This window comes from Nyctereutes procyonoides, unplaced genomic scaffold (assembly GCF_905146905.1).
Source record: "Nyctereutes procyonoides isolate TBG_1078 unplaced genomic scaffold, NYPRO_anot_genome, whole genome shotgun sequence".
Lineage (NCBI taxonomy): Eukaryota > Metazoa > Chordata > Mammalia > Carnivora > Canidae > Nyctereutes > Nyctereutes procyonoides.
The window spans coordinates 1,508,686-1,797,043 of NW_026575157.1; the positions used below are offsets into that span (position 1 = coordinate 1,508,686).

Genomic DNA, 288,358 nt, shown 5'->3' on the forward strand with positions numbered 1-288,358 from the left:
AACTTCAAGTTTCTGTGAGGCAAAGATAAAGGAAAGTTTAAGTTTTTAGTAGGCTGGGACCTGAAGATCCTGCTGTCAGTTCTACTTCATTTTTTTTCTACAATGCCTATATCAAATGTCACCTCCGTGAAACCTTTATTTTTTCAAACTGAGTCTATTTCTCCTTCCTCTGACTTCCAGGAATTTGTACTTATTAATATCTAGTGTTCCGTTATCTGTATTCCTGATTTTCTCATCAGATTGTGAACTGTGTCAGAGTAAAGACCATCTTATTTAGTATATTTAGCAAGAGTTAGTTTAATCCTATTGCTAGTTTCCTCATTACCTTGTACACTATGACACTGTGTTTGTAGCTGACTCCCCATCAGGCTATAAGCTTTTGGGGGGTAGAGTTTTTTTTCCTGTTTTGTCCATGGTACTGAAATCCTAAAGAGCTGATAGGGTGGGATCATTGGTTTGTCCTAAGTGGATTTGTCATAAACAAGATGTATATTAAACTCCCATTTATTTGGCAAATGATCATACTTTCAAAATTCCAGTGAAACTCATGTGTGTTTCTGTTTTTTGGAAGTTAATCCTAACATGCCATGTGAAAAACATATTACATCACTTACTCTTTGAAGATGGGAAAAAGAGTAAATTTGAGGATTAAGTATGAGATCTTAATAAAAGAATGCATGTCATCTTTATCTGTTATTGCTTTCCTGACAAAGATCTGCATAAGTAAGTGCTAAATGAATACCCACAATGTACCTTTTTGAACTCATTTTGAATAGCATTGGCAAATTAGGCAGGGTTACATAAAATACACTACCCTGAGCTAAGACACTGGACTAGGAGTTAAAAGGCCTGATGTCTTTTTTTTTTTTTAATTCAATAAATATTTGCTGACATATTATGCTAGTTACAAGTTTTAACACAACCGTATACTTGCTGTGTACTACTGGTAAGTCACCCAACCACTCTGAGATTAGGTTTCTACATTTGTAAAATGAGTATAGACTATGTCCTGCATTGTCTCATAGCATAGTTAGTGAGAGACACGTTGTATATTCAAGTGACTTATACATAGTAGAACACTTAAATGTGCAGCTTTTATATTTATTTTGATATAACACATATATAATATAGTAATAAAATATCTTAGTGCAATAAAATTATATTTATTAAATAGTACTATGGTTATCTCCTGAAGCCAATTCTTACTATCATCATTTCATTACTACCAATGTATTATATTAACTTATAAAAATATGAATCTGAATTGTCTTTTACCATTTACATTCTACTTTCCAATAATTCATCTTTGATCCTTTCAACAACAAACAGATCCTTCATTTTTTTCATCCATACATTTCTAGGGCTCTACTTTTCTACATGGTAATTTCTAAACCTAGAGATAAACTAGTTTTTGAATGGTACTTGGATAAAGAAAAAAAAATTTTTAAGGAAGAAATTTTGATTCAGTTTAGTTCCACTTCAATTTCTTGAAGGATCACAATAGTAATACATGATAACTGAGAGACATAAAGAACTGTCAGATCAGTTTTATTGCTAGTTCTTGCAAAATGACTGATGACAATGGAAATCTAAAGCAGTGAGTCTCAACATTTTTGATCCTAGGACTGCTTTACACTCTTAAAAATTACTGAGGACTTCAATGAGATTTTATGTCTGTAAGTTACATCTATTACTCTTTATAGTTTCAGAAGTTAAAACTGAGAATTTTCCAACATATTATTTATTATTTTATGCAAAATCAAGAGGGCCATTACATTTTAATGTAAATGCCAGCCCCCTGAAAGGGTTTTGAATATCTCCAGAAATCGATCAAATCTATCAACCGGACTTGGAAAATGGCTGATCCACAGTGTAGAGGGTTTAAATGCAGAACCCTTGAAGTTAGACAGACCTCCTACCTGGGTTCACACTGGTTTAATATGTTTTGGTTGTGTGTCCTTGAGCAATTTACTTAATAAGCCACAGCTTCTCCTCTGTGAAAAGAGTACACTAGCTCCAATTGCATGTGGTTATTATAAAGATTAGATTATTTGAAGTATGAAGTGCTTAGCATGGGTCTTGGCACATAGTAAGTATACAAAAAGTAGTACTTGACTCTAAAATATCGTAGACTGTTTCCTGTATTCTCTCAAAAGGGAAAACCTAGAACAACCATTTCAACTGACCTGACAATATGGCCAGTCTTGGAGCAAAGGTTCTGAAGTTGAAAGCAATAAAATCTATTTTTAAAATATGCTGCCCTATTTATAGTTACATAGCATTTATTCCAAGTCAGTATTTCCATACTATTATGGATGTTTATAATATGATAACCTGAACTGAAAGCTATGATACATTTGAACAGTACCATTTAACTAACCTTCACATAAAAAAAAATACCACATGTTGTTCTTGATGAAAAACCGACCAAACTAATGTTGAGACAATAGATTATTGTTTACATATCACATTTTATAAAATGATATCAGATTTACTAAATATACTAAAAACATTTTCTGAAAGCCTGAAAAGTGTGAAAGGAGATTTTAAAATTTTGTTTTCATTTTTGTTTATAAATTCATTTCAATTACACTTATTGAGCACCCATTCAGTAAATGTCATTGTGTAGAATCCAAAAATGAATAGCATCTCTGCCTAATATTTAAGTTTTTTCCTTTTTATGTTTGTTTCTACTTGCTAATAACTTTTCTCATCCAAAAACAAATTTTTGATTTGTCATAACTCTGGTATGTATTTTTAAAAATTAAGGCATTCACATCTGATCTTTGTGTCTCTTCTACTCTCCAAGAAAAAACACAAATAAAGGTCTGAAACTAGTGGTAAAGTAACTGCCTAGGAATAACTATACAAGTTCTTCTGTATATGATTTGATGTGAAATTATTACAGAAACAGCAGTGAAACAGTCTTTTCTTAGACTGCAAGATTTTGTAAACTGACCTTACTTAACTCTGCTTCAGGTCTTGTTTTTCTAAACTAAGAATATATTCAACTCCAGCTGACTAATTCTCTTTGGTGCTCACCTAATTTTTTTTTTTTTTCACCTAATGGTTTTAACTTCTCAATGTACAGGTCACAAGGAAAACCTAATAATAATAATAATAATAATAAAAGCAAGAATTTGCTTATATTTATTATGTACTCACTTTGTGCCTTATATGGTGCTTTGAATACTTTATATGTACTTAATCATTTAATCATCAAAATAGCCCTATATTATTACTCTCATTTTAGAGATGACAGAATTGACCCAGAGAACATAAGTCAGTACAGGTCATGTCAGAAAAACAGAATACTCCCTAAATATTTAAATCAAGGGATACTTAATCCAAAGAATTAGCTATTTAGGTAATGAAAGAACTAAGAAGCCAAAGAGAGACAATGAATTAAACTAGTTTGGCAACAGCAAGAAATCTTTATGACTCTTAATTTGGAGGAGTGATGGAAGGAGAGGAGGTAAGATTTACGGAGCCCAGGGACCTGCCTCAACCAGGAGGAAGTTGAACCGGAATAGGCCAGAATTGGTGAGAGCTGGACCCACCAAAGAGCTATAGCCTAAGAAGTCATCCAGGGGGAGAGGGAGGAGAAAGAGAAACACCCTGGCTTCTCTTTTTCTCTGACCTTCCATTACCTTACCTATGCCAAATCTATTTGGAAGCCAGCTTACCTGAGAGCATGGGACATGCAAGGATAGTCCTTTCTGTGATTCAGAGCAAGCAATGACGTACAAGGAATATACTAAAAGCAAATAGGCTAGGATTATGCAGAAGGTTTAAGCAATTTGCCCAAGATTACAGAGCTATCTGTCTCTGGGTTGTTCTTTGGGATTTGTGTATATGTAGCAATCATGTGCTCTGAATCATGTACTCTATCCCCTGTGGGACAGAGGTCTTAAGAAGTGACGTTAATCACTTTTGACTACATACTTTTCTCTGTCCATGCACATTATAGGATACCGTCAGGGAAATGTGTGCCTACCACTATGGAAGCAGAAGGTAAGAAGTGAGGAAGAGTCTGGGAACTTTAAGTCATTTTCAGTGTCACAGTACACTTCTGGGCTTGCTTAAAGTAAGGGGAACAAGTGATTCATGCAAGAAATCTGTGCTTTTGTGCTGGCTCGCAGTTGATAAAGTATAGCTTTTTCTCCATATATCTGGAGACTTTCAAGGTAGATCTTGCAAAGAAATAGTTCACATTAGATTGGATTCCTTTTTCAATTCACAGAACTTTTTCCCCAAAACTATTCCAACTAGAAGTATGAATATTGACAGAAAATGTGGAGGCACTATTCTTTAATGTTTTAATGCATCTCTTACTAATCTAAGAGGTTATGGGATGGGGCAGGAAAAGGAGTATTTGATAGTACATTGGTATGAAGTATAGGATTAATCAAAGTAGATTGAATATGACCGCCATGGGCCAAACTGTGTTCCCCCAAAATTCACATGTTGAAGTCCCAATCTCTAGTACCTTAGAATATAACTGCATTTGGAGATGAATTCCTTTTTAAATTATTTTTTTTAAAGATTTTATTTATTTATTTATTCATGAGAGACACAAAAAGAGAGACAGGCTGAGGCAGAAGCAGGCTCCACGCAGGGAGCTCAATGTGGGGCTCGATCCCGGGACTCCAGGATCACAACCTGAGTCAAAGGCAGATACTTTAACCACTGAGCCACCCAGGCATCCCTGGAGATAAATTCTTTACGAGGTGATTAAGATGAGGCTGTTAGAATGGGGCCCTACTCCAGTATGACCTTATAAAAAAAAGGACATCAGGGAACTGTGTGCACAAAGGATCAGCAATATAAGAAGAGGCAGCGAGAGGATGGCGTCTGCAAGCCCAGGAGAGAGGCTGCAGGAGAAACCAAACCTGCTGGCCCCTCAATCTTTGACTTCCAGCCTTCTCAACTGTGAGAGAATATATTTCTCTTGTTTAAGCCACCTGGTCTGTGCTATTTTGTTATGACTGCCCTGGAAAATGAATACTCTGAGCAAAGAAGCAACATCTGGAGATTCTCAGTGTCTGAGGTATTATAGCTGATAGCTGGAGATACCAATATTGATGTGCTTTGTCAGATAAACAGTATGGCTGCCAGGACTACAGAGCTGTCCAGTTAGAGTGAGAAGTTAGAGTTAGCCATGCCCTACAAAAGCATAAACTTGTCTTCTCTCCTTCATGACTGCCCCTTTAATTCAATAAGCTTTGTGTTGTACATGTATTAGGCAGATAGTACTCGTACAGGTTCTAATTTATGAGCGCCTTATCAGCGAATGGTTCCATCGTGACATCATCGAAAAGCCTCCTCTTTCAATGATTGTTTATGGTCACCTTATTGGTGGAAATAAAATCATCCTAGAATGTCAATATACCCAAGGAAGGAAAATAATTCTGATCCTCTTCAAGAGGAGAGTTAAGAACCATTCTTTTGCAGAGGAAATTGTTCAAATCTACACTGTGAATTGATGCTTATTTCTTACTCTGGCTTACAAATGTGCTTTGGCAGTATATTAGACTTTTGGTGTTCAGAAATGGATTTTCAAACTCATTCTAAACAAAGAGAAATAAATAGTCAAGATAGAATGAATACCAATTTCCTTGGTTCACACAAGGCACAATACTGAATATCGTTGGAAACATTATTTTGATCCCACATAGAAAAACAGACTTGGTGTTAAGAACTAAATTTTTAATTTAGTTTTTTTAAGAAAGATTTTACTTATTTGAAAGAGAGAGCTTGCACAAGTAGGGGGAGGGGCAGAGGAAGAAGCAGACTCCTCGCTGAGCCAGGAGCCCTACTAGGGCTCTATCCCATTACCATGACCTGAGTCCAAGGCAGAGGCTTAATGAACTGAGCCACCAGAGGCCCCTACATTTTTAATTTTAATGAAATCTGTCAGTTTAACTGTTTACCTGAGTGTCAACAATCCAGAGTAGTACAATTTGGGAATTATTAAATAATATCCTGAGGTTATATGCTTCCAACAATCATATTAAGGCTTATTCATGAACAGAAAAAACTGAACATTGGGACAAATTGCTAAAATGAATTAGGATATCTGGCAGTGTGTCATGTGTGCAAATTTATCTCAGATTTTCACATTTCCATCCTCTGTTCATTCTAGTATGCTTTCTAGAAAAGAATACCTATAAGGACACTTGAAACTTTCTCCTCATACAAAACAGTTAAGGTCTTAAAAATTTCAGTAGGAAACCACTAGAGGTAAGCTGGAAGTAAATGATCAAAGTGGGCAAATATGACTATCCTATAAAAACGTTTATTTAATAATCACCTAGTAACCACTGGTAAAATAACATTTTCTGTGGAACTAACAATTTAACTCAGAAAAACAAAACTAAAGTTTAGTATATGGCAGTATCTTTTTAAAATCATAGTACTACATTTTTATGTTAAAATTAACTTTCTTATATTCAAATGTCATGAACTGGATAGAGTTCTTTTTTTTTTTTTTTAATCCATGATAGAGAGAAACATGAAGATGACGTTGGACAGAACTTCGGTCTGTAAATGAGGTAAAATGGGCTCTAGTTTGCTTTCTTTGGCAAGTAGCCTTCTTTGAGTCTCAGTGTTCTCACAACAAAACTGTGCATTCTAGGAGAGCTATTGCATCATTCCTAAAATTCTGTGTTTCCAACCACTTCACAACTTTTCAAATTCCTCCGGTGAAAACATAGGATATCAATAGAATTAAGTCCGTGATATGTCAAAATCAAATACATATGAAGACTCCAGGGAAGGATCTCAAATGCTGATTGAAAATATCTGAGGTGTGAAGCAAAGACGGCTGTGAAGTGCACAGATTTGTTACAAAGCCTTGAGAATCACTATGATCCACGATTATCATATAAAACCGGATAATATCTCAGTGATCATTCACTAAGCTTGCTTTTCTTGCCATCAGACTGAAAATTATACCCGGATTTGCATATGTGTGTAATGCATTTATGACAAGATGGACTGATTATTCTGCCCCTCTCGTTGCCACACCCTCACCTCCTATCCCCAGATGAGCTCGCGAAGCTCAAGGTCTTTTTGAGAGCAGAGATCGCCTTCTCGATGTTAAGTTTTTCTTTCAACTCCATATACGGTCAAGTTTTCCAGGCAGGAAGGAAGGTTCACTGCTAATTGTTTGACAGCTGGTATGTCGGAATTACGCGCCACCCGGGCAGGGATACTTTTGTCTGTTGTATAGACCGTATTTCATTTTTATCAGATCTTCAGGAAATAACCCTTATTTCTCCAGAGCCTCGCAACGACTGGTAGGCACCTGTTTGCGTGGGTGAAGCAGACGGAGAATATCAATATTCATTTATGTAGTGATCGGTTAAGGAGAAAAGTACATTCCAGCCTAAGGACTTCTGACAGCCCTTTGCTGAAGTCACACTTGACTTCTTCCCTCCGGGCAAGTTTACTGCTTGTGAAATTCCTAGAAAGGCGAGCGGGGGGGGGGGGGGGACCGGGGACCCAGAAAGGAGCCGGGCTTCGGGACGTTACCAGGCTCAAGGGGAAAGGTTCTGTCTCGGAGGAGTCCGGAAAGCTGGCGATCCGAGCAGTCCGGGCGCCGAGAGAGCGCGGCCCTCGGGCCCGGGCTCCGAGCCTCGCGGAGCCGAGGGGCAGGCCCCGCGCAACCTGCCGCAGGGGCGGCTCCGAGGCAGAGCCCGCGGGGCGCGCCCTCGCCCCGCCCCCCGGGAACGCGCAGGGCGGGGCGGGGCCGGGCTGGGGGCGGGGCCGGGCCGGGCCGGGCCGGGGGCGGGGCCGGGCCGGGCTGGGGGCGGGGCCGCCCCGCGGGTCACAATCTAGGGTTAGGGCGGCCGGCGGGCGGGGCTCGGCGGGGGCGGAGCCGCCGGGCGGGGGAGGCGACGGCGGTTGGGGGAGGGGAGGGGAGGTGGAGCCGGGGAGGGAGGAGGAGAGCGCCCTTCCGGCCCGCCGCTCCCTCCGTCCCCTCTCCCTTCCCCGCAGTGGCCCGCGAGCCGCCGGCGAGGGAGCGCGCGCGTGACGCGGCCCGGCCCGCTCGGCCCCCGCCCCCGCCCATGGCCCCCGCCGCCGCGGAGCAGCCGCGCTGAGGCGGGCCGCGCGAAGTCGTGGGGCTGCCGCCGCGGCCCTCGCCGTCCGCGCCTCGCCGCCAGCCCGCGGGGCCCGCGCACGCACGCCGGCCGCCATCGCCTTCGCGCCTGGCTGGCGGGGGCGCTGTCCTCCCCGGCGGTCCGCGCCGCTCCCCGGAGCTCGGCGGAGCGCGGCTGCCAGGGCCGGCGGAGGCGCGGGGACCCGCCCGCCGCCGCCCGAGTCGCCGCCGGCGCCGCGGGGGCCATGACCGTGGAGCAGAACGTGCTGCAGCAGAGCGCGGCGCAGAAGGTGAGGCGAGCCCGGAGCCGGCGCGGCCGGGCCCCGCTCCTCCCTGCTCCCGGCCTCCCCCTCCGCCGCCCCGGGCTTGCTCCCCCGCCGCCCGCCGCCCGCCGCCCGCCGCCCGCCGCCCGCCGCCCGCGCCTTCGGGGCGTCGCGCCCAGCGTGGGGAGTGGGGGCACGTCGTGGGTCTCGACCCGCTTCCTTCTTGCCGATCGCTTTCCTGCAGCCGACGGTGCCCGCTGCGTACTGCGAGCGACCCTCCCGTTCCTCACTCCTTACGGGGCTTCTGAATTAAACTTTATTCACCTCCTTCCTTTTCTGAAAAAAAAAAAAAAAAAAAAAAAAAAAAGCAGCCGGTTGTCATCCTTCCTGAACACAAACACTCTGTGTGTCGAAGGTGGGAGCGTTCCAGGCCTGCTCTTTTGCAGAAGGGATCTCTACTAGAGTGGAGTTGCCTGCTTGGCGGGGCAGGTACGGCTACCAGGTGGACTCTTGTGTTGGAAAGTAGAGGATTTGGTTTGTTCTTCTTTTCCCTTTTCCTCTTTCTTTCTCTCTTTCTCTCTTTCTCTCTTTCTCTCTTTCTCTCTTTCTCTCTTTCTCTCTTTCTCTCTTTCTCTCTTTCTCTCTTTCTCTCTTTCTCTCTTTCTCTCTTTCTCTCTTTCTCTCTTTCTCTCTTTCTTTCTTTCTTTCTTTCTTTCTTTCTTTCTTTCTTTCTTTCTTTTTCTTTCTCTCTGAATATACACCCTGCCCCTACGAAAGGAGACCTTTCTGGCCATGTTTATTCCAGGGATCTTTTGTCTGCTAAGTTTGACCTTATTCCATCCTTCACCCTTTACTCTTGCCTCAGTCACACATTCAAATGGCCACGTAAGTAAAAAAAAAAAAAAAAAAAAAAAGAATCTGAAGTGTGCAGCTTCAGATCTTTCCCAGTGAGCGGTGAGAGACATTCATTTTATTGGAGATTTGGGTTCCAGAATCTCAAGTGCGTTATCATGGCTTGCACCATATCTTGAAGTGTTGGCTATGACTTGTTTTTTTTTTTTTGTTTGTTTGTTTTTTTTGGCATTCTGTGAAAAGCATTTTGGGCAAAAGGAAAACATTGCTTTAGTCGTGTTGAGATTCGGGGAGTCACTAGGGGTTTACTGGGAGCAGCGACCAAAGCTGTGTTTGGCTTATCTGAGCCAGTAATGAATGCCCCACCCTGTGCTAGTTTTGGCGTCGTTTGTATCCTACCTGTGCTTGATTTCAGAACGAGGCCTGCTGTGTCCTAGAGTGGACGGTCTGAATACCCACTGCTAAGTTTTTGCTTTGAGATTATTTTTAGAGTTCTAGATAGTACTTGAGGTAATTGAAGATGCTCAAGAATTTTGGAAAGCAAGGATAGCGCATTGTTATTTTAGGCACTTTGGGAAAGTTGTCTTTGGAACTCTTGTGTGAGTTAACTGCTCCTGGCACATTCAGAAGGTTGTTGCAGACTGCGATTTATTTACCGTGAAAAAGGATTCTAGATTTACTAATGGGAGTTCAGGATAGTTTATCTTCTACTCCTTGTATTCTGTTTTGAATATCTTAAACTTTAGTTTTTGATGTTTAAGTATGTGATAAAGTGTTAATACTTAGAGCAGGACCTTGTGTTCATATGTATGCCAAGCAGGATTTAATAGGTTTGGTATCGTTTTTTGTTTATAGCTCTCTTCAGTGTTGAATATTAAAGCCTGGTTATTGTTTGAGAGTGGGAAATGTGGCTCCTACTTTTCACATCTTTTAAGTTTGAACAATGGTAAGAAGTTTGTGAGTTGCTTTTTTTTTTTTTTTAAAGTTGACTTTTTCTAGCGTAGAATCAGATAATGCAGATCTGCCTGGTTCAGAGGTTTATGCATAAAATCGTAGGTTCTAGAATCAAATTACTGAAGATGATCTTGGCCATCAAATCCAGTTTCCCAGCTTCATGAGTCCCCTCCTTACACAAAGGGAATAGTTGTTGATCCAAAATATTACTATTATGATGCTATTGTTAGTGTATGTGTCAGATCTTTTGGGATACTGGGGAATTTTTATTGGAGCGATTTTTATTATGCATTTATTTTTATATTTCCATAATGGCATTTATGGGGTTTTTGAAAAGAAACAATGTGTTTATTTACTTTTTTTGCAGTAATATACTATTTGTTACTCAGAACTGTTTAAAAATGTTTATTTAGGTATAAGTACTTTAAACCATCCATTACAGATAAATTCATAGGCTTAAATTCACCAGATTAGTAACTAGGAAGCGGACTACAAGCTAGTAACTAGGAAGTGAACTTCATACTTTAGAAGAAACAAAAGTGAAACTCTTTGTTTTCACTTAGAAACTATGAATTATTATGAAAACAAGAAGTGTCTAGTGCATTTGCATAATCAAAATTTAGCCTGTTTTCTGCTCTCCTTAAAATTATGCGTGTGAATGCACATATGTATTAGTTTTATGTATGTAGTTTTATTCTGGAGGTTGGAATAGTTTATTATATTTTCAAGATTTTTTATTTCCAGAAGGATGATTAGTAATAATGATTTTTAATTAATTAATTATTTATTTGTTTATTTATTTATTTATTTATTTATGCAGCACAACACAAAGCTTTCTTTCATAGGTCTTTTGTTCACCTGCAAAGTAGCTTGCCATGGTATAAGCCAAGGGGCTGGCTTAGCTATCTTTTCCTCTGATGTGTTCTTTGCTTGGTTGTTGAAGTTTGGCCATGGCGGGGAGTTATGAGATGTAATAAAACTGCAGAAAGCTGCTTTTCTGAGGTTTAGGTGATACAGGTTAGGTGGAGTTGGTGGCAGATTAGCTCCCATTAAATCCTGTCCATAATCTTAGTCTTGAACATACATGTATCTTCTTTTTCTTTAAGATTTTATTTATTTATGCATGAGAGACACACAGAGAGGGGCAGAGAGAGAAGCAGGCTCTCTGAGGGGAGCCGGATGTGGGACTTCATCCCAGGCCCCTGGGATTACAACCTGAGCCAAAGGTAGATACTCCACCGCTGAGCCACCCAGGTGGTTTCATGAACATGTAGGTTCAACATTTGTACTTTATATTTGCCTAAGTGTAGCATCCTTAGATCTCAAAAATTTGGTACCTATATATAGCTTCAGGTTCCAAATGAGGATTCCTTAGGGCAGCAATAGCAGGCTTCCTCCTAGGGACCAAACTGATGTACAGAGTGAAGTGAGCTGGGTACTATTTACATTAAACGTATTTTTCTGAGTTGGATAAAATATAAGGTTTATAAGGGTAGGTATTTTGCCTATTTTGTTTCATTATAGAGCTTAGAATAATGGTGTCTTGCACATAATAGGTTTCAGTAAATATTTGATGAGTGAAATAATGAGTGAATGTTTTCTAAAAGGAATGCAAATGCAGTAATTTAGTTTCCTAACTGAATATCAGGATTTAATTATTGAGAAACCATGGACTACTGTTGGAATATAGGCTACTGTAGTGAAGTGTGGGTTGGACCTAAATCACCTTTCTGGGTGACCTTGCACAAATCATTAATTGCCTCTGAATCTTCCTTTAAAGCCTTAAAGTTAGTATGATTTGACAGGAACAGCTCTTTTGGATCTGAGTGTTTTAGTGGAGCTAAGCATGCATTTATTTCTGGACAGGGAGGACAAAAAAAGAAATACTAGAGGGTGGAGGCAGAATGAATTTTATGGATCAACAGTCAACTTTCACTTAATTACATTTGGGGATCAGGTGGGAAGGATGTCACAGATCAGCTAATTTAAGAGTTAAAGCAAAACTTGGAAAACATTAGAAGCTGGATCCAGGGTAAAGTTTTTAGTTAAATTATGTAATATTTTCTAATTTAGGTATCATTTATAGTTGTGAAAAATACAGTACAGCATTTCAAAGGACAGTGAATGTTATGTAAATCACTGTAAACATCACATAAAAGGGATATTCTTTAGTACTAAATAGTTGATAATGTTGTTATTAGCTTAAGACTTGGTTTGGGCAAAGAGGCAGGGATTCAGCTACGTATTTCCTTATTCCTTTTCTTTCTCACCTATTTTGATTTGTATACTGACATTGTATCCAGTTGCCTTAATGAAGTCTCGTTAGTTTTAATAAATATTCTGTTGATTTTTAAAATATTCTATGTATTATAGTTTGTGTCATTTGCAAGTAATTATCATTCTGACCTATTCCTTGTTAATACTTTTTTCTCATTTTTTTATTGCTTTAGTTAAGATTACAGAATACTGCTAGGATTAGTGTTAGTCTCTGTTGCGCATTGTTTCATTATGATATGGAGATTTCCTTATAGTTCTAAGTTTTAAAATTTGTTTTGAAATCAGATTTAGATGTTGATTCTTTATCAAATGTCTTTTTCTTTTTTCCTTTTGCAATGATTGATGTGATAATTTGTCAAAAATAAAAACAATTGTAATAGATAACATTTGGAATATGTTATATATACCTATGTTAACTAATTGTGCATAGAGTTTTCAAAACTTTTTATTCACTTAGTCTTTCCAAGCACATTATTATTAGGTGAGCACTATTTTTTTTTTTATTTCCCTCGGCATCTTGTGGTTGAAGAAACAGTATTAGAGAAGAACTAAAGGAACATTTCATTGCTGTTATGTTTTGGGCGTGGAATTTAAACTCAGGGTCATGAGACTCATGAGCACCTTCTCTTAACCGTTATGTTCTGTTGCTTTCTGTAGTCATGATGCATCCAAATTCAATATAGTAAACTTTAATCTGGAATTTAGTGTCTTTATTCTTAAATGAGATTGGTTACATAGTTTGTTACGTGCATATGGGCTATCAAGGTGAGGTCAGCTCATAAGATTCATTAGGAAGCTTTTTTAGGTTTTCCTTTGCTTTTGGAATAGTTTAGTATAGGACTAAGTTAAATCATTCAAAATTGGTGGTATTTAGCCATTTTCTATCGTTCAACCCAAGTACTTACTACTTTGAACATTTGGTGAATATGACAACGGCAGGCTGACCATTTATCTAGAGCACATTTTAGATAAGTTTTCCAAATTTTGACTATTAAGCTTTTAGGTTTTCTACCTCTTCTGGAGTCAATTTTAAAAATGCTTATAGATTTCAAGTTGATTTCGTTTAGGTGTGTGTGTGTATGTATAGGTGTGATGTTTTCTCTTAAATCTGTCTGTGTAGATCAATTTCTTTCTTATTCCTGATTTGTTTTGTTCTCATTAATGTTTGCCAGAAGTTGATCTATTTTACTGGTTTTTCCAGAATTCAGTTCTTTGTTGCCTTTATAAGTTCCGTTTATCTTCTAATTTATTAATTTTTGCTTTTGTATTTATTATTTCCACCTTTCTAGTTTTTTTGGGTGTTTATTGTTGCTCTTTTTATACTTGAATTCATCACTTAGTGAGTTTCCAGTCATTTTGGGCTGTGGATTTTCATCTTTGTTTGGGATTTGACTTCATTTTTCTTTTACTGTTTAAAAGATTTTTTTTTTTTTTTCTGGTATACTTCCTAAGATGTTGCATTTTTTAAATTGTTGATTTTTAGTTTCAGTGTACTGTTTAAAAAACATGATTTGTAATAGTTTTAGAAATTAAGATTTTCCTTATGACTACATGAGGTTTTAGCATATGAAAAGGATGTGTCTTTGAAATTTAGAGTTTTATATTTATATATTAAATGAACATTCATAGTGTGATTTGAGTATTTCATGCTTTTTTTTCTTGTCTCTTAAATTCTGAGAGATGATGTAATTTTATGGTAGTTTCATCAAACTCTTTTTATTTCTAATAGATCTAAACTTGTGTGCTTTTGCTAGTCTTTTAGTAGGATTTCGTCACTTATGTATATGGTGGTAACTGATAAAAATAATTTTTTGTCATCTGAGTTTCTATTTATTAGTTTTATTTTCCCCACTCAGTTTTTTTTTTCCCACTCAGTTTTGATGGATTGATGAAGTTTTTATAGTCTTGCATCCCCCACCAGTAGTGTCAAAATGAAAAGTTTTCTTTCTGTCCTCAATAAGAAAGACTTTTTAGCATATTTTTATTGACAATATTCCTGATTTTGTTGGATTAATATGGAATTGTATTCTAAATGATGGTATTTTAAATTTCTTATGATACAACTTCCATCAAAAATATTACTTGTGTTATAGACACATTTAATAGCCAATTAGTTTTTAAAAATGAGGTATTTAATTATGTTTTTTTTTCTGTAAAATTTAATACTGTTTAATGTTACTTTTTTTTTGTAAGTAAGTTAACTCCTTGTGTAAGTTTGTAAGCTTTCTTTGGTTTTAGAATCTAGAAATTGTGTGTATATGTGTGTGTATATTGTGTGTGTGTGTGTGTGTGTGCATCTTCTTAACAGTTCTGCCTAGGATTTTTATTCTGAAAACTTTCATGTTCTTCTCATGAAAAAGATATAAATTTTAAAATTATTGTTTCTACTCTATTCTCCCCTACCCCCTTTCTGTAACTATATTATTTGAATATTAAATACCGTTCATCTCTCTTGCTACAAATTTTATTTTATAATATTTTTCTTTCTTCTTATATCCTATATGTTGAGATAAGGTTTGTTTGATTGTACAAATTATTATTTTTTGTAATGCCAGTTCTGGGTGTACTACTTACTTAGGTGGTCATATGCTCTTTTGATGGTTTGTTTTAGTAATCTGCATTTTTAGTTGTGAAGTAAGCAGAATTGAATTAATTATAAATATTGATTTCTGATCAGTTGTCCATGCAAATATGTTTTCATTTACTTATGAAATTTCTTATTAATTTTAATACTTTATAATAACAAATACACATGAATTCTACTTAAAACTAAAGATATATTAAAAAAAACTAAAGATATAACTTTGAAAGTAACCTCTGTCTAACCAGTCTCCTCATTTTCATTTCCACTCCTCTATTTTCATTTGAGATTGTTAATCATGTTGATTCCTAAGTTTATCCTCCTTTTATTGCAGCTTAATGAATTCTTGAAGAGTATATTTTCATTGTTTTAACTTTAGAAGCTTTTTCTAAATAGCCAAAGATACTCATCTATCTTTTCTACTGAGAGTTTTAAAGTTGTTTGCAACATTTCGACCATATTCCATCTTTAGTTTTTTTTTTTTTTTGTACCAGGTGTAAGGTGGTGATCCAATTTAATTTTTATTACATATGTTTTTTTGTTGTTGTTAATTTTACCTCATAGAAAAGTTAATACTCTCCGCCGCTGAACTGACCTGCCATTTTTATCATATACAAAAGCTTTACATAGTGCTCTTTGTTTCCTTGTGTTGTCTTTTGTTTCGTCATTCATTTTGTGAATACCATCCTGTCTTCATTGCTGTAGTTTCATAATAATCTCTACTCCTGGAAAAGTAAGTTTGCTTTTCTTCTTCCAGTGTCATGACACATTATTTTTCTTAGAAGTGTTAGAATAATCTTACCAAGACCTCTGAAAAACCCTTGAATTTTTCAGTAATTCAGTTGATTGTATAGACCAATTTGGAATCATTAACATATTTATGGCATTGGGTCTTTATCCATGAACAGAGTATACTTCTTTTCTTTGGGTCTTTTTTAAATATCTCTTCAGTTTATAATTTTAACTGTGGAATTCTTGTATGTCATTTTTTTCCTATATAGTTGGTAATTTCTGATAATAATTATATGTGGTGCTTTAAAATATTTGTTATTTATTACTGGTGTGTACACATGCAACTGGCTTTTGTATATTCATCTTATGTCTAGCCATCTTGCTTAACTTTTCTATTTTAATACTTTCCTAGAGATGATTTTGGATTTTCTAGGTAAAAAATTATATCATGAATACATTATGACAGTTTTATTTCTAACTTTTATGCGTATAATTCCTTTTTTCTTATTACACTAGGTAAGACCTTTAATAAATATTGATTAGAAGTGATGATAATGGATATTGTCTTATTACTAATTTTTTTAAAGATTTTATTTATTTATTCATGAGAATACACAGGAGAGAGAGAGAGAGAGGCAGAGACACAGGCAGAGACACAGGCAGAAGGAGAAGCAGGCTCCATGCAGGGAGCCTGATGCAGGACTCCATCCCGGGGCTCCAGGATCATGCCCTGGGCTGAAGGTGGCGCTAAACCGCCGAGCCACCCGCGCTGCCCTCTTATTACTGATTTTAAAGGACAGCTCCCTACTTTGGTACCTAGTGAGCTTCTAAAGTATTTTTACATGTGTTAGTTGTATGAACTTACATGTTATAAAAAAGTGTTCTGTTTATAAAAAAGTGTTCTGTTTCTGAATAACTAAAGAATATTGTAATGTTTTAAATTTTGGTGCTTGCATGTAGTTTTTCCTTTGAGTCCTGGTGACTCCTGTGAAAGTTTCACACCAGGCCCCTTGGGGATGAGTGGGGAGATAGTTGGTTTGTCAGGAGTTTAGTTAGTCAATACTACTCTGTCATGCTACCTCCTATAAAGTCAGGGCAGTGCATTTTTTTTTTTTTTTTTTTTTTTAAATCATGGGCCCTCTCTTTTCTTTTCACCCTTTTCCCCCCAGGGACCATTCTATGATTATTCATTCCTGCTCTGATGTGCTTAGAGTAGAGGTAGTTACTAGAGTCTTTGCTTCTCTGAGTCTACAACACACTGTTACTCTCTAATATCATAGAACTCTTTAAGTATTGGCCTGCCGCAGTGGCCTGCCTTTTTCCTGCAGCTAGACATGGTGAGTATGCTATCATAGCTTATAATAATCATTAATATATACAATACATGAAATACCAAATTTGGCTTGTGAAGGCCATTTTGGAATGTCACTGTGCAATAATGTGGCTAAGTAGATGAAGTTAAAGTTGAACTTCTAAAATGACCACCTGTGTTTATTTTGGCAAACTTGTATTAATTTTCAGGAATATTCTCCTTGTCATGATATTTTGTTTTGAACATATGATGGGTAATTTTTGAAAGTTTTCTCCTTTTCTAACCTCAATTAACCATTTTAGTACAGTCTGCTTTTGAAAACTTACTTGGTCTTCATATTTAAAAATGTCCAACAATATTTTCATTGTCTCTTTAACCTTGTTGATACAAGTTTAGATCAGAGTTTCTTAAACGTGCTTTGTAGAGAATTCATTTCCTGTAGTGCTTGCTAAAAATGTAGAATCTATACCTTACAGACTTAATGTTTCAAGCCCAAGGGTTGGACTAAGGGATTCTTAACAGGAATCCCAGATGATTCTTCTGTACTTAAAGTTTGAGGACCACTAGTTGAAATTAATTAGTATTCTTAAAGAATGCTTCGGCACCTGTGTATATTGGCTGCAGGGCTCCTCCAGGTTTGGATTATTACAATACACCCAATTTAAAAGGGATCAGAGTCTTTGAACATGTAGTCTTTCTTCTGTTTCCAGTGTTTCTCCCCATCAGTTCCCTGATAGACTTGCCTGTCGTAAGGGCAATGCCTCTTTCCTTAGGCTTTCATGGCCAACATCTGTATGGAAACCCAAAGCTTCAGGTGCATAGGCTGGACACGTGCTCTCCACCCCCAATCTCTCTAGGGCAGATTTAATCTTCTTTTTATTAATTGACTCATACATCAAGGAGTTGAGAAACAATTATATATGCTAAGATTGCAGTCTTCCTGTTTCTTTTCTTTTTGGAGTGTGTATGTGTATGAATCATTCCTGAAAGCTTGTGTGTGTGTGTGTGTGTGTGTGTGTGTGTATGAACCAAAGCATATGAAAGCTTATGTATACCTTAAAGAAATATAATAACATTACTACTCTTTGTACCACCCTAGATGTGAAATAGAACATCCTTTTATTCTAGAAATTTCCTTTTTTCCTCACTCAAACTGCCCCTCCTTTCCACATCCTACTAGTTGCTATCTTGATTTTTCCAAGTTAATGTTACTGTGTTATAATTTACAAAAAATATAATAAAAGCACCCATTTAAAGCATATCATTAGATGAATTTGGCAACTCCAAAAGAAACCCTTGTGTCACCCTTTCTGTTTAGTATCTCCACACTCCCTATCCAGGTAACCATTGATCTAATTTCTCTCATTTTGTTTTGGTTGTCTTAGTTCTTCACATAAATGAAATCTTAATTTTTTTTTTTTTGCATTTGACATTTTTTTTTTCTCAGCAAAATGCTTTTGAGATTGAGCCACCTCTTGCATTTGTTAGTAGTTCCTTTTTTAGTGCTGAGTAATATTTATATGAATATTACAGACTGTGTAAGTATGTTTCTGTTGGTGAGCTTTTGGGTTGTTTCTGGTTCTTGGCCCTCATGAGTGATATTGATTTACATACATCAATATGTAAAGGGTATTTGAAGGGACATATTTACATTTCTCTTGGGCAAATATAGAGAAGTAAAATTGTTATAAAATATTGCTAAATGGTTATTTGAAGTGGTTGTACTATTGCACATTACCATCAGCAGTGCATGAGAGTTAACATTGGTCTACTTTTTTGTTAACACTTGGTATTGTCAACTTTTATGTTTTAGTCATTTTAGTGAGTATGTAGTGATACCTCATTGTGGTATTAACTTGTATTTCTCTAATGACTAGTGGTTTTAAACATTTTTGTCATGTGCTTATTGGCCATTTTTGGAGGATTTTTAGATACTGCTTCTCATACACAGTTGATTCTTGAACAGTGTGGGGGCTGGGGTGCTGACTCCCCCATGCAGTCAGAAATCTGTCGTTACCTTTTGACTCTCCCAGAATTTAACTACTAATAGTCTACCATGACTGGAAGCATTACTGCTTGGAAGCAAACAAGCATTTAAATACTTGTTAAAAAGACTCACTGCTGAAGAATGGAAACCCTTTTCAGGGGCGACTGGGTGGCTCAGTTGGTTGTCTCTCTCTTGGTTTTGGCTCAGGTCATGGTATCAGGATCCCTGAGATCAAGCCTCCTGTCAGGCTACTCACTCAGTGTGTGGTCTGCTTCCCCTTTTTCTCTCCTGCCCTCCTTTGTGTACTGTCTCTCTCTCACAAATAAGTCTTTAGAAAAAAATAGAAGACCCTTTTCTTCATGCCTCAAACTAGCATTAAAATATTCTCTTTGATAATTGCACACACACGAAAAATCTCTATGATGTATATTTTGATGTAGAGGGTACAAAATATTTTAACATTGTAGTTGGTTTGGAAATTTGGAAAGAACTTGGAGGACCAATGGTGGGTGGGTTAAATTGTGGAAAGGTAAGCCTTTGGATCAGAAAGACTTTTCTTACTGTTTTTGGTCTGTGGGAGAACAAGAAAGAACCTATTTTGAACTGGAAAAGGAAACAGCTCATGCTTGCTGAGTCTGCTGTTCTGCCTGGAAGTGGGTGAGGTGGAGGTGAGCTGTACTAGGCCTGAGGGCAGGACTGGCTGCAGAGCTGAGAGCTAGGTCCTCAGTGAAGCTGGATGTGGGGGAGCAGTGTGGAGAGAGGGAGCAGGGATGAAGAACCAATAGTAGTGAGGGTTCATCCCAATGGTAACACTAATATGAGAAGCAGTGGTAACACTCACACTTACATGAGCTTATGTGTCATAATTCATGTCAGAATACATGTAATATCAGTATCTTGTTTCTTTGGGGTGGAGCTACAGAAACAACTTTGAATTGGGGCTGTGAGGCTTGCTATGTCTCCCGCTGAGGCCTCTCAGCTGATCTGGGTTTCTCATCAAGAACACCCTTCTGACCAACAGAACCTTTTTCTTCCTCTCACTCCAGTGTTAGAAATTCAGGGAGCTTTCTGTGGAGAAGAAGGAGTGGGGCTGTGGGAGAGTTGAATCAGGGAGGGGGTGTGGTGGGAGGTACTGGGAACCAGCTGCTTCCATATTTTCCTTATTGATCATTTTTATATCATATACAAATAATCTGTATGTTGCTATTGAGTTGTAGGAATTTCTATATAATGAATGTATTTCATTATATGTATATTTTTTTCTCTTAATGTGTATGTAGCTTGTCTTTTATCAGTTTCTCTGAAGTCTAAGTATTTTAACATTGATGTTCATTGTCCCATTTTTTTTCTTTCACAGTGCTTTGGCCTAATTTTCTTGAACCTTAGTTTATAAAACTTTTTTCTGTGTTTTCTTCTTTATTCTTTATCATCTTAGCATTTACATTTAGGTCTGTGATCTATGTAGAGTTTACTTTTGTGTATGTTCTGAGGTGTAAGAGTCAAGGTTCATATGAAATAAATGAACCTTTGTGTTGTAGTTCATTTATACTTCTTGATACATCGGAAATGTTTTATTGCTGATAAGTTACTCATTTACCTTTTTATGTTTATGGACCACTGAGATCTTTTTTTTCTGTGAAATTTACATTGGTTTCTTCATTTGGATTGGTTTTATCTTTTTTTTTTATTTTGCTGGAGTTTATAATAGTCTAAATACCCCCCCCCCCCATTTTCAGGAGGTCTTTTTACTTTCTTTATCGTGCCCTTTAATGAATAGAAGTTTACTTTAATTTAGTCTCATATGTAATTGGTTTCCTAGAACTTCCATACCCTGTTTTATAAAGATACTCTTTTATTACCCTCTACTGTTTCTCTTGTTTTGCCTCCAGTATTTAAGTCTTATTTCACTTGCATTTGAATTTTATAGATTGTTTGAGTAGGTGGCCAAATTCACTTTCCCCATCTGGAAAACCAGCAACTTTATTGAAAAGTTTGTCTTCTCATTAACACTTCATTTGATGACAAGATTTTTATTCTCTCTCTTTTTTAAAGACTATTTATTTATTTGAGAGAGAGAGAGAATGAGAGAGCACAAGAGCACAAGCAGGGGGAGCGTCAGAGGGTCAGGGAGTCAAGGGACAGGGAGACCTAGGCTCTCTGCTGAGTAGGGAGCCCAACACGGGGTTGAGGGGAGAATGTGAGGGGGGCCTTGATCCCAGGACCCTGGGATCATGACCTGAGCCCAAGGAAGTTGCTTAACCAGCTGAGCCACCCAGGCACCCAAGATTTTAATTCTTGATTTGGGACCTTTTTAAAGGAAAGCAGGTCTCTGGGACACTCAAAGTATTTTTGTTATAGCTTTACTGAAGCTTGCATAAATATAACTAGGCATAAATTTAGTATGTTCTATTATATGGCTCTTATGCACTAAAAAACCAACTAAGAACTTAGATGTAAGCAAAGTTAGAAAATTAGTAAAATTTAGATTAATAAGGTCAACTTGACAGATAGTAGTGTTATATAGAAGCTAACTTAAGCATTTGCAACTTCAAGGAAATTAATATACGTGTATCAGGGTATTATTGTAATATATTGTTACTAAACTCTGGAAGCAGGCTTTATTGCTGTTGTCATCTACGTTACTTTTGTGACCCTGTTAGTTGAAAGCCATTGTTTTTAGAGTGATGTTCTCCGCCTTTTTGTTGTAAAATCTTCACAGATATGCCTCCGTGTTTGATCATACTATAAAGTATTTTTGTCATTTTTTTTTTGCTAAAGCTCTATAAATGTAATTGCAGTATCTTTGAAGCAGAATGTTGAACTAAACAGGTTGTGTGATTTCTTATAAAGTGGAACATATTTCCTGTGAATAAGAGGTAACAATTAGAGCTTACTTTTAAAATTAGTGCCCAATAAATATTATTTATTAGAACTTGTGAGTACTTTGCCTTATGAACATATCTTAGAGCCTGGACAATTGAGAGAGAGAGAGAGAGATACTGCTGTGTAGTGTGATAACTGCTTTTGCAGACACTTTGAGATAGTATTATATACTGCAGTAACAATGTGTTGTAATTATTGCTACCTGCCTTAGGGGTGGTTGTACTTTGTTGTGGTGAAGGTTTTAAAGCTTTCCAGGTGGGCTGCCAAAAATATTTAGTATTTGAATGCATGTTACAAACATAAAAATGTTGAGAATTACCAGATAAGAAGACAAACAGATAGGCTTAGTTATTGGACAAGATTTCTGTGAGTATGTCAGTTTTTGGTATGTGAACTTTTAGTACATGTATTTAAATGTTCACCTTTGGGCTATGTTGTAAAATTTGGCTGCTAATCAATATAGTGTGTTTGCATTTGTTCACTGGGGGTATTTTCTAAGGTTTGGTCTTTGATTTTCTGCTTTCTACTTTTGCAAGGTGTCTTTGAGAGACATATATTTTCTTACTCACGTGTTATGTTCATTACTACCAAGTTTGTATATTCAAAATCAAATATTACACCCTTACATAAACTCTAGTTTCAGGTTTTCAGTTGCCTGTTTTATATTTCTGCTTATTCAGTTATCTCATTATCAAGTCTATGCATTTAATTATTATTTCTTTGTTTTAAGAAGATTGAGAAGTAGGTAATAACCCAGAAAGCTTATAGTTTAGTGGTGGTGGGAGCCAGAAATGCCAATATGATATTTGAAGTTAAATTAAGCATTTGTAAGATGTATTGGTAGGACAAAGAAGAAGATCTAAGAATAGGAAAAGCTTTGTGAAGGAGGGAGTGGTTGAAATGAAAGGAAGACTACTAGGGAGATTGACAGTATCATTCTAGGCAGAGAAGTTCATGAGCAAGGGAAAACAAACACAGAAATTTGGTGCCTTCTGTTGTCTACCAGTAGCTTCATATGGCTAGATATGGTATAATAAAAAATGTTTAGTCTTTTTCCCTGGTTTCTGCCACAGAGCTTCTAGAATCCTTGGAATTTACTGTCTTTTGTATCCTAATGAGTTAACTCCTTGTTGGAAGACAAGGCAGCTTCAGGTGTTGTTGTAAAACCAACCTCAGAAAACCAACCACTGTGATTAGTCTGGTGGCCAGGAGAAGGGCTGGAGATTGAGTTCAGTCACCAACGGCCAATGATTCAGTCATGCCTATATAATGTAATCTTTAGTGCCTTCCATACTTTTAATAAGTGCTCAGTTAAAAAAAAAAAAGCGCTCAGTTAATGGTAGTTCTAGGGTAGAACTTGGCATATATGGTTAATTTTCCCCTCCTAGTTTTTGAGACTTATTCTCTTAAAAATACAGAATTACATCACTAATATATCATTTGAATATAAATAAAATACTGAGATAAATAAATAAAAAATTCTTTTAAGAAAGTAATATAAGTAAGGGTCCAATTAAGACACAGAGACCACAGAGTAATTTGAATAGGAAGAGTTTAATACAAGAAAGTATTGACCAGTAACATATGATTGACTATAAGAATGTAAAGAGAACTCTTAAGAATAGTGGAAGAAGTAAATTTGCGAGAGGTCTGCTCTCAGACTGAATTTCAGTTGTTGCTGTAGATGGTGTAATTGAAGCCCAGTGGATGGGGACTTGTTTGATGAGGTACTAGGACGACTGGGACATTTCTGCAAATAGCTCTTACGGGTATGAGAAAGAAAGTCATTTAGAGCATATTTTATTAAACAGCACTATGTCTAGATGATTGGAGTTCCTAATAGTAGGGTGTATTATGTCTTTAATTAATGTGACCAAAAACTATATTTGCTTTAACAAAGGAATTGTGACACACATAGCTCTGAAGCATCATATAGTATTCTAGTTTGAGAGTTCTATGTAGAGCATATTTATTTTGTTTTATTAGTATGAGGGATTTTATTTTTGGACTGCAAGTTCATTGTGAAAACTTAAGTGTAGAAACTAGAGATACATGAATATGTATTTTATTTAAACTTCAGATCTTGAAGTTCAAAGATATGATTTGATTAACAAAAGTTTTATTTACTTAAATGTTTTCCAGAATATAGACACCCTAATTTAAAAATATTGTCTATCCCAAAAGATTGGGATAGTTGGGGTTTTAGAATGCATGTTCCCATAAAAACCATGTTTTATGGTGTTGAGTTCTTATTTGGCTTGGAAATGTATTTAACTCTGTAAGAACTTATACTATAATGCTGTGTAACAATATTTTTTGGGGAAGTTAACATTTGGAATTTCTATTTATGATGCATTTCAGTTATCTGCAGTTAATAAGGATGGGGCTTCTGTTAGGGGCATGGATATCCTGCAGCTGTTAAATTGATTGAAGATTTGGGTGGCAGGTAGGGACATGAACTGAGGTGAGGAAGGATAGAAACAAACCAACTATATTGATTACTCTTAGCTACCTATCTCATTTCTTTACATTTCTTCTTCCTTTTTTTTTTTTTAATTATATGAGTGTTTAAGATTGTAGCTCTCAGATTCTATAAAATGATCAGGAAAATCTTTCTAAATTCAGAATTTCTGGGATATTTAAGCCTAAATGTAAATAGTGAAGAATGAAAATGCATGCCTTCAGATTTATATACCATAGAGGTATAGGATTAATTTTTTTTGTAATACAGAAGTGCTATTAACCCAAAAAGATTGAGATAAGCCTTTCATCTGTGATGCTAGAAAATACAGAATTACCCCAACCCTTTATGGGGTTACTATGGAGTATTTGCAGTTGAAAATTTCAATGGTATTGTGCTATACACTCATATTCAAGTAGGGTTGACAGGACCAGAACTAGGAAATGAAACTTTCTATGGAATTCTAGATAGAATGTAAGAGAGTGTGGAAAGTTTGTTTAGTGAGTAGTCTTGATTTATTTATGTTTTTTGTTCTGTTTCCAATAATCAGTATGTTCTTTCCTGTGGATGAGTTCAAGGTTTACAATCTGACTTACTACAATTTACCTCTGCAGACTCCACTGTATTCTTTTATTCAGTCAGTAGTGCCTACCACATGCCAGACACTGTACTAATTACCAGGAATACATTGATGAGCAAAATAGTCTGTGCTGTCTTGAGACTTGAGTCTGGTGATTAACAATAGTATATTATAATCTGTGGTAAGTGCCAGGAGACCCTCCAACCTTAACAGAAGGCAAGTAGTATATAAATTTTGGTTGGTAGATAAGGATAAAGAGAATGTTGAATAGGTGATATATTTTGAAATCAGGTTGAAATGTGGTTCTAGCACAAAAATGCTCCCATAAAATTTTGGAAGAGCCTAGTGCACGCTGAAGGCCAGTGTCTATTGCATTATGTTTTATTTTATTTTGTTTTGGGTTCTATAGCTGGTTAGAGGCAGGTTTGGGGCTCACAAAGAAGCTTCATGAAGAACATATTTATGTATTTGGAATTATCTGTCTAGGAAGTTTGAGATTTCTTGTTATGGTGAGAGATAACATGAACTAGGGCAGTTTAGTGTTATCAGGTAGATCCAGAAGGTATTTGCAAAAATAGATGTATGTATGGTTGTGTGCCTTAAAAGCAAAAGTATGATTAATCCTTTCATTGATAGGTTGACTGAAATACCACACAGTGCCTAGCAGTGCTTTAGTGAATGTGATCTTGAAGTTTAAGGATGCCTTGGAATTTTCTTTCAAATTAGGATTTTTTTCTTAAAAAATTTAACATTGTTTTTAGAAGTCATTCTAAGAGTTGCCTTTTTTTCTCCTGAAGATGGAACTCTTTTGCACTAAACCAAGTTTTATTTGTATTTGGAAATTCAGAAGCCATTGACTGACTTATGAATCATTCACCCCTTAATGTAGAAAACTTTCCTGCCTTGTAGTCAGTGGTTCTCCACTTTTTTTGTACCATTTAGTATTTTACATGAAGATAGTATTGGATTTTTGCACTGAGGTTTCATTTTTCACTGAATCTTTAATCTCAAAATCAACTGTAGAGAAAATATGGAAAGGGCACGGGCTGTGGAATTTGAAAAACCTGTTTTCATTCCTGTGTCTGTACTTATTAATCTCTTGAAGACTTTGTTAGCTATGAAATGAGAGTAGCTTTCTGGAGAATGTATGTGTGCCTAGGTGAGTGCACACACGTATGTGTGCACATATTAAGTGAAACTATAAAGTGGAAGCACTTAAAACATTTGACCTATTGCAAGAGCATAATAATTGCTTACCTTTTCTTTGGTCTAAGCCTGTGATTCCCTTTTTTTTTTTTTTTTTGCATCCTCAAGAAGTTATACCGGTGTTAAATATACTGTGTATTTACTGAAACAGACTTAAAACAGACCGGGAGTTAAGTAGGGTCAATTGGGGAGGGAAATAATTTTTGTAGAACTCTCTGGTTCTTAATTTATATTGTAAGTACTGATGCTGCTTTTTCCCAGAAGTGTGTATAGTACTGTATTTTGCACTTAGTGGGCACTTTAAGTCATTCAATAAAAATTGCATTGAGGAAAGAATCTGAAGGCTTGCATGCAGTCTTGGTTTGTTAGCTTATTGAAGGCTTGCATGCAGTCTTGGTTTGTGAGCTTATTGATTTCTGTGGTGTTTGCAGCTGCTGAATTTCTTTGAACATTGTGTCTTGCCTTTCTTGGTCCAGCAGTATGAACAGATTGCATCCTCCTCCTTATATTGTAGCATATAAATCCATACCAAAAAGACCTCTAGCTCAGAAAAAGAGCTCTAGAGAAGGAAGTGGGTGGGATCCATCTTAGATCCAAAGTTGCTAGTCCAGGAGGAGAGAACCATATGCAGGACATTTTTAGTTGAGGATCAGGGTGTATGCAGACCAGAAGTGTGGTAAATAGAAAGGTGCAAACCTTGAAAGAAAGACCAGGGTCTTAATTACAACAGAAATAGCAACAACAAAAACATATAATTGTAGGAAGTGAAGGTGCAGGTTTTCAAAGACAGGAAAAGCACAGCTGGAAGATGCTAATTACAAAGGAGAAAACTACAAATAAGGTGGCTTATGTGCCATAAACAGAATTTTTCTCATAGTTCACCTCTTTTGATCTCTCTCCCATCTTACTAACATAGCTAAGAAAATTTTTTCAGTTTTTCTCCTTCCCACTCAGCCTCCTTCTCCACCCCAGTCATTTTCTCCTCCTTGCTTTATTTTCTGTTAAAATTCATGAGATCATTGAACTATGCTAGAGATATGCCTGGATTTTTTTTAATGGTATTTAACTGACTTTATTACAAAAGATAAACAAAACACCGAACCATAGCTACAAGTTACAAAATTTCAAAGACGTTGCTTCTCTTCAATAAAGTACTCAGCAGGGGATCCCTGGGTGGCGCAGCGGTTTGGCGCCTGCCTTTGGCCCAGGGCGCGATCCTGGAGACCCGGGATCGAATCCCACGTCGGGCTCCCAGTGCATGGAGCCTGCTTCTCCCTCTGCCTGTGTCTCTGCCTCTCTCTCTCTCTCTCTGTGACTATCATAAATTAAAAAAAAAAAATTAAAAAAAAATAAAGTACTCAGCATTCTTACTGCACTCTGTATCAGTCAACTCTCACCATAACAGGCTACTCCAAAAGTTAGTGGTGTACGGAAATGTTATCATCATGTTCACATATTTTTCAGGTTGGTTGGGGGTGGCTCTTCTCCACATGTGCCTCAGTCTTCTGGGGCACGTGGGCTACTCAGGGTCGTATTCTTCTTAAGAAAGTTGCAGGAGTTCAGGAGGGAAGTTCAGCTGTGCAATTATATTTCATATCTGCATGACTGTCTTTAATATGTCGTTGGTCAAAGTGTGTCACATGGCCAAAGTGTGTCACACGGCTAAACTCATCATCAGTGCAGCAAGGAAATAAATTGTCTTTCTAGTGAGAGGAAGTGAAAAGTGGTAAAGGGTGTGGATATAGAGATAAGAGAATTGGGAGTCTAACACAGGCTCCTGCAATCCTTTCTGGGCTTTACATTTGTGTTTAATTACATTAACACATTTACATTTGTTACATTTTACTTTGTCATTAATGTGTATACTATTTTGTGTTCCATCACTTTAGCATAATATTGATTTTGGGAAGATAGTTTCAATATAGGTTATATATTTGCTATTTAAAAATATTCAGTTTGGTTGACTCAAACTGTGCCTCTAGGTCCACCTGTATAAAAATAATCTGAGATGCTTATTAAAAATGCAGATCCCTTAGCCTTCACCCTGATCCCTCTGGAATCACATTCTGTGGGGCTAGGACCTGAGAATCTTGATTGTTATCAAACTCATCAGGTCATTCTTCTGTACGTTAAAATTTAGAACCTCTTCCGTAGTGGAAGGACATTTGTATTGTTTACATTTTTCCAGTATTATATGTAATAGCTGACAACATTTGTATAATGACTGATTTGGGGGAGGTGTACAGTAGTCTTTCTCTATGCCATGACCAGGTAATTTGCAGTTGAGGGAAATAATGCTCAGTGTAAAGAATGGAGTTTGGAGTGCTATTGTTGGGGAGATTACATAGAGACATATAAAATCTTCTGGGTTTTTTTTTTTTTTTTTTTTTTTTTTTTGTTGTTGTTCACTGAAATGAAACCTTGAATTAGATGAGAAGAATTTCTGTAAAATTTTTCTACATCTTTAATTTGTGATGTTTAGTATTGAGTAACTTAGTCATGTTTCCATTACTAGTCATTAGTAATATTTTAAATAAACATAGAAAAATTGACATGTTTAAAGAGAATTCCCTTTTTACTTTGTTAAGTTTGGCAACTTGATTTTTTTACTTAACTATTTTATTCGTCCTGGGATTTTATATGACCTTGTTTGTATACATTATTATTTTTATTTTATTGTTAGATAGTCTTGGTTATTTCATCTCTTTAATAAGGTTATTGGAAATGATAGTTTATGGATGGCATGGTAGATACTGCCTTGCTTATCTAGTATATGTTCTTTACTTTTCCTCACAGAGCCTTGATTTCATTTTCAAAGTGGCTTTTTGCCTAGCTGAAAAATACATTTCCCAACTTTCTTTGAACTATGAGTGGCCATGCAGTTTTCTTCTGCTCAATGAAGTTTTAAGTAGAAGTCACTAGATGGGGCTTCTTAAATATGTCAGAATGTTTTGGCTTATGCCCTTTGTCTTATGCCCTTCCTTTTATCGTACCTAGAGCTTGGACAGGATGCGTGAGGACGAGACATGGAATGACAGACATTTGACGAATGTCACATATAATAGTGTTTAGTGGGAAGACAGAAGGAGCTTAGATCCTTTTGACATGTGGGAGGCCTTATCAGATCTGGATTGCCCACCCCCAGTCTAATTATATTAGAAAAAACAGACGCTGCAGTATGTTGAAGTTACTATTTGGATGGGATTTTGGTACATGTAGTTGAATATAATTTCTAACTTCTACGTGTGGTTTCTATAAAGATATTTAGGTGTAAGTTACCTCAAACCTGATTTTCAAATTGTTTCTTAATTATTCTTCATTTTATTTTGTAATTTGTTCGGGACCCGTCAACTCTGAAGGTATATACGTAACATATATTTAAATTGTCAAGAATATTTTGAAATGCACATCTAACAATTCTAACAAACTTGTACATAGTATATTTTAAAACCTTATTTTGAAGTGATCTTATTTTTTTTTAAAAGATTTTATTTGTGTATTCATGAGAGACACAGTGAGAGAGGTGGAGATATAGGCAGAGGGAGAAGCAGGCTCCCTGCAGGAAGCCCCAACTGGGACTGGATCCCAGGACTCTGGGATCTTGCCCTGAGCCAAAGGCAGACTCTCAACTGCTGAGCCAGCCAGGCATCCCTTGATGTAATTTTAAATTTAAAGTTGCAAGATTAGTACAAAGTACTTCTACTTTTTTTTTTTAAATGATTTGAGAGTAAATTCCAGACATCAATGCCCCTTTAAAACTTAAATACTTCAGGGTGTGTTTCCTAAGAAAAAGCTATTTTCTTACCTAACTATAGTGCAGGTATCAAATTCAGGAATTTAATATTAATAAAATACTAAGCAGTTCATATTCTTATTTCTCCAGTGTTCCAGTAATGTATAGCACTTAGAGTTAGATGCAGTTTGGTTTCCCACATTATGTTTGACTCTCATGCCCCCTTTAACCTGGAAACTCATTCTTTGTCTTTTATGATACAGAAATTTTAAAGATAGTATAGTAATTATTTTGTAAAATGTCCCTTAGTTTGGATTTGTCTGATGCTTCAACAAGTTTACATTCAGGTTATGCATTATGGTCAGGAATACTGGAGGTGATACTGTCTTCTTGGTGTATCATACAACATTGGGAGGCATATACTGTCATTTTATCCCATTATGGGTAATATTAAATTTGATTATTTGATTAAGGTGGTATGTGTCATGTGTCTTCATTATAAAGTTACACTTTTTCTCCCTTTATAATTTGTAGGAAGAGAGTTTGAAACTATGTAACTATCCTGCTTTTCATCACACTTTCATCCTGTGGGTTTTATCATCCATTGATGATTCTTGACTGGATTATAACTAAGATGAATGTAAAACATTTTCGAGAAAGATTTCATCAGATTCTTTTATTCTATTTTTTTTTTCTTTTAGATTCGTTTATTCTAGTGATGACTTCTTTTTCATTGAGATTTCTCTATTTCATAGTGCTAACAGTTTGGGGGAACTTGTTTTAAGAAATATGGAGATGGGACGCCTGGGTGACTCAGTGGTTTAGTGCCTGCGTTCCGCCCAGAACCTGATCCTGGGGACCCAGGATCAAGTCCCACATTGGGCTCCCTGCATGGAGCCTGCTTCTCCCTCTGCCTGTGTCTCTGCCTCTCTCTCTCTCTCTCTCTCTCTCTCTCTCTCTCTGTCTCTCTCTCTCATGAGTAAATAAGCAAAATCTTAAAAAAAATATGGAGATGTAGGAAGGAACATGGTTCTTAATTAGGGATCTTCAGGGAAGTGTTTGGTAGTGGAATCCCATCCCTCTTTTTCTTTTTCTAATAGGGTATAATAGATCACAAAGACCAACAGATCTGTAGCAAACGCAGGCAAGTGATTAATTTTGCTTAGGAGCTTTTATGACACTAGAGAGTGAGATGATCATCTTCTTAGAATCCCCGTGATATAATATACATACCTGGAGCAAGGCCTGTCCTTTGGCATGTCTTTTCAAACATCCTAGGTGAATGGATGCTGGCTGACCCTAGGGGTAGGGAGAGATGCTAGAGCTGCCAGGATTTCATTCAGTGACCTCAGGCCCTAATGAAGAGAGCCCAATAGATAAAACTGTTTTCCTTAATTCTTTTTAGGCTTAACCATTGTACATAATCACTCCTTTTTCTTGTTGGGAAGAATAAATTAGGCAGTGAAGAATGGGCCAGAAACTGTTAATTAGGTAAGAATTCTTGGGAAATAATGCAGAAGTTCCCTTTGGAAACAGGAGAATGGAGTATGGCCTCCTTACAGCATGGTTTATAATAATTTTATAAATAAATAATAAAAAATAATGAAATTTGTTGGGTCTTTGTCAAGTTCTGTATTTTTTCTTCTCTGTACTAGTTTGTGTTTTCTGTTTTTTTTTTTTTTTTTTAAACCCAGAGGCCACTTATTTTCTTATCCTTGTATATTCTCAGATTTTAAAGGGTAATGATTTCGGTTTTTCTCCTCTAGCACCAGCAGACGTTTTTGAATCAGCTGAGAGAAATCACTGGGATTAATGATGCCCAGATACTACAGCAAGCCTTGAAGGTATGACCTCTGTTTCATGGCATACAATTTATGTTACACCCTCATCTATACTGCCTTCCATATTTGAAAGGTTTTTATTTACGTATTGTGGTATAGTAGTAGAAATAGGAAAGAACTTTTATAATGTAAAATCCTTACTTAGGATGTAATGTTGAGCATATTAGTTTTTAGCAGCCTAATGTTCCAAGTACCTTGGAGTGACAGATAATCTTCCTCCATATGGAACACTATTTATGGAAAATGGAAGGATATGAATCCAAATGTGATGGTTGATGGTACTCAAGAGCTATGATATTAGAGTTTAAATGAGGGTATAGGGTGGGTTGGGATGGAGTAATATGGGTAGGGAGAGGAGAGAGAAAATTAATAGAGGGTAAGAAACTATATTTTTTTTCTTCCAAGAAGAATTAAAACCTAGCTAAAATTTAACTCATTGTACCTTAGGAACATTCAAAAGTGATCCAGCCCTGCATCAGGCTCATTGCTCAGTGAGGGAGTCTTGAGATTCTTTCTGTACCTCTCCCCCCAACCCCCACCCCAAATAAATAAATCCTAGGGGAAAAAAAAAAGAACTAGAACTGCACTTTAAAGTTATTTCTATTTTGCTACTAAAGGCTACCAGCAATATAGTATTTTTGCTGTTGTAAGGCATACATAGAATTTCAGTCATTTGAAACTTGCTCCGTGAGATAAGTTTAATTGTAATTTTTGATTCCAGTCCAAAAGTTCTTCATTTGTTTCTAGAAATAATCTTTGAGGTGATTGTAATCATGATAATAATAACTAGCAGTTATTTAGGACCTATAGGTGATATACAAAGTATTTTATGTGGCTGACATTCTCCTAGTAACTCTATTGAGGTAGGTGTTACCTTTCATAGATAACACCTTTTAAAAGATAAGGAAACACTTTAAAGTGACTTGAGTGAGATCACACAGCTGGTATGTGGAGGAGCTGAATAGAAACCAAGCAACCTAATCCTGCTACAAGCTCTGCTTCAGCCTTTTTTTTCCTGTTAGGAAAATGATGAAATAGTAATGTTGAGAGTATTAATGCAGGGTTTATGAAGCAACTGTGAGTATTTGGAGAGGAAACAAAAATGTCATACCTCTGCAGCCCGGGTGGCTCAGCAGTTTAGCCCTGCCTTCAGTCCAGGGCATGATCCTGGAGACCCGGGAATGAATCTCATGTAGGGCTCCCTGCATGGAGCCTGCTTCTCCCTCTGCCTGTCTCTCTCTCTCTCTCTCTCTCTCTCTCTGTGTGTGTGTGTCTCTCTCATGAGTAAATAAATAAAATCTTAAAAAAAAAGCCATATCTCAGTTTTTATGATTATGACATTTAGATGATTGCCAGTCCTTTCTTTATTCTGGTAAATATGACTCAGTCACTCCAAGGTGTTTTCAGAAAGTGCCTTTACCATTCTATATATCTGAGTGTGGGGCTATCCCCATTACCTTGTCAAGTTTGGGGAATTTACTTTTCCTGTTTTAACCTGGGAAACATGTAAAATATGTTTAGTTAAATGAACATAAAGGATTAATCAAATTACCTATTATCTACATTTTCTTTGAGGTAAGTTGTGTGCTACTTTTGTTTTTGATTTTTTAAACTTTGGTTTCAGTTACTAGTAGTTGTTGGTGGTGATGGTGGGGGCAATGTACTTAAACTTTAACCATTTCCTATTATACATTTGTAAGATGCTTAGTAATGAGTTGACTTTCTCAGTAATGCACTGCCAAGGAATCTACTTTTGGGAATGTCACTGATTTCAGTACTTTTATTTGAAGAATCTATTTTTAGCCTTCCAAAGTAAGCGATCTTTATGTTGTGTAAATCCCTGTTGCATTCAATTTATTGTTATTATATACGGTAATATATAAAAAGCACTTCAGCACATTTCTTGGCACATACTAAGTGGTCGATAAATGTATCCATTGTTATTGCAAATTATTTCACAACTATTTTACTTTTCAAGCTGTAGATTATATTATATGCATATTTTTGGTGAGTCATTTAAGAGTATTATAATGACTGTGATATAAAGTTTTAAAGCAGTGGTACTTTTCCAACTGCACTCTTACTTTTTTTTTCTCTCTTCCCTGGCTAACTAGAACTGGAGTTGGGGTGGGTTGGGAACCTCATTATTCCATTCCAGTTGCTCAGGTCTCACATCTTGTAATCATCCTGATCTTTCTTTTTCTGTCACCTCCCACATTTAATGTGATAGCAAATAATGTTGGACTCTCTGCTTTACCCCTTTCTATCCTATAATCTATTCTCAACACACAGCCAGAGTGATCCTTTTAAAATCTAAGTCATACCATGTCATTTCTGTCCAAAACCCTCCACTGACTTCCTATTACCATCTCTGTGTATGCTAAAGTTCATGAGGCCTGCATAGTCTTAGGTGTTCTGGCCTTCTGTTACAGAGATCGCTTCATTATTAATATCTGGGTTTCCTAATGTTGTTTCAATTAGTTGTCCCAGAGCTAGTGTTATATTTATTATTAACTCTACAGAGAATATAGATAGAACTGGTCATGTCTCTTGTCATTATTGTGCTGTTAAAAATATTTTTGGTTTTCTAGCATCTGTTTTCTTCTAAATTAACTTCAGAATAATTTTGCCCAGAAATGCTTTTGATGAGAACTCCATAAAATGTATATACTTAATTTGGGTATGATAGTCACCCAATCATCTTAGGTATGATTGTCATCCTATGATAGGATTGAGTATTTCTGTCCAATTCTATGTGTCTCTCTGTACTATCAAGCTTCAGAATGTTTTGCTGTTTTCCACCTACAAGTCTGACATTTGCTTAAGTTTGCCACTAGGTATGCATTTAGCATCCATATTAAAGGGAATATCCTTTATAGCTCTTCTTTGCAGAGGTACTGTTTCAAATACTCATTTTCATCCTTTTGTATAGCAAGTTCCAGAAAACATTTTTTAGTTTGTTTGGAAGCATAAATTCTGTGATTGACTTTTGTTAAGGAGAAATGAAAATAATTGGAAATGAAGAAATTATAGAATTCTTAGATCAGTAGTCTAAATAGAAAAAGGAATTTCTGTTGATAGAATGTACTTTGTTTATGATCAGTTTATAAAATTAGGATCACATAGAATGATTTCAAATCTGAAAGTGAATTTTGCTATTAAGTATTAGTTGTTATGGAGAAAATTAAATCATGTGAGAATATATGGAGTTATTCTAAAATGTTTGATGTTCTGTTCTTGATATTTGAAGGATAGTAATGGAAACTTGGAATTGGCAGTGGCTTTCCTTACTGCAAAGAATGCCAAGACCCCTCAGCAGGAGGAGACAACTTACTACCAAACAGCACTCCCTGGCAACGATAGATACATCAGTGTGGGAAGCCAAGCAGACACAAGTAAGTTTACTTCTCTTTCTCAATGCTTTAATAAGAATGTAATGAAAAACTTCCTTGGGAATATATTAATTTTGTTTAAGCAGAAGCAAAGGACAAAGACTACTTGACTTTAACCTTGATTCTTTTTAGTGTAGTTGCAAAGAATATACATTTTTATTAGCTGCATCAGTGTTTTCTCCAGTTCAGGTATAAAAGATTGTATTTAAGTTATATATCCTTTCATAGAGCGTTTTATTTAATACTCAATTGTACTCAAATACAGAACAAGTGTTATTCATGAAAGAAACAAACATTTCCAGGATTTTACATGGGCACAAACATTTCTTTTGGCTTTTAAGTGTTGTTAGAGGCCTTAGTATTATTTTTGAAGGGGAGCTATTATTTCTAGTTATTGATAGGTTTTCCACTTAACAGAACTTTCCTTCCCTCAATCCTTGCCCCTCCCCAAAATGAAGATTTTAGAAAAACGTATATTACTATGTAACAAAGTAAGCATACATATGCACACAGACATATACACATATATACATACATATGGAAAGTTTTATGTGGGATACGACTTTTTCTTTATAGTGTGAATAGTTCATGCTTATATATAGTACTGAATTTTTCAAAATATGTTTAGTTTCCTCTATATCTCATTATGGTGTAATAACTACACCATGTAAAATGTATTAATTTTATAAAATAAAAGATATTTATACATTCTGTATTTGAGAAGTTTCATTACTAACTTGTATTTGAAGAGAATTTCTGATTTTTTCTTTAAAAGATTTTATTTTTAAGTGGTCTCTACACCCAGCATGGGATTCAAATTCACAACCCTCAGATCAGGAGTTACCTGCTCTACTGACTGAACCAGCCCCTCTGATATTGTTTACAGACTTTCTCAAATTTAAGAAACAACTAGGAAGAACAGATTCATATGGTTGTTTTAAGTATTGTCAGTAAAGATTATTTTAATGTTTTTAAAAATATTTTAATTTTGTATTTTCAGGGTAATCTTAATATTTTTGTTCACAAATGATCTTATGTCAGCCAAAGCTGAAATACTCTTAACCTCACATAGGTAATAAGTGATGGAAGAAGTTTTATTTATGTGAGACAGACCCAGTTGTTTATGTCTAAGTTCAAGACAAACTGTGGTTTGGACCCTATCTATATCTTTAACTTCATTTTCTGTTGTTTTTCTCTTCTCACTTTATACTGTGATAATTCAGGATGGTTTGGAGTTCTTATCCACTCAGTGCTATTTAATTTCTTTGGTCTTTACACTTGTTGTTCCTTCTGTCTACAATCCCCTGTAGCCTCTACACCCTAGCCTAATTACCTTACCTTACCTAAGTAAGACTTAGTTCAGGAGCTTCTGACTTTAGAATATTTCTCCTGGCTTCTAGATTGAAGCAAGTGCTTCTCTAGCACTCAGAGTATACTTGGGTTTTAATGAGTACTGTGCAATTTTGAAATTATTTGCTTGTGCCTTTCTTTCTTACCAAACAGGAAGCATAACAGGGCAAAAGACCATTGATCTTCCTACACTCATGCTAGAATAGTTTGCATCGTTTCTCAGAAAGTTTCATTGAATTATTTTTGATAATATGTATTAAAAAAGCTGTTTCAGAACCAATGAAAAGGAATGGGCTTGAAAAGCTTGTTGCAAGAAGTTAGAAAAAAGAGAAGTAGCATAAATAGAGGAGGAATTTGTATGTGAGAATAATACCTATCTTTCAAGGTCCTGAGACTTGGGGGAAAATAAAATTAGGTAGAGAAAGGAGAAAACGTTTTTGACTGAAGGCAATTGGTTAAGGTGAAGGAAACAGGAAATTGACTAAACATGGTTCACTGTTCTAGTGGAAAGGATGACAAGATTTTAGACTGAAAGCTGTGAATTCTTAATATAGATGGTGGATTTTGTGACATGAGGTAGTATATATAAGTAGGTAAGGGAATTAGGACTGTAAGACTTTCCTAAATACTTTCTTATTTGCTCTGTGAGAGTCAGCAAGTATTGTTTAAGCCAGATGTTAATACCTGTTCAAGTCTTTTGACAAGGAATAGTGAAAATGGTCTGGACAAGAGAGATTTGAATAGATACTCTTAGGGAGAAGGCAACCGCATTTCAGAAGATGTGTGTCACATATGAATAAGATTAAAATTGTGTGTGTGTGTGTGTGTGTGTGTGTGTGTGTAGCTCTTCAAAAATATTCATTAAGTAGTTTTTAAATAAGATTTATTTATTTAAGAGAGAGAGAAATATCTTGTGCCCATGCAGATGCAGGGGAGAGGGAGAGACAGTCCCGAGAGGTCTCCACATTGAGTGTAGAACCCAGTATGCGGCTTGATCTCATGAGATAGCAAAATTATAACCTGAGCTAAAATAAAAGCAAGAGTCAGTCTGGTCAACCAACTGGTGCCACTCATTAAAATATAATTTTCTATTTCACTTGAAAGTAATGGTAGAGAAATGGAGTTTCTGGTTCATTACAACTCATTATCATTTTGAGCAAATTGTGTGCTGTTGTGGTTTCTTTATCAGTAAAATGTGTTATCCTTCTCACCAAGGTGCTGATTTATACTTAATAATTCAGTAAGTTGGGGCAGCCTGGGTGGCTCAGCGGTTTAGCGCCACCTTCAGCCCAGGGCCTGATCCTGGAGGCCCGGGATCGAGTCCCACGTCGGGCTCCCTGGATGGAGCCTGCTTCTCCCTCTGCCTGTCTCTCATGAATAAATAAATAAAAAAATCTTAAAAAAAAAAATTCAGTAAGTTGGATGATGGGTCCATAAAGTTGTTTTCAGGTTATTGAGAAAAACCCTAAAAATATAGTGTGGTGATTATATTATAATAGTATCAACCTGGGAAAAAGTATCTGATGAGATAACAATTAAATCTTTTCCATTTAATAAATTTGTATCATATTTCATAAAGTTCTAAGCAGTCCAGTTGCCTTTAGGAAATAGATTCAGCATTTAAATTTGGCAGTGTCACAGTAGTGTTAAATGGCTTAAAAGTGAAAAAGTAAGGAGATGTCATGCATTCAACAGATTCTTTAAATTACTGTGCTATTAGTCCTAAGAAGAAATGAAATCTTTTGTGTTTTAATTCTTGGAAGGAGTGGTAAAACGTGAGGAGGAACGCCAGGAAATAATCACAAATATATATTCAAACACAGGCCTCTATTGAGAAAACTTACTGTAAGAGCTGCAGGAGTGTGGTGTATTGGAGTGATCAGGGTGTCAAGAAGTTCTCAAGGGATTGTTCTAGATAGAAAGATCCTTTCTGAGCATTTTCTTAATTTTATATGAAATATGTTGTTATTTGAAAGTTGACCATAGTTTAACTTAATTTTTTCAAATATGGCATGTTTTTTAACTTTTAAGAAATTTTTTATTCCTTCTTTTCTTTTTTAAGTATTAAATCTCTGACAGCCAGGGGTAGATAAAACATAAAGCATTGCTAACTTTACATGTGTCATTATCTATTGGTTGTGGTGCTGATAGAACATCTGTATTTTGAAATAAAGTCTGTAATGCTAAGTACATAAGATCACTTGTTGACATAAGCTCTTTTATAAGGAATAAAATCCATCTTTTTTTTTTAAGGACTATAAGGGGATAGCTTTTAATAGCCTGTAGAAGTCACATTTGTGGATTGTGGAGAAATTTTCTGTTATGCATAACTGGGTATGTCAGAAGATAAGATTTTATCACTTTATTTGAAGATTAACATATATTTATGAACCTTCATTTAATGTTGAAGAAGTAATTACATTTTCAATAGTTAGTAGGACTATATCCTTTTTACCTGTCATTTTGAGAGAAAAAGGAAACATTCCAAGGAAAGCTTATACTCTGCATAATAAGGAATTAAGTAGTAATGTACTTGGTATCTTTTCATTGCATTTTAATTTTCCATACTCTACTGAACTCTGAGAAAAAGCCCAAATCATTTGAAGTAGTATTAGTGAAACTTTTAGGCATCTTTTTTCACTACGTGGATCTCTTATCCAGATTGGATATTGTGGATTCTTAAATGAATGCTTCCCACCTCCATCTTAAATTGGAAATAAAATTGTGTTGGAGTTTTGCAATAAAAAATATTAATGCAAAAAAAATTAATGCAGAGGGGACTAGGAAACAGTGCAAGATATTGAGATATCATAGGTATATACTTAATAGATTCTGCTAAGCTTTTGTGTCATGACAGACTCTGTCATAGACATGTCCATGTAAGGCTTTTTGCCCAATTTGAAATCAAATAGTAATACTCTTTTCTTCATGACCATTAAATTCTTTTGAACTTTTTTAAAACAGGAAAAAAAACTGTATATGCCCACCAGAACAAGATGTGCTACAATTGAGCAATCAAAGTATGGATCAAAAGATGAGAGGGATTTGGGTAGGTAATTTCAACACAGACAGTAATGCCACATATTGCCTTAAGTTTCAGAGAAATTGGTATAAGGCATTGGAATTACTGTTAAGTGGTCAACCCCTTATAAACTTAGAATTGGTATACTTTTCCTCCAAAAGAAACTGAGTTATTAGGTAAGGATTACATAGAAAGTGAGGTTCTATCTTAGAACCCTGGTCTTGGTTACATTGCTTAGCCAGCCTAAAAGTGATTTAAAGCCCAAGTAATATATAGACCCAAGTCTAGGGTGTTTACCTCTGCTGAGGGTAAATTGCTTATGTTAAGCAGTTTAGGATTTTATTAATTGAATGCTAATATTTTTTCCATTCTTCAAATATGTTAAACAAGTAACTATGGATAGAAAAAAAAATAATACAAAGACAGTTAAATCTCTTTTTCCATAGAGATTTCTTTTTCTCTTTTTCTTTACCTTTTCCTTTTTTAAAGATTTATTTATTTGACAGAGAGAGCACGCAACCTGAGAGAGAGTCAGAGGGAGAGGGAGAAGCAAGCTTCCTGCTGAGCAGGGAGCCCAGTATGGGGCTGGACCCCAAGATCATGACCTGAGCTGAAGGCAGATGCTTAACTGACCAAGGCACCTAGATGGCACTCCATCAAGATTTCTAATTGCATAAAGCTATTTTGATGATGATGAAATGCTATAATGGTGTGAAAGTTGATCACAACCAGTTGAATGCAACTAGGCTAGGCTTCTACTCTATTCTAAGCATGTACTTAGAATTCTGTTAGACATGTACTGCAAAATGACTTGTGTAACTTTATGAATTTTCTTAAATTTTATGGCAGAATAATAGCCATAGGCTATAACTTTTGTTGACTAATATTGAATGTTAACTTCAATTTTTTTTTTTCGTAATCCAAGTTGGAAAACCTTAAAGTCTCTGACAGACTCAGCAATAGTTCCTTTACTATTCACTTTTTTTTTTTACCAGTGCTGCTGCCATTATAATTTCAGCAGCTATTATTAAAAATAGAACAAGACCATTTAAAGCTGAGCTTTTCGATATAGTTGCCAATAGTCACATGTGGCAACTTAAATTTAAATATAAATTAATACTAAAATTTAGTTTCCTCTCTTGCACTAGCCATATTTTCAATGTTCAGTAGAAGTCACATGTGCCTGATGGCTACTGTATTGGACAGTGCAGATTAATAGAGTTTTTCCATCATCACAGAAGGCTCTTTTGAACCTTGATGTTTGAGAGAATCTGAGTTCAGCAGTGAGAAGATTGGAAAAGTAGGAACATCTTATGAGCTGACAGGAAGCAGAGAGAGGAGAATGGAAGCGTGGGGTGGGAAACACAATTTACATTGCGTATGTCTTCTTGCTTTTAAATACTGTTCTTCTAATGTGATACTTTATGCTATTTGTCCTTTCACTTACTAGAAAAAATTCTGGGTGGATAAAGCATATGTTTTCTAGTCTTCTAATTAGTGCCACTGGGAAGATGGCTCACTTATTTTTGTCTCTGTTCTGTAGTCTATATTTAGTCTTATTTGTTTAGCAAATATTTATTGATTGCCTCATCTGTATCAGGTAGTTTTTTAGGCTACAGAGTCTCAGTTTACATAGGGGAAAGACAGACAGTAAACAATAAATAAATAATGTCAGGTAGTAGTGAGTTCATGAGAAACAGTAGAGAAGGGTAAAGGGACAGAGGGTGACAGGGATGTGGTTGGATGTCAGGCAGGGAATGTGCTGAGACAAAGAATTGTTCAGGGAATCTCTCTAGGATGAATTCACATTTATCCAGATATCTGAATGAAGTTAGGGAGTAGACTTTATGATGTCCGAGGCAGGTGTATCCCAGACTAGACAGGAGCATATTTGGCTTAGGAAATGAAATGCGTGGATATTGTCATGGTGAAACAGAGTGCGTGAGGGTGAGAATGGTAGTTTTCTTATTTCTGATCTGCTGACCATCCCTTTGTTCATTTTTGCCTCTCTCTCTCTCTCTCTTTTTTTTTATTCTCAGCTCCATCACTTAAACCAACCACATCAACCTATCCAGTTGCCTGTCTCTCTTAAGGGCATCCCCATCCTTCTGGTAGCCCAGTGATTTTTTTTTTTTTTTTAAACAAGCTCTTCCTAATCTCCCAAAATAATCATTTAGTTTGCAGTTGTGTCAGTTTTTGTGTATTCCCTTCAGTTGCTCTTGTCTGGTATATATTATTACAATTCCTCAAACTCTTATTCAACAATTTAACTCTTAACTCTCCTAACAGTTCTTTCTCCTCATACCATTCCCCCGCCTAGAAATCTTTGCTGGTGATATATATAAACTTGATTAATTGGTAGGGGGAGGGGAAGGTTTTCCCTTAGGCTTAACCTTATTTGGGTAAGGAAAACAATGGAAGAATTTTTTCAAAATCTTTACATATATTGCAGTTTCAACTATATTATGGGCTAAATTGGCTTTGTAAACTAATTTGGAAGCCTCATGTCACTTAATATGCTGTTTTCATGGGAAAATGAATTATGAGTTATAAATAATGCATTGATTTGAAGTCTGATTCATTGTTAAGCTGATGACTGCCTGTATTTTGGAGTAAGCAGAGAAATGTTTCAGAGTTGGTATTTAAGTTTTAATACTGAAATAGTATTTCTTTGGAGAGTGAAAGTTTTATTAGGCGAGTGTTATGTTTTGGTATTTATATTTCCAACTTTATAGAAAAAAGTGTTTTAATTTGGGCAGACTTGAAAATGATGGAGGTTTTTGTAACATGCGATTTTTTCTAGTGTTACTCAGCCAGCAGTGACAATTGCGCCCTTGAATTATGTTCATACTTGTACTAGAGGGAGGGTTGGCTGAAACAAAGTTTGGTGTCTCATTGAGATCCTCCCTTGACACAGATATAAAAATATTCATAAGAACTTGGTATTTGGATGGAATTTTTTTTAAGATATTTTATTTATTTGAGAGGGAGAGAGTGTGAGTGAGAGAGCACTAGCAGGGGGAGAGGCAGAGGAAGAGGGAGAAGCAACTCCCCCCTGAGCAGGGAGCCTGATACAGGGCTCAATCTCAGGACCCTGGGATCATGACCTGAACTGAAGGCAAATGCTCAACCTACTGAGCCACCGAGGTGCCCCCTGGATGAAAGTTTTACAAAGGCTAAATTTTTACAGTTGAAATTAGAAATTGTTTCAGTTAGAAATTATTTATAGCCAAGCATATTCTCTGTTCCTTTTTTGAGTATAAGCATATAAGAAACTCATAGAGGGCTAGTTTTCATTGTGAAACAAATAGTTCATTACATGTTTCATGTTTTAGGAGAAATTGTGCTAACTCCAAACAAAGGAAAAACTCATGTTTAACCTTCTGTTGAAATGTGTGTGAGTAGGTTATAGTGGTCTTTGAGGATTGCCTTATTGTTTAAAATATCCTATGGAAAGAGGAGGCTTTATGAAGTAATGGGAACATCATGGAGAAAGTTATTGTAATTATAATGAAACTACAAGTAATAAATAAACTTTCTCCATTGCTTAAAGGAAAAAGCTACAACTTTTCAGTTAAGGACCAATAGTCTCTGATTCACCTTTCTAGCATTAAAGACTACTATTGCTTATTTCTTTCTGTGCTTACACTCAGTATTTCTGACACCAGAAATGTGAATTTTTTTCCACACCTCACTGATACTCTAGTACTAGTGGGGTGTAATTCAGTTCAATTCTGAAACTCTCTACCTGATGTTAACTTTAGATTCTACAAGTTAAGGGCTTGCAGTCCCACAAGACACCCACACTTTAGATGCCAGTCATATGTAGTGAGTCTGCAGGTTCCTTCCATAAGTCTGTCTGACTTGGCTACAAATTGGGGGTTCCCAAAACCCCCTCTTTGAGTTTGAGAATTTGCAATAATGGCTCGCAGAAATCAGAACACTTAACATGTCCTGGTTTATTTTTTAAAAAAGAATATGATAAAGGATACAGGTGAACGGTCAAATGAAGAGGTACATAGAGAAAGGTCTGGAAGGGTCCCAAGCACTGGAACTTCTGTCTCATGGAGTTGGGGTTTGCCACCATACCAGCATGTGAATATGTTCACCAACTTGGAAGCTAGAGAATGCTGTACTTTAGAGATTTTTATGGAGGGTTGGGCAGGTAGGCATGATTAGATTATTAACCTAATCTCTAGCCCTTCTCTCCTCCCAAAGAAAAAAATCCTCTCAAAGTTCCAAGTTTCTCACCTTGGCTTGGTTTTTCTGGTTTTTCTGTTGCAGCATTCATCCTGCATCTATACCAGGAGTCCACCAGGACTCATCATATTAAAGCAAAAGATGCTCCTGTCACCCAGGAAATTCCAAATAATTTAGGAACTCTGTATCAGGAAATGGATCAGAGACCAAATATTAGAAACTAAAGTTATTCCTGGCATCTCTATCACTTGTGTTGCTCTTGGAATGGATTTACCTATGCATGATTTTATTACACCATGGAAAAGATTTCATTTTAAATATTAGAAGAATGTCTACATTATAAAACAAATCAAAATTGTTGGTATCACTTGATTTACCCAAAAAAGCTTTTAATGTTGGGAAAATGTGTGTGTAGTGGTAGGAACAAGCTTTCCAAAGTTATCATTTTTGCTTGAAAAGTCTGCATTCCTCATTGGCAACACATACTTTCATTTGTTCTCCTATATAGGTGGCAGGCTCACTTTGTTTATTCTCGAGAAGATATCTGCCAAATCCTGAAGTTTGAGTAATCATAGTTTGTAGTTAGTTTTTTTTTTTTTTCAAGTAAAAATAGTGTTCCATGAAAAAAAGATAAGCCAGTTCAATTGGCTTGCAGCTCAAGCATTGAATTAGTGTTTTCTCTTGAGCAAAAGCTTACTTTGGATGCAGCAGAAGTACTATGCATACTTCCTGTTTTGTCACATAGAATGAAAAGAATATGTAAGTCAGTGATTGAGATTTAATAAAATAAAATTTTCCCTTTTTATCAAGGATCTAAGAGAAACTGGCTTTTTTTTTTTTTTGGAATAGTGAGTATCAATAGTTGTAATACAGTACATTACTCAAAGAACTTGGTGGTACTGCCTTGATTTTTGCAAAAATGCAGTACTTTTATGCACTATTGTCTTGTATCATCAGTGCAAATATGACCACAGGAGAAAGGCAAATAACATCTTGATATTTTTATGAGAACATTTTTACTTATGGAACCCCCTTCTCTTTTAAGGATCATGGTGGAATCCCCAAGGCTCCATTGACTACTCTTGGAGATCTGCTAGTAGAAAGGAAAGATTCATAGTTTTAAGATTTAAGTTTAAAGCTGTCAACCATTCTTTATTCTTATGATGATATACTTCATTTCTCACAGCTTCAGTTATTTATGAAATAGGGTTAAAAACCTTGCTTTGTTTTTTGCATTCATGTTGCTTGAGTTACAATTAAATCATGAAAGGTCTAATTATAAGTTGTTGCTATTTCTAAGTGAGTTTATGCTTTAGCCAGTTTCCTTTACTTGTCAGACATGAAACAGTAAACACTCCAGATAGTTTCAAAGAAGAAATTTAATCCAGGGAATTAGGTTCTTAAAAAAAAAATCTGGATGGAGTGGAGGAGGGATCTGCAGCTTGTCCTTATGAAATGATCCCCAAATTCTTGCAGAACTGGCTAGCCAGGGAAGCTGTTCCCTCTGCCACCGTCAGGAAGGTAGTGTGACTCAGGAGGCTGTTTCTGGGACTACTGAGTTCAAAAACATACTTCTGGAGCTGCAGCCTAGAGAACAAGCAGGCAGGATTAGGTAACTGCTACTGAGCTATGCCTGAACATTGGAATGCAGAGTCTAGTTGCCCTTCTACTCTTGACATCCTGAATCTGGAAATTGGACACTGGAATGCTGTGTGGAACAACCTGTATCTGTCCAGTCATGCTGGAGAAAAGAGCCTAAAGCGGCAGGATGGCTTTCCCTCACTCTGCCTTCTGTATCCCCTGCATCCCCCTAATGTATCTAGCTGGTGGAACCTAAATTCTTTTCAGAACCATAACTGTCAGTGAATTGGGAAAATAGCTTTTTTTGTTTTAATCTTTCTAGCTTCTGTAGTTGAAGAAAGCACACTAGGAGGGTGAGGGAATGGAATCTGAAGGCTAATTAGTCATATCCCCCAAACTGATTTTTCTGCTTCTTTGTGATTTTCAAATTATTTATTTTTTTACTTCCATTATTCTCTCTTTACTAACTTGAGTTCTAGTCATTATTTAATGACCAAAATATCCTCATTTTTTGAGGCACATTTATGCCTTTCTAATCCTAGCTGCTTCATCAGTTTTTAAGTTGGACTGGATGGCAACACCCCTATGGTATCTATCCATGACTGTGATCTAGGTGGACTTGGGTCTTGTAAGTAAGACTTAGGAAATCTTTGGCCTGTCAGTATATTTAGGCATGCTCCATCATTTCACTAACCTTGCTATATACTCTGTTCTGCATTTTACTTGACTAAATTTTTTTGGACCCTACTTATTACATTTTCATAGGTTTTACTATACTTCTAAAGATATTTAAAAAACACCTTCCATAGCCAGCTATTATTTCTAATATTTTTTTATATTCTTTTATAAACTACTGTTCAGAGAAAAAAGTGTGGATAACATTAGAAGTAGACTTTTGAAACTATCAATATACGTTATTTCTTTCTCAATAAGTGTGGCTTATTCTTTTTGAGTAACTACATATAACTCTAGAGTTAAATGGTAAAATGCAGGCATTTTATTTCCTATCCCTACCCTTTTTATGTTTCCCCTCTTGCAAATTCCTTTTACAAGATTACAAAGAAAAAATTATTTTTTAATGTCTCAAATACAAATAAAATAAATATACAACGTATACAAGATACTTGTAAGCATAAGCCTAACCACACAAAGTTATAGCTTTTTATCTTTCTTATCATACTGTTTTGTATTCCTCTACTTAACAATATATTATGGCTCTTATGATAACGGGTGTATTATTGCCATCTTCTGAGTGAAAGAAATAGACCAATATATATTGGGAAATTGGATTAAAAAGGTTTTCTTGAAGGTAGTAATAATATCTGTGGCCTCTGTTCTTTGGAAAAAGAATACTTACAGCATCAAGACTATTTTCTTTCTAACAAAAGAAGTTGGTATCATGTATTTGTATATTTCTTTTTATGAAATGAAAAGTTTTATTTATTTATTTTTTTATTTTATTTTTTTTAAAGTTTTTTTTTAAGTTTTTTTTTTTTTTTAAATAAGAGGACTGCATGTTCATTGAATATTCAGATGGTAGAGAAGTGTTTAAAATAGAAAGTGAAAGGCCTTGTTACTTCCTTCCTCTTCCCATAACCCTCTTCTTCAAAATTAACCACTGTTAACAGTTTAATACATTCTTCTAGTCTTTACAAAATGTATAAATAAGCATTTATGTATTCATGGTCAATTAGGTTCTGAAGCATAATTTTTGAGATCTCAGTTATTATTATACTTTGTTAGTTAATGTCTGGGTGGTAGTATGCATGAACTGTAATGTGTGTATATTTGTATAAACTTCAGAAAGCATAAATGTAAATGTTTAATTATGGTGATTTCAATTTTTGTTGGTAAAAACCTGTTTTTAGTGATCTTTCTACTTGTTAGCTTTTCATCAGAGGCTTCATAGCAAACATGGAGATTCCTGTGCAGTGAAAAATATTTATGCTCTTTATGTTTTAGGCATATTTTGTAGGGAAGAGCATTAAGTTTTCAAATATAACCAATTTAAAATTTACTTTGCATTCTCTTCAGAGAGGCTCTTATGGAGAATTAAGTTGGTGCTGACTTTGGTTTGAAAGGATATATTGCGTATAGAATCCCCATGATAAGAATTACCTTCATTTTGTTTGACTTTTAATTTTGAGAAAGATAGTTTTGCTTTTCAGATGTGATTGATCTCACTGGAGATGATAAAGATGATCTTCAGAGAGCAATTGCCTTGAGTTTGGCGGAATCAAACAGGGCATTCAGGGAGACTGGAATAACTGATGAGGAGCAAGCCATTAGCAGGTAAAAACATAATTTGTATAAAATAGATATAAGTATTCCTTATAATAGAAATAATAATTGGCTTTAATTTCAAGAGGCACAGAGATATATTTTGTTATTCTGAAGAAACCCATTAAGAAACTTTAGTATTGTTTTTATATTTTCTGTAACCAAAGTTTTCACATTCTAGTTCTGATTGATTTGGAGCTTAGATTTTTAGGATTTTGGAGTGGCATTATGAGGCATTAAATTTAGGTGAATATTTTAATACTTTTTTATTTTTATTTTTCTTCCTCTAATTTCTTTTGGATACATTGTCCCATTTAGTTTGTAGTCATTTATAGCAGAGGTTAGCAAACGTTTTATGTAAAGGGCGAGTAGTAAATATTTTAGGCTTTGTTGGCCATATGGTTTCTGTCACAGCTACTCAACTCTAATATAGACTCTAGTATAGTAGTGCCAAAGCAGCCATAGATAATACATAATTTAATGAGTGTGGCTATGGTCCAATAAATCTTGTTTTAAAAAACAGGCTGCCAGCTGGATTTAGCCCATGGGCCTTCATTCTCCATCTTCTGATCTATAATATAATAGTTTACTTACATTTTTTTTTTTTAAAGAAATTGGCAAGATTCCAAAATGTGTGATAGAATGCATCCTTTGATTTAATAATGAAAACTTTTTAGTTTGAAACATTTTGATTTGTTGATGGGTCAAATAAAAATAAATTTATCAGGAAACAATGTTGATTTTGAAAAGTCTTTAAAATATAACTATAATCTTCTGAACAACTCTATGGAGGTGTAGTGGTAGCTATTTTATTGAAGAAGAAATTGATCTTTTAAGAGGTTGAATGATTTTCCAAAAGTACACAGCGAGGGTAAATCTTATGACTCTAGAGTTTTTTTTCCCAATAATACAAGTTGCTTGGAATATAACAGCTTTCTCAGATAATTTCCCTTACCATGATATCAGTAGTATATTTCTTTCTAAGTAATCTGAGATTATTGTATGGCAGGAGAGGTCTCAAAATGCTATGTTTAGCAAAGGCACATAATTATTTTTAGTAATACTTTTTAATGTCTTTAAATGTTACTTTGGAAACTTCATAAAACATTGTATTAAGAGGAGAAGACTTAAAATTCATTGTCCTCTCCAGTTGGGTGTAATATCAGTTAATGCCAGTAATTCTAAATGAAAAAACAAAAATTTATGGATTATCTTTAGACATTGTAATTAGGCTTATTTTATGAGGGATTTAGAGAAATTGTAAAATTTGATTTGTCTCAAAAAATGAATTGGAATGAAATAATTGTCTTGAATAATTATAAAACTTGACTACTTATGCTTTGATCAGAAATATTTTAAACATGAAATACGTGAGTTGGATTTCATATTTAAAGGAAATGATCTATTATATGTAAAAGATTATAGAATAGAATATATGCTGTGATTCAAATCTTGTTTTTAAAAATATATGTATATTTTTGTTTAAATGAATTTATATTAGTATACAAAGAGAAAAAACTGTGGAAGCTTATATACCAAATAGTGTCAGTAGTTTTATATCACATGTTTTTAAATTAAAACAGCATGTTGTAATTAGTTAATAAGTAAAAATAACTTGAAAGTTAAAGTATTAAAATTATTCCTAATCTGTTAAGTTTAATGTATTCATTACATATTGTTCTAGATACTCATTTGTGTCCAAATGGAAACAAATATCTCTTAAGATAGTGTTTTTTTATTATTGGTCTTCTAAATTTTAATATACTCTTAAAATAGTGAATACTTTATAAATATTTTTATTGTACATAACATGCAGATTTGGTGTAGTGTAATAGAAGTAAAAACTTCTATTAATTTACTAGTACAAAATAAGTTTTTGTGGTATGTAGATTTTATAACTTACAGTTAACAAAATAATGTTAAATATAAAATGTGCGGTTAATAAGACACGTAAATCATACTGTGTCAGAAGAAAGGAATGTGAGAATTCTAGCTAACCCTTTGGTAAAGAGATATTTGTTCCAGTGGGTTTTATTAATAGGCTTAGGATTCTAAATTCAAAAGGGGAAATGATGTATTTTTAAGAAAAAGTTTATATATCATGCTCAAAAGTAAATATAACTAATTATACATTACTTAAGTTCACATAACAAAATTTTGCCAAATTCCTAGAATCATTTGATGATAGTTATATTTTAGCAGACATACTTTGATATGTATTCATACATTTGGAATACATTATAATTATTTGAATTACAGCCTATCTTTTTATATCTTACAATCTTCTGTTCAGCCACTCACAAAATTATGGTGAAATTTCTTAAGAAATTGAATATTTTATAGTGTCCTTCTTAATATAATTACTCCTCAATGTCAGGATTGGATGTATTTATTATAATTATTTCATGGTTACTAAGGCTTAGATGGGGAACAAGTACAATATGGATAACTGAATTTGCTAATAAACTACATTGTAATTGATTTGTGTCTGTGATGTGTTTGTTGTGAAAATGACTTGCTTCACAAAATGACTTTGAATTAGTTGCGTAGAGGATCGGGCTAGATTTTAGTTAAAGTTGTTACATACAAATCTAGGTATTTCGAGAAAAAATATGGTGGTCTAAGAAATTTTCTGATGAAAACAGCCAGAGTGTACTATTTGTTGTACATAAATTATTTTAAGATCTTAGCAGTATTCCAGAATTAAGATAGTAAAGACTAAAATCAAACTACTTCAGAGTGAAAGCAGGAAACCAAAGAAGTAAGTTCAGAACACTGAAAGTCATTTCTTGACGTGATATTTACTTGTGTATATAAACTTGAACTTCAGTTATGATATCCTTGTTGAGTATGGGGAAAAAGAAGTCAGAGGCCATGGTCTATGAAGGTCTGGAGCTTTAATAAGAGATCATTTCCCTTATTAAGTGGTTATGTCAAAGGGTGACATATTTACAATAAGAGTAGATTATATGTATCCCCCCACCCCCAGAACCTTAGAGCATTGCAAAGACAGTTGCTCTTGCTCTGAGGGGAGCAATTAGAGGTGATAGGACTTGCCCCTGCAAAGTTGTACCATGGGTTCACAGCTGAAATTTCTATCACTTTAGTAGTCTAGTAATTCTCAACTTGGGAATTTAGTTATTGTTTTTTTTTTAAGGTGCTAATTCTTTATTGAGGAATATAATATTACCAGGGAAGCAAAGATAAAGTAAAAAGGGAAAGAGAGAAAGCAAATTCAAGGGACTATGCTACTCAGCTTGCCACACTTATAAAAACAGATAACCAAACAAACAAAAATGTAAATACTGTTGATTGCTTGGTCACACTAAATGTCCCTAGGGGAATTTAGTTTTATATGGTGTTGGATTTATATTGTTTCTAGGTCCTAATGGAATCAAAAGTATGTTGTCTCTCTAGGAAGGTTTCTTTATCCTTGGCCTCAAAGAATCCCCTTCAGTAACTTTTGAAGCTCTACTGGAACCACCTATGACAATTACCACACACACTTGGAAAAAAGTCACTATGAGGAGCAGCTAGAACAATAGGCAACAAAAATCAACAAAAATGCACCAAATATTTAGATATTGTGATGGGTAGAACTATGCTTTAGCTTTTAAAGGCAATAAGAAATAAGAAATTCTTGAAAATATGACCTAACACATTTGAAAAACAGCTGAAAATGCCTTTTGGAAATGAAAATTAGAATTACTAAAGTAAGAAAAGAAAACAGTATAGGCTTAATAGATTAGAAATAGCTAAAGAACATATTAGATTAGAGGGGGTATATAGGAGAAGAAATTCTACAACTTGTAACAGATAACTGAGAGAGAGTTTGAGAGACATGGAAAATAGTGAGTAGATCTAACATAGTTTAATTGGTATTACAGAAGGAGAGGAGAGAGTGAGCCAAAGGCCAATTTAAGGAGTGAATCATTGAGGATTTTTCAGAAATGGGGGGAAAAAAACCCTATAATTTTACAAAACCCAACAAATCCTAGTCAGGAAAATGAAAAGAAACTCACCCCTGGGTTCATAATACTGATAACTCTGGAATGTCTAAGACTGAGAAAATCTTAAAGATATTCAGAGAAAAAAAGTGGAATTATCCTTAAAATAGTGACAGGAAGGGTGATGAATGACACAAATTGACACAAGACTGTCAATTAAAATAGTTGCCAGAATTCTATACTCGGTGGAACAGTTCTGGGGAGTCTTACCAGGGCATTTTTCTTTGTGATTAAGCTTCCAGTTCTGAAAGACTGAAAGACTACTTGTATAGCCCCCACTGCTACAAAAGCAGTATGTCCTATTCTGGTAGTTGTAATTTTACCTTTTTTTTTTTTTTTTAAGATTTTATTCATTTATTTAGAGAAAGCACAGGAACAAGGGGAAGAAGGGGAAGAGGGCAAGCGCACAGGGATTGGGAGAGTGTTTTCCCAGTCGAATGTGGAGGCTGACATGGGGCTCCATCTCATGACCCTGAGATCGTGACATGAGCTGAAATCAAGAGTTGGGTGCTTAACCAACTGAGCTACACAGCAGTTTTTTGGTAGTAATTTTCTACTTGAACCTGACCTTTCTAGAATGGTAGGTCCAAGAGGAAAAAAAGGTATTTTTATAGAATTACAAGGGACTCATTGTACCTCCCACTTTGGCCTGCATGGCCACTTAGAGGAACTGGGTGAGTAGTATGCTCAACCAACTAATCATTATCTTTACACTTTAAGACTATTCAGTCCAACAAAGAAATCCAGGTGTCTGAACTAGAGTTGAGTTTGGGAGCCACCTGGAAGGTTTCCCAGTCAGAATGGCTTGGAGTTGTCATTAGGGGAAAGAAAAAAGCATCATGTCCAGGAATGGTTAGGGTGGGATTCTAAATTTTTAACGTAGGTTTCTGTAACTCCCACCCATTTCACCCTAGTCATTACTTGAAAGCTATTATGAGAGGAAATTGCCTTGAGAAGACGTGTTGAATAGGAGTAGGTGACGGAGGCAGTTACAAATCGTTTTAAGTTGATTTGTGAAAATAATTCAAGGGCTTAACAATATCAGATGCCTGCAGATCTTAGGAGATCCATACATAGAATGCTTATTATTCCATTTTTTGAGTAGCTCTTATGATAAAAAGGTACACCATTGTCAGATTATAAGTGGTTTGGAAAAATTGAAAATATGAAACAGATTAGTTTCAAGGGCTGCAAGACTGTGGCCAGAATTGACTGATAAGACTGGAACAGCAAAATTGTAACTTGAAAAAGTGTCAATAATGAGGCACCACTGATAGTCCCAAGAAGGGTTGGAGTGAATAAGGGGAGAGGTAGGTGGTCAAAGTTTCTATGTGTCAAATCTTACAGATTTGTGCAGGAGTACATGTCTGACAGGCAGTGGTAGCCTCTCTTAATGTTACTCAACATATGATTGTAGGTATGTTGCCTTGTTGGGTATGATGGTAGACACAGCAGTGGTGGTCACTGGGGTAGTGCATACTGGCTGAGTCATCCCATTAGAGAACAGGGACCACTGTATATATCCATCACAATGGCTAAAATGAGAAATATAGACAATACCAAGTATTAACAAGCATGTGGAATAATTGGAACCGTCACATACTGTTTGAGATAATGTATAATGGAATTACCACTTTGGAACACTGGGAATTTCTAATGAATTTCAACAAATACTATTCTAGTGCTGTTTCCATCTCTAGGTATAGACCCTTGAGAAAGGAGTACATTGTAGCTTTATTGATAATAACGAAAAGCTATAAACAAAACTGACACAAAAGAGTAACTGCTGCCTGAGTCCATGTATGTGTTGTTTAAGGACATGCAAAACAAATTTATGGTGCTAGAAATCAGAATGATGATTTTCTGGAAGGTGGAGAGGAAGGACATTGTTGGCTAAAAAAAGGGTATTAGAGAATTTTCTAGGCTAATGGAACTTTTCTATATCTTGATCAGGGTGGTGATCATATGGGTGTATACATATGTAAAAAGTTTCACTGAGCTGTACATTTAAGATTTGTGTATCTTATCATGTACAAATTACCCTCTACAAAATACTCTTTCCAAAAACGTGTTTTGAACTATGTTTGATAATCAGCATGCAAAATTATATTTCTATGTATAAAAAAGAATGATGGAAATTTTAAAAAGCTACCATTTATAACATAAAACTGTGAAAGTCCAATAATAAATTTAATGAATATGCAAGAACTTACCAAGGAGAAAATTGGAGGATATCACTGATACATATTAAAGAATATGTAATTAATTGGAAGCATACTGTATTTCACAAATTGAAGGACTGAACATAGTAATTTTTTTTAGAGAGGGGATGCACAGAGCAGGGAAGGGCAGAGGGAGAAGGGGAGGGAGAGAATCTTAAGTAGGTTCCACGCCCATTGCAGAGCCCCACATGGAGCTCAGTCTCACAATCCCTGAGATCATGACCTGAGCCCAGAGCAAGAGTCAGACTTTTAACCTACTGAGCCATCCAGGAGGACTGAACATCATAAAAATGGTCAGTTCTTCTTAAACTGACAATGGGTTTACTGTTATCCTAATCATACTATAACTTTTTTTAAAAAGGATATCAACAAAACGATCCCTCTCTCCCTTTTTTGTCTCCCTTCCTTCCTTCTTTCTTATTTTCTTTTTCGTTGGTCTACAGCTTAAATAATACGTATATTTTTCAGTGAGTATGATGTTTCCCTAAATGTACTTAGATGATCTAAAGTGGGATGTTTTCAACTTTACAGCTATAATGCAATTTAGGTAATTTAAATAACAATACAAACATAAAACTAGCATAAAAGCCCAAAGAACAAAACCAGTACAATAAAAATTTAATGGGAAGGTGAACATTTATCATAAGTAAGTGCTTTAAATATTCCATATTGAGTGTGGAAAGAAAAGAGCAAAACATTTTGTCATCCTTTTATGTTGCTGTGTGGTCATGACCAGTGTTGGGAAGATAAAGCAGGTGATGGGTAGTGGGAATTGCTTTTTGTTTTGTGGCTTTTGGGGTTGCCTCTCTAGGCATGCTATATTTTGTTATAAGCTTTTTCTGAGCTCTCTGAGATTGGTGTTGTTAGTTTTTTTTGTTGTTTTTTTTTTCTCTATTGACAGATTTAATACCTGGATTTGTAGCGGTTGCATACTTTATACTTTATGCTTCAAAGCCTGGTTAGTATCAGAGGCTTTGCTTTGGTGAGACCAGGGAAGGAACCCTTAGGTAGCACTTGTCTTTATAGAAAGTTTATATTCATTTTGCTAATCCTGGACTACAGAAGGTAATGGGGGCTTGGAAATAGAATAATATGTGAGCTAGAGGTTGGGCTTTTGCTAAAAAAAAAAAAGTAGCAAAAAGGTAGCAACCTCTAATATCTTAATCATCCATTTACTTCAAACATTTGTTGTGGCCCTAGTATTTATCATATATGCTTTAGGAATAAAACAGTGGGTTTCTACCCTTCACATGCTGACTAATAAATAATTTTGGTACAATATGATAAATGTATTTATGGTTTTTTAGGAGCCAGGAAGAGATGGTAGTAAACTTACTGAAGCCTGTTTTAAGTCCCTGGTGATACAAAACTGAACACTCTAAATCAAGAAGATCACAAAAGTCATGGTGTTCTTTTATCCACCATCTTAAAATATGATAGTTCTGCCATATGATGTGGCTAAGGAATATTACAATAAACCTATTTCTTTAAAACTCATATTTTTGTTATAATGAATGATGAGATCCACCATATGACTGAATTGAATATATCTTTTATATATGACCACTGGTGCTAATTCTTCTTTCCTGTTTGTGGTATTGTTGCTATTTTCCCCAGAATTCGTGGCTTTTTAATTTCACTAATCTCTAATTACCAAGGTGGAAATAGGTTTCCTTTATTTATACTTTTAAATATACATAATCCCTACAAGAAGAACAAAATTGTCAAATGAAAACATACATTATAAAAGTCAATGAAAAATATATACCTTCATATATACAGCAATCTTTTGTGTTTTGACTTTTGTATACTTTGTATTAACTTTTCTCTCTTGAGCATAAACGAGTTGCCTTATACAAAATCAGTTTGTTCCAGTTTATTATTATTATGCTGAACTCTACAACTTGAACAGTAGGAAGTCTTTCAGGTTGCCTTTTTGACTTTTTATTTTCCCCTTACGTTCTTGAAAACTCAGTAACAGTGGATGTTCTAGATAAATTCTGATTTTCTTCTGCCCCAATTCACCTAACTAAATATCTTCCAAGGAGTTATTATACCTTTTAGCGGTAAACAGTTTACAAGAAAAAGCCTCCTAGGGGCTGTGGTTGACGTGAGAGCTGAATTTTGGACAGAGACTGCAGCTAATGTTGGATCACCTTTAATAGTTACAGAGGTGTAAACTGTTCATTTTTAAATGTGTGAGTTTACTTTGATCTTTGCATTATAAGATATACCATGTGGTTGTTACCTGCTATTTTTTGGGATGTGGTTTCATTGATTCCCAAAGAATTTATCCTGTATTCACAGTTATTTTAAGTAATGATAAGTTTGAATCCTATTCCATTATATCTAACATCATGTTGAAAATAATGCTGTTAGAGATAAAAGTATAATTTACTTTTTCCCCATAATTAAGGAATATAGCTATATTAATTTGACATTAATCTGATAGGGCAGTTTCTGTAAAATAAGGATGGTATAGCATGAATGAGGTTTTCTTAAGCCAAAATGTTAGAAAAACTCATTCTTGCTGAGGTTTTTAAAATTAACACAAAATCAATTAAGACACCCGGATATTACTTATTTAGAGTAGTGAATAATACATGTTTTGAGCAGGCAAAATGTTTTGTTAGTTCAAATATGGGAAATGACAATTTTCCAGCATGTTGCAGTGTGCTTAAGAAGAACAACATGCAAATGCTACTTTGAGCAAAGTAGCATTATTCTTGCCATGTTTAGATGCATTTAAGATGTTGTATAGGTCAGCTTATTTTGAAGAGATAAATCTTTAAAATTTCTGGTATGTATGTAGGTCAACTTTTGGGTAAAGAAGTAAAGACATAAATATTCTCTTTAGTTAGCTGTCATAGAGTTATAGATCTCTAGAACTGAAAGGAACCCTAGAGTTTACCTTAGCTTTTTAATTTTTACTTATATATTCATGAGACACACACAGAGAGAGAGAGAGAGAGAGAGAGAGAGAGAGAGAGGGGGGTAGAGATACAGGCAGAGGGAGAAGCAGGCCCCATTGAGGGAGCCTGATGTGGGACTCTATCCTGGGACTCCAGGATCACGCCCCAGGGTGAAGGCAGCGCTAAACCACCAAGCCACCCCAGGGTCCCCTAGTTTTTTTTTTTTTTTTTTTTTTTTAATAGAAAAGGAAATTAATGCTCAGAGGAGTGAAAGTGCAGTTTGTTCAGTTTTTAATGTTTTCCTGATGATTCAAAGCAATTGTTATAAAAAACCAGTCACTATGTTATTTTGTAAATATTTGCTATAGTGATTTCTTAGAAAACTTACCTAGGTGCTGTATTCCTGGTACTAAACCTCAAATTTATTCAAATATATTTTCTGTTTTATAAACTGTTTCTTTGCATTTGAGATTTCCTTTTTTCTTAGGAAAAAAGGCTGCATGTCTCTTATTCTGTTTGGCACTACTGTATTCTTAAAACTAACTTCTACTTGAGTAAAGTTAGTGTTTAATAGTATTTCCCCAAATACATTATCCAGAGCTTAAGAACTAAAATCCTAGGGTATGGCACTAAATTAATACTTTTTTTTTCTTCTTTTTTTTTTTTTTATCATTTTTTTCCCCATTGCTTAAGAGTTCTTGAAGCCAGCATAGCAGAAAATAAAGCGTGTTTAAAGAGAACACCTACAGAAGTTTGGAGGGATTCTCGAAATCCTTATGATAGGAAAAGGCAGGACAAAGCTCCTGTTGGACTAAAGAATGTTGGCAATACTTGCTGGTTTAGTGCTGTTATTCAGGTAAGGATCTTGACATCTTACTTGGTGGGCATGATAACAATGGGAAGTGGGTTGCAGTTGTGTTTCTTTCAAGTTGTGTACTTTAAACATAAATGCAGGCAAGGTTTTCATATGCCCTTCTAACAAACTAGTTTGTAGATTGTAGTACTCCTAACTTCTCTCTTATCCTTACCCCCCAGGATGGGGTTTTAACAGTGGAGTACTGCCTATGCCTTTCACTTACTTGGGATTAATCTCTCCTCCCTCCCTGCTGTTAGGAACTGTTGTCAGAGTGTAAAGAGTGAAAAATGTTTTTGTATGTAATTCTCTGCACATTTTGAGAAGGAGATAACCAAGATATGAAATCAGAACTATTTTTTTTATTAATCAAATCAGATTTATTGTATAGTGGAATGTTATTCATAAAATTATAGTCATTTAAATACTCTCCTTAATAAAAGGAGGTATTTTGTTTGAGGAATATGTGAGAATGATGTAAAGAATGAACACTGATAATCAAAAGTAACGCTTTTTTTTTTTTTTAACTTGGAAGGTCCTTATGAAATGTTTCTTGAGACCCTTATTCTAAAATGAAAAATGTTTATATGCATAGTTATGCATCTTAATGTGGATTAGTTTTTTTTTCACTTCTTTTATGAGATAGGACTATTGTAATAATTCTTTGTCATTCTCAGTTAGACATTGATAATGTTATTCATCAGATTACAAAGCATTAAATTAAATGATTTCTTTAAAACAATCTGTGATTAACTCTTAATTTTTATTGCCCTTTAGGAAAAGATTTTGTTTAATTTTCCTAATAGTTGATTTGTAACTTACTATTTAGTATTCCTAATGAGTGCTATTTAAATAATTTTGTATGCCATTTCTTTTTATATTCAAAATTTCATTCTGTAGCCTTCCATGCCTGGATGTATGATGGCATATGCATCTTTGTGATATTAAAGCAACTAACTGATTATTTAGTTCATTTGCTATAAGATTGTTAATTGTGTTCTTTAGGTAATTAATCTGTAGTTTTAATTTTTTTCTACTTCATTGTTACAATTTCCAACTTTCCCTCTACTTTTTTACTTGGCACATAATACCATACAATTTGATTTCCTTTGATTTTCTAGATTTATGTCTCACTCTTTAATATTCTGTGGTGTACACTAGTTAGTAATATACTATTTTGTTTTTCAGGCTATTAAAATGTTAGGGAATACTTGAATTAATATAAATCTGTAATACTACCTTTGTTCCTATCCTTGATTAATTATTCATGAATATTTAGATATTCAGAATATCTAAAATTTTATTAGTCCTTTGTCTTTATTTGCACTGTTAGAGTTTTTACATTTATTGTCCAATTTAAATTTCGTGATTTAGACATTATTTAAAAGTATGAAACAAGGTTTAAGGCTGTGATACCAGTCTTTATGAATACACTTTGCTTCCTGTGTTTGGATAAGTAGATGCTATCTCTGCACTGTAACGACCAATTAATGAAGCTCATTGATTGGAAACCTCTTAGAAGAAACTACTTGCAAACAATCAGTATTTGTTAATTAAAATAGGTGCTTTTTATTTTTCTACACTGTATTTTAAGAAAGGTTTGTTTGAAAGAATTAAATTCATTCTAACAGAAATGAGGATAATCACTTTTTGTTTTCATAGCATAAACTTCTTTTAGTAGTTTAAATTAGAAACAGTTGTACATCTATTTCTACTCTAAGTGGCGTTTGCTGATCTTAGCTCTTTACTTTTCAAATTTTTGGTGTTTTTTGGTGGGAGGAGAATGGAATGGAAAAAATTGCTTGTCCTGTATAAAATTTGAAATAATTTTACTGACTTCTAAATTTTACCTTAAATTAGTGGCTGTTTAACTGGTAGCATAGCTTTACCACACTCCTAACATAGGTTAAGTATTGGGTTCTTGGGATTGTTACTATTATATTTTTTTATTTTTTGGAAAAATCTACATACCTAAGAGAAGTGACTTCTAGGCTTGAAAAGCTTGAGTTATAGTGAAGTGTTAGATCACTGGCTTTGGGTGTGCGAAAATACATTAAACTTCAGGTTTGGGAAAATTGTGGGTGGGAAGAAAAATTGTCAAAAGATCACTTCAGGTTTTTTTTTTTTACTGTAATTTTACTGTATTCTAGTTTTTAAGTAGCTTTTTATTTTCATCTCAAATAATTAAAATCTTTTATTTTTTTCATTTTGTGACATTATTGTTTAAATCCACAGATGCTATCTGAGATGTAAAAGTTTATCATCATAAATGGAATTTTTCACCTATGAAAGAAAAGTTGGGCAGGAAATCTCTGTTAGTTTTGGAAGTTTCTTATTGTATTTTCCAAAGTGAATTGGAACTTGTTCAAACTATGACGTAAATGTACTGTAAAGTTTCAATTACAAAATTTTCTCAGGGATGGAGTTTACTTAGTTGGCAGGACTAGTGTGAAACAACTGAGACTTCTTTTCCTTGTAAGTATATCTGCCAATTATAGAAAATTACTTGGATTATAAACCTTTAACTACAGAATGAGTAGCGGGGTTAGGCTACAGAGGATACAGCTTTATACTTATATTTTTTAGGTACTGGGACCAATATTTTGAGAGAAAAGGTAAACAATATCAGAAAGGGACTATAATTTAGGAGAAGATAGTACAGAAGATTATTTCCTGGTATGACTAATTATGACTGATTTGAACGCTAAACATTTATTTTTATGTGAAAAGTGAATACAATTAAATAATCTTTTGGATGGTAGCAATATTAGCAATAATACCCTGTTGGGCATTAATACCTCATCTAGTCAGGAGCATTTTTATCCTGGAACTTATACCTATAAAGGACTAATGGGGTCAGCTTTTTCTCCGCTAGGATATCAGTGAATGAGGTACCTACTTAAAATAGACTCTTCTCTTGCTATTTTGGGGTATAATTCATAGATTCTCATGATGATCCTTGGCACCTTTCCCATTTGGATGTTGTTGAGATGCCCAGAAGTAAGGTGTTCATACTTCTGAGTTGCCTTGTACGGCTCCAATTTACTTCTGTTGTAGATCTCCTGGTGCTTGTTAATAAATTTTAAAGCTCTATTTCAGACTCAAAAAGGTTGTGAATTGGAAGATAGAGGATATTGGTCACCTTACTCATAAATCATGTAACTCCAGATTGACTAAAATACAAGCATCCTCAAGGCAGAGAATATATCTTCTAGGTTATTGTTTTATACCAGTATATATAGTACAGTGTTTGACACATTGGTGGAGGCCTTTAAGTAATTACTACATAGGTAAATGAATGAACCAAAAAGGGGCATATGTTATTTATGGTTGAATTAAAGACTTCAGGATGCTTCTATCACCCTAATGATGAATGGGATTGAGAAGATACTGCAAGTTTTCAAAAAATGCTAAGATATCATTTAACATGTTTATTCATATCAGTTGCTCTTAAATCTCTAATTTTCATCAAAGAATTTAAGGTACCTAGTTCAAAGAGAAAATAAAAAATTCATAGCAATAGAAGGCTTATAATGAAAAAAGGCAGTAATCTGCCCCAAACCTCCCTGTCCATAGTCTTGTTCCTTAAAGCAACTACAACCTGCTCTAGCTGTTTTTCCTTTTATCTTCATTTTTCTAAATGACATGCCTTTCTGCTGAGATAAATGGAAATTTAGCCGTCTCATTTCATATACTAGAATTGCCTTTCCTTTCATTGCCAGCATAGTTATATCATAAATTTAAAATAATCTGTAGTTAGTGTTTACATTTTCTATGACTTTGTGAACATTACAGTGATTTACTGGGAATAGCCTTTTGTAATCCTTTTTTTCCTGGAGTTTTCAGGTCCCACTTTTTTTCTTTCTATTTTCTATATACTTAAAGTTTTCTAAATACTGTAGTATCTTTGATATGGTCTTACTAATAATATGTTCTGTGTGCATGAATATATTACCTCTGTTCCTTCCTTCCTTCCTACCTTCTTTCCCCTTTCCCACAGAAGGTTTCTCTGTCTCAAGTCCAAACTGGATTTCTATTCTTTGTGTTTAAAGCATGAGTGCTGGCTTTCCAAAGCAGACCTATGAGAAAAGAGATTGTGGGAGGGCTGATTGGGGATCACTCTGCATGGTTTTTACTTAATCCTCCTATTCGTAGCCCTGAATTTCATTCCTTTCAAAATTATGACTGATTCTTCTGAACTTGAATTTGTTTATTTCAATTATATCCAAAGACTAAATTTCCTATATCCCACAGGAGGAGGTGCTAAGTTGTCTGACTCTTATGTATCTGGGAAGGACATAGGGATTTAATTGCTCTGTATATAGATTTTTATCTTTTAATCATGCTGTTTCCAGTCCCTACTTTACCTTTAACTTTTGTGATACTTTCCTTTTTTTTTTTTAATCCACCAAGGAGAATTGATCTTGCTTCTCAGTATCTTCATTATAGACAGTTTATATCCCTTTGTTCTCTTGTCATCATTCTTTCTTTTCCACAAGTTATTTGAAATCTCATCTCTCCTAGCTTTCTGTTATTAGCAAGAGTTTAGCCAAATTCCATTCTGTTAAGTGCTCTTCAAAATATACCTTTTAGCTTTGGATTGAATGAAAAGGTGCTTGTTTTCAGGGTACATCAATCACAAACACAATATAGGTGGTAGTGACAATTACTCTTTACCACCTTTTTTGAAGAAATATGTTGATCAATACTGTTACGACTGTGATTGAGGATACAATGTTTATGACTTAAAAGCATTATTTTCCATGATTTATTGTAGTGGTCACAAGTTCTACTTTGGGTTATAGCTTATTAGGTTGTTTTAGACCATCTGCCTAGTCGTATTTTGCTGGAACCCAACTCAACCAAAACAACAACAACAACAGCAAATCAACTTTTGAAGACTATGTCACATAACACGAAAGCAGTGTGAGATTTTGAGGCTAAGCTCCGTGAGAACGTGATTTTCAGAATAAGCTTCATATTTTGGGCTGACTTTATCCTTGAGGCAGTTCATATATTGGGCTATTGAGTGTTTAGGAAGGTAATCAATGCTTTGTACAGACTTGGAGCAGACCTTGGACTTTCATTAAATTCTAGAGGACTAGAACCTTGGGTTAATGAGAACTTAAAATAGACCAGTCTTCATAGTTTTTGAATCCCAGCTGCATCTCAGAATTGTTTGGGGTAAGTTGATCTGGGATTACAAACGGCCCCAGTTTTGCCACCTCACAGAAGGAAATGTAAATTCCATTAAAAGGTAATATCTGGAACATAGAATTTTCTCCACTTTCACATAAAAATAAATATTTAGTGCTCAAATCAGTCATAATTAGTCATACCAGGAAAGAATATGTGTCCAAAAATTAAGATAAAATAACTAGCAATATGAAACCTGAGAATTGGATTGGATAACTTAATATGGTCAAGGAATTAAAAGATTGAGAATTTCAGTAGAAAAGTAAACTATAAAAAAAAGCAAAATAGCAATTTTAATACTGAAAAATATAATAAAGTTAAATCAAAGAATGACTTTAGTAGTATATTTGACATAGCTGAAGAGAGAATTAGTCAACTGGATAATTGGTCTGATGAACATTTTCAGACTAAAGCTGTGAAATACAGATTAGAGCATATTAGAAATATTTTGGGCATGGTGAATAGTGCTAACATAGTGTTATGTATAAAGGGAGAGTATAAAGGGAGTAGGGCAGAAAAAAAAATTGAAGAGATGACTGAGAATATTCCGAATTTGATAAACGAGATCAAGCCACAGACTCTAGAAGCAGTAGGAATCAAGTAGCATAAATATTAATAATACTGTGTCAAGGAAGGCACATCATAATAAAATGAAAAAAAAAAAACTATAGACAGAGAAAATCCTAAAAGTAATAACCAGGTGGGAAAGATGTACAGACATATCTTGGAGATATATGGAGTTTGTTCCATATAATCACAATAAAGTGAATATCTTAACAAAATGAGGCAAATGAATTTTTTGGCTTCTCAGTGCATATAAGTTATGTTTGCATTATTTTGTAGCCTATTTAGTATACAGTAGCCTTACTACTTAAAAAAAAAGTATGTACTTTAAATAATTTGTTGCTGAAAATGCTAATTTTTATCTGAGTTTTCAGTGAGTCATAATCTTTTTGGTGTTGGAAGATCCTGTTTCAATATTGACAGCTACTGACTGACTAGGGTGGTGGTTGCTAAAGGTTAGGGTGGCTGTGGCAATTTCTTAAAGACACCAGTGAAGTTTGCCAGGTCAACTGAATCTTCCTTTCACTTGAATACTAAGAGGGCATTGAAGGGTTATTAATTGACCTAATTTCAGTATTGTTGTGCACCAAGAAATAGAGAGGCCTGAGGAGAGGAAGAGAGATAGAGGAATGGCTAGTTGGTGCAGTAATCAGAACACATACACCATTATCAATTAAGTTTGAAATGTTTTTGGGAATGATTTGTGGAGCTCCAAAACAATTACATTAGTAATATCAAAGATCACTGTTCATCGATCACCATAACAAATACGATAATAGTGACAAAATTTAAAATATTGCAAGAATTACCAAAATGTGACACAGAGACCCAAAATGAATAAATGCAATTGGAAAAATGGTGCTGGTTGACTTGCTTGACACAGGGTTGCCATAAAACCTTCAATTATGAAAACACTGTATCTACAAAACACATTAAAGTGAAGCACAATAAAACAAGGTATGCCTGTATCACCTCTATAGAGAAGCAAAATTAAGACCAACAGCTGACTTCTCAATAGAAATTCTGTCATTAAAATGGTAGAAAAAAATAACTGGCTATCTAGCATTCTATAACCAGCAAACATCTTCCAAAAATGAAGAAAAACAACTTTTACTATAACAGAAGCTGAAATAATCTGTCACCAGCAGACCCACACAAGAAGAAATTCTAACTGTTCAGGAGAGTATTCAGGAAGAAGGAAAATTATCCCCAGTGGGAAGTGAGAACAAAGAAGGGGGATTGGGATTATCCCATTTTGTCCTTATTCTCTTTCTATTTAAATTTCTCATAAAAACAGTCCATACTTTGTTGCCTTTATATCCCATTTCTTCAGTACTCATTGCTTGCTGTTCTTCTTCTACCATTCTGCTGGAAAGATGACTTCCCAACTGCCAAATCCAAAGGTTATTTTTCTGCCCTTTATTGGATTTGGCAACATTTAAGGGTATAGATGGCCTCCAATATATTGTGATTCAATTTATGATTTTTTGACTCATGATGGTGAGTAAGTAATATGTATTCAGTAGAAACTGTACTTTGAATTTTGATCATTTCCTGGGCTACCAATACACAGTACAATATTCTCTTGTAATGCTGGCTCCTACTCAGGCATGTGATAGTGAGGTTAACTGATAGATTTATGATTATTTTGTACCCATACAACCATTCTGTTTTTCACTTTCAGTATAGTAGTTAATAAATTACATGAGATATTCAACACTTTTGTTATAAAATAGGCTTTGTGTTAGATCATTTTGCCCACCTGCAAAGTGTTCAAAGCACTTTTGAGGTAGGCTAGGCTAAGCTATGATGTTTGGTAGGTTAGGTGTATAATAAAATGAATTTTCAACTTAATGGTATTTTAAACTTATGATGGATTTGTCCCATTGCATACCAAGGAGATCTGTATTGCTAATCTTGTCCTTTTTGAAATTTGCCATTGATTCTTTGATGTACTTCAGAGTTTTCTGTGGTACTTTATATCTTTGTTGAAAAGCTTTTGGCATAGGTATTTTTTGAAGTTCCACAATTACTCTGATACACAGCTATATTTGAAAGCTCATGTTTCGGGGGCAGCCCAGGTGGCTCAGTGGCTTAGCGCTGCCTTCAGCTCCAGGGCTGATCCTGGAGACCTTGCGTGGAGCCTGCTTCTCCCTCTGCCTGTGTCTCTGCCTCTCTCTCTCTCTCTCATAAATAAATTAAAAAATACATATTTTTAAAAAGCTCATCTTTCTCTACTCCTTTTTCTTTTTGATTACATACTCTTCACTTTCCATACTATTCTTACTTTGTCAGAAACTTGAGATATTTATTCTCTGCTGCCTTTCTTGTGTCTGCATGTAGTGGGTGCTCCACAAATATTTGTTAAATGACTGAGTAAATGAATTATCTCATGTGTTCATATTGTTTAATTAAATATTTTCAGATTATAAGATAACCAAAATATTTTCCTACAGTTTCTGTTACCAGCTTTTATGATTTTTCCTTTCATATTTAGGTTTTTAAACCACATCATATCTGTATACGTAAATCTGACTGCCATTTCTTTGTCTATAGTGGGCCATTTTTCCCAACACTCAGCTCCTAAATAAAACCTTGTTTTTTCATTGATTTGTGGTGCTACTTTTATCTTCTATCAGGTTGGCTTACACAGCTTTACTAGGACCTCTACATTATTGCCTCCTGTACAGTGATTTTCAAGGTTTATAAAGTATGACTCCCAGAAGGGAATACTTTTTCTGTTGTAGAACACTTGATACATCTATGTATATGTATAATATGTACAATGAAAATATTGAAAACAGTACCCGTGATGCATTCACTATGTATAATGTGCTTTAATATTTTCAATTGTATTTTATTTTGTTTTTTAAATAAATATTCACCATGATGTCAATGTGTTACAAGTTCCAAACTTCCTAGAACTTAAAAAACAGTTCTAGGAAGCCTTTGCATGGGCATCTTTCATATGTTCTCATACTCTATGAGATCAATATTACTATGTTGGAATGTTTCTATTGTTATAATATGTGTCCTTTCTAGACTGTGTGTCTCCTTGAGCATAGAGATAATATGTAATTTCTTTCTATCTCTGTCATTTAGTAATGGGCCCATAAATTTATTTGTGCTATATTTTTGTAGAATTGACACCTCAAGATTAACTTAGTGAATATATCTAAAAACTTCTAGACTTTGCATTTGTGTACCTTTTATTTTGAGGACACTGCTTATTAAACCCCAAAGAAAGACCACCTTTAATAATATATAGTAGGTTTTTTAAATTGTCCACATGTAATTTTATGCCTTCCAGTACAATAAGTATTGTTAATGATCAAGAATAATGTGTCAGTATATAAGAAATTTTACATTTTCTCCAGGAGAAAATAGGTCTTGTGCTAGTGGCAACAATCCTATGTATAAGTAGTATAGTCCAAAATAAATCTCTGAGACCAGTCATATTTTTATAGTTCTGTTAATAGAATCTTCCCTTAGGTTATCTGAAATTGTTGTTCTTTTTCAGTCATTATTCAATCTTTTGGAATTTAGAAGATTAGTTCTGAATTACAAGCCTCCATCAAATGCTCAAGATTTACCTCGAAATCAAAAGGTAAAATGAAAGATTTTTAAGCAAAGTAAATGTATTTGTGTGTGTGTGTGTGTGTGTGTGTGTGTGTGTGTGTGTCATCCTATTCTTTTATCTGTGTTTAGTTTGGGGGCCGTTTGTCTTATCAAATCTGAAACCATTAAATTTGAATATCAACCCATTAATCTTAGTTACTACAGTAACTTTCTATTCTTCATCAATAGATTATAAACACGAATGTTTCTTCACATGGTTGTCAGGAATATGCCAATTTTTTGTGTGACTTTAGTAATTGTTTTTTTTTCTTTTTGGACTGTCAAATTTCAGTTAACTTTATAGGTTTCAATTAGTAATTCAAGATCTTTCTTCAGTCGCCTCCTGAAAAATTGTGTGGAAATAGAAATTTTTTTCAACTGTTTGTGTAGATGAGCCTTTTAAAAGGCTGGCTGTCTTTGCAGTGCAAATCTATAACTTCTCTATTTTGTAAGTTAATACTGTTAGGCAATATAATGTGACAGAGTGCACAGATAATCAGGGCTAGATTGCCTGCGTGTTTTGGCTTGAACCTCGTTTCCTTATTTGAAAGGTATAAATAATAATAGTCATTATTTTATAGAGTTGTGAGATTTAAATGAGATAAAACGTACAAAGGGCTTTGAAGTGCCTAGTACATAGTAAGTACCTCAGATGTTAGTTACTCTACTTATACTAGCTTTTCAAAAATAGGACTGACCGATGCAGAAATTTATACTTAGTGGAAAAATTAGTTATGTTGATGATGTGCATGAATGTTAGGGCTTTAGGGATCTTGTCATAAAGAAATTGTAGCCCTAAAGGGGACTGGTTGCGCAAAGAAATTAAAGTTTTCGGTTTCAGTAAAGTGTTGAATTTTGTGTGACTTATTGATAATATAAATGATTCATAATTGAATCTTTTTTTTTTTAGTGTGTAATTTGAAAAGGACTTGTTTGCAACATGAAACATTTATAATACAAACGAGTGGGAATGTAACAATTTAGAGCTGGCTTTTCAGGCTGTAATCTTTGAGCTATAAAGTATCAGGCTGGTAACAAGCCATTTTCAAAAAGAACCAAGATCACCTGCAGACCTCCAGAAAAATTCAGCAAAACCCCTTCACTCATTACAGTTTTTCCACGAATTTTTTTGGACTGTTGCTTCCCTTGATAGCAACTTTTTAATAATCACAGTTCTGTCTTCTGATATCTTAGTTGAAGTAGATTTATAATTTACATGACATTATTTGGAAATATTGCTTCCAATTAGATATTTATATGTATCTTGACCTTTTTTGTTTCTGGATTTTAGGGCTTGACAGAATTTTAATTTATTTTGTTCTTCAAAATGTTAATTAAGACCAAGTCAATTTTATAATCCTTTTTAAGAAATCAATAGTGATATCCATGCCTATATAACAGAGCTAGTTTTAAGATATTCAGTTGAGTACTAGGGAAATATATAAATCCAATCTTTAGCACCTTTCTGGGGAAATTTGTTTTCTTGCAATGGAAGGAGCAGCATGTCCAGAGAGACCTTTAGGTTAAGGAATTAAAAGGATCTCTACTTCCATTCTGAAAAGGACACTTATTTAGAAGAATTCTGTACATTTTTATTAAAAAAAAAAAAAAGGTTACACAGGGCACCTAGGTGGCTCAGTGGTTAAGTGTCTTGTCTTTGGTTCAGGTCATGATCCTGGGGTCCTAGAATAAGAATAAATAAATTAAATAAATAAAATGTTAAAAAAAGAGAAGGTTCCACAAATGAGGTTATTCTTTAATCTAGTGTGGTGACATCCATACATACTATAACTTGACACTTCTGAAGCAAACATGTGGGACTTAGAGATAGTTATCAGCCACTGATTGATGCTACATTCAACTGAGGTGATAAAAGGCATATATATATTTTTAAGATTTTATTTATTCATGAGAGACACACAGAAAGAGAGGCAGAGACATAGGCAGAGGGAGAAGCAGGTTCCATGCAGGGAGCCCGACGCGGGACTTGATCCTGGGACCTCAGGATCACGCCCTGAGCTGAAGGCAGGTGCTAAACTGCTGAGCCGCCCAGGGATCCCCAAGGCATATCTTTTTAAAAGTGTATCAGTGTGACTTCTTGCTGTTATTTTTAAATAATGAACAGGATTTTTTTTAGGATATTTTTTATCATCAGGTAAACCAGTCATAAATATATACATATGGAGTTTTTTAAATCAGTTTCTATTTTAGGTAGACTTGGCTATTGCTTCTAGAGGTTGAAACTGGTTTTATAGAAATATTTGTGGGTTTTTTGTTTTGTTTTGTTTTAAGATTTTATTTATTTATTCATGAGAGAGAGAGAGAGAAAAAGAGGCAGAGACATAGGCAGAGGGAGAAGCAGGCTCCATGCAGGGAGCCCGACATGGGACTCAATCCTGTGACTCCAGGATCACGCCCTGGGCCAAAGGTGGTGCTAAACCACTGAACCGCCCGGGCTGCCCTATACAAATATTTGTAATGTTTATAGTTTTAACGACTGGGAGAATTGTGAGGTTACTAAAAATTTAAAGATGGATTCTCACTGTAAACTATTCCTCCTCACTCCTACACATAGAGTCTTTTGGCTTACAAAGTCACAAACTGATAAGAAAACATGTTAAATGTTGAGAAAACAAAGATGCATAAGTTCATAATAAAGGTAAGTTCCACATAAATAACTAAAGCTTTACTACTCATAAAGTTATATTAATTAAAGTCTTGATTTAAAGGCAAATATTTCCAAATAAACAATATTTCCACGCCTTCCACTACTCAGAGCTGAGAAACATAGGAACAGGAGAATAGTTGAATACTACTGGACAAATACCTGAAGGAATTTTGAATTTTACAAATAACAGAGGCATTCTGGAATTTCTGTCTTTAGGTATGAATAAAGTAATAAGATTGAATTTACAAGTTTCAGTAAATCTTAAAGGATTCCAAGCATACAAAGTGTTTTCTGGCTACAGTGGAAGTAAGATGGAATTTGACAACAGATTTAGAAAATCCCCCTGATAGTGGACATTCCAAAATTAGAGGATGCAACCAAGGCAGTGGTTAGTGAAAAAATATTTAATAGAACCAAAAGCCGCTTCCAAAGATCAGTAAATTTATTGAATTTCTAGGTAGATTGAGCAAGAAGAAAGAGGGAAGAAACAAATCAGTATAAAGAATGAAAAAGATGGATATCACTACATATTATCTAGACAATAAAAGAGAATAGTGGAATATTATAAATAGACAATATCCTTATATTACATTTAAAAATTGAATTTTTAGTTAATTTACTCACCAAAAAATTCAGTGAAGTAGTTTACTGGTGAATTATATCAAACATCTAAGGAAGAAATAATACCACTTCTCTATATATTTTTCCAGAAAACTGAAGAAGATGTAGAACTTACCCAATTCATTCTATGAGCCCAGCATTACCCTGAAACCAAAATAGAAAGAGATGTTTTAAGAAGAGAAAACTAAAGACCAATATTCCTCATGAATATAGAAGCAAAAAAATTGTAACAGATTTTTGGCAAATTGACTCCTGAAATATCAATTAGGGGATGCTACTTCATTGGCAACTGGGTTTATTTAGAACTTCAAGATTGGTTTAGTGTTCAAAAATCAATGTCATTCACCACATTAATAGGCTACAGAAGAAAATATGATCATCTAAGTAGATAAAGAACAGCAATTTGACTAAAGCTAATGTGTCTAAAATCTCACAGAAACTAGAAATTGAAGGAAGCTTTCTTATCCTGATAAAGATTGTTATGAAAAGTCTACAACTAATAAAATACTTAATAGTGAAAGATTGAATTTTTTACCCCAAAGATCAGGAATAAGCAAGGACATCATCCCTCACCACTTCTGCTGAACAGTAGACTGGAGTTCTTAACCAGTGCTATAAAGGAGGAAAAAGAAGTAAACATGAACATTGGAAAGGGAAGAAAAAAAAGCTTTTTTTTTTTTTTTTTTTTTTGTATATATGACTTAATTGTCTATGTGGAAGATCCTAAGTATTAAGAAGGAAAGTAAATAAATAAATAAATGATGCTAGAACCAAGAAATGAATTCAACAAGATTACATGATAAGAGAAGAACATGCAAAAATCAGTTGCATTTCTGAATATTAACAACACACATTGGGAAATTTAAATTAAAAATATATACAGTAGCATAAAATGTGGACTATTAGGGGTAAAGTTTTATGGAAAACCACAATATATTGCTGAATTTAAAGAAGTAGATATATTATGTTCAAGGATCAGAGGATACAATATTGTTATGGTATCAGTTATCTCCAATTTTAATCTAAAGATTCAGTGCTATCTCAATCATAATCCTAGAAGGCTTTTTCATAGGAATTAACAAATTGATATAAAATTTATGTAGAATATCAAAGAATATAGGGTAGCTATAGTAATTTTGAAAAGAAAGGCAATGTTGGAGGTATCAACTCTCAGGCACTTTTATTGGTGAAAAGTTAGTCCTATAGATAAATGGAACAGATAGAGTCCATTGAAAGGCAATGTTGGAGGTATCAACTCTCAGGCACTTTTATTGGTGAAAAATTAGTCCTATAGATAAATGGAACAGATAGAGTCCAGAAATAGACCTATATATATATAGGGTGAGTTGATTTTAATCAGAGTTGACAAAACAATTCAATAGGCAAAGGAAAAATCTTTTAAAATAATGGTATCATAGGTAGATAATCCTTAGCCCTTACAGAGCATATTCATTTATTTTTCAAATATATGAAAAAAATAATGATGGATTATAGATCTAAAAAAATTAAAAATGTAAAAATTCTTGAAGAAAACATAGGAAGTTAAAAGATTTCTTAAATGGTACAAAACAAGGGCACAAATCATAGAAGAAAAATTGATTGGATTTCATCAAAATTAAAAACTTGTAATTTTTGAAACATTTATACAAAATTAAAAGTTAGGTTACCACTAGGAGAAAATACTAGCAAAACATGTATCAGATAAAGGAATTGTATCTATAATATATACAGAACTTGCATAACTCAATAATAAAATAATCTATTACTGTATTGGAAAAAATATTTGAACAGATACTTCACCAAAGAAGGTATAAAACTGTAAATTAACTACATGGAAAAGTGCTGAACAGTATTAGACATAGGAATATGCAGATGAAAACTAGAGGTTTCTAGTTTTCACTAGAAACCACTGGAAGGACAGGTTAAAAATATATTCCATAGCAAATACTGTAGAATGTGGACCTAGAACTGCCATTATGCTATTAGTGAGAATATAAAATAGTATAACACTTCTGCAAAAATAGTTTGGTTGTGTCTTAAAAACATCTACATACAACCTAGGTCCTCTCCAGGTTTTTACTTAAGATAAATGAAAGCATAGATCTGCACAAAGACACTTTAATATCCACAGCATCTGGAATAGATCACTTGATAAATAAGTTTGGAATATCCATACAGTGGAACACCACTGAGCAACAAAACAATGAATCGTTAATGCATTAACGATTAATGCACAATCATATAGAGGAAGCTTAGAATAATTACTATTACTTTATTATTATTATTCTATTCTATTTTAAGAAACCAGACTAAAATGAGTACATAGGGTATGGTTTGATTTATATAACATTCTAGAAAATACAAAGTGACCATGGTTGCTTTGGGAAGATCCTGGAAGGGGTAAGGGTTGAAGAAACTTGGGGAAATAATGGATAGTTATATTATCTTTACTGTAGTGATGCTTCCATGGATGTGTATGTGTCTGAAGCTCATAAAATTGCATACTTTATAATCTACAGTATATTGTACATCAATTATACCTTAAGTCATTTTTAAAGAAGACAGCATGTGATTGTATTTTTGTAATTTAGACAGATGCTAAATTTGGCTACATTTAACATCGATTACAATTTTGCCTTTTGAAATTCAAAAAGATTTTCTAGCCATGGAAATTGGCTGAGAGCAAAACTGTTTCATTGTATTATATACATATTAAATTACTTTTCCAATATGCTTCTCAGCAAAAATTCACTTATTTTTTAAAAGTGATTTATTTCATCCTTGGTACATAGAAAGGGATGTCTCAACTGCACTGATGTAGGTGTGGTGATGAAAGAAATTGATCTCAGGAAATTAGGGGTATTTTTGGAAATTATATTATGAATTGAAATTCTTTGTATTTATATTTTTAACACCCAGTATTTATATAAGGCAATTGGGGGAGTGTAGGAAATACAACAGAAAAATCATAGATTAGTTTTCTTTCAATTAAAACTTTTACATTTAAACTTTATCGTTGATGATGGAATTTTTTTTTTTTAAGATTTATTTACTTATTTTAGAGCGTGAGTGTTGGGGGGAGGGCAGCATGAGGGGCAGAGAGAGGGAGAGAGAGGATCTTGAGCAAACTGCCTACTGAGCTTGGAGCCCTTTGCATGGCTTGATCCCAGGATCCTGAGATCATGCATGACCTGAGCCAAAACCAAGAGTTGGACACTTAACTGACTGAGCCACACAGGCATTCTGGTGATGGAATTTATTATACTTACATAAAACTCATGTTTCCATAAATTAATATTTTCATTCAGATCACTTTGTGATTGGTGTAGTGGTGTATCATTTTTGGATCAAATGACAAGTATGTGGAGTCAAATATTTTATTCCTTTACACCTATTTTTTGGGACTCCTTTTTTTAATACATTCTAGGAACAATTATTCTGTATTGATTATATTATTCTGGACAGCATCTATACACACATACAATACCCCTAAAGTTTTATGACTTTGAGAACACCAACCACATAGTCTTTCTTGGAAATTATTTTCTAATATTTAAATAGATATATAAGCTCTGTTAAAATTATTACTGCAAGAGCTAATATAGTAGGAACTGCTTGTTACCATGAATTATTTCACTGAGGTATGTGAATCACATTCTTTAAACAAATTTTTTCTTCTTGTATTAAAATAAATTGGGCAAAAAAAATAAAATAAAATAAAATAAAATAAAATAAAATAAAATAAAATAAAATAAAATAAAATAAAATAAATAAATAAATTGGGCAGCCCCAGTGGCGCAGTGGTTTAGCGCCGCCTGCAGCCCAGGGTGTGATACTGGAGACCTGGGATCCAGTCCCACATCGGGCTCCCTGCATGGAGCCTGCTTCTCCCTCTGCCTGTGTCTCTGCCTATCTCTCTCTCTCTCTCTCTCTCTCTCTCTCTCTCTCTCTCTCTCTCTCATAAATAAATAAATAAATAAATAAATAAATAAATAAATAAATAAATAAAATCTTGAAGAAATGCAGTCTTAACGATGTCAAACATCTCATAATGTTGCCCATTCAGACAACTTATCCCTCTGTGCTACTATGTCTCTGCCTCTCTCTCTCTCTCTCTCTCTCTCTCTGTCTGTCTCTCATGAATAAATAAAGAACATCTTTTAAAAAAATAAAATAAATTGTTTATGATTGATAACATTGGGTTGTTGGTGTTTCTAGAGGATTTGGTTCAATCATATGTTCATAAGAATTGAATGCCTGCTTTGTGTGCCAGGAAGTTATGGAAGAAATATAGAAGTTCTTGTTTTTGAGAAGTTTACAGTCTTTTTTTTTAATATTTTATTTATTCATGAGAGACACAGAGAGAGGCAGACATAGGCAGAGGGAGAAGCAAGCTCCATGCAGGAAGCCCGATGTGGGACTTGATCCCAGGACTCCAGGATCACGCCCTGGGCCGAAGGCAGGTGCTCAACCACTGAGCCACCCAGGCGTCCCAATAAGTTTACAGTCTTATTAAGAAACAAAAGCTGAGATTTCAAAGGAAAACTAGAAGGATGATACATTAGTTTAATATTAGGACTTACTCTAATTACTTATTAGACTAGTATTGTCTGATAATTAGGGTCATCCCACGACAGTGCCAGTTAGTGATTCATTGCTGAGTGAAAGACATCTGTTTTAATAGATGTGGAATTTGAAGGAATCATTGACTTGGAGGGGTCTGGGAAAGCTTCATGGAGGAGGAGGGATCTTTGTTTAAATGGGCTTATTGAGGAAAAGTACTTAAACAGTGCCTGGCACCAAGTTAGCACTCATTGAATGTTGGCTGTTGTTATTGCTGTCCACAGCAGCTGGGCCTAGCTGAATGGAAAGGATTATAATAAATAGACTTGAATGAGGAGAGGATATTCTTGGCTGGGTAATAACATGATTAGCTATGATAATGTGGCGTTTGTGCTGAAATTGTGCGCTAAGCTAAGCTAGGTCCTCTATTTTTGTGCTGGACTCCTTTGAGTGTCCTAGGTCACAACACTCTTCTTTAATTATGATATGGGAGTGCTGGGCTCCTCCCTAATTGATATTAGTTAAATTTTTGATTTGTTAAAATGAATATCTGTTTCACTTACGGGTTTTTTCTTCTCCCTAATAGGAGCATCGGAATTTGCCGTTTATGCGTGAGCTGCGGTATCTATTTGCACTTCTTGTTGGTACTAAAAGGAAATACGTTGACCCATCAAGAGCAGTTGAAATTCTTAAGGATGCTTTCAAATCAAATGACTCCCAGCAGGTAGCTTTTTTTTGTACTTACTTGTTTATTAATATTTGTATTTTATTTGATCTGATCATTCCTTAAGCAGTTTTTTCAAAGACACATGACAAAGATATTGTTATTCCTCTTTATTAAAAATAAGTTGTAGCCATTTAAAACATTGCTTATTTGGAAGATTTACTTTTTGTAAGTTGAGAGAAAAGTAACAGTGATCTTGGAAAGTGTTAAGATAAATGAAACTGTAATTTTTTATTGTGATGGAAATTAATAAGTGAAAACAGTGGGTAAAATTAGGAATGTTCAAAAATGTTGTAAATCTTCACAAATGTGATAACCCAAGGCCAGTATAGTATACATGCTTTTGGTATGCCTATTTTTGTTGGTATGAAGTAGTTTTCTTAGTTACTCAGAAAAGGTTTCTGAACTACATTAACTTTGTTATTGTTGCTTTTATTTTTCAGTCTTTGTATAGTGCTATTTGGTAGGGTTTTTTTAATCCATTCCTTAAAAAAAGATAATTGGGAATTTTCTTATAAAATAGAAAATGTATAAACAAGCAACATTTTCACACATAATTTGAGAAGTTAGAGAAATTTTATTTTATTATTTTACTTTATTTTTTTGAGAAGTTAGAGAAATTTTAAAAGAGGGAAAACAGAAAAGCAAAGAAAATAGACTAGTAGCAACAGTGTTGGAAGAGATGGCAGTGAGGAAGCAAGGGGTGCAAGACCAAATGTCTCAATAGATTCATACAGCTACTGCACTTGTAGCGCACTTTTTATGGTACTTGGATGTATCTGGTATGTGGATGTGTAGGAACGGTATTTGGAGAGGGGTTCTGAAAAGATGTGTAATTCTGCAACGCCTGCCTTCCCCATGTTGTTTTTGTTTTGTTTTGTTTTAATTCACCTTTTATGGCAAAGACAAATGAACAAAAAAGGTGCTCACGTCAGGATTTGCTTTGATTTGTTGTTTTTATTTTTTTGTAAGGTTGGGGAGAAGAGGGAGAGGGAGAGAGAGAATCTTAATCTTAATCCATGCCTAGCATGGAGCCTGAAGTGGGGTTCTATCTCACCACGCTGAGATCATGACCTGAGCTGAAATCAAGAGTTGGATGCCTAACTAACTGAGCCACCCAGATGCCCCTGGTTGGTTGGTTTTATAAAAAAATTTCTAACTAAGTTTCAGTGCTGGTTAGGTTTAGTATCTTACTCTTATTTGTTAAAGCAATACTTAACAAGTAAAAAGAAATACTATTCTTAAAAATGATCTCAAACCCCCATTTTAGGGTACTCCTGGTTTTAAGTGTCTTTTATTTTTTGTAGCACTATTTATTTAATATGTGCATTATAATCTCTAATAGCTTTGAGTATAAAATTAAATTTTAAAAAGTCGCTTCTCTTCCCTGACTTATTGTTTCTTATGGAATTGCTTTTTGTATGTTTTTTTCTTGGTTACTCTCTGGTGTTGAATCTTTTCACTATGAAGAGTGGTCTTTGTGTATCTCTTCATATGTAAAAATGAGTTAGCAAAAGTTTATTGGGAACCTTATATGTACACAGTAGACTTTTCAGATTTATTAGGGTAGACAGGGAGACAACTAGCTGTTACAGACTCGAATGCCACAATGTGAATGCTATTACTTTGGGTTGGCAGTGTAGATAGACTAGGTTTCTTACTGTTCATTCTTTTTCTCTGGAGGCCTTTTTAGAGTAGGTGTATGTGAATTCAGTTGATACAGGTTTGATTCTCTTCTACTCCCAGACACATTTGAATAGAACACACATTAGTGACAGAATGGAATAAATCCATGAGTAAAGTAAACATCATTTCTTTTTAAAAAAATGAACTTGTACTTATATTTCATAGTCTTCCTAAATATATCATATTTTGGAATATGCAAGAATCTTGTGGGATACTTTGGTATATAGTACTGTCAATTTTAATCATACCTATAATTGAGTTTAAAATTAAAATGTAGTAAAGGCCTTAATTTTTTTTTCTCTTGAGGAAAGCAGGTAGAATTATTTTGTAAATGTTAATTTTAGATTGCTTAAAATAAAGACAAGGAATAATTCATTCTGAATAGTATTTTGATAACTAGGAAACAGTTTTTTGTTTCTAGTCAGATATAACCTTGCAGGATGAGTAAAGTTACAGAATTTTAAAGTTATGGAAAGTTGTTTTAATGTGTTTTGTGAGTTTGCTATGACAGCAGTAACAAATTACCATAAACCAAATGATTTCAAAGCAATAGAAAATTACTCTCTTAACAGTCTAGAAGCCAGAGTCTAAAGTAAAGGTGGTAAAAGGGCTGTGCTCCCCACCATGGCCCTAAGGCCGAATCCTTTCTTGCCTTCCTTCACCATCTTCTGATGGCCTGTGGTGTCCTTCGGCTTGTGGGGGCATAGCTTCAGTCTCTGTGTCCTTTACATGGCCTTTTCCCCTGTGTGTCTTTGTGTCTGCTTCTTTTCTGTTTCTTATAAGAATACACATCCTTTAGATTTAGGGCCCACCCTAATCCGGGATGATCTCATGTTGAGATCCTTACCTTAATTATATCTTCAAAGACCTGTATTCTAAATAAGATTACATCCTGAAGTCTCAGATGGGCATATATTTTGGCATGCTGCTATTTAACACACTACAGTTGGTATGGATGTTTATGACTGGATTTTTGTGCTGAGTTTAGTTTTTTTCTTTTTCTTTTTTTTTAAGATTTTATTTATTTATTTATTTATTTATTTATTTATGAGAGACACAGAGAGAGGCAGAGATATAGGTAGAAGGAGAAGCAGGCTCCCTGAGGGGAGCCTGATGTGGGACTTGATCCTAGGACCTCATGATCTCAACCACTGAGCCAGCCAGGGACCCCTAACTTACATGGCTTTGGAACAATTTCCTTAAGCTTCTTAGATCCTAGTTTCAATATTTTATTTTATTTATTTTTTTAAAGATTTTATTTATTTATGAGAGATACAGAGAGAGAGGCAGAGAGAGACATAAGCAGAGGGAGAAGTAGGTTCCATATAGGGAGCCTGATGTAAGACTCGATCCTGAAACTTTGGGATCGTACCCTGAGTCAAAGGCAGACACTCCAGCACTGAGCCACCCAGGAGTTCCTAGTTTCAGCATTTTAAAGGTGATTGACCCAGATGCTCTTTAGAAAACTTGTAGCTGGAAAAATATATGATGGTTAATTTGTTTAATATTTGGGGCAATTTTGATTAATAAAGGCACATTGTTTACACTGATTCATGTGTCTTTGATGAAACAGTCTTAGTAGGATTGGTTTATTTTTTCTCCTAGGTTCTCTATAGATGAACCTATTTTTTGTGTTCTACCTCAGATTATTCAAAGAATTATGGTAGTTGACGAGTACAACTGCCACCCTCTTCCTGTTTTTCCATGTTAGGGGAACTACGACTGGAAGAAGGGGTGGCAAAAGGTGATGTACGTGCGCTAGTTCTGAAGGGGTAATTTGAAGTTCATGAGATAGTGGACTCGATAGGGAGTCAGTGATTGGACTAAACCTGACAGGATTAACATATCTTCATAAAAGTGGATGTGGCTTAAAAAGTTGGGTGTAAGAGTTGAATTAAGAAAATGAATTGCTGAAAAGCATGTCTTCCTTCTAAGAGAGAAGCCAGTAACAATTCCTTATATGATGAAGAACTCTTTGGTAATGTGGGTCTTTAATTTTAAAAAGATTCGTTAGAGAACTCGTTTGGGAGTGATGCTTATTTTTAAAACCTTATTTGTAAGTTAGAATTTATATATATGTGTGTATATATAATATTGTATGTATTATATACATATGTATGTATGTGTATATATATAAAATATATATGTATATATAAATATGTACATAAAAATGTATATATAAATTTCCTGTAATGAAACCCAGTCATTGTGATTATCCATATAATGTTTGTTTTTCTCAGATACTGATTTTATTCTCTTGTTAGGTTAGGTTATAAGTATTTCTTGTATTTGGTGTGAAACATTTCATATAATATTTCTGTGAGGAGTCAGTAATTTTATGTTTTATGTGACTGGCTGTAAGTTTTGTATTGCAATACTTAGGATTTTTATTAGCAGACTCAAATATTAACAAGACTTTTTTTCTTTCCACAGCAAGATGTGAGTGAGTTTACACACAAATTATTAGATTGGTTAGAAGATGCCTTTCAAATGAGAGCTGAAGAAGAGACGTAAGTTACCATGAAGTTTAGTGATGGGGTTTTCGGAGATTGATAAATAACACTCATTTTTCTCCTTTTATTTATCAGTATCTATGGAGAAATTGGAAAGAAACCGAGAGATGTGTAGGAACCCAAACATTACCTGTATTGACAAGTTGTTTGAAATCTGTGGCTCAAATGCTGAGTAGCTTTAGATTTCCATTATAAGAGTAGAATCCAGCCAGAAAGATTTAAAAAGCAACCCTGAAAGGGCTAATTCCACATGCCCACTTCTTTTCTTTGGATTCAGCAGTCTCTTTTCATGAAGAGGAATGGGTTAGTGAGTGGTGGGGAAAGATACCAGGAGTATTACTTCTGATGATCTCCTTTCACATGGAATCATAACAACAGGGATATGACAGTCCTCCTCAGCATTCTCTAGCTTTTTATTTTCTGCCCATCAGATTGAATCATTAAGACTTTGGTTATTTAAGAAATCTGCAGACTTTCAAGATAGTCCTTGTCCACTCCCATGAGGCCACTATCCTAATAGTAACCACTAGTTCCTTTATGTATCTTCAAGAAACACTGGTGGACCACTTAGAATTTACCACTGTGGGCTCTGATATGGTCTAACAAGATGCAGTATGTAAATTAACACCTAGAAATTTTGGAATATGTTGTAAACAGTAAATGGTTATAATTCTACCTGGATGCCTGTCATTGAGGGCCAGTTACTTGCAGGCTGTTATGTGTGAACTTAAACTAAGTTGGGAGCAGTCTCTGAAGAAAGTAATTATGGTTCGAAGTCTACAGTATTTGAGGAAAAAAAATTATATTTTTGGTAAATTTTATCTCAGAGTGAGACATTTGAAAGCTGCTTCCTTCTTGAAAGCGTATTTAGAAGTTTATGATGTTGACAGCTGTAGTCCTCAGTGTCTTTCCTGTCCACCAAAAGTTTTAGTTGCATTATATGACCTTCTTCAGTTTGTGGCTCTGAGTGCCTCATTGAATGACTTATTTTTGTGCCATGGTGGTTGTGCCCACTGCCTTTTGCTATGGAATTGCTTAGGCCTGGGAAACCTGCCTTTAGGTTAGTTTCTTTCTTCTCTTCATGTTAGCTTCTCTCTTCATGTTACGTTCATCTGGAAAGTCTTCCCCATCAAACCTCTGGAATGAATCTGCTGTTGCTGCTTGTGAAAGCTGAGTCTTAGCATCCAGTGAAGATACATTCTTTCCTCAGCTTTTGAATGTTATAGGCCTAGAGTGTAGTTTGTTCTGCTGCATCTTTTTCTAGGTGACATATGCCTCTAACGTTCACATACGTGTATATATTTTTTATTCTTTTAGGAAGGTTTGGCCGAATTTTTAAGTTTACCCTGCTGCTTTAGCCTCTGTCTCATGCACAGCCAGCCCTATTTGATGAATTCTTCCTGTTCTTATATTTTTTTTATTTGCCTTTGCATTTGTTTTTCTCTAACTTCTTCCTCTGATACTGTCTTGATAGGTTCCTCATAATGAGTGATTAACTAATGAGAATTGTCCATTCTGGTTCCTCTCTAGTGTAGCTCATGTCCCTTGTATCTTTCCTTAGAGTTCTAATACCAGAAATTCATTTTGCGTGTTTCCTCAGAATGTGAACAATACCTGTATCCTCATCTGTGATAACAGAGTCTCTGAGGTTCTTTAAGTAATTCTTTGAATCTTTTACCCTGAAATCCCTAGTTCCTCCTTCTCAAATCTCTCCAGATTTTCTATAAGCACTTCATTTAGTTTATCTTGTCTTCAATACATGACCTTCCCATTGCTTTTTATCTGTAGCCTCAGAAGTGTGCCTAAATGTGTGTTCTTTCTGAGGGGGTCATTTTATTCTGATTTTGGAAATATTGTTTGTTATTTATTTACTTGTTAATGTTTTTGGATTATAGTCACCTCTTCTGATCTAGTACCTAACCAGTTATCTCCCTTTTTCTGAAACAGTTTTTAAAAAAAGCTAGAACTTTTCCATTTCAGTTCATTCGAAATCTTGTTTTGTTTCATTTTTGTTTTTGTTTTTTAAGATTTTATTTATTTATTCATGAGAGATGCAGAGACATAGGCAGAGGGAGAAGCAGGCTCCATGCAGGACGCCTGACATGGGACTCGATCCCGGGACCTTGGGATCACGCCCTGAGCTAAAGGTAGATGCTCAACCACCAAGCCACCTAGGCGTCCCTAAAATCTTAAGTTTTATTTGAAGTATGTTCTCTTTGTTCATTTCCCCATATTTTTTATCTGTTTTTTGCTGTTTTTGGTGCTAAAACTAGTTTTGAATCTTTATGCTCCCCCTATTTAGAACAGAGCTTTCCAGTTGGTGTGCCATGACTAGCCAGATTATGGGTATGTGGGAGATATTGATCCTGTTTCTGTGATCATGAGAAAATATGTCTTTTAACCTTAAAATTCCCTGTGTATGTTAATATGTGTACTAATTGTATTAAAAAGGTTGGGAAGCTCTGACCCGAAGCATTCTAGTTTGCTTTGTCAGCTATCCAGACCTTTGAACTCCTTCTGTGCTAACCTAATCCCCAAGGGTAAGATGTCCCAGATGCAAGTTTTCTATAGTGATTTCTTTGGCCTTTGATATTTGTGTCATTCTTTCTTTACTACTGCTTTCATGCAAGTGATGGGTCTCTCATTTCTTTTTTCTCTCTCTCTCTCTTTTTTTTTTTAATATTTATAGAGGGAGAGAGCATTTGTGTGTGTGTGTGCATGCTTTCCACACACAGGTGGAGGGGTAGAGGGAGAGACTCTCAAGCACACTCCCTGCTGAGCACAGAGCCTGGGCAGACCCTGAAATCATGACCTGGGCAGACCCTGAAATCATGACCTGAGCCAAAATCAAGAGTTGGACGTTCAACTGACTGAGGCTCCATGGTCTCTCACTTCTATTATAGGAGTCTCGTGTCTTTTTAATTGCTCTTTACTTGTATTCCTTTTATTTCTGTTGGCATAACCAATCTGGGCCCCTGAGTTTCACAGTTTAAATGCAAGGCAAAGAACAGGATGTCTAAGAGGTTGGAAAGACGGACAAGGTAAATAATTTCTAGAGATTCCTACCCAACTCTTTAGTGATCTGTGTTTATCACAGATTAGTGGAGAGCAGGCTAAAATTCAGGTAGGAAGATTTGAAAAGAAATTTGGAAAGAAAGTTCAGAATTCCTGGAGCCAGCCAACATCCAGTTCCTTCAGACAAAGTCAGCAACCTGTTAAGTCATTGCTCTTTCCATGGGGTATGTGTATGACAATAAGGAGAAAAACCAGGAGTATTGATTTCCTACATAAAAATAAGAGGACATGGAAAGGAGATTCCCACTAATATTTACATCTAAAGATTCATAGATATTTACATCAAGCAAGATAATCTTTGGATTGTTCCTCTCCCCCATGTCAGTCTCAAGTCCTTTTTATTCTCATATTATAAAATATGTAAGGTGTGAAGTAAATTTTTCCCATAGAGTTAAAATGCCCAAAGACGAAATATATATAATGGGAGGGGATACATTGATTTTGGAGTCAAATTTGAGTTCACTTTGCAGCTTGAGCACTAACCAATTTTGCGAATTTAGGCAAGTGAATTAACCTGCTCTACAGCTTCATTATCAGTAAAATAGAAGTAATTGTACTGTTATCAGTCATAGTGGGCTAGATAGTCCAGTGGCAACAGCTCCAAAACTTTGTAGCTTATATCATATTATTATATGTGTCCAGTGGGTGTGAGTAAGGGGCTCTGATCATTCTTTAACTCAGAGCCCCAGGCTGACAGATGCTTCTCATCATCATCCCTTCTGGGATTACAATGGCAATGAAAGTACACTGGCTTTCAGGGTTTCCATCACACATCACTTCTGCTTACATTTTTTTGGGAAAAACAGGTTATGTGGTCTGCCTAACTTCAAGTGAGGGGGAACACCTTAAACCCATTAGGATGGCTACTATTAAAAAAAACAAACAGAAAATTACAGGCATTGGTAAGGATGTGAAGAAATTGGAACCCTCGTACACTGTTGATGGGAATGTGAAATGATACAGCTGATATGGGAAACATCATGGTGACTCCTCAAAAGATTAAAAATAGAATTACTATTCCATGGAGGAAATCCTTTCGCAATGTATACATATATCAGATCATTACATTGTATACTTTAAACTTTAAAGGTTGTTAACTGTATGATCCAACAGTTCCACTGCTAGGTATATATTAAGAATTGATAGCAGGGTCTTGAAGAGATATTTGTACATCAATGTTCATAGCATCTCATTATTCACAATAGCCAAAAGGTGGAAAACAACTCAGATGAATGGATCGACGAATGGATAAACAAAATGTGGCATACATAAAGTGGAATATCTTTTAAAAAGAAGGAAATTCTGACACATGCTGCAACACAGACGCTAAGTGAAATAAGCCAGTCACAAAAAGACAAACACTGTATGCCACTTACATGATGTGTCAAGACTTGTAAAACTCAAACAGAGAGTAAGAATGGTGTATGCCAGGGCCTGTGGGGAGGGAGAAATGTGGAGTTGTTCAGTGAGTGTAGAGTTTCAGTTTTGTAAGATGAGAAGACTTCTGGAGATCGGTTGCACAACAATATGAATATACTTAACACTATCTACCAAACACTTGAGAATGGTTAGATGGTAAATTTTGTGTTATGTATCTTACCACAAATAAAATTTTTAAAATTTGAATAAAACGTGAGTGGGAAAGTATGTCTTAACCACATACCTGAGAGTAGAAACCAGAAATCTTTTTGAGTATCACTAATAACTACCATATGACCTCATAGCATTGTTGTAAGGATTAAGTGAAATACTTCCTACCAGTTTTTTTCCCCCTACCATTTGTTTTAAGGAGTAAATGAAAGTGCATATACTACATTTATAAAGAGACCATGTCCTTCCCTGCCTCTTTTTTTTTTTCTTAAGCAAATCAATTTTACTGGTTTAAACACAAAATTCATGAAGATAAATTATGTACACAGTTGTGGATACCACACACTTTTGTGTCGTAATGCAAAGATAAACTGTGTTTTCAGACCAGAGAGAACAAAACATAAAAATGAAAGTTTAAAAAAGTATTAACTTCTGTTTGCTTCAAGCGAAAAAGGAAAAAAAAATCCACAGTGTATATGTTAAAGAATTTGGAAAATTCACAAATGACTAATCATGCCTGCAGCATGAAGAGTAGAGTAGCTTCTGAGCTGCTTTGTGTCAAAGCTGGTGTTTTGCTCCTTCGTTGGTGACAGCTGCTATTTTTGAATGGTGTGCGCTCTTCTCTTTAAATACAGGAAATGATATTTAAGGTTTTATAGAAATTTACTCTAATAGTGGCTTTTTTTTTTCTTTTCAACAAGTCCAGGTACGCATGTATTGTACAGACTAAAAGTGTGAGGTCAAAATGAACTATGATAATAAAAGGATCAAACATTCCTTGAACACAGACTGTGTCAGGACCTCTTGTAATGTTGTCCCCTGCAGCAACTCATTTTAACCCTTCAGCAGGCCTTTGAGTTCAGTTACTGTTATCCTCAATTGTCAGGTGAAAAAATGGAAGAATACACTTAAGTGCCTTGTCCAAGGTAATGTCAATAGCAGCACTAAGTGAATGGACAGCCACATAAATGTTACCATCTTGGCATATACTATTGTTCTTTGGATGTTTTCTCTATTACTTACAGGTCCAAAAATCACAACCGCATTTATGTTTTTACCATGCTTTAGGGATGAAGAGAAGCCAAAGAACCCCATGGTAGAGTTGTTCTATGGGAGGTTCCTTGCTGTGGGAGTACTTGAAGGTATGGTTATAATACATGTTTACTCTTTATTACATTTGAAGAGATATTACCTATTAGCTCTTGTCTTGATAGTGACTCCTTACTTGTTGAATGGTTTTTAATTTTAATTTGATTTACTCTGTCTAGTAGTTCCTGTTGCATTGCTACTACTTATTTGCAAGAAAACAGTGAATAATGGAGTGAATGAAAAGGAAGGTTTAAGCGTGCATTATCACATGCTAATATATAGTGTCATCCTGATGTTTTTTTCCCTGAGAAAGCTGTGATTCTGTGAATTGTTGGGGTACAGGGATTAAGGGGGCAATGGTTTTGAAAATAATATTGGAGTTGAATACTGGTTTGGGGATGATGGTTATTGTTTCTGAGGGTTTCAACTCTTTGTTGAAATCTGCATTTAATAATTTAGCAATTTAGTATAGTCAAGGTATTACCTTTTTCAGGTGATTATAGAATTATTTAGGCTCTGGTTTTCAAGAAAGAATCGTACTTTTATCTTTTGAAAAATCATTTAAGAGTGATACTACTTACTCCATCTATCCTAAATTCCTGTTACTTAAAATCTGGGTCTGACCGACAGTCTTTTCGTTTTCCTAATAAGGAAAGGGCACTGACTCATTAAATACACTTCAGATAATAGTAATTACTAATGCCAAAGCATCAAGTTTTGAAAAAATTTGAAACATTTGAAAAACTTTTCAAATTTTCCAAATGGCCCAATGTATCAACTTTTGGAAAATTGGTTTTCCTTCAGGATCTTAACTAATGGATTCCTATGAAGCGTTGTTTGAATATAATTTTATAGTGTAGGATTCAGAAAAAGTTAATGACTCAGGATTTAGTTGGGCATATAAAATGTTACACTGAAGTGTTTGTGTGTGTGTGTGTGTATATATATATATATATATAGTATATATATATGTATATATGTATTTTTTGCCTCAAATGGTAACTGTTCATTATATAAATAGTGGAATATTTTACATAGTACGTTACTTTCCAATTTGGGATATGCATAGTGTCATACTGTATTTGAAGTAGTAGAATAGCTCTAATCAGGTGGTGACTGTACTATTTATACCCTTCCTACTTGTGTTACCTTGAATCTTAAAAGTGATTTATTGAAACAATTTGTTAGTGTTGAAATTCTTGTACTAGATATTAGTTGTTTCAAACCATTGTGCCACGTAAATGTGGTTTAGTACATTTCCACGTGAGCTATGTATTTGCTTCAGTAAAAATAATTTGCTCTCAAGCTCTATCTCTAATCATTTTTATGTGTATCTTCCTTATGCTTTCTTTTAGACCAGCGACTCTCAATTGGAGGTGATTTTCATATGTTTACTAAAGTGTTCTCTTTGCAGAAGTTCCTCAACTTTTCCAGAACGTCTAGTTCATTGACCCCTTCATTTTGTTCCTTTTGGCATTTTTCTTTACTTGTGCATTATGATCATTTTTATAAACATCTAATTCCCCCATTCCCTCTCTGCTACCCTCTGTGGCTGTTCTCTGACCATCACTTAGCTGCTCATCCTCTCTCTTATGTGCACTGAGTACCTGAGTATTACCGGGGAAAAGTTACTCAAATGGGCTAACTATAAATGGATCATGAATTGGTAGTAGATAACTAAGCTTCACTGTCCCAATCCTGTAACACTACTGTGCTTAATTGTTCTGTTAAATGACTTGTTGTACTTGTTGTACTTGTTCTGTTAAATCACTGTCTTCTATCCCATTTTCTGTAATAATGATTTTTACCTTTTTTACTTCTAACTTCTCTGGCTCTTCATTCTCTGAAAAAGATCTTCCCTTAGGTTTTATGGATTTACCGTGAAGCTAATGAAATCTAGCCGTAGGTCCTGAATCTAATTTTGTGTTTGTAATTTTGTATCATAGTACTTAAACACAACTTTCCCAAATATGTGAGCTTTACGCTTCACAACCTCCATCTATTCCTACCTCTACCACATTCTTTTTATTTGTCCCTCCAGATTATAAGGAATTATTCAGTCTTCTATGAAAAGGCTGTCGTTTATATGTGCTCAGAAGCTCATCTCTGCATGCTTTCACTCACCCCTGACTCTCCATCATCCTGCCTTCTCTTGTATTTTCAGCGTTCCCCTCTGCTGTCTTTCTCATAAGTATTTAGGTGTGGTCTGGTAAGTCACATCTTTAACAAAAAAGAGCTCCCTTCACCGTCTTTTTCAGTTAATCCTATTACGTTAAGTCCTCCTTAAGAGAGGAGTTTGTTTTTACCTGCTAGATGCCCATATATTCAACCCATCCCACTTTTGCTTCTGGCCCCTTCTAAGATCAATTTCCAATATGTGTTTAAGACTGCAGGATCCCACTCAGTTCTCATATTGAACTCTATGCTATTTAGTCTCTCTTTTTCCTCTTTCCTATATTCTGTCTTTAAAATCATTTCTCCAGCTTCTGTGGCACCATATTCTCTTTTTTTTTTCCTGCTACTGTGGGTACTTTTATTTTATTTTATTTTTAAAGATTTATTTATTTATTTATGATAGACCTAGAGAGAGAGAGGCAGAGGCACAGGCAGAGGGAGAAGCAGGCTCCATGCTGGGAGCCCGACGCAGGACTCGATCCCGGGACCCCAGGATCGCGCTCTGGGCCAAAGGCAGGCACTAAACTGCTGAGCCACCCAGGGATCCCCCTTGGGTACTTTTAGAAGTTATAGTTAGCCTCTTTTAGCTAAGGTAGGAGATCCTTGGGGCTCAGCTGACGCCCCCTGCCTTTTCCATCTTCTAGTTCCCTTGGCAATTTCATTCTCTCCCTTGATTAACTGCCATCAGTAGCCAGCAATTCTCTCATTGTAGCTTCAGACCTGAAGATTAATTTTAGTTACAGATTCATATTCAACTCTCTTCTCAACTTAAAATCCAATGGTCCATTCTAAAACAATGGTTGCCACTACTACCTTAAAACTAAAAGAAAAAAAAATTCTATGCTTTTTCTTTAGTGGAGCCCCTTTCAGTACATAAACAGTCAATTCAGTTGTTTATGATAGAAACTGAGTATCATTCTTGATACCTTCCTTACAATTCTGCCCCCCCATCCTGCCAGTGAGCCAGCCACCAGTCAATTGTATTTACTCCTTCCCGAATATGTGTATAAATGTCTGTGTAATTTCATCTGCTTTTGTACACTTTTACTTTTTTTCTCACTTTTTTTTTCTTTTTTTTCACTTTTACTCTTAACGCTGTATTCCATGTTTGCCTTTATTTCTACATGGAGTCTTCAATAGTCACCTACTACCCACTTAACAGAGAAGCCATGTGGATGTTTGAGAGACATAAATGTGACCTGTTATTCCTAGGTTTAACTATACAGTGACTTTTTGTTTTATTCAGAAGAAAAAATTCTTAACAAGGGCTTATAAAACTTTGTAGATTTTAAGACCTTACCTAACTCTTCTCTTCATTGTTATCTTCCCATTTGCTCCCCTAAGTTATAATGTCCTTTCCTTAATTCTTCAGACAGGCCAAGTTCTTTGCATCCTTGAAGTCTTTGTGTATATTATTCCTTGGCTAAGAATTCTGCACAGCACTCTGACACTCTGGCCTGGCTAATTGCTACTCACTGTTTAAATCTCTGTAAATGTCATTTTGCTATGGAAGTCTTCCTGTTCCACCCTCTAGCCCTTAAACACTAGGTTAGCTCTCCTTCTTATTTCCTTTCACAGCACTATCTCACCACACATTTTATAACACTTATAATGATAAGTAATATATTATTAATAATTACATGTATAATTAATGTACATAGAATGTAATGTCTTTCTTCCAAAAGAGGTTGAGAGTTTTCCTCAGTTCAGAGACCTATAGAACTTTTTTGTTCACTGCTTTATATATTTGCAGTGTTTAGTGTAGTATCTCGTCCTTACAAAGTGTTTTTTGGAAGAATATATATACACACACACATGTGATTACCTACATACGTACAGGTGTGTAATTAATATCTATGGCTGGATATGAATCTGCATATGTGCATGTACAAACCAACAAGAAAATGATAATGACTACCCTATGGAACAGAGAGTGATTGTTTTCAGGTTCAGGAGGTAATTCATATATACATTTACTTATTGAGTAATGATTAGCTTTCCCTTCTCCTATAGGTAAAAAATTTGAAAATACTGAAATGTTTGGTCAGTACCCACTTCAGGTCAATGGATTCAAAGATCTACATGAGTGCCTAGAAGCTGCTATGATTGAAGGAGAAATTGAGTCTTTACATTCAGAGAATTCAGGAAAGTCAGGCCAAGAGGTGAGTTTAGCATCTTCTTTGTTTCTCTTTCCCCAGTCTTTCTTATAGTGTGGTAAAGCACATTTTAGGTCTCTAATTATAAAACTGCCTCATATCTGAGAGAATACTCAGATTATGTGTTTGGATTTAATTATGGTAGCTTAGGCATTTGGGAAACCAGTACAAACAAGTCTATAATCTATGTTAAATTCTCCCTTGACAATTTAGCTTAAAATTTTCTGTTAAAATCCTCTTTTAGGAAAAAAAAAAATCCTCTTTTAGGGCATTACTGAGTCTATGTAGACTTTTTAGGGAAGGTACCAGTCATGGTAGCATGCTAGTCCTGGAGGTAAACAGGGAAAGTGCTGATATTAGGATGGAATTTTATATAGACATCTGTTACTTATATCCAGTAGTGTTGGAATTTATCTAGATTCCCTTTTTTTTTTTTTTTTTTTTTTTGTAAAAATTATTGTGTAATGGCAGAAGGGCAGATGGAAGAACTTGCTCTCTCAGGAAAGATATAACTTAACAAATATAAACCTGCTTATTTGTTTCAATTGGTCTCTGTCTGGCCTCCCACTCTCTCTTTATTCACGTCTCTAGCTCCATCTGTACATCCATCCATTCAGCCATGTATTCATCCTTATGTGTTACTATCATGGAAGGCAAAGGACAGATCATTGCTCCAAATTCAGTTATGAAGCAGTCGCTAATAGTTGTCTGCTCTAAACTCCATGCACAGAGGGCCAGCATCTTCATCTGTGTCATTCTTTATTATATCCCTGGTGGATAGTACAATGACTGCAAAAATAATTACGTAATACATATTTATTGACTGAATGAATGAAATGTCTCTGTGTTATCAAAAAAGTTTCTGAGGACTTTATCCCTGAATAAGGTGCTTAATAGATGTTAAGTGATGATATCTCTGTGTTTTTCTAAACAGGGACTGAGTTCTTGTGTCTTTAAGAGTAAATTGCTTTTATCTGAATATGTGCTTTTTTAAAAAGATGGAATTCTCTCTGTCCTGTTTTATCTTCATCCTCATTTCCTTCTCTTCCCTTATACACCCAAATAAACAAAATAAATTAACATTTACAGTTTTTTTTTTTTTTCGGGGAGAGAGAGAGGGAGAGAAAATATTTGAATTAGTTTTTCTCTCTGTATCATAAATCATCTACTTCAGTGATTCTCAGCAGATGCCGAGGCCCTACTTCTAAGCTGTCAAATCAGAATGCAGGGTAGAAATGTAATGCAGTACATGGGCCCAAGAGCTCCACCAGTGATTTCCATAGAGACCTCCAAATAAGAATATTTAAATTAAACTTACTTATTTTTATTGATCTCTAAAGATTGAGACTCTCAGGATCCCATAATGGAATAGGAAAGCAGACCCCCTGCCTAAAGTGTGACTTGTGTTATATTAAATAAAAGGAAAATGAGTTTAAGCAGAAAAAGGAGGGATTGCATTTTCCTTACCCTATCAGAGGAGCTTATAAGTGAAATATGCATTAGTTTATTGATAAATAATTTAGTAATTAATTGGTAAATAATCTTTCTCACATATTCCACTTTTAAAAATGTTTTTCTTACATTGAATCTGAATTTCATTATTTATTTTAAATTTAATCTGAATCTCATTATTTATTTAAAAAGATTTAGTTTGTCCTCCATCTTTGGCTTCATACTCTGAACTGCGTATATATTTTCTGCCTTGGTTTTTATATCCAACCTATCAAATACAGTGATATGTTTCCTCTGAATTCAGCAGTTTGTAAGGAGTCTTAGTAAGAACAAATTCAATTACCTGTATTCCTATTACCAATTGCCTAGATTTGTAGAACACAATAGTTTCAATGAGGCTTTTAATAATGTACTTAGATTATAGTCTTATTTCATTATGTCCTTCAGAGTGACTCTTCTGTTTCTTCTTAACTTTGTATAAATACCAATGAGTAACATCTTAGGCTTGTTTATAAATTGACATAGTCCCTGATAACACCTTTTATCTCTTAGACTATTATTTATTTAACAGATATTGATTTTACTTTGATACAGAAAACCTCTCTTTTGCTAAAGTAGCTGTGATCAAGTAATACTTAGGAAGACCTTTAGTGTCCTGAATACTCATGTTAAAATATCCAGTGGTCTATAAGAGTTTAAATTTCTGGAATGCCATACCAAGAGACAACTGAATGAATTAAAAATTATATATCTATGATAACTACTTATAAAATATTTTTCAAATCCTAAGTTTTAAAGTTTAATTACGTTTATAGATGAATCAAACTTTCTAGGAAACCTGGAGATTTGTTTTGATTGCCTATTGAAGCAAAAACCTTTCGAGCAGTGAATACCTCATTTCTTGCGTGGGTATTCACTTCTTACACATTTTCTTTTAGATTGTCACTATACACATGTAAGTATTTGTATTTGTTCATACTGTCCTGTGACTTGCATTTTTCCCTCACCAGTACATCACGAGCATCCTTCCAACATCAAAATATATGGCTCAACACCATTCTTTTTAAAACCTGCAAAGTATCACATAACCTGTATTTCTAAAATTAATTTAATTCTTCTGTGAGACATTAGTTGGACAAAGAATCATTTCAAGGAATATCTTTTTAAAGATTTATTTATTTATTTATTCATGATAGAGAGAGAGAGAGGCAGAGACACAGGCAGAGGGAGAAGCAGGCTCCATGCCAGGAGCCCAACGCAGGACTCGATCCTGGGACTCCAGGATTCCTCCCTGGGCCAAAGGCAGGCGCCAAACTGCTGAGCCACCCAGGGATCCCCAAGGAATATCTTTCTATAAATATAAATACCTTGAGAACTTAGCAATGAAGAATAGTCAGAAGTAGAATCTTTGGGTCACCAGGCATACTCATTTAAAAATATAAGTACTATCAAATTTCCCAAAATTCTACTAAGTTGTACTAAGTTATAGTCACAAAGTTGTACTAGGTTATAGTGAAAGTTCTACAACAAATTTTATGGAACTTTAAAAACTAAATTAGATAAACAATACCTACATGTACAATATTAGATATCTGTAGATGTTATATGGGAAATTTATCTTTTAGAGTGAAAGGGAAAATGTGTGAAGCCAGTTAAATGACTAAAACTAATTTTCAAGTTGGAATAGAGCTGTTTGCTTCTCATGCTTGATTTTTATCCTGGTTTTGTTTGGTGTTCTGTGGGAATTTGAAATGGTAGGTCTTATTTTTCTGTCCCCTGCTTCCCACATTCGTGTAATCTCACAAAAGCAAGGTATTTAAAACATATTAAAAATCAGCTATTATAACTCAAAAAGATGACTACATTCTCTCTAGAAAATACTTTTATTAAGTTAGATTTATAGACATAAAGTTCAGGAGCCCTTTTGTTGCCAACGTTTTTATTCATTAGCTGCCCCAATCTATTACTTCCTTAGGCTTATTATATAATATGATAATAAATAATAATAAAATGTGTTTAGAGATCTGGAAACTATAAGCATTATTTTTTACCTTTAATGATCTGTGTCTCACAAGCATGGCATACCAGTTAGAGAAGTAAATACAGTTTTTTATTGAATGAAAAGAATAACTTTTTTTTTTAAGATTTTATTTATTCATGGGAGAACACACAGAGAGAGAGGCAGAGACACAGAGGGAGAAGCAGGCTCCATGCAGGGAGCCTGACGTGGGACTTGATCCTGGGTCTCCAGGATCAGGCCCTGGGCTGAAGGCGGCGCTAAACTGCTGAGCCACCGGGCTGCCATAGAATAACATTTCGAAAGAAAAATACTTCGTATATTTAAAATTCTAGGTATATACTGCTATACTTAAAATCCTAAAATCACAGAGCTAGACAAATCCTTAATATTTTCTAAGATGAAGAATAAAGTGAAATCCTTCCAGTCTTGTAGAAAAAAACTGTTACTGCTGTTATAGGAAATACATTCACAACAGAGACATATTACATAATTATTATGAACATTCTTTCTTAAGTTATAGAAGTTATTTCCTGGACTTTTCATGGTTTGCCGAGAAGCATACCCCCAATTTGGGTGATTTTATTTCTATTGGCCATGGTAGGTTTCCATGAATTAAAGTATGTAACTATTTAATTTTCATGGTGACATTTAAAATACTGCAATAAAATATGAAAGCAATAGTTCTTGAAACCTACGTATTTATTTTAGTATCACAAAATGGAGTAGAGAGTAGTTATCCGAAGGCATCAAAAGTTTTCTTTGTGATATGTATGGAGTATGTTTTAATTCTTAACAGTAATTTAAGGTGTGTATTAGAATTCACTAAAATTCTTGCCAGTGTCATGTGAGAACAAAGTAAATAAGCAGTCTTTGCTCAAGAAATCTTCAAACTTAAGAGATGCTTCTGATACTAGATCTTTTGTAACTTTCTCTAGTCTACTTCAGTTTTAATAGCCATATAAAAATACATTTCTTAAACTTCAACTTTTGGTAAAAGATAAGCCACATCTAACTCAGGAAATTTCAATTCATGTAAGCTGTAGCATTTTGGGACAGAAAAAATAGTTTTAAATAATTATTTTTATTAGCTTTACTTAGAGAAAAGTAGTAGCTTACAAGATCTTAGTCAAATCCAGTTTGCCAAATGTTCACCGTTACTACTTTTTTTGGATGTCTGAATTTAAATTAGTGTACTCTTAGCTAATTGATATTTGTGTGGTTGCATTTTGTGGCACTTGAAAATAACACACGTGTAATGTGTGGCAATTACTTTTTAGAGTAGTACATGATGTGATTTACAGTAAGCATTAAAAATATTTGTTGCATTATTTTATACTTCCATATTTGTTGACTCAGGAGTTTTTGTTCATTTCTTTTTAAAAATGTGTTTATGTAAAACTTGAATATTTTTTTTGAAAGTAATTTTCTTTGAAATTTTGTTACATTTATTGCTTAAGTAAACAATTGCCAAATTTTGTGGAGCAATTGGCTCATAGCAATGAGGTATTTAATTCTTCAAACAGTAGTCATTTAAAGATTTTAAATATAGTTATCATTAGTTTAAACTCCGTTTTAGTAATAGGTTTTTTTTTTCTTAAATTAGTCAGTATTCCATTAGGAAAATTAAAAATAAAACAAGGGAATATCAGTTTCTAGTTTTTAGTAAGAATTGTGACCATTTATGCTATAAAAATTGTGTGTGTGTGTACAAGTTTCTTTTTCAAGATTTTTGAAGTGTGGTTGACTAATAAGTATATGTACCATTCCTGGTAGTCAGGTAGTCATAGTGACATAATATTGAAGAAGCCAGAGGATTTGTTAAAATTTGTTAAAAGCCATGCTTTTAAATAATGTCTGTAGCTTTAGGTTAAAAAACCTAATGTAAAAAATTATTATGGAAGAAGGAGAGTTGTTAGAAGATCTTTTTTCTTTGCTGGTTGAGTATTATTCCCATCCTTGAAATTTTTAAGTGGTGTGGAACACTTTTGGGAAGAAGTTGGATTTTAATTAAATTGCCTAGCTAGTCATATATTTGTAGTGCGAGCATTGTAGATGATACATCTAAAAATGCCATGCTGACACTCTGTGCCTCACACTGCAGTAGAGAAAACAAAAGGTAATAATAAGGTTTTTGTTGTTGTTTTCTTTCAGCATTGGTTCACCAAACTGCCACCTGTGTTAACATTTGAATTGTCAAGATTTGAATTCAATCAGGCATTGGGAAGACCAGAAAAAATTCACAACAAATTAGAATTTCCTCAAGTGTTATATCTGGACAGGTATGGTTTGGTATACAGCATGACTTGGTTTTGAAACTGTTCAGTAACCAAGTAAAGAATTATTGTTTAGAGAAGAAATTTGCTTAATTTCTTTAGAATTAGTCTTTTTTTTTTTTTTTTTGCATAATATGTCCAGTACTACTTGTCAAGGAAAATTGAGTTCTCTTTCTATTTAGAAAAGTATAGTTACTGGGAATTATAAGGAAGCTAAAACATTTATTTTTGTGTTTGTTACAATTTTATGAAATATTCTTTTGTCTGATATTTCATTGTAAAATTTTAAATTTTACCTTTTGACCTTTTGTGGTATTGGCTAGACTTAGTATTGTATCTATTTCCATGATTTTTTAGAAATGGTAATATTTTTTTTTTGTTTTTTTCCTGATAGATACATGCACAGAAACAGAGAAATAACAAGAATTAAGAGGGAAGAAATCAAGAGACTAAAAGATTACCTCACAGTATTACAACAAAGACTAGAGAGGTATTGTAACTTTTATGAAACATATGGGAAGTCATATTTTTAGTGATTATCTGGAATCTTTCATTTTAAATTTGCTTTGGGTGACTTTTAATTCTAGTAATAATCACTCTGAATTCATATTTTGCTTGAATAGTTTTGAGTTTTGTTAGAAACTAAAATAATTCTTAGTTGGCATTCATGATTATTTTAGTGTTTTAAATTAAATATTTTCATTGTTGACTAGTAATAATGCTCTTGGTGTTGAAAACAGTTACAAAATTAAATTAATGTTAAAAAAAATATCCAGAAAAGGGACACTTGGCAGGCTCAGTCAGTAGACCATGCAACTCTTGATACTTGGGCTGTGAGTTTGAGCCCTACATTGGGTGAAAAATTACTTAAAATAAAAAACAAAAAACCAAAGTTGAACTAATTTAAATTTTAATGTTTCTTTTTGTATGAGACTACATATCATTCTTGAGATTTCCATTAAAATGAATGGTGATTGAGTTTTTTCTGCTTAATACAGAAGATACAAACTCTCAGGCCTCTCATTGAGACTTTTTAAAGAAGGGAAGCAAGTCAGGTGTAAGCTGATAGGCAAAGGGAGCTTAGAGAGCATATCCCTGAGAGAGGAAGTGCCCATCATCTGTACTACCGGGTGGGACCATGTGTGACACCACATGTGAGTATGTCCTACTATTTTTGATAACTTCCCCAAAGTGCTGGAATCTAGACAGTCAGATGCTCTGTAGTTCAGACAAAAGTCTATAGGCTAAAATGTGGCCTGAGAGATCTCAGTTTGCAACCTCTGATTAATCTGTATCCCTTATTTTAGTATTAATTTGAAAATTAGCCCCAAATTTGTTAAACAAAAATAATGTATTATTATTTCAATAATTTTTATTTTTAAAAGGTGTCTGTGATCATATTAAAAACTAATCAGAGGTTAAAAAAACTAATCAGAGGTAAAAGGTAGAAGGATAATATTAGTCATCATCCTAATCATGAGACCAGATGACAGATCTAAAAATAAAAACAGTGTCAGGAAATGGAAATGTCAGTATTCATTTTCCTATTGGGTTACGACTTAGAGCAGCATTTAAAATATACAACAGTGTACAGACACATTCAGTTGTAATCAACTTTGTTTCCCTTAATTCGGAGGACATTTAAGTTCTTTCTTGAATGTGTCTTTAGTTTTAACATCCTCATTTGAAAAAGAAAATTAATTGCATTGTTGAGGAAGATTTATTAAAGTGTTTTTATCATGTTTTATAACAATTACTAAAAACAACCAAATGTGTTTTATATACAGCTAAAAGCATTTATACATCTTATGGTTAACAGATATTTAAGCTACGGTTCCGGTCCCAAACGATTCCCCTTGGTAGATGTTCTACAGTACGCATTGGAATTTGCTTCAAGTAAACCTGTGTGTACATCTCCTGTTGAGGATATTGATGCTAGTTCCCCACCTAGTGGTTCCACACCACAGACATTACCAAGGTAAAATGTTTTCCTGATTCAGGAGCCAGCTGTTAACTATATTATATAGTGATATAATTGATGCTTTAAAGAGGGTTTTATAAAATGTCCATTGTGATTTATTTTAGTGGACTCTAAAAATACTAGATTCACTTAGAAGGTTGTGCATCTTCTGGATGCTTTCTTATTTCACTGTTTCAATAGATTTTATGGTAGTGGATTGGAATTTTCATCATATTTTTTTTTCTGTTCAGAATTATACTTTAGGTTGTTTTGGTATAGATGTCCATCTTTTATCCATGAAAATACTGTTAAGTTGGTTTTTCCTGTAATGTAAGCTGATATTATATAATTTTGGTATGCATAAGATTTATTGACATGATTAAGCCATTTCTTCTATAAAGGCACGATTTCATTCTGATAATAATATATTCCTCATATATTAAGTATATCATTGGATATTAAATTAATATACATATTTTTTTCTATACATATACATATTTATTTTTCTAATTAATATACATATTTAATTATAATTTCAAAAATTAATGCAGTGTGTTTGGCACAATTTTTGTCCAGAGCTTCAGCTTGGAAAATTTAATAATGAATATTTTATGATTTAAAAATATAGCACAACAGAACAACAGGGAGTCCCTTCTTCAGAACTGCCAAGCACATCACCTGCATCAATAGCTGCCATTTCATCAAGATCAGTAATACATAAACCATTCACTCAGTCTCGGATACCTCCAGATTTGCCCATGCATCCAGCACCAAGGCACATAACAGAAGAAGAACTTTCTGTGCTAGAAAGCTGTTTACATCGCTGGAGGACAGAAATAGAAAATGACACCAGAGGTAAGAAGCTTCTCATAGCATAGCTACTGTCGCCTCAGATGGATATGTATAATGTTAAAATTGAGAAGGGGAATCACCTCTGGATTTCATATATAAATATTATAAAGTATTTTTTTTTCCTAGAAAGTGTTTTCTATAAAAGAAACTAGTCTGGCCACCTGTTTTTATGATCTTAATATCAGACTCAGAGAGACCAACAGATTTTCCCTGGACTATTTAGTTGATTAATGACATAGCAGATGGTCTGATTTTCCTGTTTAGTGCTCTAAATTTATATCAAACTGGTATTCACAGCTACTTCATTGGTGAAACATCATACAAGATTAAATTATATATTTATCAATAACATCCTTCCCCTTATGTTTGTGGAATGAGTTAAAGTGTTAAAAAATTATTTTAAGTTTAAGAATTAGAAATGTGAATTTTATTTATTTTTTAAAAAAGATTTACTTTATTTGAGAGGAAAAAATCAAGGGGCAGTAAGAGAGGGAGAAGCAGACTTCCTCCTGAGCAGGGAACCCATGTGTGCCCTGTCCCAGAACCCTGGGATCATGACCTGAGCCAAAGGCAGACACTTTTTTGTTTGTTTTTTTCAAAGGCAGGTACTTAACCAGTTGAGCCACCCAGGTGCCCCAGAAATGTGAATTTTAATTTTCAGTCTGCTCTAACAGAGATTTCCAGATATGATCTAGGAGCTCAGTGCCAGTTTGTAAAGTGTTTTAACTGGCATGTAGCAAAATAAGAAAAATAAGAACAGTGCTCTGTTAGGAGTATGAGGGTGCATGTGTGCATGTGTATATATGTTGGTGTTAAGTTGCAATCTGGCCTTGGAAGGAACTCTCCTTTATTCCCCAATTATGTCTTTGCTACTTTAGTGTTCTTAAGGTAGCCTTTTTCTTTTTTTAAATGAAGTGATGTTAATATTTTATGGTAGATTTTATTATAATTTTTCCTTACATGGCAAAATATTATATCCTATTATCATCACCCAATTTTATCCTAATTTTATTCTATGTAAAAAGAAAAATCTAAGAGCTACTGTTTTATAACAAAAGATTGGAATTATTTTAAAGAGTATGGCTTATTGGAGCCCAACTTGACTATAGACGATATGTAAATAAAGAGCAGTCCTAATGTAATGTAATATAACATAAATAGGATATTATGGCAACCAACAATTAGCATTGGTAGCTATAAATATTTCCCTTAGTATTTTTCATCTATGAGGGAATTTTTTACATTTGAATTCATTAGCAAACATTTATTGAGCACACTGTGTTTCCTGAACACTGTAATAGATATTGGATAATTTTCTACGGGACTTGGTAGATTATATTTGTTTTTATATGACTACATTTGGAAGGGTGGAAGCTAGGAAGCTTTTGACATCAAGGTAGGGCATTGAGGGAGGAGAGAAATGAACAGATATGATCTATTCTTTGGAGAAAACTGACAGAGATAGATCACTGACAAGAGGTGAGAGAAAGGGAGGAATTAGGGATGATTTCCTTAGTTTTCCATGCTGGTATGAATAGATAGATGGAATATACTTTGGAAAAGGGAAAACTGGTGGATGAGCAGGTTCCGCACCTCACAGGAGGAAGTAGAGGAGTACGAGGAGTCCACTTTTGGCCATTTTAAGTTTGAGAAACTTGAGAGACATTCATCTGATAAGGCTTTGGACCTTAATACCTAATAGTTTGGATCATAATAATACTATGGATCAGGTGGGATTTTCCTTGGAATATTTGTTTCCTCTCTTTTATCCCTGTTATTAGCTGTTAGCATTATTTTTTAAACTATCGTATAATATTCCAGTATCTGAGTAGGATGTAATTTATTTAATTTCTACATTGATACTACAAATAGTGCTGGCCCTCCACATGCATACTGACACACTTTTGTGAGCAGGATATATTCTTAAAAGTGCCATTTCTGGTCCTATAGTGTATATATTTGAAATTTTAGCTGTTTTGGAATTTTACCTCCAAAACATTGAACCAGTTTTTACTCCCACTAACTGTGTGGGAGAGCCTGTCTCCCAAAATCCTCCTTAGTCCTGGGTACTTTTTAGATTGTGGTAGCCTGAATGTTGAAAAATGGTATGTTGGTGTCTTAATTTGCATTTCCTTAATTATGAGTGAAATTCTATTTTCCTATAAGTTTCTTGTTTATGACATTCACCCATTTTTTATATTGAACCATTTATTTTTCTCTTACTGCTCAGTAGAAACTTTGATGTTATGGGTATTAACCTGTTGCCTGTAGTGCTTGCTGTAGATACTGTTTTCTTAATTTGTTTTTGTCATTTGACTTTTTTTAGAGAGTCTTATCTTTTCCTTTATGGTTACTGAATTTTCTGTCAGGCTTACTAAAAGGTCTTTCCTCCACTCTGAAGTTACTAATATTTTTTGTAGTCTTTCATGATTTCTTCCTTATTCTTTTCAACAGCTTCATAGTATTGGTTATACTATAATTTAACCATTTCCACGTTAGTAGATATTTAGGTTGTCTCTAGTTCTTTAATTGTTAGGGCAATATAGCTGTGAATAATTTTGTAGAATGGATTTCTATTGGAAGTAGAAGTACTAAGTAATGGGAGTGTCAACATTATTTCCACTGGTGATTGTAGTGGAGTTTTATTCAATGACATATATGTATATAGACGATTTGTGGCAAAGTTATTTTATTTCATTCCACAATTTTCCTGTTTAAGTAAATGTATAAGGGGCTTTAGATTCAGCTTTTATTGAAACTTTCCTTTATAGATTTGAATAAAGTTCACTTTTATAGACTCAGCACATTTTCTAAGTGAACCATATTTGTTTGTTTTTAATTATGCACTTGTGCTATACCTTTTATTAAGGAAAACTTTTGTTTTATGTAGACTCCAAATGATAATGTTTTTAAGAGCGCTTTAGGAATTTTTCCTTATTGGTCTAACATATTGGTAGGAAAACCATTAGTTACTATCTTATATCTATGTAAAGACATATGTTAATCATTTTAAATGGCATCTTCTATCCTTAGATTTGCAGGAAAGCATATCCAGAATCCATCGAACAATTGAACTGATGTATTCTGACAAATCTATGATCCAAGTAAGTTAAATTTGAGGTTGGTAAGTGCTGTCAAAATTATTTACATATTTTTTATTTATATGATTAACCTAATTTTTAAGCTAATTCTGGTTCTTTTTATGTTATAAGATTGCTAAAATTAAAGATTCCATATTAATATTTCCCATACAATATTGTATGCTCATATTTATTGTTTACTTTTTAAAATTGTTTTACAGTAAACTTAGCAAAAATCTTTAGAAGGTCTTAGTTTTTACAAAAAGTCCTACAGAGGAAATTATATGGTTGTTTAGGGATATTAAGATTGAGGGGGAAGTATAGTGCTCAGTAACATTTTAACTTTTTGGCATACAGTATATAGGCCATATTGCTAATTCAGTCATCAATTTATAATTCTGAAGATTTAGATAAAATCATGTGCTTCATTTAAAATACTCATCATAAGTTCTTCGTTTAAAGGAAATACATTTTCAGAGTTTGAAAAAATATCCTATTTATACACCTGCTTTACATGTCATTAGATTATTTATCTCCCCCTTTTTTATTTCATACTGTAATTTTAAAAAAATTTTAATCACAGCCAGTTTTTGCTTGTTAAAAACATATTCTTTTATCGTATTCTCCAATCAGATAGTTTATGGGTTTCATGGAATATGGTATTAATAGACTAAATTGTGGCTTAACTATTTTGTTTTCATATTTAGGTTCCTTATCGCTTACATGCTGTTTTAGTTCATGAAGGTCAAGCTAATGCCGGGCACTACTGGGCATACATTTTTGATCATCGTGAAAACAGGTGGATGAAGTACAATGATATTGCTGTGACAAAATCATCATGGGAAGAGCTAGTGAGGGACTCTTTTGGTGGTTATAGAAATGCCAGTGCATACTGTTTAATGTACATTAATGATAAGGCACAATTCTTAATAAAAGGTAAGAACATGAAATATATAGGGTAGTATGTATTTTTAAGTATGTAGCTCTTTTATGTGACTCTGGTCTCTGGTGTGATTAGTTAAGTTTAATTGACTCAGGGTGATGGATGTGGTTAGGAAGTACAGTTGGCTTATTCTGAGTGAGAAACTGGAATTACAAGAGTAATCAGGACTGACAATTGGAATATATTTTGTATCCAAAGTTAACTACTTAGTAACCACTATAAAATGTAACTCTGACCTATTTCTCCTCGCTAAAATTCTTTTAAGGATCATATTACACATTGACTCATATTTAAGTTCCTTAATATACAAGGCCTCCATTTTCTGGCCTCTGATTGTCTCTCAAGCCTCATTTATTACCAGTGTCCATTTTAAACTGTGTATACTTTACTGATATCTGAACTGCTTGTTGTATTCTCTTCACACCAAATGATTTCACTCATTTATATCTATATGTTCTTATGTTTTTTTTTTTTTTATTTTTTGGAGGTAATGTTCTTATTTCTTCTTTTGTCTTAATTTCTGCTCATCTGCAATATTCAATTCAGGTGTCATCTGCTCTGCCAAGTTTTTTTTGACTTCTACCAGAATATATATCTCTCCTTGTGTTCTCATTGCATATGTCTATCGGGCACTTACGTGTGTTGGAATTGTATGTTGACTTATCTTTTTCACTTCACTCCGATCTGCTCCAAGACAGGGACAATGTCATACTATGTCTTATTGTTTTGTTTCTTAATATTCTCACATAGGTTTGCATATAGAAAATACTTAATAAAGGTTTGTTGAAACTGATAAAAATCAACCTTCTTTCTGTGTTTAACCATTCAGCAACAGTAGCTAGGTGGTTCAATTGTGGCTAAAGCTATAGTGTGCTTTGTATGTGTGCAGCAGAGGTTCAGTAACTCTCCTAAATACTACTTATGTAATGGTTTTAAAAATCTTGCTATATTGATTAGTTTTCAAATTGCATGTGGGCACATTGCTATGCTTAACTGTTTTAGACAAAAAAGAATTTTAGTTCTGTTTAGATTTTAATAAGGTTATGAATTATTCTCATTCTGTGATAATTTTTATTTCACAAATAATCAAACGTCTAGTGTTTTCTTAGAATATGTAGTACTGTGTCAATGTTTGAGTAGCAAATGATGTTGGCTTTATATCCCATTCCTTTTTTTTACTCCTTAGATTAAAAAAAAAAAAAAAAGCTGAGAACATTTCCTATAATGGATTATAAAATATTTGCATCATTGCTTGTCCAGTTTTAATTTTTAATATTGATTTGTTAAATTGTAATAATTCATACTTTAAATCCCATTGGAAATGCATCCTATTTTGAGCTTTGCATTTTTCCTTTAATTCTTAATTTTATATTAGTTTTTGAAATATGATTTGCAGAGGAGTTAAATAAAGAAACTGGGCAGGCTCTTGTTGGAATAGAAACGCTACCACCGGATTTAAGAGATTTTGTTGAGGAAGACAACCAGAGATTTGAAAAAGAACTAGAAGAATGGGATGCACAGCTTGCCCAGAAAGCTTTGCAAGAAAAACTTTTAGCATCTCAGAAATTGAGAGAGTCAGAGTCTTCTATAACAACAGGTTAGTACATTTTGATTAAATTGTATTTTATTATCTCTATTTATTATTGATATTTTATTTAAAAAATAGGATATGCTCATTTAACAATTTTTTTTTAAGATTTTATTTATTTATTCATGAGAGACAGAGAGAGAGAGAGAGGCCGAGACACAGGCAGAGGGAGAAGCAGGCTCCATGAAGGGAGCCTGACATGGGACTCGATCCTGGGTCTCCAGGATCACGCCCTGGGCTGAAGGCGGCGCTAAACTGCTGAGCCACCCGGGCTGCCCGATATGCTCATTTAAAAAAGAACCTTAATTATTTTAAAATGTGAAGAAGACAGTAAAAATCATCTGAAATTCCATCACTTCTCTGAGTGATGTTGCCTGTTAGCATAGGTAACAATTTAGTTTACCCTTTTGCCAGGTACTGTATACATATATCCCTTTTTCAAGTTAAATGAGATGATTTTGCTAATAACTCTTTCTGTTCTTACCCTGCCCACTTTGGTTGGGCCTAAAGAAGTTTAGAAAAGCCATGAAAACTAGCACGTAATCCAAACTTTTTCACTAAAGCTATCAAGAGAGTGAATACTAGTAATTTCCCATTTCAACAAAATAGCACTATTGGTATGTCCATACATATTTTGTATAATATTTTATGTAATATTTTGTGCATTTATGCTATTATTATAGAGCAGTTATTTGATTTTTTCAGAATTTTTAAAATTAAACAAGTGAGCTGAAACTATTTAATATATTTCAAGTTAAAATATGTATAGACTCATAAAACAGAGGTCAATGTACAAAAATAAAATATTTAAAAATATTCTTAAGTTCTTAGCTGATGAAATCAATAAAATGTTCAGAGTAAACGGTATAAAAATAAACATGTTCTAGCAAAATTGAAAATAAAGTATCTTCTGATTTTTTTTTAAGATTACTTTCATCAATCATCACAGAGTTGTTAATATATTTTAGGACAATATATTTTCTCCTGTGAAAATGTGTTATTTCTCTGTAGTAGTTGAAAAAATGAGAAGAGATAAATTGAACACAGATATTTTTGTCAAACTCATTTCTCTTTTTTTTTATAACAGTGAACTTTTTTGAATGGCCTTTTTATGCAATTCTGCCAATTTTGGTTTTATTTTTTAAGAAAGCATTTTATGTGTTTGTTTAATTTCATTTTTTATAGACTGATTCCCATACAGCATTACTTAGGTGAATTTTAGCCTTATCTCTTGAACTTTAGAAGTAATGATTCTCTCACTGGAAGATGTACAGTACCACAATATGGTATTGTGAATGAAGCAGGCACACAAAGATCTGTCCAGACTTGTTACCTTGTTTTCATGTAAATTGATTAGTTGAGTCCTTGATCTCGATGTTAATGGGCATTGATTCAGAATTTTTAAAAGACCATGATAATTGTATTATACCAAAAAATACCAATATTTTTCTACTTAAATGCAATATAGTATATTTGAATACCATCATTGTAGTGTGGTAAGTTCTACAATGATGCCCGACTGTATTTCTTTCCATACATTAAGAGCCACTGTGTAAACCACATGAAGGTCTGTGATTTCACAGGAATGCAGTTTCATTATAGTGACTTTGTCTACTTCCATAGGATTTGACTCAGTAGCTATCAAGAGATTTCTGTGCTCAAATAACAGTATATACATTATAGTTCTTTTCATTTTTGAACCAATTCCATCCCTGTGTGATTTCATCCCTTGTCTATGCCTTGTGCATATCCTTCATAAACTGATCCCTAGAACTTACCCCAAGGAGCAACTTTGTTATACTTCCACTAACTTTTGTGCACGCCATCTGCATGTAGCTATTATCTTATTAGTGGGAGGTTGTGGCTTCCTAATTGGTGTAAGTGATGGTGGTACCTAAGTACTCAAATGAAGGTGAATCCTACATTTATTGGTTAAGCTATAACTCTATTCTTGGCTCACATATTTTGTGGTACCAAAATATTAAGTACTAGATAGTCTTCTTTTCATCTTGTCTCTGACTAAATTTACCAACTTAACACATTTTATTTCGATTCAGACTAATACATATTCCCCATTAATATTCCTATCTGACAGGACTAGCTAACCTTGCCATACCATTTACATTTGTTATCTTATGTTCTCTCTGTATAAAAGGCCACATCTTTATGCCCCATACCCTTTATCCTGATTAATACTTACTACCATATACTTTAAATGCTGTTTTATAATTTAAAAACACAGGAATAGGTATTGGGCATATATTTTCATATCTCTTTTTAGTATTCAAAAGAAATACTTGAGAATGGAATATATTTCTGAGAGGAATCAGAATAACTAAAAAATAAAGAGACAGAAATGGTCAGTTTGCATATAACTATTATGATGATTATCTTCCAGACTGAAGTTTTTAGAAAGCATTGAATTTTCAGCATATTAAAGAGAATCTGTGTTTAAATCTTTCAGGTGTACACTAGAATTATACGTGACTAATGGAAGGTAATACAAGGAAGTCTTCATAGAATCCAGCAGAGTGATTTTTCTTTCCTTGCAAATCTTCTCAATAAAACTGTAATGTGACAGCTATTAAAATCAATTTCTTCTGAGTGATATTCCAAATATTAATTTACATAGTATTAATTAAATGAGTATTTGTTCCACTTCTGCTGACACGTGACCAAGAAATCTAAGACCTCATTTCTCTAGTACCATTCCTTGTCTTACTGAAACTAAGTAATAAGTGATGGAACCAAAAATTATTTGGTCCTTTTCATGCTGCCTCCTTAAACCTGCTTACTGCAAAGAAAAACTTACCTTAACACTTATGTTTAGAGATTTATTCAACATTCTTTACTACAGTGTACACCTAGGGAATTTTTTTGTGAGTATAAGCAGCACATGCCACCTGAGTAAGATCACCTAAGACTTAACTAGGATCAGAACCTCTGAAGGAAGGGTCCAGAATATATATATATATATATATATATATATATATATATATATTAAAATTTATTTATGATAGTCACACACAGAGAGAGAGAGAGAGAGGCAGAGACATAGGCAGAGGGAGAAGCAGGCTCCATGCACCGGGAGCCCGATGTGGGATTTGATCCCGGGTCTCCAAGATCACGCCCCGCTGCGCCACCCAGGGATCCCCAGAATATATATTTTTAAAGAGATCCTTAGATAAGTTTGAGGTATACTTCTAGTTAAACAGAATGGCTATGTTTATAAAACAGAGAAACAGAGAAGAGAAGAACTTTGCACTTTACTTGTGTTTCTCCTATCTTCTTCAAAAACTTTTTAAAAGGATTTATTTATTTTAGAGCATGAGTCAAGGGAAGAGGGTATGAGAGAGAGAATCTCAAGCCGACTTGTTTAACTGACTGCACCACCGAGGAACCCCTAAAAACTGTTTTTTTTTTTTTAATTTAAATTTTAGTTAACATACAGTGCAGTATTGGCTCTGGAAACACCATTACAGTCCTCATAACCTATATAGCATACCCAATTTAAAAAAAATTAAAAGGTAGAAAAAATAAGGTAAAAATGGTTAATATTGATATGAAATGCATTCCATAAGATTTCATAAATTTGCCTAGAAGGGGCTTACAGAATTAGCTCTGGGACTTTTCCACAGATACTGTCTACAAGTTAAAAACAAACTGATATTCCAGGAAATTTCAGCTGGTTCTTGAGAGTAAGATCTGGTAACATGAACAGTACCCTCAATATTCTCAAGTTCCTTTAAATCAGGGACTGTGTGATGTTCTTATGTATATTTCCAGAATCTAGCATAATAAATGACATATGGTAACTGACCCTTGAATGTTTTCTGAATTGAATTCATTTCCTATGGAGATTCCAATAATGAGTGTCCTGGAAGTGATCCACATTGTATGGGAATACTAACACTTGAAAAGTCTAGCCAAAATAATTATACATTAGATAGAAGGATAAAAATGTGTGGTACACATTTTATGTAGCTCTGTCCTAGGAAAATTCTAGGTTTAACTCTGGTTCCTAAGCCTCTACCCCTCAATTCCCATAATTCTGTTTGTAGTAGCACCCAGGAATTTGAAGTCTTAAAAATTTCTCTTGGGATTCTATGCAGCTAGCCTATCGTGGCTTTATAGGCTGCTTTTGGGGAATCATTAATTTTAAATACATTTCTAGAAATGAATGGTCTGCATATCTTTGATTTAATACTCTAAATATTCTCAGTGTGATTGTAATAAGTAAGACTCATCAGTAAGTCAAGGTATTAAGTACTTCTGAAAGATAGGAGGTGTTACTCTCCCCCCCCCTCTTTTTTTTTTTTTAAATAATTGATTTAAGAGCAGATCCTTGGGCAGCCCAGGTGGCTCAGTGGTTTAGCACCACCTTCTGCCCAGGGCACGATCCTGGAGACCCAGGATTGAGTCCCATGTCAGGCTCCTTGCATGGAGCCTGCTTCTCCCTCTGCCTGTGTCTCTGCCTCTCTCTCTGTCTCTGTGTCTCTCATGAATAAATAAATAAAATCTTAAAAAAAAAAAAAAGGGATCCCTGGGTGGCGCAGCGGTTTGGCGCCTGCCTTTGGCCCAGGGCGCGATCCTGGAGACCCGGGATCGAATCCCATGTCAGGCTCCTGGTGCATGGAGCCTGCTTCTCCCTCTGCCTGTGTCTCTGCCTCTCTCTCTCTCTCTCTGTGTGTGACTATCATAAATAAATAAAAAAAAAAAAAGAAAAAAGAAAAAGAACAGATCCCTATGCCATAACAGAAAGGCAGTTGGTTATTTAGTTAACTGTCTTAAAATGTTGAAGAGCAGAACCAGGAAATATACATAAGTGGAACACTCCCAAGGCATCCCAGTCTCTTACTCAATGTGAAGGTAGATCAAAGGAGCAGGCTCAGAGTACTCATAGAATGTTGGGTCTTCTTTAACAGCCAAGTAAGTAAATGAAACCCCTACATTTTGAACATAGAGCATAGCTGGGAAATCTCTTATGTGGAGGATAACCATTTACAAATCTCAGAGAAGTACCCATAGGACATATAAATGATGTAAGGGATATTTTAGATAGAGGGATATTATATACCTCCATAGAGACTTGGTAATCACCAGCTGTATTCCAAATTGAATTCATATATATCAGCTGAATAATATATATTAAGCTGAGGGATCAATTAGTATATAAAGTGTCAGAACACAGATAAAGAAAATATCATGGTCTCTATTAATTGCGTTCCTATTTATATAGGCCAGCAGTGATGAAGCTTCTATAGGGTTACTGGATGAACTAAAAGAATTGTATGTATTTACATACATACAAAGCCAACTTTTTGTGCTGTTGTTTTTAATAAAGAAATGGAAATTGCTTACGTGTGCAGTAGGTAGAGTGTGAGTTGTATGAGCCCTCCATCCAGAACACCATATAACTGGAAAAAATTATATCGACACGCAAAAAAAGTTTGTTATATTAAAAACAGTACATTCAGAATAATTCTTTTTGTTTACAAAATGTAGGTAAGTATAGTCTGGAAATATATAATACTAAAAATATTAGTAGTGCTTATTTCTGGGTAGTGAAAGAACTTCTTCTTTTCCTCAGTTATTTGTTCCAGTAAATAAATATGTTTTTTACCCTTCTAGTATGATAAAATGAAGCCAAAACCCTTTTGCATGAGGACCATGTATTATCATCTGACTGCCTTGTAATTCCTCCGAGAATACTTTGTTTCATATAAACCATATTATTCCCCATTACTCTTGCTTTTGGGGAACTTTTATATGATTATGGCATTTCTCATAAAGTTATGATTCATTTAAAAAATGTCCTTTGACAATCAGTATTCTTGAAATTTTGCCGATTCTTTAAGAACTTCCTAATATTCCAAATATCCCAAATATACGCTCCATTACGTATATATAAATCCTACAAGGATTTAACATTCAGGAGTTTGGAAACAAAAACCCAGACTTCATCCGGCACGTTTATTGAGCCTATGCCACTTACAGAATTGTGCTAGATATTAGCAGTGAGGAAAATTGACATAAAATTCACTCACTTAAGAACATCCTTGGGGATCCCTGGGTGGTGCAGCGGTTTAGCGCCTGCCTTTGGCCCAGGGCGCGATCCTGGGGACCTGGGATCGAATCCCACGTCGGGCTCCCGGTGCATGGAGCCTGCTTCTCCCTCTGCCTATGTCTCTGCCTCTCTCTCTCTCTCCTCTGTGTGACTATCATAAATAAAAAAAAAAAAAAAGAAAACCAAGAACATCCTTGTAGGGATGCCTGGGTAGCTCAGCAGTTGGGCATCTGCCTTTGGCTCAGGGTGTGATCCCAGGGTGTGGGATCTAGTCCCACATTGGGCTCCCCGCGGGGAGCCTACTTCTCCCTCTTCCTGTGTCTCTGTGTCTCTCATGAACAAATAAATCTTTTTTTTTTTCTTTTTAAAGAACATCCTTGTAGGTTCACTTGCTGTGACTACAGTACCACTCAAATAAGTTCCCTGGATCATTACATACACAAGAAACACTCTAGAGGAAATAGTTCTGTATGACACCTAGGCAGGATCATTCAGCATTACTAATAAGGTTTTTTGGACTCAAATCCCTGTGTGGAAAGGAACCTTGACCCTGGGGACCTAAGATATATTTGATTGTGTTGATCAGATAAATTTATTTTTGTTCCTAAGGACTTATTTTACATAGACTGTCCATGTTTCAGTTAGACCAGTGTCAGACTGGATGGATTTCTTGGCCCTCATTGTATTAACTTCATGTCCTAATACCAGCTAGAGGTGTAGTCTGAAATTTTCTATAACAATCCATCATGCAGGGCACTGAAAGAACATTGCAGTGCAAAGTCAAGAAATACAGAAATGAGAGCATTTGACTTCTTTAAACTTCCTTCCTGTCATACACATTTGTCAGTATCCTTCCTCTAGTCTTCCTTGTCTTAGTATATTTTACCTCCATCATCCTAGTTACTCGTGCCAAAAACTTAGAATCCTCTTCACATCAGCTCCAAACCTTTGTGTCCAAAATACATCTTCAGTTTTACCAATTCCCTTTACCTCAGTTGCTGCCTCTGTTGTCCAAAAGCACCACCACCTCTGCTCATATTGCTCTGGTACCTTCTAGTACTTTCACTGACTTCTAGTTATACTTTTCTCTAATCCATTCTTCACATTGTATGTAGTCAGAATAATTTTTTTTTAAACTTGCCACATTGCCATTGTATTTAAAACATTTATTCACTTCCTTTTATCCTCAAAACTTTTAATAGACTCAAAAGCCCTTATGACTTTGCCCCTGTCATCTCTTGCTCTATCTCTCTCCTTACACTGTAGTTCAGCCACACTGGCTTTCTTTCAGATCATCCTTCCATCAAGGAATGAAATAATCAACCCATCATCCTTCAGCTAAAAAATCATATTCCATAATCTAAGTTATCCCTCCCGTATTTCATTTCTAGCATGTATTATTAGAATGTTGTCATAACTCATGAATGTGATTCTTTGATTAATGACATTCTCCTAGTTGACTCTAAACTTACTGGGGCAAGGCTGCTTTGTTCACACTGAGAGTCCCAGTATCTAGCCTAGTGCCTGGCACATAGTTACTAAATACTTAATTAAAACTTATTGGATAGATGGATCACCATGCGTATATGTTGAAGTTAGAGCATTTCTTTTTGAATATTTCATTTTGAGAGTTTTTTTTTTTAAATCAAATATTAGAAAGGATGGCAGTAGTCCTGTTCTGTCCCATCAGTTGGTTGAAGAAGGGCTCACTAAACCAGTCCCAGTAATATTGTAGAACATTTTAGTGTACTTTCTTGTTCCTTATATCCATTACTTACTAATTCATTTGTTCCATTAAGTTTTTGTGTGCTTATTGTATGCTAGGCATTGAAGAAATAGCAATACAAAAAGGAGATAGCATCCCTACTCTTGAGATTCTTAGAGTCTAGCAGGGGATATGGGCTTAAATACAATAGTAATTAAGTCATAATTGTGGAAAAGTGCTAAAAGAAAGAATAAGTTACCGTAGAGCAGTGGTTCTCATTTGAGAGTAATTTTGCCCCTCCCCGGGGATATTGGATAAATTGAAGACATTTCTGGTTATTACACCTGGAGGGATAGTACCACTCGCATCTAGGGGGTAGATGCTGGGTGCTCAGGACCTATCCATACCAAAGAATCAAAATGAACCAAAATTTCAGTAGTACTAGAAGCTGATAAACCCTATTCTAAAATTTATGTAATGAGGAATACTTTCATAAGGAAGTGGTATTTAAACAAAAATACATAGAAGTTTGTAGATGGGAGAGTGAAAGTGGATTGGATGTATAGGCAGAGGGAAGAAAATATGGAAAGATTTAAAGGTTCAAAGGAAAAACCTCTTTTTTGATATATTAGATAACCTGACAAAGGAGGGTATAGAGCAAAGGATACAAAATTATGTTGGAGAGAGGCAGAGGCCCTCTTTTATAAAGCCATTTGAGGTTGTCTATAAAGAACCTAGTGCGACATTCAGAGTATATTGTTGCATCAATAGGTCTGGAGCTCAGAGCCTAGATGATAGATAAAACTTTGAGAGTTCTTTACAATGATGGTATTTGCAGTCTGAATTTATATTATTATTGGTTTGCCAGGTTGTAATTGTTTTTCCTCTAACACTCAGTTACTGGGCAGGTTCAGAAAAGATAGAAGGTTGGGTTCATTCAAGGTTTAGGTTTTGTCAGAGAGGTGTGAAAAAGGATTTTGTGGCTGGAGAAATAGCTACTGTATTCTCTGTAGAAACTCAGACCAGGAACGTTTTACAAACTAAATACTCTTTTTTTTCTTTCTTGGTAGAATGCTGATGATTTTCCAAAATGAAATTTTGGTATTTATCATGACAGAAAAATTTGCTATGAATTTCTAACCATACACTATGAGACAATGAATATTTTCTTCAGAAATAGACTACTCTTGAACCTGAGTTCAACCTGGGGGAGGCGGGTGGGGTTAAATTTTGGAGTAGGTGCTATATGTTGAGTGGTATATTAAATAAAAGTAAAATTGATTACTATATAACTTTGAATTAGAAATAAATAACAGATTCATCTTAGTATAACTCTCTGTGATTTATATTACATATGCAACTGATTCTTTTCTTATGAAGCACAAGCAGGAGAACCAGAATATCTAGAGCAGCCATCAAGAAGTGATTTCTCAAAGCACTTGAAAGAAGAAACTATTCGAATAATTACCAAGGCATCACATGAACATGAAGATAAAAGTCCTGAAACAGTTTTGCAGTCGGTAAGAACTTCTCTTTTAACTCTCTGAACATAGACATCTTCATGACATTTCCAGCAGTGTAATGGAGAGCACCCTGCATAGGAGTCAGGAGAGACTGGGCCAAGAGACAACTCTACCATTAACTTGAACAGGGACTGTAACCCTAACCCCCAGGCGGTAGCTTCCCCAGCTGTATTTTTTTTAATGCCTTTTTTTTTTTTAAGATTTATTTATTTATTTTGAGAGAGAGCATGCACACCCAAGCAGTGAGCGGGGGCAGAGGGAAAAAGAAAATCCTCAAGAAGACTCCCCTCTGAGTGGGGAGCCTGATTTACGACTCAATCCCAGGGTCCTAGCATCATGACCTGAGCCGAAATCAAGAGCTGGCCACTTAACTGACTGAGCCACGAAAGTCCCCCTAAATGCTTCTTTTTAAAAATAAATTTCTGTCTTCCTGCTAGAGAATTTTGAAAAATCATACTCCTAGACTAAATTGATCATTTGATTTGGAATTTAAAAAAAAGAAGTATAAAATTTAGCATTATTTCTCTTTTTCCTTCACCCCTCACTCCATCTTTAGTCTTATTACATTGAATATAAGGTAATAGTTTTCATTGTTCATAGAATATGTTTAGTAACAAAATACTAGAAATTCTAGGTTTGAGAGTAAATGTGATCTTGCAAAGTGGTTTATACATATTTCGGTACAGTGTCTAAACAGAATTGTCATTAATAACCCTCCTGTGTTGTAGCTCTCGATTGTGTCATTTTATAGCAGTAAATTGTGTACATTGGTACTATGTTTTTAGTGAATATGGCCTTCTGAGAGATGTTATTTTAAGAATTTCCTACTACAAAAAACATTCAGTTGCTGTAGTCCCTTCTTTTTATTAGCACAAGCATCTATAATACAGTTTCTCGATAACTAATTTTGGTATTTGAAGATTACCCTCCTAGAAAACTAAAGGGAACAGGACATACAATTTTTCAACAAAGTTTTCTACTTAGTGAACTTGGTCTCAACAATAACCTGCTAATTTTCAATGAAGTTTGTCTTTAATATGATAGGGCCTTGATTAACCAAAATGCTCAATTAATGAGGTATTCTGTTTTGATGAATAATCAGAAATTGCTTTTTTATTTCACTTACTGTGTGAAAAAAATTGATTATATCATTTTACTACAAAAAATGTTTTAAAATAAGTGTATTTTTTTATTCCAATGTTTTGCAAATGCCCTGGAGACTCTAAATGAGCTTGAGATGAACCTCTGCTAACTCTAAAGCAATCTTAGAAAATGTTTCTTGTAATGGATCTCTGATATCTAACTTCTTGGGTTATGATACAAGAGGAAAACTTAGGGTGGTAGAAAGAGTGGAGAAGTAGATACAAAGGAGAAATATTTTTGCATGATCTAAAAATGTAGTTTGCTTGGCCCTTTGCTAATTAGGAATTTTATTTGTTAAAGCCTACCTTATGGTTAAGAAATATGTCCTTTTAACTAATCAGAGAGCCAAAGATACTATTTAGCTTAATACTAGAAACATGATTTTCTTTTTTTAGTTTGGTTAATCATGTATAACATAAATTTGCAGAAACCTGCATTTAAATGCATAATCTGTGTATATATAAAATTATATCTTATAAGCCTACAATCTACTGCTTCACTTTTACTTGAGAAAGGAGGATGGCATTGAGAGATTATGATAGACAGCTAGCATAAATATTTTTCCATTTGGCGTATCTTGTGGAGTATCACCAATAGCCAGAGTTGTTTGTATAAATCCTACAACATATCTAAGAATATGTTAATCATGGCTGTCTGAAGCAGCCTCTTAGTCTCATTATTAGTTGCTTAGGATCATAATAACCACATAATTGGTTTTTCTCCCTTAAAAGGTATACCTTAGAAACTAAAATTGCGTACATGAAAAGAGTGTTGAAATTTTGGGATTAGATAGTCTTGGTTTTTCAAATTTTGGTTTTACTTCTCACTAGTTACACAAACATGAATAAGGTGCTTAATTTTTCTAAACCTAGTTTCTTTTTACATACAATGGAGTTGATTGTGAGATTATTTTTTGAAGGCACCTAGCATGTAGCATAAGGTACTAATTTGCTGCTTCTTTTTGTTACTTTAATACAAACCATTTCACGAACATACATACAATATACTAAATTCCAACCTGAGTTTAAGAAATCCCTCGAGGGAAGCCTGGGTAGATCAGCGGTTAAGCATCTGCCTTTAACTCAGGGCGTGATCCGGGGGTCCTGAGATCGAGTCCCACATCGGACTCCCTACATGGAGCCTGCTTCTCCCTCTACTTGTGTCTATGCCTCTCTGTCTGTGTCTCTCATGAATAAATAAATAAAATCTAAAAAAATAAATAAAAAAATCCCTATAGAGAGATACTCTCTAAATGTTTATACAACTTATGGTTTAGAAGAATGTCTTTAATTTTAAATGAAATATTTTCAAATTTGAAAAATATGAAAAGTATACTTCAAGAAAGAAGCATGTGTAACCCCACGTCTTAAAGCTCCAATCACTTAATATGTTGTTTTGTTTTGTTTTTTTTTCCCATTCTTATTTTTATGTACAGGTTTGGGATCTGTTTTTCTAGCTGAGGTACTACTGCATATACAGTTTTGCTTATATATTGCCTTTTCTGGTTGTAACCGTTTAACATTATAACATAACCATTTCCCCATGTTAAAAATTCTCTGTGAAACACATTTAATGGTTGAGTATTATCCCATTGAGTGATTAAAGACTTACTTATGTAACCATTCCCCCACTGTATATTTGCTTTTACCTTATTATAACTAGGCTGTTATGAATTGAAATATGGAGAAATTTTCATTTCTATCTTTAGAATAGATTCTCTATAGTTAAATTTTACTGGGTTAAAAGATAAGGAGCATATTAAGGGGGTCAAGGTGGTTGTAGTTACATAGCTTTCCAATAGCCGTTACATGAGAAATCACTTTTTAAAACAATCCACTTAAGAGAGTTTAGAGAATTAATAAAAATCTTTGTATTTCAATTATTTGGGAACTTTTATTAACTGAAGCACTTATTAACTCCATTTAAGTTTAGCTATTGCTAAGGTATTTATATAGGGCCTGTCAATACTAGAAAAAAGATAAATACACTTGTACTTTAATGAGCCCTAAAATTCTTTATGTGGGAAATTTTTATAGTACCTTTGGATATGTAAACTTGAGTGATACTTCAGAGTTATTATACTCACCCAAAGTTTCTTCGATTTTTCAACTTGCATCATATAACTTGTCAGTATTACGCTGTTGAAACTCTTCTGTGGTATCTGAAAATGTTTATAAAACATTTTTTCCTAAGTGCAACCTTTTTCAAAGGCAATATATTGTTTTGTAAGGATCAGTATTTTATGTTTCCCAGTTGCTACTTGCTTTAAATTTATATTCTCTCTTAAGATAATATTGTTTTAGATTGATTTGATTGTGAGAAGTGTTTCACTACAGAGTCTAGATAGATCTCCTAATTTACCTGCTCAAATTTCACTCCTTTGGATTGAGACCTAGCACAATTATTCTTCTTTCATATGCTAGAAGGATTAAAAATTATTAATTAAATGTGATGGGCTAATAAGCATATCTCTCTAGGTATGTATTATAGTAATATTATACTATTATAATAGTTATGTTCAAAATGCAATATATATACTGTATATAGTATAGTTATTCAAATACAAGCAGATTAAAATAGCATAATAGTATTATAATATTATTGTCATTATAGAACGTATAATATAGTTGTCATTATAGAATAACTATCAGATATGAGGTATTGAATTAACAGAATATTATCTCTCATGATCACAACAACCTTGCAGGTTGGTTTTTTCCTGAAAAGTTGAGAACTCAAAATAAGGAAACCTTTTCTAAATATGTTTAAAAGTAGCATTTCTTTTAAAAAGGACAGTGTCAGTCTTGGCAATTAGTTTTGTTTTATTGTTGAAACTCTTTTTTGCATATGTACTTCTGGAAAGTCATGAAATGTGCTCATCTCTAGAATTATATTTCAAATTGAAATAAAACCACTTTAATTGCTTTCATCTTGTTTATATCAAAACTAAAGTTTGTCTTTTGCTTTAGAAACCTAAGGCTGCAAATGGAAATTACTTAAGCAAGTTCCTTTTAAGCACCTTAAGTACTTGTGAAATTTGTTCATAGGTAAATAGTGAATATGCTAATTATAAATTTATTCAGTAAAATAAGACCTTTGTGAAATCTGAACACTATTTTGAATGAACTTCATTAGTATAGTTGAGTGACTTCTCTGGATTTCACACTGACTTCTACTCTGTTAGTATGAATTTAGGGAAATTTATAGAATTTGTCACTAAAGAAAAGAGTAAAAAGAAAGAAATCTGATTGAGTTGTTAAAAATGGATGTCACAAAAAAAAATGGATGTCACTTTCCAGCATGTTTTTCAGAAGCAAGAATTCATCAGACACTTCTCTATAAATACATCATACAAGACTCTCAGAGGCTGTAGAGTGAGTTAAATATAATAGAGTCTGAATATAAATTGGATATACAATTGATTATTAGAAAGGATGGAAAAGTAAAACTATAAGAAAGAAAAAACTTACAGACTCTCATGTCTTATTTTGATGGGAGTTATCAAGGTAGGATTTATGGAATTATTAGAATTAAAAAAACAAAAACTTCATCTATAACATATAGACAGCAGTAGAAAATGCAACTCCAGTATTTATTATTTTTAAAGATTTAGGTCCAAAATGCTTTATGGAGGAAAAAAAAAACCTTGATTAAGTAGTTGAAACATAAAAGGAAAGTTAGACTTTGTGTATTACTTAACCATGCATTCACTTCTAATGTTGGTTTTAGGTGGTTTAATTTAATACTAAGCAAATGCAGATATTTTTTAGACTCAGGAATCTCTGCCCTTTATACTTAGTATTTGCATTGTTCTCTTTTCTGATGTTCATACCAATAATCTTTTTCTGCAGAATCCTGAAAATACCACAAGCCAACCACCTTCTAACCAGCAAGTTGTAGAGGTGGCGATTCCTCATGTAGGGAAATTCATGATTGAGTCAAAGGAGGGGGGTTATGATGACGAGGTACCTTTGTTGTAGACCTCTGCACTATTCCTACTTAACTTTGGCTATTTAATACACGTACTTTGGGCATGCTTGCACCTTCACATTTATGTGTATTGCTGCATAACATACAGCTTGGCCACCCATGGTCTGAAATTACCTTACCAACTGCTAACAGAATTTTGAATTTCAAATGAAAATTTAAGTAGAAAGCTTATGGAATTTGTCAAAAGAATAATTTTATGTTCCTGGAGTGAATTCTTTTATGTAGACATATGATCAGTTTATTTTCAGGTTGATAGACTCTTAAATTTTATCTTTTTTATATGTGAAGGAAGGACCAGTAAAGCTGTTTCTGAATAGTAACCCAGAGACTTCCTCCAAAATTACAATCAAGAGATTATATAAGAGTTAATCACCAAAACCAAAAGTGTCACAAAAACATTAATATTATTGTGCCACTGTAAGAAAATATGGGCTATAAGGAGAATAAGAAGCTGTTTTGTATGAGATAGGAACTGGTCAGGTAGATTTTCTGAAGCAGATGTTAGATGTATTGTGACTCTCAGCGTATAATCAAAAAAATGGGTTATAGGTTCAGAACCTCAGAGATGATGGATGCAATCTCTTGATTGCTCTAATACAGTAGCTTCATTGTGCTTTGAGCTGTTCCATTTTACAAATATTTTAAAACATGAACAGCTAAGAATGATAAGCTATTACAAAAACAGACATATTTAACTATTTAATACTTAATAGCAGTGTGTTGTTCCAGTTAACTATTTTATTATCATATTGCTGCCTGGAAATTATGGAAACTGGCATGTTTTTTAATGAAAATGTTAACTTATTGACCAAGTACCTGAGTTACCTGTTTTAGGGTAAACCTTCTGGCATTTTAAAATACAGAATTGTGATTAATCATTTAACACTATCTTTAGTGCAAATGCTTATGCTTTTGGCAGATGCATTTTGTTTTGTTTTTGTAATTGATTGGAGTGACAGTTTAACAGTGCATGTACCCAGGAACTTTTAAGTCATATGGATACAGGGCTGCAGCTCATCACTGGTGATGGTGCCCAGCCAACAGGCCAAAGTGGAGCTGAAATTGAGCTCATGCTGAGCTTCTCAAACCTTAAAGAAGAGGCACTTTTTTTTTTTTTAAACAAAAAGAGTGTTGCTAGTTCTCAGTGGTTTTCAGCACCACTCTCTAATTTGTCAAGAAGGAAGTGCCTTTTTAGAATTCTTTGGTTCAGATAGGATGCCTTTTTGCAATTTGCACAAAGGCACCATAATGGAGCTAGCTGTGGCCCTGTATGGATGATGGCATATTGGATCGTATTAGCTGTAAAATATACAATGGATGATTTATAAAAGTAGTGGAAAACAAAAGACTTTTAACTTGCATGTCAAGAAACTATTTTGGTTTTCGATATATCTTTTTATGTTAACCTTTCAAAAACTCTTACCTATAATTCCTTGTGGCAGATCATGATGACACCGAACATGCAAGGTATTATCATGGCGATAGGTAAATCCAGGAATGTATATGACAGGTGTGGCCCTGAAGCAGGGTTCTTTAAGGTACAATTAATATTCTCATTTAATGTTTTAATGTTTTTAAAATGATCTTCTTAAAATATTTTATTTCCTTGAATTAAATTTGGTTTCCTGTATAATTTCTCTTTTTCTATTTTGTTTTTTTTTTTTTTTAAAATGTTTCTTTTATTTTTTTTTAATTTTTTATTTATTTATTTTTTTTATTGATTAGTCACACACACACAGAGAGAGAGAGAGAGGCAGAGACACAGGCAGAGGGAGAAGCAGGCTCCATGCACCGGGAGCCCGACGTGGGATTCGATCCCGGGTCTCCAGGATCGCGCCCTGGGCCAAAGGCAGGCGCCAAACCGCTGCGCCACCCAGGGATCCCTTAATTTCTCTTTTTCTATCTTAGACACGGCCACCTGATGTTCTGAGGGTTTCTTTTATGCAAGAATCTAAGAGTGATTGTTTTTTTGTTTTTGTTTTTGTTTTTGTTTTTGTTTTTGTTTTTGTTTGGTAACCCAGATAATTCAACCAAAAACAAACATTTTACTGGAGTTACCCTAATAGTGTACCTCTGGGTTGATAGCAGAAATTTGAATTGTGTTTTTATTTGAAGAGAATAAAAGGTATTGATGAGCAAAAGTAGGAACTGAGTAATTGCTTCTGGTATAGTTTATTTTCTTCTCATTGGTAACACTATTAGTCAACATTACAATATATATATTTTCTAAATTTCACTGTCATTTGATTCTAAACTGCTTTCTTCACTTGGTTGTTTCAAATATGATTTGTTCATTTATTTTTATGTTTCTTATTGTCTTACATTTTCTCCAAATTAATTTTTAGTATCCTGGTCATTTCGAGAAATGTGAGACCATCAAGCAGTTGCCTTATTCCATAACCAAATCTTTTTTCCCTCTAATGATGTGGAAATGTTGGGGTTCTGGAACAAATGGTTAAGAAAGAATTCATGAGACACCTTTGGTACAGAAAAGAGGTTTTAGAAAGGGGGTTATATTAAAGCATGGGGACTAGACCTGTGGGCAGAAAGAGCTGCACTGGAGCTTTGAGGGGTGGCTGATTATACACTTTCAAGTTGGGAGGGCATTAGGGACAGTGTAGATTTTAAGGAATTTAGAAGCAAGGTTTCCAGGACCTTGAGGGTAGCTGTTAGGAAAAGGTCATTTATTAGTCTAGTAAAACCTTAGTCATGAGACCTTTCAGACATATATCAGTGGGTTATATGGTTGGTGGGGGGATTGCTAACATATAGCTTGGTGGGGGCAAGTAGAGATAAAAGAAGTTTCCAAAGGAATCTTTGTATATTAAAGGAGACTTACAGGATCCTGGACGTCAGTCAGGCTAATGTTAAGATAAGGTTGCCTTTGCCCTTAGCAAAGTATTAACATCAAGGCAGTTGAGTTCCTAGAGGAAGGTCACTCTACCTATTTCAAGGGCTTGTCAGTGGGCTATAAGTTGTAAGGAAATTTAGTGTTTTTTTTTTTTTTCTTTTGCCTTTGTTCTCCACATCATTTAGTACCAGATCTTTACAGTGTTTTACTTAAAATATTATTGGTTTTATATTTTTTTTTGGTTTTATATTTTTGAAGGGCAAAAAAAACACTGTATGTTTTGTCTTATTTTGATTTACCAAAAACTTCAAGTTGTTTTCACTTCTTGCACTATTAAAAGAGTTATTTTCTAAAAAAACAAAAAGACTTTATTGAGGTATGGTTTACTACAATAAGCTATATGTTCTCTTTTGACCTTAAAAATCTAAAATTTTCCCTTAATTCTCTATGCTCTGCCCCCATCCAACTCAGTCTTCAAAAAGCTATTTATATTCACCATTTCTTTCATTCTATAGTACAAGAAAGGGCTTTGTGCATAGTAGCCTTATATTAATCAGCACTTTTGAGCTTGTTAGAATCAGAGTGACCAGCCATCTTGGTGTGTCCAGGACGGAGGAGTTTTCTGGAATACAGGATTTTAAATGCTGAACTGCCGAAGTTTTGGCAAACTGATCCCAGGATGAGTTGATTGCCCTATTTAGTAAGAACGGTTGAAAAAAACTGCTGTTACTGGAAAAACAAAACAAAACTTTAAAATTCACCTTATTTCCAGGTGGTCTACATTTTCTTTTCTTAAAATACACTGAGTGTGTATATCTTATACAATTTTCATCTATTTCTCTTGGAAAAGTTGTCTGTCATTTAGAGTAACCTTGTCATTTTTTGGTCAAATTGGATATCTTTATGTTGAATTGCAAATATCACTTTTTAGATTAATGCCTGTATATATTTTAAAGAGCCAGCTAATTATATATGCTGCAAACAACAACACACCCCACTCCCATCCCTGCTGCAGTAACAGCTTCCAGTTATTTTATCTAATCGTTTTGGCATGAATTCCATATCTTTCAGTGAACACAGTGCTTGAGTTTTTGTGATTTTTAGTTTACACATTTCCTGTTGAATTCCCTACTGGGGGATATGAACAATAAGCTCTCGTTCTCCTGTCTCCGCTCCCCACTGACAGTTCCCACTGTTCCATCTACACACACACACACACACACACACACACACACAAGTGTGTCTAAAATTTTGTCATTTGGATTAAATCAGAATTCTCAGTTTGTATTATTATTTCTATGTATTCTACTCAGAATTGAGCTGAGTCATAAACATTATTATTTTGGCTCCTCCCCCCCTTCAGCTTTCATTTCCCTTGGAGTTGTTTTATTTTTTGGTTTGCTTAGTTTTCTATATGATTACTGATGCACTTCTAAACTCTCTGCCAGCTGTTTAAATCTCCTCATATTCTGCTGTCAATTTAATGTGCTTGGAGAAATTTATTTTGGAATAGACTTCATGGAATAGACTTCTTCTGGAATAGACATCATCTATAAGTCTATTCCAGAAGAAGTCTATTTGAGAGCTTTGTAACCTGCTTCAATCTACATTGATTTTCTTTTTTTTTTAAATTTTTTTTTAATTTTTATTTATTTATGATAGTCACAGAGAGAGAAAGAGAGAGAGGCAGAGACATAGGCAGAGGGAGAAGCAGGCTCCATGCACCGGGAGCCTGACGTGGGATTTGATCCCGGGTCTCCAGGATCGCGCCCTGGGCCAAAGGCAGGCGCCAAACCGCTGCGCCACCCAGGGATCCCTACATTGATTTTCTTTTACCTCCAGTGTATAACTAATATCTTGGGATCTTTATTCACCATTACCTGGGGATGCCCTTTGTGTCTTGTCCTTTATGTATTTTCTATATTTCCCTTTTTCAGTTTACCGTCTGATTTTGAGGCAGCAGCAAATCTGTATATTTATTTTCACCTACCTGTAATTGATATATATGCACACAAACATATATAATCTTATGTAAATATTATCAGTTATTTATGATTAATGTGTAGTTTTTAGTATAGGTAAATGATTAGCATTTGGAAAATTCTAGCTGATAATATATAATTTTAGAAAATTTGTCATGTAAATAAAGTAACATGTACGCAATGCAGTCATTTGCTAATATATAGATGTCTAAAATAAAACTAGTAATGGCAGTCTCTGCCACTGCCCTATGTAACCACTGTTAACACTGTGTATAACCTTTCTGATTTTTTCCTTTTGTTTATACAAACATGCATATATAGGGAAAAATTTTTTTCATTTTTAAATTTTACTCATATTATTTTGTAACTTAACATCACTCAGAAATATATTGTGGGCATTCTTAAAGTGAAGGCACTATATCTACCATATTATCTTTTCTACCTGCATTTAGAATTCTAAGGTTTAGATACATATTTTCATTTATTATATATTATCCTCTTTATGGACATATATCCTTTGTTTACCCAGGCTGTCATTTCTATTTGAGTTAGTTTATGGTATCTTTTTTCATAAAGAAGTTTTAAAACACTGTGCTTTCAAATCTTTCTACTCCTTTCTGGATTCTGGAGTTTCATTGCCATACAAAAGTCTTCTTTCACCCAAAGTATTACAAGTTTTTTTCAGTAGTTTCTTAAAGCACTTTTCTTAGTAAATTTTTATTTTTATGGATTCAATGTACACACTATAGTAACTCAGTAGCATTTTGTTTGGGTTTTTTACATTCTCTATTAATAAATTTTATTGTATTTTTCTTTTTTGTGCTGTCTTCATCAAGATTGATTTTATGCTTATATTAGCTTTAGTAAATGAATTTGAAAGCTTTTTTTTTTTTTTTTTTTTTTTTTTTTTATGATAGTCACAGAGAGAGAGAGAGAGGCAGAGACACAGGCAGAGGGAGAAGCAGGCTCCATGCACCGGGAGCCCGATGTGGGATTCGATCCCGGGTCTCCAGGATCGCGCCCTGGGCCAAAGGCAGGCGCCAAACCGCTGCGCCACCCAGGGATCCCCTTTTTGTTTTTCTTATACTCTGGTGTGGTTTACATAGGAATTATCTATTCCATAAGAGTAAAGTTAGAACTTATAAAACCAGATGAGCCTAGCCCCTTTTTTGGTTGTAGATTTTTTGATAATTTTTTGGTTTCTTCTATAGTGATTGGCCTATTTAAACATGTTCTGTTTTCTTGGCAATTGATTCAAATCAATATCAGGATTCAGTATTAATTCACAAAATATATATGTAGCACAGTACCTAACATATGATGGCTGCTTCTGTCTTACTGTTTCCGTAAATGAGATATACTATATTCTTAATTTTATTTTGTAATGCTTAGTTTATTATACATAATTACATATAATTATAGTATAGTATGGTAATATAGCTATATTTGCTTTCTGTTGCATTACCAAAAACATCTTTATTGAGTATTTTATATTAGCTTTTTGGTTATGTGAGATGTTTTTCAACTCTGCCTTTTTCTAAAAATGGACTTCCTTATGTATTTTGGTCAGATCAGTTTTAAAGTGTTAATATATGTTTGTCAGTGGTAAACCATGTGATGAAATGTTGTTTTCTACTAATAAAAAGATAAGTTGGAGAATGAAACTTCTATCTGGGTAAGTGGGCTGACTGAGGTTTCGCCTCTTAATTAGGAAGAGTCACAAGGCAGTTACAGACACTGTAGTAAGCCGGCTCTCCCACATGGGATCTGTTCCCTGTAAACACATATAGTATGGGAGTTAGTAGGCAGGCGGAGCTAGACGAAGTGAAGATGCTTACCTGGGTTCTTTGCCCAATTGATTATGTTATGTTTAGTTTCCACTGTTAACAGAAAATCCCCAAATTATAGTGGTTTAAAGAAAGAAGTGTTTGTCATATACAGATGAAAATCTGAACGGCAGTACAAGACTGCTATGATGAGCAAATCTAAAAGCCACAAGGAAGGTGCTCACAAAGTACTTGTTGCTTGTATGTGTATGTACGGCGGTGGCGGTGGGAGGGTCATTTCATAATTGTGATCATGGGATTTGTATACTTTTTTTTCACTTATTTTGAAGACATTAAAATATTTTTGTGGGTTTTCTTGTTTTTTTTTTTGTTGTTGTGGAGGGGGTATACCTATTAAAGTATCCTTAGGATTTTTTTTTTTTTAAGATTTTATTTATTTATTCATGAGAGATACAGAGAGAGAAAGGCAGAGACACAGGCAGAGGGAGAAGCAGGCTCCATGCAGGGAGCTCGATGTGGGACTTGATCCCAGGTCTCCAGGATCACGCCCTGGGCTGCAGGCACCAAACCGCTGAGCCACCCAGGGATCCCTGTCCTTAGGATTTTAATGAAGTACTAACACTTCTGTATTCATGAAACTTTTTTTCTTGGTAGTCATAACAGTTGTTCCTAGTTGACATAATTTTATCACTTTTTTTACTTTTGAAATGCTTATTATTATTACCCCTTTATTTACTCAGAGGACATAAAAGTACATTTATTACAACATGTAACATGCCAAAACGTACAGCTCACGAGTGTGCAGTGTAGTGAGTGACCACAGTGTGAACATGTCCCAGTAAATCCCAGTCAGGTCTGGAACACTGCAGTACTTCAGAAGCTCCTTTTTGTTTCTCCTTCCTGTCGCTCAGTACATTCTTCCACTGCCCAAAAGTTGCCATTATCTGGACCTCTAACAACCTAAGTGAGTTTTCTTATGCTTTATACACTTGGAATCTTCTACTACAGGTCTTTTTTCTATCTGGCTGCTTTTACTTCTTGTGTTTGGGAGTTTTAGCTGTATTTTGAATATAGTTGTAGTTCATTCTCATGTTATTCCATTGTATGAATATCCTGTAATTTTTTCTCATTCTCTTGAAAAGCATATCATGATGTATTTATTACCTGCTTATATCAGGACACTGTCCTCAATCCAGTGTGTGTCTTATAATTTTACTTTATTACTGGTCTTGTACCTTTCTTAATTTATTCCTAGATTAAAAAAAGTTTGTTTTTATGAATTGAGACACTTACCTCTCCTTTTTCTACCAAGTTATTGGTAGGGTAGGTAGTGGGAAAGCTAATTAATTTTATTTATTTATATTGTACCCAATTACCTTCATTTTCTAATAATTTTTAGTTGATTCTTGTCATTATTTCAGCACCCTGATTCCCAATAATTATCTCATTATTAGGATAATTTCCAATATACTTTTTATTTCCTTTCTTTGTATTAGGTTGACCAGACTTTTCAGAATATAAATATTAAAATAATGTTAGTAATATGCTTCTTTGCCTCCTTTCTGATTTTAATGAAGGTGTCTCAAGTATTTTATTTTCAAGTATGATGTGTAGTAATTTATAGATTTCTCTTTACAAATTTAAAAACACTTTTTCTCAAATTCATAGTTGAGAGTTTCTTCTAAACTGATTATTGTTGGAATTTAGAAATATTCTAATGTATCTGTTTGAGATATGAACAGATTTCTTTGTAATCCTTAATCTTTAGAACGTAAAGATTTTATCACTGACCCTCTCCCCTTTTTAAACATTATAAACACTATTTCTGTATATTCTTTTGGTATACAATACAGTTTATCAAGAATAGACCAGGGTTGACATCTGTGTTCATAGGTAAATTGGTCTATAATTTCCTATTTTATATTTGTCAGTATTTTGTGTTCATATTATGCTGGCCTTATGTAGTTATTCAGAAGATTTTTCCCTTTTCTCAGGCTTTGAGGTAGTTTAGATCAAGAAATAATTTGGTCCTTGAAGATTTGGTGTAACAGCACAGCTCTAAAATAATGGGCCTGATTCCTTTATTGGGTACAGATCTTGGACAACCTTTTCAGTTCTTCTGTAGCTTTACTGGGTCTCTTAACTTGGTAGTTTCTCTACCCTTTAAAGCAGTTCTGTTAGTTTATATTTTCCTAGATGATCATCTGTTTAATCAAAGATTTGTATTTATTGGCATAAAGTTATATATACTTAAAACAAATTTTAAAGCTTTTTAAAAATATATTTTTAGTATTGTCACCTTTCTTATATGTGGTGGAGTTTTCTCCCATACTTTGGTTTTCCATCCAGCTTTTTGGAAAGAAAAGCTTTTGACTGTTAACTGCGACATATTTTATTTCTTCTACCTTACTTTAGTTTATTTTCTCTCGTTTCCCCCACTCCCTCCAGTGTCTTAAAATGTACTTTTCCTGTACCGATTAAATTGGAATTTTCCTTTGATTACCAGTCTGGCTATGTCCCATAGGTTTGGGTATCTTATGATCCCAATATTAATATAATTTTGATTCCTTTGGCCCAAGAATAAGACAGTATTATTTTAATTCCTAAGAGGTTAGTTTGCAAGTTGTCTTTATTTTTAATTCCTATTTGAATTGTATTGTGGTCAAATCATATAGCCTATATATTTGGAATTTGAAGTAGATTTTCTTCCATCTTTTGGCACACTGTCAGTTTTTTTAAAAAATAGTCTATAAATACTTAATTTATACATATCTATAGTTACATGCACACTCATACATACGTACTCTCTGAAGTCAACTAAACTTATTTCAGAGATAAGAGCATTAAGACTTCAAAAGAGAGAGAAACTAGTCTTGTTGAAAGGGTCATCTATAAATAGATGGGGAACAAACAAGAAAGGACATCGTGTATTTAGAGAACTTAAGAAACAAGGACCTGTGTGCATCTGTGGGAAGACAAGCCTGACTTAAGTGGGAGGAATCTTTCTTGAAGAGTCATAGGAAATAAGACTGAATAGGAACTTTGGCCTGATAGTAGGACCAGGTTAAAGGTTTAGTGAAAGACCTAATGACCAATATTACATTTCATTTTATAAATGTTTGGTGGTTTCATTGTAGTATCTGTGGTAGTTAACTTAAATAATTATCTTCACAGGCAGCCAGAGTATGGAAAGGACAAACATAATTCTAGGGTAGGATTCTGAGGAAGTAGTATGTATCAAATTTGACAGCTCAGCAGTGTTAGCTTTATTCATAATGACAAATGGTGAAGAACTCTGCTAAATATACTGACATGGAACATCTGTTGAAATTTCGAAGGAATAGATATGATTGCAGATTTTAAACATCAGAAAACTTTTTTAGAAGGAGGTTCATAAAAATAATTGATAATTATAAAAAATAATTTATGCTGGCAAAAAGTGATTTTTGCATGTTTGAAAAATTTTTTGTTGAAATTTAAATGTGTCTTTTTACCTCTACTGGTTTAACTATCTATAGATTGTAACTTTGGCATTTACTTGTACAAATTGGGAGAATCTTAAATAGAATAAATATAAGAGATGAACATAATTTTAGAATAAAAGAGGGATAATATTGCAGCTTGCTAATAGAAATCTCTTTGCTCTTAAAAATACATAGACTCTATTTTGAATATAGGTAAAAAATATATGTATAACCATTTAGTGTTTTAATTCCTTATCTCTAAACGTACACTTTCACTTTAAGAGACTCAATACAAATATATTTTGGTCATACTAATTTTGACCAAAAGCATGATATCTGATATATTTGAATATCAAAAGAACGTGTGATAGTCTATGACAGTCACTGTCTGAAGAGCATAATAAAGAAAAACAGTTGATTGTTTTTGTTTTATATTTATTCTCAAATTCAGTATAGTTTGGCTATTAAATGGACATGTGCCCTTTATTTTCAAATTGGAAAAATGGGAAGATTTTAGAGTTCTAAGCAAAGCTTATGTGTGCTAGTTTCATATGCATTAAAGTGACCTTAATAATCCTACATGTGAAAATATAGTTTTCATGACTATTTTTAACCACACCAGTTAGGTTTTTAAATGGCATGTATAACCAAAAAAAAAGAAAAGCATAATTTATGTTAGCTATAAAGTAATAATTCTGTTTATAATGCTAAGCTATATAGAAAGGACTTATTAGCCTTGCCTTTAATTAAGTATAAGAATGTATAACTAGAATATTTCACTTAATGTTTGTCAGTTACATTTTTTTTTCCCTTCTGTAAAATATAGCATAGTGTCTGGATGGCCAAGAATTGCTTAAGAGAGGCATGGATTTTTTGTAAAATATTTTGCATGTGGCCCCAAAACGTTTTATGGTTAACAGAGCTAGGATTTAGATATAAGTCCAATATAAATGAATATTATAAAAATATCATTTTTAATAATACATGTTTCTTGTATACAACAGTATTTGATATGTAAGCTTACATTTATTTCTGTATGAGCCAATATTTCCAGATGATTTGCTTATGTGTAAAACATGTATCAGTGTTATTTCCTGTTATAAATTTTTGAGATCATCTGTTTATAAAGAAAAGGGAAGCTCAAGCATAAGGTGGTAATAATGATAATATTCATTAATTATTACACTAATAAAACTCAAATATTTTTGAAATAAGGAATTCATTCTATGGTAACTAAAGTCTGAGGGCTTACTTTTTCATTCTTTATTTTTGGATCCTTCAGCTAAAAGGTAATTACAGTGGTAGTATTATGCCTATAAGAGTCAGTTATTTTCTTTCAGATATAGGCTTTCCAGAAACATGTATTCCAACCCTAAAATTAGGGATATTCAAGATATACATGAACATTAAGGAGGGCATGTGATGTAATGAGCACTGGGTATTATACAAGATTAATGAATCACTGACCTCTATCTCTGAAACTGAGAATACATTATATGTTAATTAATTGGATTTAAATAAAATTTTTAAATGAAACTGATACTAGAAAACATAGGGTAAGAGTTATTTAGTATCTCAGTCTTATGTTGCTTCTGATTAGACGACCAGACTCTAGTAAGTTTTACAGCATTATTCATATAGGAAGGTTTGGTGTATTGTTTAGTAATACTTCTCTACATGAAAACAAAAAAACATTTTTATAGTGAAGGGATAAGGAAATACACATATGGTCAGTTTTACAAAGTTCTTTTCAACTACGTAATATGGGACAGTATTTTTGTAATACTTTAAAAGAAAAAAAGTATTTGAACACAAGAATAATTAAACTGTAGTATTGAAGGATTTAATTATTATAATTACCCCAAATTGGCATTTTGTTATATTTTCTAGGCAATTAAGTTGGAGTATTCAAGATTGGTTAAATTGGCCCAAGAAGATACCCCACCAGAAACAGATTATCGTTTACATCATGTAGTGGTTTATTTTATCCAGAACCAAGCACCAAAGAAAATCATTGAGAAAACATTGCTAGAACAATTTGGAGATAGAAATTTGAGTTTTGATGAAAGGTAATTTAAAAATATGAAATATATAACTCATATACTCAAATTGTCGTTTTAAAATAGCTTTCAATGCAGTTTTTTAATGCTTATTTTATACCTATACAGAGACCTATTTCAGTAAATATAGCACAAAACTTGACTTCACTTAATTTGAACAGTTGCTTTATAATTTCTCTGGAGTTTATAGTTGTGACCTTTAAAAAGTTTGAGCTGAAAATAATTTAGATTGTTTTAGTATATTTGAATTATTGACCAAGGTACTGAGCTAAGCAACATAAAAATATACAGAAGAGTATACTATAATCACTGCCCTTTTGGGATTCAATATTTTAGAAAAATAAAGAATTCCTCAGTCTCTGTGCTATGTATATTTGAGTCAGTTCGTACTTTATTGTAGGGGGCTGTCCTATAACTTGTAGGAGACTTAGCAGTGTTCCTGACCTCGCCTTGTTAAATACTGGTAGTACCTCCTTCCAGTGGTGACACCCCAAAGTGTCTCCAGATACTGCCAAATAATCTCCTGAGGAGCAAAATTACTCTGTTTGAGAATCACTGGAGAAAAGTATTTAATTGTATATACAAATAAAATAGGTTAATGCCCTCTGACATCAAGAGAAGCCTTAAAATGGTTAAATTATATATTGTATTTTTATAGTAAAGTAAGCTAAAGAAGAGAAAGTGTTACTAAAATCATAAAGAGAAAACACACAATACTGTAAAAAATCTGTGTGTGAATGGACCTGTAAAACCCATGTTATGTCAGTATCTACTGTATTTTGGTTTACCCAAAAATGTTTTCTCCTAGAAATCTGTATAAAATTCCTAGAATTTTTTCCTATGATTAGAAAATTAAAATATAATCTAGTTAGAATGAATACCATTTAAAAAATTTAAACCTTGGATAAAGATCCAAGTATTGGACATGGTTTTAGAATACAGAAACACTTATGTTATCTTTTAATTCTGAAATAATTGATTATCTTTTCATGAATATCTCAAAAATACTGAAAATATGTATAGCAGAGGAGCATATGAGAAAAACAAAGCATTCAGGATGTAATTCCTGTTTTACCATGTGTCTGCTGTGATATTTAGGATTAAGTAAAAGAATACAAGTAAATGATTTGAACAATATATGATAGACAATAAAGTGCTCAGTGAATGTTGGTTATTCCAATTTTATTAATATTAGCATGAGCATCACTTATTTTACATATAACCACTGCAAAGAGCTCAGAACTATGACTGATTATGACCCTTATTATTTGGTTTGTTGGGACACCATGTTGCAGTGAATATATATACTATTGCACTTGGGGAAAATATTAATGGGATAATCACACTGACTTCTCATTCCTTTGCAATTTTTGTTCTGAGGACTACAAATTGGTCAGTTTGTTTTGATAGCCTAGTTTCTCTTACACTAGAAAGACAGAATAAGATCCCTGTGCTAACTAAATATATTCTGTGGAGATTTCTTTGTAACAATGATTGTATACATTAGAATGTCTCTGTTACCTGAGACTGAGACGATAGGCACATTTTGGATTCCTTTTTTTGCTATTTATGAACAATGCCATTTGAAAGGGGAAAATGAGATTTAATGTCTCTTAAGCTTACTTAATAGATACACATTATAAAAAAACCACATTTCATTTGTTTACTTCCGCAGTATGTATTGATAGAGTAATTTAAAAGCCATATGTAAATATAGCATGGTAAACTTGAGTTAAAATTATTGATGCTGTCTTTTTTATGTACTTTACCATCCAACATTGATCCAAAAAACATTTTCAATTAAAATTATTTGGGAGTTGCTCCTTCAAAAAACCATTGCTCAGTGACAGTGGATTTATTTTCATGTGTTAGGTAGTTCAGTTTTGTGTCACATATTTTTCAGTTTTTATGAATTCTACTTTTGATTTAGAAATGCATTTCTTTTATTTGAAGGTGTCACAATATAATGAAAGTTGCTCAAGCCAAACTTGAAATGATAAAACCTGAAGAAGTAAACTTGGAGGAATATGAGGTAAAGTGCCTTTTGAGAGGTTGAGCTGTAAATTGAGGAATTCTATTGTTCACTGATCTACCTATTATTTCAACATAGTTGAGCACATGAGCGAATAAGCATAGAAGAGGGTAAAGTAACCTGTCCAGAGTTTTCACAGCTAGCAGATTATAGCTTGGTTAACACAACCTCGATCAATTGATCGATCAATCTTTCAATCTTCCTTCCTTCCTCCCTCCCTCCCTCTCTATCTATCTATCTATCTATCTATCTATCTATCTATCTATCTATTTAATAGAACCTGCATTCTTAAATGTTATTATGGTCACTGAACCCATGCTGTATTTTCTTTGTTTGCCTAATCAGATATTTTAGGGAAGAAGTTAAAAACTTGACTTTAATTACTGTATGCCATATACATTTGTCATTATTGGACAGTGTTGTACATATGAGAGAGAGCATGCATGCACACTCATATCATGCTTATGGTAATTTTTGTACACAAAATTCTTTCGTGTTAACTTTGGCCTTAAAATTAATGCTTTTTAAAAAATTTATCAGTTTAAACACCTAGTATTTCTTCAGCTTTTTAATTTAGCTATACATTGTCTTTTTAAGTTTATAAATCTAGTAAATTTTAAGCTGATTTCATAGTGTCTTTTATTAATGTTTGGTCCCAAACTTAATTACTTTAGATTCCTTTAAACAATTATTGTAATTCATCACATTATCATATAAGAAAATGCACATTTTTAAAGACTTTATTTATTTATTTATTTATTTATTCATGAGAGAGGCAGAGACATAGGCAGAGGGAAAGGCAGGCTCCTCCAGGGAGACTGATGCAGGACTCCATCCCAAGACCCTGGGATCATGACCTGAGCCAAAGGCAGACACTCAACCACTGAGTCACCCAGATGCCCTAAGAATACTCATTTTAGATGGAAACCCTTAACCTGGAATACAAAGTACAGTTACTTTAAGCTGCTAAAGAGTTAAAGAACAACAAAACTATCAAATATATAGAACTGTGGACATTGAAAGCTTTCCTTTTGTCATCAACAAAAAGACAGGGATGTCTGCAACCACCACTTCTATTCAAAATTGTACTGGAAGTTCAAGTGGGCAGCAGCAAAGCAACAAAAATAAAATGTAAAAGATTGGAAAAGAAGAAACAAGGTTATCATTATTTGGGAATTTTACACCTAGAAATTACAAACAAAATTTACAGATAAATAATTGGAACTAGTAAGAGAGCTTGGCAACATGTAGAACTTATGTCAAGCACCAGTTTTTTTAGTCCTTTATCCCAGCAGCAGATAATGAAAAAGTGAAATTAAAAAAAAAAGACACCATTTATAATCGCATCAAAGAGTGGGCAGTAACTAGAAAACAATTTAGCAAAAAAATGTATATGACTTAAAGAGACATTAAAGAAAAACCTAAATAAATGGATATACATAGATATTTGGAAAACTTGGTATTTTAATGATGCTATTTTTTTCCCCAGATTAGTTTATTGATTTTGTGCATTCCCTGTTAAACTTCTAGCAAGTTGTTTGATGAAGGTTGATTAGCTGATTTCAAAAATTTTATGAGGAATGCCTGGTTGGCTCAGTCAGCAGAGAGTATAAAACTCTTGAACTCAAGGTCATGAGTTTGAGCCACATGTAGGGTGTAGATATTACTTAAGTAAAACCTAGAAAAATTATGAAATGCAAACATCTCACTCTAGCTAGATGTTCTTGAAGAACAAGGTAGGAAGGCTTATTCTATTAGAAATCAAGAGATACCATTCTTAACCACTATGTTTTATAATAATAAAAGCATAAGGGTAGGTAATTACAACAATAAAGCAGAATAAAAAATCTTTTTTTTAAATTTTTATTTATTTATGATAGTCACACACACACACAGAGAGAGAGAGAGAGAGGCAGAGACATAGGCAGAGGGAGAAGCAGGGTCCATGCACCGGGAGCCCGACGTGGGATTCGATCCCGGGTCTCCAGGATCACGCCCTGGGCCAAAGGCAGGTGCCAAACCACTGCACCACCCAGGGATCCCCAGAATAAAAAATCTAAGAACATATGTGTAAATAAATGTACATATGATATATGCCAGAGATGACAAGTGAGTTGCTCACTCTGCTTTGTCTCCAAGATTCAAGTTACGTGGGACTTGATGTTTTAATTATGACTTGATTCTGCAGTCTCTCCCCATGGTTGCTTCATCAGATTGAACACAGCATATTTTTGTTTTGAACACTTCTCATATTCTAACTGCAGAGCCATTAAATCTTACAAATATTTACATGATATGTTTCTGGATTCTGTGTATCCTGCATATCTTTATCTTGCTCTGAGTCACGAGTCAGCAAACGTTGGCCCACAGACCAAGTCCAGCCCACAGCCAGTTTTTATAAATACAGTTTTATTGGAACTATTTGTTTACATATTGTTTAGGACTGCTTTCACACTACAGTTGCAGAGTTGAATAGTGACAACAGAGACTGCATGGCATGCAAAGCCTAACACTTACTGTCTAGGTCTTTACAGAAAAAGTTCACTTACAACCTCTCAGGCAATTCTAATGACAAGAGTGGCAATTTGAATACTTTTCCACAAGAGCTAACTTTAATTATTTATTAAATCCTATATTGAATTTAGTTACAGTTTTTCTTGAAGCAGTTTCTTTTTTTTTATAAGTTAACAAAAAATCCAGATAATGTTTTCTAGGTAGAGGCTGTCAGTTCTGAATTCTTGAGTCCTATTACATGCCCAATAATTGGATTTTTTGGAGGGAGGTGTGGTTGGAATATGACATGCTTTTTATTCTTTTCACCATACCTCATATGAAGAAACTATTCAGCTACCATATATAAAATAAAATTTAACATAAATTTGGCAAAGTTAAAAGGTTAAATAAATTTATTATAATTTTTCTTTTAGTTTCTTAAAATTCTTCATCAAATAATAATCTTCAGTATTGATTCTGTTATAGTAGTAACTTCATTTACCTCTTACATCCAATCTGATGTACATCTATAATAATGTTTTAATAATATACCTTTATACAGAACGGTTTTTGAGAAACAGAAAACATGGTAGATTATTTTGCCTTTATATTTTGTTATCTTAAAGTGAATCATTTAATTTCTTAATAATGTCTAATTTGTACATTTATTCTTAGACTAATAAAGTCTTGTGTATTGAAATTGAAAGTCTTGATTTAAGTCTAGTGGATCTTAATTTTGAATTCTTTGCTTCTATTAATCTGAATAGTTGTCAGAACAATGCATTACTTTATAAACAATTTTCATTATGGTTTTAATATCCTCCTCTGCATTCTTTTAATATTTTCTTTTACCTACAGGAGTGGCATCAGGATTATAGGAAATTCAGGGAAACAACAATGTATCTCATAATTGGGCTCGAAAATTTTCAAAGAGAAAGGTAAGGCAGAGTGGCCAAATAGGAAAGGAAGAGCTTAATTTCTGTACATAATTCTATTTGGTTATGACCTCATCTATAGAAAATATTTTCTTCACAATATGTATTTTTAATAAACTTTTAATTTTATGTTTTAGATTTACAGAGAAATTGTGTAGTTCCTATACACCCCAAATATTTTCAGTTTTCAATTAAATCTGTAAGGTTGGCGTTAATCTTTGTTTTTATTGACTCTCAAATACTACAGTTGAAGTTTCGGATGGAATAGGATTAGGTTGAAGCCTACAAGTTTGCTGGTAGCCCAACACAGAGAATTCTTTGTATTCCTTAATATTTGCATTCAGACTCCAGCCTTTTTCATGTTCTTTCTGAGTCTAATCTTGACTTCAGAGCAAAGATAGTCTTTTCAATCTGTCTCTTTGTCCGAACTTCCAGGTACTATAAACAGTATAGCTGTAGAAAATAGATCACTTGTCTTCTAAGCTTTGTGACTACAAACACATTTTAGATCATTTTTCATTTAAATTACATATTATTTTAAAGGAATCTCTACTTATTAAATTCTAATATTTATTTTTAAGTGTTATTAAGAAAAAAGGATGGATACTGATTTATTTACTTACACATTATAAACTAGTGAGTTTGTGTTTACATGTTATTCACGTATTTAACTCATAATCTGTACCATGAATGTACTTGACTAGTGATTTTTTTTAGAAAGTGCTGTGTTTTTAATAGACTGTAATACTGTATTCAAGTAAAAGCATTATTGAATCCCCTCTTTTCTTTCTTTCCTTCCTTTCCTTGTTTTGTATGAACTATAGGAAACCTCCACTGAGATGTTGATGCAATTTTGTTTTTAAATGACAACACGTGGTATTACAGAGCTCTGCTGGCCATCCTGGTTGCTACCAACCACATGTGACAATTTAAATTTAATTAAAAATTTTAAAACTGAAAATTCAGTTTCTTAGTCACACTAGCCACATTTTGAATGTTTAGTAGCCACCTGTGGCTAGTGGTTCCCATATTGGCCAGCATAGATAGAATACTTCCATTGCTACAGAAAGTTCTGTTGGACTGCATTCCTCTATTTGTGGGACAGCACACAATGCCATCACTTTTACCAAAATTTTAAAAGTTAACACAAAATTAAAAAATAATGTTAATACTTGGATGCAAATTATTAAAGTCCTAATGCTTGTGTAATTTATTTATTTATTTTTATTTTAACTTTGTTAACACAGAGTGCAATATTGATTTTTGGAGTAGAATTCATACAACATCCAATGCTCATCAAAAATATATCACAAATAGTGTGTACTTTATAAGGTAATTCACTTTGGTCACTGAAATAGAAAAGTATTTTGATTAGTAGCTCCATTTTATGAGTTACTTTATTTTGGTCAGAGTTTTATTTCTTTAATAGGAGTATTTAAATTCACTTTAGGATATCTAGGATTAATATTTCTGAGGATAGTAATGTGACCTTATAATTGAACAGAGTATCTAAGATCAATAAAGGCATTTTAATTTTATAGATAAAGAAACTATTTTTTCTTACACACGTCTCCAGAGAGATACAGTAATATTTTCAAGGTCACACAATTAACTAGGGAGATAAAAATTGAAATAGAGATCTGTATTCTTATAAAATTTAATAAAATCGGGTAAGTGCAAGAAGTATTTATTTTTCTCAAAAAGAATTAAAAAGATGAAACTGTCACTTTCTTGCTCTCTGCATTCACTTCTATATTAGCTTTTCTTAATTAACATTTGTTAAAGAATTTGAGATATAACTTGGAAGTATTTAAATTTCATAATTTGCTTATTCTCAAATATATACTTATTCAGGAAGTGAAGATTCTATAGCAAATGTTATTGAATCAGGAAGGTCAACTATAAAACTAGTAATAATGACAAATATTTATGGACTATTATTGTAAAAAGAAATGTTAATTTTACACTTTAAATATAGCAATTACCACAGCTAGCAGGTTAGAAAATATTGCCAAAGATTCTGTCCAATTTTTTTTTTTAAGTAAAAACATAGCACTTGAAAGCCTTGAATGGAATCTGATTGATAGTCCATTGTCAAGTCTGTGAGTAGTGAAGTGAAATTATGTTTTTAGGAACCATAATTTTACAATACTGTAAATGAGGATAAAGAGAATCTACAGGGGCTGCATGGTCTTGTTTTATCTTAAAATAAGAATGTGGTACCTGAACTGCTGAGTCTTACTTTGATTTGTTTGAAGATATGTTTGTAGGCTCTTTAGAGGTTGTTGATAAACTATGGAAATTGTGTACTTCAGTAGAATATTGGAACAGGGTCATCGTTTCAGAGCTATTCTTAGAGAGGTAACTCAGGTCTTGAAGGCCAGATATGAATGTCATCCAAGGAGACTTTTGAGTAGGAAACTTAATAGCTATAAAAAAAAAAAAAAGGTAGATGTGCCAGCAGACTACCTTAATTTAGTGGTGTAAAACAACATTTGATACTATTATCACTCCCTTCTTTTTTTTTCTTTCATAAATAAAACAAAGTCTTTAGCTCAGCTTATTTTTGTATTATTTCAATATAAAATTCCATATTCATAGGTTTTCTCAAAAACAAATTCCTTTTCAAAAATATGAACTAGCTTATTTTTTATGAAATAGTTTCAGGTGTGTAATTTGAGTTGTCATTAATTTCAATTCTACATTTAACATTTGAAGTATAGAATTGATTTATATTTGAGCCCATGAAATTAAATAATAAGCAGTAAAACTTAGTGTTAATCCATAAGAGAAGGTATGTTATGATTAGAAAAACTGACACAAAGGAGGTATACTATCATTCATAATTCAGTTCTCCAAATATGTACCTGTATCTACTTCTTTAAGCATATGAAGGAGAGGATAATTATTTTAGAGGCAAATAGAATGCTCAAACATTTCCACCTTCATCCCTTTTTAAAACATAGTTTGAAATTTATAACCTCTAGACTTAACATTAATATATATTAATATTGGGGATCCCTGGGTGGCGCAGCGGTTTGGCGCCTGCCTTTGGCCCGGGGTGCGATCCTGGAGGCCCGGGATCGAGTCCCACATCGGGCTCCCGGTGCATGGAGCCTGCTTCTCCCTCTGCCTATGTCTCTGCCTCTCTCTCTCTCTCTCTCTCTCTCTCTCTCTCTCTCTCTGACTATCATAAATAAATAAAAATTAAAAAAAATTAAAATATATATATATTAATATTATATCAAATATGAGAGACCTAATTGCCAGCTTTTATGTAGGTATGCTCTTTTTTTTGTTGTATCTCACTAGGGTTTTCAGATTTAGCAGGATTCTTTCCCCCTTCTACTTTCCCTGGACTCCTTTAGATATTCTCCCCTCTACCGATTACATTTTTCTCCGTGATGAGAACTGTACCTACACATGGAAAAAACCTGAATGGTCACTGAATGAAACAGATGATGTTTGTTAGAAAGAAACAGAGTAACTTGATCCTTCCTTCAAACAAAAATGACATTATGTTGTTAAAAAAGTAGATTCTTGGTTTCATATCAGTCTTAATTTTGACTCTAAATGGAAGACATGTGAGGGAAATGATTACCAAAGAAGACTAGAACTATCTAAATTCAGTAATTATGGACTTTTTCCTCCCAGTCTTTTCTTAATTCCTAGCTCCGTTTTTTGTTTTTGTTGTTTACTTTATGACATAACTACATACTGGTTTCATATGTGGCTGTTGCTAAAAAGATATTCTCAGACTTATAGTGCATTGGATGATATTTTTATTGTAATGTTCTGAATAATCAACACTTAAATGTGTACTTAAAATATTTTATAATTGTAGCTGACTTTTCTTATTTTTCCACAAAGATGAAATACTAATGCTATGTGTTCCTTTTAATTTTTAAGTTATATAGATTCCCTGCTGTTCCTTATCTGTGCCTATCAGAACAACAAAGAACTCTTGTCCAAAGGCCCAAACAGAGGACATGATGAAGAATTGATATCACATTATAGAAGAGAATGTTTACTAGTAAGTTGAATATACATAGGTCCTGTTTACTTTATCATTTTGTCTTACATTGAACACATTTTCAGACTCATGTGTGATTGACTATAAATTCTGATGGAGAAAGCATCATGATGATGTTTATAATCTGGGCTTAATCCCTTACAATGTGAGAATGCACTCAATTCTTCATTATCCCTTCTTTATTAATTCTAAATATTGCAGGTGATAAATTAAAAATGTGCTTAAATTGAGATAAAAATAATTACATTTCTATATTTAGATTTCTTCATCATTCTGCCATTCCCTTTTATGGTGAGAGAAGAGGACCTGAGGAATTATTATGATTATTCCAGAAAAAATAATAGATTTTTTTGAGTTTTTATAAATAGTATATTTGGTGTACATAATGTCAAAAGATTCATTGTAATACAGTATCCTTTTTTCTCACCTAGTCATTAGTAGGTTTTTTTCCCTCAAATATTTTTACTATCCATGTGCAGAAATATTACTATTGTTATATAAACTTTAAAAAATCTTTTTAGTAGTTTTTTTTGCACCACATTACTTTCTAGATGTCTGGAGTACTTTCTCTCATTAGCTAATATGTATTAAATGACAAAGTCCATCTTTATATATTTTTCCAATTGAATTTCATCCTTAACTACTAACATTGCTCTTGAATACAAAATTATTCAAGAATGTATGATTTTTGAGCTTATATAAGTTACGTGGTTCAAATATAAACAACTAACTAGGTATGCTGGTAAAATGTTTTCTTTCAGTAGAACTACATAGTATAAACTAATTGTAGTCTTTAGTATGTCTTTAAAATTTTCAAATGAGAATATTAGAAGGTTGTGATCTTACTATTTTTCTCTCAGCTGCTTTTATTGCATTTGAGTGTATTTTAAAACTTAAATTGTTAGTGGTTTGTATCCATGGAGGATAGTTCTTAAATTTGGCCAGTTTCAAAAAGTTTTTAGTCAACACCTGAGAAGGAAGACCTGAATATATTTTAGCTTAAAAAAATACAAGATTTTATATATTTATATATGGAATAAATTAAAGCAATTTTTAATGTAAAAACATTAAAGCCTTGGGATATGGAAATATTTTGGTAAAGCTATTTTAAACATAAATACACCCAAAACTTGGTTACTTCAAAACATTTAAAAAAATGATAGAATGTTTCTCATTAGTTTATAATAGTAAACCAGCCGTATCTAGTTTGGTGTTTTACACAGGGATTTAAATGACACCTCGTGAGGATTATGTCAGGGTTCCTTTTGGGGTTTTTTGTATTGAATATTTACTGAGTGTCAGATTTGAGGGATACAAAGACAAGACCTGTTTATATCCTGCCCTCTGAGAACTCCGTCTGTACAGAAATGACTTTTATATTCCAGAATAAATGTCAATATGAGAAATACGCAAAATCATATGCCTGCAAGTTGTCAAGGAAAACTGTAAGAGATACGAACAACACTGATCTGGATCTTGATGGATAAATAGGAATTTTATGCCTTGTAGAGAAGACAGAAGAACAGTCTAGCCCAGAGGGACAGTATATGAAAAGGCATGGGAAGTATACAACAGAAAATGAAGATAGATCCATTGTGGCTAGGTTATGAGGAACAGGGTTAGGTGGAAATGATGAAGCTAATGGTACTTGTTGATGTCAGCCTATGTAGAAGCTTATGCAGCATTCTAATGAGTTTGGGCCTTTTTAAGTTTGAGTAGATTTGGCATGTTCAGGTTTGTTCTTAGAAAATAATTCTGGCTATAGCATATTAGAGGATGAACTAGAAAGAAGTAGAGATTGAAGTCCCTCGAGGGAGGAAGAAAGGTGAGAGCCTCAACCAAAGCAGAAGTACAGTGGGTACAAAGAAGAGGGCATAGAAGATGATGAAAGAAGTGCCATCAAGGGACTTGGTAACTACTAGATGAGTGGAAAGAAGGAAAAAGAATAATCAAAACTGCCTGACTTTGTAGTTTTGTGTTTGGCTTCTGGGACTCTAAAGAAGATGAATAAATTTGGCTTTGGGTGTATGATATTTAACTTGTTTCCAGACAAGTTAACATTAAATTTCAGAATAATAGTTAACTATTATGTCTTTGAATGTATATTGTAAAAATTATACTACATGCTTAAAGGCTTATTTCATTTAATTCTCTTAACCACTGTATATGGAAGGTGATAATATTCCATTTTCCATATGAAGAAACTGAAGCTAAGAGATTATGTACTTGCTCAAGATTAGATAACTAACTGCTTAGTGACTGAGTTAGATTTTGATCATAAGCCTCTCTACAAAGTCAAGAGATGAATCCTTCAAGAATGACATAAACATAAACATACAATTTTTTTATTTGAAATTCAGCTTAAAACTATGAATATTTCAAAAGCATATCTATCATGCTCTAAACATAACATTTCAGACCTAAACCCTTCAATATTAAGCTCTTGTTATACCTGTAATTCCTTATCTGTTTCCTATGTCTGTATTTCTTATCTCATGAATTTCTGTCTTCTGCTATCAGGGGTCAGCACACTTGGCCTGTACTCTAGTCTACCACGTGTTTTTGTAAATAAAGTTTTATTGAAACATAGTCCAATCATTTGCATATTATATATGGCTGCATTAGTGCGGCAATGACAGAGTAGTTACAGCAGAAACCATATGGCCCTCAAAGCCTTAAGTATATCTTACCTTGTCCTTTACAGAAGTTTTCTAATCTCGATGGCTAATTGTAAGCTCTGTGAGGGTTTCCTGTACTAATCACTTGGGTTCCTCTGAAACTAGAACAGCCTCTGGCATATAGTATGTATTCAGTAAGAATTTTTTGAAGGAATAATGAATTAAATGATTGATTTTATATTTTATATTCAAGAAATACAACAATATTTATTCACTTGGAATTTACAAAGAAGATGATAAAATGTTCTTCAAAGTTAATATGGAATCTGAATTTTTTTTTAATTTTTAAAATTACTTTGATGTCTTCCCAAATTTTAGAATAGGGGAAATTTACCTCTGGAGAATAAAAATGGCCCTTGTAGTGATGATTACAGTAACATAAGCTGAATATGAACTTTAAAAATATAACAATATTTTCGCCACTTCTTTTTGCTTTTGTTTTTATTATTATATGCACAGCTTTTTCTAAGAGACTTCATGCTCGAATAGATTGAGATTGTTTTTCCTGATTGCTATTTGTTCTAAAATTGTTTGAAACATACTTATTACATCATCTTCAATATTAACACAAGTGTTTTTATTTAATTAAAAAAACCCAAACTCTCTCTTTCTTTTCCTCATTGCATTAAGAAATTAAATGAGCAAGCGGCAGAACTATTTGAATCTGGAGAGGATCGAGAAGTAAACAATGGTCTGATTATCATGAACGAGTTTATTGTCCCATTTTTGCCCTTGTTATTGGTGGATGAAATGGAAGAGAAAGATATTCTTGCTGTGGAAGACATGAGAAATCGATGGTGTTCCTATCTTGGACAAGAAATGGAATGTAAGTCTAACCTGTGCTAGTGGGCACCTCAGTTGTTGGGATTAAGTGTAGTTAGAATTAGATGTTATTTATTCTTACCATTTTTTATATTCTGTAATATTTTACATTCACATCATTACTTTTCTTTTCCTGTTTACAAACCAAGTTGTGCACATTGCCTTGCCATTTATATTCTACCTCTCTCCACCAAATGGTAATTATTTTGCATATTTTGAAATGAAACATCAATTGACCACTTTAATAAATCATGTTAAAGATAATTTCTTTCTCTCTCTATCTTTAGCTACATCTAATTGTTTATATTTACAGCAAACCTCCAAGAGAAGCTGACAGATTTTCTGCCAAAACTGCTCGATTGTTCTACTGAGATTAAAGGTTTCCACGAACCACCGAAGTTACCTTCATATTCCACACATGAACTGTGTGAGCGGTTTGCCCGAATCATGTTGTCCCTCAGTCGAACTCCTGCTGATGGAAGATAAACTGCACACACTTTCCCTAAACACACTGTATAAACTTTTTTTAGTTCTTAACCCTTGCCTTCCTGTCACAGGGTTTGCTTGTTGCTGCTATAGTTTTTAACTTTTTTTTATTTTAATAACTGCAAAACACAAAATGACTATACAGACTCTAGCCGGACTACAAACAATAAAGCTGAGAATCGCATGGCGCTCAGACTTTGTTTTAACAAGGACTGATGTATAATTACAAATCTGATTGATTTCATTATGGCAAAACCATGCTTTTGCCACCTTTCTGTTACAGTATTACTTTGCTTTTTTTCTTTTATCTATAGCTTTCCATTCAGTCTGGATCCTTCCATGACTGCAGCCATTTAAGTGTTCAGCACTGTGTACGATACATAATACTTGGTAGCTTGTAAATGAAATTAAAGAATAAAGTTTTATTTATGGCTACCTATGTGTTTGTTAGCAGGTATATTGTATATTAGTGTATTATTTTAGTTATATATAAATGAATTTTGTCTGGGGATTGTGTAAGATTGGATGGACAGATGACTAGATTATTACAAACTTTTAATTTTTCTCTGTTAGCATATTGGAAATTTACTAAATATTTGACACTTAAATGTATCTATATTTTTGACTAAGTTGTTAAACTTAGTGGCACCTAAACCTGTTTTGAATTCAAATCAGGTTTTCACTGAAGTAAGCGGCTGATATTTAAGTCAACCACACTGAAACTTTTAACTTTTTCTTAGATTAACCTTTTATTTTTTTATGTATTTACAAATAATATAGCAAGGTGATTATTTCAAGAGATACCAGAAAAAAGTACTTGAATAAGGGCTATTTAATAGTGAAACTTATAAGAAATCTGTATATGTATATACACACACAGACACACATACACACATATACACATTCTTCATAATGGAGGACAATGTTTTACATTATATAATCATTCTATTTTTGTAAATTGTATACCACTTTAATTGAAAATGTTCTCTACTAATCAATGCTGTGAAATGAAGTTGATATTGTTGAACTAGAAGTTATGAGTACCTTACCTGCTTTTATTTTCCTCCTTTTCAAAAAGAAAAAGCTGTAGAATGTTTTGTAGATGGAACTGCTGTTTAAGATTAATGAAGTAATATTGTGAATGAAAATCAATGCTTTAAAGGTAATCATGTTACCAATAACCTATTTTTGACTTTATAAAAATTTCTTTATAAATGATACTTTGTTAGCATAGTAAAATATATCATTATACTATGTGTATGTTTGTTATAGCGCCGCCAAAACTCGAACTCTTTATAAGTGCCTTTCATAAAAGATCTTGGACAGAGGAGGAAGAAGAAAATATTAAGCAATTATGTAACGTTCCTTAAGGTATGAATGCACCAGAGGTATTAATGACAAGGAATTGGTACTATTTTTATCTTAAGGTTAGATTTTGCACATTGTAGCTACCAAAATGTGTTTTGGTTTAGATTTTTAATTCTCTACTAAGCAGAATTAGTATCCTACATTGGTTTTCAGATCCTGTCCAAAGTTTTAAAACTCCATATGTATCAGCAAAGTATTTGTAAAGTATCTTCAGTATTCTGTGATATTCTACAATAATGGTAAAATTGTCTGTGTTTCTGTGTATAATTGACCCACTGAGACACAAAGTGCTCAAACACCATGTGGAAATTACTCCCTTCACAAGGCATATCCAGGGAAAATCGTATGTGGTTCTTATGCTGAAGGTAAGTATTATTATTGTTTTTACTTTCTACTTAAAAAGCCAGCTTATTCATTCCTGTTAATCACCCTGAAGTACTCATTTTTTAAAAGTGACCTTTTTCAAGACCTGGGAAAACAACTTGCTTTTGTATCAATATGTTTCAATCCGGTCTAAACTGGACCAGGGCAATAGATAAAACTGTCAGCATTTTATGCACCTGAAATTGATGCTGTTTAATTTCCATTTACCTCTGATCCCTTATTGGAAGCTTTTTAGTATTTCCTTCAGTTGTGATGTCAAGGAAGTAACTATAAAAAAATCATTTTCTTAGTTTTAGATTTATTGACACTAAGGTGGATTTTCTCCTCCTATAACTGATTCTCTAGAGTTCAGTATCTTTGTTTATGATTCAGAGTTGTTGACTTCTGCCTCTAAATCCTACTGCATCCCCAAAAAGTACAGTCACTCAGATGCTTATGAGCAGTGAGTAGAGATACCCTTGTGCGTAATCATTTTTTGTTGTTTTTTAAAATTTATTGTACGTCATTAAGCAGATTATATATCATTTGTTGTGCCCATGATAACTTTATCCAAAGTATGTATATTTATCTCAGGGCTGCCATGACAAAGTACTACAGGCTAAGTGGGTGGGTTATCGAACAAATTTATTTATTTTCTCAGAGAAAATAAATTTTACACCAGTCATACTGGATGAGGACCCCACCCTTACGACCTCATTCGGCCTTTAAAAGCTCTATTTCCACATACGGTTACCTTGGGTGGAGTGGTTTCAACGTAGGATTTTGGCAGTGGGTGACACAATTCAGTCCATAGTGTGTGACAGTGTTTATTTCCTCCTTTCCAAACACAAAAGTATGATAGCTTCTTCCCTTTAGCCTCAAGATTACAATGCAAGTATCCATGGTTCTGCTGTTATATCCGCTTTATTGTTTTTACTTTCACTGTTTTCTAAAAACCATGTTTGTTAAAGCTATAGCAAACCAAGTTAGGAATTGCTCACAATGCATTCATCTAATCCGTATCAGTTCAGTGTATTTTCATTGAACAGATCTTTGTTGAATTAATGAAATACTTATGTTGACTGCCCGTGTTTATGTGGGTTTCCCCCATCAGTTTCACTTAACTTTGTACCATGGATCTGTTTCTACTTTGCTAATGTTTTTATTCTTACCTGCTCCTCTTCCCTTTTCCATCGCCCTTTCCACCCTCAGCCCAGAGGTAACTACTGTTAACCATTGTGGCCATGTTTGGGTAATGTTATGCAATGTATACACAAAAGTATTGGGTTTTGGGGAGGGAGCAGAAAAGGAAAGGATCATCTATTCTATGCATCATTTCTTCTCCTCACTTCCAGTCTTTCTGGCCTTGAGTTCCTTCTTTTTCTAATAAGCTTTAATAAAAGTGACAGTAATTAAATAATAATAAATGCTATGACACTAATAAAAAATATGAGTCATGATTGAGGGGACTATATATACAGCTGAATACACACGTGCATACACATTGGAATTTCAAATATCCTTATTCATTCTATGTGTAGTTTTTCTCAATGGCTATTTCAAACCACTACCATTCTCAACCTCCTAGTCCATGCCAGCTCCAATAAAACAGGATGATTTTTCCTTTGCCTTACCAAGAAAATGGAGCCATTGGATATGATACCCTTCAACTTTTAACCTCCATACCTATGCATTTACAGTTAATTATTAGTTAACCAAGATCTAATAAGAGGTGGATATTATTGATAACCCAGTGTTAGGAGGAAAATATAAAATCAAATATGATGTAAAATGAACTTACACCTTTACTTAAAAGTACATCCATTATTTGGGGGACATATTTCCTCTTCTGTAGAATTCAAAAACCGTACTCTTTGCCTTATTCCAGCGCAAGCCAGTAAAACATCAGTTTGTCCTTTAGCAAATGGTTCTCACATTTTCAATAATCTAGAGCTAGACTAATATTCTTAACCTTGGTTGTGCATCAAAAGCACATGAGGAGTGTTCTTTTAAAAAAGTGTCTAGGTCCTATCTAACATGGATTCTTAAAAGACTTTTAAAGTGAGAACTAGTATGAGAACATTTGGTAGGTGTTTCTCCACTTTATTTTTTCTAAGAATCAACTCTGCCATTACCTTGAGAGACTAATAATGGAGTCTGACAAAAGCAGGACGGAAAAATTTGCTTTTTGCATTCTTGTATGTCACATGAAAAGGCAAGTGATTTACATTTGATGCTGCTCCCCTCAGCCATGGAACATGCCCATTTTAGTATGTGCTCCAGCCAAAGCTATGCTCAAATGCTGCCTGGGTCTGGATTCTGGGTCAGCTGTTTACTTGACCAGCTATGATTCTTCAACTCTTCTGCTTTTCCGTGTTTCTTCATCTAGAAAATGGGATTATAGCATAACCTACTTTATAGGACCTTAAAAGTTTAAATGGGTTTCTATATATAAAATTCTTAGAAAATATCTGCCACATAGTGTTCAATAATTGTCAGCCTTTTTTTTTTTTTTTTTTACAAAAATTTGTCGTTATTGATTACTCCTGATTTTCAGAATCTGCCTTCCTGAGACAGGCTTCTTTGGACTACTCTCATTCCTTACCTGCATTCTGTATCATTTCTTTTGTATCCTACTCCTTAAAACATGAGTGTTGTCAGGCTCTGTACTTGGCCCTCTAACTCTTCACCTTTCCTGGATAGTTGTGTCTACTAGTTTATCTTCTTGTACTGCCTACATGCTGATGATTCACAAGCCTGTGTCTCTTAATTTCTAACCAAACCAACCTCGTGCATTTTAGAACCATATATGTTTCCAGTTGTCTGGTCAACATACAGACTTGGATATTTCACAGGTATTTCAAACTTTGCACATACACTGCATTCATCACCTCTTCCCAGACCTAATTATCTTATATTCCCTTGGTGAATGATATAATAATCCAGACATGGGAAATTATTCTTTTTGTTGTTGTTGTTAAAGTTTTTTTTTTTTTAATTTTTATTTATTTATGATAGTCACACACAGGGAGAGAGAGAGAGAGGCAGAGACATAGGCAGAGGGAGAAGCAGGCTCCATGCACCGGGAGCCCGACGTGGGATTCGATCCTGGGTCTCCAGGATTGCGCCCTGGGCTTTGGCAGGTGCTAAACTGCTGTGTCACCCAGGGATCCCTTTGGGGAATTATTCTTAATTCTACTTTTATTTCCCCTTGATGACCAAGTGTCAACAGGTCAAAATTGTTAATACCTTGCTTATGCATTTCTTCACTACTATGTTGATGAGATCTCTCATCTCTTAATTTGGACAATTAGATTTGGTCATTAATGGCCCTCTGTCAGCTCTTTGTTTTAGCTGAAATACAGTTGATCTACACTGGCCTCTTTGTCATTGATCTTTCCCCTTATAGCCCATCTTCTATACTGTTGGCAGAACAATCTATTAAAGAGGTTTTATATGTTTGTCTTCGATTGCTGGGCTCCTTAGAGAGAGATAGTATCCTGTTTTTGTAACCTTAGCATCTGTTAAATTAACTGGCAACTTAATTGAAGAGTAAGTAGTCTTACAGGTTCTCTGGTTTTCTAGCCAGCCATCTTTTTTTTTTTTAAAAGATTTTATTTATTTATTCATGAAAGACACAGAGAGAGAGAGAGAGAGAGGCAGAGACACAGGCAGAGGGAGAAGCAGGCTCCAGGCAGGGACCCTGACGTGGGACTCGATCCCAGGACTCCAGGATCACGCCCTGGGCTGAAGGCAGACCCTAAACCGCTGAGCCACCCAGGGATTCCCTAGCCAGCTATCTTTGACCCTCATTGTTTGATATAACCACCAGCCATATGTGACTATTTAAATTTAAACCAAATAAAGTTAAAATTACTTAGTCATACTAGCCACACTTCAAATGCTCAATAGACACATGAGACTACTGTGTTATATCCAACATATTGGATAACATGTTTTAGAACATTTCCATTACCACAAAGTACAGAGCTGCCGAAGACCCTCACTGATATGGACGTCTTCCTTTACTGACAACATGAGAACATCGAACACCTTTAGAGTGCTAACCTGAGCAAACCAGTCTTTAGTATTTGTCTTTTAGAAAATTTTTATTTCATGTATTTATTCATGAGAGAATGGAGCAGGAACATAGGCAGAGGGAGAAGCAGGCTCCATGCAGGGAGCCTGATGTGGGACTCCATCCCGGGACTTCGGGATCACACCCTGAGTCAAAGGCAGATGCCCAACCGCAGAGCCACCCAGGTGTCCTGTATTTATGTCTTTTTATCTTGATCTTCCCATTAACCACTTTACTGCATCTGCTTTTTAAACTAGCCCTTCTCACAGCACGTCTCTGTCAGGAGAGCCCACAGGTATTTCAACAAACGAGATGTGGTAGAGGACAACCCAGAGATCTAACTGCAGGATGTAGCCACTATCCCTAGAGGTGAAGAAACAAAAGGGAAAGTTGGGGTTACCAGAACCTTGAAGCTCCCAAATAGGTGTCGCTGTGGACTTGGTGCATAAACCTCCAAGATGGTTCACCACCTATCTGGTCTTGCTATTCTGAGGGATGTAGTGAAGATAGTTCTAGATGTTCTGAAAGTAGTTGAAGACTGGAATCAACTGACATTATTAAGTCAACACTGGTAAGATTGGCAAGCAAAGACAGAAGTAAATCTTGCTTTCCTTTTCCTTTTTTTGTTTTTGTTTTCCTTTTCCTACCTTCCACTTCCCTCTAGTACTTACTGGCAGAACCTAAATGGAATGTAGCAGTCAAGGGGTCAGGAAAATGCAATTTTTGGAGTCCCAACCCCAGCATCACAGAGCAAAGGATAGAAGGGTGGAATTGGAGCTGAGAGACAATAGGTAAAGAACACTTTAGTTTCCTTATGAAAATTCCTTTCTGTCCAAAGATGTTCATCCCTAAAATTCCAAATATTCAGGAATGTATATGTAGACTGTCTCTGGGACCTCAAGAGTAAATGTACTAGTTGGAATCATGTTGCTCTTTCTATCAAATGAAACCTTTTAATGATCCATTTGTACTTTTTAAAATCAGTAGCCGAAGGAATTCACTCCCATTCATTCACATATATATTTTTATTTTTCTTCATTTTTGTCTTTTTTCTTTTTTTTTTTTTTTGCATGCCTGCCACATACATAATCTACCAGGTGTACATACATAAGACTTTGTTTTTTTTGTTTTTTTTTTTTAATTTATGATAGTCACAGAGAGAGAGAGAGAGAGAGAGAGAGAGAGAGAGGCAGGCTCCATGCACCGGGAGCCCGATGTGGGATTCGATCCCGGGTCTCCAGGATCGCGCCGTGGGCCAAAGGCAGGCACTAAACCACTGCGCCACCCAGGGATCCCTACATAAGACTTTGTAAAACAAAAGTAATAACCCACGCAAGTCCATCTACCTGAAATTAGACACTTTGACATTTTAATGATAATCCTTCTGCACATCTAAAACATATGTTTAAAATTTTGGCTAAATTGTCAAATGGACCTTCACCAAAGCTATCTGATTATACTGCCACCACTAGAGCATGAGAGTCTATTTCTACAGGTTCAACATTGAATATTATCAGTTTTTAATTTTTTTGTTTTCAGTGACAGAAATTTATTGTATTATTTTTTATTTTTGGTGAAGGTGAACATTTTTAATATGTTAATAGATATTTGTATTTATTGTGTGTAATTAACTGCTTATACTCTGCACTTTTGTGGGGGCCTGCATGTCCAAATTTACAGTAGCTTATATTAGGAATCATTAATTCTTTGTTATGAACATTGCAAAAATTTTCCTTCTGTCATTTATTTTAAGCTTGCTCATAATATTGTTTTATGACTTTTATTTTATGTAATCAAATCTGTTGACCTGCTTTATAATTTCTGCCTGATATTCTGTCTACAAAGAATTTTCCCTGTCCAAAATTATAAAAATCCTCATCCATGTTTTCTTCTGATATTTTTATGATTTATTTTTTATGTCAGTTCCTACTGCAGTTGGAAATTATATTAATTTAAGGAGTGAGGTAAAGATTAATAAATTTCTGCCAAGAATATCTAGTTGTCTAATACCATTTATAAAATAATTCCTCTTTTCCTTTACTGATCTAAAATGTAAACTCCACTAGATAATAATTTTTTATATTTAACATTTATAGAGTTCCATTTATGTTTTTGTCTATTCAGCTGTCATTACTAATTTAATCACTGTTGTTTTAACATTGATTTAAAATATTTTATAACTAATAAACATTTTCCTATCTAATGCATCAGCTGTTGCTCCCTGGCACATACACCTTTAATACTAATTTTTTTTCCAGAATTTTCTATAATCTTATAAACTTTAGATTTATTTAATCTTACTTCAAATAAAAGTTTTATTGGCATTTTGATTGTAATTATTTTGGCCTACATAGATTTGCATATTGAGAAATCATGGTTTCTTCACAATATTGACTCTTCCTACCCCAAAGAATATTGTCTGTCCTTTTATTAGGCTCATAGTTTCTTTAGTTGGAGTTTTAAAATTATTTTCATTTGTCTTTAATTCTAGGTATCTGAATGTGTTTTAATGTTTTTTTATGGTGTTTATGAATGAACCTCTCTTTCCGACTTTGAGTTTTCTAATTGAATACTATTGGAATGGAATGAATTGTAGCTCTCAGCCTTTTTGGTTTCAGGACGTCTTCACACTCGAAAATTATTGAGGACCGAACAGAGCTGTTGTTTGGACAAGTTATACCTATTGCTATTTACCATATTAGAAATTGAAATGGAAAAAAATTTATGATATTCTAAAATGATAAAATATCAACATAACTCAGATGTTACCAAAAATATTATATCTTCTAGAACTACCTTTGAAGCCAGCAATTGCACTACTAGGTATTTATAAAAGGATAGTGATTCCAAGGGTCACCTGCACCCAATGTTTATAGCAGCAATGTCCACAATAGCCAAAATATGGAAAGAGCTCAGATGTCCATCAACAGATGAATGGATAAAGAAGATGTGATATACACACACACACAAACACAATGAGGCGTATATATATATATATATATATATATATATGCTCATATACAATGGAATATTACTTAGCCTTGACAAATGAAATCTTACCATTTGCAATAATGTGGTTGGAAATAGAGGGTATTATGCTAAACAAAACAGGGTCAATCAGAGAAAGACGATACGATTTCACATATATATGGAATTTAAGAAAACAGATGAACATAAGGGAAGGGAGGGAAAATAAAAATATTAAAAATAATGTATTTTAAGTGAAAAATAGCTAGATTTTTTATCTAGTCTGCCTTTTGGAGGCTAGTGTGCTTATATCATAAAACTGAGTCTTGAAGTACTAATTATAATAGCCCCCATCCCTGGTAATAATTACAAAAATTATGGTGTGCTAACACTTCCATACACCACATAGAATTAAAATTCAGAGGAAGGGAGGGAAAAATAAAACCTAAGCAGTGAGGAAGACAATAAGACTCTTAACCATAGGAAACAAACAGGGTTGCTGGAGGAGAAGGGTGGTGGAATGGGGTAACTGAGTGATGGGCATTAAGGAGGGCATGTGATGTGATGAGCACTGGTTGTTATATACAGCTAATCACTGAGCTTTAACTGAAATTAATAATACACTATGTTAATTGAATTTAAAGTTTATTGTGTCGGATTTTAAAAGTTCAGATAGCAAACACTAAAAAGATTGAGTTTAAAAATAGGAATTATTTTCAAAGCAGTCATTCCATTTCTTTGAAAAACAAAAATTGTCTAAGTTTAACAGTTTGGAACTTAAGTATGCCTTTAGTAGTACTGGGAATTCCACAGTAAGACAACTGCTCTTTACTTGGATTGCACTTCCTTTGCCCCATATTTTGAAAATGTCTCCAAGAAAAAAGCTTATCTACTGCCCTCAAATACTGCAACACTGTACTGTCCATCATCCAAACACTGAAATGAGTTGCTTCAAATATTTCTATCCAGTTATGGTTATTGATCGCGGGAAATTTATTCTGTTATCTGCTATTCCATGATGGCTAAATCACAGAAGTCTATAATCTTTTAGAATATAGTATAGAGAAGAATATTGTTAAGATCCTGGCATAACGATGGATTTCTTAATAGAAAAAATTACACATGAAGGAAATTTTTGATAAATTCAATCCCATTAAATTAAGAATTCTATCCATCAGGAGATTCCCCAACGTGAGTAAAAAGACAAGACAATGTAGTGGGGGTAGATAGTTGCAATGTAGAAGAGGACCGTGCAGTAATAAAATGTTGTAAAGAGTAGGTTTATGGCTTGCGTAAGATAAATAGAGTTTTGGAAACGTTCCCAGATCTTTTTCATTTAAAAATCAACAAAAATGGCTAAGAAAAACCAATAGACAGTGTTTTTTGACAAACTAAGTGACAAGACATTCTCATAAAATACAAAGTACAAGTAGATGGAACAAAACTATGGGGAACCACAATATTTTGGCAAGGCTTGGCAGATTTTGCAGATGTGAGTAGTTAGCAAGTTAAAAGGGAAAATCTGTGTGTCCTAAGACCACCAGAAAACAAATTACCAATAAATATACATGAAGTGAGAAGATTTCACTGGAATCTTCTCCAGGTAGATCTGAGAACAACTGGCGAGACAGAAGGCTCCACTGGCTTCAATATGTGGATGAGTACAAAAGGACATGAGAACAAAGATGTTGCAAGAAATCAGAGGGGGCAGAGGCAGTCTAACAAAAAGTCAAAAATAAAACTTTCAGAAGGACAGAAGTTGCTGGGAATAGAATCCAGTTAAGATGGATCTAACCCAAAACTATTAATTATCTGACGTGTAAATTCCTACTCTTCCTGATGCACCATAACAGCATTCCTGTGTCCCTAGGAATTAGTGAAGATACAGTGTCTATTATTAATCTGAAGTGCTCACTTAGATCCCTTCTCCCAATGCACAAGCACCTTGGTAAATGGACAACAGTCTCATTAGGGAAAGGTTATGATTTAGAATATTTATATTTCCCCCACATGATTGGGAGCTTTCTTCAGCTTCTTAGCCTTCCCTTCATTCAGGTGGCCCTGGGGCTACAAACTCTCGCATTTTTGGAATTGGCCAAGGGCCCATGACTCTTCATTTTGGTCATTCAAGTTGAACTCCCATTTATCAGATTAACAATCTTTTCTTCTTTAATTGGCTACTTAGCTATTTCAGTCCTGGGATACCATAGCAATTAGATGTTGCCAAAGATCACATCTTCCAGTTACTTTGTGGCTTTGGTGCCATTAAAGTAACCATGCCCACCTTATCTCCACTACTTCAGTGATGCTACTACATGCCCCTTACCTCCCTGTGATCATATTATTCCCATTGAATTCTGGGAACCTGTTCGAGAATAGCACTTCCCATTGTCATTTCTGATGCACAGAGAATAGCCACAAGAGTTCTTCAAGAATGTTGGTGATGACTTCACTAATATGTTTCCCAAGGATTTGATAAAGGGAGTATTTTCTGGACTCTTCAGTAGACATAGCAGGTGAATGAGCATGTCTTACATAGTAAATCTATTCCAGCATTGCAATCTCCCTAAACTTTTGGAAACTCCTTATATGGTATACCAAGCAAGTTCTGGCATCTCAACATTGTTCAGTGTTGGCCACAAGTGAGTCCAAGTTTCAGATAATGAAGCAAAACTTTTATAGCTGCTCCTAGTCTTCATAGCCAACAATTGAATACAAAGTCTCTGCTTAGTGCTTCATATAAATAGATTCAAGCCAATCCAACAGTATATTCCTTTACCCTGACCAAACATCCATTTTCACACATAGTTCTTAGGTTTATCTCAATATAAATTGATAAAATTTTGCATTACTTTGATGTGTGTGATGTCTCTTTCCTCTTAGGTCACACTTCACAGTTGAACCCTGGCACCTACTTGAGTCTGAATGTAGACCTACAAGCAATAAGAGGTGGTAAGTGAGGAAATGTTGAAAAAGATCAGCAGTTCCCTACAAGGCAGGGACCTCAGGTGAGGTCATTACAGCTACTCCAAGCAAGGGGTATCTAGCTTCTGACAGGGGAGGGAGGCTGCTCTTAGTTAGCAAAACTTAAAGGTTCAAGGTCCTGAGCTTCTTTGGAAACTGCCCATGTGTCCGTTCCCATTTTCAGGGTCCCACTCTTTCCTAGTTGATGACCTAACTTTAACATAAGACATCCTGTTGTTCTGTGAATTCAGTTTGCTTTTTAATTCAACCATCCACAGAATTAAACTGCAGATATGGTTTTAAAAACATCCTGGAAGTTCCAGGAGACAAGGGTCTCATGTAGGGTAGTTGCAGCTTTCTTGTCCTTTATGCAGACTTTGAGATGGGAATGTAAGGTTCACCAACCTCATCATTTTCTTTCTTCAGATTCTTAGTGCACTTTAAAGTAACCAATCTTTTTCTACACTAATTTCACTAAAATATGGCAGGAGCTACTTAGTTATAGGCCAATCTTGCCTTCTAGGGTATTTAATCATAGGTGATTTCAAGTAATAATTTCAGTCACAATTTTGCCATTGCAATCAATGGACTACTAGTGCCTCCTTCATACTAGTGCCTTTACAATAAGCAACATTAATTCCCTTTAATCAGATTGGATGGAGGCGGGGCAAGGTGGCGGGAGAGTAGGGTCCCCAAGTCACCTGTTCCCACCAACTTACCTAGATAACTTTCAAATCATCCTTGAAAACCTACGAATTCAGTCTGAGATTTAAAGAGAGAACAGCTGGAACGCTACAGTGAGAAGAGTTTGCGCTTCTATCAAGGTGGGAAGACAGAAAAAAAAAAAAAAAGAAATAAAAAGGCCTCCCAGGGGGAGGGGCCCCGCGAGGAGCCGGGCTGAGGCCGGGGCGAGTGTCCCCAGGACAGGAAAGCCCCGTCCCGGAGAAGCAGGAGCTGCACCAACCTTCCCGGGTGGAAAGGGGCTCGCAAGGAGTTGGAGCAGGACCCCAGGAGGGCGGGGATGCCCTCGGGCTCCCTGGGACACTAACAGACACCTGCGCCCCGGGGAGAGCAGCCACCCGCGGCCGAGCTCCCTAAAGGGCAGCAGCCTGCACGGCGGGGCCCGGGAGCAGCTCGGAGGCGGCTCCGCAGAGGGGGCTGCACGGCCTGGGAGCATGATTCCAGAGGCATGGGCCCCGGAGCCCAGGACACCCAGTGGACACAGCCCAGGATCTTCGTTCCCTCCCGGGACAGGCGGAGGCCGGGAGGACACAGAACAGCGAGGATGCTCCTGCCGCCGGGCGCCCCGAGCTGTGCAGATCGTTGCCCGGCCCCGGAGCATCCGGCCCCTGCAGACTGGGAGCTGCTATAGTTACTGCGGGAGCTGACTCCAGGACTGGAGGGCTGGCCGCCGCCAGTGGTGTTGTTCCTCCTGGTGTCACTTTGTACCTGGGACTGAGCAGGGGCCTCACAGGATAAACGGCTCCCATTGAGCCGTGCACCTGGCAAGGAGTGGGGCAGCTCCCCCAGGTGCACACACCTGAGAATCAGCACAGCAGGCCCCTCCCCCAGAACACCAGCTGGAAGGACAGGGGAAAAGCAAGTTATTGACCAAACAGCACTGGAAAGTTTCAGGGGAAGTCGAGGAATTTACAGTATATAGAATCAGAGGATACTCCCCCTTGTTTCTTGTTTTCTATTTGTCCCCCCACCTTTTTTCCCCTTTTCTCTCTTTTTCTCCTTTTTACAGTACAACTTGTTTTTGGCCACTCTGCACTGAGCAAAATGACTAGAAGGAAAAACTCACCACAAAACAAAGAATCAGAAACAGTCCTCTCTCCTACAGAGTTACAAAATTTGGATTACAATTCAGTGTCAGAAAGCCAATTCAGAAGCACAATTATAAAGCTACTGGTGGCTCTGGAAAAAAGCATAAAGGATTCAAGAGACTTCATGACTGCAGAATTTGGATCTAATCAGGCCGAAATTAAAAATCAATTAAATGGGATGCAATCCAAACTGGAGGTCCTAACGATGAGGGTTAACAAGGTAGAAGAACGAGTGAGTGACATAGAAGACAAGTTGATGGCAAGGAAGGAAACTGAGGAAAAAGAAAAACAAAAGATCATGAGGAAAGGTTAAGGGAAATAAATGACAGCCTCAGAAGGAAAAAAACTATGTTTAATTGGGGTTCCCGAGGGTGCGGAAAGGAACAGAGGTCCAGAAACTATATTTGAACAAATCATAGCTGAGAACTTCCCTAACTTGGGAAGGGAAACAGGCATTCAGATCCAGGAGATAGAGAGATACCCCCCGCCCCCCGCTAAAATCAATAAAAACCGCTCAACACCTCGACATTTAATAGTGAAACTTGCAAATTCCAAAGATAAAGATCCTTAAAGCAACTAGAGACAAGAAATCCCTAACCTTTATGGGGAGAAGTATTAGGCTAACAGAAGACCTCTCCACAAAGACCTGGCAGGCCAGAAAGGGCTGGCAGGATATATTCAGGGTCCTACATGAGAAGAACATGCAGCCAAGAATACTTTATCGAGCAAGTCTCTCATTCAGAGTAGAAGGAGAGATAAAGAGCTTCCAAGATAGGCAGAAACTGAAAGAATATGTGACCACCAAACAGCTCTGCAAGAAATATTAAGGGGGACCCTGTAAAAGAAAGAGGAAGTCCAAGGAAACAATCCACAAAAACAGGGACTGAATAGGTATTACGATGACACTAAATTCATATCTTTCAATAGTAACTCTGAACGTGAATGGGCTTAAGGACCCCATCAAAAGGCGCAGGGTTTCAGACTGGATAAAAAAGCAAGACCCATATATTTGCTGTCTACAAGAGACTAATTTTAGACATAAGGGCACCTACAGCCTGAAAATAAAAGGTTGGAGAACCATTTACCATTCAAATGGTCCTCAAAAGAAAGCAGGGGTAGCCATTCTTGTATCAGATAAATTAAAGTTTATCTCAAAGACCGTAGTAAGAGATGAAGAGGGACGCCATATCATAAAGGATCTATCCAACAAGAGGACCTAACAATCATCAATATTTATGCCCCAAATGTGGAAGCTACCAAGTATATCAATCAATTAATAACCAAAATTAAGACATACTTAGATAATAATATACTTACACTTGGTGACTTGAATATAGCGCTTTCTATAACTGACAGGTCTTCTAAGCACAACATCTCCAAAGAAACAAGAGCTTTAAATGATACACTGGACCAGATGGATTTCACAGATATTTACACAACTTTACATCCAAACGCAACTGAGTACACATTCTTCTCAAGTGCACATGGAACTTTCTCCAGAATAGACCACATACTGGGTCACAAATCAGGTCTTAACTGATACCAAAAGATTGGGATCATACCCTGCATATTTTCAGACCATAATGCTTTGAAATTAGAACTAAATCACAAGAAGTTTGGAAGGATTTTAAACACGTGGAGGTTAAGGACCATCCTGCTAAAAGACGAAAGGGTCAACCAGGAAATTAGGGAAGAATTAAACAGATTCATGGAAACTAATGGGAATGAAGATACAACCGTTCAAAATCTTTGGCATACAGCAAAAACAGTCCTGAGGGGCATATACATTGCAATACAAGCATCCATCCAAAACCTGGAAATAACTCAAATACAAAAGCTAACCTTGCACCTAAAGGAGAAAAAACAGCAAATAGATCCTACACCCAGCAGAAGAAGAGAATAAAGATTCGAGCAGAACTCAATGAAATAGAGACCAGAAGAACTGTGGAACAGATGAACAAAACCAGGAGTTGGTTCTTTGAAAGAATTAATAAGATAGATAAATCCTTAGCCAGCCTTATTAAAAAGAAGAGAGAAAAGACTCAAATTAATAAAATCATGAATGAGAAAGGAAAGATCACCACCAATACCAAGGAAATACAAACGATTTTAAAAACTTATTATGAGCAGTTAAATGCCAATAAATTAGGCAATCTAGAAGAAATGGACACATTTCTGGAAAACCACAAACTACCAAAACTGGAAAAGGAAGAAACAGAAAACCTGAACAGGCCAATAACCAAGGAGGAAATTGAAGCAGTCATCAAAAACCTCCCAAGACACAAAAGTCCAGGGCCAGATGGCTTCCCAGGGGAATTCTATCAAACGTTTAAAGAAGAAAACATACCTATTCTACTAAAGCTGTTCGGAAAGATAGAAAGAGATGGAGTACTTCCAAACTCGTTCTATGAGGCCAGCATCACCTTAATTCCAAAACCAAACAAAGACCCCACCAAAAAGGAGAATTACAGGCCAATATCCCTGATGAACACAGATGCAAAAATTCTCACCAAGATACTAGCCTGTAGGATCCAACAGTACATTAAGAAGATTATGTATCATGACCAAGTGGGATTTATCCTCGGGATGCAAGGTTGGTTCAACACTCGTAAAGCAATCAATGTGATTCATCATACCAGCAAGAGAAAAAACAAGAACCATATAATCCTCTCAATAGATGCAGAGAAAGCATTTGACAAAATACAGCATCCATTCCTGATAAAATATCTTCAGAGTGTAGGGATAGAGGGAACATTCCTCAGCATCTTAAAAGCCAACTACAAAAAGCCCACAGCAAATATCATTCTCAATGGGGAAACACTGGGATCCTTTCTCCTAAGATCAGGAACAAGACAGGGATGTCCACTCTCACCACTGTTATTCAACATAGTATTAGAAGTCCTAGCCTCAGCAATCATGCGGCAAAAAAGAAATAAAAGGCATTCAAATTGGCAAAGAAGAAGTCAAACTCTCCCTCTTTGTAGATGACACGATACTGTACCCCGAAAGCCTCTACCCCAAGATTGCTAGAACTCATACAGCAATTTGGTAGCGTGGCAGGATACAAAATCAATGCCCAGAAATCAATGGCATTTCTATACACTAACAATGAGACTGAAGAAAGAGAAATTAAGGAGTCAATCCCATTTACAACTGCACCCAAAAGCATAAGATACCTAGGAATAAACCTAACCAAAGAGGTAAAGGATCTATACCCTAAAAACTATAGAACACTTCTGAAAGAAATTGAGGAAGACACAAAGAGATGGAAAAATATTCCATGCTCATGGATTGGCAGAATTAATATTGTGAAAATGTCCGTGCTACCCAGGGCAATTTACACATTTAATGCAATCCCTTTCTTCAGAGAGTTAGAACAAATCATCTTAAGATTTGTGTGGAATCAGAAAAGACTCTGAGTAGCCAGGGGAATATTAAAAAAGAAAACCATAGCTGGGGGCATCACAATGCCAGATTTCAGGTTGTACTACAAAGCTGTGGTCATCAAGACAGTGTGGTACTGGCACAAAAACAGACACATAGATCAATGGAACAGAATGAAGAATCCAGAAATGGACCCTCAACTTTATGGTCAACTAATATTCAATAAAGCAGGAAAGACTATCCACTGGAAAAAAGGTAGTCTCTTCAATAAATGGTGCTGGGAAAATTGGACATCCACATGCAGAAGAATGAAACTACACCATTCTCTTACACCGTACACAAAGATAAACTCAAAATGGATGAAAGATCTAAATGTGAGACAAGATTCCATCAAAATCCTAGAGGAGAACACAGGCAACACCCTTTTTGAACTTGGCCACAGCAAATTCTTGCAAGATACATCCACAAAGGCCACAGCAAAAGCAAAAATGAATTATTGGGACTTCATCAATATGAGGAGCTTCTTCACAGCAAAAGAAACACTCAACTAAAAGACAACCTACAGAATGGGAGAAGATATTTGCAAATGACGTATCAGATAAAGGGCTAGTATCCAAGATCTATAAAGAACTTATTAAACTCAACAGCAAAGAAACAAACAATCCAATCATGAAATGGGCAAAAGACATGAAGAGAAATCTCACAGAGGAAGACATAGACATGGCCAACACGCACATGAGAAAATGCTCCGCATCACTTGCCATCAGGGAAATACAAATCAAAACCACAATGAGATACCACCTCACGCCAGTGAGAATGGGGAAAATTAACAAGGCAGGAAACCACAAATGTTGGAGAGGATGCGGAGAAAGGGAACCCTCTTACACTGTTGGTGGGAATGTGAACTGGTGCAGCCACTCTGGAAAACTGTGTGGAGGTTCCTCAAAGAGTTAAAAATAGACCTGCCCTACGACCCAGCAATTGCACTGCTGGGATTTACCCCAAAGATACAGATGCAAGGAAACGCCGGGACACCTGCACCCCGATGTTTCTAGCAGCAATGTCCACAATAGCCAAACTGTGGAAGGAGCCTCGGTGTCCATCGAAAGATGAATGGATAAAGAAGATGTGGTTTATGTATACAATGGAATATTACTCAGCCATTAGAAACGACAAATACCCACTATTTGCTTCGACGTGGATGGAACTGGAGGGTATTATGCTGAGTGAAATAAGTCAGTCGGAAAAGGACAAACATTATATGGTCTCATTCATTTGGGGAATATAAAAATTAGTGAAAGGGAATAAAGGGAAAGGAGAGAAAATGTAGTGAAAATATCAGTGAGGGTGACAAAACATGAGAGACACCTAACTATGGTAAAGGAGTAAGGGTAGTGGAAGGGGAGGTGGGCAGGGGGTTGGCATGACTGGGTGATGGGCACTGAGGGGGGCACTTGGCGGGATGAGCACTGGGTGTTATGCTATATGTTGGCTAATTGAACTCCTATAAAAATTAAAAAAAAAATAAACAGATTGGAGATAAAAATTAAAGATCATCACTCTGAAGATTCTGTTACTCTGGAACCACTTTTGATACCAATAATGATATTTATGAGGCTGAATGAGGGAGGCTACTATGAATTGTGAGATATAATACTTATGATAATTAAAACAACACAATTTGGGGAGGGGAGGATGTAGGAATGAAATTTTAGAAGAAAAGTTGGGAAATTAGTGAAAGTGTCACTGAGCAGTCCACCTGAGAAGCCAAGCATGCCCAGCTGCTAAACTTGGATTCTGAAGAGAAAACTCACAGGGAGACTTATGAGGAGGTGTGCTTGTATCACTCCCGTCTCTACCTTGATGATGGGCATGGGGCAACTGACAGTCAACAGAATTAGCAAAGAGATGGGTGTGGAATGGAAGGAGATCAGATACAAACTAGGACATACTGGCATATCCACAGGTGTTAGTCACCACATCTAACCAAGGGCCTTTAGAGAAAAAAGGCTAATTCTACTTTCCCAGTCTTGTGATTCTTTTTACCAATTCTAACTCAAATCATAAAGAAAAGGAGATTCTAGAAAATGGACTTAGAGCTTTAACAGGTGACATACTTCAGGCTATGATGAAGGCATGGAAGAAAAACAGAGCCACAAGGCAAATGTATGTGTGCATGTGTTATACATACATTACAATATATGTTATACAAAAAATCCTGAGAATCCAGTAAAAAAGTGAACTTAAATAGAAGCTTTACAAAAAAACCAATGACTGATAAATATGGAAAAGTGCTAACTTCAATAATAATCAGGCAAATACAAATTGAAACCACAAGATAGCCACCAAACGCCCACAAGATGGGCAAAAATTGACTTTTGACACTATCAAATGTTGGTGGGATGTGTACATAGCAACAAGAACACTTAAATCATTCTGGTGGGTGTGTAAATTAGTGCAATCACTTAGGAAAACATTATTTTAACATTTAACATTATTTAGGACATCTGAAATTATAAGTACATTATGCAGCAATTCCTAAGTATTTTTCCTTAAGATATTTGGGTATATGTGTATCAGCTTATGCATACAAAAATGTTCTTGGAAGCATTGTTCATACTAGCAAAAACCAGAAACAACTCAAATAGCCATCAACAGTAAACTGATGAATTGTTGGATATTCCCATAATGGAATATTCCACAGCAATAAAAAAGAACAAACAACTGCTGTGTAGGTTACAAAAGTGAATCCCTTCACTGAGTGAGAGAAGCAAGACAAAATCATTCAATGTATTTAATATTCAAAAAACCCTGGGCAAAATCAAAATACATAGGAATTCATTCATAAATGGTAAAATTAAAATAAAAAGCAAGAAAAGGATTGCCATATAAGTGATGACTTATATGGTACTTTGAGGTAGAAGGAAAGATGTGTGATTGGTAAAGGGCATCAGGGACTCTTGCTTCCAATTTCTTATGATCTGATATGTTTCAGTTTTCTGTATGTATGTAAGTTTGCAAGTGGAGCTTGAAACAGAATTATCCCTTAGAGATATAAATTTGAAAATCAGCTCTGAGATGTAGTTAAAATGAAGGGAATTTCCATGATATATAATAAGATGATGCAGAGACAAGAGAGGAGAGGAGGGCCCAGGTCTGAGTTTTGAGGAGCATGGAAGGTGTTGTGCTCAAGGGAAAACCAGCGCAGGAAATAGAGAACATCAAATGAGGGAGGAAAGTCTCGTGTCTCTTAGCTTAAGACAGAAGAGTTTTTTTACAAGTTGGAACTGGTCACTTATAAGAAGTGTTTCTGAGTAACATGGGGACAGAGAGTCCGTTATCTTGACAACGGTCATCTCCGTGGAGTGGCAGAGACAGAAGGCATGATAGACCGGCTTCAAGAAGTCATCAGGCACTGTGCGGCTAGAAAGCACTGTCAGTACTGGATAAAATATTAGAGCAGTTTTAATGCCTCCCTCAGGCTGGGAAGATAGTGAGGAATACTCTCAATGGTCAAGAATCACATAAGCCTGGATCCATTCTGATCAACTATGCCAAAAGGAAGATTAAATTACTTTTTTTAGTCTTCCCATAAAAAATATTACAAAATCATTAACATGTGAAGAGATGTGGCCAAAAATGTCAGAAAAAGAATTGCGGAGATGACTGGATTTAATTATATATGTTACTATTTGTCATATTTTTATAATTTTTGCTATTTCTTTTCCTGTTCCAGTAAATATTAACTTTCCTAAATAATTTTACATTTTTCATTTAAAAGTTCCTCCTCCCACCATAAATTGGATCTTTGGGCCCATAAAACCCAAATCAGGCCAGTAAGCTAGGGAAAGAACATAAAGTCCAGGAAAAAGAAAAAACATTAAGCAAAATGGGAAAAATCTTCCCAAGGAAGGCAGTTAAGAAATGCATCTTTTCCATCCTTTGCTCTGGATGGATGGAGGGAGAAATCTACAGCCACTAGCTGGGGATTTGGTTTGAGGCTAGAATTGGCATTGAATATATGGTCTGAAAAATCTCAAGATGAGAACTTTTTCCTTTGAAGTAGCGCCAGGTTGATAGTGGCAGCAGGAATCTGGCAGCAGTAGCAAAATCAAATCCTTTGTGCGTCATGCAACTTATACCCAGAAGGGCTGAAAATAGAAAATGAAGTGTTGGCCCTCAGCAGCAAGGTTTTTAAATTGATTTTATATAAGCCATGACCAAGAGGTAAATATAAACATTTGCAGAAATTGGCATAAAGAGTCCTTTCAGATGTTGGTGCTGGAAAAGGATTTGCCCCATTTTGACAGCAGTTATGCATTAGGAAAGGAAGAATTTTAAAAAGCAGAAGGGTTAAATAGCATGATAGATATGATGACATTTATCAGATTGATAAAGTTTCCAATAAATGGGACCTTAAAATATCTTTAGAATATCTCTCTTATCCCATGTTGACGTGGATACAGAGGTGCATTGCTTAGATCCCCTTTGTTCAGGACTACAACAGGGTCTGCATCAGTGGAAAGGGCAGCTTTGTCCAAGGGCATACCCTTCCTGGCATTGCCCACAGCTGGGGTTCCACAGATGCATGGCGATATTAAAGGTCATGCCATTTTGGCCCAGTGCAGGGCCATGTGTGCTCCAGTGTTCCCCACTGGATTGGCAAAACTTTGATCCTCACTCTTCTGTATCTAGTCCTATCACTCCCACAGGTGATCATCTATTTTCTAATACAAACTCTGCCTCAGTGTGAGCTTCTGGAAAATGCAATTGGTGACACATGTTTACCCAATTAGATGTGATTAGATTTCTCAGGCATATTGATGCAAAAATAGAACCAAATTTTTTTATCCCTCATTACAGGTTAATAAATCTGTGTTCTACTTAATAAATGTCTATAATCAGTTTCATTAATCCAAACTAGTTTGTGTAGGTATGATCATTGTGGTCAATAATACCCAAAAGAGCAAAGAAAAATGACTGAACTAGAAGCCTTTTAATGTGAAAATTTACTAACAATTTTGTTAAATTTTTCTTTGCTTTCACTAGTGTGTGTATATTGGGCATTCTTTTGATCACTTGATTGATCATTTTAAAAGAACTTCTAGTTGAAGAGAGCATAGTTACACTCCAATAAATTGATTGTTGTCTTCTAAATTCCCAGTAGGTGGTGTCATAATACTGTATTTAGGGAATATATATATATATTTTTTAATAGAGTGGAAAAAGAAGAAAACGCTAATATACTTGTTCAAATATATGTACTTTGATTTTAAAAGCTTCTTTACTTTTTCTTCTGAAGTGGCACTATTACAAACACCTTAATTCTTTTTTTTTAAGATTTTATTTATTTATTCATGAGAGACACAGAGAGAGAGAGAGAGAGAGGCAGAGACACAGGCAGAGGGAGAAGCAGGCTCCATGCAAGGAGCCTGATGTGGGACTCCATCCTGGGTCTCCAGGATCACACCCTGGGCTGCAGGCGGCGCTAAACCGCTGCGCCACCGGGGCTGCCCAAACACCTTAATTCTTTATGAAATATTTCAATTCATATTTTTATAAAAAGTATGTACAAAGTGACAGTATTTTATTCTTTTATCCTTTGGAGTTATATGAGACTACACAGTCAATCAGAAGAATAGGATGACCAAAATGTTTTCAAGAATCTTTCTTTTTTGCTCTCATATTTTAGACATATGAAAAAAGAAACTGTTCTTATTCTGGAATTCAAACAGGAATGCAGAACCTGTCATTATAATCATTATAACCTTTATTTTGCACTCAAAATGTTTTCTACTTTTAGCTACTCTTTAGAACTATCTATATCATAAGTGATTGGCCTTGCTAGAAATCCAACTGTTTCTAGCTGAATTGAATGTAGTCTTAATTTTCTACCTTATACTTTAGTAATTCTCACATTTGCTTTGACGATATAATACATGCTGTACATTACAACTCAGAGGACAATGTGGCCTCATTGCAAGAATGATTCTTTTTTTTAAAAAAAAATATTTTATTTATTTATTCAGAGAGAGAGGCAGAGACACAGGCACAGGGAGAAGCAGGCTCCATGCAGGGAGCCTGACATGGGACTCCATCCTGAGTCTCCAGGATCAGGCCCTGGGCTAATGGTGGCGCTAAACCTCAGAGCCACCCAGATGCCGGCAAGGATGATTCTTAACATGCCCTGTGTCATTGCATATTCTCAGTGTCTCCCCAGCTGGATTATATACCCTTTGAAGATAGAGCCCATGGATTAGTGGTGTGTGTTTGGTAACTCCCCAGAGCCTTTTTTAAACTTATGCAAAATTATATAGACGTTTGGAAAATGTTTGTTAAATGTGATACTATTTAAATTTAAATAATTGACTTCTCCTTGAAATGTTCCTACATCCCAGAGATTAGGTATCTACAATCTGAGTTCTATTATTTTGATAATTTAATGCTTGTGATACCTCAGTAGTCAGGAATCTGAAGATGTATGCTCCCCATAGGGTTGGTCTTTAATGGAATGTTGTTAAATTATTTTCAAAAGCGATAAGTATTTCACTTATTTTTAAAAGTCTGTTAAAGAAGTTAAAACATTTTTAACTTTCTTTTTTCTGAAATTAAAAAATTAAGACGAGATAGTTTAAGTTAAGAAAATGTTTTCAAAAAATACTGAGATATCTCATTACTTTCAGGAAAATGTTGAACACCCAGGCCCTTGAAAGGACAGAAAGTGTGGCAGTCTCAGGGACTTAGCCATAAGAATCCACTGACATTCCCTGGGGAAGTTGTTTCTAGACATTATCACTGAGTTTCGTGGTTTGAAGAGCCATTTCCTGAAAGCTCCATAGTAGCTTTCTGGATTTGACCCTATGTTGTAATGGCCTCCAAATATAGAAATAATGATATTTCTTCTCGAAAACCAAGATCCATTTCTCCAGGTGTTGTAGTTGAATTGTGTTTCTTTAAAATCCATATGTTGAAGTTGTAACTTCTCATTACCTCAGAATGTACCTGTATTTGTAGGTAAGGTTATTAAAGAGTAATTAGAAGAAAATGCAATGATCAAAGTGGGCCATAACTCACTATGACTGGTGACCTTATAGGAAAAAGAAATTTATACACAGACATGTAGAGATGGAAGAGCATGTGAAGACACAGGGAAAAGGAGAGAAGCCTCAAAAGAAACCAATCTTGTAAATGCCTTGTTCTTGGACTTCTAGTCTCCAGAAATGTAAGAAAATAAATTTCCATTTTTAAGCCACTCAAATTGTCGTGCTTTGTTATAGCACCCTAGCAAATATACCAGCCAATGTTTGGATGATCTTTTTGGTTTCTTCCTCTAGTGCAAATGTTCTTGAATCTTTCCTTTGCTTAAAATGAAAGAGAAACTGTAGAATGCAAATCTGGGCACCACACACAAAGACGGGTCAGCAGATTTGATTCCAACCAAGGTGGTCTCTAGTAGCAATACGTAGACCAATACTCTCTCTTTTGGATTCCATAAACCTGGTGGGAAGTGACTCTTCCTTGAGGTAAAACAAAACAAAACTAGCTCTCCTAAGTTGATTCAAAGACCTAAGGTCAAGAACTAAAATTTTGAGTGGAGTTTTTATTTCTGGGAATGATACAATCAGTTGTTTCAAAGCAGTCATTCCTGCTTTAAAAAAAAAAAAGCCTCATGAAATAAAGTACAGATAGCTATGTGAAGGCATTGGAGAACTACCTAAGTAATGAGGATTAAGGATTTGCACGGGCTTGAGTCCAGGAAAGAATCAAGTTAGATAAGCCCAGCATCAGATGCTGCTTTTCTCTTCAATGCATTTACCAATTCACAAAGGGGATGACTGATGGAGCTTGAGGGAGTGGGAAGGATTGAAGTTCAGGACCCATACAGGGTGAGAGACCTTGGAAAAAACCTTGTTCTGGCACCTTGAAATGTTTTACTTTAAGAACAAGAGTAAACAGAAATAGGTCCTAGGAGGGAGTAAAGCCCAGATTTGAGTCTTGAAATGACTGATGAGATTACTGTGAGTTGCTAGCACCTCTAGCTGGGTTGCCTACTAGCAATAAAAGTAAAGACACATTATTCACAGCCTGATACTGTCTCTTCAAACTTTACATATAACATCAAGCAAGCTGAGTCAGACAAAGCAAAGAAGTACAAAAACTAGCAGAAAAGAAGACATGACCTTGAATTTAAATGACAAGGAAACATCATTAGAAAAAGATAAATGGGAGATCCAGATCATGAAAAGATCATGCAAAGACTTTAAAATAAGTGTTATTAATACTGTCAAGGAATTCATTGGCAAAATAGAAAATTTCAAATGACCATTAGAAATGTATGAAAAAATGAAGAGCAAAATAAAAAGTAAATATATGGGAGAAAAAACACTTCTGGAATGGTGGAATAAGAACCTCTGAAAATATATTCCTCCAGAAAATCTATGAGAACATTACAGAAAAGGATCGAAGTCAACTTTTTTTTAGTACTCTGGAAATTAACGAAAGGATTGTAACAATCTAAGGAATGTATATTTATCAAAAATGACAATCTGGGTAAGAAGAATGAGTTCTGTGGCATGTTAACCTGCCCTATTCCCATCCTCTCCTCCCACTCCATAGCAGCTTTGAAAACGAGGGGCTAAGTAACAGCTGAAGGAAAGAGAATTGGTTCGGTACTCTCCAAAAAGCCTCATCCCTAGATAATTGTTACTACTTCCCCTGTCTGGCAGCTACCTGGGAAAGCCCACTTCAAAGAACTTATCTTTATTTGAACTGACTTAGAATTTGCTCAGTGGGAAGGGTCCTACTCCCAGAGCATTCGTGAAAAACAATCAGTGACAATTATTTAACAGCCAGGTAGCTGACTGAGGTGATGATACCAGCTAGGGAAATAAGAGTCTGGCCCTAAAACAAAAGGAATATTTGGAGAATAAGATGTTCATACGGGGTTTTAAAAAGCTCTGGCATAGTCCTGGGCATGTAGAAGGCCAGGTACATGGGCAAGGCTGTGGTGTGCCCAGGCCAGGAAAGATCTAAGAAGTCCTTAATCTCTCACAGAAAGAAAATCAAACAGAGTATGGTGGTCTTGGTAAACTGAGAAGGCAGAAACTAGACTGCACAGAGGGTAAGATGGCTGGAATTTGTACAGCAGAATACATGAGAGAAAATGGCCATTTTGAGTTTTTTTCAGAGGTTTGAGATACGGATTTTATGTCCTTTTACTGTCTCTTTCCTTCCCAGGGTCTTTTCTCACTTCAGTGGTCTTTTCCTGGTACCAGTTTTCTGGTTCTTCTCAGCCAGAAATACAGTGTGATTTTTTACAAATGCCCCCCACTACCACTGGATGGCCTCAAAGACTGCAATTAACTTTAGGCTACAAGTGCCTCCCTCATGTTGCTCCACTACCTTCCCTTGAGGGTATACTGCACATCTAATTCTATGTGCTTCAGTTCATTCTCCATTGCCTTTTTGTATTAGTCCAAGTTTTATAGTTGCTTCTTGTGAGCTTCATCTTCTGATGAAGAAGAAATTAATACTAATAAATACCTGAAAGAAAATTTGCAAACAAATAACATCTGTTGTATACATCTAATTTATTCTGAATATAAAGACATTGATAAGGTTGGTGTTAATTTGAAGCTGTAGATGTAAGGGCATATCACATCTGCCTAAGTCCCTAGTTAGCATAAAGTGCTTCATCTGACACCCAACAGACACTGAACTCTCTGCCTGTCTCTACAATGCACTGATCTTGCTGCAGTTATGTGAGGTTATTATTACCACCTACTTCTGTTTGGGTAGAGAATACAAAGGATCAGCTGGAAATAAACAATGGCCAAAGGAAATAGAATGTCTGGTCAAAAATAAGCATAAAATAGTGCATCCCTTCCCAGTCTGTCAGCTGTGATGGCTTGTTTGCTTAATTGATTAATTGCTTAATTAGTTTGTTGAATGAAAATAAATGCACTTTGTAGCAGTAAGTAGTTTTCTTGGTTATTTCTTTTAACTGGCATCCTCAGCCAGACCTTCGCTGTAACCTGTGGTAGAACTAAATTTAGAGTATACAAGTTAAATTGGCAGATGACTTAAATACAGTAACAGCCTTGCAACTTCTGTGCTGTAGCTACCTAGTTGTTTAGTTCTATTCCTTTTTTTTAACTTTCAAAATTAGATATTATCATTAATACCATATAGAAAAGTTGTTTTATATTTGTAGACACATTAATCACTGTATTTGTTCAATATTTATGTTCCAACTGTCATCCTCTAATCAATTTTCTTCTTATTGAAGTATATCTGAAGTTCCTCTCATTAAAATGATAAACATTCAAAGATTTTGATTTCTAAAATGTCTTTACTTCACCTTTGTTCTAGTAATAGAGTTTGGCTGGATGCACAATTCTTAGTTGATAGGTATTTTCTCTAAACACTTTGTCTTTCTACTATATTCTGGCTTCCCTTTTACTGTTGAAAATTCCATCATTAATCTGTGTATCATCAATCAAACTATCATGCCTTTGTAGGCGGTCTGCCTTTTCTCTCTGTTTTTAAGATATTTTTTATTTGTTTGGTGTTTGCATTTTCAGTAAAATATTTCCAGGTGTATATTCCTTTGTATTTTTCCTGTTTGGGATATACTGGTAGATACTTTTCTTCCACATAATCATTGAGGAACTCAGTTCTTTCTTTTTGTGTCCCAAATGATTCACTTTTCATAGTTTGAATCCAGCCAGCAGAAAGGAAAAAAAAAAACTGTTATGGACACACACTAGCTTCTTAGTATCTTTGGCCCAGAATAACACACGTCAAACATTTCCACTCATTTTTCATTGAACAAACACCAGCCACATGACTACATCTAGATGCTAGTGGGGCAGCTGCTTCATAATCCATCTTTTTCTTTCCAGGAGTAGAACACATTTATCCTCTCTTCAAGGAAAATAGCCCAAAGTCATTCAGCTATTACGTTATTAGACAAAAGTCAAAGTTCTTTAGGTGATATTCAGTGTAGTAAGCTAAATAATGGTCACCCACAGATATTAGGTCCTAGTCCCTAGAACATACAAATGTTACTGTATAAAGGAAAAGACTCTTTGCATATATGCTTGAACTAAGGATCTTGACATTGGTGATTATTCTGGATTATGTGAATGAACTTTAGATGCAATAGCAGTGTCCTTATGAGAGAGGGAGAAATAAATTGAGACAGAAGAAGAGAAGACAGAAAAGGAGAAGGCCATGTAAAGATGGATGCAGATATTGGTGTGATGGGACCACAGCAAAGGAATAGCAGCAACCACTAACGGCTGAAAGACACAAGGAATGGATATTCCCCAAGGGCTTCTACAGGAAGCACAGACTTGCCAACAAACACATTGATTTCAGCCCAGGGAAACTGACATTGTATTTTTGGCCCCCAGAGATGTAAAAGAATAAATTTCTGTTGGTTGAAGCAACACTACGTTATCACTATCACTATCAGTTATCACTACGTTTGTGATAACTTGTTATACTAATCACAGGAAACTCAGGGACTCTTCATGATAATTTGAGCATCGTTTTTTGAGTGAGTACTAAGGACAGTGAAAAAAATTAAGTAGTCACCGGATCTCCTTTATCCTTCTTGGAGAAGAGAGAACATTTTAGTCATGGATGCCATATTATCATGTCTGTTAATTTTTGGCTTGATGGAACACGCGTGAGGAACAGGTAAAGTAGGTTTGTCTCTTCAGTATTTGGGGGGAGGTTATAATCTTTTTTAATATATAGGTAGTCCACAATAAACTAAGTTTACCAGACTGTCACTGTATTGGTCAATTACTGTCAGTTTATTTCATCTATCACTTATCTGTTAGCTGTGATCCTTAAGGAACGAGAGACTTAACCTTGATGTGTTACATAATGAAAAAGATTTTTGAGCTTCCAGTCTCCTTTCACCCACTTCAGCTAATGTCACCCTAATTTCCACTGAGTTAATTAACCCTTCCAATTTGTGTCATTTTGATGAGACTGAAAAATCACAATACTCTCTCTTCTAAGCAGGGAATGGGCATATGACTAAGCTGGAGAAACTGGGCTTCCATTCTGAGGACTTTGACTTTTGAGTAGAGATACTTTAGGACAGTGTTCAGAACTCATTACTTCTCTTAGATATCCTTAATAGGATGATCCAGTATGCCTGCTGCCTGGAACTCCAGAGAAGCTCTTGGTCCAAGCTTTTCCTGAGCCCAGTCCTCAGGCTTTCCAGAACCTGACTTCCTGCTAATATTGTAAGCTGCCCAATAACATTAAAATCCATTTCATACTTGCTTAAGTTGGATACCAGAAGTTTCTGTTGCTTGCAACTAAATAACCTTATACCTACAGGAGGTTACAGAACTAAATTCTGACATCTTGAGGGTATTCTGAACCTGGAGTAGAGGGAGGGAAGGTACCTTTTAATGGGGGAAGTGATGAGATGAAATGCTAACCTACATATTTATTGGCTAAAGACAAAAGTTGTCCTTAATATCTCTACATATTATCCCAATTCCTTTGCTCCATGTGCTTTAAAATGTCTCCATTAGTGGTAGCATTGACAGCCTTCTATTCTGGCATTTTCAGAAGTATTTTAAGTTATATAATCTAACATGTAAACAAATCTATTTCTTTTTAAAAGTACAAATTGATCTCATTTTGTTTGGCCTTTTTACTGATCAGTGCCCATGTGGATACTTCAGCAGCATTTCCGCTAAACTAAATTTTCTTTTGAACATCAGAGATCAACAAATTAGTTCGATGATATTTATTATATTAAATTGTATGTTTATGTTGGCAGTAAGCAGATACTTTAAAAATACTGTCTACTTAAAGAATAACTGTGGGACCCGATTTTTTATTTTTATTTTTTTAAATATTTTATTTATTCATGAGAGACACAGAGAGAGAGAGATGGGGGAGGGGTAGAGACACAGGCAGAGGGAGAAGCAGGCTCCATGCAGGGATCCTGATGTGGGACTCGATCCCGGGTCTCCAGGATCAGGCCCTGGACTGAAGGCAGCGCTAAACCGCTGAGCCACCTGGGCTGCCTGGGATCATGTTTTTTAAGATGGTGTTTTAGATTTTCTTCATTATTATACCATGATTTTTTGGGAAACAATTTTGTGCTTATATTGGTAGGTACCATTGAATTAGAAACTGGGCCATCATTGAGGGTCCAATATGGAGATAGGAATCACATAATTTTAACAAAGAAAGCTTAATATAAAGAATTAATAACTATAACCAATTGAGATTACTTACCACAAGAACACAACACAACAAAACAAAACAAAGACAAAACTAAAGAATGATAAAAGAAGAGATATAGAGGAAAGCCATTACCTCTAAGCCTGAGAAGCAAAACACTAAGGAACAAATCTGAAAGAGATGCTCCTTCCTTCCAATAGAATGATATGGCTGTGGCCATGACCCATTTGATGGTGAGGTTCTCTGAGGTAGAATGCCAGCAGAAATTGTCAGAAAGCTGCCTTCCAGGTGCTTGGAAAACTGTCAATAGGGAAGTTATTACTTCATGGAATTTTCTGGGAAACTGCCCTCTGAAATGCCAGAGGAAGTTGCCCCTGCAGAAGTGCCATTCAGCATAACTCATTGGTGGGGAGGAGGCACCGCTGGATGTCTTATGCACTGCTGGATATTGTGTACCACAGGAGCGAGAAGAGAAAAAACACACTGGAACAACGCCTCGTTTTTCCTGCAGTGTTCTTTCTAGCCATCTGCTGACATCTAACATTGTATCACCTGAGAAAAGGGAAATGTTTACAAGATCCATCTCCAATATCATAAGTAGGGCAATGGAGGGTAGATTTGGAAATGAGAGGCAGTCAATTGATCAATTGATGACTGGCACAAAATAAATGAGATTGCTTTCTTCTACCTAAGTGAAAGCAAAAGATTTTTAAAAATGTGGAATCCATTGATTTATCCAATAAGGGAAATCAATCCTTGAGTTGAATTTTACATAGAGCTTCATATAGGTGTTTAAACTGCAAAAACAAGAAAATATTTCATGTTTAGGTTTTGGAATATTCCTTTGAAATGTTTAGGTACATTTATGCAATGAAAATACTGGGATTCTTAGTTTTAGTCTGTGAAAATGCTCCGTTGGAGAATAATTTTCTTATAAAAGAGACAGCCTGCCCACAAACGGTCCATTCCCTAAGGGGAAAATCTGTGGTTTCTTAAAAATTGAATTCAGATTGTATTTGCATGGTTAAGGCCAAGCTGATTTTTATGTACTGCTGATTCATCTAGACATGGGACTGTATTCCATCCAACATGATTGGATGGGAATAAATAGGCCATTGGCTAAGGTTGCATCTACAAGACATTGTAAGCTGTAAAGCAGTATGTAAAGGCTGTTCCATAAGGATTTCTGTTTCGACTTGGCATTCTCTAATGTCATTTATCTCCCAGGAAATTGTTCCAGTTCTACTTTCAGAAATGATTCCTAAAAGCTGTTGAAGTGACATGGCAGTGCTCAACAGGTGGGCCAATTAACAATTTACTCTTTATAACTCTCTGTGACTATTGGAATTTACTATAAAATAACAGATTCTAGATATCTTCTGTGGGAAAATGAACTCCTGCCTGAATGGGTCTGAACATTATTAGAGCTTCAGACAGCTGCCACCCCCCTAAGCCTTTCTCCATCCTAGCATTTCATCTTAACTCTTGTAATGTTCTGAATCCTTAATGTCCAGAGTTTGTTTTGAGGTGACTATACAACCAATCAGAGAAGAACTCAATTGGAACAGAGGTTTGCTATTTCCCAAGATGTTACACAGAAATATGACTGAATCCTAAAAATCAGAAAGGGTGTTTTATATAGTTCTTTATTTTTGTGTAAGATTTCCAGAGTTTACCTACTAACATAAGGAATTAACCTTATCTCAAAGTTAATTCATAAAGGTTTAAGGGTTTCTAAACATCACTACCATGTTTCCCAATTGTGCACAAACATTTATAATTTAAGCAGAAAGGAAACACAGCAGGGGCTAAAGCATTTGCATCTCATATTTCCAAACTGTATAGCTGGAAGGGTGAATGTGTTGTATACCAGAGTTGAGCGTGGGCTGCTCAGCACATGCTGGTTTCTTTAAAGTTTTTAGAACAGTGTTGTTATCTAATTAAGTAGTATAGATTCTCCCGCTTTAAATTAATCCTCCCCTCCCAGAAAACTCCTCATATTTTAATTATTGTAAAAACTGGTTTCATTTTGCTTGCAAGTAATTTTCTGCTTCCTACATTTTTGTGGTTTGCTAATTTGGAAAGAATTATAATCAATGTACTCTACCAGAGAAAACTCTTTAATACAACAGAGTCCAGGGTAGAAAAGTTCCATTTTCTGTGTTTTGGGCAGTTTTCAAGAACTTTATTCACAGTTAGATGGTTCAGTCAGATGGTTTTATTTGTTTTATAAGACAAAAAACAATTCCTTACAAATATGGTAACATGTTAGAGCTGCTGCATAAGAAAAAAACTTCCTCTCTCCTTTCCTTCCTTCCTTCTTTTATTTTATATGCAGGTTGAATATCCTCCTTTTTTTTCTAATGGGACACATTCCCAAGATTTACAAAACTCCAAATAAAATTGATAAAAGTAAAGAATGATAAATTTATCTTTCTATATTTAAGTGAAAAATTAAGTCATCCACAATTTTTTTTCTCTTGAGATTAAAAACCAGGTGAAAGATATCACGTTAAGACAAGTGACCATGCAGCTAGCTGAAGCTATCTAATGGCTTTGAAACCCTAGCAGGGTCTGCCAATTCATGCTTTTAAGAGTGGAGAGGTTTATGGGAACTTTTATAGTCTTATTTTGGAGGGAAAACCAGTCTATAAAAGGCCTTGTATTGCTTCTGAATCATGACATTATCTCATAAATAAAGACTCAATAAAATTTGACTATAAAAGGAGAAAGAGAGAAAAAAATACTATTTATAGTGAAATGGTATCTTAAAGACTATCAAATTCAGTGAAATAATTTGGGGCTTGTGTTTCAAGGAGCTAAATATGGAGAACTCTTTAAGGAAAGAAAATAGTTTGGAGCAAATATAAAATTAATTATTTAACTTAGAGTTTGATGGCTCACTTGTCCTTTGTGTTGCATATCATCCTGACTGGAACATGCCTAGATATTTGGCTAAACGTTATTTCTGGGTGTGTTTGTGAAAGTGTTTCCAGATGACATTTTCATTTGAATTGATAGACTCAGTAGAACAGATTGCCTTTCCCAACATGAATGTGCATCATCCTGTCCATTGAAGAGGACAAATAGGTAGAAGAAGGGAGAATTTGCCCCTTCTGCCTGACTGCTGAACTAAGATGTCAGTTTTCTCCTGCCCTTTGACTGGGACTTACACCACAGGTTTTCCTGGTTCTCAAGTCTCTGTACTCTGATTGAACTATATTATCAGCTTTCCTGGGTCTCCAGCCTGCAGACAGCAGACAGTGGGACTTATAATTGTGTGAGCTAATTCTTTATAAAAAAAAATCAATCTCTCTCTCTCTCAACATATAGAAATAGTTATGAACATGTAGATGTATAAAGATAGATAGATAGATAGCTAGATAGATTGATCCTATTGATTCTGTTTCTCTGGAGAGCCCCGATTTATTTTTTTTTTAAGATTTTATTTATTCATTCATGAGAGACACAGAGAGAGAGGCAGAGACACAGGCAGAGGGAGGAGAAGCAGGCTCCATGCAAGGAGCCTGATGCAGGACTCAATCCCGGGAATCTGGGATCAGGCCCTAAGCCAAAGGCAGGGGCTCAACCGCTGAGCCACCCAGGTATCCTGAGAATGCTGATTAATACATCTTCACTAGGTTCCATTGTCAAAAAGTAATAGTCATCTAAATTGTGTTTGACTATATTTGCATAATTCTAATTTGTAAGCAATTAGTCACTCATAAGTGATCATGGGATTTAAAAGCAGGATTGGAAAAAAAAATAATAAAAGCAGGATTGGGAGGGATGGTGAAGGAAAATATGGAAATAAGTGTGACTAGACAAATGAACCCCAGTCCATATAACTCAGTTGACAATGATTTGATAATAATTTGTGTAGGTGAAGTAAAACATGGATACTTTATTACCCTGGTTCTTAATTTTTTAACCTATATTCCAGTCTCATTTTGTAAAATGCCCATCATTAATTGCTGTCATTAAATTCTTTATGGTTGTTGATAGTGAGTGAGCATTTTTACAAGTACATTTCATTATGTGTGAATTATATTTCATGAGATTTATTTTAATTGAGCTTTCCACTTTACTGAGAAACTAATGTGTATAGTAAATATGCTAAATAGGAATGATACTAAGTTCTTGTCAGATAATTCTAACATCTGTGCCATCTTGCTATTGGTATCTATTGATTGTCTTCTCATTCACATTGAGATTATCCTGGTTCTTGGTATAATAAGTGATTTGTGATTATATCCTGGATATTGTGGATATTATGTAATGAAACTGGATCTTATATGCATCTTTTATTTTAGCCTTCTCTAACACTGGCAAGGGATATGAGCACCTCCTTAGTAATGCTAGAAGAAGGTAGAAATCTAGGTTTCCCACCAGGCCTCAAACATGGATAAACATGGATATTAGTTGGATACTAGTTGGATACAGGGGGTGAGTTGTTGAAGGGTACTTCAGTACTTCTGGGTTAGTATGAAAATTCATGTTTTCCACTAAACCTTTGCTGAAACCTCCCTTGTCTAGAATGCCTGTTCATTGTTTCCTACATGGCCTCCACTGACATGTAGGGCAAGGATAGAGGTGGCTTCATTAACTCTGAGCAGTGCTAAGAGTTCTGACTCTCCACTAGTCCTCATCTGACACCTCAGAAGCATGGAGGGGGAGGGGTACTTTATTACCACAGTGTGGGGTTAGAAGACACCTGCAGAGTAGGGTGGAATTCATTAGTGCTTGAAGGAGCTGGATTTCCTACCTCCTCACTCGGTCTTTTCCAACACCACACCAACAGGTATGGGGCTTGGAGAGCTACCTCTGTGGGTAGAAGTCTAGTCATTTCACCCAGCGTGTGTTGACCCAGAGGGGCGGGGTTGGCATGGAAGTGCCAGTTTTTTCTGTGGTGTTTGTTTGGTGTTGAACTGTTATTGTCTAAGATGTCCCTTTCCTGGTCCTTTGCGCAGAGAAAAATAGACATGGAGGCTTAGTTGTTTGTGTACATTAGTGTTTCCTGTTGATGGTTTTTTTAGTTACAAGTCTAGGACATATGAAGCAGAAAGAAAACCCAGGGATCTCATCATGGTATCATTCCTTGGGACAACAGTCCTTAGACAATTTGTCTTCTTCTTTCTACCATTCAGAGCCTTCTTTTGCTTGTTTTATATATAGTGTCCAGGATATTTAGCTGTACCTAGTAGGAGAAATAGGGAAAAGTGCTTTTTGTCCATCTTTCCAAATTGAGAATGAGTTTTTCAGTGAGTAGTTGTAAAGGTATTAAAGAAAAAGAAAGGAGGTTTGAGCCACATGGGAGTAGGATGGAGAGGAAGTAATTTAAAAGCCAAAAAAAAAAAAAGTGAGAGATGGGAGACAGGGATTAATTTGACTGAATATGGTGAAACTGCACATTGGCTGTTGTAACCAGCATGTTCTCAAAACAATATTTCCCAACTGTGGCCATTTTGTCCACAAATATGCAGACTTAGCCCTAGGCACTCCCTCAGGACAGTGGGATGGAAGTACCCAAATCTTTGGGGAGAAACTGGCTAAAGCAATAGTAGTGGCTCACTGAATCTTTCTTCAGGATTCTTGCTTAAGTGCTGGGCAGACTTGGCACAAGGGTCATTGCCTGCCTGCATGGTTATGTGATAAACAAGTGTTATTTGTTTGTTTTCTCTTTTTTCTGTCCATTTGCAAAACTTGACTTCTGTCATTATGGTTCCAGGTAAAAGCAGTACAAATCTTGGTGTTGCCAGAAATTCCGTTTAAAACAGAATTTCATGGTTTTACCAGACTAGTGAGCTCTGTGCTTTTATTTTAACTCACAGCTCATAACCTCAAAATATCCAAACCCATGCAAATCAAGTTGTTTTTGGAAGAAGGAAGTTCCCCAGAAACCTAAAAATCCCTTGTCCTTCAGTTCTCCAGTGTTCCATCATGAAAGTCACAATTTTCATATTTATTACATGAAAATCATGTCTGATTTTCCTTTTTCACTCTTTGAGCTTAGCCAGCTGGGGTGAGAATTTGCACAATATGGATTGATGTTTAATACCAAGATAGATTCATGACTGAGAAACCAGTAAAACAATTATTTTAGGAAATTTGACACCCAACACATCACCTGGGACCAGTGTTAAAATTTGCTCTGCATATTTAACCAGCAAACTTTAGTTTGTCCAAGCATGTGTCAAGTTTATGGTTTGAATATGTGCTCCTTTACTCCAGTTTAAGGAGTGAGGCAGGTGTTAAGAGAAGTTGAGGCAATTGGCAATTTTCTTAGACGCCTGAATCCTGCACCATAATACCTCATGTGTACTTCTGCAGAGGATGGGGAGAAATGAAAATGTGTCTCAATTCAAGAACTGGACTTGAGGGGTCTTGTTTTCTAGAATCAATGCAAGTAATAATAAAACACTCATATTGTCTCATATCAGCATACCTAGATGTGTCCAGGTATATACATTAAGTGAATTTATGAAAATATCTGTAGAGTATTACAAAAACTTGCTTTGGTTTCTGTCTTGCTCAGCCTTTTCAAATGTGGGTCATGCTTATACAGGGAGGGTATCTCCATGGGCTACTTGTATTTTGGAATAAAATAGAGATTGGTGGTTATTCATTACAAGTATTTGTACTTCTGAAGATTTCAATACCTAGAACAGTGACTGGTATATATAGTAGGTATTCAGTAAACATGTGTTCATTGACCAAACTCTTCACTATCAAAAAATAATAATTTTCAAGCATCACAGTTCCCAAATTCTGGGTGGAACTCAAGCTTATCACTAAGACCCTAAGAGATAGTACAGTTCTTAGGTACGTGATTTGATGGAAGACTGCAAATGTTATGGGTTAATATTTGGAAACATGAATAGAGATTCTTTCACCTTTGCTATTTTTTTATATTTGTCTCTTAATCCACTAAAGCATTATTTATTTATTTTCTTACTTATTTCTGAAGTATTTAATCAATTAATGATCTTTTAATCTCTTCAACATTGTTTTTTAAGGAGTATTTGATGAGTAACACAAAACTTTCTACCTACCCACTGAAATAATAAAGATTCTTGGAACTCAGAGGGAAGAAAGAAATAAGATGGAGAAGCAGTGAGTGGATAAATAATGAGAGTCCTTTAGGAAAAGGGATATGGTTCCTGGTCTTGGATGAACTCAGCAGGTCATTTAGAGATTCCAGATAAATTTGAGGGATTAGAATACAAGTGATACCTGTATTCTCTTTCCCAACACTCCATGGAGACATCAGTATTACAGAATAGAAAGATGTACAAATATGTATGTAAAAATGTACAGAATACATTTAGCATATAAATCAAATGGATCTGTGTATTAGGCTACAGTAGGCTGTGGTAAAAAACAGACTTAATCTACTATCTGGACTTACTCTAGTAATGGCTAAACAAAAAAAAAGAATTTTTAAAAGATTTATTTATTTATTTGAGAGAGAGGGATACAGACAGACAGAGAGAGAGAGAGACAGAGAGAGGGGAGGGGCAGAGAGAGAGAAAGACAAGCAGACTCCCTACTGAGCATGGACCCTGACACAAGGCTCGATCTCATGACCCTGAGATCATGAGCTAAGCTGAAATTAGGAAAATCTGATGTTAACAGAGTGAGCCACCCAGGCATCCCCAACAGAAGTTTATTTCTTGATCAAAAGTCCTAATGGGTGTTCCAGATTATGACTCTCATTTAGGAAGCAGGGCCCTTTCCGGCTTGTACAGCTTGTATCTCTGCAGCTTCTGGAGCCTTGTCTGTGTCATGACAACAGAGGGAGAAAGAACATAGAAGAGCATGTGTAAAAGGTTTGGGGGTGAGGCTGGAAGTGACCTATGTTATCTCTGATCGTACATCACATTGGTTAAAACTCAGTTACATGTTCATACCTCTCAGCAAGGGAGGATGGAATATTGGTCTAGAAAAAAGATAAAATAAACTTAAGTGGACAAACATCTCTGTTCACCTGATGACAACACACACTTTGCTCACATCATAGGTTAGCACCTGAGAAATGTAAATATCTCCTGAAACTAAGAGGAGCAAAGAAGTCATGAGAGATTATAGATAGCCCCTCATCCTGTAAGTTTCTGTGACTTGTGAGATGAGGGGCAGCAGAATGATCCTACATACCCTAAAAGATGTGGGAGGTAGCCTAGAGAGAGAATGTATGAAGGGACCTCTTGAGTGGGAGGGAACAATGACTTAGTAGTGACCTGTTTGGACAGAAATTGTTGGCAAACTAATTACTGATTTTTCAGCCAATCCTAGGAGATGCCAGCATGTATAGAATATAACACAAGGGCCAGATGTCCAGCAACTCCCACCCACCCATCCCAGTGATATGGATATTTAATTAATATTAAATTTTTGTCATCTGACTACTTGGAAGCTTGTTATAAACTAAGTAATAGAAAAAATAGAAAAAAAATGCATTTTGTGCACACTGAATTTTTATACTGTGTTTTGTACCAACCACATGTAATTAATCATATTGCAAAAGAAATTAAATATTTGTTAAATATTTGAATATGCTAGTTTTCTAAATGCTTTCAGTGGCTTCTGAAAAGCTTAACTGACATAGATAGCTCTGAAATTGATATAAAGTAGTCATATACCTTAAAGTATATTCTTTATTGTATTATATGATGGATTAGATAGAGTATAAGCTATCATGTTCTACTCAGGTTTATCTTTTCAAAATTGCAACCATTCTCTCATGTCTGTTAACAAAACACTTTCTAATTATTTTATTGGGAATGATGATGTTGATAAAATGAGAATAGAGACTATTCTTGTTTCTGACACTGCGATTTTTAACTTGAATCTTCAAACTCCTCCATACTCTTTCAAGTGTGTTTTATTATTTGCATTTTATGTGTAAGAAAATTGATACTCTGAAAAGATAAGTAATTTATCCATCATGATGTTGCCACAAATCTAGAACAAGTCCGGCTTATTTGGTTTCTATTTACCATTATTACTTTGCTATTATTTCTTACCTGAATGTCTCCTTCACAAAACTGCAATCCCCTTAGTACTAGGAGGCATATTATTTATCTTTGAATTCCTTATGCCTAAGTAAGAAAATAATATTGAATAACCTTGGAACTTATATAGTGTCTATCATTTTTAAAATTTTTTTATCCATTATACATGAACACATGTGTGCATGTGTGGCTATTAGGGGAGAAAGAGCAGACCTACTCTTTCCTGCCAGACCTATTCTCAGTAGACTGATATTTAGTTCCCACTGGATTATATTAGCTATATAAACATTAGTTATATTTAAAACATTTTTCTTTACTAATTAATTTATTTTAATTTTTTTCTTTAATTTTTTTCGTGCCTCATTTTCTCCATCTGTAAAATAGGATCTACGTGGGAATTGCCAAAATATAAAATTCAGTGTCTTGCTCAATATCTGCAATGTAAGTGCCAAAACCACAACATACACCAGAAAGAGCTCTGATGATTAGACATAATTTTGTAGAGCAACAGATTGGCAGTCTTGAGAAAGATTTTGTTTTGGGTTGTGCTGGGTATAGAGGCATAAGTGGGCTGACATCAATTACAGAGGCATGTTTTGTGTTGCTAATAGAGAAGCAGAAGTATGGTGATGGCATTCTGAAAGCTTGTTTTTTGTTTTTTGTTTTTTTGGTTATAGAGGTATGTTCACTGAAGTTAATTGTCACCAACCAAGTATACAGATTTAAAACGAGTTCTGTTGTTGCCATTGCGTTATAACTGTTATTGGTGGATTAGACATCTTTTTTTTTGTTTGTTTGTTTTAATTTTTATTTATTTATGATAGTCACAGAGAGAGAAAGAGAGAGAGGCAGAGACATAGGTAGAGGGAGAAGCAGGCTCCATGCACCGGGAGCCCGATGCGGGATTCGATCCCGGGTCTCCAGGATCGCGCCTTGGGCCAAAGGCAGGCGCCAAACCACTGCACCACCAGGGATCCCTGGATTAGACATCTTTAAAACCAGTTCTGGTGGTTATATCTTCCCATGACTATAGAATAATCAGTATTTCCTTTGGCTTTTTTATTCTCGGGCTCTCTTTTTGCTCTTCCTAAGCCAAAGCTGCAAGAAAAAGACACTGGCACCAACAAGGGCCAACAGATCCTCACCATTGTTGACTTGCGTTACATGTGGGGCATAAAAACATTTTAGACTCTGGCGAATGGATGATAAAACAATTATAACAAAAAGTTATATAAGAGAGGACCGGAGGGTAATTTGCAACCATGAAACATTTTTCCAGCTCTGGCCAAGAAAACAGGTCTCAGTAACATTCTGTATCTACTTTATTCAGGGTGCTGTTTTATTTTTCTAAATATACTTTACTGAGGGATAACCTATATGGAATAAATTGCACATATTAAGTGTACATGAGGTTTTTTCATTTGTTTTTATTGAAGTTTGATTTGCCAACATATAGTATAATACCCAGGGCTCATCCCATCAAGTGCCCTCCTCAGTGCCTGTCACCCAGTTACCCCAACCCTCCTCCCACCTCCCCTTCCTCAATCCTTTGTTCATTTCCCAGAGTTAGGAGTTTTGACAGACATATTTACCTAAGCATACACCAAATCAATCAAGGTATATAACATTTTCATTATCCCAAAAAGTTCCTTTCTATCTCTCTGCAGTTAATTCCTCCCTACCCACCCCACCTTAGGCAATCACTGATCTGCATTCTGCCAAATTAATTTTGCCTATTCCAGAATTTCATCTGATTAGGATCACATGATGTACACACTTTTGTGTCTGGGTTCTTTTGAGAGCATATTTTTGAGATTCATCCCTGTTGTGTATATCAGTGACTCTTTTAATTTGTGAGTGGTGTCCCATTGTATGCATATATAATTATTTATCTGTTCATTCAATAGTTGGTGAGCATTTGCATTATTTCAAGCTATTATTTTCAATAAAATGGTTATGAACTTCCACTTACAAAGATTTGTTTAGGCATCTGTGTTTTATTTATTATTGGGTGGTCTCATAGGTGATGTTTGACTTTATAAGAAATTGCCAAAAAGTTCTCTAAAATTATTATATAACTTAATACTTTTTCCAGTAACATTTGAGATTTTCATTGCTCTACCTCCATGTCAGCCCTTGGCATTGTCTGACTTTTTTTAAAAAAATTATTTATTTATTCATGAGAGACACAGAGAGAGAGAGGCAGAGACACAGGCAGAGGGAGAAGCAGGCTCCGGGCAGGGAGCCCGATGTGGGACTCTACCCCGGGTCTCCAGGATCACGCCCTGGGCTGAAGGTGGCGCTAAACTGCTAAGCCACCGCGGCTGCCCTATTGTCTGCCTTTTAAATTTTGCCTATTTTATAAGATGTGTAATAATATTATATTATAGTTTCAACTTGTATTTATTTGATAATTACCTATGTTAAGCATCTTTTCCTGTGCTTGTTCGGCTACTCATATATCTTTATGAAATATTTATTCAAAATCTTGCCTTTTAAAATATTTTATTTTACTATTGAGTTGTAAGATTTCTTTATATATTCAGGATAGGTCTGCTTTCTCAGATATGTAAATTACAGATATTTTCTCTTATACCGTGCCTTGTATTTTCATTTTCATAATGGTATCTTTCTAAGAGCAGATACTTTTAAATTTGATGAGGTCCTTTCATGTTTGTATCTATGACCCATTTTAAGTTAATATTTTTTGCATAGTATGATGTGAACAATGAGGATAGTTTGTCCTAAACTGATACCTTGTTGCTTCAGTACTCTTGAAGGCACCATCCTTTTCCTGTTGAATTACTTTTCTATCTCTCTTGAAAATTTGTCAATCATATATATATGGGTCTGTTTGTAGACTTTCTGGTCTCTTACTTTGATGTACTTATCTGTTCTCACTTTCAGTACACCGATGTCTTAATTACCATAATTACTCTAGTAAGTACTGAAATCAATAGCTTAAAAGTCTTTAAAATTTCTCCTTCTTTAATTTTTCTTAGCAGTGTTCTATAGTTTTTAACACATGAGTTTTGTTAATATGTTGTTAAATTATTCCCAAAGTGGGTTTTTTTGTGTGTAGTAAATACCTCATAATGCATTGTTATTTAATTCAACAGATGATTTCTTTTCCTGAAACTAAAATGATGCATATTAGGGTGTAATTCTGATTTCTATAGCATATTAAAAATATTTAGCCTGTCTCTATTCCTATGTACTGCATGATGTATAAATTTTCCCAGGCCTTCCTGTCTTTCCAGGAAACATCACTTATACAGTATATCTTGATATCATTTGTCTTTTACTTTGTGTAAACACATTAGTTAAGTATTACATTGGTTTCTGTTTTCTCATTGCTGCCTCTACAAGGAAGATGTATCACTAAACCATATAAAGAGATACAGAGACCAAAACCAGAACAGAAAATATTGGTACTCATGCAATTAATGATTTTGAGATTATCAATATGATTTCAAGAATTAACAAAGAAAACACATTTTAAAATATTCTAGCGAATTCACAGGGCCTCTGTTTTTAAAAAACTGATTTAGATGGCATTAGTGAATGATATAGGAGAACATCATTTCAAATGGTAGTTATCCATATGGAGTGGTCAGTCTTTCCTTGCGCTGATCTGATTCTGAAATATACTAATTGCTTTGTAAACATCTGCTGACCCTTATTTAGGTGATGTGACTTGTATTATAAATCACTCACATATTGGGGAAAATATAGAAAAAAAATAATACCACATTATGATTTCCCTTTTATAACACTTTCTCAGCATTTTTGCCATAAAATTTCTTTGAGCCAAATGAATTTCAATCACTTCCCTGTCCTCTATGTAGGAAAATTGCTTATGTGTCTCTTTCTGCATTTGAAAAATAAAAATAATAAAAGCTGACTCATATGATTACTGTTAGGACTCAGTGAGAAAGTATTTAAAAGTTCCTATAAAAAGGAGATGCCAGAAATATTAGTTTCCTTACTTTCTTGATCCCAGTGGGTGAATAATAGAATGTTTAGAAGCCAATTTGGCTTAAGTAATAGAAAAGATGCTTTAACTATTTTGGTTAGAAGTAATCATGGTTTTGTCTCTACAGCTCCATGGATGGATGAATTTTAAAGTTTCATATATATTTTTAAAAATTATGTTAAAGTTTGTATTACTTCAGTGGCATAACAGGAAGATTCCACAGATATAAGCTCCAGTTTTTGGTATCCCTTGCTTTGATACTGTATCAAACATTTTCCCAACTACCATTTAACACACTCGGTTAAGGAAGAGTGCATGAACAGACTGCTGAAGACTTTTCTTCCTTTCATATAGAGTTAACATTGATTGGGAGTAAGTACTTCACAGAGTAGCATGGATGATGTAAAGTGAAATAGGCATCACTTAACCATGGCATAAATTCAATTATAATTGTGTCTTATATTATAAGGTATAATTAGACAAAAATTAGGTTAGATTTCATTTTACATAATTACTATAGTAAAAGATATAATGTTTGAGTTAAGTATGGCAATTGTTCTTTCTGTTTTTGTATTCCAAATCTCGGTTACAGTTTCTACTTCCCATGAGTGGTTTTCTGTTGTTCCCCACTCCCCTTTTTAAAGTAGCAATACACATTTACTTTTTCATTCACTTTCCACATAGTTTCATTTTCTGTGAAAGAGCAAGCAGCTCAGCAAGGCAAAGAGAGCTACAAGGTCAGCCTTTAGATGGTGTGAGTAAAACTAACAGCCACTTTCCTTTCAGCCCGGCTTTGACTTCAAGTCACTTAAACTCTTTCTGAAAACAACTTAGTGTCAAAATCCCCATATAATGTGAAGACCATCTGTGTTGCAAATGTTGCAGTCTAATGCAGTTAGGAGAATAAAACAAGATTATGTTTTTGATCATATTATCATTAATATTCAGAAGGAATAGTCAATAAGTGCATGGCATTTTGTAGTCTTTGATCAAGAAAAGATAGATAAGTTGAGAGTATTTGTGTTGCATTGCTAAGCTTCCTCAGATACTATTCCTAACTCCTATTGACCTTAGGTGTTGTATGCTGGAATTGACAGCACATATTTTAAGCTGTTGATTTGCTAGTCATTAAGAACCCTTGAGTTTGAAAAATGACAATCATGCTGGCCAATTGTTAGGTAATAGATATTTTCAAATTAAAAGTAATTGGTACATTTTTTAGTGACATCTTTTTGAAAGTCTTAACTATTTAATACAGTTTTCAACATATTGCTATAAACTATTAACACTGGAAAAATAGCATAAAATATGTTTCATATTTGTCTCTCCTGAAATTCCAATCATATCTGAGTAAACATTTTTGTTTCTAAAATCACTTGACAGAACAGAGTCTATGGGGTTTTGATTCACTTCAATGTTTTATAATAGCTTTTTTTTTAAAGTTGATATCCAATATCTAACGTCCCTTAGGAAGCTCTTTTGTTTTTTGGTAATCTATTTTCCTCTTGAATAAAATCTTAAAACTCCTTTGGCCAAATGACATTTGCCTGAAGACTAAAAATTTATTTGGTTACTATTCAAATCTAGAAAAATGAATTTTCAGGTCCGAGCTTATCTTGTTATTTATTTGATAATTATTATAATATATCAAATCAATTCGGCTTTTATTTATATTTTAGAGTACCAACAGAGGTATTCCTTTTTCCAAAACTCTGCAATTCATTTTTTGTTGTTGTGATTATGGCCATTTTGTGATGAAGATATGAAAGTGTTGACTCGTGGGGGTCACACAGTCCTGATAGCAGAAAACAGTGTGTGGGTCCTCTGATTCCCAACTCACCTCTTTGCACAAGACTTTGCTGCCAAATCTGACCTCTACTCATTTTTGTTGCATGGTGTCCTTTCATGTCCACGAATAAGCAATGGTAACGCAGCTTTCTGTGTTTTTGCAGCTGAGGGAAGTGAAGTGAAGGGGTCACCGAGGTCGAGATGACAACGGAACTCTTGGTGTTTTGCTCACCAGGCTGCTGCTCAGTCCTTCCCATCCTGCTGCCTTTGAAAACACACTTCTTGAAAGTAACTCCTTCAACTCCAAGTGTTCAAAGGTGGACAAATCTTGTGGAGCTTAATAAACATGAAAGAATTGTCAGTTTTACGTGAGCAGTTTGCAAAGAGTGGTAAGAGCAAAGACTGTGCATGAAGGTGTCTCCTATGGCTGTCTGGGGTGTGGTGACAGCGAAATAACCACAAGTAGTTCATAAATATCTATGCAGATGAGGGAGAAACTAATGCGTTAGTGGTTGCCTTTTTCCACTGAACTATTGATAAGAATGGTTTCTTCATAAATGTGATAGGAGAGTATATGAAATCCTTCCACAATCACTTTCAACCCCTAATTTTTAGAAAATGTTTTTATGAAACTAATAAAAATGAAAACATGTTGATAGAACTGACTTATTTAGAATGAACACTACAAAAATATGCAAAAGAAATGGTGTTATCATGAACATAAAGCTCAGGCAAAATGTAAACTCAAAGTAAAATAAAGTTATCTCAACTAAATATCAGTCATTTCACATAATCTTTTTGGATTTTGGAACTGGAGAGTCTCTCGTATTTGAATGGCAATTTAGAAAGCAGCATTTTTGTCTCAAGAGATTTCTTTTCCAAACATATTAAAATATGTTTGCCTAGCATATTTCCTGCTGGTAAGATTAGAATATACCATATCATTGTAACAATTAATAAAACTATGTTTTATAAATATACTGGCAAATCTCAAAATGTAAATACTTAATGTACAACATTCTATGCAATAGAAGTTCTATAACTTTGAACTTGTATTGTTGTTCAATAAAATTTTAGCAAAAAGTGGGGTAAGTGGGTAGCTCAGTTGGCTAAGCGTCTGACTTGATTTTGGCTCAGATCATGGTCTCAGGGTCATGAGATTGAGCCCCGTATTGGGCTCTGCACTCATTGGGGAGTCTACTGGATATTCTCTCTCTCTCCCTCTTTCCCCTACTCCCTGCTCTCTCCCTTCTTCTCTCTCTCTCTCTCAAATAAATAAATCTTTAAAAAAGTTAGCAAGTATTGCTTTTACAAAGAACATCTTTATATACGTCCTTGGTACTTTGGAATTAAATGTTTTCCATGTTATGTTTTATTTACTGAACTATCAGAGTAAGTGCTATGGAAAACATGTTTAGGGATTTCATTGCACCATCTGAGATAAAGCTCACTACTCTTTCCCCGTCCCCCCATCCATACTTTTTTGACTAAATTATTCAAGTAAAGAATAGTCAGGCTGAAGTGAAGTTAGGAGAACGGTAGGGTAGGTGGAACTGACAAGCAGCCTGGGTCTCAGCCTTATTCCTTACACTGAACTTCGTATACTACACTTCATTCAAATAAATGCCGCAAAGCGCAGTTGTGGAGTCATATGATTAAGTGTGTATTTTCATGAGAAACTGCCAAGTTATTTTAAAGAATGGCTGTTTTATTTTATGTTCCCACCAGCGATGTTTGGGTGACCTTTCCCCAAGTGCTTACCAATATTTGATGTTGTCACCATTTTTTATTTTAGCCACTCTGATATGTATGTAATGATATCTCATTTTGGTTTCAGTTTTCGTTTTCTTAATTGCTAATGATTTTTGAACATCTTTTTTTTTGGTTTTTTTTTTGAACATCTTTTTGTGTGCACATTTGCTATCTCTCTAAGCTCTTCAGTGAAATATTTGTTCATGTCTTTTGTCCATTTTCCAATTAGATTGTTTTATTAACAATCAACAATCATCTGTTGAGTGTGAAAGCTGTTTATATATTCTAGATATTAATCCTTTGTTGGATATATGTTTTGTAAATATTTCCACCCAACCTTAGCTTGTCTTTTCATCCTCTTTTAAAGAGTTTTTTAATTCCCAAAAGTTTTAAATTTTGATGTGGAGCAATTTGTCAGTTTTTATATTTATAGATTGTCCTTTTGGTATAAAGTTTAAGAACTTTGTTTGTTTCATCCTAGATCCTTGAAGATTCTCTCCTGTGTCTATTCCAAAAGTTTTATAATTTTACATATAAGTTTGTGACCCATCCTGACTTAATTTTTGTATAAGATAGGAGTTTCAGGTTGAGATTCAAATTTTTGACTTTGGTTGTCTAATTGCTCTAGAACCATTTGTTGAAACGGTTTCCTCACTGAGTTGTTTTTACATCTTTGTAAGAAATCAGTTGGCAGAATCATATCCCATTGTAAGGATACATCACATTGATTTATCCATTCATCAGTTGATGGACACGAGTTGTTTTCTCATTTTGGTTACTATTAATAATTCTGCTATGAATATTTGTGTGTAAGTGTGTGGGCATATGTTTTCATTTTTCATGGATATATACTTAGGAGTAGAATTACTGGGTCTTATGGTAATTCTGTGTTTAACATTTTGAAGAGCTGCCAAACAATTTTCCAAAGTGATTTCAACATTTTATATTCTGGCCACCAATGTGTGAGAGTTCCAATTTCTCCATGTCTCTACCAATACTTGTTATCTGTCTTTTTCATTATAACTATCCTCATAGACATGAAGTAGTATCTCATTCTGTTTTTTATTTGCATATTTCTAATGGTTAATGTTTCTAATATCGAGCATATTTTCATGTGTTTATTGGTCATTTATGTATGTCCTTTGGAGAAATGTCAGGTCCTTTGCCCATATTTTATTTGGATTGTTTGTCTTTTTATTAATGAGTTGTAGCAGTTCTTTATTTTGGATATAATTTCTTTACCAGATATATGACTTACAAATATTTTCTCCTATTCTATAGGTCATCTTTCTGCTTTCTTGATGATATAGTTTGCAGCCCAAAAGTTTTGAAGTTTAATGAGGTCCAACTTATTTAATATTTCTTCTGTCATTTGTGTTTTGTTGTCATTATCTCTGAATGCTTTGCCTAATCCAAGGTCGTGAAGATTTACTCCTATATTTTCCTCTAAGAGTTTTATAATTTTAACTTACAATTAGATCCATGGTCATTTCAAGTTTATTCTTATGTATGGTTTAAAGAAGAGTTCCAAGTTCCATTTTTTTTTTTGGCATATGGATATCCAGCTTTTTCAGAGGATTTTATTGAAAATAATTTTCTTTTTCCATTGGACGGACTTGGTACCCTTGTTGAAAATCAATGGACCATAAATGTCAGGGTTGATTTCTGGACTTTCAAATCTATTCCATTGATATGTATGTTTTTCCTTAATCCAACTCCACATTGCCTTGATTACTGTAGTTTTGTAGTAAGTGTTAAAATTATGAAGAATTATTCCTTCAATTTCATTCTCCTTTTGCAAAATAATTTTGGATGTCTGGATTCCTTTCAGTTCTACATTAGTTTTATTATTAGTTTGTCAAATTAAAAAAAAAGGATAAGACAACTGGGATGTTGATAAGGATTCTGCTGAGTCTGTAGATCAATTTTTGGAATATTGCCATCTTAAATTGGTAAGTGTGTGCCAATGGATTTTTGACAAATATGCTAAGTAATCCAACTGGGGAAGTCTGGTCTTATTAAGAAACAGTGCCGGACCATGGATCTAAATACAATTAGGCAAAAGTATGGCACCTCTAGAATAAAACATTAGAGAACATCTTCATGACCTTAGGTTAAGCAAAGATTTCCTAGATAAATATCAAAAGCATAGTTCATAACAAAAATTTAATAATTTAGACTTGAACAAAATTAAGTGACCTCTAAATGCTACCATTAAGAAATTGAAAAGACTGGGCAGCCCGGGCGGCTCAGCGGTTTAGCTGCCTTCAGCCCGGGGCGTGATCCCGGAGTCCTGGGATTGAGTCCCACGTCAGGTTCCCTGCAGGGAGCCTGCTTCTCCCTCTGCCTGTGTCTTTGCCTCTCTGTGTGTGTGTCTCTCTCTCATGAATAAATAAAATATTAAAAAAAAGAAATTGAAAAGACAAACACATGGAGAGTACTACCATAAATACTATCTGTGTTCTCTACCAATGCTTCTTTTTCATTTAGTATCCCTGAATCAAAAGGAGGGCTGATTCCTTTGTACTGTCTGTTGTTTACCTTTCTCTTTGTTCCGTGTCAGTCACTGATGTATGTCAATTGATCCTCTACCTGTATAACTCTTGGTTGACTCTTTCTTGACCATCAGTCTCCTTAACACAGATTAGTTTAAGCAGGGTTCAACATGGTTGTATTCTATCCCCTTAGGATAAATATATTTTGTTATCCTCTCATTTTTTAGAGGGCATGATTTGAGTGGAAAGTGAGACCTACATGTTCAGATAGAATTAGAAAGGCCAGTTTTCACAGGTGAATGTTATGCTTTGGACTATAAGTATAGTCTTTCTCCAAATACCTGTTGCTATAGCCACTATTCAAGTGTCTACCAGAATTGAAATATGCCCCCGGGCATATATTTTGCCTCTAAGTTTTGCTTAAAAATATGGCTCAATACAATTTCTTATAGCTATGGAACATTGTTGGCAACAGTGATTTTCTACCTATTATGTGTTGCTGTGACTGAGCTTCAGAGAATTTCTACTCATGTTTTGTTTTTCTCTCCCGTTATACTAACCCATTTTTATCCTCAGTACTACAAGTGATATTTATCCTGCTGCCAACATTTTTATATGTTCAGCTCCATAGCTTTAACTTATTTTCCAATGAATCACTACAATAATAGGCTAGCAATGATAATGTTCAATGATACTGAATGGGATCACAGAGGAAGGACTTCAATATCACATTTTTAAAAATAAGCAATACAAAAGAAAAAATATATAAAAATCGTGTGTCATATTCTTATATTCTTAAGATTTAAGATACATATATGAAATACATTTTTAAATATTAGCTGTTTTTCACTATTTCACATCTTCAATTTTGAATATTATTTTTTAAAAGGCTTACCTTACATGGTAGAAGGATGCCATAGCCATGACTTAAGCCACAGATAAAATTCAAAATGGTGAATTCTGGTTATAGTTTATTAACTATAACTAGGATGATTACGATCATAATTTTAGTGACGATGGTGCTAATATTGTTGATGATGACATTGGCCATGGGGGGAATGATGGGCATATTGCTCTTGAATGTCATCCAGGAAAGCTTTTGAGAATTTCAGAGGCCTGAACAATATTCTGGAAATTTACCTATAAAATAGACATCAATCAACAAAATAATGAAATGCTATATATTATAAATTTATAATTTCAAATAGCAGCATTTTAGATGTGCCCTTATATATCTCTGTTTAACAGTTAGTGAAATTAAATTTCCATTGGGTAACTTTCTTTTTTTAAAAAAAGATATTTTTATTTATATATTCATGAGAGAGAGAGAAAGAGAGAGAGAGAGACACAGGCAGAGGGAGAAGTAGGCTCCATGCAGGGAGCCTGATGTGGGACTCGATTCCGGGTCTCCAGGATCACACCCTGGGCCGAAGGCAGGCACTAAACTGCTGAGCCACTCAGGGATCCCCATATTGGGTAACTTTCTTAAATCAATAGACACTTCCATCCTACTGGGTCTGATATAAGGTCCTTCCATTTCAGAATGTGACTTATCAGAAAAAGAGAAGGTGAGTAAATTTAGTTGTTATCAGTTTAGGACGCTATGCTGCTAAATAACTCTATCTCCATATTTCCTCACCCACTACACTCAAGTCTGAAGATTATGGAAGTTGTTTCTGTTGGCCAAATGGTCATCCAAGCACCATGTTGTTACTTCTATCTTAAAATATCTATTGAATTGTGATTACAAAAACTTCAGTATTTGCTGAACAAAGAGAGAATATGAATTATAATGAAAATCCATCCTCAAGATATGACATTTTTCATATGTCATTTTTATATGTAACAAGTATTGAATATTTCAAACACTCATTAATATTTACTAATTAAAATACCTTAATTATTTTTAACTAACATCAAAAGGGTAATAGTTTAATTTAATGTAGTGATGGATTATAGTGAAGTATATTATGAAATTCTTTTTTTTCCACAGGAACAGCTGAATAGAACCATGGGTTTTCTACTCTGCCTTTAAAAAATATGACTTTTAGTTGAAACAGTTGTTCTCAAGTCATCCCATTCCCTTCCCCATGATGTGAGCATGCTAGACAGTTGAGCTTGTACTAAGATTTGGGTCCCAAAACTAAAGAATCTGATTCTTGAATTTATTCACAATCAATGACTTTGACAATATTAATGACTTATGAGATAGGCTAGATTAATGGAAAAGATTGGAGTTACAAAATATTAGCTAACACAGTGAATAATTATTATAAAAATTGTATTTAACAAAAAAATCCTGCAACTTTTTTGTGTTTTGATAATGAATACTTATTCCTCTACCTTGTTGGATTAAGATATAACTTGAGTTCCATAGTATACACATTTATTTCTTTAAGAAATTGTCACAATGTGAATGGCTTAAAACTAACAAATTACCTCAGATTATGAGGTCTAAAGACTTAACTTTCCTAAACCACAGATCTATAGTATACAAATAAAATTTGAACAGTCACAATGTTTTTATAATTTTAATATTTTGTCTTATTATAAAAATAAATATTAATTGTGGAATATCTAGGAAATAAAATTAAGCACAAAAAATTCCTAAAATCATTCATAATCCCACTACTCAGAGATAATCACTTAACAGTGTCTTCTACTCACTTAAAGTCAAAATATGCACCCAGATTTCTCCAACAAAACCGAAATTGTTGGGTATATGTTATTATAATATCCTATTTTTAAAAAAATAAAGAAAACAACTTTGAGGTACCTGGATAGCTCAGTGGTTGAGCATCTGCCTTTGGCTCAGGGTGTGATCCATAAATCCCGGGATCAAGTCCCACATCGGGCTTCCTGCATGGAGCCTGCTTCTCCCTCTGCCTATGTCTCTGCCTCTCTCTTTCTCTTATGAATAAATAAAATAAAATCTTTAAAAACAAAACATAACAAAAAAACCCTTTGATTAAGGTCATATATCTCTGATCCTCCTTTGCCTTTGGGTAGAGATAAGGATACCTTGGATATGATAACCTCTGAAGTTTTTGTCCTTTGCTTTTATCTTCTTTATAGAAACTCAAGTCTTGTTCAAAGTGCAACAATGTTTTGTCTGAGAATATTCTAGTGGTTACTCCACTTGTTTCTAAAGTGCTCTTTTACATTCCTCATGATGCAGTCCTTGGTATTGCCATGCCCTACTAGTATGAGGGTATCCCTCCAGACCGTGGTAGAACATAACTGTGCCTACCAGGCTTTTCTATTGGTCCACTAGGCATTGTCACTGATGTCATGGGGTCTCACAGGGCAGCTTATGTAGGAAATTTAGTGGCAAAGTGGGGAAGCCTGTCTTTACTCTCCTTATGGTTACAGTATGTTGAAGGGTTATTAAATGAATACTGCTCTTCTGCAGTACTACCAGGGGAAATAATAAAACAACTTAGTAAAAATAAGAGTAAAATCGAAAAAATAGTAAGACAAATAGGCAGTGGAATGCAGCCATTTAAACTGATACGGCTATCTTTTAATGTTCTAGTAAGTGGCCACATCATGTGTATCTTCAGGCCCTGTGAAGTTGGAGGCATCAGCTGCTGTGAAGGTGCTCCAGGCCCCCAGTTCCATACACAGAGGAGAGTGAACAGCAAACACCTGTGATATGAATAGAGTGAGTCTGTGCAAAGACAAGAAAATGACACAGGATTTGAGCCAATCCAGTTCTTCCCACCACCTCCGCTCAATGTCTCTGAGGATTGTGTCTTGTTCTTGAATTTTTTCACATCTCCTTTTCCTTGGGGATACACTGAAAATATTGGGGTAAACGAACTTTCTCTAGAGCGCGCCTGAGTTAACACAGACCTTACCTTTCCTGAAAAGGCCCAGGTAGTGATTTGGAGGTAAGTTGAAATAACATTTTGTTCTGAGTGCTTTCCATAGATCTCTGCTAAAGCCCATATATAGTGACTCACATTTCTCCTTACAGGACCAGGTTTCTGATGATACATATTATTATGTTGCTGTTTAAAAATACATTTCGCATGCCTGGGTGGCTCAGTGGTTGAGCATCTGCCTTCCACTCAGGGTGTGATTCCAGAGTCCCTGAATCGAGTCCCACATCAGGCTCCCCGCAGGGAGCCGGCTTCTTCCTCTGCCTATGTCTCTGCCTCTCTCTTTCTGTGCCTCTCATGAATATATAAGTAAAATCTTTAAAAAAAATAAAAATACATTCCCCAGAGGATGGCATACAGTAGGTCTGGGTGGGTATTCGAAGACACTGATCATCAGGCAAGAGTGGAAAACATTTTTCTCACAATTCTTATTACCTTCCCTTTGTTTGTAGAACTCAGTTCACTGCCCTGGCTGGACTTTAGAGTCACTTGGACCTCACTCCCAGAAATTCTAGTCTAATTGATCTGGGATAAAGCCTGAGCTTCAAAAAAAAAAAAAAAAATACTCAGGCGATTCTAATAGTCAGTACCGGCAACCATTACCTTAGGAAATGCAAACATCAGATGTTTTGTAATAGTATCAATTGTTCTACTTTGAGTACTCTTTGGAGCATCTATTGTAGAGTTTTCAGACTGTCAAGATTGCTTTTAAAAAATTGAAATTTGCCAGGCAAATTTGAAGTTCTTTAAAAAATGAATTTTCATGGTTTTTTTTTGAAATAAATTGCTGATTCCTTCATCTCTCATGTCTAAACATGTTGGGTTTCAAGCTATCTTTGTTTATCTGCTATGCCTCCAGCTTTAAAGGAAAATTGGTCATGTTTGCTTGTTGTGCTTTTAAGTACGAAACTCTGTGATTAGATCCATTTTAGGATTTGGGGGATGAAAACATGTCTGAAAATAGCTGCTAGTTAGGTCTCAGCAGCAGGCGTAACTTAAAACATGCAAACCCACAAGGAGGTGATTTGAGGACTGATTTTTTTCCACTTGCTGTTGTTGGGACCAAGTCAAAATTTGTCAGTCTTTGAATGAGCCCTATGGATGTATTTGCTCTGGCACTGCTGGCCAAACTAAGTCTACCACTTTGGGCAAGAAGCTCACTACATTTATTCTTACTGGTTGACAGTTTTATTTGTGGTCTCTATTTAAAATGGAGAATTTGAGCCCAGCCCTTAAACCTTTGGCTTTGGCAAAATGGCTTTGGACAAGATACAGAAGGCTAAAGATGGAGAGGTTTAAATTTTTCCTTAATAAACCTTTCCTTTGTAAAGTTGGCAAACTGTAACCTACTAAATGGTGGGCAAGTTCAAGCATGTTGTTCAGGGCCAGCATGAACTAGAATTTCTTTACCAGTAAGCACACTAGCTCCTTGTCACTGACAGTGTTAGTACTTTTATGCCACATATCCCAGACAGATCTTAAACTTTTGAAGTTTTATAAATATCAATTTGTGGCTTTGGCTTATATGTGGGGAACCATATGTGGCCTTGTAGGTGCTTGATAGCTGTTTGCAAACTTTTTTCTTCTAGATACAACTTAGAATAAAGAGTTAGCAATTAGAAAATTAAAGAACAACCTCAAAGTGAATAACTTGCATTTGCAACAAGAAAGAAAAAGTCTTATCTAATTTTTACACTTTTCATCCTTGCACTCCCAGTATATGAATACCAAGGTAAAAATTTTTTTTTTATTTTTTTTTAATTTTTATTTATTTATGATAGTGAGAGAGAGAGAGAGAGAGAGAGAGAGAGAGAGAGAGGCAGAGATACAGGCAGAGGGAGAAGCAGGCTCCATGCACCGGGAGCCCGGTGTGGGATTCGATCCCGGGTCTCCAGGATCACGCCCTGGGCCAAAGGCAGGTGCCAAACCGCTGCACCACCCAGGGATCCCCGTAAAAATGGTTTTTAAAAAAGACAAGAAGAAACTGTCACTCATAGATTGAAGAGTATATGGGTAAAGATACTGGCAACCAATAGGGATAGTACTGGAGTGGTAATAAATATTGCATTCAATTTAGCATTGCTTTTATGTCTCTCCTGAAATATAAAGGGAAAATTGGAGAAAGGAATTAATGAGTGAATCCTAAACTGTTCTGTTCTCTTTCAAGAATTCCAAATATGTTCATTTTTTGTAGTATTTTATTAATGCAAGATTGGCCCTCATTTCACCAAAACTTGTCTAGCAGTGCTCTCTATATTTGTAGACCAGTTCTAGAAGAACACTGAACATACCAGACACTTGACAAATGTGGAGTCCTAGGCCTGTTTCCTGGTTTTAACAAAGTGACAAGCACATTTCTTGGTTAGTCCTCCACTTTGCATGGACATTAACGGGCTCCACCAAACTCCACTATTAAAAATTTGTAGCCTTGAAATGATTCATTCAATGCTCTAGATATATTTATAAAGGGTTTATTTACTATGAGTCTGGCCCTGTTCTGGGTGCTAGGGATCACTCAGTGAACACAACAGATAAAAGTCACTGTCTTGTAAGGATTATGTTTTATTAGGAAAAGAGAGAGACAACACCCAAAAGATATAATAAATGAGTAATAGTGTTATTGAATAAAATTTGTGCAGGGATAAGGGTGATTTGGAGCTGGAGGTGAGGTACTAGTCAATAGAATGATAAGGGTAGAAGTTTTTTAAAGAGCAAAATATGGCAAAGAATTGAGGTAGTGAGAGGGCCATCTGGATATCTGGGGGAGGAGGTTTCCAGATGGAGGCGAAAGCCACCTTGAGGTATGACACTGTAAGTTCTAAGGTTTAAAGGCATGAAAGGAAGGGTTTAAAAAAACAGCCAGTGTCATATGTGGCTGGATCTTAGTGGGTAAGGGGAGAATTGCATGTAGAAAACAGATGATTGAACACTGTGTGTGCCATGTTATGGTATTTAGACTTTATCCTGTCAGAGTCAGCTCATCTTTCATACAAAGAGGAGTTGGTGAGCAGAGATTGTACATGTTGAAGACCTTTGGACATCAGAGATGCTCAGTAATGTATAATGATAGAAGAAATACTTGGTTCTGAAAAGCTGCTAATAGTTAAGTGGTAGAGGAACTATAAGAAAGATAAACTTTTTTAAAAAAAATATTTATTCATGAGAGACACACACACACACAGAGAGAGAGAGAGAGAGAGAGAGAGAGAGAGAGAGAGAGAGAAGCAGAGACCCAGGCAGAAGGATAAACAGGCTCCTCACAGGGAGCCCAATGTGGGACTAGACCCCAGGACTCCCAGATCACACCCTGGGCAGAAGGCAAGCGCTCAACTGCTGAGCCACCTAAGGGTCCCAAGAAACATAAACTCCTAACTGTGTTTATAAAAAAAGGATATTGATGCTAACTTTAATCAGAGGTATTATTTTCCTAAGGAAAAAAATTTGTTTTCACAAGAAATTGTGAGTGTATTTTACATCTATAAGTAGTATCTTTACTACTGCCATAACAAATTATCATAAAATTAATGGCCTTAAACCATACAAATTTATGGCTCACAGTTCTACAGGTCTTATGTCCAGAACGGCTTCATAGGTTTCTTTGCTCTGGGTCTCACAAAGCTGAATTCAAGAGCTGGGCTCTTGTCTGGAGCCCCAGGAAAGAATCCCCTTCTAAGATCCTTCAGGTTATTGGCAGAATCCAGTTCTCTCATGGTTTTAGGACCAAGATTTATATTTCCTTGCTGGCTGTTAGCTGGGGCTTGACCTTAGTGTGAGCTCTCTCTCTCTCTTTTAAATATTTATTTACTTCTTTTAGGGAGAGAGAGAGAGAGAGAGCACAAGCAGGAGAGGCAGGGAGAGGGAAAGAGAATCTCAAGCAGACTTCCGGGCTGAGCATGGAGCCTGAGGGAACTGGACTCCTCAAATCATGACGTGAGCCAAAACTGAGTTGGAGACCCAACCAGCTGTGCCACCTAGGTATCCTATACCCTTAGCTCTTAGAGACCCTTCCCAGGTTTTTCCCATGGGTCCCCAGATCTCAGAGCCAGTAATAAGTACAGTCACGCCTTTCTTCTGCTTGGAATCTCTCTGACTTCCTCTTTCTGCTACATCTCTCTTCTTCCTCTTCTAACACATCCCTAAAATTAATTCTTCTTTCTCTTCATAGGACTATGTTGAGCTTACCCAGATAATCCAAGATAAACTCCTCCCAATTTTAAGGTCAACTGATTAGTAACCTTAATTACATCTCCTAACAGTACCTTGATTAGTGTTTAAATAATCAGGGGATGGAAATCTTGGCAGGCCAGATTCTCCCACCATTTAGAACATAATTCTAATCTTTAGAATTGTGCCTACCACAATGCCACATCCTGGGATAAATTCTTGCCAAATATTGATGGTCTTTCTAGAGTAAGAGCAGAAAACCTGTCCCTCACATATTTGGGTGTTAGCACAAAGTCTTTTCTCTATGGAAGAAATGACATAGGGGAAGTGCACAGATACAAGTGCCAATGGTCTAAGGGTGACAAACTTTGGGGGCTACATTTTTGAGGAGTATTGCAATCTAGTTTGCAATGCAAAAAATAGTTACTTTCCAGTCAGGTCAGTAGCAAGCAAATCAGAAAACAGCTACTACTGAGAGCCAAGTGTACAGGTGGTCATTATAGAACTGAACTGTTTGTAGGTATGGGCCTCCCTTGCTGGTTAAAGTTTAGGCTATAGGGTGGGTTGGGCCATTAGGCAGGAAGCACATCAAGAACCAAATTATAGGGCCAAATTTATAGGAAGACTGTGAAAGCAAATGGGTAACAATGGCAAGTTAGGATCAAGGAATCAGGTGTGTGCAACCCTTGATGACACCACTTTCTGGCTCTTCTGTGAAGTAAATAATTTTTCCAAAAAAATGCTAACAGTTTCTCAGTGGTGCTGTATGAAAGTAAATGTCTAGTCTAAATCCTTTTGTCTCTAGGAAATGCCCTATTTCCCCCCTCATAAATGCAGTGACAGCTTATTTAATATATATCAGGGTCAATTTCTTTCTATGTTTTGAAGGTAGAAGAGAGCAACATTCCTCAATCAGATTATGTTGTATTGACTTTAAAACATCATTTTATGCCTGCTCTCTTACTTTTACTATGCATTATCAAGTATTTTAGGAGAAAAATATTAATGCAAACAGACATTTACAGAGCTAGGATAAAAAGAACTTTTCCTCCTCTTTGCTGTAAGTGCCTTAAACCTTTTTTTTTTTTTTTTGGTTTGAAAAAAAAAAGAGTATATCTCTCATTAACCTAGAAGAATTCTTGGATCTGGGAAGAGAACCTTAATGGGTCCTTTGGGGACACCATCATCAATAAACCTAGGGAAGCAAAGTGAAGATTTTCAGAGTGGTTTTTGAGCTCTTTCCTGAGACTCAATTCCTGTACCCTTTGCTTGTTCGTTTTGTGGTCAAAGACTTTCATGCCAGATATCCATCCATTATTAGATGTGTGTTGGGGGGTGGTGGTGGTTGGAGGCAAGGTGATAATTACTAAGTAGTATTACTCTGTTTTTATTCAACTTACACCTCGATAATGAGCAAGTTTCTGCTTCACATTTTTCCTCCAGCTAGCTGACCTGGCCAAAACTTAATCTAGCAGATGATTGAGTGTGGCATTAGCCAACACCATACTGCTCCCAGCTTCCTGTCCTGGGCTTCCTCTCCTGGGTTTATTATATTTCAAGTCTGATTCTCCTCCAGCTGGCTCACTACCCCAAATATTGCTCTAATTGTGATATGGAGAGCCCACAATGTGTGTTAAATTTCAGAAACATCAGAAATCCTTTATATCCTTTATTTTATCCATTCATTGATGGTCTCTGAAAGTTACTCTAACAACCTGTATTTGAATCCATACATTTTTGTACCAGGCAAAGGGAAAATTAATGCCTTAATTGGTGTTGACTAATCTTTTAGATCATCATAAAGACATAAAATGCTCTGCATTTTGCTATAGATTATTGAAATTTTTGCTAAGCAAACCTAAGTCGATGTTGCAGTAATTATGATTAGTGTAGCAGGTAGTCAAAGTGGAAGAAAAACAATAGGAAAAAGACAAAGATTAAATTTTTAAAATCCATGGGAGAATAAAAAGGGGGTCTTTTCTTGGTATGTTGCTAGCATTACCCAGAGATCCAGGTCCTCCTTGGCAGCCAAGTGAGGCTGCCTTATTGGATAATGTCTGGGTTAGCAACCCAATGAATTGGCAGTAGGTAGAAAGCAGGCTAAAGTTAAGGGTTCATACTCCCATAACTGACCATAGATCATACCTTTATTTCCCAGATTGACTTTCAATTATATTCTAATAGTGAAAGGCTATTTATTGATTTTTCAGCACAATCTATCTCAAATTCTAGAGGAATTACTAGGTGCCTTTTAAGAGTAGACTAATGACATAATTTTCATATTCAGAGGATAGTGTGGGATAATGGACCTGAAAGAGTGAGGAAGAGAAATGTAGGCAACACAAGGCAGCCAGCCCCCTGAAAGTTTTCTGAGAGGGTTACCATATTATAGTTTGGAAGCCCAGAATGTATATAATATCAATGATCTAATCTAAATTCACAGGTGTCTAAGACATAGACTGGAATGTCAGTTTTTGTTTGTTTTTTAAAAAATAAATATTACTTCTATTCAGCCAGATATGATGTTGGCAAGCTATACTGTTCTTTACCTATAGGCACTTTTAGGCAATCATAATTGGTAGTTCACTTACTAAGCAAAGAGTCAGAATAAGGGATATATTCTGGACAATAGAACTTACTTTAAATACTCTGTAGATAAGGCCTTGCTGATGTGGCCTTAATGTTCTGTCTCAAGGACAAGACTGTACTAAAGAGTGTGGAGTAATTCTGGGCTGGGCTAATATCTCTTACCCCATTTATATTAAGAAAAAAATTCTATTGGCACTGATCCTTTTGCTGCTAACCTTAAAATTATGTTAGTATTATTTATTTTCAACTCAAATTTGATCATAGGACTCATCTCTTGATTAGAATATTGACAAATTACTTAGTTGACCATTTATGAATTGTTGCTTAGTTTGATCAATAAAGGCCAACTTTAGTCATTACATGTTGTTTAAATTGAATTAATTCTGAGTGGTGAGGTGCATCACTATCACCCCTACATTTAAGACTATAAGCAAGTGAAAGATCTTTAACTTAAAAGACTTCATTTAGTTTCTCTGTGATCATGCTTTTTTACCATTAGAGCTGTAGACTCACTAGAAAACTCTGATCTCTTATGCTTTGCCTAATTGTTCCTAGCAGTAATATTAGGCAAAGAAGCCTTGAGTTTTTCAGACTTCTAGCATATTTAGAAAAAACTCTATAAGAAGTTGTAGAAAGTTGTTAAACAAAAGGTTTTCTTATATAGCCTATTCATTCATTGTTATCTAGTAATATTATTTAGCTGCCTAAAAAATTATTTTTCCAGTAGATATAATAGCTCCCAAAGAAATAGAATATATCAAATCATGGAATCATCTGAGAATTAAAGGGTTTTAAGTAAACAAAAATAATTATGAGATTGTGAAACTGAAGATTTCTCAATTTACTTTTGTTTCAATATGATCCCTTTCACTTTATTAATGACTTTTTTTTTGTATAATGACTTTTTAAAGTTGGAATAGAGAGAGACAGTCTGGCATCCTATTTCTGACCTCTTTATATATACTTGTTTCATCTGTTGACTGTCATGCTGGGATTTCCTGGTGCTGGTCAATTGGGAGGGGTGGTTACTGGTGTGGTCTCCATTTATTTCTCATCAGTGATTGGTGTCAGTGCCTTTCTGGAGTTTGTGAGACTCATGTCAATCTTGTGACAGCACATTTTTCTCCCTTATCTTTCAGGAATAAAAAGTCAGTTATTCTGCAGGATGCTTATAATTTAATCTCATAACTCCTACAAAAAGGGCCCCCTACCTTGTACCAGAAAACAGAGACATTTTATTTTATTCACAGCTATAAACTCATTACCACATTTTAACTTGGTTAAGTATAAGAAATAACTGCTGTCTATATTCCAGATATGGAGTAGATTGCCCTGTTAGTCACTAGAAGCCCTGGACATCAGGCTAGGCTATTTCTTTGATGAAACTGATAAACATTCTTTAATAAGAACTTTCTGCTCTATCACTGTTCCTTTGGTTGTCATCATGTTAGAAAAATTTTTGTCACATCTCATAGATTTCATGAAATTATTATATAATACATAATACATAATTATTACATAATACATAATACATAATTACATAGTACACTGAAGAATGAAATGTGAAAACATTGGCAGTCATCCATTAAGAAAAACATGCAGCTTGGGTCACCTGGGTGGTTCAGTTGGTTAAGTGTCCAATTCTTGATTTTGGCTCAGGTCATGATCTCAGGGTCTTGAGATCAGGCCCCACAGGCTCCCCACTCAATGTGGAGTCAGCTCCTCCTGTCTCTCCCTCTGTCTCTCCCCCGCTTGTACATAGTGCTCTCTCTCAAATAAATACAAAAATAAATAATTTCTTAAAAGAACAATATGCAACCCTTCATTTTTAAAAAAAGATTCTATTTATTCATTTGAGAAAGATTGAGGGAGGGAGAGAGAGAGGCAGAGCATGCTTACATGCACATGAGCCGAAGAGGGGCAGAGGGAGAAGCAGACTCCTTCTCAAGCAGGGAGCCAGACTTGCGACTCGATCCTGGGACTCCACCCAGATACCACCCAGAATTATTATTTTTTATTCTATAATTTTAGTATTAAGTCTTTTCACAATGAGTAATTTGTAGTTACTGACTAGTAAGCATGGTGGCTTATTCAATATCCATTTCTATCTTCTTCCTTGTTACTAGAACCCTGATTTGTGGGAGATGCCAACATTCCCAGCCTTACATGATAAAATATTATTGATCTATACCACACATGGCATTCCTGTCTCTCTCTGTCACATACTGGCCCTATTGTACCTGGGGGGACCATGTGACCAAATTTCAGCAAATTGGATATAAGAAAATCTATCAATGAGTTTAGGGTTAAATTTTGTTGAGAGTGAGAGGATATCTGATGCTACTTTCTTTTTCCCTTTTGTTGTCTAGAATGTAAACATGACTGTTGGACCTATGGTAGCCATTCTTTTCTTTCTTTTTTTTTTTTCAGCAGTAGGTTACAGGTATGAGGAAAATAATCTTATCGTATAAGGAGGGGAGAATAGAAAGATGGAAAGAGTCTCCCCCAGCACACTGCATTCTTAATTGATGAACTAAATTAGTCACTTAAGACTTAAAAATCATTTATAGGGTATTAGTATTACTAGCTTTTACTTTGACCCAGAATATAGACAAGACGTGTTGAGCAATGTCAAGCAACTCAACAAGGAGCTTCACAATTATTTTGTGAAGAACTTTATTTTTTCTTAAAGATTTTATTTGAGAGAGAGAACGAGAGAGAGAGCATGAGTAGGGGGAGGGGCAGAAGGAGAGGGAGAAGCAGACTCCCTGCTGAGCAAGGAGCCCCATGGAGGACTTCAGGATCATGACGTAAGCCTAAAGCAGATGCTTAACCAACTGAGCCAATCAGGCGCCCCTGCGAAGAACTTTAAATAACAACAACAACAAAGTCTTTTATATATATATACCATTTGCAATGCTATTCATTCTCTTGGGTATGAAAATATGAATTTTCATTCTTGGTATTATTATCTTCTGCCTAAAGGACTCTTTAATAGCTCTTATAGTAGAGATCTGCTGAAAATTCTTTCAGCATTTTTGTATCTGAAAAAGTATGTTTTGACTACTTTTGAAAGCTGTTCTCACTGGATATAGATTTCTAGGCTGTTTTACCTTTCAGGACCCTAAAGATATTGGCCCACTGCTTTCTGACTTCCTTTAATACTGATATAAATCTGCTGTCATCTTTAACTTTGTTCTTCTGTATGTAATGTCTGTTTTTTTTTTTAAACTGGCAACTTTTAAGATTTTCTCTTTATCACTAGTTTTATGGAGTTTGATTATGCTGTAGTTTGGTATACTTTGTATATCTCGTTTTTGGAGTGTGCTGAATGTACAGTAGGCTGTGTAGGTTTATAATTTTCATCAAATTTGATAAATCTTTAATCATTATTTTTTCAAATACTTTTACCCTCCTCCCCCCACCATATACACATGTATTAGCTGCTCAAATTTGTCTTAGAATTCTGTTTACCTATAAAAGGCTCATTATGTGTCTCATAATTATTTTTGTTTAGTTAAATACTTTTAATAATTTGATATATCCATTGTTTTTTAAGATAAGTCATTGAAGGTTTTTTTTTGAAACAACTGCTTTTCTCTAATTCTGTCAAGATGTGTTTCTTAAATTATTTATTTATTTATTTATTTATTTATTTATTTATTTATTTTAAAGATTTTATTTGTTTATTCATGAGAGACACACACACAGAGAGAATGAGAGACAGAAGCAGGGACACAGTCAGAAGGAGAAGCAGGCTCCATGCAGGGAGCCCGATGTGGGACTTGATCCTGGGACTCCAGGATCACGCCCTGGGCCAAAGGCAGGCAGTAAGCTGCTGGGCCACCCAGGGATCCCCCTATCTATGTTTTTTAAAACTTTATCTGGGTTTTTCTTGTTATTATAATCAGAGCAAAGCTCTTTTATGCCTTCTAATATCCAACTGAAAGTGAAATTTATCTTTTTACTTCATTTTTATTTTAGTTTTCATTGGTCTATCTTCATGTTGCCATTTGATATCACTAAAAGAACGATAGCAGGAATATGTTTGAAGGCAATCCTTCTCCTACTTCTGGTAATTTTTCATACTTGGGCAGGTTTGTTATCACAATATTCCTAAACCTCTACGTGCTCTTCTCTACTCTCTCAGAGGAAGAGGAATGACATACTCTGCTGAACTTGAGCAAAGAGCCTAAGGAAGTATTGTCAAAGTCTTTCTTTTTCCATTTAGGATTAACTTTCATTCTCCCCCCCACAATGCTGTATAACTTGTAAGGCCAACTATGTCTATAAATGAATGGGTAAGTTTAATTCTTGGGTTCAGTATTTTATTCAGCATTCCTGAATGCAATGAGCACTTAATCTAACATCAACATTTATTTTATGAATTTAATAAACTAAATTTTTAAGGCATAAAGTCAAAATTATGTTAATAGGTATTTGGATTATCTATTGTTGTGTAATAAACTAGTAGTGGCTTAAAGGAACAACCAGTTTTATTAGTTCTCATAATTCTTTGGGTTGATTAGACTCAATTATGTGATTCTTCTGCTTCACATGATGGGTCTGTGTATCTGGAAGCCTGACTGGGCTAGAATGTCCAAGATGGTGGTCTCAATTGTTATTGACTATTGGTTGGTAGCTCAGCTCAAGTTGCTGACAAAAGTGTCCCTATTCTTCCCCGTGTGGTCAATCCATTGCTGTGATTCTCACAGCAGGTAAGAAATTAAGACTGTCATTCTTAAGGTCACAGCTTGGAAGTTGCAGAATGTCACTTCTGCTACATTTCATTGGTCAAAACTAGTCCCAAGACCAGCCTAGATTCAAGGAGATGGGAAATCAGATTCATTTCTTGATGTGAAGAGTAGTATGTACATATAGAGTGGGAAAATTTGTTGAGGTCATTCTTGGAGATTAGCTTTCCTCAGTAGGAAAAAGTTTAATATCTCATGTATATTCTTTGAAGGAAGTTAATTCTCACAGCATGAGAAACGTTTTTACTTTAGATACCTTAGATGATTCAAAATGTAGCCTGAAGTGGAAAACCTCGTATCCCCATTCGAAGACAATGAGACCAAAGCTCCTCCATCTTTACTTTTCCAAGAAAAGCCTTGGAAAGTGTATGTCAGAATCTATAAACTTTATAAAGTACACAAGAGGAACAGATATTTAGTCACTGTTTCAGGGTATTATTGGGAATTCCAGGAAAATGTATGGTACCTGATAGCCAGGTATCTGTTTCAAGTTGTATTTACGATGTTTAATCTCAATCTTGAACTCTGTACAGCTTTAAATTAAGAACAGCTTAATTTGCCATTGGGATATAATGCCAATTTTCTTTGGGAAAAGATGGAGGAGGAAGTATAAATGACATGTGGAGGAGAAGTATCTCCTTTCCTTCCTGGTCAGCTAATTCATCATCATCATCATCATCATCATCATCATCATCATCATCAACACCCACATCATGACTGGTGAGGAGTATATGCTTATGGTTTGAGGAATCACAAAGTCAATGCCCTTTACTTTTCCTTCCAATCTGTTTAGACTCCATGTGTACAATAGATACCTAGATACAGTAGAGACCTAGACTACTTGGGTTATAGTGGCTTTTATAATTACAGAATTTTTATAAAGAAAATAGCATATTAAGGAGGGAGCCACGTTTTAATTAGGGTGAAAAGAGAGAGTTTATGCAAACTGTTTAAACATGTAGGAGTGTTTGATTTCAGAAGTGAAGGGTACAAAGTACATTTGTAAGTGAATGTACTATGACAATAGCTGAGGCAGAAAGGATATGATGGATGTGGGTCAATGAGGGAAAAAAGGCATAGATGCAGCTGAAAAAGGTTGCTTTCCATTGTTGATGTAGGTCTCAGGGGCAAAAATTATATTTGGGATGGCTCTGCTGTGCGACAACCTAATTTTAGTGTTAAATATTTTATTTGACAAGTAAATAATGACATGTACAATGATTTGATAGATAGGAGGAAAGAAGGTTTTTAATATACGATTTTAACAGGCACAGAGTTGGGACAAGTGATTTAAAATTCTGCTTTCAAGAGTTCTTAATTTTTTTTGGAAATTTAGGTCACTGTGCTATAGGAGTTTTTATCCAATTTGGGATTTATGTTTTTATTCACTTAGGAACTGATATTTACTCAAAATAATTTCATTCGTTGAAGAAATGAGATATAATTAATAACTAAAATTTCAAGAGATGACTTGATTAGTCAGGGCACACATCCCAGCTTTAAAAACTTCTAGTATTCCCTGGCTGGCTCTAAAAATATTAGCATCATTTGGGTTTCTCTGGTGGATAACCTTTCTTCCCTAAATGTATAAAATCTCCCTCTCTATATGTCCTACAAAACAATGTAATTTTTGTTTTTTACACTAATCCTTAAAATCAGTTATTGTTCTTTTTTTTTTTAGATATAGAAAATGTGAGGCATTGAGCTGAATTGACTCTGTCATACAAGGATATACTGATCTTCTTCCTGTATAAATTTCCCATTTGAACTTACTTGAACTTCCTGTTTTTCATCAATAAAGGACACAATGTCTGACTGCAAATGTGAGCAATGTAGATAGTCAACTGAAGCAAAGGCTAAAGCAATCTTTACTCAGGCTGTGTTTTTAGAATCAGGAAATTGCAATCCTCATTTTAGTCAGTGTCTTTTGACATTTTACCAGCATTCAAGCATATGATTATCTTATGAAGATTAATTGTTTCAATCAGCGAACCAACTTCACTAGCCTTCAAATTAAAGGATGTATAAGCCATCATCTTATAACGTTTTTAGGAACTGTTTTGTAAAGAAGACGAGAAGTGAAGTTTCTTTCTGGAAGTGGGGGGCAGTGCCTACACAGGCCTCTTCCCTGTCTCTGGAACCACTGTGATTCTGCTCCTTCAATAGGGTCAGATCTCTGGGTGGTGGGCATATGGATATGTGAAATCCTGCTATCTAGGAAGAAAACAGAACTACTGAATCATTTCACTAATAGGCCAGAAGTTAGTTTCTATAAAATTAACTTCATCACTTAATAGCTTCAATAAAAAATGGAAATGCCATATGAATCATTAATACTCAGTATTTTTAAAAATTTCCATCTTCATTTTCACATTCAGAATGGTCACTAGACTATAACCTTTCCTTACATACTTTAACCTGTGAAGTCCTCTATCTTCGATAGCTTTTTTTTTTCAGATAGACACGAAGTAGAACTAGATAGTATCCAATTTTCTAAATATAAGCATCTTGAAAAACCAGCATGGAGTAATTAAGATAAAAACCCTCATTTTAATTTCTTAATGATGCATGGAGTAATTAAGATAAAAACCCTCATTTTAATTTCTTTTTTACAGCATGTAATCTCAGAGGACAAAATTTAAGAAAGTTACCTCAGGATACAAAGTTATAATTTAAAGGAATTTATTCTACCCCAACTTCCAAGTATTTCCCCTCACTAGCATGATGACTGGGGGGTAGTCATCACCACCATCTACATGGTTTCTCATTTTGTTTTGAGTTAGTTCCACAAAATGGACTCCACGATCTCATGGAAGAGTCAGCCTTGCGAATGGTGCCAACAGAATGCTCCCAAGAGGTTCTGGCTTCGAAGCACATCCTTTTCACAGTGCAGGGGGAGTTCACAACCCCACCTTGTTGGTGGAGATGTTATACTCCAGTCAGATGTACTGTTTTGGACGGTACCTTGCCATTTGAGTGTCTTATCAACAGCTCAAGGGGAAGTTACTCTCCAATATGTTTAAGGCCCCTTCCCCAATTTATCTTGGGGCTGGGATCTGTCACTCTATTTCTAGAAGTCTGTTATTTGATGAGAAGTACTGATAAACCTCTCCTTCAGACATCCTGGCTCCTAGAAGATTCCAATCATACTCTTAGCTTTTCTAAAACATATAAGTGCACTCCACTGATATAATATTTTTATTTATTCTCTGATATTGGCATCAATTCATTTTAATAATAGTAATGGCAATAATTATTATTAATCAACATTATAAAAACTATAAGGGTACCTATATACCTATAATTATCATCTAAATAATAGTTTTTGAAAAAAAATAATAGTTTTTGTTATCAATGATTGAATATTATCCAATACACTGCTAAATTAATCTCATATATTCTTATCCCATTTGCTAAATCTTGGAAGCAGATATCATTTCTGGAATACAAAATTATTTTATTAATATTTAAATTTTCTAAATTAATAAACTTTTTCTGAAAGATTCTGATACTGTAGGGGGAAGGAATGATGGATGTAGTCATTGAATTTATTGCTGTAGAGAGACTAACATGTCATTTAACCCAAAAGACTATTTATTACAACTGGAGGGATTTCATTGACTGGCTCCTTACTAGGTAGCTGACTTCCTATTAAAGGAAATGCTGTTTTGAAGGAAAGCACAGGCCAAATACACAGAGCTCTTTCTGAGAGATGAGGCTTCACAGAAAATTGAATGCTAAGTATTCATATTCACTAAACTTTGGTTAAGATTGCAATGGTATATTTTATGATACTCTCAGGAGAATTTTTAGTAAACAAATGAGGGCCACAGTCATTCCTGAATGAACTTTGTGTGCAGTGGGCCCAAATGCCCAACCTGTTACAGTGGGGACTGTTTAGAGAAGTGAATTTGCTATAAAATAAAAAGAAGAACACAGGATTAGAATTACGACATTTGGCTTCTGGTTCTGCATTTACCACTCTTTGTATGATGGAAATGATTAAAGAGAAAAAGTGCATGCATGAGGGCAAGGAGTAGAGGAGACCTCTCCGTGCTTTCCACTCAATTTTGGTGTGAACCTGAAACTGCATTAAAAAATAAAATCTATATATAAAAAACAAAAAGATCAGTGGCTGTCAAGGGTTTGTGAGGAGGGAGGGATGAATAAACAGAACACAGGATTTTTAGGGCAGTGGAACTATCCTATATGATATTATAATTGTAGATACATGTGGTATGTTTGTCAAAACCTATGGAATATGCTCCAAGAGTGAACCCTCATGTAAACTGTGGACTCTAGGTGATAATAATGTGTCAATGTAACAAATCAATTGTAACAAATGTACCATCCTGGTGCAGGATTTTTTTTTAAAGATTTTATTTATTTATTCATGAAAAACATAGAGAGGCAGAGACACAGGTAGAGGGAGAAGCAGGCTCCCTGTGGGGAGCCTGATGTGGGACTGGATCCTGGGACTCTGAGATCATGCCCTGAGCCGAAGGCAGATGCTCAACCGTTGAGCCACCCAGGTGCCCCTGGTGCAGGATTTTGATAGTGGGGGAGGCTGTGGATATGTGATCCAGGGAGTATATGAGTAATCTCTGTACTTTATGCTCAATTTTCCTATAATCTTCTTTAAAAAACAATCTATATTTTTTAAAAAAAGGAGAAAAAGGAAAGACCTGGAAAACTTTGTTATTATTTTCAATTCTAAGGAAGACATAGAACCTTTATAGGGAAAATATTTGCATCACATGATAGGTTCTGACTTCTAGATGAGAACTTTTCTCTGAGTAGAATTTAGATTAAGTATGAATCTAAATATTTAATTGATCCCTGGCATATACTACCAAAATATATGATAGGTTACCCTTTGCAGAAAATATATTTAAAATAATTTAGATATTTAAAATATTTAGAAAGGACTCTTTAAGTCAGTTTGAGAAAATAAAAGGATTGATCTTTTTGGGTCCCATCCTATTCTATAACTCTGTAATTTCTATGGTTATGATGGTCCTCTTTTATTAAATCAGGGATTACGATCACAAGTGATTTTTCAAGTTACCACTCAGTAGTGCCTGGGTGGCTCCATCAGTCAAGTAATCAACTCTTGATTTTGGCTCAGGTCATGATTTCATGGACCTGGGATCAAGCCCCACAACAGGCTCCCTCCTCAGTGAGGAGTGGGCTTGAGTCCGCTTGAGTATTCTCTCTCTCTCTCTCTGTCCTTCCCCCTGCTTGAATTCTCTCTCTCAAATAAATAAATCTTAAAAAAATTAAGTTACCACTCATTCATTTACACAATTAAAATGCAGCCTAAGAAGTGCTGTGATAAAGGAACTGTACTGTAATGGAAATTTTGAATTAAAGGATGTAAGCCAAATACGACGTAAGGGAAAAATGTTCTCTCTTTCTGAATAGCCAAGGATATTTACAGCTTTGGACTGATAAATGCACAGATCTCATTTAGGTGTAACTGAACTCATGTGTGTTTCTCTTACTAATGTGCAAACTTCTTAAAGGGTGGAGACTTGTCTTCTTTCTTCTGTAGTATCTAGCACAGTGCTTTGCACAGATAGACACATACATGAAATTGTGATACACATAAGTTGCTTTCCCATTATGCCTGGTACATGGAATATGGTCATTAACAATGCAATTTATTTTCACTTGAGAAGTAGCATATAGGTTGTAACATGTATAGATTTCATGTCTTTGTATGATTTTCTTTTTTTTATTTCTAAAAAGAGTAAGTTATAAGGAATTTCTTGGATTATGCTGGGAATTAAAACCTGATTCTTTGGTTTTAATAATGTTGATAAAATGGTGAGATTTGTTCATGACTAAATATAAAAAGGGGCTGGTTTTATGTTCACCTAAAACTCAAACTGCAATGATGAGAAATTTCTTGAATATGCTGGTGATTAAAATCTGATTCTTCAGTTTTATAACATTAATGAAGTAGTGAGATTTGTTTGTGATTGAATCTAAAAGTAGATTTTTTTTTATTTTACATAAAATTCAAATTATTTAAGCCTTGGCAGAGTAATGATGGTATAAAGAGAGTGTCTGAACTTGCAACCTCTTCTTTTATCTGACTTGTGAACATTTATTAACATGGCCTTATCCACTAAAATGCCCTGTACAAACATGTCCCCCTGCCAAAACTCAGACTAAACTTTTCATTTCCAAAAGCTGCCTAAAATGCTATCTTTTCTAGATAATCATCCAAGAAGTAAATGTTTCCTTCTCTGAATGACTACAATTCCCTGGTTCTTTTGTTCTTAAATTAATTATCATATTCTATTTTTATTTTTTGCATGTGTATATGTACATCTTAGATCTAACCTAGATTTTAAATTATTTTAAAGGCTAAGGATATGTCCCATTCACTTTGTATCTCCTGTGGTGCCCATCTCAGGGCATGTTCAAAAGGTTTTTACTAAAGTTATAAATAAATAAATGGTGAGATATTGGGGGATTTCCTTAGCTAAAGTTACCTATATTTCAAGTACTTAAACATTAAATTGAAGATGCTAAAGCAGTTAAAAAGATTTTTTTTTCAGACTTTTGCTTTAAGAATCCTGTTTCTCTAACTGGGTTAATTCTCTTTATCATACTCTCAGGCCTTAAGATTAAAGGTCCAAGTTCATAGTCTGAGCTGACTTGGTATGAAAACCTTTTGTTGATGAGAGTCAGATAATAATCTTTCTTTCCTCCTGTGTCCACAGATAAATGACTGACTCTGTGTTTGTCTTGATCTCTATTAGGTGACTTACTCAGTTGATACGAAGAAAAGCAAAGTTTCAGATAGCATTCAGGATGCGGTGTTAAGAAACAGACTTTGACAGTAGCTAGCAATTTTCATCACTAATGTTTATATTTCAGCACATATGAATATATTTAATAATATAATTATAACAAATATAATAATGTTATATCTTAATAATTTATAATTTAATAATTATGATTTAATATGAGTATCATAAATATAAGTTAAACTGTAAAATTTAATAATTACATCATTATAAGAATTTTTCTGTCATTTACAATTGGCTATTAAGCTTATCCAGGTACATCCTCATTTAAAATATTTTACATTTTTCGTTCTAGATATTCCATTTTATTATTTTTTTAAGGTTTTCTCTTTCTCTGCTATAACTTTCCCCCTTTTGTTGATTATGTCTGTATTTCTTCCCTAAGTTCTTGTGCCTTTTCATAATAGGTGTTATAAATGCTTGTCTGCTAATTCCAACATCTGGGTTATTCAGGTGAGGAGTTGGTCTATTGTCTGCTCTTCCCCCCACCCTGAAAAGACTCTGGGTTTTATAATCTCCTTAAAGAGTGCTGATTTTTGCCCTAGCTGGTAGTTAGTTATTTGGGGTTTAAATTCTAAACTGTCTGCTCTGAGGAGCTGCTCCTGAAACTTGTCTGTTCTTTTAGCCTTCCCAGCTGCTGCACCTGACACCAAACCTTAAAGCTCCTCCTGGAGGAGGCCATGGAGAGGACATGACCGCTTGTCAACCTGAGAGCTGGACAACCTAGTGGGAAGCTCTTCCCCGCCCCCTTACCCTAGGAATGTGGGTTTCCCTTACTTTTCTCACACTAGGAGTCGCCTCAAGGACACAGCTTTGAGAGAGTAATGTGTGGAGATCCTCTGGAAGATTTATGTGAATGGGTTGTGCTACAGCTTCCATCTAAACTCAACATTCAGGCCCGTGGTGCCCCTGTCTACTAGCCTTGCGGCCACCCAAGAAGAGCCAGGTAAGTCTTCTTGCTTTTAAAACCTTCCACCTGCCAATCTGGAGCAGCTGGCACTTCCTTCTGTCCCTCTCTGCCCTCCATCTTTCAGCAGGTTTCTGATTTGGCCAGGGCAACTTCCGAGGTTGTAAACCAATAGTTCCCCATCTCCCACCCAGGCTAGAGCCAGGGATCAGCCAAGATTTTTGGTGGAGCAGCAACTTTTCCTTCACGAGAGAGTCAAATGTCCTCCAGTTTCTTCCGGCTCTTGCTCACTCTTCAGCGTCTCCTTGGAGTTACCTTTTATACTTTGTGCAGAATCCTGAATAGTTACCTGTCTATGGGTCCAATACAATAAGTAACTCTATCATGTTCATAGAATACGTTTAATTATGACGGCTCATATTACTCCTTCATCCTTGAATAGGAAGCCTGGAACAAAGAGAGTAAAATAGCGTAAACTCTCGGAGATTGCAGAATTTATTATTGATAATTAAGGTATTGAGGCAAAGAATTAACCCAGTAGAAATACCCTGCTATCTCTTAGGGGAATTTAATTTTATTGTAGCCTGATATGTACATTGAAATTTAATTATTTGATCAGTTTTATTAATTTATAAAAATAACCAAATAGTTTATTAGAGATAAGAAACAAGTTTATAAGCATTTACTAAAGACATACTTGTTCCTTAAAAAAAATCATGTTCCAATTCATAAAGAGAATGCAGAAGTGTTCCTCATCTTTCTAAGCCCTCTTTGTCATTAAACAAAAATTTAAAAATTTAACTCAAGATTTTTGGGAAGAATGGAAGCAGTGGCTTAAACTTCAGCTCTCCCTGAATCTTTCCACAGATACAGATAGAAAACCAACCAAAAGTGTGGCAATCTGAAAACAGCAAAGTGGAAGGGGTTTCTCAGGATCTGATTTACTGTTAGTGAATGAGGATTACTCTAAGATCCGAATCCCAAGAATACTTGATAAGAAAAGATGGAAACTTTCTTCCAGGTCAAAGTCTTGAACCAGGAGAAAATTCTGGCAGTAGAAACCAAACTGAACAGGGCAATGACAACAAGTTCAAAAGGAAGATGTTGATTCAGGACTCAGGAGAAGCAAACTTTGTGTAAAGGGCCAGATAGTAAGTTTCCAAGCTTTATTGTGGGCCATATATAGTCTCTGTTGGATCATCGCCTGCCCTCCCTTACTCCCTTCCTCTCTCTCTCTTCCCCCCCCCACCTCTGCTCCTCTTCCCTCCTTTCTTCTTTTCTATTTTTTTAAACAATATTTTTAAAATGTGAAAAACATTCTTAGCTTGAGGGCATTACAAAACACAGGCCAGAGGTCCATATTTCATTCATTAGCTGTAGTTTGCCTCCCTTGATCTAGGTAAAAAATAGAAAAGGAAGCAAAGGAAGCTAATCTCAGAAAGTAGGACTCCATGTTGTTTTAGTCACTTTGAGAAAACAACAAAAGAGGGAGCTCTAGAGCCATGAAGTTGGTTCATCCCTTTCTTCAAAGGGACCTGAAAGTTCATTTTACTTAAAATTGAACAATAGAAAAAGTGAGTTGAGTCTCAGACCAATTTAATATTGGAAAAAGGAGACTAAGGAGCAGTGGAACATCCCTACATATTGGGAAAACACTCCAGAGGCATGCCTACAAAGAAATGAAAACTGACCTAATATTTCAAAACAAAATACATCAAGCATATAGTAGAGAATGTGGATAAACAATAGAAACTAGAGTGACAGATATGCAGAAATACACAGCTCTGAAGAAAACTGTTTAGCAAAGTGTTTTTTTTTTTAATATATGTGTGTAAACTGTTAAATGCTGATTCCAACTTTCTAATGTGGGCATAAGAAAATAACCTTCCATCTCTAGTCTTTATGTCTTAGGGAGGATCTCTGGTTCTGTAAAAGCTAGAATCGAATACTGCCTCTGGTCCTTCTCTTTCTGGATATTTTGCCTAAGAGATAAACCTATCTTCTTTGAAGCCATCCGGTGACTGAAGTGTGTATTAAAATGGTAGGAATTGATTTTATGGGGAATTTTATTTAATAGCTTATGATAATAGAAATAATCAGAAGTTAGAATAAATAACATGGGTGAGGTATTTTTAATAAGCAAATTCTGTGGGTGAGATGGATATTATTTTTTACTTCATTGTTTTGATCAAATCTCAGGGGGTGATTAAATCTACTGAAATTTATCAAATTTATCATTTATCTGAAAGATGACCTTTCCTAAACTACCTAGTGCACTTAATCCATTATATGAATGTACACCATTTCGGGAGGAGAGGATTTCCATTTTTCTAATATTACCCTTCTTGCAATCAATGCTATTCTCAAGAGGATTTTTTTTTTTTTGTGGACTAGATGTTCTTTGTAAATTTTCAACATGACCTAATATAAAAATCAATATGTCTTTAGGTAAGTTCATTTCTATTATTAGATCTCACTGTAGCTTCACACTAACGTGTTTCGAAATATAAGCAGCACCCTACCACAGGGCATGGCTTTTTCCTGGTAATGCATTAAATTTCATTATGGTAAAAACCATTATAACAACAATAAAATCCACCACGGTTTTCAAAGTCTCTCAGCTCTAGCCAATTGCCAACAATGTTTATGCTTTAATGTGCTCATTACAATATTATTCTTAATTAAGTTAAAAAGTGCTTTGTCTGGGTTATGTCTCAATTCATGATGTCCTCCCATGAAAATGGAGCATAGATTCTTCTAGCTTAGCAAGGAAGCATTTACGGTGACACTGAGTGAGGAGGGGTGAACAGCTTCTCTGGAAGCTCCCAGCCAACAGGACACACAGCATCACTTCCACGATAAATTAGCATGAGCAATTTATGTCATGGAGTAAAGAAATGCAAGAACTTTTCATATGTATTTGAAGCTGTGTGGCTTTCTATTGATCACCTAGTTTTTCATTATCCATTACAAAAATCTCACATTCATGTTCTAGACTTACTAATTATGTATTTGGTTGAAATACTCCTCTTATGTATGTTTTTCAAGTTTATCTAGCAGGAAGAGAGATACTTTGGAAGCAAAACATTATTCTACATATTCAGGAGAGGTATGAGTCGGCAAGCTTGCAGAAATTCTTTGGGCTTCATCACATGCCAATCAGAGAGGTACTCTCATGAAGAGCTGAAAAGTGTTATAGAGCTAGTTATGGGACACAAAGGGAAAAATAAATCTTCAAAGCTTTAAGAGTAAAATTTAAATACTAACTTTGAAGTATTTCCAGAACGTTAGACATGCATAAAATAACTACACATAAAAAATAGTCTTTAAAGACAAGAAAGTCATTCCTGGGTTGTCCATCAGTTTGGATAATAGGAGCTCCCACGTCCTTTGATTAGCACTAATTACAGTTTTATGCCACTGATGAAAATATAGTATATTTTTTCATTGGTTAGTGTCCTGTCATTAAAATTTTGTAAAATCATCTTGAATCTTAAAAGCACACATATACAAAATGTGCCTTAAATTTCCACTGCTGGATGCAATGAGCAGCTTTTTAACATTTTCTATCCTGTTGTTTCAGGGAGAAACATTGTTAAAATAATAATCCTAATGTTAATCACTCATGGGAGATGTGATGCAATATTTTTGTCTTTTTTAATCCAATATTTTAATGCTATTTTTATTTAAGAAATAAAATATTTTTTTTAAACATGGCTGCTTAAAATAAGGAAGAAAATCTCCATGGCTGTCACAAGAGTATGGTGAGTTTCCTCATGAGGAAGTGGAGTGAAAATGGAGGGAAGTTCTTTCAATATCATCAAGACCACCTTGTTTTAAGTCTTCTTTCTCTCAGGAGTAATGGAGATTCCAGTGATTATCTTTTCTTATATTCTTTTTCATCTTTGCATCACAATGGGCTAGCAAATTTTCCAGTGTGATACAATTTGTCATGATCCTCATGAACAAATAAAAGAAATAGCAAAGTTTATTTAAATCTATTACAAATCTATGTAGAGCATAAAAGTTTGAGGATTACAGCCATCCAATGAGAGACCTAGATGCTGCAAGAGCTTTAGCAGCTATCTATTTGAGCTATTGGAATTTTTATTAAGTGGAAAGAAGATAGGAGAAGACATTAGGAACTCAATGATTTTAATCCTAACCTGCCATTACTGGTGACATGACCTTGGGAGAGACCCTCAGCATTTCTGGGTCTCCATTACATAAAAGGTCAAATAAGATTTCTCAGGAGACTTTCCATTATAACATACAATGAGTGGCTTTTATTTGTGATATTGTTTGGATATTTGCATATTTTAATTTATTAAAAAAATCACATTCACCTAAGGATATGTGTAAAGAGATATAGACATAGCCTAAAATAATCCTAGAGAGGCTATTTCTCTCCATGTCTCTTCTGGACTCTGTAGATATATTTGAAAAATTACTAAGGAGAGGAGGAGAAGAAAATCAGTGCTGTTCAGTTATATATCTTTCAGTGTCAAAGAATTATTTAACATTTCAAGATATTTTCCATCAAGATTCTTGACTGGTCATGGAGTGTTATTAAATTCATCATTTTTTCCATAAAAGCATTGACTTTTATGCTAATAAATGTCCTCACTCAATTACTAGACTAAAATCTTAGTTCTTCAATACCAGACTCTTCTAATTCTGTTTTGTAATTGCAGTAAGGCATCTCTGAGGATTTATCTCTGCTGATGCACGCCAGCAGTATGTGGCCTTTTCTTGAACCCGTCAGAATTGTGACTTTTCTTTGAACTCTTGGCTGCTTGGTGCCACTGACCTTGTTGCTCGTTTATAACTTGGGTGCCATTTATCACTCCCAGACTTACAGATATTGTTGTGGAAAGAGACTGAATGCAATCATTCATGCCATTGCCTCTTTCTAGTGGTGCCTCGCAGCTTCCTTCCTTACAGGATAACTGATAGGGAGAGATTAGTGACAAAGCTGTAATTCTATTGAGGGATTGTGATGTAACTATATCATAAACCATGAAGTGAGACTCCAGAGGTTTGAGATCACGACTGCTGAGATTAAGTTACAGCAGCTACAGTCAATCTCTGTCAATATGTGTTTTGTGATGGTTTGTAATCTGCCTGTAAAATATTAGCTACCTGTAGAAAATACCTTTTTTCCCCTAGTATTGACTTTATTATATAGCTTCTGTAAATTCAGAGCTTAAGAAAAATATTGATTTTTTATTTTTATAAACACATACAGACATCTTAGAGACCATTTAGAAAACTTGCTCTTTGATTAGATCATTAAAATTGAGGTGTAATAGACATTGCATTATATTACTTTCAGATGTACAATGTCATGTGTAATAATACATGTTTTATATCTGTGAAACTTTTTGTAGGTTTCTCATACAATGCTTGAAATATTTAGGTTTTAATACTCTGAAGCTAAACGGTTTATGCATTTGTAAAATTCAAAAAGTTAACTTATTGAGGTTAAAATTCACATAAGCTAAACAAAGCCATTTTAAAGGAAGCAGTTGAGAGTCATTTAGCACACTGATAATGTTGTGCAACCACAAGGTAATACTCTGAACCTATGGACAGTCTCTCCCCCCTTCACCCACCCTGGAGCCCTATGTGTGAAATTTTCAAAGTAGAGATAAGTCAACCTACTTGATATTTTACTTACTCAACACTTAGAAAGAATTAAAGCCATTATTTTCAAGTTATCCATATTATTTCAATTAACATGTGCCTTTAGCAGCGCTTTCCTGTTATTTTTTAGGGAGGACTTGGTCCAGGCAACAGGAGTCTGTGGGGATATTACTTTTTTAAGTATGCAAAGAAACTGGTTAAGCTCGTATATGCAGATTTTTTAGAAACCTTTTGTATGTTCATAAACTCTACTTCTGTTTAGTTTAGAGCCATACCAAACTGTTTCCTAAATTATTTGCATAATATTTTCTGGAGCATTCTGAGTGTGCTGTTGAGACCCACTCTATGTCAAACAACTAAGTCCTAATTATGAAACTGTCGGAAGACATTACGAAGACAAAGGAGGCTTTTACTAAAAGGGTTTTAAAAATATGAATCTAATGTTTGAAACTCATACTGACAGTATACTCTTAGAGCAAAAGGCTAAGATTCAGGACTTCTGGAATTTTGTCTAGTTGGTAAAAATAGCAGTTAACATTTTAAAGGCTTTTTAAAATATTATCTGTATTTCTGTCAATAGTTCTGAAAGCTCGGTATTATTGTCCTAATCCTATAGACGGATAAATTATTTAACTTTAGTCACATAAAAATATCTTCCTTTGGGATTAAATGATTTGGCCGAGTGTCTCACTCTTATAAATGGTAGAATTATGATTTAAGTTCAGATTCTTAGAATTACAAATCCTGCAGTATTTCCTTTGACTTTGCAGCATTGCTGTGTAAGCATGAGCTTGGGTCTCTAGTTTTCTGAGCCTTAGTTTTTTATTTATAAAAATGAGAAAATTGGATGATCTATAAGGTCTGGTCTAGCTTCAAAATTCTGTTGCTTAAATCCTGTACTATATCTTAGCCTGTCTAAAGAGTTTAGTAAAAAAAGAAATTTTATATTGCTATAGAAGGAATCCCAGGATCTCAATAAAAATGTTAAAATACTTTCCCATATAAATGAACAATTATGACAGCTGACCTTTATACAAACCTCCCAGAACTCAGAATGAGTTATAGGATCAAGGGAGGAACTCTGCTCTGCTTTTATAAATATAGTTAAGACCAATGCAAATACATGACTTGCCTTTAACACTAGGGTTTCTTCATAGGAACATAGAAACATAGATCGAGCTTGCAAAGAGGTTATGTGTGTGTTTGCCTTTTCCTGGCCATCCTTGTTCATCAAATAAAGGAGTCAATTTTAGAGGCGAGGTCTGCATCCAGGTGCGAGGGGAGAGAATGTTAGAATAGATCCACCAAGGTACCTTTAAATCAGCTTATTTGTCATTTTATTAGAGGAGATGATTAGAGTGAATAGATTTGATCAAACCTCAAATGACTAAATTGATTTTATTTTTTTTCTCCCAACTTAAAATATTTTGCCAATTTACAGATATCAATGTTTCTCCCACTTTTACTACTCATGCATCTTAGGAAAAAATTCTCAAATTTCCCTTCTTTTTAATTTAATTGAATAAACCTTAACATCACACAATTGTATGCATATTACAACTTACAAAGTTTCATAGGCTTTCTTTTCTGTGGTTTGTATTATTAACTATTATGATGTGATACAAAATATTTTTGTTTGCTTTATAAAATCTCAAAAATATATCATACTAAATATGGTTTTCAAACTTTCCTCAACTTTGTTCTATGTTAGGAACCACTGGTTTAGTGAGCCTCTATGAGGGATAGGAAGTAAATTTCTGTTCTTATTTCATTTTTGTAAGGAAGAGTCTTCAATTTTAGATGAAGAAATGAAGACAGTATGCACAAAGAAGAAAGCTATCGGGTAATATTTTGAAAAAAAAAAAAAGGAAGTTTCCTAAATCCTCTTTTTCCCGACTCACCTCTTAACCTTTTGATACATAGTCATTTTCTTTTAAGTCAATTTTTCCCCAATTATTAATTAGAGTAAGCCAGCTAAATTTTCATTGTCAGTTTCTGTGCATATAGTAAAAGTAGTCCTCCAAAATCACTTTTGTGGACTTCATGAAACCCCACATATTTTTACAAAACTGGCCATTTCACTTAGCAATCAGTATCCACTGTCAGATTTTCATGACTCCTGGCAAGGCAACCAACTGATAGACTGGTTGCCTTAAGTGGTTGATATGATAAGTAAGAATGGAAGTTAGCATCATGTGGCAAGGAAAGTTTTGAGTAGAGTCTAATTTGTTAAGTCTTTTTTTTTTAAAGATTTTATTTATTCCTGAGAGACACAGAGAGAAGCAGAGACATAGACAGAGGAAGAGGCAGGCTCCTCACAGGGAACCCAATGTGGGACTCGATTTCTGGACCATGATCACTCCCTGAGCCAAAGGCAGACGCTCAACTGCTGAGCCACCCAGGTGTCCCTAATTTGTTAAGTCTTGATATATTTATTTAGGTGTTTTGGCTTTCTGACAGTCTTGGGTCAGAAAATAAATATCCAGATGTCACAAACACCTTTTAAACCGCAGATCCTTCTGAAAAAAAAAAAGAAACCGTTTGTGGATATAATATAGTTTATTGTTTTTTTATTTAAATTCAATTTTATGTATCTGAATATTTCTAATGAAATTGCTTCTCTTCTTGGATATCTCACCACCATCCAAATTAAGCATTTGATTCCATTTATGTGCCCACCTAAATTTATCCCTCATTCATCCCCAAACAGAAAGGCATCAGAAGTGAGTATACAGTTAGGGTCACTAATAACTAGCTCTTGAATATATGCTAGGATTCACAGATTACTGACCATAGAATATATCAGATACTTCATATAAGTAGTCCTGGATATTGACCTTCCAGCCTATGGACGTGCAGCACCATAGCTCAGCAGCACCTGGAGGTCTGTGAAACCCCCTTAGGGACACATGGCTGGTTCTGACAGAGGGAATGGATCTATGTGAGGACTCATAAAATCTGAATGATTTATCCAAAGTAAATACTATGATATTGCTCCCTCTGGTCCTATGTTTTGGAGGCATATAACAAACTATCCTTGCTTTTCACTAGAAGATGTTCATGGGAATTGTCATGACTTATTTTATTGTCCAAAAGATTGATTTTTCCCATAGGAACAATTGTAATGGGCGGTAGTGCCGCATTTCTGACCAGGGACCCAATGTAAAAGTGGTCATAACAAAACATACAACTATAAACATCTACAATAATTTGAACTTTCAACATCTTGCTTGAAATCATAGAATAGGGAAAATATACTGAACGTATCAGTTATCTGAATAAAACTTTTATTATAGATTTGACTAAAAATGTATAGCGAGTTGTGATCAACATCAGATGACTGTGTTATTTGCTTTCTTAGAAATTAGAAAGTATTCTTTGATACAATTTTTTTTAGCTGGTTTTAAATCTGTCCAGGGAAATTGGAATCAATGTCTTATTTTTCTTTCCACATTTTTTTCCTGTAGCAAGCAGATGCATTTTGCAGGAATAGTATACAGTTTCTTTTATTTTGCCAAGCCAGTGTATCACTAAATATTGAGTGAGACTTCCAAAAGCGTGAAAATTGAATGAGTGTAGTGGTGAAATTTACCCTAAGCAGTGAGTTGATGCACACTAAGGGCCTCATACAAGAATATTCAGGGAAAGTCCTTTGAAACAAATTTTTGTTCCTCTTAGTTGTGGCAGTGTCAGCTTTGTTTATGGCATGTTCAGGGCCCCAGAGCCCTCTCTGGAGATGGGGTGATCTAAGGAGGCTACCAGGATAATGCCTCTCTGTAGGCCTTGGCATCCTACCCCCGTCCCGCTTCTTGCAATTGAGTACCTTGGCACCAGTTCAGTATTTACTCCCTTCCCATCTTAGAGTGGACAACAAAGAGTTCTCTGTGACTGACTCTCATGAGCCAGAAGCATTCTGCTCATCTCTCCTGGCCCTTCAGTGCCATACCTTCCCTCAAATATAAGCCTACTTCTTATCCAGCCTAAGGACCTGTCTTGTTTAGCAGGACGCATTCATTTTAAAAAAAGGATCGGCTCACAATAAATGGAGTAGGGAGTATGAGTTAGCTTCTGAGATCATTTTACGTATTAAACCACTGAAGTGTAAAAAGAATCAAGTGTGAAATTAGTAGCCTGGTGTGAAGGATAGAACAACTAAGCTAGAATTCAGGAAAGATGTGCTACTGATTTGCTGTATATCTTTGGGAAAATATTTAAACTCACTGCATTTCATTTTCCTTATCTATAAAAGTGGACCAACTTTAGCTTCCATGATTGTATATCATCTATTATCTATCTATCTATCTATCTATCTATCTATCTATCTATCTATCATCATCTATCAATCATCTATCTATCTATATCATCTATCTATTATCTATCATCTATCTATCTATCTATCTATCTATCTATCTATCTATCTATCATCTATCCATAGAGAGATTTGTTCTAAGATACTGCTCATATGATAATGGAGGCTGAGAAGTCTCAAGATCTGCAGTCAGAAAGCTAGAGACCCAGGGGAGCCTCTAGTGTAGTTCCAGCCTAGGCCTGAAGGCTTAAGAGCCAGGCAAAATGATGGTTAGACTCAGAAACACATGAAGAGACAATGTTTCCATTTGAGTTTGGAGGCAGGAAAAAGACCAATGGTCCAACTCAAACAGGTGAGAGGAGTTGCCTCTCTCTCATGGAAGGGTCAGCCTTTTTGTACTATTCAGGCCTTCAACAGATTGGATGAAGCCCATTCAAGGAGGGGAGAGTGATCAATCTGCTTTACTCAGGCTATTGATTCAAATGTTAATCTCCAAATCCAAAAACAGTACCACAGATACACCCAGAATAATGTTTGACCAAACATCTTGGCATTGTGTGGCCCAGTCAAGTTGACACATAAAACTGACCATCACATTAATTTTTTAAAAAAAAGGAAACCATATGTGTAGTGTGCATTTGTTCCACATCTGTGGGATTTGTTGTTGATACCTATTTTTCTAAGAGGCTTTAGAGATGTTTGAGAAACCAAGAACACCAGAATCTTATAGTCTATGCAAAAGTCGATCCAACTTCAGAACCTCTGACTTTAATACAACCCCTATGTGGAGAGGATGGCATCTCTTTTCTTTGATACTTACCACAGAGTGGATATTAGAAACTTATTAGAAGTAGATCAATTTCCTCTTGATAAAGATCTCTCATCCATGGTGTCATTTAAGCTTTCCTGAAACTGCTGTTTTTTGTTTCTTTAAAGATTTTATTAATTTAGTTAGTTAACACAGAATGAGAGAGAAAGAGAGGGCATATAAGCAGGCAGAGTAGCAGGTAGAGAAAGAGGGAGAAGCTGGCTCCTCTTGGGGCTAGATTCAAGACCCTGAGATCATGACCTGTGCGGAAGGCAGATGCTTAACCAACTGAGCCACCCAGGTGCCCTGAAACTCCTGATTCTAATGTCTATCACCTTTCAGGTTGATGAAACCTGCTGAATAAAAGTGTGCATTCATTTTCCAAAAGTGCCTCTTTCAAGTTTCCAGAATTTGATTCCTTTGTGGTACCATGGACTTGAAAACAAACATGTCCTTCATGGTTTCATATATTTCAAATATATTCTCATGGTCTTTACAACCCCAGAATCTTAAAGTGTCTTTATTTTATTTTCATCTAGAAATTTATATGTCATATGGCTTATTTTAATTGCCCTCGAGTTATAATAACCACAATTACTACTGCCCATGAGTAGATAGAAATCGGGAAACAAGGATGCTGGATAACTACCTAGAGGAGAAAGATGGTGATGTCAAGGTCAGAACCTCGGGTTTATGTCAATGCTGTGGAGCTTTGAACTTTTGCACAAATTCTTGCCCACAGTCTTCCCTACCTCATGAACACTGACTGATTTTCTAAGAATCACTCAACATTCATGTACCTTGTGATGCCTTTCTTGAACTTATCTAGCATGATTTGTTTTTTTTTGTTGCACTTTTCCATTCCATAAATACATGTTTATTGTGAAGCAGTTAGTTATGAATTGAGTCTCATTGTACACATTACAGCCACTAGAACATTTTTTAGGATAAAGCTAAGGGGGAAACATTTAGTTATTATTTGGACATTTTGGAATGCTTTGATCTAGCAAGTGAGAAATTATAGATAAATTGAGAGATTTATATTTTAAGATCAGAGAAAATTCATGTAAAAAATAATGAAATATGCAAGCAAAAGCAAAAAAGGGGATTAACTAAATTGACTAAAATTACCTAAAATTATCTTGACAATAAGAAGCAAATTGTAATAAAACATGTTCAAATCATACTTAAAATAGTAACTTAGTAAAAGAGGGAGATATTTTCCTGGGCAAGGAATAAATAGCTACAGAATTGTTAGATAATCAAATTAATGAAAAAGAATGAGTCATCTGATCCCATTAGAAAAAGATTTAAATTTATTGCTGATTGCACATCATTATTGACTCAAGGATAACATGAAACTCTTAAAGACATTAAGGCAATGAAGATGTTTGTGACAAATTGATTGATACATGTTGTCAACTCAGACAATGTGAGATGGTCCCTGTACATTTACATGTTTGAAATGCCTGAAATCTTATTTCTATGAAAGAATCTTGATAGAAGATTTTCCAAATTGGATAACAATCCTAAACATTTTTATTGCATTACCAATAAAAGTTGTGAAGATATAAATTTTCACAACTATCAAAACTGAAATAATTTCAATAAATTATACTGGAGAAAAGACTGATATTGATAGTAGAATTTGTGGATCTTGTATAGTGTATGGTATTCTCAGATTTTTAAAATTTTGCAGTATATCATGATTTATTTTCTCATTCTAAATATTCATATACATGCCTAATATTTGTAAGTTTACATTCTCTTTCATAAAAAAGGTTCCTCAAATAAAGTAAGGCCTTTTTCAGGCCTTAAAAAACCTGGAGTATCCTGCGTAGCATACCTTTCATACACTAGTAAACATTTATTTTATTTTAATTATTTTTCCTATCTGTTAATTCTTTATGGAAGGAAGCAAGAATTTTGATCTTTAAAACCTAACACACAATGGCAGAAGTGGCTTGATAAAGGATTATAGGATGCATATGTGTCCAACAAAGCATGGGGATGAACTAGAGAGATCCTCTCAAGGCAAATCTAAGTCCTTTGCTTTCACTAGGGGAATGACTGAGCTATTTAGATGAAAGCTTTGTGGACTATACTTTCAGGGATCATTTCTATAGTTTATTAGATGAAAGCTTTATATGATAGCAATTCATCATTTTGAAAAATTTAGAAAATGTAGACTTGAGTAGTTTAGATAATTAAATCCTCCAATAAAAACACAGCGTTATTTGACTTAGAGAAGACATTTTTGAAGATGTTTGATTTCATCCTTCCCCAGTGTGATTAAAAACATATATTCTTTCTCAAAAGTAATAATGACTATTTTGAATGTGAAGACAAATATCTTTCAAACAAAGCCCTATCCCTTAACTTTCTTTTGACTTTGAGTACAAATTCCAAATAAATTCTAATAAGATCTTCCTTTATCTTAAGCATATGTTTAGATTGTGGATACTATTAGTATTATAATTGATTTTTCTACCTTTTGAATATATCTGGCACATACAGCTGGGTAAGTCAGTACTTTTAGTTATGGAAAGCTTAAAAACAAAACAAACTAAAGAGAGCTCTGATTTTTACTTCAATGAAGGTGAGATATTTTCAAAGAGGAGAAACTGCAAATAAATCTATTCTGTATGCATAAAAAATAAGTTTTAGAAAAGGAAGGATAAATTACACATGTTTGAACTCTATTCTTTTGTCAGAATAACAATATTTTGTACTGCAATAACTAGTGAAGTATGAATTCATATTGTAGATATATAATAAAACTACATAAATCTTGTTTCTTTAAGCTTAAACATGTGAATAAAACAAAATTTCTTTAAAATTTATTTTATTCTATAAAGTTCTGTCTTTGTCTCTATTTTTAAAAATATTGTTATTTAGAGTATGCAATTAAAAAGGATACTAGGTATTTTCTAGTTTGTTTCTTTTCAAAAAGTTATTGAAATAAAATATAAAAATAGAGGGAGTCATGAAATATCTATTTCTTGGAAGCTTTAAGATTAGTTCTCACTTATCTATCTTGCCAGACTTAGATATGCTTCTGTCCTTTTAAATGATACTTCTGATTTCCTAGCAGTCCAGTAGAGGATATGATGACTTTTAAATTCCCCCAAAGGAAAACATCCCAGAGAAGAAAAAAATCTGCTGCTTGAGTGCTTGGGTTTCAAGACTGGGGAATAGTAGAAATCTAAAAAAGCTTTCACTGACCCTCTATGGAGATATTCCCATTTATATTCTTCAGCTAGATGTTAAAAAAAAAGAAACATTCTTTCATTCCCAGCCCCTAAAGCGTTATTTTATACAAATCTCATTCACTGAATCAGTATTTATTGAAAGCCTAACACTATAAGTGCTAGACACCATTGTATATTATATAGTAAGGATGTGAAGAAACATAAAAAAATACCTTGCCCTTGATTAACTCTTGGTTTAATTTGCAGTAAAATATTATAACTGCTAATATAAGCAATAATAGAGTGCTCTAGGAGAAAAGAGGAGTGCAACAAACTAATTCGGCTATGGTAAATCAGGAGAGGGGTCATCAGACTGAGCACATGTTGCCATTAGAGTCATACAACTTTAGAACCAAAAGGGAATTTGGAAATTATCAATCTATAGATTAGGTACAATTTAAAAGATTAAAGTGTCCAGTACAATGTTCACACTTTTTATTGATTTATTTGGCAAATGAATATTGAGTACCACTATTTGCTCATCATAGTTATGCACTGCTATTTACACTGTTTTTAAAAAACACACAACAAAAACAAGCTGATTAGATTAGAGTGACCTAGGTGTATCCTGAACTCCCGTCCTCTCTGGAACATGCCAAATGGACAATGACCACAGATCAATTACCTATGAAAGAAATCCAGAAACTAGCAGAGTGACTCTTATACATTGGGCAAGCGAGAAAATATCCGCCTCAAAATGGGAAAAATGATGGAGGCACACTTTCACTATAAATCCCTCCTGGGCACAGAGCCTCCAAGAAACTGACTTTAGCTCTGAGGACACATGTAGATGGAAAGTGAAGGGATAGAAAAAGATAATCAAAAAAAAAAAAAAGAAAAGAAAAATAAAAAGATAATCCATACATATCAAAACCAATAGAAAGCAGGGGTAGCTATACTTCTATCAGACAAAATAGACTTTAAAACAAAGACTGTAAATTAGAAACAAAGGTCATTATATAATTATAAAGGGGTCAATTAATCAAAAGGATAAAATTAGTAAATATGCACCCAACACTGGAGCACCAAAATATACAAAGCAAATATTAACAGAATTTAAGGGAGAAATAGACAGAAGTACAACAATAGTGGGGGACTTGAATATCCCACTTTGAATAAGGAACAAATCAATCAGACAGAAATTTAGTAAGGAAATATTGAACCTAAACTATGCATTAGGCTAGATGGACTTAAGAGACATTAATAGAATGGTCCATCGAACATAAGCAGAATATACATTATTTTCAAGTGCACAAGGAACATCCACCAGGATAGATCATATATTAGACCACAAAACAAGCCTTAATAAATTTAAGAAGATTGAAATCATATCAAGTGTCTCTCATCAAGTATCTCTCTTGACCACAGTGGTATGAAACCAGAAATAAGTTCAAGAAGAAAACTGGAAAAATTATAAATATGTGTAGATTAAACAACATGCTCCTGAACAACCAATGGGTCAAAGAAAAAAATCAAAAGAAATAAAAAATATTTTGAGACCAAGAAAAATGGAAACATATACCAAAACTTATGGGATTCAACAAAAGCAGTTTAAATAAGGAAGTTTGTAGAAGTAAATGCCTACATAAAGAAAAAAGAAAAATCTTCAAAATCTAACTTTATGCCTTAAGAACTAGAAAAAGAAGAACTAAGCCCAAAGTTTCAGAAGGAAGGAAATAATAAAGGTAAGAGTGGACATAATGGAGACAAGAAGCCAATAATATCTTACAATTTGTCAATTATACCTCAGTAAAGCTTAAAAAAATTAGAACCTTAAAAAGAAGCCAAAAAATAAAACCAAATAAAAAAATCTCTGCCCTGATTGAGTTTACATTCTTATGGGGGTGAGAACCACACACTCAAACCTACACTACATCAGATGGTAATAAATTAATTAACTGCCATGGATCAACTAACCAGGAAAGGGGCATAGAGATTATAATAGGTATTATAATTTTAGTAGTTTGGCCAGATAAGACCATTGAGCAAGACCTGAAGGAACTGAGAGACAGACATTGGAAGTATCTGGGTGTATTAAGAGAGTGTTTGTAAAACATCTCTAGCAAATAGAAGAGCCCAATAGAAAGGCCATGATATGAGATCATATCTGTAGCTCCTAAGAACATCATGGTGGCCAACGTGGAGCAGCACATATGATGAGAAAGCACAGGAAATGAATTTAGTGGGGGTATAGGGAGTTAAATCACATGGGATCTTATAAAAAATTTTAAGTCTTTTGAATTCAGTTCTTAGTTAAACAGAATATAAATCTTTTGAGCAAGGGAAAGACACAATACAACATGTATTTTAAAATGCTACCTCTGGCTTCTATGTGGATGTAGACACTAAGAGAAGAAAAGAGATTCTCTCAAAAAGCTGTTGTAAAAAAAAAAAAAAAAAAAGCTGTTGTAGCGACCCATGCGAGAAGGAATGGTCTAGAGAGGAAGCAGCACAGGTGGTTAGGTTGGTTGAACTCTGGATTTCTTTGTGAGGTAGACTCCAACTCCTCAGGGCTTGCTGGGTGAATGAATGTATGTATAAAAGAACGAGTGGTCCTAGATGATTCCCAGGTGTGGGGCCTAAAGCACTAGAAATGTGAGGAAGACAAGATGGGAAGCTGGTAGACAGAACACATCTGAGCTAATAGCAAGGGTTTGTTTTCATGCATAGTCAGTGTGAAATGCCTAATAGATACTCACCTGAGGTGTCAAATAGACAGTTGGGTATAAAAACACTGAGGGGGAGAAAAGAGCCAGAGATTTAAATTTGTTGGTTCTCAATAGAGAGATGATGTTTAAAGCTCTAAGAATGATTGGGAGCCAGAAAGGGAATGAGCGCAGAGGTGCAGTGAGGGTGCTGAGCATCAGCTGGGGCTAGTTAGGAAGGAGAGGCCAGCGAAGGCAGTGGAGAAGGAATAGCTACCAGGCAAACTTATCCTAGAAGTCAGTGAATATAGTTTGTGATGAAGGGAGGAGCCATCAAAATACTGCCTCTGCCCCCAAATGCTGTAGAAGTGTGAGGACTAGCTGTTTTATTTAGGACCGTGCAAATTATTGGTATCTTTGAAACAAACAATTTAAAGGACATGATGGGAGTAGCCGGCAAAGCACACATGGCGTAAGTTCCAGAGAACATGAGAAAGTGAAAACAGACAGTATAAATCCTCTGAAGACTTCCAGTATCAAGCAAAACAGAAATGAAGTATTGGTGAGAAGGTGTTGTGTGATTAGGAAAAGGTTTTAATTTTATTTTTTTTAAAAGAAAAGACAAATGATGGTTTCTATGCTGCCCTGAATATTCAGAGGGAGAAATTTTTGTTGTAGGAAAGAGGGTAGTGACTCTTGATTGATCTTTGATATGCTCATAACTTTCTCTCACTGGAATGTAAGGATGTAATTTTTGAGTTTCTTGACTGAATCAATTTTGAGTCTCTTGACTGAATTTTGAGTCTCCTAGCTGCTTTTAATTAGTGGGATAAACGAAAGCAGTGGTTTTCAATCTTGTTTGCCCAGTTGAGTCACCTGGGGACTTAAATAATCAACGCCCAAGGCCCACCTCAGGGCAGATAAATGAGACCAATTCATCCCCTAGTTTTCAAAAGCTCCCTCTGGTTTCAGATCTAAAGATTCTCTTGCCTTGAGAACTACAGAAGTGGAGTAGCTAGAAAGTAATTAATAATTAAGATAATAAAATGCACTAAGGTACAGACTTTTTTTTATTTACTAAGTCTCAGCCTAATAAAAGAAAAAGTAAGACCACTATTTCACTGAAATATATGCAGTGTAGCACATTCTGAATCATTTAATTTCAAAAGATAGTTGAATCTAAGCATTTGTTCTCATTATGGTTGATTTCAAGATGACATTTGCTGAATCCTGCAGATCAGAGAGAGGATTTCTGAAAATGTAACAGGCAAATAAAAAGTCAAATCTTATGGAAGGACCATTTTGCAGGAGGAAAATCGAAAGGGACGATCTTAGAATGATTGAGGAGAAGATTCATATTATAAATGGACTCTCCTATGGAAAAGTTTTTTCTAACTCTAAACAAGTATGAAAATATAATGGTACTGTAATTAACTACATTGTTTGGGGGATCTGATTTACAAAGTGTTTCTACCTTGTTTTATCATTTATCCTTTTGAAAGAGTGGTAAAACCTAGACTCAAAGCTAAAACTTGGGCTCCCAACTTTGAAGTCTGTACTTTTTGCACATTTGTTGGGTAATCTTATGAACTAAGTGCCAGTTAAAGAAATAAGAATTTATAAATTATAAATATAATTTAAAAGCTTTTGATTTCTCAGAGTTACTGAATGAGATTGATTGTTATTCCTTTCTTTGTAAAAGGAGGGAGGGGCGGAGGGAGAGGCAGAGAGAGAGAGAGAGAGAGAGACTCTCAAGCCAACTCTGCATATAGCCTGAGGCAGGGATCCATCCTGGACCCTGAAATCATGACCTGAGTCAAAACCAAGAGTTGGACACTGAGCCACTCAGGTGCCACTTCGTTTGCTCTTACTCCATGTTTTTGGAGAGAATATTTTGTCCTTGTTTGTTTTCTATTGTGCATTGATTTATGATACAGAACTGAGTTGCAAAATCAATAACTGGGACTTAAATAGCATTTTTAAAAAGAGAATATAAAATATAGTGTATAGCATGCAGTAAGGGTAGGTATGTTTTATAAAACATTTTTCCATTTTATAATTTCATATATATAAATACATAACGTTTATATATATAACTCTACATTTTATATATACATACATACACACACATAAGTGTATACACTTGGCCATGATGTAAAATATATTTTTTACTGGAGGTCACAGTAAAAACTTGAAAGCCACTGGAGTAATGAGTGTTAAGAACTTGATAAAATTGTGTGGAATTATTTTGAGTAGCATATTTTAAAAACTCAACCAAGCATGGGCCATAAGCCAGGGTTTATGACTATTTTCCTTATGGTGATTATTTGTTTTAAAAATTTTGTGGTAGCAGAATTTGGCCTTGTTAACATTTGCTATAATGTTCATTCATATTAAATATATTCAAGTTGGAATGGGCTCAGTTCATGGAACAATCTGGCCCTGAGGAAAGAGGTGAAATGAGGGGAAATTTTTTTTATATTTGTGCCTAAAAGCTCAGACAGCTTTCTCCTTTGGGAGTTAGCTTCCATCTCCTTATGTATATACCCTCATACTTGAGACAAGATTTATTCTAAAGGCTATTTTCCTCATGAAAAATTTCCCTACCAATAATTCATGTACCAATTTACTACTAATAAATGTTTAACATGAAAATGACAGGTATGGGTTTGCATTAAGAAAATGATAGTGTTGCCCGTTCTTGTTTTGGAATTAAATATTTCACTCTTTCCTTTACCTTCCTTCTCCCATAACTACTGTGGGAATAAAGGTGAGAAGTATTATTTAACTTCTTACTTTATTTTTAAGAAACACACCTCAGGGTTTTGTCTAAAGTAAAGCAGGTAAAAACTCTCAGTGCCGAATAATTGCTTGATTATTTTTAAAGCTGACTTAGTGAATAACCTAGAAGTTTCGAGAACTTACTTTCTGGATGGTAGAAAAAAGAGCGTAATTCCTACAGTGTAAGGTTTACAGTCTGGGATGAAATAATTTCATGATAAACATTAGACTAATGATAACATTAGAAGGTTAATAAAAGACAATGTTGAGTATAGATACTTCTATGCATGTACCCTTCATTGGCCCATTGCCCCAACCTTATAAATTCCTTGAATATGTGCTGGCAGTGAATAAATACAGTCCATTAATATTGGGGTACTCAAAGAATTTTTTTTAGGAAGGTAGAATTCTTGTGCTTTTGAGACTCAATAAACCTCAGCAGAAACCATACAGAAACACAGAAAGTGAGAGGAGGAAGGGCCTCAGAGATCCCATTTTTGAGGATTTGGATGCCATGACCAAGAGCCCAGAGGTTTAGGAGCTTTGTCCACAGCCATCAACTCGGTGTAAGAGGGATCCTCAACCCAGGCTTCTGTGTCTGATTGAGTGCTCCTTGTTAGCAACAGTTGTTTCAGATCTCTTGAAATACACCCAAATAGGCTGTGATCACATATCCCCAAGGAAAGGCCAACGACACAAGTCAACCATATAGTCATATGTCCAATCACAACATCTTATTCAAATGTATGTATTCTCTGTAATCTATCTAAACGTTTCAATTATATACACTTAAGTAAATCTTATGTGCCAGGAAGGTGAACTGTATTTTTACTCAGACTTGGTGAATTCTCAAACACATCATTGCACACCTCTAAGACTGTATATGCATTACCCCTTGCTACTTTAACTTCCCTGTGTTAAGAGAAGACAGAGAAAAAGAAAATGGGTCATTTCACTTCATTGGAAGGTGATGCTTATCGGGTTGTTGTATTTAAAATAGAGCATCCATTTTAATGAGTCTGCAATCCTGATAACCTTTTTAGTTGCTGTGTTTTCACTCTGTTTTGATTTCAGATAACTCAGATATATTTGTATGATTTACCAAATCTCCAATAATCTGCACTTTGAGTGAACCCATCCATCACAGGAGATGCCCTTTCAAACTTGTATTGACTTGCAACTATCTGTACCAAGCTTTGTAAATCATCACTAACATTTTTAATAAGTTTTAATTTTTTATGAACTGTTTTTAGTGGCCATCTAGGATTTCAAATAATGTAGAGAGAACAAATGAGTTATGATGTGATTCTCAGGGCTAAGAAATAAAACAGATGCTTTTCAAGTTTCTGTCTATGGTGTGATCTCAAGCCAAATGATAAGTGCCTGAATCTTTTCAAAATATTTCTGAAATTAACTCACATGATGTGCTGTACTTTTCATGTGGTAGCACTCACCATGCTTTACTGTACTGGCTTGATAATTATCATTCTTTGTAGGAGACTACAATCTATGACCTCAGATCCACCTTTTACTGCTCTATCATTTGTATTTCTATCAAGCACATGACAGGTATAAAACAAATGTCGTTGAATTAATGAGGACTACTTTGACTAGTGGTAAGATTTCACCCATTTTGTTTGCGTATTGGTTGGGGCATAATGTTATTTGAGTAGTAGCATATTTAGTAATAGAAAATAATAATATGTTTGGTGCCCCTGGGTAGCTCAGTTGGTCAAACATTGGACTCTTGATTTCAGCTCAGGTCATGATCTCAGGGTTGTGAGACTGAGCCTCATGTTGAGCTCCAATTTCAGCAGGGAATCTGCTTGAAGATTCTCACTCTCACTCTCCCTTTGCCCCTCCTGCCCTGCATACTCTCTCTCTCTCTCTAAAATAAATAAACATAAAAAAAGAAGAAGAAAAAGAACACTTTGTGTGCATTTTCAGGCTTATTTCTTGAATTATCTAAAAGTATCTGAAGATGTCTAGAATGTCCAAAGGATGGTGTTAGCTCTAGAATGCTCAATAGAAAGTCTACATATATGTTTCTAAGAACTTTTATGATACCAGGTAGCACATACACAGGTTATATGCAAAATATATTCTATATATTCTATTTAAATTTACTTGTCTAAAAAATGTGTTCATTATTATTTAATGTTAAGATTAATACTAGTACTGCATGTAATTTGCAAAAAAGTATGATAATTGGAGAGCACTGCATTTTTTGTGACAAATACAAATATGTGATTTTAAAAAATTGAGTATTTTTGTATAAGATCACCATCGATATATACATAGAATACCAAGATAATGTAAAATACTAAATGGTGATGCATGAACATGTTTCTTGTTCATTGACGTAAATGCAGATGATGTAAGCCATACATTTTAAATCTACATTTAAAATTCTAGAAACTATAAGAAAGGACAGATACAGACAGGAACAGAATAGAATGGAGGAACCTACAATATAGGTGATGTAGAAAGCCAAAGAAAAAGTTAAATTTCCAAACAAAACTCTGGAAAATCCCCCTAAATTGGTAGTGATAAGAGCTTGACTAGATTGTTAGTGGGACAACTTATTGGAAAATTTCTAAACAGAGTCAAGGAGGCCACCTGTTTTTTGGAGATGTGGGTATCAGTAGCAACAATGGAAGCTAGAAGACCGGAGAATATTATCTCCAAAGTAGCCAGAGAAAATAATTGTTTATCTGGAATTAATTACCTCTGAACCTTCAAAGAAGGACAAACTTGAGATTTTTGCAAATAAGAATGGAGAGCACTTCATATCAGCAGATCAGCACTAAATAAGAAGTGATTTCAAAGGAAAGTATAACATGCAAGGAGGAATAGCAATTAAATAAAAATAGAAAATACTGGTGTGACTATTAGAAAGCATTTATCATATGAAATAATCACATTTTATAATTGATGGGGTAAAAGTAAGAGAAATTACTGTGGAACAATAAGAGACTCCAAGTTGAGAAATGACTAGTTAACATTAAAGCACTCTGTGTTCCTTCATAGGAGCAGAATAAAAAGATTACTTAGCTTTAGTATTTAAGTGAAATATACAGGTTATGTTGTCTAAGAAAACAGCTAATAGAATAGAAACAACATTTAAATACCACAATGTAGAGGGAAAAAAATTTAGAATTTAAATGAAGTGATTTAACTACTTAAACATGCAAAATTATAATACAGACAGCAGAGGGCAGGGTATCCTTGGTACTGTGTTGATAATTTCTTGAAATTGCAAAGCACGTCTAATGTTATCCTTGAAATCGTGTGTTTCTTGTGTTGATCCACATATTAGAGATATTAGGTTTAAAAAATACTGATGGCACTATTTCTTATTAAAAACAGAAATCTTGATATGACCTATGTAATATTAGGGCATAGCTACTAGGCAAGGAAACACACGTATTATTAGTCTCTGGATTCAGGAAATCTACTGAATTTGCTAGTGCATTTTGAGAGTCATTACTCTTTTCATTGAAAAAAATTTTGAAGTTTCTTGGTTAAAAAAAAAAGAAAAAAGTGCTTATAAAAAAGGATGGTGAGAACCCCAATTTCCTAGGTTAAAGATAATCCCTTAATAATGGTCAAATTGTTTCTGGATGTGATTTTCTGGTTATATGTTTTCCTAGCCTGTAAATAACTTAAACATTCTTTAGGATTCTGAATTCCTTACAACATTTTTGTGGTTTAGTGCAGACAGAACTTAGTCTTATGTCCTGTTTTAATTGTGCTATGTGTAAAAAGCATTGAAATGCTTCTTTCTGGATAAATGAGATGTTTTTATGCTGCTGCCATTCTTCTATTAATTATTATAACTAAAGTGTCAAGGTGCAGCGTGTAACTAGACTTTGGCATTCTCTAATTAGTCACTTATGATAGCCTAGGTTATCCTGTGGTAACAGGTGACCTAAAGGATTGGTGACTAGCAGAAATAAAACTTTATTTTATCACTCATTCTACGTAGACTCATGGGCTAGTCTCACTACTGTTACACGTTGTCTTCACCCTGGACCCCTGGCCGATGGAGCCCTTATCTGGAATATTCTAGTCTTATAGCACAGGAATAAAAAGAAATTGGCGAACTATAGTGGCTCTTAAAATTTCTCCTTGCAAGTGACACATGTCACTTATGTTCACTTTTCATGAGTCATATGATAAAGGTTGACATCAGTGCAGTGGGGGAGTATAATCCTTCCCAAGAGCTGAGCTACAAATATTTAGAAAAAATAACACAATCTGTTAAGCATCCTTATGATACTAGAAATCTGCTAAAATTTTAGTCATTCGATTTGTGTAAACTACTTAAAACAAATAACTTGTGTTATAAATGTTCTTGTGAGTAAGTCTTTATTCAGTCTTTGAGAAAATTTTTAGGAATCTAGTAAGTGGAATATTTAGAAGTGGTGATTATTGACAGCAAGGTAAAATTTTTAAAGATCTTGAAAATAAATAATAGGACTGTAGGTTGACTTTGCTTTTTCACAGTGATGGGCTGGCAAAGATTTGGAACTCGGTGTCTTCTTTTCTCTGTTTCTGGGGAAAGAAATGATAGGTCAGTGAAAGGTAGAAGGAAAAAAAAAGATTTTTTTCTTTGTAAAAATAAATCATAAGTCTTAGGAGACTAACTTAATGAATATAATGTTTTAAGTCTACAAGGTAACTTGCTTAATTTTTGTGTAGAAGTTTCACCATAACCCTGATCAGTTATCAGGTGGTTATGAATACCATTTTCCTGTGGAAGATTCAGATTTAGAGATCCTGGCTCAAGGTCATTTGGCCCATAATAACATTAAAATGGAGAGTTGAAATTTCTGACTCTTCTTTTCCCTGTCTATAGATCATATAACTTCTTAATTATTTTGGCACTATTATGTAATCTTGACTCATTCTGTATTCGTGGGTGCAGCTTTCAAATAAATTCTGTTGAAGTTCTATTCAAAAATCAAATAACTGGCACAAGTTGTTGATTATTTTTTAGTGCTGCTTTATAAAGTCCAGAAAAACAAAATATTATTGAAATATCTTTTCCTCACAACTTTGAATTGTAAGCACTTAAAATGAGTATGGTTATGTTTCACAAATTCACTGAGTGACAAAAATTTTGAAATTAAGAGAAAATTTTGAGGTCATAGGACCTGTTAAAGTAAATATTTCTAAATTAAAAATGGGCCCCAAATCATCTCCTTCTTTCCCTCACCGTTTTAGAAAGCTGAGTATTGCCCAAATGTCAGGTCTGCACTCTATCCTGACAAAATGTGGCTAAATCCTGTTAGGATTAGGGAAAGCTATCTACCTTGTTTATGCCCTCTGACAATCCAAATCTTTTCTTCCACCAAATTGCAGTTAGGTGGCAATTCACATTTAGTGGTCAATTTCCTTAGAATAGGACAGTATAGAGAGCCAAAAGAATACTTGAGAATGAGTGAACCCAGACTACGGAATGAGAACCACATTGATTTTATTTCCGCTATTGTATGACAGTTTAATTATTGCAGGCAGATTTAGTTAGGATCTTGCTTTACAACTTTCTAGACCAAGGGTTGGCAAACCACAGCCAGTGAACCCGCCACCTGTTTGGGTAACACTGCCACGTTCACTGGTTTGAGGACTGTCTCTGCATGCTTTTTTTGCACTGTGCAGCAGTGTTTTATTTCATTTTATTTTATTTAAAAAAAATTTTTTTAGCAGTGTTGAATAATTGTGACTGAGACCTTATGTCAGCAAATCCTATATATATATGTATATACTCTCTAGCCCGACAAGACATTTGTCGACCCCTGTTCTAGATGCATGATCTTGGCCAAGCGACCTAAATTTCTGTGCCTCACTCTTCTAATTATAAAATGTGAATAATCGTCTTTACCAAGTTGGGTTTATATGAGGATTAAATGAGTCACTCTGTATAAAAGCTTAACATAGTGTTAGGATGGAGAAGTGCAACATAAAGACTGATAAAACCATAATCATATCCAGAAAATATAAAGTAACATGTATTTCCTCTTCACCAAGGAAAGAATTGGTAAAAACTCATGTAAGCAAATCAATCTCTGGTTGTTTGGTGAAGGATCTGGATTCTTTTTGTGTTGTTTCATTTCTGCTCAGTCTCTTTTCTGTGGCCCATGTAATTCTAGCCTCCTGCGAGTCTGTTCCGGACTGTCACTTCTTGTAGCCGGCCCTTCTTTATTATTTGTGGAAAAATCTGCACGTCTACATCTGGAATTGCTCAAAGGTCACTGTAAGTATTGAGTCTTTATTAATGATTTGTTCTCTTCCAAAAAGCTTTCCAAAATGCCTGCAGCCAGGGTTAGAGCTAGCTCAAAAAGCTAGTTTCCTCTCTGTTTTCGGGGACTCACCGATCTGCTCCTCCTTGTCTTCTCAGTAGAGAAGAGAAAGGTTTTCTTCTGTTTGCTGTTAGGCGTGAGGACATTTCATGAATTAAAACAGGTCTTCTGTTGGGAAAAAGTAATTCAGTCTGATATAATTAAATATTTCTGATTGGGGCATGTTAGGGGTTTTCTGTTTTATAATTGTAGATCTAATATCAGACAAACTACAAAATATGTGAAAATATGTTTCTTCAGTTTTGGACTTCCAATATTTCTTTAACATGCTGGTTTTCAGATTACAACTAAAACATGAGCAAATTCTAGGAAGTTTAGCGAATATAGAACAACATAAGAAATAACTTAAAGATTTGCTCCAATCCTTTCCCGAAGTCATGACACTTAACACACACATACATATATATTGTTATTCCTCTCCCCATATATGTATAATTTATAGACTGATATATCCTATCAATGGTATGCTTTATTATATCTTGTATCTTGTTTTACTTGATATAATCCTATGTGTAGCTTGCCATGTCATTAATTTTTGAAGCATAGTATTTTAGTCTGTAGAAATACCATAATTTATTTAAACACACTCATATTGAAACTTTGGGATAGAGTAAATTGTTACAACTCTTCTAGAGGGTAATTTATTAACATAATGCAAAATATTAAATTTAGATACTCTTCAACATAGAAAATTGCATTTCTGTGAATTTACCCTAAGGGAAGTAATAGGGCAAACTCACTCAAATATGTGTACTGAAATGTTCATGTTACAGTGGAAAATAGTGAAAATAATTTGGCAACCTCGATGTCCATCAGAAGATGACATAAATAATTTATGGCACATACTCCAGTGGAATGCAATGTGGTTAAAAGAGAAAGAGCTCATTTTTACTTGTGTACATTAAAATTGTTTGTTTTTTAAGTGAAATAGAGCAAATTAAACAAATCAGTTTGTTTAGTAGATCTTAGTTTGGTAAATACATATATGTGAATATAAAAATCTGAAAGAATGTACTTCACAATACCAATAGTAGTTATCTCTAAATATTGGCATTATGGGTAAATGTTTCCTTTAAGTTCTTTCTTTGTGACACTTGGTCGTGATTCATGGTTACTTTTGTGAACAGGGAAGAAAGAAAGATAATTTCAAAAGGGGGAAAAAGATTTATTAGCTATGGCACTCTTTACAAATCTATGTCAGTTTTTCCCAATAGTTGACAGCATATCAGAAATGAATTTTACTTTTTAGTGGAATCCTCATTTTTTAAAAAACTGTAATTTTTTCTACTTAGAGTTCAAAGGTCCTAGGAAAATATTTTTATGCAATTTTTTTTGGACTTATGGACAGATGGGGATATTAGGACTCCTCATATGAGATGGCCAATCCTATGGCTAGATGTACATGCTTCCTGCTTTTGCTTAATATGATTTCTCCAGAAGCTTCTCCAGTCCATTGGATGAAGGAAAGTGATAAGGAGGAAACTGAGTCGGAGACCTCATATTCCCAATGTTAAGAGCTCCTAGTATTGGGAGAGAGGTTGTATGACTTTTTCCACTTCTTACCTATTTTTCTTCTCCAGGTAAATAATGGGGTTAGGAAAGTGCATGTATATTGCAAAATAAATCATCATTATGGTCCCAAGAAGTATTGTGTCATTCCCGATTCATCTCAAAAAAGCTTTTGGACTAATTAAAGTTCTGTAATTCAAACTAAATACCATGCATCCTTGGTAAGAATTCCAAAATCTAATTCTATGTTTTTGGACATGTGCACGTGTCTATATATATATATATATGTGTGTGTGTGTGTGTGTGTGTGTGTGTGTATAAAATATATGTCTGTGTCTATACATACACATGCATATATATGCATTTGATCTTCAGAAATTTTATGAAGCTTATGTCAAAATGCTCTCCCTGTTAGTCATGTATCTTGGTATTTCATAATATTTTGCGGAAAGTAGATTTCATTGTTTTCCTTTTCATTTCTTTTATTACTGGTATGGTTGAACATTGTTTTGCTTTGACCAATTTACTTTAGAATTTTGTTACAATTCTTGGCCCTTTCCTCTATTAAAGCAAGAGTTGGCAAACTATGGATTTCAGGCTGATTCAGCTGCAATCTATTTTTGTAAATAAAGTTTCACTGAGGCACAACCAGGCCCATCACTTATGTATCATATTGTCTGTATTTTTTTTTCTTGATACAGCAGCAGGGATGAGTAGCTATGACAGAGATTGTATGGTCATCAAAGTCTAAAATATTTACTCTCTGATTTTCTACAGGAAGAGTTTAAGGATCCCTCCTCATGTTTTAGAGGTCTAGTTTTCAAGACATGCTTTTATCAATTTGAATGAGGTATTTATTTGGCAAATATTTTAACTCTTGTTTGAAATATTTCTTGTAAATATTTTATTTCAAGTGATTTTCTTGCCTGATCAGGCCCTGGAAATCTCCTCATATAAGGGGTTTCCAATCCCTCCTTCTCTCAAACTCCCTGTGCCTGGGTTTTAGGAATGACACATACAGTGTTCATTAACTTAGAGGAGCTGTATTGCCCTTTTTATCATGATGGTGGGTGGGCCAATTTTTTTATCTGACTTGTCACTGTCTCACCAAAATGTTCACAACCCTCATTCTTGACCTACATGTTAAGAAATACCCATTTCATGGGACACCTGGGTGGCTCAGCAGTTGAGTGTCTGCCTTTGGCTCAGGCCATGATCCCAGGATCTGGGATAGAGTCCCATATTGGGCTCCCTTTGAAGAGCCTGCTTTTCCCTCTGCCTATGTCCCTACCCTTCTCTCCATGTATCTTTCATGAATAAATAAATAAATCTTAAAAAAAAAAAAGAAATAGGGATCCCTGGGTGGCGCAGTGGTTTGGCGCCTGCCTTTGGCCCAGGGCGCAATCCTGGAGACCTGGGATCGAATCCCACGTCGGGCTTCCGGTGCATGGAGCCTGCTTCTCCCTCTGCCTGTGTCTCTGCCTCTCTCTCTCTCTCTCTCTGTGACTATCATAAATAAAATTTAAAAAAAAATTAAAAAAACACTATTAAAAAAAAAGAAATATCCATTTCTGGGAATCATTTAGGATCCTTCTATTTGTACTGCACTTTGAAATCCTAGCTATGATAAAGTTTAATGCTATAAAGCAGTGTTTTATATGGACTCCTGGCATTATTAAAAATAATTCTTTGGGGCGCCTGGGTGACTCAGTTGGTTAAGCAGCTGACTCTTGGTTTCCACTCAGGTCATGATCTCAGGGTTGTGAAATGGAGTCCCCCATGTTGGACTCCACGTTCAGTGGGGAGCTGCTTGGGATTCTCACTCTCCCTCTCCCCCTGCTCTCTCTCTCTTTCTCTCTTTTTCTCTCTCTGTCTCTGTCAAATCAATAAATAAATCTTTAAAAAATATTTTTTGTGTGTTTTATAAGACTCTAAATCTTTCCTGAATATTTTTATATGGTTTTACTATTTCCTTTCTCCTTCACATTCTTTTCCTCCATTTTTTAAATGCTCTACTTCTTACTATTTCCTGCTTAAAGACTTTGCTTTTGTTCAATCTGTTTTTTATGTCCTATTATTAGTTCTGAGGAAGCCTTTTTTTAAAAAAAATTAAGAGCCAATTATTTTGTTATAGTAGCTTTTTTAAAAAAAGATTTTATTTGACAGAGAGAAAGAGAGAGAGAGAGAGACCCAACAAGCAGGGAGAAGGGCAGAGGGAGAGGAAGAAGCAGACTCCCTACTGAACAGGGAGTTGGATGTCGGGCTCAATTCCAGGATCTTGGGATCATGACTTGGCAAGCTGAAGTCAAACAGTTAACTGACTGAGCCACTCAGGCACTCTGTTATAGTAGTTTTTAAAAATACCTATAAGTCACTAGATTTTTATACCTGAGGAAATGAATCAAACTCATGGGTCCCAATTACACTTATGATATGATCCAATACTTTGTTAGCAAGTGCTCCCCATCACAGTGATCAAATAACTTTACTCTGACATATCTATATTTCCATATTGATCTGAACATTAAACATACAAAGAGAGAGAAATAACTAGACCCTGCAACATTCAGTTTTCCTCTCCTTCCTTTCTTCTTCCATGTAGATTTCCATCGCCTTTGTCATTAGGGCAGGGCCATATGGACTATGGACTGTGGCCATGAGAGGAAGTGACACATGTCCCCTCAAGTCTGGGGTATTTAAGCATGATTGTGAGTTCCCCCTGACCTGACAACATTGGGAGCCACAGATCGAGATAGCAGAACTAAAGGCAATGCAGCCACTAATAACCTGGTTCCCTGAGTGACTATGTAGATGAGAGTTTCCTCCTAACTTGTGCATTTATGTGAACAAGAAATTGACCTGTGTTATGATAAGCCACTTAGCTTCTATGGAAAATTTGTTGTGATTATATAACCTCAAACATCCTCATGAACATGGAAATTAGTATTAGAAATGTGGGCTCTATTCTAACGAAATACTTAATGTGTACTTGAAAGGCAGTAGACAGTGAGAAAATGATCCTGGAGGAGACAAAGAAGAAAATGTATGTCATACGGTGGTAAAACATTTGGTGAGACTATTGTATGTCAGAACTTGGAAGTTGAATCATACGCTTAGGTAAATTGAGCTTCTGAGTAAGAGGTAAAAACAGAACCATAGTAGTGTCTGCTAACTGTCACTGGCTATGCTTGGCAAGGTATTATGAAGTAAAGATGAGTTCAAGAAAGGATTGGCTGAATCACAACAGAACTTAGAAGAAATAAAGGGGATCTAGAAATATGGATTCCTACATTATTAGAAAAGCAAACCACTTCTAGAGCCAAAATGAACACAAAGACAGTGTACACATTCAACAAAACCTTTCAGCTGAGCCCAGTACTGAAGGCGGAGAAAGTGTTAAAAGTGAGGTAGGTCTTCCTCTCTGTTATTTACAGATAAGCTTTAGGTAGCCACCATCTAATTGGTAGGAAAACACGGGGTCACGAAAACCAAGAACTACTGGGGACTTGAGAACTAAGTGTTTTAAAGTGTGGGTGTGGTTACTGCATGTGGAACTGACTGGAAACAAATGGAGAAGAAGCCTCTTAAGCATTTGAGAGAAATGTACTGCCAAGAAAACCACAAGCCTGGACCAATGACACCTTTGTACACAGCTGAAAATAATGGCCTCTGTGCTCACGATCACAAGTGGGCAAGATGGAGACCAAGGGAACTGTGCACCCTTGAGGAGACTCAGTGTCACATACAGTCAAAGAAGGGAATGGAAATGAAAAAGGTCTTGTCATAGAGTGGAGACTGAAGCCACACATCAGTAGGGAGCCTTCACTGTGTGCTCAGCAGGACCTCAGGATTCATATGAGCTGCTGATTATGACCCATTTGTCTTCTTTCTGAAAGTGAGTGTATTACTGTAATTATCTTGACCCTGTCACACCTCTGTGGATTGTGTGTGTGTGTGTGTGTGTGTGTAAGAAAAGATAATTTGGCTTTTAAATTCATAGGTGTCCAAACCATGTGAAGCCACATAGGGGCTTGAACTTTATCTAGGTGTGCTGGACTTTGAAATTCAGGCACTGATTGGATGGGTCTCTGGCTGTCTCCTTGTATGTGGGAAGAGGAGGGAACTGAATATTTATTGAATGGAAGGTGATAGAGATTACTAGTCGTTACCATAATTGATTACTTTCCCTTTGCTTGATTAATTTCCTAACATCCCTTGGAACTTATGTCAATGAGCTGTGAACGGAGAGGATGTGCTTTTCTTCAGAGTGGCTGAATTCTTGGGTGGCTCAGTGGTTGAGCATCTGCCTTTATCTTAGGTCGTGATCCCAGGATCCTGGGATCGAGTCCTACTTCAGGGTCCCCACAGGGAGCCTGCTTCTCCCTCTGCCTATGTCTCTGCCTCTCTCTGTATCTCTCATGAATAAATAAATAAAATCTAAAAAAAAAAAAAGTGGCTGAGTTCTCTCCGCTCTCTCTTCTCTTGCTATGGTGAATGCTTAAGCCCTGGGTAAGATCAGTCAACCTATGTCAGACAAACTGTGTGCAAGGAGAGAACTGTCTGCTAAGCCATTGAGACCTGGAGTTAATTCTTTTTTTTTTTTTTCTTAAATCAATTTTGCAAAGGTTTTCCAGTTGGAAAACTTACCTGGGGTTGTTTCCACTAAACATTGGTGTAGATCACTTAAATGACAAAGTGAAAGCTTTCTGGGTGACAGGCATTAAGGAGGGGATGTGGTGTACTGAGCACTGGTTGTTATACTATATGTTGGCAAATTCAATTTGAATAAAAAAAAGAAAGTGAAAGCTGTCCAGAATAAAAACTATTTAATATAGATTCAAGCTAAAAGAAAGCTAAAAGCTCCTGTGCAGCCAATTCTGACCCCTTCTAACTGTATTTCATGCCCCTGACAATTGTTCCTATATCACGGGGAGGTCAATTATTTGGTTTTAAATACATCCAATTTTTAACATTTTAGCCACCCTAGAAGACTAGTTAATACTGGATGTATTTTCTTTTTAGTACACGATACTGGTTTTAATCTATAATTATAGACAGGTAGAAAGCTACCTAGCACATGATTTAATTAGGCTGCTTTCATTTTCTAAGTTAATTTATTTTTACCTAAGGACACCAGAGTAATTTGTTAAATATTTTATAAGAATCTGAATGAGCAGCAGTGTTTACGTTAGGGAAATAAAGCATTCACTTATTAAAAAGGTTCAAAGGACATAAATCTGCAGTTAACGCCAACAGAAATTGTGTGCAGGTTTATGAGTGGTGAGGAGTCGAGAACCTCTATCCTGCATGTGTCTGCACTGGAACATTTATTTTTCTGCTTAATTATTGGTGCAAAGTTTTAATAAGGAATGGAGCTTCATACAAAAGTAAACGAAAAGGCTAGGAGTGGATGGTGTGCATGAAAGAGAACTTGGGAAACCGAAGCAGTTTTACAAGAACAATGAGAAACAAAATCAATGGGTAAAACTAAACTGGAATGTGCTTCCTAGGAAACACACAGACATATCACTTTCATTTACACAAATTATTATTTCTCATTATGGTATATATAATAATGTAGCAATTGTCAAATCTTCCTTATCTGTGAGTTAAAATTTGCACTTAAAATTGCCTGGATCCAAATTTCCCCAAGGTTTTTACGTTTCATCTGCTATTGTTGAGTCTTATTTTCTTGCTTAAAATCAGCTCTTAGAGTTCATCTTTCATCTGTCTCTCAAGCAGACTCAGATCTATTCAACCTGCCCACAAATATAAGACAGAGGGAGATAAATAACCCACTAGAAAATCCACTTGGCGTGAGTACCGCAGTTTATGTCTTAGAGGACTGGAAGTGGGTCTGACTTTGAAGTCAATGAAGGAATGTATGACACTTAGAGAAAATAAATCCTTTTTTTTTCTTCTATTGAGTCAGAGCCTGCTGGCCTTCAGGCTCCATGGAATAGTGAGTTCGCTGATACTGTATTTGCAAGGTTGATGTTTCTAAGAAAAGAATGTTTACTACAATTGGGTAATATGGTTCTCTTCCGGCCAGAGAGTCTTTCTAAGGTGTACTTCACGTGGGAAAAAGAAAAGTGAGTCCTATTCATTTTTAAAAGTAGGTTTCTATTGCTGTTTTGCAATCTGAATTTATAAATGGCTTTAAAAACTCAATATCCATCCTAATAACAATTGAGTAACAGATCAAACACAATAGTATCTTTTTGTTCCATGAATTACGTTAATTGCAAGTATTTGTATATATTTCCTACTGAGGTAGAATGGGATCCCACAAATTCTTAATGTAGTGATATTACATTAAGAATAACTCTTTGTTGAGATGATTTAAATGAATTTCTCATTTAAATTTAAATTTCTCATTTTCTCATTTTCTCAACTCTTTGTTGAGATGATTTAAATGAATTTCTTTGCTATTGTAATAAAGGCTGAGTGATCCACAGTCTTTAAATTATGGAACAGAAGGAAAATTATATTGGGGTTTGGGAAAAGACCTCACCAAAACTTTTTACCCTAAATCTTAAAATTAAAACAGTATTTTAAAAACTATAAGAACAATCAGTGATCCTACTAAAGAAACACCCCACTGAACTAACTTTAAGTAAGTGACAAATAGCTAAGAGTTTATGTAGTCAGATGCTTAGAGTGGTAAATTTTCAAGGTACTGGTATTAACCTTTCTTAGATTCATCACTGTTGCTTACTTGAGCATTTTTAGGGAGATAATTTTCCTGCATTTGTACATGTTTAATGAGGAACATCTCTATATCTTTGGGAAGTTTGAGATAGTTTCACTTTGAGGCCTATTTTATCCATGCTCCAAAATCAAATAGAGCCTCTCAGCTGATGAATTTGAAGATTACAAGCATGAATACAAATCAAAATTTTTCTCTCAAACAGATCTTTCTGTTTAACCAAAAATAAGCAAAAGTGAAATGCTTATTTTTATTTAGAAACGCTACCAATATCAAAACAAGAGAACCAAATGCCGGCCATGCTTTGGACCATAAGCAATTTCTAGAACAACTCATGGGGAAAAAAAAGGATCTGGTTTAATAAATTATTTGGGAGGTTCAGAATATATCACTTATGAATTTTATGTATTTACATGAATGAGAAATGCTAAAATTGAAATATCTTTTGAAAAGATGTGTTTTGTTTTGCGTTTTGCCCTAAAACTCTACAGCTGTAACTTAACTCTCTTATAGTCTGTCCTTCCTACCCTGAGATAATCATGTGAGCTCATTGTTCACGCTGCTGGAACATTTTTAAAAATATAGTTTAGATTGCTTTAGGAACTAAAATTAGAAGAACTTCAGGTGCTCAAAAACAAGTGCAGGAGTCTGGTGCATTTTAATAGACAGTGAGCTTTTCATAAAAATAACTTAAAATCAGTAAATAATAAATGGAAAGGCAACAATAGAGACATTTCCATTATTTAAGAAAGAGAAGTTCTGGGATCCCTGGGTGGCGCAGCGGTTTGGAGCCTGCCTTTGGCCCAGGGCGCGATCCTGGAGACCCGGGATCGAATCCCACGTCGGGCTCCCGCTGCATGGAGCCTGCTTCTCCCTCTGCCAATGTCTCTGCCTCTCTCTCTCTCTCTCTCTCTCTCTCTCTCTCTCTCTGTGACTATCATAAATAAATAAAAAGTAAAAAAAAAAAAGAAAGAGAAGTTCTTAGACCATGATCAGAGTGGTCTTTATCTCTCTTTTGCGATCGGGCTATCAGCATTCAGTAGAAGTATTTAGGGTAATGACATCTACCGAGCACTTCCTGTCTACTGAACACTCCATGCTAAATGCTTTACAAGAATTCACATTTGATTCAATCCTTGCTACAAACCTGGACTTTTGTTTTATCCTCAAGTTACACATGAGGAACTCAGGTTTAGAGAAGTTTACTCATCCAAAATCACAATGGTGGAGAGTTAGGGAACTGAGACCAGAGCAGCCAAGCCAGTGAAAGTTATTAAATTCTCTGGGCCTTAGATTTTCCCTATGTAGAATGAAGATAATAAGGGCCATCTCTTATGAAGTTTGAAGTAGAAAATGAGGTAACCCATATTAAATTATGTTCAGTGAATATTTAAGGAATATCATTTATTCTCCTTAATCCACTGTACACAGATGGCTAAAACTTTGTCATGTGTGACACTGCATTTAAATTACATGTATATCCTATTGCTAATCTATGAGGTCCAGGAGGACGTGCCTGGGAACATGGTTTAGTCCTTCCATGTCTCCTTATCTTGTACCAAATACACACTTCAGGCATAGGAAGCATGTGACAAATGTCTGTTGCCTTAAAGTAAAATGAGTAGGAGACAGGAAATGGGAGCACCACCATCTACTGTTGGTTGGAAGCCAGTTGGAAAATATGGTTCAGATTATAAAATGTGCCTATTCTCTAGCTCAGCAATTTCACTTCTAAAAATGCATTCTAAGGAAGTAATGAAATTTGTGTACCAAGATGTATTTTCAACTATCATCAACACAACCTTGTCTTCAGTAGGAAAAAATTGGAAACATCCTAATTGCCACTTTAAAAATTGTGCAAAAGGTATACAATGGAACAGTATGTAGTTATTAAAAGTGATCTCTAGTCATTAGAGGCAAAAAAGTCTCATGACATATTTGTTGACAAGTGTAAAATGCTGCTTATGCAGCTGTATTATCCACTTTCTATAACACACACATATACATACTATAAGACTGTATAAATAAAAAAATGAACAATGGTTATGTCTGGATAAAGGATCACAGGCTATCTTTATTTCCCCATATCTTGCTTTATTCCTATGGATTATTTTGTAGAAAGCATATTTTTTTATATTTGAGAAATAAAGTTATTTTAAGAAATGAATGATATCTTCAATGCCTGGATTTTTGGCATAGGACCTCAGCAGCAGGTTACTAAAAGTACATTTTAAAAGAGTTGTTGGGTATTATGAAATTATTACAAACAAATGCCTTTTCAGCTAGTAGCCTCTTTTTTTTTTCTTTTGTAAATAACTAAACACAGGGACCTTTTAGTAGCTTTTCAGCTTGTTTCTATTCTACTCTTCACACTTACGTGAGGTCAAATATATAGAACTTTGAATCACTGAGTTACGGGATTTATTTGGGTGGTTTAATGATGGGGAAAGCCACAGGATATGTTTGAAAATTTCTCTGTTAGATAAAATGATAGGACCCCAAGGCACTTTATTCTGATTTTTTAAGATATGAGTACACATTAATATTAAGTGGACAGATTTATTTCTGACTATTTTGGAGAAATTCGACAATGGAACACTTGGTTCTAATCAGGTTGGCCGTCAGCCCACTGTAGGAGGAATTGTTTTATGAAAAGTAAAAAAAAAAAAAACAAAAAAACACACTTCCATGTCCCATCTGTGGAGAGAGTGGAGCCTTGACAACTGTTGTTTGTCATGGTGGACAGAATGAGATACAGAAAGATCCAAAAAGAGAAGCAGTAAATATGGAAAAGTGTGCATATGAAATATACGAGTGAATGTTATTCCAGAGAGCAAAAATGAGATGCAAATATGTGATTTCAGGAAAACGAGCCTCTTGGGGTAGCTGTATTAAAATTTTTAAACATTCATTTATAATTTATAGAAATTTTAAATAATCACAAATGTACCTTCAGTAGCAAAGATTTGGGTAAAGTTGACCACAATTGTCCTGTTCTTTGTCCTTAAAGAGAATTTCTTTCCTGGCTTATTATTGCCTATTATGATCTTTGCAGTTGACCATTCCAAGATGAAGTGAAACAACTGAACACAGAGTTAACTGTGAACATGGCTTGGAAGAATTTTGCAACAATGGTGGTTATCGCTTGCATAATTCCATTTTTGTTGTCAAAGACTATAATTTTTATAAAACTTATTTTTCTCATGGAGGAATTTTCTATATGAAGAATAAAAAACCTTAGTTTTGGGTATTAGACCTGTGAAATCCCATACTGGAGACCACCAAGTCTCTTTTATTATGTGAGTTAGCTTACAGTAGGGTCTGTGATTATTCAGCTCCTCCAAAAGTAACTCCTGACTTTGATTTTGCAAAACACATTAATATTAATTTTGTTGCTTGAACATTTGCTTTTCATATAACAGAATCCACATGCTTGGTTAAGGCCAACATATGCTGTTTATTATTCAGGTTTATCTGTTCCTGATGATATAGCACATAAATCAAATCTAAATTAAACCAGCACCACTTCTCCCCTGTGCCATGATATTTAGGGATGAGATTGTTTGCTAAGGAATCATGTGGAAGAATAAAATACTTTTGCTTATTGAACGTGACACAATATATTTAGAATCCTTTGTGAGATATTCCGATTGCTCTCAATAGTAACCCCATTACTGATCAGGAACTTTAAAATATTTCCATGGTAAGTCCTCTTGTTTACAGGGTTATTTAGCTTAGCTTTTGAAATCTTTCTAGTAGTTACATATAAGCTTACAAGTGACATGGAATTTAAAAAACATTAAGTTGGCTTAGTGAGGCTAAGGGTTTTTTATTTATTTATTTTATTTTATTTATTTATTTTTTTTTACTTGTTTGGTTGGTTTTAAAATCTGGAATGGAGGATACAACATTAATAAGATACATGTTTTAAAAGGCTTGGGGACCATTTTTATTCTTTTTGTCTTCAGTGGAGTAAAATGTTGGTTATAACAATATTCAAAGAGGTGTTGGGGTGTTTCTTATGTGAAAATGGTCTATAAATTCCAGGACTGAAGGAATATGGGGAGACATCTTTGTTAGTGGTTTCTTAAATTGTCTTTATAACCTAACCACATATTTTTATATTTAGCTGTACCAAGGTGAACTTTTTGTGACAATTTCTCATGTTTCTGTATTCCTTATATAATGTGGAAATATTTATCGAGTTCATAAATAAAATATACTATTCATTGGAGATCACAGGCCTGATCTCAAGACTATCAAGCTCCCATCTGAAAGACATACTGGCAAACCAACTTGCCAGACAGACCAACGTATTTTAGGTTTAGTTCAAATATTACCTCCTCTAAGCACCTTTGCTCTATTTTTTTGCTTGTTTGTGCATTTGTTTGCTTTTTCTTTCCAGAGCTGAAAATTCTCTTCCCTGTCTGTCAACTTTCATAATAGTTTTTGTCTTTACAGACTGATTGCAAGGAATAGATTCATTCAAGTTACCTACAAGTACAAAAGGTGTTCTTATGAGCCCTTATGGCCTATAAATTAAGGTATGCTGGCTCTTTCTCCAGATTTCTGGGATGCATGGTGTTTCTCTGCTTGGTCTCTCTGTTCCTCTCTCCACTAACTAGCATGGTACTGGCGATCTATATAGCTCAGCTTCTCTGCATCCTCTTATACTGCCTCGACTGCTGGGTTTCTTGCTTCTAATTCCCAATATAAGACTGATAACTTTCTTTTCCTTCAAGAGGCATGCAAGCCCATGGAGTGCTTCACTACAATTGTCATCACCGGCACTTGGGTCAGGATCTCTGATTAGAGAAATGAGACCTAAATGCATATGTCTATGAATATTATTCTGTGAATACCTGATGAGTGGAAGGTGGATATTTTGTTAATATATGAACAGATATATTTATTTATGTTTATTTATATTTTGCATATACATACTAAAAAAAGTGTCCAGGATCTGTTTCTACTAAAGATTGTCAGAAACCAGGGAAAAAAAAGAGCAAAGAGCATGAAGGTTAGTCACTGGGGCTAAAATGTTGTCTACAACTTGAAACAGGAATAAGAATATTTCCACCTGAATAATTGGCAAGAGATTTAATATATCAGAAGGCTTTATGTTACTAAAACGTGGAGAATGGAATCCATGAATTCTGTGAAGTCCTTATCACATCTGACCTCTTTGCATTTGGCAATGTTGACCACTCTTCTCTTCTTGACCCTTCCTTCTTCTTTTTTACCTATTTCTTCTCAGATTCTCCTGTTGGATTTTTTCTTTCTTTTTCTTCCCCCCCTGCCACCCCCCACTCTCCAAGCGTTTGTATCATCTAGGCTATTTTTCTTGGACGTTCTTAACTATACACTCATCCTAACCAACATCATTCTTTATCATGGAATCATCAGTCAACTGTGATCATGAAATCTGTGTTTCCACCCTCAACTTGTTCCAATTTATGGGACATTTCCCATTGGCCACTCACAGGCATATACAATCCTGCCTTCCCAAATCAAACTGTTTCCACCCCTTGCTCCTGACATTACTTCTGATTTTTGTATTTCTTATATCAGCAAGCATTTTCAACTAGCCACCCAAGTAAAAAGAGTCGATAATTATCTACTTTTCTCTTTTAGCTCCCAGTCTGAATCAATCATCATCTTATCAAGTCTATTTACTATTAACATAGTATAGAACTTCCTCATATCTCACATAACTTTTTCTCCTGATTTGAGTATCGTTCTCTCTATTTCACTATCCTGTTGCTTCCAGATTGAGTTCACTAGAATATGAATATGTCATGCTACTCCTCTCCTTAAGATCTTTCAATGGCTTCACAATGCCTACAGAATCAAACTGACGCTCATTTTCTATGGCATCAAAGATTTTCAGGTCAGATGTCTCCTCTTACCTTTGGTCTTATCCTTCTTTTTCACATATTCTTTCCAGCCTCTATGCCTGATATAAACAAATAAAATATCTGGTTTGTAGAGGATTAAATTAAATACAATTTTCACCATTTTTAAAATGATTTTATTTATTTATTCATGGGAGACACACAGAAAGACAGAGACATAGGCAGAGGGAGAAGCAGGCTACATGCAGGGAGCCCAATGTAGGATTCAATCCCAGGCCCTAGCATCACGCCCTGAGCCAAAGGCAGAAGTGCAACTGCTGAACCACTCAGGTGTCCCCAATCTTTCACCATTCTGATGAAGATTACAAATTAAAATTTCTATTTTAACAATTTTATTTTAATCACCTGTAAGCTATGTTGAACTTTTTACTTCTGCTAAAGCACATGGGAGTATTTTTATGAAATATTACCATAATGCCTAACTTACCAAATAGAAAATAGAAAGGACAAAATATACTTTTTGCTTTGAATTGATTAAATGACAAAGAAATTTACTCATACTGTGATCTATGAAATAGATCTATGAAATAGATAGGAGGCGCAAACTGGATAACTTGAATCATATAGTATTTTAACAATTTACATGTAGTCATGTAACCTAAGAATTGACATTCTTAAGGTTTTTTGATAAAAGAAAGAAGGCATCATATGTTTAAAACACTAAATGTAATCCAGCATTTCAGTTTTGCTTCTGCTGAGTTCAGAGGCTATTTGAGAATCTAATTTACTGACTTATGATATGGTGTGTAAGAAAAAATGGGGTTGGATTAGAAAAATAGTTGTGGTCTTAAGTGTGTAGGGATTTGAATTATGTATTTTGTGGGAAAGGTCAGAAATTGAATTTAAACTATTTGCAAATGCCTCTGCTCTATTTCTATTGTATCATCAAAACATGATTTTTCTTTTCTGTCACATAATCCTCCATAGCTAGCTGGATGAAGTGATTATTAAAATTTATGAAATTAATTTTCAGGTGCTTTTTCCTATTCATTATCTTGTTCTTTACATAACTGATAAACTTGAGATGATTAGTGTTCTCCTAAAGTAAACATTTCATGGCAAACAAAAAATTCCTCCTTGGAGCATAAGACAATCACTAAAATTGTTACAGTGAGAAAAGGTCAATATTTCAATCTTGTTTATTTTAGCTGGCATAAAAATGAATTGGCCAGATTTTCATTTAGAAATAGTATAATTTATCAAGTTAACTGTGTAAAAACCTTTAAAAAAGTTAAACGACTAAAGATGCTCCATCTCTCTGATAAAATATGTCTGTCTATGAAGGTCTATCTGATAAAACATGAATCATTGTAAGACTGGAGATAATCAAAACAAGTAGAAATGGAAACAGTGTTCTTTCTTTTGTTTGCCTGTTTTATTTTTTTATTTTATATATCTCCTTTGTCCATCATGATGTATATTTTCAGTCTGGTTGCTCTTAACTATTTTTATTTCCTGTGCAGATTTTTAGTCTGTTGTGTGTATCTCTGAATTCTGAAGAGTTTTATTATTTTCCTGTCACTCTTCCTTAAGTGTTTTTTTCACATAAATAAAATACATTCAGGGTAATAAAATGTGAACAACTCTTTCTAATACAGTGCCTCAGGGGGAAATATTATTCTATGCAATGTCAAAACTTGATCAAGTCCATTCCATCCCAAAGGCTTTAAACAGCAAATGTAGGTAGAAATATAGAAGATATATTTGCACTTCAGCAATCCCCAACTATATTATGATTTTGTACTATGTGGATTAGTTTCTATTGCTGCTGTAACAAATTACCACAAACCACAGTCTGATTCTAATGTTCTTAATGACTTATTTTACACCACTGGAAAGGCCATGGGTTAGCATAGATTAGTTTGTACAGATAATGATAGTTGTCTGGAATTGCTGGGCATCAAGATCCATGCTATGAATAAAAAAATACCTGTCCAGTTCAGAAATAGGAGATGTCAGTTTGTGATCTGGGACTAATGAAGAAACCAATGATGGGCAACTGACTACAAACATAACATAATGATTATTTCATCCTTGTCTACAGCCTAATGGTTGTAGTTAAGTGTTTCTAGAACTACCTAAGAGCACCAGGCAGCTCTCTTCAGAATGAGACCACGTTCCCTAAGAAGAGGAGCTTACCTCTTCATATCCAAAACCTTAATTTAAACAAGCCAAGGAGGGGCCCGTTAAGAGCTGTCCCATTAAGACCCAGTATTTAGGAAACCAACATTCAATCCTCAGTCTTCAAATCACAGAAGTTTAACACTAGAAAGGATCCGGAAGGCCATTTTCTCCACCGTCCTAAACATGTGCAGAACATGTAGACTAGGGAAGAAAAATAAAAACAAAAAACAAAACGCTCAGGATTCAACTCTCTATAGTACTGGATACACAACAGCAAAGCTACAGCTCTGCTGTTCCCCACTTTTTACATCCTCAAAAGTTCCTAATTTTTTGCCTGTGACTGTGATTATGGCTCTATGTGCTATTTATATATAACACATATGCTTGAAAAAGCTCTTAAACATATATAATTTTATATCGTTCTCACCACAGAACTTTCTAATTCTTAACTGGAGTAGCTACAGCCTTACTTTTCTGTCTCTCTGATCTTGTCTCCACTTCTAATCTATGTAATTTGATCTGGGCTGAATCAGTGCTTTGGCTCCAAGACCCTAGCTCCCGATGATGGAATTTCCTTAATCTGTGCTTCCGCACTTCCTCGAAGTAGAGCTTGATGGATCAAGTCTCTACCACCTAACAGCTCTGAAGTGCTGCTTGTGTGTTACATGAGAATTGTGGACTTCTTTACTGAAGTTCTCTACCTTTCTCCCCATACTGCTCTGTGTCTATACCTGTGTTCTCTCTGGTTACTCCATGATCACGATGAGTTTGGTGTTCTAGGAGGTCTGGTCACTTCCTACTTGAAATAGAAATAAAAGATATCTCTCCTCAATCTAAAGTGTGCTGTTGCCTTTCATGTATAATCTTTAAAAAATCTTCTGAAAGAATAAGATGAGGGGATTTTGTCAGTGAAACACTTTATGTCCAATATCCTGAAGGCTATCCATGCTCAATACAGAGAAATATGAAATTAGCAAATTAAGCCAATTAAAAAACCACCAAGTCTTAATCCCCAGACACTTTTACTGTACACACTTTGATATATTTCCTTTCAAGGTGTGATTTTATGACTTTCATGCCTTTCTATTTTGTTTTCAACTTTACAAATATTTATTTCTGATATTTAAAATGTTATCTGCATCTTATTCCACGAAGTAAACTTTTCATAACTTAAGTGATCATTTTTGCAAAGAGTTGGAAATAATGTTTCCCCTAATTTTATCTCTATAATTATCTTTGTTCATGGAATACTGCCAGCTTTCATATTTAGGATAATTCTTTAGAAGGTATTGTCAGAATATAAATGGTACTTTGTGGAACTGGCCACAGTTCTCCACACCTCATGCAGTGTCATGTTGCCACTTCTCCCTTCAAGAAGTAAAATCTCTTACTATAACAATCTATGGGATAGTGAGAGTTTGGATAGCAACAGATGCCTGTGTTATAAATGTAATTTTTTTTTTAAGATCCACCTATTTTTTTTGAGAGAGCATACTTGCTCAGGGGAGAGGAGCAGAGGGAGAAGAAGAGAGAGTCTTAAGCAGACTCTACACTGGCCACAGAGCCCAATGCAGGTCTGGGTGGGTCCTGTGATTCTGTAATCACAACTTGAGCCAAAACCAAGAGTTGGACCCCTAACTGACTACGCCACTCAGGCACCTCTAATTATGAATCTTTAGAATCTGTGGGACCACAGCAGAGATTTTATGAAACAAAATAATAAACTGCTTCCTGGAATCTTCTGATGATGGACAAAATTCAGAAATGCCTGGAATGTATTTTGATAGTGTGCAAGAATTAATATAAAAACAAATAATTCATATTTCTTGACTGAAAAACAACTTGATTATTTCCACAAAGTTTATATGTAGCTTATTATTGTTTTTAGTATTGAAAAAATGCCAAATTTTCTGTCAATAAAGTAGAAAGAGCTAAGTTCATGTCTTTTACCAGAATGTTAATCATGTTCCATTAAAGCTCATGGTTCAAATAAAGAAAATTTGAAACCATCATAGAGGGGAAATCATTAATTAAGTCACCAGCTCAGTTTCACATAATATCACATCAATCACTATTACATAATAAACCATTTGAAATAATATGAACTTCAAAAAAGTAATTTTTAAAGAATGACAATAAAGTAAAAAAATCAGAAACTATCATTAGAACTTTAATTTACATTAGAAATATTCAAACATTTCTAGATAGAAAATATTAATAACACCAATAAAAAATAAATTTATTATTAAAAAAGAAAATATTAATAGCATTTCAGAAAAGTAATACTAATGTGTACATATTATTGTAATCTAGACTTATGGCTCCATTTGTAGGGAAACATTATTTTTGGAAACATTTTTGGAACTTTTCCACTTTTTTGGAAAAATCTACATAAAATAGTAGAATTCTAATTATCCTTGATAAATGGTCAACTGTTTTACAAAAAAAGTAATCGATAAATAAATGTGAAATTCAAGACTGAAGGTAATTTTATGGTTTTCATTGATCATGGAACTGAAAGGAATATTATCTGAAATAATCTATCGGTTTTTATTGTTGGTGATCAAAAAAATTAAATGAGTAATATCTGGATGAAAATTTTATGGTATAATTTCTCATAGCTGTATAATAAAATATGAAAAAGTGTGAAGTTTAAGACAGATTTCTGTAGGAGTTTCTGGATGTTTTAATTCAGCACTACATTATCACGTTTAATTATTTCTGGATAAGGCATTAGAAGGTGTAAATAACACAAATCATTAAATTTCTTTCTTGATAAGGTTTATACTTATATGTTAGATAAACATTAAAATTGAATGACTTACTAACTTACTGGGAATTCACATAATGAAAATTGAAGTGTTTGTACCTGTATGGGCAGCTAATGCCACTAGATCAGCAAATGTGGTTTGGAAGTTTTAAGTATTGTAAGTTCACTATCAGAGAAACTTGAAATAGAAATAATTAAAAACTTGAAAAGTAAACGTATTTTTTGAGAGATTCAGATTTGAGTAACAATAGCCTTATGGCTTTCACTACTTTGTTTAGTTTTATATTAAAAATTGTTTTATTAAATCTGGCAGAGTAATTGGATGCATGATAAAAATTATGAAATCTGTAAAACTAAATAAAGTTGGGAAAGAGAACAAGATATAGAAATAAAGGCACATGTTATAACACTTGAAGCAAAATAATTCCAATGAAAAGGCTGTTATACTCACTGATAAATCACGTAAAATTGATATCACAAGTGAAATATTTAATAAACTTCTAAGTGCTTTCAGTTTATTGAGTCTTAGCTCCTTTTCAAATAATATTATTTATGGGTTAGTGATTAATAAACATCAGTAGCATTAGGTTAAGTAATTAAATATATTTAAAATAATTTTCATGAATTAGCAATAGACGTATTTATTTTTATTTAGAGAGGAAGAGTGAGGAAGAGGAGAGGGAGAGAGAGAATTTTTTTTTAAGATTTATTTATTTATTTTAGAGAGAGTGAGGACGACAGAGCGCGGGAGCTTGTGCGTGGGGGTAGGGGGCAGAGTTAGAGAATCCCAAAACAGACTTCCTGCTGAGCATGGAGCTGGAGGCCCCTGGGTTTGGATGCTAACTGACTGAGGTACCCAGGTGCCCTAAGAGAGTGAAGCAGGCTCTATGCCCAGTGCAGAGCCCAGTTTGTGGCTCAATCTCACCGCCCTGAGATCATAACCTGAGCCAAAATTAAGAGTTGGATGCTTAACCGACAGGGCCTCCCAAGTGTCCTAGTAATCGACATATTTAATGTGTAAAACCATAGCGTATTATAAGATAAAAATATTTTGCATATAACTTTTGCTAATTTAGCAGAGACATAGAGAGAATTCAACATAATTATATTTCTCTGCTTGGACTATGTCACATAGTAATGAACAATTTATGGGGAAGTTTTAGAAGTTGATACATTTTCTTACGTCAAATTATGACTCAAATACAGGCATCATTTAGCTAGAGGCAGACATATCAGGACTCCAATTTCTAAAAAATCAATTTTGAAATTATTCGAATGATTTTATGAATTGCATATATTATGAGTCATATTTATGTTACAACATATATCATTTAATCAGCAGCCTCAATATGTTTAAGTACATATGTCTGAATAATTTATTACATATTGGTTTATATGTACCTATGTATCACAGCACACAGGTTGTTTTGTGTTTTGAGTACCACTCTGCTTTATTGGCTTCTGTACTGCCAATACAGAAGTCCAGAGGTTCAAGTCCAGAGACTGCACCCTGGGTGTTCAATTGAAGAGAGAAGGGCCACCTGTCATGCGCAATGCAAGCAATGTAGGTTCACAGGTTTCACAGGTGGCAGCTTCACCCTTCTGTGGCCAGCCACCAGCCTGAATCTCTGGCTGCATATGTCCTGCTGTATTGCCTTGTGCACAGGAAACCCCAAATCACTCTGAACCAGGTAGAGTTCCCTGAACCAAAAGAAAGCAGAATAAAGCCCCTAAGCCCTTTTTCCTCAGTCAACTCATTCTGCAGTGATGTTTTCTATTTCCAACCCATCAAAACCCACATGCCATCTCCTGTCACAAAGTTGATTTTATTTGTGATCTAAGACTTGAAATGACAACGAGATGGACTTTTTAATTATGCAAAGTTAAGCAATTTATTACTCCTTGCCCTTGGAGAAATGAAAGGTCACTTACATCTCAAGCAGGATATGAAATGCTTGGTTAAGTAAGGTAAATTGAGTTCAGTTTTAATATCGTTCATTTCCTTGAGAAAGTAAGGGAAAAAAATGGTTTTCCTGAGAGAGAAATTGAGATTATACTGAAAGTGCCTAATGTGGGTTACTAAAGGCAAAACACCTCAAACTTTGAGTATATAATATGAACTACTGGGGTTTCTTTGGAATTTCATGTGGTTGTGTTATGGAGGTGAGAGCTAAGTGTCAAGGGAAGGACTATGTCTGCTCTTGGAAAGAATTACTCAGGAGAAGGTGAGGAGGCTGTTTCTGGGCACAGAGCAGTCAGTGTTATTGCTTATTCACAGTAAATTTTTGAATGAACACATTGTAAATACATGTGAAATTTTTCTTCTTTCCCTCCTTCCATATACACGACATTGAATGTGCTGTTCTGGTCCCTCTTTTCCCACATTGTTGGACAAGACCAGGTTGCCTTTGCTTTTTCAGTCTTGGTTGAAGTTCGGCCTTCTGATCCAAGTCTGGTTTTGAGAGACTAATGTTAAGTCTCAATGGACCAAGTAGGGGTTTGTCCAAATCCTTAGAGGCTTTCCATCTATTAACCTTGTTCTCTGCCACCCAGTTCCCCAGCAGTTAACTGGCTAACAAGTTAAGATATAATTTCCACGGGGAATAGAACACTGGGAGTCTGGGATTCTAAAAATTTGCATTGGCAAAGTGTCTAAAACTCCTTTGTTTGCATTCTCTTAATTACTAGAGTCCAACAACATTAAAGAGTTCAAGAGAATGTTTGCCAGGGGAAGTCTATATTTTTAGCAAGCTAAAAAGATGTCGAATATAAATAAGTCACTCCTGAGCATGTACATTTCTACTATGTTATTTCCTTCTGGATATTCTTCCCAAATTTATATTTTTAAAACATATTTAACAGTATACTAATATTATGCATCTCAAGTTTTCTCTATGTAAGACTTTTTTTTTTAAGATTTTATTTATTTATTCACGAGAGACACAGAGAGAGGCAGAGACATAGGCAGAGAGAGAAGCAGGCTCCACACAGGGAGCCTGATGTGGGACTTGATCCCGTGTCTCCAGGATCACGACCTGAGCCAAAGGCAGTTGCTGTAACGCTGAGCCACCCAGGCGTCCCTCTCTATGTAAGACTTAAAATTTTCCTCTTGGTTGCTATTATCTTCATGATCATTATTAAATGTAACCAATTTTTCAAGGAACACTCTCTAGTTTCTGACTGCCTCAATAATCTTACTAAACAAATTAATTAATTATGATTTTTCCCCCTTTTTAATGTATTTCCCCGGGCTAAATTTCTAGACACAGAATTATGGAATAAAAGATTCTGAAATGCTTATGATTCATTATATGAAATGCCAAACTTTTTCCAAAAAAAGAGTTTTAAACAGATTATATCTCATAATACAGTATATATTGTTTTTGTTATTCTCCAACATTATGAAATTACATTTAATTAAGTTTTATTTATTCATTTTTAACTGTACCCCTTTCAGACTCACAGCAAATCATAAGCTTCTGGAGAAAAAAATGTAGCAGTGTATTTACTGCTCAACTTTTAATTTTCTGTAACACTTAGAACAATACCTAACGCACCAATGAATGGTAAATATTTGCTGCATTGATCTGAATTAATAATGAATTTTTTTCACAGTCAAATTGCCAAATTACTTTGTGTTTTGGTCAATTATTTCATTATGATCTTAGCATTTTTTTAATTGACTGAGACTTGCGTTCTCTATGCTTAGTGTATATTTTAAAAACGAAATGCTTCATGGGTTTCTGTATCACCCTTACAAGGGCACATATCTACCTTCTCTAAGTTGTGCCAGTTTTAAGATATTTTCTGCCAAAGCATGCATCATTTAATTTAATTTTACTAATAGATTAAGCAATTATATCTCTGAGTTTACAGTTTGCATTTGAGATACAATCAAGGCTAAACATTTTATTTTTTATTTTTTTTAAATATTTTTCTTATTTATTTATTAAGAGAGAGAGAGAGAGAGAGAGGGAGGCAGAGACACAGGCAGAGGGAGAAGCGGGCTCCATGCAGGGAGCCCGATGTGGGACTCGATTCCGGGTCTCCAGGATCATGCTAAACTGCTGTGCCACTGGGGCTGCCCAAGGCTAAACATTTTAATGCTTATTTACTAAAATTGTATTTATCTTGTAAATTGTTTGCTCATGTGTTTGCTCATTTGTGTGCTCATTTTAATTTTAAAACAATAATTATAATTAAGTTTTAATGTTTTCCTGTTACGTTTGCTCTAGATTCTTTTAGCCTTTTTGGATTTCTATTTAATGGCTATAATTCAGAAATTTCAAAATTTTATATTCTTTTGTTTGTTTTTTGAGGGAAATTACCTTTTTTCTTAGATAGGTCAAAAGTTATCGACCACAATTCGTATTGCCTCACAATAAACAAATATCCAGTTTTATTTTATTTGAGGCTTTCTAGATATTGTTAATGTTTTGTATAATGATCTAAAGTGCATTTAGAGTATATTTAGGGATGGGTTATTATTTTTTGTGATGGATTATTATTTTTTGAATAGACATTTTTCTCAAACTTGCAGAATTGTCTAAGTTTTTTTTTAATTAAAAATTTTTTTTCTGTATTGATGTATGGGTTAGTTTTTAGTTTTCCCAACTTTTCCTTATAATGTGTTGATTTTTGTACTACACTATTTCGTTTATTGATTGGTTAGCAAATATTTTAATAATGTAAATCTAGTCTCCCCCATTATTTTTCTTCTGAGATTATCCTCAATTATTCTTTACTAATTAATAGTCAAAATCAAATTTGTCATCTGAATGTCATGGTCCAAGAAGGAGCTTATGGTTTTGATTACATTTTTATTAAACATTTATATTATTTTAGAAATGACCAATATTATACATAACTATCTCTTCCCATCCAGGAACATGTTATATCTTTACATTTCATCAAACGTAATTTTCTTCTAACAGTTTTTAGTGTTTGTAGTATGTCAAATATCTTTCTCATTCAGATTTTTAAATTATGAGTATAATTTTAGCTAATATTTTGATGAGATACATTTTCATTTTTTGACTATCTTACTTGGTTATTTAGGAATGCTGTTGAGTATTATGTTATTATCCTGTCTCATTCTTAGACTTAATTACATGTTATAGTTTGATTTCTTGATAATGATATGTCTCTTGCTTTCTTGTAGGTATGTACATTTCCTTTCAGTATGGTGACAGTTGCTTTAGTTTAGACATTTTTTATCATGACAAGTAATCAGAATTTTATTTCCATTTTCACTGTTTTTTATAACAAATAAATGTTGAATTTGAGCAATGTACTTGTAAAAGTATGCATTGAACCTATTATATTTTTGCACATATTTCTTAAATTGTGATTGTGATATCCTTCTATTGGAAAATTATAGAATTTCTGAGCTAAATTTTTTAGATCGTGATAAATTGTTCTGTCATACTAAATCCCATATACTGGTTGCCTTTTAAATCTGAAAATAAGCAGAAGGAAAAATAGCTACAATAATAGAGTATTTACTCAAATATTTATGGCTTAGGCAATCTATTTATATCTAAGAGTTTGCCAAAATGCTTATGGGAAGCTCAGTCTGCTCTGGCAAGGCTTACAGACCTCTTGTGTTTACTGAGGGTTGATTAACAAGGGATGCCCAGCATTCCTATGGGCTGGTCAGTTTTCCCAACACTCTTCTGCTTGAGATAGTTGTCAGGGCATCAGTAAGGTTTGGAAGGGTATTCTTGTAATTCAGCATGCAGAATTTCACTTATTTCTCCTTTGACAGTATAATGTCTTGTCTTTATTATCAGCTGTTTCTTTGCTCTGTGGGGCGGCTTCTTTAGAAATCAGCATGTCAGCTATGGTGAAGGATGGTTAATCATGTTGCATGACTTGAAAAGGGGCATAGGGGCATCTATGGTTCTAACATTTTTGTTTCAGACTCTCTACCTACCTTCCTGTTTTATGGGTTACCCCCCCCACATCCCTACTTCCCTTTCTCTGAAGATAATGGGTATCTTCATTCATGATCCTTTCTAGAATTTTATGATGTGATTTGGCTTATTTATGCTGGCAACTCTCCAAGAAGTCACTTAGCTTTTTGTTAGTATTACTCCAACCATATGCCTCCCAATTTTTATTGACTTCATTAGAGTGCTTTTATTTCCTTTACCATTTTCACAGTCTTGTGTGTTAATGCTTTTATTTATTTATTTTTTTAACTATGTAAGTTCCATTTTAGTCAAGTTTAGGGAAGAAGCAGAGAGAAATGTGTCTGCCATGTCTTTCAGAAGTCTCTGTCATGATACATGTTTATACTGTCTGTGGTAGACAGAACCAATTAACTCTCCTGGCATCAGGGAATTTACCCATTGTTAACAAGACTTCAGATTTACCAGCTTTGTGGTTTTGAAGGAGTAGGTTCTTATCGACCCCAGGCCATCATCATCATCGATAGCAGAGGGTGAAGAGTCTTCCAGTTCTTGGCTTTATTTTTCCATATGGAGAGATTTCAGATCGAGTAACACTCCCCTTACTCAGTCTTCCTTTGGGAAAAGAGTGATAGCTGATTGGATAGAATGAAACTTCATGTTCCCAACTCAACTCTTGTCTCTCTTGCTAGATTTTCTTCCCCTCAGTAAGGCAACACGGGTTGCCTTACTTATTAACATAAGTAAATAAACTTAGTAGTAGAGGCTTTGTCTAAAGTTTTCCAGAGAGCTGTGGTTGAAATGTGAGCAAACCCATTGGGTCCCAATCTAAGCCATATTCTCTATTCAGTCTATAAGAAAAGGGGCTGACATGTTGCTCTCCATATGTCTATCCGTGTGTCTTATTTTCTGTTTCTGAACTTGGGAAGAAAAGAAAGAGCTGCTGCATATTATATCTATTCTCATCTCCACTCTTGAAACAAACAAAACAAAGCCCAACAAGTTTAATCTTCTCTTTGATGCTGCAACATTTGCTTTATTGATGGAGGCTGGTTCTAAGCCGGTAGTACATAGCACTCTTTTGACTATGGTGACTGTTAAGGGTTGGACACCACCTAAGTTTCTATAGAATGAAGCAATGAATTTCACTTGACATTTTTAGTTGAGAGATGATGACTCTTTTTCTGGCTGGTTTTATAAGAAGGTGTCATACTGTTACCGTTACTCAAACTTGTCTGTGTACCCGATGTGCAGTAGGCCAATGTCAGAGACACCAATTTTGAAGCAAAGAAAGCTGTATTATCAGAAGGGCAACCCAACAAGAAGACATAGGATCATTTCTAAAGCTGCCTTGCCCCTGTGGAGCCTAGGGATGGCTTATATACATGAGAAGAGGGTAAGGGGTTTCTTGAAACCTCAAAGTGTGGGGGCTTGAAAAATCTGGAGGTAAGCATTCTTCTAGACAGTGAAGTGCTACTTGAGACCTGGTACAGTCAGGTACATCAAGGCAAATGTTACCTTCCTGTCCCCATTAGGCTTCTACAGTCAGTGGGTAAATAGAAAGTAGTGGTAAGAAGACAAAGTCAATGACTGATTGCGCATGCAGTTAAGAGGTGCACAAAATAAGTAGGGAACAAAATAGAATGTAAAGCTAAGTTAATAATGCAGTGAATACAACTATAGATCTGCTTATACTTTCAAAACAGGCCCGTGAACCAAGGGTCTGGCCACAATACTGGGGATGACTACCTATTTCATAGCCATGACAAATCCAGCAAGTACGTGGAGGAGGAATTCAGACTAGAGAACTGAGACAGAAGCCACAGGGAATTCCACCTGAAGTTTACTTCTAGACTTTTGTTTTACGTGGGTTAAGAAATTTCTTTACATGTTTAAGCCCATTTGAGATGGTTTCTCATCATTAAAAACATTATTGCACAGTTGAATTTGCTTTTCTAGGATTTCTGTAGAATTTTCACGTTTATGATAATGTGAGCTGTCATGGTTCACAGAACATGAGCATTGCTTTTGGGTTCTAAGTGATTCTCATATGCACAAGTCAAAATACGTTTCAACCAGGATTAAGTTTACTTAGCCTTAAGACAGGATATGTGGCAGACCACATTATATGAACAGCAACAATAAATCAGAGGTCTTGAGTTTCCTAAGTATGTCTGCTGATATCCTTACTTTATTGTCAAGATGAATGTGGTCACAAGAGACAAGAGACAGGATAAGGCAAGTTTAAAGCACCTCAATTTAGAGAAGCCATAAACTCTGTGGGTCCTTTCAGCCTTTTTACCTGGAAGAGGTATATGGTTGGCTCCCATTCTCCACTGTAGCAGGATCTCAATAATGTTAGTTTTGTTACTCAATAAACAAACTCAACAATGAAGTGAAAGTGTATGGTCTGGAAAATACTCACCTCAGATGAATATTTGAATAGAAGATACATAAACATCAAGTAAGTACATAAAAATATGCAATATAGCGTTAATCATTATTGAATTATAAATTAAAATCTCAGTGAGATGGCACTACACAACCATTAGAAAAACAAATATTAAAAAGTATACACCTATGTTATGGTCTATGCATTCCATTTGTTGATATATATATTTTTTTTCAAGACTTCTATCTATTTATTCATGAGAAACAGAGAGAGAGGAACAGAGACACAGGAAGAGGGAGAATCAGGCTTCCTATGGGGAGCTCGATGCGAGACTCGATCCAATAATGTCAGGATCATGCCCTGAGCTGAAGGCAAGTGCTCAACCACTGAGCCACCCAGGTGTCCCCATTTGTTGACATTTTAAGAGATATAAGACAAATGTCCAATAAAGACTTTTATGTTTATGTTAATAATAACTTTATTCATAGTGGCCCAAAATTGAAAATGACCCAAATAAACATTCATAGATGTTTGGATAAACAAATGAGGTATGTTCTACCTCTTCCTGTTTGCACGGTGTGAAGATTTTATGTTCTCTTTTTACATAGGTTACTAAGGATTCTGGGATAAATAACATGTCAGTAATTGCCAAATATTATATTCCATCTTTTCTTTTTTTTCCTAGTTTATGTAATGATTTCCTTTTCATCGTCTCTGATAATTTTTGCAGCAAATGTTTATCCGAATTTTTCTCTTTTGTATCTCTTAAAAATATAAGCTATATTCCTTGGTAAAGTTTCACTTCATTGTTAATTTGAGTTATATTTCTTCTAAGTCTAAAATTGTTTGGAAGATTCTAAAGGAGTACAGTAAAATAAATGTAAAGGCTGTCAGACCTCGGTCCAAAGCCTAATGATTGTGCTAATGCCAATTTAAAAATTTTTATAGTTCCAGTTCCTCATTTCTGAAAATAGAGGTAATTATACATATAGCTTTTTGTTCTGCTTTCTAGGGAACAGCATGGATGAAGGTATACTTCTCATTAGACAAGCTTATGAAGAGAAACTTGTAGAATCCTTCATTTATCATTAAACCTTAATACTCCACCAAACTCTCTAGGTTCTTTGTGTTTTGTCATTTTGGCCTACCACACGGTGAGGGCTTTTGATGTGAAGATTCACACTTTTACTTTGGTCAGGATTTTATCTATTATGAATTCGACTATTTTTTTTTAGTTCATTTTGTTATGTTACTTTTAAATTAACAATTGTAGATCACATCATGATTATATGCCTTCAAAATTCTTATCTTCTAATAGACCGTATTTTTTTCATTTTTGCTTCGATTTGTATTGTAGAGGATATGATTCGATGGATTTGATTTTCTGTAATAGTGATTCTGTATTTTTCTACTTCTATGGCCATTTTTAGTTCAGATCCGGTATTTTTAATTCCTTAAATCATTTTTTTAATTTTCTGATTAAGTGTAGAATAATTATTGTAAAGTTTACAAATCTTGTGTGTAGGCTAGATGAATTTTTATAAATAGATAAACCTATGGAACCACCACCCAATGATAGCCACTTAATTTCTATCACCACAGGTTAGCTTTGTCTGTTTGATCTTCACTTAAAGGAAGCATATAATATGTACTCTTTTGTGTCTGGCTACTTTTATTTAATATTATGTTCGTGATATTTTTGAATGTAGCAATAGTGTGTTTATCTTCAGTGATATCTAGGGGTTTTTTTTTTTTTTACGAATTTATCAATCCATTCTGTTGTTGATGGGCATTTGGGTTGTTTCAGGTTTGGGACCAGTTAGAATAAGGGTATGCACATGTTTGAGATGTCTTGCTACACACATGAGTGCCTTTCTAGAGATAAAATTACTGGGTCATAGGTTATATGAATATATAGCTTTGGCACATCATGTTAAATAGTTTTCCAGAGTGATTATTCCACCTTATATCCCCATTAACAGTGGTTAAGAGCTCCACTTGCTCTACATTCTCACTTATGATTTTTTTCATAGCAGCCATTCCTTTGGTGTGTAGTAATAGCTTACTGCAGTTTATTTTCTTCTCCAATGCATATTTCATATATTTACCTACCATTTGGATATATATTCTTTTGTCCAGTGCCTATTCAAGGCTTTTGCCCCCTTTTAATTGGATTGTTTGTCTTTTTCTTATTGATTTGAATGCGTTCTTTATCCTTTAAATTCTTTTCCTATCTGTACCTTATTTTTTTTGAGATACTTTATTATCTCCTTTTCCAGATCATATGTACATAAGACCCTTAAAATATTTAAAGGTCATTGAAAGGTACATTGAAAGATTGAAGCAGTCACTATTTAAAATTTCTTTTCCTTTTTTGGGCTACATCTTTACAAGTAAGATCTTCATCTTTGGGCAGCTCTTGGTGGCTCAGCGGTTTAGTGCCGCCTTCAGCCCAGGCATTGGTCCTGGAGACCCGGAATTGACGGGTCAGTGGTTGAGTGTCTGAGCATCTGCTTTTGGCTCAGGGCGTGATCCTAGAGTCCCACATCGGGCTCCCTGCATGGAGTCTGCTTCTCCCTCTGCCTGTGTCTCTGCCTCTCTCTCTCTCTCTCTCTCTCCCTCCCTCCCTCTCTCTCTCTCTCTCTCTCTCTCTCTCTGCCTGTCTCTAATAAATAAATAAATCTTAGAAAAATAAATATCTTTATACCTGTAAATAGTGTGCCTTTATCTTTATACCTGTAAATAGTGTGCCTCCCACTATAACCCTGCTATGGACTAAATATTTGTGTCCCTCCCATCATATCCATGTGTTGAGCCTAACACCCCAATGTGATGGTGTTTAGAAGTGAGACCTTTGGGAAGTAGTTAGGTCACAAGGGTGGAACTCTCACGAGTGGGATTAGTGTCCTGTAAAAGAGGCCCAAGAGAGATCATTTATCCTTCTTCCATAGGAAGTCACAACTAGAAGGTGTCATCAACCAACCAGAAAGTAGTCCCTCCTCACCAGATGCTGAAACTGCTGACACCTTGATCTTGGACTTGGACTTGGACCCCATAACTGAGAGAAGCAAATATCTTGTTTAGAAGCCACTTAGTCTGTTATGCTGTTGTAGCAGCTGAACCAGACTAAGACAAGCCATGTAACCAAAAGTATAGCTAATTTGCATTACTTCTGCCTCAGAGTTCAAAAGCATGTACACCACCCACTACCTCTGCTTGTCCTTTTCAGGTAATAGCATGATCAAAATAACACCCTATCTGTTGTGTCCTTGGGAATCCTTTAAGGATTATATGTACAGAATTGAGTTCAATCTTATTTATGTATTTTTTGTTGTTAAAATTTTATTTATTTATTCATGAGAGACACAGAGAGAGAGGCAGAGATGTAGGCAGAGGGAGAAGCAGGCTCCATGCAGGAAGCCCGATGTGGGACTCTAGGATCACGCCCTGAGCCAAAAGCAGATGCTCAGACACTCAACCACTGAGCCACCCAGCCATCCCTTATTTATGTATGTTTTGTATACTTTTTTATAATGACTGCAAGGAAGGGTGACTTCAGGTACCTGTGTGTAGTGCTGATGTCTAGAGTTCAATTACCTCCCATCTCACACAGTAGTCAAAACAGCCCCAGGATTTGTCTTGAGCAGCGGCAACAAGGAAGAGCCTAGTAGCTGGTCTTTTTAAAAATTGATGTATAGTTGACACACAATGTTACCTTAGTTTCAGGTATATAACGTAGTGATTCTAAGAAGTTTATACCTAATGCTACGCTCACCACAAGGGTAGCTACCATCTGTCACCATACAAGACTATTACAATATCAATGATTATATTCTCTATGCTGCGCCTTTTATCTCTAAGTCATATTCATTCCATATCTAGTAGCTGGTCTTTTTTTTTTTTAATAGAGAGAAAGAGAGAGGGCAGAGACCTAGGCAGAAGGAGAAGCAGGCTCCATGTAAAGAGCCCAGTGTGGGACTGGATCCTGGGAGTCCAGAATCACGCCCTGAGCCAAAGGCAGATGCTCAACCACTGAGCCACCCAGGAGTACCTCCAGTAGCTGGTCTTAAATTCAAGATCAGAGTATAGTAGTGGAGACTGGATGCTGCCTCCACAGGATCCGTAGAAACAATTTCTTGCACAGAAATTCTTCATTCACTTTGCCTGGAAAGCTCCCTCTTTCCATGATCTGTTCTAGTGTGCTATGTTGGAGTTGATGTGAGATTCTTTCTTTTGTGTACTCAGTACCACATTCCTCTTTTCCTGCACCCCTCGAATCCACCTCACTGCTGTGTAACTTTTCCTTTGAAACTTCAAAACACAAATGAGCTTATTATGTCCCTAGACAGGCAACTATTTGTCCTAAAAGTGTTTCTTAGATGAGTGGCTCTCATCAGTTACTCTCCAGGACAAAAGTCTTATAAAACCCCCTTTCCTCAGACACATATATTTCGTTTTGGCCACCCGTGGGGATTTGGAGTGCCATCTCTCAGAAGGGTGGTTGCCATCAATAAATACAGTGTTTTCCGGGCATCTGGATTGATAAAGAAGTGTACAGGCAAAACATGCCATTTAATTTTCTGAAGCCACATAGCAGGTCCTGCTATTTACTTCTTTACTTTTTCTTTTGCACAATTTTTGTATAAGTCCTACTATGTGTGAGTGTGTCTGTGTGTGTGTGTGTGTGTGTGTACATATCACATTGGGACCTGGTTCATCCAGGATTATTTAGTTTTACTTGGCCCAAAACAATGTTAGTCAATTTTCTTAATGACTGCCCCTGTTTATTTATTCTTCCAAGATCCCTGGGGGATCTTCTCTAATCGTTTCATAGCTCATGGGACAGGGGGGAATGAGTATAGCCATGAATAGTAACAGGCTGAAGAAACTGGTCTTTGAAAACTGCTCCTCTATGTTCATAGAAATTGTCCTACTTAAATGTCTCTTGGTTTGGGGAGGAGCAGCTACTTCATTAGTGGGTGACTTTCAGGATTTTAATTTTTTCACTAACCACACTGGAGACAAAAACACAGAAGGCTATCTTTTTTTTTTTTTTAAGACTCCACGTATTTTTTCCCAATGTCTTTTCTATTCTTTGTCTGCAAGTATAAAAGTTCTTATTTACGGTAACTTCAGACTTCAGCTTGCCCCCAGATCTTGCCTCTGCAGGTAGGCATAGATTCTCTGCAGTCATGGGACAAATCTATCCTCTCCTACTGGGATTTGATCTAGAGGGCAGGGACACTGTCCTCATGCGCCAAGCCCATAGCAGGCTGTTGATCAGTGGTAGGGAAAGGAGAACCTGTCTAACATCCTCTTCTTTTGTTTTCCCAAGCTGGGAGCTATTAACTGGGAGGTATTAGCTTCATTGGAACGTTTTCCACTTATTTACTATAAAATACTTTCTTGAGTAAAGGGGTTGTGTTTCAGCTTATGCTATTTTTTTCCGTTTTATCCAAATTGTGTATATCTGGTAAAAGCCCCTTTAAGTTTATGGCATGTGGTTTTAATACTTCTGTAAAGTATTAGAAGGGTTAGAAAGGTTTCTCTTTGTCTTCTAGTTTCTACTTGGTCTTTTCAGCTAACTTTTGGTATGGGGTTATTTGTAAATCCAGTTCTTAAATTTCCATTTTCACTAGAATTTCCCTTTCATGAGTGGCCTAGACAACTTCCTAAAACCCTGTAGCTTGATACATCTAGATGATAGCTATCTCTAATATTTTGTTGTTGGTAGTATTTGTACGCATGTGCATGTCCTTTTGGACTTTGTTTTGCTTTAATTCATTATCATACTGTATGGGCAAGATGATATTTCAGGGTTATCTCTTCCCCAGCACAAATTCTTTCTAATTCCCTCTCTGTTGATCTGAGATTATTTCTTGCACACATAATCCCTCCTATGATCTCATTATTGCTGCAAACTACTTAGGAATATATGTTTTATAGTCTGAAGTATTAGACAAATGTCAAACAAACTGCTCCTGGTAAAGAAAATGAGGCACATTTGATTCTGAATACATTTTAATTTTTTTATCCTTTCTTGCTTACAAAATCTATTTTGTTAAAATAAGTATATGGTAAAGACACAATTTTTTAAAAAGATTCATTTATTTATTTATTATGATAGAGAGAGAGAGAGGCAGAGACACAGGGAAAGGGAGAAGCAGGCCCATGCTGGGAGCCCAGTGCAGGACTCGATCCCGGGACTCCAGGATCACACACTGGGTCAAAGGCAGGCGCCAAACCGCTGAGCCACCCAGGGATCCCCAGTAAAGACACAATTTATAACCTTTTTCTGTGTTGAAAAACATTGTCCTTTCTGAATACAGTACCATATAATCTGTAGAATTAAGAAAGATGGAGTGTAACACCATAGCATTTGTATCTTTACATAATTATTTTTTATCATCATTTTTTTTTTAAGTAGGCTCCACACCCAGTATGGAACCCAATGCAAGGTTTGAACTCAGGATTCTGAGTTGGATGCTTCACCAACTGAGCCATTCAGGTGCCCCTATACAATTATTTTTCTAATCCTTAGTGAACCCTAAGGAATTGGGATTAGGGAAAGTTCATTAACATGAGTTATACCTCATCCCTATCATTGTGCTGTTTTGTTGTTGTTGCCTTTGTTTTGCTTTGGTAACCTTCAAAAAGTGTCAACCTATCTCCTTTTAACAAAACAAGACACTATCTTTAAGTTATGTTTCTTATCATTTGTCTTTAAGAAAAGACAAGCTTATGTTAGCATAGTGTAATATAGTATTACCAGAGAGCTCTCTCTCTTTTTCAAAAAAATTTTTATTTATTTATTCATGAGACACACAGAGAGGCAGAGACATGGGCAGAGAGAGAAGCAGGATCCCTGTGCAGAGCCCATACGGGGACTTGATCCTGGAGGATCACGACCTGAGCCAAAGGCAGATGCTCAACCAATGAGCCACCAGGTACCCCATCAGAGACCTTTATGTTAGGGTTGAATTAATGTGCATAACACACTTGTTGAGGAAGTAGTGGAAACAACTCTTCACCAGGAAATCGTTACCATTACCAGGCTTCTTTCTGAGACATTGTACCTCAGCCACAGCATGAAAGGGCTTAGGTCCAGTAGTCTCGCCTCCTTTTTCCACAGCAAATTCTGTAAGGGAGAGCATTTGATGCCCATATGACTCATAACATTCCCTCTCCAAGGAATTTGGAATGAGGTCCCAGAGACTAAATCCATTAATTGTAGGAGATTGGGCTGGGATTATGCAGATTTCCTTTCACTTCAGGGTAGCCATGATATGGTTCATATAAAAGCATAAAAGTGAGGAGAGATGCCAGATTGTAGAAAGAAATGGAAACAAGTTCAGGAAAGGTGTGGAAATGAGAAACAATGTGGCCCTAGAGTTGCTGTCTTTATTTTTCTATATTTCTTGCACTTTCTGCAATTGTGTTCCTATAGTTTCTGCAATTATTATTATATTTTCTGCAGTTCTGTTCTCTGTATCATTATGATATATCTTTTTGAAAATCTAATTTGAAGAGGAGTTTTTTTTTTTCCAAACCAATGGTTTATAACAAAGATAACCTTGACCTAGGAATAAAAAATCATGTTCTGGGGCTCCTGGGTGGCTTGGGGATTGAGAGTTTGCTTATGTTTTTGCCTCTTTCTCGGTGTATCTCATGAATAAATAAATAAAATCTTTTAAAAAAAAGAAATCATGTGCTAGTTTCACCTCTGTTATAAATTTTCTATGGTCTTACCACAAAGAATTAGGTTGTTCTCCCTCCTCCTGTAGTATTATTCATAATCCTGCTACATTACTTACTATATATATATATATATATATATATATATATATATATAGTAATCATTTATTTGAATACCTTTCTCTCTTGCAAAAGGGGATGCTTTTGTTTTTTGGTATCCTCAGCACCTACTCTCATGGTTGGCACATAATACGTACTCAACAACTTTTTGTTAACCAAGAAACTAACCACCAATCATGTGAAGTTCAATTTTTGGATGCAGTTGGCTCAGAAGTAACCAGAACAGGGAATTTATGAAGTTCTCACTGCTTGTAGAGTTTTACCATTGATTTCTACATTCCTTTTGTTGACCTGTCATTTGCTTACTTTGCCTTTTCTAGCTTCAGTATTTTCCTGAGGAGTGCTTTCTTGTCTATTAGGAAACAAAGTATTTTCAGCACTTTGGGTATTCTTTTCTTTATTTCTTTCTCACACATATATTTGTAAATGTTGCTACTAGAGATGGTTTAAATAAATGGTGTACAGGTGCTGCCTTAAAAAAAAAACACCCATTTTGTAGATGATGAATATATGTTAGTAGAATATGAAAATGCTCATGTACTCATCCTCTGGTTTCCACAAGTGTCAACACATGGCTAATTTGACCTTCTCCACTCCTCTCAATCCACTCGCCCTGCTGGATTACTAAAAATAAGAAAGACTTAAGTATCATATCAATTTGTAAATACTTTGGTATTTTTTCAGCAATTCTAAGGTTCAAGGATTCAGCACTTCCTTTTAAAGAGTCCAATTGGTTTGTAATAATTTATATTAGGAAATTAACTTCTGAAACATTTTTGATTTAAGATAGTATGCTTTTAGTGATTTCTAAATATAAGAACTAAAACTTGATTGATTTTAGACAAATGGCAATGATTTGTAGCAAAAAGCAATTATAATGAAAATGTATCAGATATCTCTTTATTTTCCTTTTAGTTACTTCTTCTAAATTTCTAGTCTCTTTTTTCTGTAGTTGGCTAAGATCATGGAGACCTGTAACTCCTTTCCATTGCCAGACATTCCATTCTAGTGATATGTGACAATTCTCTAAAAATTGTGTTGAGCTTTGTACTATATAACAAACTTTATTCCAACATAATAATATGGATTCATGTTTCACTTGGCATAGCCCTTAAGTATTTATCCTGGAAAGTCTTGCTCCAGCTGTTTCAAATTATTTTCATTTCATATGTCATGTTTAATAGCAGGGAGGAGACTATTGCTAATGATTTTTTCTTAGAAATTAATCTGTCAACCTGGTGAAAATATAAAGTTAAAGCATATGAACAGTGATCCTTCAATTTAACATCCTAAGCATATTAATTCACTTAGCAAAAGCACAACAAGATTAAGTAATCGATGAGAATTTCCATTAAGAAGGGGGAAATGTAGAACACGGAGAAGGGGATTAACAGACCATCAATGTGATATATTAATAAATGTTTCTTAAATTTAGATTTTAGGTAGTGATAGTTGAGTTCTAATGATGTGTCTTGGGGCCGGAGATAAATGTAAGCGGGCTGTGTCCAGGCCTTAATGCAACATTTCATGAAGTAATATTTTATACCAAGTCTGCATTTGTGATGCTGGGTGGGAGATTTTTACCTGTGAGCCAAGTATAAAATAAGCTTTCCATTTCTCTAATGATTGTCACTGAAAGGATTTTCAAAAGTTGCTTTAGGACCTTGGAATTGGATGAACGTGTTTAGGATCCAGACTGCTTTTTATTAATAAGCGTTTGAAGAAGTCTTCTTCTGTTGTGCAAACAAGGTTTTGAATCATTGGTACAGAATTATTGTAGGTTCCAAGGCAAAGATCATAATGATGTAATGATCTTACTACAATGTGTAACAACCTTAGGTTATTAATCCAGTGTTGTCTCTGCCAGATGCTTCCTCTCACTTTTCCCCTAGTCCCCCTTATCTGAGCTTTTGCTTTCCACAGTTTCACTTTCTTTGGGCTGGATTCAGTTACTCCAACCAACCAAGTCCAGAAGCAGCCAATCTTCCTTTTGGCTCATGGTCAGAAGGTCAAGTAGCATCTGCTGTGTCAGAATGTCTAGTCAATTTACTTCACTCCATCTCATCACATAGGCATTGTATCATCACACATCATCAAAAGAAGAGTGAGTACAGTACAGTAAGATATTTTGAGAGAGAGGCCAGATTCACATAACATTTATTACAATATATTGTTATAATTGGTCTATTTTACTATTATTATTCATCTCATCCTGTGCCCAATTAGAAATTAAACTTTTCATAGGTGCAATAGTATATATTGGGTTCAGTACTATCCACAACATCAGGCATCTGCTGGTATTCTTAGAAAGTATTTTCCACAGATAAAGGAGGACTACTGTATTTCTCACCCAATGGTTTATTTCTTATCTTCTTTAATTCACTCCTCTTTTTACTCTTAACACAACTCTCACATGCAGTATCAACTTAAAGGCTGCCACAAATTACTCTCAATTTTTAGATGTTTTTATTTTCCACAATTTTAATAGCTTATGAGCACCAAGTCCACCTGAAAGGTACAACAATAGTGTTGAGTACAGATTAGCTTAATTTATCTCTTGTGACATATGGATGGCTCTCCAGGGTAGAGAGTGGTCATAGTCCTATCTTTAAGCTCCATCTGTGGCAATAGATACTACTCCCAGCTTTTTTTCCCACTGTATATCTCAAAAACATACTATATTTTTTAATTATTAGACCTCCTACTGTAAATAAGTATGAAATAGAACATTTTTGTTGAAGTGTGAAAGAGACATACCTTAAATATCAGAACATAGATATTACTAGTTTTTCTCATCCTTTGCTATCAAAAGTAGATGTTTACAAACAGATAAAAAGTGGAGATAACAGATAAAAATTTATTGGATAAATAAAAATATTTTTTTCTTCTATTAAAACAGGAATTTCACCTCTGAATCTAAGGAAAACAGATGAAGGAGAAAAATTTAAGCACAAAATAATTCATTGCAGCATTATTATGATAGTAAGAAATGAAAACCACCCAAATGGTACATTACAAAGGAATTAAGCAATGGTTAGGTAATGGTTAAGTAAGTTTTGAGACAAGCATTCAAGAGGCTTTTGGTGTTCAATATGGTATCAACACACTGTTACTTAAAATGAGAACAGAAGTTATGTAAATCTTATGAAAATTACCAAATATAATCACTATTATAAAAATTAGTTCTATGTAAAGCAAAATACAAATGTTGAATCTGCTTTGTGAGTATTTACATTGGTTATGTTTGTGATATGATTATGGATGGTCCATCTCTTCTACTTTCTTACAATTCCCAGTTTTCTATTACACAAATGTACTACCACCACTTAAACTCTCTTTTGGAGAATGTTAAACAACCTAATGTAAATTACTGCTATGCTGTAAGCTTAATTCAATTTATGTGACCTAGAACAGCAGTCTGCCATCAGAAAGAAAATGTAATTATTTAATTATTTTGATATATATGATAGAGTGAATATAGTAAACATTAACGAGATAATCTAGGGGAGGGAGGTTACACTCATTCATTGTAAAATTTTTTCAAGTTTGCTGAAAGCTTAAAATTTTTTACGATTCAATGTTGGAAAGAAAACAATGATAATAAGCTCTGAGTTTCAAGCAATCTACTTACAGAGAAGCTTTCAGAGCATCATTTCTTTGCAAATTGGAAGCTACTAGTATATGCTCCATTATTATTCACTTTATATATATGTTTTCTCTGGGATAATTTATGTAGATGCAAAATAGTCAAATATTAGGACTTATGCAAGTCCATTTGTGACATGCAGTGATTTTTTTCTTGTGCTTTTAGTCATCTTGACTCTTAAGTTTGCTTCTGTGAGTTAATTATGATATTTCATTATGTTTTTTCCTAAATATTATATTCTGTTATTTGCCTTTAACATTTTATTCACATGTAGGTGTAATATTTGAAGAATTTATTTATACAGAAACAAAAGTACATCTTTCACAAATATTATTACTATAAATATATATATATATTCACATGTCTGAAATATGTCTGTTATATGCAGATATACAAATCAAATGTTAAGGAGATGGTAACCAGTTGTCCTCTCTTCAGTAATACTAGAATGGGTAGAAATGGGATAAATACATAGCAGAAAGGACTCCATTATGCAGTTGTGTTTAATTTGGGGACAATACATATTTCAGTGAAGTAATGTGTGTGTGTGTGCGTGCATGCGTTTGTGTGTAAACTAAATATAGAAATAATTAGCTTGAGAAATTTTGTCTGGTAATATATATTTACTAAGTTGACATGTTCAAATATAGTTTTTCTTTTTATAGGCTCATACATTGAGTATAAAATGCTAGAGACAGTATATATTCAACAACCTGCTAGGTAAAGGGAAGATAAAAATATATCCCATTCCTGGTGTGCTTGTTCTTTTTTAAATTTTTAAATCATAGCTTTGTTTTTAAGCCCACAGATTTAAAAACAGAATTAAACTGGTCCTAATGAGAAACACAGAAGACCTATGCTAATATCCTTAAATGTATTTTTCTAAATTGACATTGTTTTTTGGTCAATAGTTGGTGCTAACCTTTAGACCAATCCATTAAAGTTATAAAATTCTTAGGATTTTTCAAAGGAAAAAGGAGTAGTAAAAAGGAAATTAACCAATGATATGTTTATATTTAATCTTCCTAAATCCAACTTTATCTGGAGACTTCCTTTTGGTTCCTTGCATATAAACACATTAGCTATCATTATAACAAATCCCTCTGTTACGAAAAATATTTTATATTCATAGAGCCAATGTATAAATTTTCTAAAAGATGAAAGTTTAACACTAATCCATATAATGCAAAAATATATTTGTATTAGTTAGCATTGAATCTGGCTATGCGTAACAGAAAACTTCAATAATCTTAGAAATATATTTCTCTCTCAAACTTAAGTTGTCTCCCATTTAAGAAGTCAGTTCAGGCTTGTTTTGGTATTCCAAAAGAGACCCAAATTCCTCATATCTTGTTGTTCTACTTTATATGGCTTCCATTGTCAAAGGTTTCCTCTTTGATCCCAGATGGCTACTGATGTTTCAACTACTGTATTTGCATTCTGGCCATCAGGATGGAAGAAGGCAACAGAGCATGCCACTTTCTGTTAGGCTTACTTCCTGCAATTTTTACACAATACTTGCAGCTTATATCTCATTAGTTTCATCTAATTACATAGGAGATATGTGATTTTCATCCCACCTGGTCATGTACTAAGCTGAAAATCAGGATTCTTTTACCATGGTAATTCATGTCTTAATTTTTACAACCTACAAGATACTCATGTCTTAATTTTTCCTAAAAGATATTCATGTCTTAATTTTTACAACCTACAAATACACTACTTTACCTGACAAAAGAGATTTTGCTGCTGTGATTAAGAATCTGCAGAGGAGAAGGTTATCCTGGGTTGTCTAGGTGGGCCCAGTGGAATCACAAGGGTCCTCAAAAGAGTGATGCCCATTTGAAAAAGGAGATTGTTGGTAGAAGTGAAGAGTCGGAAGATGGAGGAAGGGGTGGGGACCCACAGAATACAGGCAGAATCTGGGTGCTGGAAAATACAAGGCAATGGAATCTCCCCTGGAGCTTCCAGAAGGAACAAGCCCTACCAAAACTTTGTTGCTTTAAGCCACAGTTTGTGACAGACTTTTACAGCAGTGAAAGGAAACCACCATACATACTAAAGAAAAGAAGGGAATAGATATGGAGCTCATTGGTAGGTAGTCTGCCGTGCATTTTCAGTGATGTCCATATTTTTGGTTCTCACATCTATCTGAATTCTTTCTATATTTGGATTCCGCAGTCCTCTGCTGTTGGTAAGCGAATAAATACTCTAATCTTCTAGCCTGAGTACTTAGACTCAGTTAGGCCCTTGGTAATTAATGGTGTACAGCGATCTTACAGCCACTAAGGCTGTGGGGGTAAGCCTCCTTCAGGCACTTGTTCAGGATTTGCATGCAATTCCTCCCTCCCAGCATAGGTCAGTCAAGTAATGAAGTCTAGAGTCAAGGCCAGTGAGAGAGCTGTGGCCAGAGAAAGACTTTTGGTTCTGGTGCAGGAGGAAGACCAGGGAGGTGGCTTGGAATTTGATGTCCTGGCGCTTTCTGTTATGGATGATGGTCTGCTTCCCAGGCCTCTCCTGTTATCTGGATATACCCTCCATTCCTGCCCACCACCAGGTGGTTTCTGTCTGGTAATTTCAACTCAAATGCTGTTTCTTTTTGGGTGGGAATTTTGGTTGTTATTCTTGACCCCTGGCTAATTCTCCAAATCAGATTTTATATATTTTGTGAATATTAATTCTCCATTGTTAATTTAAGACTTGTCCTGTATGGTAGGCAGAATAATAGGTCCCCAGAGATGTCCACGTCCCAATTCCCAGAACCTGGAAATATGTTACATCATGTGACAAAGATAAATTACAATTGCAGATGGAATTAAGGATGCTAATCAGCAGATGCTGACATTATCCTGGATTAAGTAGTTAGGATCAAGGAGGTAGAAGGTTTCAGGATCTGAGGGAGATGTAATTAGGGAAGAATGGCCAGAGAGTTGCAACCTTATTAGTTTTGAAGATGGAAGAGAAGACCATGAGGTAGGGAATGTGGGTGAGTGGTAGAAGCTGGAAAAGACAAGGAAACAGATTTTGTCTTGGACCCTGGAGGAGAAAGAACCCCTGCCAAGCCCTTGATTTTAGCTGAGACCATTCTCAACTTCTGACTTCAGAAACTGTAAGATAATAAATTTGGGTTGTTTTAAGCCATAAAATTTGTGATTATTTGTTATAGCAACAATAGGAAATAATATATCCCTCCATCTAGAGAGATTAGAGGTTAAAGCACTGCATGAGAGGAGACATTTAAAAGTATAAAGATCCCACTGACTGAGGCAGAGCAAGTACAGACGACAACACTAGCACAGCAACTTTTTTCTCACTCTTTCTGACATCAAAGGCAAAAAGAGAAACATCTTTAATTACATGGTGGTTGTGTTCTGATGACAGCATACAAATACACCTGGAGATGTAACATGTTTCTTTGGACTGTACCAGAGCTGGGATTTATTGAAACAACCTTTCTTAAAATGAGGAACTGAAGACCATTATTTTAACCGTGGTTTAGGAAAAGATACAAAATTTTCTTACTGGGTCTTAAAAGGAACAAAGTCTTTGTTGTGACTCATGAAGGCAACCCAGAAAGCTCCAAGATTATACATTCAGGGACTTCACTTTTTGAAAGTCTTATTTAATGTGGCGATGCTTCCTGGAGAGAGGCCTGAAAGAAAAGTTAATCCAGCTGATGAAAAGTCAATGTTTTGGGTGCACAGAGTAAAGCAAGTGCTTTTCTCTTTAGAAAAGAAGTCTTTTAGACAGAGACATACTAAATGAAAGTGGAACACTTTCTGCTCTTGGCATATCCCAGTGAAGGAGAATGGTAAAGGTCCTCCTCTCCCAACAAAGAGGAAATTTCAAGGGTACCATTCCTCGTCACTTCAAACAAGGCAGCCAAAACAGCTGTTGCTGGAAGTGGGGATGTTGCCTACAATCATGGGTCCTTTTCTTACATGCAAAGACTGAGAACCAGACTTTGAACAGCAAATTACAGCAGGTAAAACAACATTATAATTATATTTGCTTTGTATAAAATGCTGCCACCTTTATTTGGTCCAGGCCAGAGTCTGAAGACCTGAAAAAGGAAAGTTTGATTACATGATGGTGGCTGTTGGTTTAGATACTTGGATGGATATTAAATCACCAAGCTCTTACTAAAATAAGCCATTAGAAAACACCAAAAATAAATACTTAAAGAGTTAATATGGCAGTCTAAATCCATATCTGTAATAAGATAATCTTTGGCCATATTCTACTTTGTTGACTCAGATGAAAATCATACCTTTTTCCTAACATTGGTGGAGGCATCATATCCTGACCTACAACTGCCTTAGAGTAATACATGGAAGGGACCAGTTCATCTCTCTCTCTCTCTCTCTCTCTTTTAATTCTAAGGAGGATTTTTCAAAGTTTCCAGCTTTTTTTTTTCATACTTCCCCACCACCATGGCATTTTATCTTCAAAATTTTGAATCATGTAAGTAGAAAAAAGTGATTTTATTCTAAAAGCTACTTGAAATAAGATATTATCAGGAGACTAAGGAAAATCACAAACATCAAGTACATATTTTGTGCTGGATCCAAGGAAGATATTTTTTTAAAGATTTATTTATTTGAGAGAGAGAGAGAGAGAGAGGCAGAGACACAAGAGGAGGGAGAAGCAGGCTCCATGCACTGGGAGACCGACATGGGACTCGATCCCGAGACTCCAGGACCGTGCCCTGGGCCAAAGGCAGGTGCTAAACCACTGAGCCACCCAGGGATCACCCAAGGAAGGGATAACGTATTTTAATACGTTATTTCACTTAATTGTTACAACAATGTTCCAAATCAGGTTTGATTTTCTCCATTCTATAAGTGAATAAATTTTATCTCAGAGCAGAGAGGCCAAGATTTAAACCCATGCTTCCTTTCCATACCTATACTTTCCCCATTATATTTCTTTATTATTTACTTTAATTTCCACATCAGAAATACTCACTGCTATTTTAGGGAGAAATAAGTGTGAGAAAGTATTATATCTATAATATCTATAACTCCGATTGAAAGAGGATGGCTACAAAATTTAGAACTTCTTAAATATTAACTGAGGTAGTGTCTACATGATCTTAACCATTTGGAAGAATGTGGGGAAAAATAGGTAAGCCAAATTTTCCAAATACCCATACATTTGGCATCATCTAGTTGAGTAATGCTTATGCTTAGTGTCATTTATTTTTTTAGATATTTTATTTGGTTATGTCCAGTACAAAAAATACAGAGAGAAAAAAGAAGTCCTCATCTTCTTCCCAACTCTTTTATCAAGGCATGGCCACTCAACATGTTGGTGGGTATTCTCCTGGATATTTTTAAACTTCTGTTTGTGAATACAGCATGCACTCACACAAGTGGAATTATGCTTACAGTTCCATTTGCTTTTGATTTCTAACACTTATGGGTATTTCATTGGCATTTTCTATTGTAGATAACTATCTCATCTCCTTTTAACGTTTAAATATTGTTTCATTATGATTTATCATTTAGACAGCTCAAGATGGTATAGTCTGGCAAATATTTTGAAGAAATCATTAATATGCTCAAAATCTTGTTCTATTTCACAGAAAATGTTAAGATTAGTAAGAATAAAGAAGTATGTATAATATGTTTCATGTCCATCTTCACTTATGAATTACAATGTTTCTAAACATGATGTTACACTTAATATTTATTTTTTGCAAGATTTTATTGGCTAGTATTAAGATTACAGAAGTAAGGATTGTGTTTTATTAAATGTAATAAATTGCAACTTCAAAAAACTAAAAGATTTTTTGTTGTTGTTCTCATCCTGCAAAAAGCTACTTACGGTTCAGCTACTGAACCACCTTTCTGGGATATGAACTAGGGGTGTGGGTAAAAGGAATCATTTTTTTCTAAGCTTAAAAGAGTCTCTTGGTTCTCAGGGGAATGTCAAAGCAGGGAAGTGCTGTGGGCTGAAATGAGGACATTCAACCTGTAAGGCAATGGGGCCTAGAAGGGAAACCAGAATCTTCACTAACCATGTCAAGACAAGGCTCAACCTGATGTTATTTCTTAAGTACAAGAGAAGAAAATAGGGCAGTGGAAAGGGAGATCTCTGGGATAGCCCCCAACAACCTCAATTATTGTGTCATACTGCCTGACTCTGCCTTGTTGATTATAAATAAGTACAGCTGACACTTGGATTTTCCTTCACCTACTCTCAGAGATTTCCTTTACCTCTCTTCCACGTTGAGTTCCCTGTCATCTCACATCATCCTTTTTCTTGTTTTCCTTTTGTTTGGATGAAACTTGTCTTCCATTATTTTAAAAAAGTTTCTACTTGGTTGTAACACTTTTGTAGTAGATTGCTGAATCAAAAGTTTGTATTTTTTTAAAGTTTGTATTTTGATAAGTTGTCGCACATGTGCACATCTGTCTAACTACCATCTAGATTCAGATATAAAACATTTGCTGAGCCCAGAAAGTTTTCTTGTGTCCCTTTTTAGTTAATATCCTTCTTTACCAAAAGTAAATGCCATTCTGATCTCTGTCACTATTGATGAATTGTACTTGTTCTTGAACTTCATATGAATGGAACCACACAATATATACATTTTTGTGAAAGACTCCTTTGATTCAACATTTTATTTGTATTGTTGGATGTGGATGTAGTTCATCTGTTTTTGTTGTTGTATAGTATAATTATTTTGTCCATTATGCTATCAATTAACATTTTGGTTATTTCTCAAATATGTTTGTACATGTTTTCTGGTAGACAAACATTTCTTTCTCACTTGAGTATGCTTTGAGGTAGAATTACTGGAGCATTGGATATTTACACTTAGCAGATCTTTGGCAAACAGTTTTCCAAAGTGCATGTGCCAATTTATACCTCAGCCAGCAAAGTACCATAGTCTTCATTGATCCACATTCTTGAAAACACCTGAATTTGTCCATCTTCTCAATTTCAGCCATTGTGTAAATTTTTAGTAGTATCTCATTGTGGTTTTAATTTCTAAATCATTAATAAATGATGCTGAGCAATTTTCATATATTTATTGGCCATGTAAATATCCTTGTCTGTGAATTACCTATTCCATTCTATTTTCCATTTTTAATCAGGCTGCTTGTATTTTTCCTTATTTATTTATAAGGTTCTTTATATATTTCAAATATGACCTCTTTTTATATATTGCACATATGTTTTCAAAGTCATTGGCATGGTGATGTTTTTGGTATACTTTTTAAACTGTTTTAATGACTTTAGTATTTGTAGCTATATTCCTTTTATTAATGCTGATAGGGGTATTAAGTTGTTTTTTTCATGGTCAATGCTGTGAGGGCTCTATCAATTTCTAAAATATTTTCAAAGACTTTTTCCTTAACTGAGTTTCCCAATTTCATAACTACTTTTGTT

At 35.0% G+C, this 288,358-nt stretch overlaps 1 protein-coding gene across 4 annotated transcripts; it reads left to right on the forward strand.

Moving 5' to 3' along the window:
* Nucleotides 1–8,150: 8,150 nt before the first annotated feature.
* On the forward strand, nucleotides 8,151–144,481 carry USP25 (ubiquitin specific peptidase 25). Of its 4 annotated transcripts, XM_055313820.1 has the most exons (26): nucleotides 8,151–8,394; nucleotides 31,692–31,769; nucleotides 35,017–35,161; nucleotides 47,480–47,603; nucleotides 57,426–57,588; nucleotides 66,866–66,952; nucleotides 75,402–75,539; nucleotides 79,659–79,735; nucleotides 85,472–85,545; nucleotides 89,681–89,829; nucleotides 95,447–95,574; nucleotides 95,963–96,058; nucleotides 97,388–97,546; nucleotides 98,157–98,383; nucleotides 101,414–101,484; nucleotides 102,168–102,396; nucleotides 103,800–104,000; nucleotides 113,144–113,283; nucleotides 118,281–118,394; nucleotides 119,862–119,957; nucleotides 130,394–130,572; nucleotides 132,517–132,595; nucleotides 135,947–136,026; nucleotides 139,933–140,056; nucleotides 143,365–143,560; nucleotides 143,870–144,481. In XM_055313820.1, exons 1-26 carry the CDS (start codon nucleotides 8,350–8,352, stop codon nucleotides 144,040–144,042), a joined length of 3,372 nt encoding a protein of 1,123 aa, XP_055169795.1. In that variant the 5' UTR covers nucleotides 8,151–8,349; the 3' UTR covers nucleotides 144,043–144,481. The 4 variants fall into 4 exon arrangements, with proteins under 4 accessions (XP_055169795.1, XP_055169796.1, XP_055169798.1 ...); XM_055313821.1 differs by lacking the exons at nucleotides 118,281–118,394; nucleotides 119,862–119,957 and having other exon boundaries at nucleotides 8,154–8,394; XM_055313823.1 differs by lacking the exons at nucleotides 47,480–47,603; nucleotides 57,426–57,588 and having other exon boundaries at nucleotides 8,351–8,394.
* The last annotated feature ends 143,877 nt before the right edge of the window (nucleotides 144,482–288,358 follow it).

Bases quoted from the DNA above. Each gene is read 5' to 3' on its own strand.
- USP25 (XM_055313820.1), top strand. From the start codon at position 8,350: ATGACCGTGGAGCAGAACGTGCTGCAGCAGAGCGCGGCGCAGAAG. The intron at 47,604-57,425 runs GTAAAAACATAA...CCATTGCTTAAG, and splicing joins GAGGAGCAAGCCATTAGCAG to AGTTCTTGAAGCCAGCATAG. The intron at 104,001-113,143 runs GTTAGTACATTT...TTTCTTATGAAG, and splicing joins AGAGTCTTCTATAACAACAG to CACAAGCAGGAGAACCAGAA.